The following is a 283,831-nucleotide window of genomic DNA, read 5'->3' on the forward strand; positions in this document are numbered from 1 at the left end:
TTTGTCTTACTCCAAGCCGGAGCCCTTCCGGTTTTTTTCTGGTTGTTGTTGTTCTTGTTGTTTTATAAAAAGTTTTAATATGGAAATTTACAGACATATAAAAACATATTACCTAACCTCAGGAATTATCAACATTTTGCCAATCTTGTTCCATTCCACATATTGTTTCCAATTTTTATTATAAAAATTATTTTTTATTTTTTTAAATTTACTTATTTATTCATGAGAGACACAGCGACAGAGAGGGGGAGAGGCAGAGACACAGGCAGAGGGAGAAGCAGGCTATGCAGGGAGCCCGATGCGGGACTCAATTCTGGGTCTCCAGGATCACAATCTGGGCTGAAGGCAGCGCTAAACGGCTGAGCCACCTGGGCTGCCCTAAAAATTATTTTTTAAAAGTTTATAAGAATACGACAGTGATTACCCATAAACCTACCACCCACACTAAACAGTTCTTAATCTTTTCCCATATTTGCTTTGATATACCTATGTGAACCATTTGAGAGTCTTGCATACATCATGATCCACCACCCATAAATATTTCATCATGCACTCATAAAGAACATTTTACTACATAACCACAATCCATTATCAAATTTAAGAAAATAATTAATTAATTTATTTTTAAGAAAATAATTTCTAAAAAAATCTTACTTAAGTAATCTCTACATACAATGTGGGGCTCGAACTCACAACCCTGAGGTTAAGAGTTGCACATTCTTCTGACTGAGCTAGCCAGGTGCCTCTCACACTTAAGAAAATTAACAATATTTCCTAATATTAGCTAATATTCAGTTTATTTGAATTTTCCTCAATTGTCCTGAAAATGTCATATAGCTATTTTTAATTTTATTTTTTTAAAGATTTTATTTATTTGACACAGAGAACACAAGCAGGGGGAAGGACAGAGGGAGAGGAAGAAGCAGACTCCCCACTGAGCAGGGAGCCCAATGCAAGACTCCATCCCAGGACCCAGGGATCATGACCCAAGCCAAAGGCAGACACTCAACCAACTGGGTCACCCAGGCACCTCTATATAGATATTTTTTTTTAAGTAAAAACAAGAGCCACACATTGCATTTATTATTGCTTTTTAAATTTTTTTTCTTACCCACCTCTTCTTTTGCCATTACATTGCCTTTTTATTATTTATTAAAAACATTTATTTATTCATGAGACACACACACACACATACACACAGAGGCAGAGACACAGGCAGAGGGAGAAGCAGGCTCCATGCAGGGAGCCGGATGTAGGACTTGATCCCAGGACTCCAGGACCATGCCCTGGGCCAAAGACAGGCACTAAACTGCTGAGCCATCCAGGGATCCCCTACATTGCCTTTTTTAAAGAGACTGGGTAGTTTTAAGATTTATTTATTTAGGGATTCCTGGGTGGCTCAGTCAGTTGAGTGCCTTCTTCTCAGGTCATGATCCCAGGGTCCTGGGTCCAGCCCTTCTGGCTCCCTGCACAGCGGGGAGTCTGCTTCTCCCTCTGCCCCTCCCCCTGCCACTTGTGCTCAGTCTTTCAAAATAAATAAATAAATAAAAAAGATTTATTTGAGAGGTGGGGAGGGGCAGAGGGGGAGAGAGAGAGAGAGAGAGAGAATGTCAAGCGGACTCCCTGCTGAGTACCATCCCAGCACCCTGGAGCCAAAATCAAGAGTTGGCCCCTTAACCACATTCTGAGTTGGTCGATTATCTCCTTGCGGTGTGATGTATTTAATTTACTCCTTTATCCCTCATAAATTTCCTATACATTCCAAATTAGATTTAAGGGTTGATTACGTTAAGATTAAACACTTTTGACAAGAAGACTTAATGGGCGATGCTATGTATTTATTGTATCTCCTCAAGGACCACATAATGTCAAAGTTGTCCAGCTGTTAGTGTTGCAAAGTTTGATCACTAGGGTAAGGTGGTGATTATCAGAGCTCTCTCTCTCTCTCTCTCTTTTTCTTTTCTTTTTTTTTTTTTTTTTTTCTTTTTGGTTGTTGTTTTTTCCGTGCGATTTGCCAATGATGTGTGTGGTGATATTTGGCCCCATGATAATATCCTGTTTCCCTAACAACCTTTCACTTAAAGTTTTGATGATTGATGCCACCGGCTTGAATGATTGTTTTCATTTGGGGTTGCAGGATGGATGGGGATTTTCTTCTCATTCTTTATACATCAGACGGAAATCTTTAAAAAAAAAAAAAAAGAGTTTTTCCCTTATCAACCACGGATGGACTGCAGTTCTTTCTAAGAGGGAGTAAATGCTTAATTCTTTTCCTTTTCAGTACTAATTTTCAGAGTAAAGGAGTTGGTGTAAAAGTTGCCTTCAGTGTGCCAAAGTAGTTTCTTTTTAATCTTTCTTTTCTTTCCTTTTTTTTTTTTTTTTTGATGGATCACAACACACTACTGGGCTTTTCCCGTCCCTTCTCATTCTCACTCATCCCTTTTCCCTCTTGTCTCCTTTATCCATGGCGCCTGCCAACTCTCTCCGCACTCAGGCCTGGGCTTTCCGGTCCGGCCGCTAGGGGCCGCTAGCGTCCTCCTGTCCGCGCGCTGCCGCTCTATCCCAGGCTCGGCCACCGGCTACCAGGCGTCGTCTCGCTGGTGCCGACGCTGTCCACGGAGCCGCTCTAGGCTGCCGGGAGGCCGTGCGCATTGTGTGGGGAAGGTCTGGACGACGCAGTCGCCTCGCCGGCCCCCGGGGCGGTTAGCGCTTCCGGGGTCGGAGGGTGCGCGGGGTTGAAAGCGGGCCGCTCCGCCCCGTCCCCCTCCCAGACCAGCAGAGGCAGCAGCCGGAGCAGCCGCAGCCTGCGCCCTCTCCCGCCCGCCCGCCCTCCGCCCGCCCGCCCGCCCTCCGCCGCCCTCCACCCGCCCCGGGGTCTCTTTCCCCCTTCCTCCTCCTCCTCCTCCACCCCCCCCTTCCTCCTCCGCCCGCCCGCGGGGCCCCCCTCGCCTTCCCGCCCGCCCCTATTGTTCCGCCCCCGGCCTCCCGCCCTTCCCCTTCCCGCCCGCTCCCCTTTTCCCCTCAGTCGCCTCGCGCCTGCAGGTAAGCTTCAAAATTCTCCCTCCGCCCCCAGCTATAGCTCTGTTTCCACTCTTGCCATCTTTCTCAGCGGGCTCCGGTCTCCGTCACGAGCCCCGGCCTCGCGTAGTACCGCGTGAGCGCCTACCCCCTCACTCTGGCTGGCCGGCCATTCACGCGAGGCCCTGGCTCAGGCGCGGCCTAGTAGGCCTCGCGCAAGGCCTCCCCCCCTCCCCCCGCCTTTTCCCGGTGGCGGCTGCGCAGGAGTCAAGGAGGGCGCGCGCGCGGTAGGGGGGGCGGCGGTGGATTTGTTGGTTGAAGGGGGTGGGGGGAGGCGATGGCCGGCTTGCTGGCCGGGCGGGTGAGCGCGGCTCCCCGCGGGGGTCAGGCGCTGGCGCAGCCACACGAGGAGGCGCTACTAGCCCGGCCCCTCCCCCTGGATCGCAGCGCCCCCCCCCGACCGAACCGTTTATTTTTTTTTTCGTCCCCCCCCCCCCGTTCTCTCTTTTCTAGTGGAGGGATGGGGGGGGGCATTTTTTAATTGGAAAATGCTTGGATGACCGAGCGGAGGGGGGCTGCGGAGTTAAAAGAAAGGGGTAAACGGGCTCCCAGTTCCCGAGTTATTCAGGACGTTCTCTCGGGGTAACGAATTTTGAAATTACAAAATGCTTGCGGATGTAGACCCAGGCCGAGCTATTTATAGGAGAAGGGGTAATGGACTGCAGGATTAGCAGCTGGATTCCTGGGATTGGGCACACTTATATCGGCCCAGCCAGGAGAAAATGACAAGGATTTCTTGGATGTTCGGAGTTAGAAGTGCTCCTTTGTGCCTTAATCACGAAATGGCCTTCTAGTAGATTTTCAGTGTTCTTGTCCTTTCGTACTTGCGTTACTGTGCTGTTTGTAAAGTGATTCCCCTTATATTTGAGTGGAGATAAGGAGTTAAACTGCCAGTATTTTACCATATCTTAAAAAAAAAAAAGTCATTCTTATAGACGTAACTCTATCTCCCCCCCCTTTCATCACCCCCTCCCCCCCCCCCGCAGCAGCACTGTTGTTTTTCCATGAGTGAAAAGTGTTGAATTCTGGGATTTTGCCAGCAGTTAATTCTATTTTGAAGATGAGGGAATGAGGTGCCTTGGGGATGCAAAGCCCATCTTTTAAATCGGGCTCTGGAGGTAACCATGGGGCAGCTTGCCATATACAGAATGATCTGGCAGCAAGTTAAGCACTTCTTAAAATTTTAGGGGTGGATTTTGTGTTAGAGCAAAGTTAAAGCGGTAGCTGTTTTGTGAAGGGGGAATACTCGCTCTAGGAGAGATCATTGATATTGAGTTTTGAAGGGATGGTTGCTAAAAATGTCACTGGAGAAATTTATCAACTTTGGAGAACCTTTTTAAAGCTAATGCTGTTAGGTCCTAAGGAGGTATCCTAGGGAAAAAGGTATATCCAAAAACCTTTTCTTTCTGCATGTAATCTGTTACTCCAAAACTGAAATATTGGGAACATTGTTTCGGAGGACAGAAGCTTTCTCTGTAGGAAAGGTTCAATACCCCTGTTACTTGAAACGATTCTACAGTAAATTTTCAGCAATACCAGTTTTATTTCCATTGTTTTCTTTGGAAAAAAATTTAAGACTTAATAGATTTGAATAAAGGTGGAGTGGTAACAAAGCTTAATACACAGAAGCAAGGAAAATTTTCAAATCTGAGTGATTATCAGGTTGGGTTGGGGAAGGGAATAGGAGAAAGGACTCAGGCAGTACTTAATGTATTGAGTCTTTTCCCAAAGGGGAATATGGAACCCTAGCCTTCATAGAAGGCTTTCAGAAAATGCGCTTTTCAGTGAGGTTGTTGATTTAAATGTTATTAAAATTATTTGTTGTCATCTGTCAAGATTTGAAATTTTAACATGAGTTAATCTCAATATTTTTACCTAGAAATTGCTACAAATAAGAAAACTTAACATGTCCTTTCTAGCTTTCAACCTGATCTGCTACCTAACAGGGAGGCAAAAGGTCATCTGCCTCTCTGTAGTTGGTTAGAGTGAGGTTTGTCCAGGTGTTTCTGTATCCTGTCAAAGCTTATTCTGCCTGAAGGACAAATGCACATTCAGCAGTTCCTTTACAACCATTGCCAATTGAGGAATCTTCCTCATCCCGAGAGTCAGCGGAAACCCTACCATTGAAGGAGAGCTGACTGAAAAGTCTCCTTCCGAACCGTAACACAACCTGAGCTGTAAATGGTTGTCATTAGTGCAGTTGTGCTGGGTATATACAAGCTTGCCAGCTGATAGGCTGTCTTTTAAGGAAAAGAATCAGAAAACATTTGATACTGATGAAATGACTTTTCTCCTATTTTTTTCCCCTTCTGATTTTGGTCATATTTGCATTTCAGTTTTTGGCTTTCACCCCCACCAGTGACCAAAGACTTGACCACTCAAAGTCCAGCTCCCCGGAACACTGCTCGACATGGACACCGGTGTGATTGAAGGTGGATTAAATGTCACTCTCACCATCCGGCTACTTATGCATGGAAAGGTATGCACCAGCTTGGGAAATTGGGTCATAGTAACTGCTCAGGGAGAGGCCAGGAAGAGAGGGCATGCATCTTGGAGCTCATCAGATTAGCACTGTGGGGCATCTGGCTTTAGCACTCTTCTCTATCAACGTAGATGAGAGTGTAGTGGGAAAATGGACAGACTTTAGTAGGAAGCTCCACTGAGCAGGAAAGGCTTAACTAGAGGATGGAGCCAAAGACTGTCTCATATCTGGATAATAAGATTTTGTCCGTGGAGGTTGCTATAGCTTGTAATAAGTACATTTCCTCTGCCCAGACAATTTTGGGAAATTTTAAGGGGGGGAAGGTGATATCTGGTACTTTAAAAAATAACATTAAGCACAGTAGCATTTAATCATTCCTGCATCATTATTCCTTCAAAGTTCTTGGATATCTTCATTTATGTTTTCTGCAAAGAAAAGATGAAGCCCATTCACTCCCTTTCTCTGTAAATCTTAGTTTTCAATTGCTTTGGACAGTTAAAAATTCCTTTTCATGATAATGAACGCTTCGAGTTTCCTCTTATTTGACGCTAGTTTTCTCCATTGCAGGAAGTTGGCAGTATCATCGGAAAGGTAAGACAGTTTCACTTCAACTCTAATTACTATTTAGTCAGTCTGGGTTGAAATAGCAGTTGGAGCTCACTCTTGACTTTTCCTCTTACAGAAAGGAGAATCAGTTAAGAAGATGCGTGAGGAGGTGAGTTATGTGGGGGGAGGTTAGGGACAGTTAAGTCCTTCAAGGCAGGAATTTTCTTTAATGAGTGATTACAAGGGGGAAGGCCTCAATAGGAAAATCTGGCATTTTTCTGGCTTGGTTATTTGTAATGGCATATAGTATGCTGGAAAATGTAGTTTGGTAACTTAGTTCATTCAAGCATTAAGGCAGCTTCTGTAGTCTGAGGACGAAAATGAGCAGTATTTGAAATGATACTGTGTCAAGATTATATGGGCAGTTCCTTGCTTATTTGGGGGTGGGCTGCGTATACTATATATTCTCAGATCTTTTTGTCTTATTTAGCTTTTTGGCTTTGTTTTTTATCCAGAGTGGTGCACGTATCAACATCTCAGAAGGGAATTGTCCTGAGAGAATTATCACTTTGGCTGGACCCACTAACGCCATCTTCAAAGCCTTCGCTATGATCATTGACAAACTGGAAGAGGTTAGTTGTTCCCCCTCATTCTGTACTTAGTGTCCGTTTGTTTATTTTTATTTTTTAAGATATATTTTGATTTCATTTATTTTTGGGGAGAGTGCTTGCCCTCGTAGTGGGGGAGGGGCAGAGGGAGAGGGAGAGTCTCCTCAAACCAAACTCCCTGCTGAGCACAGAACCTCATGCAGGGCTCAATCCCAGGACCCTGAGATCATGACATGAGCCTAAATCAAAAGTTGGCTGCTCAACCAACTGAGCCACCCGGGCACCCCTCCCTGCTTAGTTTTCCTTTTAAAGTGCTTCTAAATAGCTTAATGATTCTCTGAGAGCTTTTTAAATTGAAGAATGGAATGGATCGTGAATATCTATCTACAAATATCTATCTCCCCTACCTTCAGTGTCCCCAGAATTTGAGCATAAGTCACTTGAATCATTAAGACAAATAGTTTGACTATTACCAGGGATTCAACATAAAAAATTTGTGTGAAAAACCAGCATCTTTTATTTTTTAACCTAACAGTTTTTGAAAGTATGACAATACTACATTACTAAACGTTGTCTCCTAATTTATAGTTGAGTGAACTTAAATGTGTTTTTGTTAGGTTCCTTGGTGAACACTAACATATACTATAAATAAATACAGATAACTTTCTGCCTTTGGCACAGTTACATTTTTATGAAAATCAGTCCGATAACTTTGTGTCAGAGAGAATATGTTTTATAGGTTTTCAGAAGCAAAATATCCACGCCAGAGGTTTTTTGTTAGAGGGATGCTTTTGGTTCACCAAGATACCTTAACCTTCAGACACTGAACAACCATTGCCCTAGATCTTGTCTTGAGTCCTCCCCCTCTGCAGTAATGCTGCTAATCGTGCATTTGACACCACAGTCAGAGGAGAACTGTTGGCTGCTGCTTAGTTGGTGGTTAGATACTTAATGATGCCTGAAATTTTATCATGGCCAACATCAGAAATGTTATCTTTTGACCTGCAAGGCCCTGCTATCCAGAGCCTGGAGCTTAAACATTCAGAAAAATCTATTCATACTTTTAACATGTCCTTGACTTTAAGGGCTTATGTTTAAGCACTTTCTAGGTCTAGTTACTATATAGAGATTAGGCTGAGAAGTGATGTTTAAACCACTTAATCTTCAGAAGGCTAAATTTAACTAAGTTAAAACCATGACTTTTTTGGATGTAGCATATAGTTAGGGGAAAGATGGTGGGCTTTGGAGTCTTAATTTAAAATCTGCAGCTTTTTAGATGTGATTGGGATGAGTAATCAGCCTCAATTTTATTATCTATAATGGTGATATTACCAAGAAATTAAACCCATGATACAAAAAAATAATAATAAAATAAAAAAAAAATAAAACCATGATACATAGAACTACACTACTTAATCTTCTTAGTTACTGAAGAGGACAGAATTGGTTTTTTGAATTTTGGATTCCATTGTTCCATCTTTCTCTTTAATATTTTATTTAATTTTGACTTTGATACTGTTCTACTTTGCAGTCAGCTCTAATTTGTAAAACTAAGAATCACTTTTCTTCCTACGAGACCCCGCCCCCATGCCTTCCATGAAAGAAACCATATTTAAGGCTAATTCTGAGGAAGTTTGTAGGTGTTTTTTCAGAAATAGTTGTTTAGGGGGTAGGAGGGGCAGTATTTGAACTTTTGCTGATGGTAGATCACAACATAATAAATATTCCTCATAAGGTTTAAAACAGTTTTATTATAGCAGTCATGAGTCTCAAGGATCTGCTTAGTGTATGTGCTACTGAAGCGAGCCGAGCACCCCAAGGATCTGCTTAAACTTACATTCTTTTGTTCTGATGAATTTCTTTTTGAAGGACATCAGCAGCTCTATGACCAATAGCACAGCTGCCAGTAGACCCCCAGTTACCCTGAGGCTGGTGGTCCCTGCTAGTCAGTGTGGCTCTCTCATTGGGAAAGGTGGTTGCAAGATCAAGGAAATACGAGAGGTTGGTAATTTTTGTGGTCTTCAAAATGTTTATTCTAAATGTGACTTCCTCTATTAATAGCTTTTAGTATGGCTAGGGAAAGTTTGAAGTTGAGATGAAGATTATTATTGAAGTACCAGTCCTAGATAATTACAATTTGATTCTGTAACAGGAAGAAAAGGATTGTACCATTGATACATACATAAAAATGTGTAGTTTTTTTTTTTTTTTTTAAATAGTTCGCATACGTCTTACATCAGAAAGTTAACCAGAATTTCTGTCAAACATGACCTGTTTGTTTTTTAAGATTTATTTTTTTATTTTAGAGAGCACTGCTGTGCCGGGGTGGGGGGAGAGGGAGAGAGAGCATCCCAAGCAGGCTCCATGCCCAGTATGGAGTTGACATGGGGCTCGATCCTACTACCCTGAAATCCTGACCTGGACCGAGATCAAGAGTTAGATGCCTAGCCGACTGAGCCACTCAGGCACCCCTTGTTTTCATTTTTTTATTTGGTAATTTTCCATGAGACTACATACTTTTTTTTATGTCTAAAAAGATTACAGTTTGATAGGTAATATAGCAAATATTTTCCTTGGCCAAACTCCTAAACATAGCAAGGGGAAAACAGGAAGGTATATTAAGATGTAGCTGTAATCGTGCTCCCTTTTAAACTGGAATTTACATTGAACTATGGAAGCTTTTAATAGTATCTGAGAGTTACTGAATTGGATGTTGGAATGAAATTTGAGTGGCTCCTAAAGGAGTTTTCAGGAGCTTTATTGTACATGCCGTGAGAGCATGGATTTTGGTTTTGTTTGACGTATTCCAAGCAATCTGGAATGGTGCCTGACACATAGAATGGACTTAATATAAATATTTGTTCAATAAGAGAATGAAAAGTAGGTGATACTTTTGGGGATTTTGTTTGATGGCCCATGAAGCTATCATTAGCTGAAAGGAAACTTTAGAAGAGCCTTTTTCTTGAGAGCAGCTTAAATTTAGGCTGTTATTCAGGTTTATTCTTGACTTTCAGAGGCTAATTTATTTATAACTGTGATTAAACAGTCTTATCTGGAATAAGGGAAGAGTGGGAAGGGAGAATAAAAAGGGTAAAATAGGAGATGGGATAAGTATCTCTACTGAATGTTAGACTCTAAAATTGCTACTTGGAATTAGAAGAGTATGAGCTGTTTTTATCTGATTTTTAAAATTTCTTTTTACCCCAAAGAGTACAGGGGCTCAGGTCCAGGTGGCAGGGGATATGCTCCCCAACTCAACTGAGCGGGCCATCACTATTGCTGGCATTCCGCAATCCATCATTGAGTGTGTGAAACAGATCTGCGTGGTCATGTTGGAGGTAAGCCCTCAGGCTCATGCTGAGAATGGGGGGAGGGTGATTCTAGGGAGACAGACTGATCTATATTTAGTAAGACTAGAATTAGGTGAAGCTGTTAGAAGCTTCCAGTGGGGGTGGGGAAGAGGTTCCCTGAGTTCATATTTTCCTCCCCCCAGCTTTGACTTTTCTTGTAGTCTGAGCAAAAATAGAAACTGTTAAGCAGCAGTGATCTTTAGGTTTACAGCAATTCTAGCAGGGTTGGTAGGGGAAGATTTACTACTTGGACTGAGTAGATAAAAGATGTAATTGGGTTCCTGAGAAGCTGGAGTTGCCTTTTGAATTACAATATTTTGACTGTGTGCAACTTTGAGGCATTCTTCAAGTTAATTTCCATGTTTTAAGGCAGGATTATATTCAAGATATTTATATAGGAAAAAATTTTGTCCATACTGGTGTTTTTGAATGATTTATGAGGTCCTGGTAGTATATGCTATTCAGTTAAAACAAGAATAGCAAAATTAAGGGAAAATAAACTTTTTTAGAATTGTTACAGAATTTCCCCCATGGTCCATGAGAAAGGAAAATAGAATCTTCAAGTAGAGTTTAGAAAAATGTTGATCAGGCCTTCAACTACTTCTTGATAGTGTCTATATTATCGTAGGCATAATATTTGGGTACTGTATCTCCTAGTTTTGGCTTCATTTCTTATATAGGCCAAAATGTGAGATCCTAAATTACCAATTACATGAGTAGAAGTTTGTCATGTTCATTAGGTTTATTTGAAAACGTGGAAATAAAAAAAAAAAAAAGAAAGAAAGAAAACGTGGAAATAATGCATACATTACTACAGGGTAATCTGCCTTGATGAGAATTAGTGTGAGCTGTGTAGTTCACGGACCCATCTTACTACTTTAAAGGCAAATAACTGCAGATGGTTTGAGATTAGATCTAGCCAGAGACAACGTTGGTAGGTTGAGGGGATGGAAATTAATGCAGTTTTTAATTTAATTGATCTGTGTGAGCTTAAGCCACACAGCTGAAGCAGCTTTGAAACCTTATCTCTTTTTGTTTTTTTCCCCTCTGACTCTCTCCCAGTCCCCCCCGAAGGGCGTGACCATCCCGTACCGGCCCAAGCCGTCCAGTTCTCCAGTCATCTTTGCAGGTGGTCAGGTAAGAAAGTTCTTTTTGGTGGGCTAGAATGAACAGGATTATATTTGAAATGTCAACTTTGCCAGGAGCACACCAGGCCACCCTGCATGCTTGCTGAAACCTGTACTCTGGCCATAGTTTGACCTGCTTTTAGTTTTATTTTTTTGTACTGGAGAAAGCTATGAATGCCAAGCCCTTAATTTTTAGCAGGCAACGGGAGTTTTGTAGGCACTCTGAAGGGGGAATTTACTTGGTAATTTAAAGTGGGTTGCGTTAGAAGAAAGGATTAAATTACCTTGGTGTCACTATTTCTCTCCCTACCCCCCACCCCATCCATGCTTTTTTATGTGTGGGGTGTTCTTTAGAGGTCTGAATAAAAGTTGCAAAGAACTGGACCTCTGAAGGAGATTCTGGATGGTGGTCTCAAAATTGGGGGATCCTAAACTTGAGTGTCCTACAAACTTCCCCTTCCCCCTCACCTCACCTCCCCTACTCCTACCCCTTCACTCCCGAACTCCAGTGAATTGTTCCCCCAGGCTCTTAACCTCATAAAATGCTGGTTTGAACCCACATGGCAAATTGAAACCAGCCGGGGTAAGGGTTCAGTGTGCAAGAATAGAAGGGGGAGAGCATGTTGGGCTGTGGTGCTGTGACCTTTGGTGTTAAGAGTAAGAACACCAAGGCACCCCCTTGGCCTCTTTCTACTTCACCCACCCAAATTCTTGATCCTTGGCACATGGTTTATTCTGAAGTTAGATTTTTATGACAAGAGCATGGATCAGAACCATGGTAGTTTTATGCTTTGTTGGTTAGTATTTATAAGGAGTAGGTAGGTCAGTTTCTTAAGTGTTGGGGTTTAGGTTGAAATAGTGACCTTCATTTCGGTGGCTACCTAGGCAAGTGCATTGCTCAAAATGCCTTTTCCCAGTGAGGGGCTGGCCTTTTATAAGCACACTTAACTCAGTTCCATCTTGTCTTTGAATTGGGGGAAGCATAAACTTGAAGTCCATCTCATTCACATTCTATTTTGAGTTGGCATAAACTGAACAAGATTTTGGGGACTTAGTTTGTCAAGTGCTTTTGGGAGCTTTCACAAATTAATCATGTTACAGTGTTACCTTGAGACAGTTTAGTGCCTTACTTTGTACAAACCGGATTGGTTAAAGGGTTCTGTCGGTCTGGATAGTCAGGCAGAAAAACAAAGGCCCAGAGTCTGTATAGGAAGGAGGCTTAGCCTTAGGAGTTTATCCTTCTCCCCAGGAACTCCATGTTCCTGTCATCTGGATTCTTCCACTCCCACTTGGGATTATATAGAGTCCCATGCTGTGTAACAGCAATCCTCTCTATAATTTTTCATTTCCCTTTCCTTTCCTTTCCTCCTTTTTCCACCCTCCCCTTCTTACCTCTTTGCTTCCCCACCCCCCCCCCCCCCCTTATTCAGTTGACCACCCTCTAAAGGCTTGCAGCTTCTTTCATGAGTGGCCCTTATTATTCCCATGGGCCTTTTGAAATGGACTGGTTCATGCAACGTCCACAGATGGACCTGTATCTTTTGTTCCTTTGTGACAAAAGTGGGCTCTATGGGGGTTCAAGTTAATCTCACACACAGATCAGGAGCTGGCATCAGCTCTGTTGCCCCACCCCTTCATTCTTACTGAAAACAGCCCAATTGTGCAGTGTGATACCTGCCACAAGGTAACTTTTTTTTTTTTTTTTTTGAATTCACTGATTGCAGCTCGTTTCAAATTGTGTCGTGAGCTCCTTTTTAAAGGAAAAGAAAAAATTAAACGACTTTTTTTGTGTGAATTTCATGCTGGTGACAAGGTGCCGGATTGACAGCCCTGGAGACTGAAATCCTCTATTTATCCACAGGACAGGTACAGCACAGGCAGCGACAGTGCGAGCTTTCCCCACACCACCCCGTCCATGTGCCTCAACCCTGACCTGGAGGGACCACCTCTAGAGGTGAGAGGGGATGTTCAGTCTCCAAGGCTCACTCAATCCTTCCGCCTCAGCCGAGACTGCCAACACGCGGGGGGCCAGTGGCGCTGGTGATTTTTGTGCTGTGGACACCACCTGTCCACGGGGACCTGGACTGACCCCCCCACATCATTTCACACAGGCCGCGTAGCCCACCAGATGGTAACACCAACTCTCTTTTTTTTTTTTTCCTTTTTTTTCCTTTTTTCCTTTTTTCTTTTTTTTTTCTTTTTTTTTTTTTTTTTGTTGTTGTTCAACCCCTCTTCCCCATCTCCCACTCTTCCTATCCCATTTTCACCTTCCCACCCCCACCTGGGTGCACTTTTGGGGGTACTGGCCACTGTGATGTGAAAAGCTTCACATCCTGTTAACCAGCCGCTCCTTCCGTCCCTTCCTATTTCTCCTCCTTGTCCCCCCACCCCATTGCCCTTAAGACCCAGCTCCCTTTTCGGAGGTTATGGTGTGGGGGGAGGAGGGTGTAGTGGGAGCTGCAAGTGCCTTTTATGGTGGGGAGGTGGGAGAAGGTGCAGGGTTTAGAACACAGTGATTTGTTTGATTGATTGATTTTGCATTCCTGTGGTCAGCTCCCTAGTGTTAGGTACTCAGCTAGCATCCAGTGCATTTAAGGTTTTTTTTTTAAGGCAGATGTAGAGAAAAATAAGCCAGGGAAAGGGAAGTGTTTGAAAACATGCCACGTAGGTTTGTGCAGATACAAATCATTCATGTCACCATGACTGGTATATGAGGGTTGGGGTGGTTGAGGGAAGAGACCATTTTCCTCCTGCGCTGACTTGTACATAGGGAGAAAGAAGGGGGTTTGGTCAATTGAGGCATTGCTTAATCCCACTTCCCACCTTTCCTTTAAGAAACAATTGTGTATTTTGCCTTTGATTGCAGGGAATATGGCTCCCCTCATAGGCTTCCTGGAATAAAGCATCATATTTAGGTTTCAAAGAAGGCCAACTCAGGTCTGACTGTTTGTGAGATACCATCTACTGCCTCAATCTCTGGCCTCCCCCATCTCTAGTTCAACTCTGGCTTCCTGGCTAGTTGAAATCTGTCTCCCCTTCTCCCGCTGGGTGGCTGTCCGTGATTGGTTTTTAATAGGAACTGTTTTCCTCCTTTTGTAGGCCTATACCATTCAAGGACAGTATGCCATTCCACAGCCAGATGTAAGTTTTGTTTTCACTTCTTGTTTTGAAAAGCTCCCTCTCCCATCCAAAATTATTTCACTCTTTCTTCTACATAGGCAGAAGTGAGTTGGGTCTTAAAAATTTGCAGTACTATTTTCCTCACAAGGTGAACCCCATATTTTGGCCCCTAAATAATCTTTAATCAGGGTCATAGTAGCACCTTGTTTGCCATTTGACATAATCATTGGAAATTTGAAGTCGGCAGATTATTAGATTCTGCTTTACCCTATGTTCCACATTATTCTGTCTAAAAAAGAAATGTTCCATGGTATGTTGTCATTTGTTATTCCAGGGCACAGTTTAAATTGACAGTGGACTGACTGTGCATCTCTTCATGGTGTCCTTTCCATGGGGGAGGAGTGGGAGGTTGGGTTTGTCTTTGGGTACTCCTCAATTTAAAAAGCATCTGGATGGGTGGGAAAGGGGCTTATTTTGCACAGGGAGGGATAAGCTGAATATTTTGGGGGTTCAGCTCAATAAAACCTTTCTTGCCACTAAACACTTATGTTAAAAGTGTTGGTATTCAGACTTCGTGTAAGGGCTTTTTTCTCTGCGCTTTGCTCTGTCGTTACTAATCCTTTCAGGTGCTGAGCATTAGACTTGGGAAGTTGGGTTTGGTTCTTGGTTAGTGTTTGGCTCAGGAGGGGGAAGTAGCCTTGAGGGATTGTTTGATGACAGCCAGGGTAGTTAATATAGGCGAAGAACAATAGCTGTAGAAATCCTTTGGAAGGGGGTGGGGCTGAGCCCAGTTTGGTTGCATCTTAATCTCAACCCCTTGCAGTCTCCCTGCCCCCTCATCTCCTTCCCTCCTCCCAGTACTGACAGAACCCTGCATGGTGTGTTTCCCTAGCACCACTGCACAGTTTGTTTACCTAGCCTGTCTGTGCTTGTCCCTGGGGCAACTGTTGCAATGGCTGCAAACACCTTCATTAAGTAGCCCACAAGGGGATGGTTGTTGGGCGGGTGCTGCTGCTTTTCTTTTCACACACCCAAAATGCATTCATTCTCCGGGAGCCCTCTGTATTTTCTGACCTCACCTTCATATTCTGCCCATGCCCAGGATTGTGGGATAAGTCCCATCATTACCCTGTGTCACAGTTTGAGTAGTAGGGTCAACCTGGGGGATCAGGAGCTCTGCATTTTCAATTTGAATGTGCTTGAGCCCTGGCTCTGTTACTCTTCTAATGCCAACCTCTCCTGTTTCCTCCCTGCAGTTGACCAAGCTGCACCAGTTGGCAATGCAACAGTCTCATTTTCCCATGACGCATGGCAACACCGGATTCAGTGGTATGGATACCTCAGTGTTTATTTCTGTAAGGTGTAGTGCAAGACAGAGGCCAGCCCCAAGGTCTCAGTTTGACATCTTTTTAAAACATACTTCATTACCCAGCATCCTGCTGGTTTAAACTTGCCTGTCTTCTATCGCTAAACCGAAGGAGGTAATGTGTTTGTTAACTTGGTTTTCATTTGGGGTGAGTTATTCTTAAAAAAATAAAAAATAAAAAATAAAAAAAAATAAGGCCCTGGAAGGTTTGGGGTGAGGTCTGGGGATGCTTGTCAGGCAAAGGGTAGGCTGGTATTTCTTCTAACCCATCCTCACTGCTGCCCCTTTGATCTGATTGGCACCCCATTTCTCTCCACCAGCTATTCACAGATCTGGGTAGAGAATCCATTTGTGCCAAATTGTGTAGTGGTTTTTGGTTTTGTTTTGTTTTGATTTTGGGGATTTTTTTTCTGTATAAGGAATAACTTGTCCGATAGGGTTAGGATGAGACCACCAAACTCATTTTCACTTGTATCTTAACAGGCATTGAATCCAGCTCTCCAGAGGTGAAAGGCTATTGGGGTAATGATTAAAAAAAAAAATCTGTAGTATTCTACTGTTATATTAATAAACTGGTGGGAGTCTTGTTTCACTGCCCATGACATACCAGCAAGATGCACATGGCAGAAAGGAGCTGAGAGAGCAAAGGGGTGGGCCTGGTGCCCCTGAGGGTCCCTTGATGGATCTGGCCAACCCCCTTCTAAAAATGTTGAGTTTAGCAGCCACAGCTGAGAGCAGGACTAGCTTTGAGAATTAGCCAGCCGGCCTGGTCCTGTCCAGGTGTCAATATTATTGATGGGTATGGGTGTTTGCTGATGGGATTTTTTTTCTTTTTCTTTGGAAAACAAAATAAAAACCAGAACAAATTACTGAGCAATTGAGGAGAAGACAGGGAATAAATCTGGAGAAATGAACTTCCCTCACCTGGCTGCCATTTCATTCTCTTTGACCTTCAAGTGTAGGTTAGGATTGGGGGAGGTGTTAATCTGATACAGGTATATTTAAAGCAACTCTGCATGTCTGCCAAAAGTCCATGGTACCCAGTAACAGGCATGATATTGGCACTGGTGCTAGTGAGCATCAGGTGAGATAAAATTGGAACACAACAGCAGCAGGAAATCCTAAGCAGTAAAGGGGAGCAGTGCAGAAGGACTTGGTTAGATTTTGGTCCTACCACATTCCCTTGCCCCTTGCTTCCATCCCCTTACACCCTAATAGGCTGGGCTTTGCAGGAAATGGCATGAAATCAGCTCTTCTGAGTTTACAGAGGAACCTTTCCAGCATTATTTCTGTACCCCTTTCCCCCTCTTTCCTCCTTGGAGGCTTCCAAGTTAGTGATGAATCCCAACAGCCAATGCTGGGTTTCCAGTTTGTTTCCTTCTGTTAGGTTAATGTGCAAATCAGTGGGGGTTTGTTTGCTATGCATTGAACTTCCTTGCTCTCTTCTGTCTTTTAGCAGGTTTGGATGCATCTGCTCAGACTACTTCTCATGAACTCACCATTCCAAACGATGTGAGTATAGTTATTAGGGTTGCATGGGATAAAAATAAAGAGTAAATGTCATGCATTCTTAAGGCCTAGAGAAAGAAATGGGGTTTTTTAGATCCCAAAAAGTATGTAGAATCATGAATAAAAATTGGAGAAAATAGGTGAAACTAATGATGCCATGAGTCAGACCCATTTTGTCTCAGCAGATAAAATTCTCATTGGCCTTTGTTTCTTGGATGATCTGAAGGCTTCTCCTTAAAGCATCAGTTGTTGAATGTTCTGTCCAACATGGTAGTCACTAAAACGACAGGTGGCTATATTTAAATTGTGAAAATAATAAAAAAATAAACTCAATTGCTCAATCTCACTAGTGACACTAAAGATTTTCAATAATCACCTGTTACTAGTGTTTGCAGTATTGGACAGTATGAATATACTGAGACCAATTTTTACTTTTTCTGAAGGCAAAAGCATTGTAAATTAGCCAGAATTTTTAAATTTTATTTATTTATTTGACAGAGCACAAGCAGGGGGTAGTGGCAGGGAAAGGAAGAAGCAGGCTTCCACTGTGGAGCAGGGAACCTGATTCGAGACTTGATCCCAGGACCTTGGGATCATGACCTGAGCCCAAGGCAGATGCTTAATCGACTGAGCCCCCCAGGCGCCCAAATTAGCCAAAATTTTTATCTATCTATATATTTTCTTTATATTAAAATAGTAATTGTAGCAGGATGGTTTTAGGCAATTTTGTTGCCCAAAACCGGAGCCTACCCAGGAGAAACTGGTTTGTTAGCATGTTGCCTGTGTTTTGTTTTTGGATTAGTACTTTGAGGAAATGAGCCTGATGCTCCTTAGGGTCAGTCAGCTGTGAGTTGACTGACCTGTAGTAGTCAGACAATTTGGCAATAGTGGAGATAGAATCTAGAGCTCGTTTTTAAATCAGTAGTATGTGAGTAGGGTGTGTAGGATGCAGATAATAGTTTCCATTGCCATTATTGTGGACCCAAGATACAGAAGGCTGAAGGGGTGGGATGGAATTTTTGGACCTAGCCGTGCAACTCTTGATTTGGTGTGCCTTGTTGTTTTTCTTCCTTAAGTTGATTGGCTGCATAATCGGGCGTCAAGGCGCCAAAATCAATGAGATCCGTCAGATGTCTGGGGCGCAGATCAAAATTGCGAACCCAGTGGAAGGATCTACTGATAGGCAGGTTACCATCACTGGATCTGCTGCCAGCATTAGCCTGGCTCAATATCTAATCAATGTCAGGTAAGGGTTTCCTCCCTACCTTCTTTTGTTTATTGTTGGCAACACAAGTAATGTGTGTGTTGGGGAAAGCTACAGTGTATTATTGAATGTGGGAATATTGGGGGGATGAGAGTGGGGGTGGGTGGAGATGGCAATAAAGTTTAAGTCTAGCCCTACTTTGATCCCTTCTTAGTGTAGCAAGCAGAAAACGTAACAAGATTGTAATAAATTTGCATGTGGGAGGGGATTAGAATGCTTTCATTTGACTTTGATGGTTTTAGGCATGGAAGGAGTGGAGCATGTCTTCACTAGTAGGATAGTGCTCTGACTGGAGCACCCATACTGACTTAGAAGCAGATGTGGGTCTCTTGATGTACATATTATAGACCAGTATTTCTTTCACTGATGGGGTTTAGTCTCCAAAGCACCCTAATTAAAGTAAGAATAATGAAGTATATATGATGGCAAGACAGTTTCTTGGAAGCAGCCATTATCATTTATTCTGAAAACATCCATTATTTTCAAGTTACAAATGTGTTCCATTGTTCAGAGCTTGTGGGAAAGGGGAGGCACAGGTTTTGGACTGTTTCAGAAATGCCTAGCCTGTTTTCTTTCTTTTTTTGCCACCATCTCATACCTTAATGGCATCTTGAGGTTTTATCTTCCTCACCCAAACCTAGCTGATGTTACTGCACATGACAGCCATAGGACAGTGGGCATCCTACAAGGCATTTATATTTCTTGCTTTCTCAGCACATGTGCCTCAGTCATGTTCTGAATTGCTTACTAACATGCTAAACCAGGGTTAGCGGTGCATTTCCCAAGGGGCTTAGCCATCCTTCTCATGTAGATTTTTGTCTAGTTGTCACTTCTGTCATAACTATTGAGTCTTTGCTGTGTATAAATGGTGTTCAGAGTTCCTGAATCTAGTGCCAGGGGAAGGAATTCATAAGTATGAAGTCTATTTTATTCTACTTATACTGACCTTGTATTTATTCCTTTGTCTTTTATCTCATAATTAAGAATTTATCAATTCCCCAGTGATGTTGACTTTTGCCTTAAGGCTTTTAATGTCTTGAAGTATTACTAGCATTTGTGGAGAAAAGACTTTTCTGTGTCTAGATCTGCTTCTGCTACCAAGCACATCAGATTGTTCATGTTCAGTGGGAAATGGTAGTAAGCTTTGCACAGAGGCTGTTTTCAAAGGTTTGACTTTTTGTTTCTAATTGGGGGTATGGGGAGGGCTGGTCTTGAGTGGTGAGATTCATGTTCTTGGAAGCTGGGGTTTTCTTCTTCTTGGGTAGGCTTGCCCTAAATATTGTTAGGTAGCACTTAAATGAAAGTGACTTGTTTGACCTTAGGTGAGTGTCAACATTGTAAGGAAGCGGAACATCTCCTCCTGACTTTCCTGATTCAGTTGCTCTTTTCAGGACCATCCTTATAAGATGGCTGGCCATTTAGGGGTCATCCTGTTTAATGAAACTGTCCAAACTATGGATTTGGGTCAAAACTTTGTAAAGCTTCATTTAACACCAAAGCAAAGATTGTATATGCGCAAAGCTTATTCTGCACTTTCCTATATTGACCCAGTTCGAATGCAAAAGCCAATTGGTTTTATTATTTGCAGGCAAGAAAGATTTCTCTGCTTTCAGTAATGGGTTCTGAGCATCTCTGCTCTTAACTGTCAGTCTGAGTCCTTTCTTTAGCCCCTGCTTTATGAGTTGTAACAGTTTCTGGACTTAGGTAAACAAAATGGAATCTTAGGGAGGATCCCTGCCCTTGAAGAGTTCATCTTATAGGATTAGGTTGTCCAGAGAGTCTTTGACAAATACTGTAGTTCTGGCTTTGTGGGAGCTGCTGGTCATTACAGTTATTTGGACTTTATTTTAAAAGTCGAGGCAGTATTTTTACACTTTAAATGAATTTTTCAGGAGGGCTTGAGTATCTTTCAGTTTTGTAAGGTCTGTATTAGAACCATGTTCAGTTAAAAACAAAGGGCTTTTTTTTCTCAGCCCCATCTTCTTACCATAAATGAAACTTTCCTACTTGTTATCTACACTTTTGTTCTCAGCATTATTCTTTGAAAATGCTACATTCTTTGAAGTTTTGAAATTAGTGGCCTAATTTGGTTTCTTTTCTTTTTACCATCCTGATATATTGGCTAGTTTACTGCAGAAGATGGAAGCACACTTCAGTATTAGGGTGGGAAGTGTCTAATTCTATAGAATAACATTCTGCACTTTCAAAAGTGATTGGTGGGTGTGAGACCTTTGTTCCTCATTTGGAGATTACTAAGAATACTCATTCATTTTCTACTTTGAAATCATTTCCTTCTGACTTTTGGATTGGATCCACGTGTCCGATACATGGAAGTGTGCTCCGTGTGATTCCTTTTCTTAGTCTGTCAGCTTTTTCTTCACCATAGCAGTTTTAAATAGCATTGTGGAATGGGATTTGGCAAAGTATACATTTTGTAGAGGGTGGGCCACAGACTGAAAGAGGGGCAGCTTATCACAATGTGGTATTAGGTCTTCCTAATTTGCAACCAGAGGCACTTAACAGATAACAAGCGGTTTTTGTCCTGTACTTTTTCCCTTTTGTGGTCTTCCCTTCCACCCACCCTTTTTTTTTTGTTCCTTTTTTCCTCTGTTACAGTTTAGAAAACGCTAAACCCTCCTCCCAGGCAGCCTCCGTCACGATCCCTGATCACCTCAGCATCAACCTCTCTCAACCCTCCACCCCTTCTTCTTCTTCTTCCTCCTCCACCACCACCCCCTCGCTCGCCACAGCGGGGACCTCCGACGCACCCTCCAGCCTCCCCAACCCTCTTCCGACCGCCCCTTGTGTCTCCAGTCTGCTTGGCATGAAACCCATCCCTCTCCTGGCTCTAAATGTTGTGTCTGCTGCTAAGGGTACCGGGGCTTCAGCTACTACCACCACCACCTCTGCCGTGCCATGTGTAACTAACAAACTGAAAGGCGAGAAACAGAGATTCTCCCCCTACTGATTGAATATCTTGAGGCACCCCTCAAGTATTTCTTGGTTCATTTTGTTTTTCTTTGTTAACATTGGTGAGAACCAAACAATTGTGAGCTTGTGACCGTTTCCTTTTTACTATTTTGGGGTATAACGGGTGGGGGTGGGGGCAATGGTAACCTGGGGTTAGGGTTAGGCCATTTCATCTGAGTGCCTGTTTCAGAGTCTGACTTGTTGAATTCTCTATCTAGAGCCACAGTTCTTGCTCTTCTTTTTGATTCTGTTACTTTTTTGTAGCTTTATTCTGCATTGCAATATAACAATGTGTTAGGCTCTGTGTTAATGAATAAAAGCTTCTCCGTTAACCTTTTTTTTTAAAAAATTATTTAATGGTTAAGTTCTCAGCAGGCCTTCTTGGCCGGATTTGTGTTTCTAGCTGTAATAAAGTTGCCACAGTAAGAACTTTAGTTGACTGTGTGCTGTGAAGGGTAAAGGGGTGGGAGCTTGTGACCTGTGGCTACTCAACTAGGAAGTCCATAAAACTGACTCGGTGCCTGTTTGTGTCCCTAATTCAGCAATAGTCCTTTGTCATTACCCACAAAAGGAGATAGGCCTTATAGCAGGTTACCTCTTGAGGGGTCTTCTTTAATTGGCATTAAGATGCTTCAGTGAAGACCAGTTTCTCTGACTTCTCAGATCCCTTACCCTGCCAATGGCAGCAGGTCACAAGGGTATCCATCCCAGGATTGTTTCCTCTGGCGAGTGGTTACTCTGAGGATCTTTTACAGAGCATACATACAAAGAAGTTACTTCTTTACCTAGAATGGGATGCAAGTTGAAAAACATCTAATAAAGTTTGCTGGCTTTTGTCTGCATTTCTCTGAATGAGAAGTACCCTTTTACTGTGACACTGGGGTTAGTCTTGAACAACCAACCTGTAACATCACCCAAAATTTGACAGGATTCTCCAGTAATCCTAAACCTACCCTGATTAATCAACTAAGTCCCTTTACCTTTCCTTCCATTACCCTGCCCACCCTTCTGTCTCCCTCCCACCAACCCTGTCAGGAGAGAATTATAAACTTAGATTTAGAAGGAACTTCTAAGATCAACTGTAACTCACCAGTCAACTCATTTATTGGATTAAAAAAAAAAAAGGCCTTGGAGAATTTCAATTCACAGTTCACGAGTGACTAGTCAGCCCTGACCACTTGTGCTTTACTTTTACTCAAGTATACTTTATCTCCCTGAAGCCTGGTTTTTCTTATCCCAAGACCTCTCTTTCCACAAAAGACTAGAAATGCTATAGGTATGATGGCAGAAGGCTACAGATTTTTTTCTGGTGATCATTTCCCACATCTCATTTGGTTTATAGTATTAAACCAAACCTAATTGCTCGTAAGTATTGCCATATATAATCTCATGCCCTTGTGGCTCCTCAGTCCCAGATTGGGCCTAGGAACTGGCGTTACATGTCCCAAGTGTACAGGAAGGACTAGAGGAGTAACCTATTCATTGTCCGGAGAGTTTTCCCTTGCTAGTTGCTGGTTGCTCCTTTACCATGTGGTCCAGCTCTCTCTCAATAAGCTCTCTCTAAATAGGAGTCCCTTGCCACCACCACCCCCCCAACCAGGTTTTTATTTTATCTAGTTCTTGATTTGAAGGCCTCTTTACCTAAGGAGTACTCCCTAATGGTGGAGGGGTTGCGGGCATGGAAGCAGAATCTTAAGATGCTAACTGCCACTGCCACCTCCAGAGGTGCTTGGTGTTAAGTTAAAAAATTTTTTCAGCTCCCCCATGTTGGTTCTTCTATCATAGAGTCCTTAGCATAGCATGATATTTTGGTTGGATTTTTGCTTCTTGCCCCTTTCCACATCCTGCCTCAGTCACTGCTTAGGCCGTGTAGAAGTTCTGGATTGCCCTTTTTTGATACCAGAGTACCATCACTTTATTGGATGAACTTAATTTATTTGGGGCCTAGATCTAAACTGTTTCCAGCAGCTCTTTTCCTGAACCTCCACTCCCCACTAAACTCTTGGGTTCAATGCTTTACTGTTTATGTTGCTCTAAGTCATCCTATTCTAGTGTTGGCAAGAATCTGTCCCCCATAAAAGAACTAACCTCCTTTATGCTGATGAGGTTAGAAACACTATTTCAGACGTAAATACGGTTCGTAATTGAAGGACCTATTTCCTGGTTGGTTCTTGGGTGTTTTGTCGTGTCCGTCTTTCCCATACCTCCCCCCTTTGGCTTTGCATTGTTGTGGAAGGCCTAGAGATGGCAAAGAACATTCATTTTCTCTTGACTAGATACCACAGATAGGTTCTACCAATCAGGCAAAAATCCTCATGAAATTTATGAATTGAAACGGAGTCTTACATCTTACACACTTCGTTCTATTCAAAGCAGGAGCTAAAAAACTTGATGGGTATGTGATAATCAGCAAGGCAGGCTATAAACGCCTAAATACTTTTCTTTCAGAGCTCAAAATTGGGTTCCAGGACCTCAAATGATATATTTGAGACAGAAAGGCATTGTAGCTGGCTGGGTATGTTTGGATGTAGAGACCAAAGGTTTCGGAGCTTTTGGAGTGAACCAGGGAATTTTTGAAACATGTTGGCTTCTGCTTTTTAAGTTCTGAAGAGTATAGGTTGGGTATAATTCTTGACTATACTTGCTATTCCTTTTTTCTTTTAACATTCCTTAGTGGTTAAAACTATATAAATTATCTGATAGGAATAGCTTTTACAATGCTAGAGAAACCCAGGACTGAAGCCTTTTTTGATCTGTCTCAACATTAGCCTCACGAGGCTACTTTCATTTTTTTTTTTTTTAATTTTTTATTTATGATAGTCATACAGAGAGAGAGAGGCAGAGACATAGGCAGAGGGAGAAGCAGGCTCCATGCACTGGGAGTCTGATGTGGGATTCAATCCCGGGTCTCCAGGATTGCGCCCTGGGCCAAAGGCAGGCGCCAAACTGCTGCGCCACCCAGGGATCCCACGAGGCTACTTTCAGATAAAGATTTCCGAAACTGCTGTCAGTAGCTTGGGAGGAGCTAAAATAAGCTCAGCAGTAAAGAAAAGGTGCTTCTGTGTAGTGTGACCCTGTAAGAGGAGGTTTTAGCGTATGGCTAAATGGAAAGCATTTAACATCTTCCACAAAGATTCCAAAGAGCATCATTAGAGGAACACCTACAATTGGTAATCAGAATCTGTTTCTTTTGGTTCTGGGTTGTTTTCCTCAGAAAGCTTGGATTGCTGGGGTTACAGGATTAATCCAGGAACTCTTAAAATGTCTCCCTTGACATTGAATACTGTGTACTCTTCCTTTACATTTCACCAACCAGACTGTACGTTTCGGAGGTGAGATGCAAGCTGGGCATTCAGAAAACTAACTTGGAGTTTATTTTTTGTGTTACAGGCTTTCCTCGGAGACGGGTGGCATGGGGAGCAGCTAGAACAATGCAGATTCATCCATAATCCCTTTCTGCTGTTCACCACCACCCATGATCCATCTGTGTAGTTTCTGAACAGTCAGCGATTCCAGGTTTTAAATAGTTTGTAAATTTTCAGTTTCTACACACTTTATCATCCACTCGTGATTTTTTAATTAAAGCGTTTTAATTCCTTTCTCTGTTCAGCTGTTAATGCTGAGATCCATATTTAGTTTTATAAGCTTCTCCCCCCCCTTTTTTTTTGGCTCATGAATTTTTCTGTTTGTCATGGAAATGTAAGAGTGGAATATTAATACATTTCAGTTTAGTTCTGTAATGTCAGGAATTTTTCAAAAAAATTAAAAGATGGACTGGAGCTTTTTCTTTGTGAATAGAAACTGGATGCCACAGTGATTCATGTGGGTTTTATTCCTGTTGTCTTGCTGTTCTTTTTGCACCTTTTATGCCTCAAAGGACAAGGACCCTGCTTGGGTTTTGAATATAAGCCTTTATTCCAGTTAAGATGTTTTCTTGTTTTACCACTCCATCTTTTTTTTTGTAGCCCTTGAGCCTACCTTGCAAAGTAACCAAATAGCTGTCGCAAGCTGGCTGTGTACCCTTTGTCCAAAAGTTCAAGGGTTACATTTACCTAAGACTTGTCTGGAAAGAGTAGACAAGCACTTCTGCTGGGTGGGCAGGGGGTGGGGAAGGGTGCACATGCATATGATGGAAGCAGTTGGATGCAAGTGTCTGACTGAGACTCTAGTCACTGGGCATGTCTGTCCCATCCTTGGCCAGACTAAAAACCAGTGTCTTTGGAGTAACTTCATTTACAGTTCTTACCATAAGAATATGTGTTTTACTGTCCTGCTACAGTTTTTCAGAAAGAAGTATCTGCCTCCATTTATGCAGATAATTTTAGAATGTTGGAACTTTAAGTGATACTCATTTAGTGGGGGATAAAAAAGCCTGAGAGGAGGGAATAACTCGTCCAGAGTCCAAGGCTCCTATTTGAACTATGTGTACTACCCCATATATTCATTTACCAAGAAAACCCTCAACAGCTGGGCCTGCATGGAGTGGTTATATTTTAAGATTTTTCACAGGGGTTACAATATGACAGTCCCCACCCCAATCAGGCACCAGGATAAAAGCAGGGACTTAAAACATCATCCCATTTCTTCAGCCTGAGCCATCACATGCTTTCACAATCTCCTGACCTCCCCCTAGGCCCTAAGCCAGGGCTTGGGCAGAGAAATGGAGGGACAAAGAAATTAGTTACATTGCCACCTGAGAAACCTCAGAGGGGAGGACCCAGCCTTAGCCTCCCTCCTCCCAAGTGCAAAATGTGTAAACAGAGTAAACGGAAAACAAAAAAGTGCAGTCTAAGTGGCTCCCTCTCCTCCTCCCCAGGGCTGGGGGGAAAGAATATAGAGGAACATAAGAGGCAAGTCTGGCTTTTCTATTGCCTTACCGCTTGCTGAACATAATGGGGTGAAGCAGGAAGGGGCCAGTTTGCCCATACCCACAGCTCTAGGGCAGTACTTGTCCTTCATTTTCACAGCTGCCAGGATCCCTAGAGTTTACCAGGTGAATTGGTCAGGGGTCAGACTCCCTTGAGCCTGACTTAAGGCTGGGACAGCCCCATCGTTCTCTGTTGATTATGTGGCGCTTATATATTATTTATATAAATAATTTCTCTATGTACAGGAATAAGAGTGGCTTTCATGGAGGGAGGGAGGCCGGAGGCTGCAAGGCTTCACCACTGTTGGAGTTGTCCAGTTCCGTGCTGTCACAGTCTGAGTCCTCGATACTGGGGGGGCCCTGTGAGGAAGAGCAGAAGTGCAGTGAGGTGCCGCTCAGCTGCTCTCGGTGTTACAAATAGATTCCTTCAGGACCCTTCCTTCACTAAGGTCTTTGTAATAGCCAGCAGCTCGCTGATTTCACGGTCTTCGGGTTTCAGTTGCTGAGGCCTTTAAATGCCAAGGCCCCAGATTCCCGGCTTCAGGATGCCTCTTGGCTGCGGTTTACAGCTACCACACAAGCACCTCTACTGACCTAACCGTGCTGTGCGCTCTGTACTATGGGCCTCTCGGAGTCTACCGTGTGGACGTTTGCTCTCTGATGGGGGGGCTAACTGGGCTCAGACACTGAGTGACTTGGAGGCTAAATACCACTATTTTTGGCCTCTTCATCTCCACCCAGTAGGTCTCAAATAACTAAGCATCTGCTCCTTAATACCTAGCTGTTTCTGTGACTCACCTGCTCCCGTCTGGGTAGGTCCTGGGGGGGGATGGGTAGGGAGCTGGGTTCGGGGCCAGGAACCACTTCCGATGCAGGGGGGTCCAGTGGGATTTCTGAGCCCTGGGAACACATGTCATCAGACCGCTCATCTGGCCGCTCATCGGTGTTGGTACTGCCGACTTCAGGTGTGCCACTGGGGGAAGGCTCACTGGCTGTGCCCTCCTCCCCATCAGATGGATTCTCTGAGCTGAAGGTGGACCGCGATTGGCGCATGTTCAGGCCTTGAGGCCACCTGCATGGTGGAGAGGCAGGGGCTACAGTTGGCACACGTAGCCCCAAAAGCGAAAGTGTCATTACCTCCTGTACTGCGTGTCTCTCACCTCTGGCTTGATGTCAGCTCTACTTCACTGTCCACCTCTCCTTCCTCTTCCTCTGATGAAATGCCACGTTTCTGCAGGAAACAGGAGTGGATTGTCGTAAGTGGGAACAGGTCAGCGAAGACCCAAGAGAAGGGAACGTAGTCCTAAGGGTTAAGGAGGGACTGGCTTAAGATGAAAACCTAATGAGGGAGGTGAGCTATGGACTCAGCCCCAGGGAGGACAAGGAAAGGGGAAGAGCTTAGGAACTACCTGTACTTTACCTGGCTTCGGGTGACAGCAGCCCTGTACAGCAGTGCAGCTGGAGTCAAGTGCTGGGACCCAGCCCGGTTTCCTCCCCGTCCCGCCGTCCCTTCCCTTCCAGTTCCCAGGAGCCCCACAACGTCACCAGGCCCTACTGGGGGAGGTGGCTCCCCTTTGGCTCCCCCAGGTGAGTCTGGGCTGGTGGAGCCAGGTGCTGAGCCCTCACTTGGCGGGGTGTCTCCCCGGGCTGGAGGTGGTGAGCCAGGATCCCCGGCTCCCCCTGTGGCCCCGCGGCCCCGGGCTCCCAGTGCTGCTGACAGCAGATCCGGGGACGATGAAGACATCTTGCGTAGCAGGAGGTCGTGGTGGAGCCCACGCAGGGCTGGAGGGCAAGCCTCCCAGGCTGAGGGTCCCCCTCCTAGCCCCCCTGGGCTTCCTGGTCCCCCAGGTTCATGGGGTGGCAAAGCCGTGCGAAGCCCAGGCAGATCTCCGCAGCTGCCCTTGGCGCTGGCCTTCCGGTGCCGAGTCTTGCCACGACGACTCCGTCCTGGTGAGGGGGGGCCCTTAGGACACCCAGGAAGCCCCACCCCACTCAGGGCAGCATCAAGTTTAGGTAGCAAAGATTCGGTCTTGAGGATATCCGGCCTGGTAGGGGAGGGAGAGTACAAGTCCGAGATTAACAGGTCCCAACCTGGGGTAGGCCGCAGGACATCCTGCCCACCTGCAGAGCGGCCTCGTGGGCGTCCTGGACCCCTGCCCTGCTTCAGTGCGCCCCTTGCTGTTCTGAACCCCCAGCACTCGCAAGCTCTGGCCCCACCTTTTACTGTGCGGTGACAGTTTCTGTGGGACATTCCTCTTCTTGATGAGCTTCTCCATTGTGTTGCCGTGCAGGAGGCTTCGGGAAGGGTGTGGCTTCAGCAGACCCGGGCATCTCCGCTCTAAAGCTTGCTCCCTCCTAAAGACAAGACCCCTCGGTTGGGTGTGTGATCAGAAAGGGGGGCCCAGGCTCAGTAGTCTCTGCGTCACGGACACTGGAGACGGGTGCGTGGGGTGCGCACAGGTTACCTGAGCAGCTCCCGCTCCTTGAGCTCCAGCTGCAGCATGAGGGCATTAAGTTCCATGTACAGGTTGTTGGCTCTCTCCAGCTTCCGTTCGTAGTGCTCCCTGATGTCCAAGGCGTGTCTGAAACGGGCAGAAGGGTCTCAGGTGAGCCAAGGTCTCCTGGTGCTGTCTGACCTCTGGGCCAGCCTCTGGGAACCGGTCCACAGGGCCTGCCCCTGCCGGGACCCCCTTCTCAGCCTGGGTGCACACCTGAGCTCCTCCCTCCTCCGCATCACCAGCTCCTCTTCTAGGCGGTGCAGACACGTCCCTTCTGACTTAATTTTTTCAAAGTGCAGCTTTACCTCTTCGCGCCACTCTGCCTGGGGGTGAAGAGACGGCGGGGGGTGAGGGGCCTCCCTTCGCTCAGCAGACCCGTGGGAAGCCCGTGCAGGTGCTGCCCCGCCGCCGGCCGGGAGCAAAGCGGGAGTGGGCTCCAGACTAGACTGGTCAGGAGGGGGTGTCCTGGGAGGGCTAAGCTACCAGCCAGTCCACCCCCCTCGGAGGGCTTCCTCCTTCGCCGGCCCACGCATACCTGGGACTTGAAGTAGGTCTCCTGGGGTGTGGAGAGGACGTCGGCTGAGGCGATGTCCAAGTGCAGCAGGATCTGGCGGAACGATGGGCGGTTTCTTGGTTTGCTGTTCCTGGAGGGCAGGGAGTTTGGGGGAGAAAAGGAATTTGAGGGACGCGTGGAAAGAACTGGAGCAGCCTTCCCCAAGGCGCGGCCTGGAGAACGGAATCCTGGAACGTGCTCTGCAGGCCCAGCGTCCCTGGTCCACTAGCTCTGCTGTCCCCTAGCACGTCCAAGTCCCGCAGGAAGGACACCTGTTCGAGCCTGTTTTCCAAATGTCCTTTTCTGAGTAACTCCGTTCAAAGAAACACACTTTGGGACACGGTTAACCAAGGAGTAGAAATCTTCAACCTTCCGTCAGAGTCTGGGTTCCAAACCAGGCTCCAGAGCCCCCTTCCTGTGTGCTAAGGCAGCCGCAGTGAGGCGCCAGCCACCACGCCCCGGGGTGTGCCAGGCCGCCGCAGGCGCACCTCAGCCGCTCTGGTTGGCAGATAAGGAAACGCCTGCAAGAGGTACACTTGCCCAAGGCTGCGGAGCTGTCCCAGTCGTACGAGGGCGCTCTGTCCCCCGTCCCTGGTCCGGATTCTGGGCCTAGATGCCTGGTGCCATCTCACCACCAGCAACCCCCCTTTGCCCTCGGCTTTGCCAGGCCGTCCTCACCAACACTGGCGGAGCAGGATTTTGAAGCCGTCAGGGCAGCTGGAGGGCACAGGCAGATGGAGACTGTTGCTTCCCACACCCCAGATGATAGCTGAGGAGTCTACGTCCTTGTAGGGGATCTCGCCAGTCAGCAGTTCCCACAGCACCACACCAAAGGACCTGGAGATCAGAGGGGACATCCCTTGGGAGGGGCTCCCTCCACAGGCTACAGACACCTCTCACTCGCCCTCAGGCCCCAGAAGCCCCCTCCTTCCCTGGGGTTGGCCAGCTGCCAGTCTCGGTCCTCAACCTGGCCCTCACCAGATGTCGACCTTCTCAGACACAGGCTCGTTGCGGATCACTTCAGGGGCCATCCAGGCCACTGTCCCTGCAAAGGACATCTTGGTGCTTTTGTCACTCAGCTCCTTGGAAGTGCCAAAATCGGAGATCTTCACCACATCGTCGTACGTGATTAGCATGCTGGTAAAGATCGTAGTCAGCTGGGGGCCAGGCCCCTCCACGCCTTATCTAGCTGCCGCGGCTCTAACTTGGTTTGAAGTCATTTGGGATCCCCAGAGGCCGGGGGCTTGCCACAGCCCTCCCACAACAGGACTGTCCTTTGGGAGGGGGTTTTGAGATGGCCACAGGGACTTAGGACAGGGTCTGGAGGCAGGGAGATGGCTACACCGACAGGTGGGGTCACCTGCGGGAGACCCTCTGCACCTGCCTGCTTACTCACTTGGGGGACTTGAGGTCTCTATGGATGATCTTGTGCAGGTGCAGGTAGTTCATGCCACCGGCAATGCCCATGGACCAGTCGACCAGCAGCGAGGGGGTGACGGGGCGGCCGGCCCGCAGTACCTCATACAGCTGGCCCTGGGCGCAGAACTCCATGAGGATGCAGTAGCAGGGAGCCTGGGTGCACACGCCCCTGGGGACCAAACGGTGGCATGAGGGCCCGGGCCAGCCTAGTGAACCCCTATTCCCACCCAGCCCACGTGGGCATCTCCTGTAGGAAAGGGGGGGTTGATCCCTGCTGCCCATGCAGGTCCCAGCCCAGAGCATAGCAGCCCTGGCTCCAGCCCTTGCCCTGGACCCTTACTTGAAGGTGATGATGTTGGGGTGCTTCAGCTTTCGCAGGTGCTTGATGTCAGTCTCCTTCAGGTCCCGCACCTTCTTTACAGCCACCTCCTCCCCATGGAAGCGCCCCAGGAAGACAGCGCCCTGGGCCCCTGAGCCCACCCACTGCAGGTCCAGGATTTCCTCAAAGGGGACCTCCCAAAGGTCTGTGAACAGGAGGCACAGAGAGCACCACACTCAGGGCCTCATGACGGGCAGGAACAGGGCACTGGGTGGGCTGAAAGGACTCGGTGGCCAAGGCTGAAAATTAGCCAAAAGAGGCCAGGAAGAGGGACGCCTGGGTGGCTCAGCGGTTTACTGCCTGCCTTCAGCCCAGGGCCTGATTCTCCCTCTGCCTGTGCCTCTGCCTCTCTCTCTCTTATAAATAAATCTTGAAAAAAAAAAGAAAAAAAGAGGCCAAAAAGACTAGGTTTGGGGGGACAGGTAAGGAAATGGACAGGCACCTACAAAGCAGGGAAGTCAGCGGCTGATGGATGGATAAGGGGCTACGGTGGGGCCCTGGGGAGAGAGGTGGTCATCAGGTGATTAGATGGGGATGTCCGGCAGATCCTGGGGAGAGGACCCCCACAGGGACACGGCCTACCTTCCTGCTGCTGCTTGTGCTCTGTAGAGTAGGCTTTGCCAATCATGGTCCAGACAGGGCGCAGGCAGCCGAAGAGCCCTTCCAGGAAGCCACTGCCACTCTGGCACTGCAGCCGTACCTCGTCGGCTCGAACTCTGGATGCTCTACTCTCAGGGGACCCAGTGGCTCCCCCTGGACCCCCTGCATCCTGCTCGTGGAGCTGAAGGACACTATTGGCAAAAGGCTCAGGGGGCGGCTCTCCGCCTGGGGAGGGGCTGGGTCCGCCCCCACCCTGCCCACTGAGCGGCACTACATCTCGAAGTACACACTGGGTAGGCGTCAGGTCCTTCTCCGGGGTGCAGTCAGAAGTGTCTGGGTCGAGCTTGCGCATAGACGCCTCGCTTAGGGTGGACACGAAACCCCCGAAGGAAGGGGAGGGCGTGCGGGTCTCATGGAGGCAGGCCATGGCCTCTGGGCCCGGGTGCGGTGGTGAGTGGTGGGCCCTAGGAAACAAGGAAAGGAGGGACGTCAGCCTGGGGCGCAGGGACTGGGAACGCTCAGCTTACAGCCAGAAGCCTGCGGGGAGGACCTGGGCTCACAACAGCCCTGTTGGAAATAACACTTGAGCTTCACTCGCCCTTGGGTACCCATCACTCTCCACGTTTCACCGGGGCCCACTTCAGGAACCTGACACACCGGACTCCTCTCAAGCACCTATTAGTAACACCCTCAGGAAGGCACTGGGAAGCCAGATCCGAAACCCCTTGTCCCTGTAAGATCACCATAACTCCGCTCTGGAGCTCACACGTCCAGCACCTGGAGGACCCCGTGCGCACACACAGCTCACATCAAGGTCCCTCAGCCCTACACCTTTCACGCGGAGTCTCAGCCTCAGGTGCACAGTAGTAACACCCCTGGGTCTCCCTCGCACCGAAGCACACACAAGTGACACTTGGGCACTCTGAGATGACGTTCCTGGGCCTCCTACATGCTGGCGCCGCACCCGGGGATCCCAATCATGCACTTCCATGTGAGACAGCTGAGACCTTGCAAGAGCACCAAACCCAGGTGAGAGCCACCCTAAGGCCGACTCAGGGCTCTCATCTGGGCCCCCTTCGCCAGGCTCATGGGCACACACCTGGCCCTCGCCAAGGTAAGTGAGGCCTGCAAACCACCAGCTCTGCTGTCCCCCAGCAGGGCCAGGGGGACAAAGCACAATCATCCAGTGGGGTTGCAGATGCGGGGTAGCCCACTGCTTCACCCCTCAGCCCTGACATCCGCTCTGCTGCTCCCCCAGGGGTCAGTTACAGAGGCCCTGTCTCCTTTCCTCCTCCTCCACTGTCCCATCCCCAGCTCCCAAAACAAGCACCAGCTTTCCAGACAATGCAGATTTGTAACTAGGTGCTATTTAAAAAAACAACCATTAAAAGAAATCCGAGGGCAGCCCAGGTGGTGCTGCGGTTTGGCGCTGCCTGCAGCCTGGGGTGTTATCCTGGAGATCTGGGATTGAGTCCCGCGTCGGGCTCCCTGCGTGGAGCCTGCTTGTGTCTCTGCTTCTCTCTCTGTCTATGAATAAATAGATAAAATCTTAAAAAAAAAAAATAAAATAAATCTGAATTCTAGGGGTGCTTGGGCGGCTCAGTTGGTTAAATGTCTGACTTCGGCTCAGGTCATGATTCCAGGATCCTGGGACCTACCCCAGGACCTATCCACGCTCAGCCGGGAGTTGCTGCTTCTCCCTCTCTTCACTCTCACAAATGTGCTCTCAAATCTTTAAAAAAAAAAAAAAAAAAAAAAAAAAAAAAGGGCAGACCGGGTGGCTCAGCGGTTTAGTGCCCCTTCAGCCCAGGGCCTGATCCTGGAGATCCTGGATCGAGTCCCACGTCGGGCTCCCTGCATGGAGCCTGCTTCTCCCTCTGCCTGTGTCTCTGCCTCTCTCCTCTCTGTATATTCTCATGAATAAATAAATAAAATATTTAAAAAAAAAAAACAAAACCCACCACCACCACCACCACCTGGGGTGCCTAGGCAGCTCCCTCAAGCATCTAACTCCTGATTTCGGCCTAAGGTGGTGAGATGGGGCCTTCGGTCGGGCCCCATTGTTAGTGGAGTTTGCGTCTCTCCGTCTCCCTGTGCCCCTCCTCGGGCGCTGTCTGTCTCTCAAAATGTTTAAAAACAGAATCTGAATTCTAGCCTTGTCTCCGCCACATCCAGGCTGTGGCCTCGGGCGAACCAGATTTGGGCCTCAATGTCTCCAACTGTGCAAAGGGACGAACTAGCTGCCCCTGAGACACAGCGACTTCTTCAATCTATGCCAAACTTGGGCAGCCTGGAGTCCTCGTCTATCTCCCTCCGCATCTAGTCACCGAACGAATCCCGAGATGCGAGGGTAACCGAGGACGATGCTCTAAGTGTTCCCCGCAGTGGGGTCCTCCCGGATGCCCCGCACCACAACAGGAGAGGGGTGACGGGAATCCACACACACCAAGGGGTCCCCGGACGACGACGCAGACGCGGAGGTCTGGCACCCGGGACCGTCTCAGCTCTTGCAGGAGTTCCCAGGCTCCTCGGGGTCTTCTTGGGGGGTGTGGGGCGGGCCTGCAACCTGCATGCGGGACAAGCGCCCCGCCGGTTCCTCCGTGGGTCTGGCCCACTGGGGCCTCTGAGCCCATGCCCGGCTGCGGTGTCTGCTCCCACCTTCGGGGCTCCGGAGCGCACGCGCCCGTCCTCCCCGGCCTCCTCCCCAACCTCGCCCGGCCCGCTCCGCCGTTTCCCACCATCCTTTAGGATAGTCCTAAGGACACAGACTGGCCAGCGCCCCGTCTAGTGCTCCGACTGCTGGGAAGCCCCGGTCCCCCCTGGCCCTCGGGCGACCCCAGGCTGCAGCGGCTCCTGCAGCGGCTCCGCGCTCCCAGGCCGCCCACGTCCGCGGGCCGGTCCGCGGGCGCACCGGCTCACGACTGCTCGGACGACACTCACCCCCCGGGGACGGGCGCTGGCCGGTCCGCCCGGGGAGCCCGCGCCGGGGGCAGGGCTCCGGCCGCGCCGCGGGCGCTCTCCGCCTGGAAGGCGCTCCTCCGGCCCCATGTCTGCAAAGCTCACTCCGCGCCGGAAGGCCGCTCCCCGGCCGCCGTCCGCGGGCCGCCCCCGCACGACGCCCGCCGCCGCCCGGCCCCCCGCGGCCGCCGCTCCGCGAGCCGCGCCCTGCACACATCCCACGGCACGGGGCCTTCCCGCGGGGGCAGGCGCGCGGCGGGCCGGCGGCGGCGAAGGGGTTACGGCCCCCGCCCCCCTCCCGACCTCCTTCCCGGCCGTCACGTGGCGCGGGGCGCGTGGCTGGAACCCGGCGGCGGGCGGCGGGGTCCGGGCGGGGACGGGAGGGGACTCGGCGGGTGGGGGAGCGCTGGGCGCTGCGGCGTAACCATGGCGACCGGCCCGCGGCGGCGCGTGAAGTCACCGGGCCCAGATTAGCTCGAGTCACGTGGGCGGCGCCGGCGGGGGCGGGGTCAGCTCGGGCCCCGCCCCCGAGCGGCGCCGGCGGGAGGGCCGCGGGGGGTCGCGGCTCCGCCGCCTGCGAGCCCCCCCGGACGCCTCAGGCGCACCAGCGGGCGGCACCGCGCGGAGCGGCGGCTCGGGGCCAGGGGCCTGGGAGGAAGCGGGGGCCGGGGGCCGGGGCCAGAGCGGCCAGACCGAGCAGCTGGGCGGAGGGGCAGCAGGCGGCCAGGGGCCGGCAGGCGCGGCGCCGCTCTGCGCCCTCGGGTCGCCGCCCGTGGGGAGCCGCGCCGGGGCCTCAGGCGGGCGCTCGCGCCGAGGTCCGTGCGGCCGGCCCGGGAGGCGGCGGAAGGCGGCGGAAGGCGGCGGAAGGCGGGTCACCGTCCGTCCCGCAGGCCCGCGAGCAGCTGAGGGAGGGGATGGCACCGGGGCGGGGCGCCCGCCGGGCCCGCCGCTCCCTGGCCTCTGGGCCGCCAGCTGCCCGGCGCCAGGCCCTCGGGGTCGTCGCGGCCAGCAGCCCCCGGCCCACACGGCCCCGCCCCCGTCAGCCGCGCGCAACCTCGGGCAGGGCAGGGCCGTGAGGCGACGGGTGCCCCGCTGGCCGGGCGGCTCTGCCCAGGGCTAAGCGCGCGGTGCCCCTAAGGCCGAGGGGACCCGGTGGCGCCCGCCCCGTGCGCGCGCGGGGAAGGGGCTCTCGGGACCGCCCGAGGCGCCAGGCGGGCCGCAGCCCGGGCGAGTGGCGGCAGGGGGTCCCCGCCTGTTCCCCAACGGGCGCTCCCGCCTCAGAGGCCGGAGCTCGCGGCCAGGAGCCCCGGAGCTGCCCCGCGGCCCTGCTCCCACAGCAGCGCACGTGCGGCCGCGGCCGCCAGCCCCGGGCCATCCGTCCGCCGGCCCCCGCCTCCCGCCGGGCCCTCGCCTCGCCCGGACCTCGGTGGGCCGTCGCCGGGGAGAGGCGGGTCGGGAAGGAAGGGCCTTGAAGGGAAGGGAAAGCCAAGGTCTGGGCGATGCGAATGCCCGTTCTGCCGCCTTTGAGGGCGCGACAGAGCCTGACAGAGCCCGACAGAGCCTGATGATAAAGGACCTTGACCCCTCGTGACCTTGCCTCCAGGCCAGCGGCTGCAGCGGCCCGGCCCGTGGCCACAGGTTCTCCCGGAGCCCTCCTGGGAACCCGGGGTACACTGCGATCACCTCCACAGCCGGGCCCCGCCTCACGGATCAGGCCCTGGCACCCCCTAGCTGCGCCCCCCCTTCTTCCAGTCAGCTGGGGAGGTCCCAGACAGGAGACAAGAGCCAACTTTGGATTTGGCGCCACGGAGCCAGGTCGGTCTCGCCCAAGGTGGCGAAGGCCAGGCCTGGAGACTCCTCCCGCCCTACCTTGCGGGGTGGGGACGCCTGAGGGGCGGCGGACCCCGACAGACGACAGACAGAGGGCCAGGCCTGGCTCCTGGCCCTGGCCCCCCCCCCCCCCCCCCATTCTGGAGAGGCCTTGTCTTCTGTCCAAGCAGAAAAAGGGAGCCTCGGTCTCTGACCTTCTACTTCCCCGGGACAAATCTCAACTTCAGGTTCCAGGGAAACCAGGTCACAGTGGCGGTCGGGCGCCAGAGTCCCCAGTCCTTGCTCTCTTGGCTGCCAGGCCCCCGGTCCTTCCGCGGCAAACCCTGGCACTCCGCGCCCTCCGGCCTTCAGGACAAGGCCCGCGCTCTGCCCCTGGCCAGCCCCTGGTGCCCTGGTCACCCTCCTGGCCCTTAGGGTGGGAAGGGAAGGGAAAGGAGGGTAGGAGCGAGGTATGCAGGGCCACCGGGTGCCTGCGACTCGGGCCCTGGCAGGGGACCCAGAAGAAGGTCGTCACATTTAAGCAGAGTTCCTGGGGTGGACGGGCATTTCAAAAAAATCTGGAAGTGCTCGCTTCGGCAGCACATATACTAAAAAAAATCTGGAAGACAAAAAATAATAAAAATATAAAAAGATCTAGAAGGACAGATACTGAAGTGTAACAGTTTCTAGGTAGGTGGAATTGTGGGTGTTTTTATTTTCTTCTTGTGGCTTATCTATATTTGTCTAATATTTCAGTAATAACTTTGAATTGCTTTTAAAATTAAAAAATCGATTTCAAATTGAAAATGAGGAAATAAATATCAGTGTCCGCCTGTTCCTGCCACCTAGCTTGGGACCGTGTGCTATGGAGGGAGAGCGGGGGGCCTGGGGATCAGAGAGGCTCGGCTGAGGCCCCGACTGCGCTCCTGACCAGGCAGGCGAGCTACGGGCCAGGAGACTCCTGAACAAACCTTTTCCTCCTCTGAATGGGAACCGCGGTACCCCGGTCACACGGTGGCCCGACAGTCTACAACGGGGTGGTTCTGGGTCAGGTGGGCCTGGGTTCAAGACCTAAACTCTCCCCCCAAAGCGCTGTTTTCACTTTGAACAGATTACTTTAGGCTTCAGTTTCCTCATCCCTAAGACAGAGATGTCGAGAACACGCCCCGACTCAGCCTGGTTGTAACGCGAGCGACATAATCGCAGTGAAGTCCCTGGCCCAGGACGGGGCACACAGGACCGTCCCCAGAAACACGAGCCATGTTGAAAGTGCCCAGCAAGTGGCAGCGGGGTTTCTTTTATAAATGTGATTCCCTTCCCGTCCTCGCCTTTTCCTCGACGGCAGCAGAGGGCACAGGTGCAAAGGGCGGTGCACACGGCGGGGCAAGGAGAGCAAAGAAGGAGGGAACCAAAGGCCAGGGGCTCTTTGTCCTGGGTGATCCTTAGGCTCCTCTGCCATCGTGTCCCTGCCTCATCACCTTCTCCCGAAACAGGGATGACCCTGGTCCCTCTGGGAGCAAACGAAGCCGACAGACCAGTCTCTGTGGCCAACCCCTCAGGAAGCCCACCTGTCACCTGCTCGCCTGGCTCCTAGTAGCCTCCTGCCCCACAAGGGACTCCTAGAAGGCCACGCAGGGGAGAGGGACGACTGGGTGTGAGAAGCCACGGGTGAGTCTGGGGTGCTGGGCACTAGGATTCGGGGTCGTCTTCCTAGCAAAACCAGACGACGACCAGATCATCACCTCCAGGGGAAGGACTGGGGAATGGCGGTTGCTTCTGAGAGGCGTCCTGCACCCTCAGCTGTGAGGACACACAGGACGTCCAAAGCCAGGCCTCACTTAAACTTCTTGCCTCCTCTGCCCATAACTGGGTTTAATTCGGGGACGGGCCTTTACTTGTTTTCATGGAGTTGGGGTATCCCGCCCTCGGTGGCCCCAGCAGGGCCTCAGTCCCCGGTGTGAGGGGTAGGCGAGGCGGGCTCGGGAGGGCAAGCACCTTTGGCCACCCTGAAGCGTGAGATGGCAGAGAGCAGGCCTTTGTGCCGCTCTGGGAAACTCTGCTGCCTGGACAGGAAGGCCAGGGAGCCCTTGAGCCCCTTCCTTCCAGGGCCCTCGTGCTCGCCTTCCCCGGTGCTACCCTTGAGCCCACAGCCAGGGCTCCCAGGACTCCCAGAGCCATGGGTCCATCCAGCCGGTCAGCTGAGAGGACTCTGGGTGGGGGAGAGACCTCAGGCGCACTCCTAGGTGGAGGGCCACCCCCTCTCCTCCCCAGAGGGAGCAGGTGTGGAGTTCAAGTCCCTGAAAGTGGGGCTCTTCTATGCTAAGGGACACCCCACCGACCCCCCTTCTCTTCCGTCTCCTCCGCCGAGGCCACAGTGATCAGGGATCACAACTGTGGGGAACAGATTCTTGCTCATTTTCTAGCCAAGGAGTTTGAGAAATGTGTGGGGCAGAGGAGGAGGTTCCTGAGAGGCCTGGGCTGGGGAACTGGGTTAGGGGAGTCAGAGGAGCTGGAGAGAAAGAGGGAGAGAACCACAAATGAATGGGGGAGGGGAGGAAGCAACAGCTGGATGGAGAAGGTGAACGGCACAGCTGGAAGGGGCTGGGGGCAGCAGAGGGCAGGGGGAGGCCCTCACCTGGGCATCCTGGAACAGGTGCTCGCAGCCTGTAATCCTCAGGTGCAGCAGGCAGAGCGCGGGAGGGGAGGGGAGGGGAAGGGAGGGGAGGGGGCCGCTGGGCATCTCGGGGCCGGTCCTCCCTTTCCTTCCCGGAGGGGCCCGAACTCTTCCTCCTCCTTCCCTCTCCCCCTCCGGGAGGATGAGTGGGAGGAGAGGAGGATGTTCTCTTGCCCGCTGTCCTTTACGTCGGTGCCCCCGCCGTCCCCCCACCCCCACCCCCACCCCGTACGGTCCTCTCCAGCCCCGGAGGCCCTCGGGCTCCCGGCTGGGCCGCGGCGTCCCTCCGCTCCGTTCCCCCCTTCCCATCCCCACGGGCGTCGGGTCCAGGTCCCCGCTTCCCCCGCCCCGCGGCCTCAGCATCCCCGCGCCACCCCACCCCACCCCGCCACCTCGGCCTCCCGACCCTCCCTCCGCGCCCGGACCCCGGGGCCCGGACCCCTCCCTGCCCCCCGCCCCCCACCTCGGCCAGGCTCTCACCTCAGGGGCTCCGCGGCCGCAGCACAAAAGGCGGCGCTGCTGCAGCTCGGCTCCGGATGCTGCTCCCGCCTCCTCCTCCTTCTCCTCCTCCTTCTCTCCTCCCCCCGCTGCCCTCGACCGGACCCGGGGCGCCGTCACCGGCGAGGCTCGCGCGGCGTCCGGGGGCACGGCTGTCGGCCCCGGCGTCCTCCCCCCACCCCCCGACCCCTGGCCCCGTCCCCACTCGGCTCGAACTCCCGCTCCTTCCGAGGCCCCCGCCCCTGGCCCCCCGGGACGGACACGCCCTGAGCGGGGGATGCTGCGCTGGAGCCGCCGGCCTCTTAAAGGAGCCCGCCGCTGCCATCCGGCGCGCTCCAGGCCCGGCCCCGGCCCTCCGGGGCCCCGCGCCTCCCCGCAGGCGGGGTCGGGTGGCCGTCGCACCCCGAGCCTTGCGCTGGTTCCCGAGGAGCCCCCTGTGGCCGGTCGGACACCCTGCCTGCTACGCCCCGAGACGGAGCCCCTCCGCGCGGGGACCCCGGCCGCCCAGCGCTCTGGCGCGGCTCCCCCTGCCTTGCCGAGCCAGCCAGCCGCCCTTCCCGTCGCCGTCACCACTCCGGCTCTACCCAATTGGAATCCGCCGAGCCTAATGCCCGAGCTCCTCGGCGCCGTCCCGGGGCTCCCCCGGCTCTCCACTACCTGGCCCAGCCTCGGGGCGCTCGTTAGAACCAGGCATTTTCGTGGTGTCTCGCCAAGGTCACGAGGTTCTCCTACATCTTTTAACCCGGTGGCCGGGACACCCTGGGGAGGAGGGGCTGCAGCTCTGCAGCCAGTTAGCGGGTTAGCGTTCAGAGGCCGGAGTCCTCTCCTGCTGTCTCTTCGGCCGAGAGACCCCAGACCCACAGCAGCGGGAACGAGCCCGCGGTGTGCGTGAGTCCTAATGCTGTCGCCCCTACCGCCCGATTCTCAGGCCCCAGAGAGGGTCTCGGGCCACCTACGGAGACGTTCCCTGGGGACGGCCCAGCAAGGCTTTAGAGAAGACCTGAAACCAGACAGGCCGCGGGCCAGAACTAGGGGCAGGGAAGTGAAGGGCAACCCGGGAAAACGAAGCAGGGGCTGTGAGACGAAGGCCCCGGCGCCGGGAGCGCGGAGGAACTGCGGGCCGCGAGCCGGCCGGCCCCAGCGCGGAGGGGCTCGAGCGCTCTCCTCCCGCGGCCAGGTGAGGCCACCCCAGCCCGCGCCGAGCCAGGGTGCGACAGCCCCTCTTCCCTGGACCAATCGCAGCCTTTCCTCAACAGAGGGGCGGGGCCGAGGGGCTGCCTCGCTCCTGGCCCCGCCCCTCGAGGCAAAGTAACCAATCGCAACGTGCCTAGAGCGAGTCAGCGCAATCGGACACGACCAATCCTCTCGCGGAGCTCTCCGCGCACGCCTGCGCCTGCCCCTGCGCGGCGACAAAGATGGCGCGCGAGCTGCCGGGCTCTGTAGTTTCCGCAGGAGCCTGCGGACCCGGCGCTCCGGTTAGGCCTTAGCGCCCCGCCCCCAGCCGCTTCCGCTCTGCTCCCGCGCATGCCCACTCCGGGGAGCGGAGACGCGGATAAGAGGCGGGACGCTATTTAAAAAAAAAAAAAAATTCACACACACGGACACACGGACACAAAGCCACCCTCCGCTCGGGAGGCCACCGTGGAAGGCTCCGCTCCTCCCAGGAGGCGGTGCCGCATCCCCGGGCAACGCCCGCGGGGGCTTGTGGGGCGGGCGGCTCCCCTCCCGATGGAGACTCGGAGAGGCGGTGGGCGGGGGACTCCATGTCCCGGCATGCCCCGCGGCGGGCCCGACCGGCCGCGACTCGGGGCTCGGCCCCGGCCCTAGCTCGTCGGCGGTGTTCTGGGGCGCGCGGAGGCTGCAGTCACGGTGGGGCCCGCGGGCACGGAGGTGGGAATGAGTGAAGAGGAGCAGGGCTCCGGCACCACCACGGGCTGCGGGCTGCCCAGGTGAGCCGCTTCGAGCCGACCCCTGCCGGGCGAGAAGCGTGGCGCGGCGCAGAGGTGGTAGCGGCGCGGCCCCAGCATGCACCTGGCCCGAGGGTTGTTCCCGGCAAGCACCGGGGTAGTGGGCCGTGGTTCCCGGCATGCATCCCGGCAGTGGCCACGGCCTCCTGCTCTAAATAGTTTGGGGTTGGCCCGGTTCCCAGACTGCACTTGGGGCACTGGGCTTTGTGCTCCCGACATTCAGTGCGTTTGGTGGGTACCGGGTCCCTGGGCTGCACTGTGTGGGGACATGCACCTCCTAACTGCACTGGGGTGCAGGATCCTCCTCCTGCTTAACTGAGACAGGAACAGTGCGTTGCCCGCGTGCTCTGGGGGCCGTGGACCCGGCTTCCAGCCCGCTTTTACTCCACACTGAACCCAGCCAATGTGTGCTGTACTGTCCGGGGTCCCCTGGACCCGTGTCCCCCATAGTGTGCCTGGGTCTGATACGACAGTGCTTGGCCGGGTGGGCGCAGAGTTGGAGGTGTGATAAGGGTCCTGTGACCCCCTGCCCCCGCCTCCCCCAGTATAGAGCAAATGCTGGCAGCCAACCCGGGCAAGACCCCGATCAGCCTTCTGCAGGAGTATGGGACCAGAATAGGGAAGACGCCCGTGTACGACCTTCTCAAAGCCGAGGGCCAAGCCCACCAGCCTAATTTCACCTTCCGGGTCACCGTTGGCGACACCAGCTGCACTGGTGAGGAAGGCTTGGGCAGCCTGGCTGGGGTGTGCATCCGCAGGGCCCTGATGGCTTTGGGTCCTGGAGTCTCTCCCCAGTCCTTTGCTCCAAGGCCAGTGAGGGAAGGAGAGATTTCAGGGGTAAAAGCCACGGACTCGTTTGGGGAAACGGGTCTTTGAGGAGGCGGGTAGGACTCCGGAGAGTTAGAGGAGCAAGCAAGACCGCCAGAGGGGTCTGGCACATTGTCGTCATCCTAGAGGGGAAAGACGGGATGAACCAAACCCTCAGCGAAGTTTCGAAGGAGTGAGTGCCTGCTGCACTGGGCTCTGTTCCAGGTGCTTGACCAAATTCCTAGTTCGTCTTGAATCGCAGTCTAATCCCGGGATGTGGGGGATAGCACGTCCGTGCTGAATATGAGGGAGCCAAGGCTCGGGGTGGATGTGAGTGGTGCAAGGTCCCGGGCCTCAGAAGTGGCGGAGCGGGGCCTTGACTCCGGAGCTGGCCCTCTTTCTACTTTCCCAGTCATCTCTATGTATTGAGAGAAAAGAAAGCACTTCCCAGAGGCAAGGAGAGCCGGGAAAGGATCTCTGCCCAGGGTGTCTGAGCTCCAGAGCAGTCGTGCCTGGCATGGCTTGATTTGGGGCGCTCTGGGGAGCAGAAGCCCTCCCTTCTAGTAATTAGCGCAGCACTTCCGGTCTTGGGCAGGGGCAGGTGGTGAGAGGGGCTTGGTTGACTCCCTCCAGCCCTGAGGAGAGGAGCTGTGGGTGCCGGCTTTTCTGTCCTCCTAGTGACCTCCAGTATCGCCCACGCCCCTCTCTCAGGTCAGGGCCCCAGCAAGAAGGCAGCCAAGCACAAGGCAGCTGAGGTGGCCCTCAAACACCTCAAAGGGGGGAGCATGCTGGAGCCGGCCCTGGAGGACAGCAGGTGAGGGAGGACCAGCCGAGGCCTCGTAGAGACCCGGCCAGGAACCCAGGCCCCTGCGCTACCTCCTCTGCCCACCTTGACCTGGCCGGACAGAGCGGGATGCTTCCAGGGCTCCCGCTGTTGTGAAGGATCCTGTGGGGGGAATGTCAAGGGGCTGTGGCTGTGGTGTGGGCCCAGGCTAGGGAGGGAAAGGGGCGGAGGCCGAGGCTAGAGGGGTCGCACCCCAACATGCCTCCTCTCTAGCAGGTTGTCCCCCTCTCTTGCACACTTACATTGGGGTTTGTTGCCTCCGTGGCTCTTGTGTAGGAAGAGACCGTCTTTCCCCTTGTCTCAGTCGCTTTGACCCAGTGTTTGGCAGCAAAGGATCCCAGAAGGCGGTGGTTAAGCTTCCCTGAGTCTTTGGCTCCAGTGGGAAGGGGTTTTCTTAGGGGATGGGCACGTCAGGAGGACCTGGGTCCCCACCCTCTACTCCCCACCCCCCCCTGCCCAAATGGGTGTGAATCAAAGGCCCCCTTCCCCTCGGGAAGTTCTTTTTCTCCCCTAGACTCTTCACTGCCTGAGGACATTCCAGTTTTTACTGCTGCAGCGGCTGCTACTCCTGTTCCATCTGCTGTTCCAACCAGGTATCTTGTGTTCCTGCCTGCCTGAAGGGGGGAGGTAGGGGTCCCGGCTCCTGGCCCCCCAGCCTTTGGACCCAGGCTGGTCAGGCAGGAGGAAGTCTGAGAGTAAGCAGAGGATGGAATAGTTGGGGACCAGAATTTGAAGACTTTGCACCAGTTGGTAAGCTCTTGGGACAGGAGGTAATACACGATTCTTAAATAGCCACAGAGATGACATTTGGCCACGGTCAGGGGGCCTGCAGGCCCCATTTTCTCCTGAGTTAGCCACGTGATGGTCCTGTGTGTGGCTCCCATCAGGTGCCTCCAGGGACTGGATATACAGCCCCCCTCCCACTCTCCTGGCAAGGCGATGGTCCGGTGTTCCAGAAAGTCCAAATGGGCCTGGGCCCTGGAGGAGACCTCACCTGGGTGGGGAAGGGAGGAAGCAGGCTGGGTGTTTGCATGGACAGCTGCCCGCCTGGCGGGGACCAGGGAGATGGGAGCGGGGACACCGGCACAGGGCGTGGGACTCTGGGCACCACAGAAAGGACAGCCCCATGGACTTCGGCCCGGCCCTTCCTCCTTCAGGAGCCCCCCCATGGAGGCGCAGCCCCCCGTCTCCCCTCAGCAGTCTGAGTGCAATCCTGTTGGCGCCCTGCAGGTGTGCCCCCGGCCTCCGTCGTGTGCATGCCTGTCTGCCCTTGAACCCGGGGCCGCCAGGGCAGTTGTGTGGGGCTCTTACCCGGTCGGCGGGCTTTTCCCACCCCCTTGATTCCCCCAGGGCGGGAGGGAGGGGGCCTGGGGGTCTGTCCTCACTCAGCCTCGTGCACCCCCGTTCTTCCCTCCCAAGGAGCTGGTGGTGCAGAAGGGCTGGCGCTTGCCTGAGTACACGGTGACCCAGGAGTCCGGGCCGGCGCACCGCAAAGAGTTTACCATGACCTGTCGCGTGGAGCGTTTCATCGAGATCGGTAACTGGGCAGACGGGAGCGCGGGCAGCTACGCCAGCCGTGGCCGCGGCAGCTCCTAGCCCCTCTGCTACCCCCCTTCCTGCTGCCCAGGGCCTGGGCCATGGCAGCGCCTGAGGGCTCTTTCCAGTGGACGTGCCGCGAGGGGGCCCCCGCCCAAGGTCCTGAGCTGGGTGGAGAGCCCGGGAAGCCTAGTGCAGCAGCCTCTCCCCCACGCAGGCAGCGGCACTTCCAAAAAGCTGGCGAAGCGGAACGCGGCGGCCAAGATGCTGCTTCGGGTGCACACGGTGCCCCTGGATGCCCGGGATGGCACCGAGGCAGAGCCCGATGACGATCACTTCTCCATCGTGAGTGGCCTGTGGGGCCGGGCGGCCGCTGGGGGCCTGGGCCCGGCACGCGGGATGAGCCGCCGCGGGGGCCCCTGCCCATGCTCCTGCTTGGCCCCCGGTGCTGGGCGGAGAGTGAGGAAGGCTGCGGGGCCCCGGCCGGCCCCGGTTAGCGGGCGGCGGTTAGCGGGCGGCGAGGGGGAGGCAGGCTGGCCAGGCGGTCACCCGCGGGCTTTCTCGTCTGTTGCACGCCCGGGTCTCAGCCCGAGGCCGCACCTTTCTCACCTGCCTGTCTCGTCAGGGTGTGGGCTCCCGCCTCGATGGACTTCGGAACCGGGGCCCGGGCTGCACCTGGGATTCTCTGCGAAATTCCGTGGGAGAGAAGATCCTGTCCCTGCGCAGCTGCTCCCTGGGCGCCTTGGGTGCCCTGGGCCCTGCCTGCTGCAGTGTCCTCAGCGAGCTGTCCGAGGAGCAGGCCTTCCACGTCAGCTACCTGGATATCGGTAGGGCCGGGCAGGCGGGGCTGGCGCGGCCTCGGGCCTGGGGAGGCCTGGCGACCGGGTGGCGCCCCGCCCGTGCTGCCCTCCGGCTCACGGCCTCCGTCCTCTCTCGGCCCCCAGAGGAGTTGAGCCTGAGCGGGCTGTGCCAGTGCCTGGTGGAGCTGTCCACGCAGCCGGCCACTGTGTGTCACGGCTCCGCGACGACCCGGGAGGCGGCCCGTGGGGAGGCTGCTCGGCGTGCCCTGCAGTACCTCAAGATCATGGCGGGCAGCAAGTAGAGCCCCCTGGCCTCCCCTGCACCCCGGCTCCCCCCCGGCTCCCCCCCGCCTCCACCCGCGGGCCTGTACCTCTGACACAGACTGCCTGCCTGCCGGGAGCCAGGGCCCAGGGGCCTCGCTGGCCCGAGATCCGCCCTGTCCAGGGGCGGGTGGGAATGAGGTGGGGGGTCCCCTGGAGCCCAGAATAAACCGCTGCGTCTGGGCTTCAGCCGGTTGGTTCTTCCCGTGTGCGGCCCAGTGCGGGGCGGAGGGGTTGGCGCCGGCTGCCCTCCCTGTGCTTCCCCCCTCGTTCCCCACGTGTCCCCTCGCTGGCCCGCCTGGTGGCCGAGGCCGGGTGCAGCGACCTCCGGGACCCCGCGGCCGTGGCCCTGCTGAGCCGCTTTGGTGGCGACGGAGGGGGCAGTGCTGCTTGCCCCGGGGGCTCCCCGCCTTTGGCGCCTCACACAGACGTGCATTCAGGAGGCAGGCAGGTTTATTGGGGGGCGGGGGGAGAGCCCCGCGTGCAAACATATGGAGGGATGACGTCACTTCTTCCCCAAGCGCTGAGGGGCGGCCAGGCTCGGGAATGGGGAGCCGGCCCCTCCGGCCGCCCGGAGCCCCGGGGTTCCCGCCAGACCTTGGGGAGGTCCTTCGGGCCCTCGTCCCGGAGCCCCCACCCTGCCCGGGGCGCGGGGCCTCCTGCGGGGGGCGGGGGGGCAGAGGCGGCGGCGAATCCCAGAGGAGCGGCCCCAGGACGCGGCCCCTAACTCCCCGCGAGGGCCCCGGCGGCCCGAGTCCCGGCCCAGTCCGCGCCGCCCCCCCCCCCCGCCGCCCCCCGGCCCGAAGCCTGCGGTTCGACTGTTAGATGCGTAAGTCCGTCGGCGGGGCCAAGCGGCGTCGCCCGCTGCGGGCTCGCTCAGAGCCCGGCCTGGGGGCGGGGGGGGGGGGACCCCGTCCGTCGGCGGGCGCGGAGCTCGGGGCGCGCCCTGCTCTCCCTGCTCGGGGGCGCGACGGGCCTGGCCGGGAGGGCGTCCGCGGGCGGGTGGCGGTCGCCGCTCCCGAGCCGCCGGCAGCGAGGCGCTGCTGCCCCCCGGTGGCCACGGTGTGCACTGGCGCCCGGCGGCCGCTCCCCAGGTGACGGCAGGGAGGGCCGGGTCGAGCTCCGGCCTTAGGGCAGGTGAGGGAATCCCGCCCTTTCAGGGAAGAGCCAGGCCCTCGCGGTCGGCCACCTGCGCCGGCGTCGCTTCCCACCCGCCTCCCGCCTGGCGTCGCCGCGCCGCGCCCCGAGCGCCTGAGGCCCCGTCCGGCGACGTCACGGCGCGCTCGCGGCTCCCACGGAGCTCTGGGGGGCGCCCGCCTGCGCCTCGGTGGCCTCAAAGGCTGTGACCGGTCAGCGACCTGCGGGTGTGCGCCTCCCGGCCCCTGCCTCGAGGACGAGCGGCCCGAGGGTCTCGCGTCGCCGGGCCCAGGTCCAGCCGAGCCCCCACGCCCAGGACGGAGGGGACGCGTCTCGCCGTAGCTGCAGGCCCGGCCCGGGCTCCCCCGACGACCGCAAGACGCTGTACCGCAGGGGCCCGGGAGTCCCGCTTGCGCGCACCGCAGCTCTCTCGCTGGAGAAGCTGTGCACACCCAGGCTTTGAAGTATTGCTGAAGAATGCTAGCGTCACCCGAGCTTCCAGTTTACTTTCTAAAGATTTTATTTCTTTATTCATGAGAGACCCAGAGAGAGGCCGAGACACCGGCGGAGGGAGGGGCAGGCTCCCGAGGGAGCCCGGCGGGACTCGACCTGGAACTGGGATCACGGCCCGGGGCGACGCTCAACCGCTGAGCCCCCAGGCGTCCTATCACCTGAGCCTTTAGTGAGTTGTAATCAAAAAATTTTGGCGGGCGGGGGAGGGGGGGAACCCCTGGGGGGCTCAGCGGTTGTGCGTCTGCCTTAGGCTCAGGGCATGCCCTGGGGTCGCGAGATCCAGTCCAGCGTCGGGCTCCCTGCAGGGAGCCTGCTTCTTCCTCTGCCCGGGGCTCAGCCTCTCTCTGGGTCTCTCATGAATAAAGAAATAAAATATTTAAAAAGGTTTTTGTTTTGTTTTTTGCTTTTAAAGTAAGCCCCACACCCACCGTGGGGCCGGAACCCAGGATCCTAAGACCAAGGGCCCCGAGCTCCACCGCCCGAGCCACCCAGCAACCTGCGGTTGTCATCGCGCTGCCGGCCGGGGTGCTCGGGCCCAACCCCCGGGCTGCGCAGTTCCTTAAAACTGACCATGAAGTTGGCAGCGGGGATTGGCTCTTCCTGTCCCGGGCCGTTTCTCTGGAGTGTGCGATGCTATGTGACGGCTTTTTACCCGCAGAATTTCCAAAATTTTCTGGAATCAAACTTCTCAAATTCAGCTGCTGCTGTATTGTCTGTAGTGGTGGTGTTGTTGTTGGTAAGATTTAGTTGTAAGCCGCCTCGACACCCGGCAGCCGGCAGATCGGCAGTGGCCCGCTCCTCTGACGGAGCGGCCGGCGCCCCTGTACTAGTCTAGATCCTTCGTCATTTCTAGCCTTCACGGCACCTGCGCTCGGAGACCCCACCGCCCGACACCAAACTCCGCTCATCTATAAGAAGCAACTCGTTTGTCCCGGTTTTATCCCGAGACGCAGCGACTCCGTCCCATCTGCAGGCCCCACCTCCAAACGGTTCTGCTGTTTCCCCCACAGCTGCGGCTGCTTCCTCCACTGAAGTCTTGTACCTTCGATTTATAAAAACAACCACACGCGCGCACGACGTGCGAAGGGCAGGGGTGCGGTGCGGTGGAGAGCGAGGCCCGTGGTGCGGGTGGGGCCCCCCACGGGTCTGTGGCCTGGGCACTGGCCCGTTTCCCCGCACCCCGTCTCAGTCCGGCCTGGCGCGGCAGCAGCTCCCACCGTCCCTACAGCGCAGGGCAGACCACCGCTGCGGCCCCACTCCCCTGTGCCACTTAGGGACGCCAGCCAGCCACAGAGCTTCCAGAGCCCCCGCCCCCCATCCTGCCCGGGCTCCTCAGCCTGCTGCCTGTCCCCGCCGCGCCGGTGATCCAGGGACACTGCGAGGAGCTAGCAGTGGTCGCCCACCCCTCGCCGTGGCTCCTGGCCACCACCTGTTTCCTCGTCACTCCCACCTGCTCCTGAGCAGGCTCGTCCCGCACCCCCGAGCCCCCAGTCGGAGCAGGCTTCACTTTCTGCACCCCCAGTCCTGCCCGAAACTTCCTGACAGTTGGGCTTGTTTTTGTTTTTATCGGAAGTTGGAGTCATAACGCCAGAGGCCGCTTGCCTTGGGACCCATACCACCCCTCATCCACATGGGGCGCCCGGCGCTAGGGGGGCTGCCGGGGCGCACAGATCCGAGGCCTGGTCTCTGTGCCCTCTTGGGTGTTACGTGACCTACACAAGCCACCTACCTTCTGAGGCTGTGCCTTCCCTGCATAAAAAGGAGGGACAAGACTCCTGCTCCCGTTCCTAGGAGATGGGAGAGCGGGAGCTCCGGGAAGGGTGGCCGACGGGACGTGCAGCGGAGGGTACCGAGGCACGAGACGGGACAGTGGTTCTCCTGATAGTTTAATGTTATATTTGCAGCATAAATAAGGCACAATATATGTCAGGGCAGGGGGAGCGGGAGAAGGCCTGGCTGGGGGGGACCGCGGGGGTAAGGGGGTTAAGGGGAGGGGAGCCGGAGCGTCGCGGGGAGGACCGTGAGAGCCTGCTCTCAGGGATCGTGCAAGGAAGGGGACGAGACGCTCTCGGAGCAAAACAGCCTGTAGCACCACAGCCTCCCGCACGGGGACCGGGCCCAGAGCCGGGCTCCTGTGCGACGGAGACGTGTCGCTACCTGTCCAGGATACACGGATGAAGAGAGCGAAGCAGAGGTGCGCGCTGCTTGCTTCCAACACATACTATGTCCGGAGGCGACAGCCTCCGCTGTTGGGGCTGGAGGCTCATCTCCCTGCTGGAGAGGAGGTGCGGGGGGCAGGTGCACGCACGGGACAGCAGGGGCTCCAGCCAGTCCTTCCTGCAACAGAGTGTGGAGTGACCCGTCTGCAAGAGGACAGGGGACAATTCCCGTCCAGACCAAGGCAGACAGGTTTCAGGAAGAAGTAGAAGGAAGACAAACAGATTCTGAGATGAATGACGTGGTTGTTGTTCTAATGGGGGTGGAGGGAGGGACCGGGGGAAAGGGAACGATGTGTTCGCGCTAAGGCAGAGGATGGTACTGAAATACCCCGACGCCAGCAAGGATGTCCCGGCTTGCCCCTAAGGCCGCGGGCCCCACGCGCGACTGTGCCTTAGGACCCCGCGGGGTGCTTGTTAGAGCCCAGCCCGAGTCTCCGACTCAACAGGTCTGTGCCGGGGCCCAAATGTGTGCATTTGTAAGAAGCTCCCAGATGCTGGTGCTGCTGTGCTGCTGGTCCTGGACCACATCCCGAGGCCCACCACCCTGAGGGAAAGTCAGCGGAACCAGTGCTCACAGCCATTTCTTACGGTGACAACGTCACCCACCGGTAGCTGCAGCTGGCGAGCAGCTCTGGGCTACCGGCCCCCCGCCCCGTTACAAGAAGAAAATGAACCCCAGCAGCCACCACACAAACCTGCATCTACAAGAGACGTAGCTGCCCTTCCCTGCCCTACTCTCCCCAGCCTGTTCTCAATCTGGGGTAGCACTTTACCCCAAAGAGAGACGAATGAACCGGTAACAGAGGCTGGGAATGGTGGCTAGCAGCCTATGCCCATTCCTGCTGGGTCACCACTCTGGGGTGGGTGGGTGGCTCGGGGGGACTTCTGTCTGTGTGTACATGCGTGTGTGCAAACACAAACAGAGGAATATCAGTTCTATACTAGGAGGGGGATGATTAGGGTTGTGAGAGGCTGAAGTAGGATGGGGATCCTCTAATCAGCCTTAGGACCCTCACCTGTCGGGTTCCTCCCTCCGCCCCTGTCAAACAAAAGTCTAAAGAAAGCAGAAAGAGCATATCAACAAAGGCATATGTGATATAACTAGGAGGACTGGCTTCTAAACGGACTGGTTATGAAATTAAAGAAAAAAAAAAAGAATACATTTCCTTCCTGTGTATACAATGTACAATATTAATGAAAAATAATGATTTGGGGATGGGAAGGAAGTCACGAAAGAAAGAGGGAGCTTCTGGAGGAAAGGCTGTCTCAGGGCTAGCACCTTTAAAGGAGCCTCTCAGTGTGGAGCATGGGAGGAGGACTATTTTGGTGTCAGCGTGGTGGTTCAGGGTGTAGACGGGGCATGGTTATGGCTAAGGACCCTGTCGACCAGGATGGGTGGCGCTGGAGGGCAGTGAATCAGGACAGGCGCCAAGAACAACAGGACGGGCCCAGGGAAGGCAGCCGGGGTCACGGGCTTCAGTTAGGCCATCTCCTTGTCACCACTGCCAAGCGTGTATGGTCTAGTGCTTAGGGCCAAGGACCGGAGCGGAGGCTGAGGGAAGCCAGATTTGGGGTGTCCAGCCAGCAGGGGAAGGGGGAGCAAGGAGGGCCTACTTCTAGTTTTCTCTAGCAGCGAGGGAAGCGTCCTCAGACTTTCCAACTCCGAGCGAGCTTTCTTTCCAAGCAAGGAAGCCTGCAGGGCCGAAGACCCGGCCCGGTGCCTTTGTCAGGGGCTTGGTTACGTCCCAGCTGGGCCTCTGGAGCGAGGTGGGAAGCCTGCGTCTTGCGTTCCCGCAGCAGAGTTCCAAGGCTTCCACACTCCCAGCTCCTTTCAGAATCTTCCCTTAGGGCCCTAGGAGGGGCAGCGCCATTAAGAAGGGCTAGGTGACGCGCCCTCGATGTTTAGTTCGGGTCCCCATGAGCCTGGAAGCAAAGGGCAGGGGAGAGTGGCCCCAGGGCCAGCAGCAGTAACAAGGTAAGACGTCCCCCAACTCGCAGGACACGCCAACTGCTGTGCCTTCTCAGTGCGGTGCGCGACCACCTAAAGAGCTCTCTGGGGGTGCTGTCCCGCCCCCTCCTACTGCTGTGTTAGGTTCTGGGAACACCCCCCACTGAGGGCCCCAGTGAGAACTTCCTGATGAAAACAGAATAGGGACTCAAGAGAATGAGACATGGGGACTAAGAAACTAAACGGGAACCTCTAACTAGGTTAGCCACCCTACACGGGGACAGACAGGAGGGGCTCACCTCCTCCGGGGCCCCGCGGAGAGGCAGGGCGTGTGTGCAGTGACAGATGGGTTCTTAACTTGAAAAACACCTGACTACGGGGGGAAGAAAAATAGTCAAGGGTCTCACGAAGGCTCCTTGGGAGCCATAAACTCAGTCAAGCTTTAGGGCAAGGCTGCTGGTGGGAAATCAAGAAGATAAAAAATGAAACACAACTAAAGCAGAAGAGAGTCCCAGGGCACCGCCTTCCAAAGGAAAAGTCCTGAGTACGAGTTACGGCTGGGCGCTGTTAAAGGCAAACGGAGTCCCTGGAGGTGGGAACTGGCATCCTGACCATCTGCCGTGCCGTTTGCTAGACTGAGTCACCTCAGGGGCTGTTGCTGTTGGGTCCCGGGTGGTAGAGGATCAGAGAACCATGTTTTCTCTCCTCTCCGGTCACCAGGTGCGTCTTGTTCAGCACGGGCGCGGAGAAGCAGGACGGGAAGTGGGAAAACAAACGCAATAGAACGTGTCCTCTGACTGGCTCACCGGCGCGTCCACTCTGAGAAGATGGGGCTCCTGGAGCTTAGCACACCTCCTCATTCCCCCAGGACAGCCAATTTTGGAAGACAAGCTAAGAAAGGAAGCTGGCAGTTATCCTATGTGTGTGTTTGAGATGGACGTAGGAGAGAGGGAGAGGACATGCCTGGCCTGGGCAGATGGCAGAAGGTGGCTCGGGGACAACTGCAAGGAAGTCACACTGACAGGCTATTAAAGCTGACCTACCTATCCACAGGCCTCTGGCTTTGGACGGCTTCCCACAGCCCTGGGAGAAACTGCGTAGTTCAGAGCCAAAGGAAGGTAAGAAGTACTTAATGGGGGAGAAAGAGGGACAAGAGGGATGACTTCCTCCCCCTGTAACCTAACTCCTCAAAGTAAGAATGGCTGATGGCAGCAGTCCCCAATTTCCCAGGCAGGCCAGACCTTCACCAAGCAGGGCTCTTCTCCTGAGATCGGTACTGCACCTCCTCTCTCTGCCTCTTTCCATCCGACCTCACCCTCAAGCAAACCAACTCAGGACCCCTGGCTCTGATGCCTCCGAGTCCTAGGGCTGGCACTCTGGGGATGCCTGGCACCTAGGGGCAGGGGGCAGAGCGCCCCAGCAGCCAGCCTAGAAGCCTGGTGAACGAGAGGAGGGAGGTCTGGGGACAGGGACACTTGTGAATCAAAGACCCTAGCCCAGAGGAGAAGACAGCTGTGTGAGTCTGGGAGATGGGCGAAGGGCAAGGGAGTGCAAGAATGCCGCACATAGCAGCTCTGGAGGGCTACACCTGAAGAGAGACAGAGACGGTGACCCCCGCGACCCCGACAGGGGAACAAAGAGGGAGCGACAGAAGCGTACAGATTGCCACAAGGTGTATGTATGCTTTGGCCAATAAACTCCTGTAAGACATAAAGAATCAATCCAGTAACCTGACAGAAAGAGCTTCAGACTCTACTGGTCCTGCCTGCCCTACTGACCCTGCGGGAGGGGGGCTGGGGCGGCGGGGGACCCGCCAGCCACACCTGGGCGCTTTCCCTTCGCATCACGAGCAGCTAGTAAGGCCACAAGATGATCTCGCCAAGACTCAGCGGCAGGTGGAAAAGGCCCCACCAGTAGACTGAGAAAACTCAAGACACAAAGTGAAGTACCCAAAGCTCTGGAAATTGCTGAAAAAGGACCAGAATTCTTGGGGTTTGCTTCTTTCTTTCTGTTTTTTGTTGTTATTTTTTTGTTTTTGTTTTTGGTGGCAGCTAGGGAGAAGGACTAAAGTTTACGGAAGAGCTGGAAAATACTGCTAATTCATACAACAAAGGTAACTTTACATTCATCATAGGTGAATGTTTGAACTAGACTTCAGGAAGGGGGTAAAGGGATAAAACAAGCAGCTAATGGGAGACAAAGCCCTAAGCCCCTTAGGTGGCTGGGGCAGGCAAGTGGATGACCTGCCATCAACACTGGCCTCCCTTTACCTAGCAGGCAGTGGCGTGCTGCTAAGGAACAGGAAGGTAACAGCCACAGCTTAGCGGGAAGACAGGGAACTGAGAAACCCGAAACCTAGAAGTGCAAGGGTTAGTGTTCAAAGAGACAGGTACACATGCATGGGCAGGGGTGATTGTTCGGACCATCTGGAAAGGCCTTTGGCTGTGGGTACATCAGAAACTGCCCCCTTTAGGGGATGATCTATGTGGCTCTGGGGCTGGCTCTCTTAGTACGGGTGTCAATGTACTTGACCATGTGGCTGAAAAGCCCCACATCTGTCCATTCCTCACAACACACAATTTCCCCCCCATATTGCCATGTCCAAGGCAGATGGGAGGCGATAAGATGGCGTCTTTCTTGGCTCTCGGGCGGGCGAGCTCTGGCTGGGGACCTTTCCACCAGGGGAGGCATCATCTGCCCGCAGACTGGGACTGTGGGGTCATGATCACATGCGACTGTATCGGCATGCTCAGTTCTGTCCTTTGGCTGGCCATCTGAGTGAGGACCGAGGTGGCCACAGCTTCAGCTGCAGAGCGAACACTGAGGCCATTGCTAGGGGCTGTTGCTGAGCTGTGCTGAATCACAGGGGCTGGAGAACCCGTCGGCTCTGAGCTTTCCTTGGGGCTTTCTGCCAGGAAGGAAGGCAAAGAGCAGAGAGCAAATGGTTACAAAATAGACTAGGGAAACAAGCAGACCACACTGCGCCATAATTCTAAAGGAGCCCAAAGGAAAAGGAAGCCCATCATTTTTTGGGGAAAACTTCCTAGAATCTTAGCTTCTAAGCCATGAAGGGGCTAAGAAATGGAAGTTGTGAGAAGGGACGCCAAGAACCAGGCCCAAATTAATTTATCTGAGTAAAGTAACCCGCTTAGCACGTTAATTACACCGTCTGGCTTCTACATCTTTGAACCGTTCATTACCCCTACTAGCACATTCTCCTTTTTTTCATGTTTTGAAAGGTGATTTAAAATAGATCTTTTTTTTTTTTTAAGCTATCTTCTCTGATTAATTCCCACAAGAATTTAATCACTCCATCATTTTTTAATGTTCCTTTAGTATGCACTTGCACCACAGGTAAACCTGATAAATATTAAGCTGCCCTCAAATGAGGGTATGAATGACCAGTTCTTGGCCCAGGTTCAGTTAATACAACAGAGAGGCCTGCTGGATCCTCCTGTCATTTAGCTAAGCATTAATGACTGCAAACATTTCTTATGGGCTACACCACTCCAGCTAAAGTGATGATAACATTTTACTGATAAACACAAATATCTGAGCTGCATACAAAGGTGACTCTATGTTGCTCTGTAGTCAGGTTTGATGAAACATCGCATAGCCTCTACAGCTGCTTCAATGGAGATGTGTGGACTAAATAAGAGCCAGTGACCAATGGTTGCATTTTTGATTCACTCCTGATGAATGTCTGAGTGTTCCTTCAGGATTCAGAAATCATCTCCTCTGTGAAGCCTTCTTTATTACACTCGTGAAATTAACTGTCTCACTGTTGTGCTTTCAGAGCATACATTCACTTATTCATCATTCTACTGAGCATCTTCCACGTGCCAGCGCTGAGGTATACGATGAATAAACCGGGAGCCCTGTCCTCAGGAAGCTCCCACTCCAGGGGCTCTTTGGCTATCTGTGCTTACCTTATTCACAGACTGACAGGTTTATCTCCTCGTAACTCTGAGTCTCTCAGAGGTACAATGTGTCATTGGCCTGCATCAAATACCTGCCACAGCCTCTACACCACACAGCAGGAACCAAATACATCTTTGCTATAACAAATAAGTAGTGTAATGGATTGACTGCCCCTCAAAAGTTCTTGAAAGGACTGAGCAGAAAACTTACTGTATATAGACTTCATACTGATGAATACTCAGTCCTTGCCTTCCTTACCCCATCAAAAGGAGCTGAAATGTCGATCACTAAACTTCTGGAAACACTTTCTTATCCTGGTTTCCAGAATGCTACACTCACTACTCAGCTAATTTTCCTCCTGCCTTCTTGGTGGCTCTCTGGCTCCTTTGTGGGTTTCTTCTCCTTTCTCTGACCTCAAAATGCTGGAGTACCCCAGAGCTTGGTCCTCGACTGCCTCTTTCTTTCTGTCTGTGTTCTTTCAATAATGAAACCATTTCATCTGGTTTTGTGGCTTTAAAAACTAACGACAGGCTGCTGACTCCCAAAGTTGTATCTTCAGCCTTTCCTCTCAACGGTGGGACTATATAACCAGCCTCCACGTGACACCTCGCCTGTAAGTCTAGCAGGTTTCTTAGGTTCAGCTTGTCCAAATCTGAGCTGCATATACACCTCCTAATTCATTTGCTTCTATACTTTCCTCTACTTCAACTAATGGAAACTCCACTCTTGCAGTTGTTCAGGCCAAAAACTTTGGTGTGACTTTTGATTCTTTTCTTATATACCACCCCATCTGGCCTGTCATCAAGCCCTGTCACTCTACTTCCACTGAATTCGACGCCTTCTCACCACGTTCACTACTACCACCCTGGTCCGAGGCTCCACCACTTCTTGCTCACATGACTGCAACAGCCTCCTAAATGGACTGCTTGCTTCTGCTGGTGCACTCCTACACTCTCTAACAGAGTGATCCTGTTCAAATATAATCAGACCAGTCATGTCAGTCTTCTTCTAAAAACCTTCTAATGGTCCCTCACATAGAGTAAAAGCCGAGGTCCTCACCATGACTGACGATGCCCTATATAAAAATGTTCCCATTAGCTTCCTTACTTCATCTCCAACTATTCTCCATCCCTGGTTCTATTTAATCCAGCCACACTAGCTAGCCTCCTTGGTGTTCCTAGAATGTGGCAGGCGCACCCACTTTGGGTCTTTGTATTTCCTATTCTTCCCATTGGCAGTACTTTTCTCCCATATAAATGTATAGCCAGCTCCTTCATTTCTTTAAGGTCTTTATTCAAAAGCCACCTCATCTAAAATTTCAACCCTGCTGCCAACATTTCATATTCTCCTTATTTTATTTTTCCTCCAAGCATTTACTCTTATCTAACATACCATATATTGTACCTATTTATTTTGCTTATTATCTGTCTCACCTACTAAAATATAAGCCCCTCAAGGGCAGGGATTTTAATCTAATCTATTTGGTTTTCTATTATATCCTCAGCATATAAAACAGTGTCTGGCACGGAAGAGGCTCAATCAGTATCTGCTTAATTAATGCATGTATCCTGAAGTACATATTAAAATTAAAATTTAAATAGAAGATGTTTAAAATGAGTGATGTGGTTACTCTTTTTCTATGGGAACACATCTTCGAAATAATAAGGATAGTTAGTGAAAAAATAATTCAATATATCAACGTCTGATAGGAATTTATTCTATCAAATTTTCTAGGAATTTATTAAATTTGTAAAGGAAAATGATTCATTAGCTTTCACTGCCCATAAGCAAATTATTCACAGTCATTTTAATTTCAGGATTGTGCTTGTCCTGAGCACGACTCTACGACCATCTTTTTCTAGCACTATTTTATGTGTGCACATAGGTTACAAACTAAAACCACCACTGGCTCATCATAAGAAAGATAAATATGTCACAAAGGTTAACAAATGCCAATGTATCATCTGTTGTTTATATTCTCTTGAGGCCAAGATAGTGTCTTTGGAATAAGAAAGATCTAGATGTGAATCTTGGCTCTGCCACTCCACCAACTGTGTAACTTCAGGTACATGACTATTCTGAGTGGTTTTTTTGTGTATAAATGGAGGCAATATCTATTTCATGAAAGAACTGGGCAGATGGTATAGTGCTTAACACAAAGTAGGCACCCGATAAATATTGCTACCCTGTATCTCCAACTATGATAGATAATTAGGATAACTCTATATGGTTTTGAAAACAAAATTATTTTGTAGGACTGGCTGTTCCCGAAAGGTTGCTCACTCATCAGTCTGGACTCCCCACACCATTCAGAATGGGATTATAAAATTATCAACAGTTGAGACACTCATACATGCAGTTTACTGACTGACTAAGCTTGCTTAGGTTATGAGCCACTCACCTAAATAGCCTTGGGTCTTTTTCTGTAGTGCAGTAACTGGGCAGTCTTTATGAGCTAACAGTAGCTGTTTCAACTGAGCCACCTCATTGCGTAGCAACGTGACTTCGTTCTGAAGAGAGAGCGGAAAAGAAGAGCATCAAAAAAATGCATCCTCCACCCATGAGCCCCCAGTAGCTGTTCCCACAGTGAGGACAGAATGCTGCCTGGATTTTCTCCCCTGAATCTGGGAGACGCCTGATCCCACAAGGCTTCAGACAGCTCAGGGCCAGTATAGTCATGAATTCAGTGACAGGAGCTGCTTACACTGAAAAGTAGGGATTTTTTTTTTTTTTAAGATTTTATTTATTCATGAGACAGAGAGAGAGACAGAGAGAGAGACAGAGAAGGAGAGGCAGAGATACAGGCAGAGGGAGAAGCAGGCTCCATGCAGGGAGCCGGATGTGGGACTTGATCCCAGGGCCCCAGAATCAGGCCCCGGGCTGAAGGCGATGCTAAACTACTGAGCCACTCGGGTTGCCCAAATGTAAGGATTTATAATAGAAACATTACTCCTATTTAGGATAAAATAATCATACCAAAATTAATAATGCATATGTCCTTTGACTAAGAAAGCTTATTTCCAGAAATCTATTTAATAAAACCACCTACTCAAGTGCATACAATGTTAACTAAGGCATTGCTGTTCTGGCAAAAAATTAAAAACACTGTAAAAATCTGTACCTTATAATACAACCACACTATACAATGTACTACCATACAGCTATTTTTAAAAAAATGAAGTAAATCCTTTATACACATGGTCATATTTCCAGGGAATATGATCAACCTATTTATGTTAAAACAAACACACAGTCCCTCCCTGACTAGTCCATAAAAATTATAAGTGAAAAAAAAATTTACAAATACATATATGTCTGGTAGGTATACACCAAACGTATCCATAGGAAAGAGTAAGACTGGAAAAGACATACTGAAGAGGAACTTTGTTTTTGTTCTATACATTTGTGTGTGCATGTAACTATACACATGTTATATACAGAAATATATTCATATATACCTTTGCAATGAAATATTTTAATAAGTAATCAAAAGAAAGGAAAATAATATTCAAAAAATATCTGGATTATAAGTTTTCTATTTGTGCTCATGGGGTTTTTTCTTTTTTTTTTTTAAGCTGCATTATCTGGGGCAAATACATTTCCCTTTAGGTGTTCCATGACCCCAGTCAGATTCTACTGATGACCTAAAAGAGTACCCTGGGGCGATGAATCTAATTCCTTCCATTCAAATGGGTCTGTGGATGATTCAGACTCTAGCAGCAGGTTTGGGAGTAGATGGTGAGTGTCTTTTCCAACCCCTGGGGAAAAGACATCAATTTTGACTGTTATGAGTTTCTTTCTGCATTCCTCCTGGTACATCTTCTGGATCTGTCCTAAAGAATTACCATCTTCTATTATTATATTGTTTCACTTTTTTCTGATTCATTCTCTCTTTCCAGGTTCATCAATCCCAATAATCACCCAGGACCCACTCACACTCAGCTGAATGTTCTGAGAAGTGAGTTCCTCTGCCTTCTTCTCTAGGGAGGACACCCAGAGCTTCCGCTTTTGACGGCAGCGGGAGGCTGCAGCCCGGTTACGCTCCAGAAAACGCTGCCGCCGTTCATCAGGATCTTCATCCACTGTGCGTCGCCTTCTCCCTCCAGTGCTAGGAGTGGGCTGGGCTGGTGAGACCTGGGGTTCAGGAAGGAAGAGGGGTTACCTGAAGGGAACTTTCCAAATTAAACCTGATGTCAGTTAGGTTAGTAAGCTCTGTTAAAGATCTGGTAAAGGTGTACCAGTCTCTGCAACCAGAGCAAGTCTCATCACTATGCCCCTGAGTTTCTTTTCTGTCTACCTCCCATCTCCTTCCAGTCTTCTCAGCCCCATACTAAGACAAGCCACAACTCAGGTGGGAACTGATAATTTCTGAGACAGGTAGGGCAAGATGAAATGAGCATCACTTTTTGTTTCTTAACAAAAGGGAATCTTGTCAGTGGAGAAATCATAATGAGGGCTGGGTGTCAGGGGAACTTTTAAGGAGGCTAGAATAAAAATATTTGAGATTCACTGATCTGGAAAACAATATACACAAACAACTGAATGCTACAAGTTTCAGAAAATGAGAAAAGATTTTACTACCAGTGAAATACTGGCTATCACAGAGAGATATGGATTAGTACATCCTTATTTATACCAGCAATCACCCTCTCCACCTTGTTTGTTCTGTTGTTTTTTATTTATTTGTTTATTATTTTTAATATTCTGTTGGTTTTTAAACAAAAAATCATTTTTAATCCCTTTATAATTGGTGACATAAAACTACCTTTAGTCTTTAAACTTGAGGCTGATGTTCTCTGTCACTACAGTACTTCTGGATCATCCTCCCTTTCTATTAGCTGGTATGTGTTCAGAGAAGATAGACCGACTTTATAATAGCAGCCAAACTTAAAATGCAGAAAGGTCAGCCATCTGTATAAAAGAAACTATATAATGTAAAACAATGCCAAAAATAAATTCTTCCTGGATCTGTTGCTATCAGAGAATATATGTATTAGTAGTTTCCAAGTGCCAAAGCTCACATCAGTTGCATGAGAATAAGCATAAGCTTATAAAAAACAATCTTATACTCTACTTTAGGCCCTACTAATTTATGTTCTCCATTAATACAGATAATCAGGGCAGCCCGGGTGGCTCAGTGGTTTAGCGTTGCCTTCAGCCCGGGGCCTGATCCTAAAGACCCGGGATTGAGTTCCACATCGGGCTCCCTGCCTGGAGCCTGCTTTTCCCTCTGCTTGTGTCTTTGCCTCTCTCTCTCTGTGTGTCTGTCTCTCATGAATGAATAAATAAAATCTTAAAAAAAATACAGATAATCAAGAGATAATTTTATTTATTTGCATTAATATTATCTCTCCCAAAAGAAAAAAAAGAAGACGAAATTTAAAACTCAATTTAATGAGCTGGAGGCCCTGGGTCATTGCTTCTTACTGTACCACAGGAAGTTCATACTAATTCTTCTGAGATTTTCAATTTCCTCTTTGTCCTGAGCTCAATGGAGCACATGTAAAGACCGGTGCTTTAGGGGAATGGGGAAGGAAAACAGTAGGTTCCTATTCTCTCACAGTAACTCAGTAGCTTATGCAGGGAATAGAGGCGAAAGAGCACCAAGAGAAAGAAGGGAAGAATGAGAAAGGAATCAGCAGTGACTAAAAAGGAAGTCATGTCATTTTCTTAAGAGGGACAGCAGTACAACACAGACAAGGTGGCTACTGCTTCACCATCTCCAGGGACTGGCACTGGAAGGGGTTATAGGAGGGAGGGCAAGCTTAGCTTGCAACAAGAAAACTCAAATGAAGGCCTTTTTTGTTGGCCAAGCTTTAAGGCAGCATATGGCCACTAAATGTTAGGACATGTGGTGGTAACTGACGAAGCAGGTGGTGACATCAGAAAAAGGGGCTGGACAAAGATTTAATTCTAGAAACCCATCTCAGGTTGTTGTCACCTGTCCAGCGCAGATACTATAAAAACTAAGGCCTATTTAGTTTTCAAAAGCTTATGAAAACTGAGGCTTCCCTGAGAGAAGAACAGGGCATATAAATGGGACTGTTCTCGCTTTATTAAGACTTTCATTTCTTTGTGCTAAAAAGGGAGTAAATTGGTAAGGAAAGATATTTTATTATGTCTGCTTACTGAGCCATCTTAGTACTGTGACATCACCTTTTACTAACATATTGTCATTATTCAATGTTTGCTACAAAACCTAATTGGGTAAGTTTTTTTGGTTTTTGGCTTTTGCCCTTTTTTGGTTTATTTTTTGTAAGACTTACTACATGGGAAAGAGACTAGAGGAGCCTCCTTTGGTACATGAGTGGCCTGAGTGAGGGTCTGTCACATTTCAGAGGGTCCTGCAAATATGTCATTCATATGTAGAAAAAAACAAAATACAAAAATTGAGACCTCCTCTGTGCTAGCACTACATGACCCAGCTTGTCTGACGTAAATATCACAGAAGAGTGGATAAAGACTGGTGCCTTTTGCTACTGTCAAACTGTTCACGAGAACCAGAGCACAAGATGCCCAGAAGATTAAACCTGCTCTTCTGTAATTTTTCTGCTCCTTGAAAAACAAAAATGACATAAGTAATGGTGACACAGTGGGCTCCCTGGTCCAAGGGCCCAACTCACCTGTGGCTGGGCAGGGGATGGAGCATCAGGGTGCTGGATGAGGATCTGGCTCTGCTCAGGACGGGCCGTCACCATGGTGCTGGCGGTACCTACCACCATTCCACATCCACCATTGATTGAAGATACCTGGTGGGTTAGGGTGGCTTTTAGTCTCTGTGGGGAAAAATAATAAAAAATAGCTTGTCAAGGGTGAGGTTCTATCAAAGGTGAGAAGAGTGGGCTTCGATTTTAATACTGACCTTACAAATCACTAAAATTTCCATGCCAATTTGCCCTTAACAGAGGAATTAAAAGAAAATGACAGGGAGAATGTGCACCTGGATCCCTAAAATGCCTACTCTGTTCCTTGGCTTTCATCCTGGGCACAGTTGGAGAGTGGGGGTTGTTGAAGTAATAGAGTCCAGATGAAAGCTCTCTCCTGGAACCCAGCCAGGTGCTGGTTACGCAGCTATTCACCTCTTGGCCAGCTCTCCTGCCCACTCATCCACCCTCCATCTGTCACCCTGGAACTGAAACAGCAAGCATTCCACTCCAAACAATCTGTGCTGCCTCTTTTCACTGCCATGGTCTATGTACCAGGCTCTAAAGGTGGAAGAGAGGAGATAAGGAGTCATGAATCAGGGTCTTTTCTTCTCCAGACCCCACAACAGGGTATCTTTAGCTTTGCAAGCCCCAGAAAGTTTCTTTGCTTGGCTCACTTGAAAAACCTAGATTGGTAACACTTCTTTTGAAAGGGCCAATATTACCCATATTGCCCCAAGCTGGGATGTACTCACCATCTTGGCTTCTGATGGCATAGGGTGGCCAGAGGGAGAAATGGAACCACTGCTGTTAACTGGTGGGCCAGGGATACCAGGAATGTTGGGCACCATAGACACAGGTCTGGCCAGCTGGATCAAGACAAGGAAGAAAAACCAGAAGGGAACATAATACTAGTGGTGAAGCAACAGCTTCCCAAAACGAAGTGCTTTGGAGGTTGGCATGTCAGGGCCTGTTCTATGCAATGTGTCCATAGGGTGTAGAGGGACAGCCTGGGAAATACCTTTCCCCGTGGAGCGCTGCAGGGTAGGGAATCTAATCCTTCAGTGCTGTGACAATTTCTAGGGGAACTGCTGGAGCTGTATCTTAAGGAAAGTGGTGGGCAATGTGGGAGGTGCTAAGTGCCAAGTGAACCAACCAATCAGCAGGCTGGCAAGATCAATTCCTAGACCAGGAGCCAATTGTCCAGATGAGTCTTTGTCTAGTGTTACACAGTGCTGGATTGGCAGAGGTTAGTGAAGAGTTTAGGCAGGCTGCCATGCTCAACTAATACAGACCAGAGCCCACGTTTCCCTGGGGCTCATGTGTGTTTATGAGCATTCAGGTGGAAGGGAGGGATTAATGTGACGGTAGGGTTGGCTGCCCCAACTACAGAGCTCACCGATATAACAGAAGGCATCTGTACTGGAGGCCCTGGCAGCACAGGCATGGTCTGTCCATTAGCAAGATGCATGACGAGAGGGAGGGAGCCAGTGGGAGACCTGAGGAGACATGAAGTGAAATGTTCATCACACAGACCCTTTTGTCCATGGATCTTCATTCTATAATCACAGCAGATTGCCCAGGCTTCTCTAGTTAGGGAAGCTACAGGACAACACTGTAAAACCTTGACGCCCTCATGAAGGTGGAAAAACTAGGGAATGCTACCTACCTTGCTTTATAAATGCTGAGAAATGGTAAGATCTTTAAACCTTGCAAATTAAGCAAACACCACTGAATTCAAATGGGTGGGAAGCTAATCCTATTAAGATTTCAGAACAATTAGGGCAGCGCTCAGCGGTAGCTAGCGCCTCGGCCCAGGGCGTGATCCTGGGGTCCTGGGATCCCACGTCAGGGTCCCGGCATAGAGCCTGCTTCTTCTTCTGCCTGTGTCTCTGCCTCTCTCTCTCTCTCTCTGTGTCTCTCATTAATAAATAAATAAAATCTTAAAAAAAAAACAGATTTCAGAACATCTTTTTCTTTTTAAAGATTTTATTTATTCATGAGACACACACACACACACACACACACACATACACACACACACAGAGAGGCAGAGACACAGGCAGAGGGAGAAGCAGGATTCCTGGGGAGCCTGATGGGGGACTCGATCCCTGGACCCTGGGATCATGAGCCAAAGGCAGATGCTTAACCACTGAGCCACCTAAGCGTTGCACTTCCTAAAGTTTTAAGGATTCTTCTTTTAGATCAAGGAAATATTAAATCTCCAAATTAAGGAAGTATTGTCTCTGAACAAATACTTGCCTGTCTACTAATAAGGTTTATAAGGGAGATTTCTGCTTATGGGGGGAAATTTTATTTTGAAAGACAATCTCACTGACTTGTATCCTTTGAGTATTCAGAAACAGTCCCTGTCTTTTACCAAGTTTAAAAAGGCTCAGGCTTCACTGTTTCTCCCTGCTTTACTTACCCCAGTTGCCTGTTAGATGGTGGAGCCTGTGTGATGACAGAAGTTGGGGACGGAAGGGTTGGGTGAAGTGGGTCATAGCCTAAGTGGAGAGGCAGGGAGCCAGGGCGCACGATGGTAGGTGTGGGGGTAGAGATCACGACAGGCTTTGGGGTCATCTCCTGAGGAAAAGAGACCAAAAGATCACAAAACGCTATAAACGGCATTGTATAAAGGTAAAATATAGTACAAATCTACTGGATAGTGACTCATGTAAATCACACCCTGACTCTATCATGATCATGGACCCATACTTCACTCACCCATTCTACAGGAATGCCGAGTTAAGGCTTTTTGGCTATCTCCCTTTCAGGGATGACTGCTATGTGAAAGAAATGAGAGTTGGAAAATATCGTGAAATATTTATATAAGCACTGTAGTGCCATATAAGTTCCATATAAGTTCCAAGGACTGTCATAATTTTTCACAGGCTCTACATTCTCAATCCAAATTTGATGCCTGAGTGTCCTCTGATCTCTAATGAGAAAAGGCAGGGTATAAGACTGGTGATAAAGCAACCCAATATGTTCTACAGACACATCACCCCACTTTTTTTAAGTAGCCTCCATGCCCAATGTGGGGCTTGAATTCATGACCCCAAGATCGAGTCACTCACTCTACTGACTGAGCCAGCCAGGCACCCTCAGACAGATCCCTTTTAAAGAGACTATGAAGTTTGAATAATGGTCATGTTGTAATAAAACAAACTGCTTCCCACTGTTAACTTGTTTAGGATCTTAGTTGCTAGCAGCCACCCTGGTCCTCATGCACCTCTAGACAACCTTTAGGACCTGGTCCTGATGAAAGCGGGAGAGAGGAGGGACAGCTGTAATGTTTATGGAGGAGGTGGTTTGGAGAAATTATCAAACTAAATTTAGAAGGAAGTAAAATGAGGTACAGATGCTCTCTCCACAGTGGACACTAAAAATAATAACCCCAGGTTGAGCAGTAGAGACTGGAAAGAGGCATGAGGGGGCTTCTGAGGTTCTGATAATATCTGGGTGCTGGTTACACAGGTTGTAAACTGAAAATTCAGTGAGCTGTGTACTCACAATTCATGCACTTTTCTGTATGTATGCTATATTTCAGTACATTTATAAAAAAAACACTACTTCATAAAAAGTTTCCTTTAAAAAAAATAATACTCAGAATCCTAGTGGATTTTCTCTTTGAGTCACTAGAAGACTTCCTTCTAAGAAGATTTTTTTCCAAAATTATTTAATGTCCAATTTATGAATTACACAATTTTTTTCCCCACTTAATAACTGAAGTACAGGGGCACCTGTGTGGTGCAGTCAGTTGGGTGGCTGACTCTTGGTTTTGGCTCAGGTCATGATCTCAGGCTTGTGAGATCAAGCCCCACAGGCCCCAGGTGAGCCTGTTTGGGATTCTCTCTCTCCCTCTGCCCCTCCCCACTCCTGTCTCTCAAAAAAAACCAAAAACCAAAAAACAAACCCAAAACCAAAATACCCCAAATAATTGAAGTAAAACATACATAAAGTACATTATTCTAAAGGATACAACTAAATGACTTTATATATGTAAAGTCAAGACAGAGCCCATTTCCAGCGCCCTAGAATGTTTTCCTATGTCCCTTCCCATTCCCTTTTGAGTTCTATCATCATGAAATAGTTTTGCCTCTTCTTTTTTTTTTTTTTAAAGATTTATTTTATTTATTTATTATTTATTTGTGATAGACATAGAGAGAGAGAGAGGCAGAGACACAGGCAGAGGGAGAAGCAGGCTCCATGCAGGGAGCCCGATGTGGGACTCGATCCCAGGACTCCAGGATCACGTCCTGGGCCAAAGGCAGATGCTAAACCGCTGAGCCACCCAGGGATCCCCAGTTTTGCCTCTTCTTGAACCTGATGTAAACAGGTCCTGTGTGTACTTTCATGTCTGAATTTTGTTATTGTTTTTCAATATAATGTTTGTGGGGTTCACCCACATTGCTGTGTATATCACTAGTTCATTCTTTTTTAATGCCATGTGGTATTCCATTTTATTTTATTTACTTCTAGAGAGAGGGGGGGTGGGAGGGGGCAAAGAGAGACAGAGACTTCATCAGGCTCTATGACCAGTGTGACATGGGGTTTGATCTCATGACCCTGAGATCACAATCTGAGCCGAAACCAAGAGTCAGATGCTTGACTGACTGAGCCACCTAGGCACCCCTAGTATTCCATTTTAGAAGTATACCACTATTTATTTATTTATTTATTTATTTATTTATTTATTTATTCACTCACTCATTCATTCATTCATTCTCTTGTTGATGAACAGTTTTTGACGAATACTGCTATTATGAGCATTTTAATATGCTTTGATACAGTGGACACATGCACTAATTTCACTTCCATGTAGACTCAGAAGTAGAACTGCTGGGTCGGAGAATAGATATAATTTATACAAATCTTCTAAATAATGAACATTATTTAAATATAATCAATCCTGTATCACACATTATGCAACTATTGAATCAAAACTTAATCTACCTACCAATTAACATTTGGGATAATTTTTTTTCTTTAGGATTTTATTTATTTGAGAGAGAAAGCACGTGCAAGAAAGCAAAAGGAGCCGAGGGAGAGAGAATCTGAAGCAGACTCCCCACTGAGAACAGAGTCCAATGTGGGTATTGATCCCATGACCCTGAGATCATGACCTGAGCTGGACACCTGAAGTTGGACATTTAATCAGTGGAGCCATCTAGGCGCCTCTGGGATAATTAATTCTTAGTAGATAATTTACCTTTTCCTTGAGTGGCGGGGAGCAGGGACTAGAGGCAGGGCTATCAGGTGGGGATGAGTCTACCTCCACTGGCTCTTCTTCTTTGATTTTGATGTCTGGTGTGGAAGGCAAAGACATGTCAAGGGGCCCAGCAGCAGCCTGTTAAAAGAGAGAAATAAGCATAGTTCAACCCCACGAGTCCCTACAGGCTGAATCAAAATCTTTCCAGTTAAAATACGAGGAAATATGCTTTCTCCCCCGCCTCCCGCGTTTTTTTAAAGTAGGCTCCACACCCAACGTACGGCTTGAACTCACAATCCTGAGATCAAGAGTTGCATATTCTACTGACTGAGCCAGCCAAGTGCACTGAGGAAAAATACTTCAAAGTTCAGTCCTCAGAGAACTGAACTGCAAGTCAAAGAACTAGGGAACCTAGGTTTCATGTATAACTCTGGCCAGATCGTTTTAACTTCTTTGAACTTGTTTTTCTTTTCTAAAAAAGAATCTCAAAAATCTTTTAGATTTTTCTAAAATCTTTTTTTTAAAGGTTTTATTTATTTGAGAAAGTGGGCAAGAACATGAGCAGGGGGAAGGGCAGAAGGAGAGAGAGAGACGCAGACTCCCTCCTGAGCAGGGAGCCCGATGTGGGGCTTGATCCCAGAACCCAGGGATCATGACTCGAGCCGAACGTGGCTGCTTAACAGACTGAGCTACCCAGGCACCCCAGAACTTCTGTTTTTCTAACTGTAAAATGGAAATAATGTGTGCTTCACCACAGTGATACTTATAAAGATCCTAAAAGGGAAAAAACAAAAAAACAAAAAAACCCCACAACACTTATAATGTTTATAAAGACGCTGAAAGACCAAAAAAAAAAAAAAAAGGCATTTAAATCCATGCAAATATTATAATTATACCATTTTTCAGGAAAGTAAAATGATTCCTGAATCCAGTGCTTGCCTATTTCCAACCAGCTCTGCTAGCCACTGCAGGACCATGAGCACTTTTTCTGACAACCAGAAGGACTATTACCCAAGTATCAAAAGCAAACAAAGATAAATTAGCTATTGAAGTACTATAAATAAGATAGGAAAGATCTATTCTGGGGAACTTCCCATGCTTGATGGTGATTTCATCCCAAAATCTGGTGTTAGAGGCTAGAAGTTAGGAAGCTAGAGTTTTGGGATAATAAAGAAAAGTAAGGCTGGTCATTTGATCAGTTAAAGAAATTAGAACTTGGTCCTCGAAGCCGGACTGGGGAACACCAGAAAGGAGAGAGAATACTTTCCTGGCAGTGGTGAATCACTTCACAGAACTGTAGAGCCATAAATGGCTTTGCAGGGAACCATAAACCATCTGAGATGACGGCCCTGACACCACATCACGACAGGAGGGCTGGCACTGCAGTTTAGTTTCATGACAAGGTAGATCCTTTGTTCTATTTTTTCCATATCTTAGGCTTCTTGGTGAAAGAGGAGCTTGTTTCTAACTCTCCCCTGGCTACCTTAATCCCTAGGAAATCTTGGTAGTTGAACAAACTGAAGATAATTTGGCATCTACTACATTAGAGAAGGTGGTAATGGTTCTTTCTCTCCAATCTGATGGGGGTGAGCAATGGCAAAGATGCTTTCATTTCTGCCCTCATTTTTCCTACATCATGGAGATGTTGGGCCCAATTCAGCTAATTCTGAGATCCCTGAGGTCAGAGGGTAGTAGGAAGGAGAGGTCTCTAAGTAAACAGAATCACAGGTTTAAAACCCCTTAGGGGCATCTCCTAGAAAAGCTGTGGTTCAGTGAAATTTTAGACTCAGTCAACATTCCTGGGCACAATCTTCTACTGAATCTGTTCTTCTCATCAAGGGGAGGGAAAGACCACCCTTGTACAGGCAGAAAGGAATACCGAGATGCCCAATGAGTAAAGGCCTAACCAACTACGAATGGCCTCCCAGAAGTGTCAACTGAGTTAAAATGTCAGTAGAAAAGACTTCAAGCTTTTTTTTTTTTTTTTTTTTTTTTTTTTTTTATGATAGTCACACAGAGAGAGAGAGAGAGAGAGAGAGAGAGGCAGAGACACAGGCAGAGGGAGAAGCAGGCTCCATGCACCGGGAGCCCGACGTGGGATTCGATCCCGGGTCTCCAGGATCGCGCCCTGGGCCAAAGGCAGGCGCCAAACCGCTGCGCCACCCAGGGATCCCAGACTTCAAGCTTTTAAAGGGAGATTAATTTTCTTGAATTTGGGAACACTGGGTGGCGCAGCGGTTTAGCGCCTGCCTTTGGCCCAGGGCGCGATCCTGGAGACCCGGGATCGAATCCCACGTCGGGCTCCCGGTACATGGAGCCTGCTTCTCCCTCTACCTATGTCTCTGCCTCTCTCTCTCTCTGTGTGACTATCATAAATAAATAAAAATTTTAAAAAAATTTTTTCTTGAATTTGCCTATGAGTTTGATTTTTTTTTATTTTTTAAAGATTTTATTTATTTATTCATGAGAGATACACACACACACACACAGAGAGAGAGAGAGAGAGAGAGAGACACACACACAGGCAGAGGGAGAAGCAGGCTCCATGCAAGGAGCCTGATGTGGGACTCGATCCTGGGTCTCCAGGATCACGCCATGGGCTGAAGGTGGCGCTAAACCACTGAGCCAGCCACCTGGGCTGCCCTGAGTTTGATTTTAAAGCACCTGTGTTCTGGTGGAAACAATCTGACTGATTTCTTGGTCTACCAGAGAGGAGAAATAATGGTGGGGTGGGGTGGGGTGGCAGTGGGCGGGTAGGGAAGCTATAAAATAAAATTATACCATATAGGTTGAAGTCGCTGAGAGATGAGAGACTGGAGTCTCTAAAGAAAATAGTGATGAGGGATCCCTGAGTGGCTCAGAGGCTGAGCTCCTGCCTTCGGCCCAGGGCCTGATTCTGGAGTCCCAGGATCGATTCCCACATCAGGCTCCCTGCATGGAGCCTGCTTCTCACTCTGCCTGTCTCTGCCTCTCTCTCTCTCTCTGTGTCTCTCATGAATAAATAAATAAAATCTTTAAAAAAGAAAATAGTGATGAGAAGACTATGGCTAGGCCAGCCATTTGAAAGTAGAATTACAAATAGAAGCCATTGGATTTCCCTGCTTTCTTTCAGTTGGAGGGAGATAGCAGGAATCGAAGTTCAGAGGAAGCTATGAAACTTGGAAAAACCTCCAGTGATAAGGACACCTTATCTTGCATTCTTACAATTACAATTTAAGCTGGACCAAAAAACTCATGCACAACTCTCTTATTTATCTGCTCTCTTCTTCTTAAAAGGAAAGAGCTCAGAATATGAAGGGATTCTAACATTTTAATCCTCTACAATAACTATACTAAGTGGCCTAAATATAGTTGAACACCTTGTGATAGCTTCCACCTGCTGGTCCTATTTCTCCCTCTGGGCCAGAGAGTAGGTTTAACCCCTCTTTTACATGAAAACTCTTCACATGTTTGAAGACTACAATTTTGTTCACCTTAAAACTTCTCTTCCTCAGTTTCTTTATGTGTTCCCAAAGTGATGTAATTTCTAGTTCTTTAACCATCCTTGTTGATCTCCTTTGGAATGCATGAAGAATACCTTTCTTTATAAGTTTAATGTCGTGAATATTATTAGAAAGCTACCTGAAGGTAAGAGCTATATACATTGAAACAAAGAAGTGTCAAAATTCAAGAAGAGTTTGTAGATTGGCTGACTCAGTGAAAACAGCCTAGGTGAAAAGTCTGATTAGCTCAGAAGAAAGTGAGAGATTTGACCCAAAAACATGTTATCTCACAGAATCTGAGTAATTCATAATCTTTTAACATCCTTAAGATACTCAGAAGATAAATAAATTTTTTAAAAAAGAGATTACTGCAGATGCCTGGGTGGATCAGTGGTTGAGTGTATGCCTTTGGCTGGGGACATGATCCCAGAGTCCCAGGATCGAGTTCCACATCGGGCTTCCTGCATGGAGCCTGCTTCTCCCTCTGCCTGTGTCTCTGCCTCTCTCTCTCTGTGTCTCTCATGAATAAATAAATAAAATCTTAAAAAATAAAATAAAATAAAAAATTTTAAAAAAATAAAAAGGAGATTACTGAACTAATGCTCCACTGAAAGGGCAAGAAGCCTAATTTTTGGTAAAGACAGACTTGTGCTGATCTATCACCTGGACCTGAAGATGTGGAACACTGACTTGGATTAGTGGGAACTGTCTGGTTCTAAAGAATAGTCCATAATTTTGTGATCTAACTGATTAAGCAAATTATCCCAGGGCACAATGAAAATAGCCTCCATCTGAACACTGCCAGTTTGTCAGCAAAAATCCCGCCTCTTGCCTTTTTTTCCTCCTCATCTGCAGCTTTCTTGAATTCATGTTCAAAGGAGCTAGCTAATTCATTGAAGAGCCCCACCTCCTCACAATTCTTCAGGAATCTAGTCGGAGTAGGAGTTTGATCTGCAGACATGGAAAAAAAAAAAAAAAAGGAAACTTTATTTTAGTTTTGACCTGAAATTAAAACTTGACAATATATAGAAAACACATTTTTATCTTTCTATTTGGAAAGAGTCTCTGTGTTAGGGCAAATTTGCTTTTGTGGAGCTCGAGTAGGTGAAAGCCAGCGTAGGCCACCAGAGGGTGTCTGTGCTGTGCTGCCTCAAGGCCAGCAGAGGGAAGACAGAACAATGTTTTGTTATGTGACTATCCCTGTAACCCCCTTTCTCCCAGAGGCTGGTTTCACCTCCCTCACCCCCAAACAAAACAAAAACCACCCACCTACATGGAGTTTGTGAAACCTCCAGATCTGAAAATCAAGAACAGTTAAGCGACATTTTCTCTTCAAACTTACTCCCTGCTAGGTCTGAAGTGAGCAGGTATAAGCAGATGGACGTTAAAATCTGATGAGGAGAAGAAACTGAGGATCAGATGGTTGAGTTTGCTTGCTAAAGCTACCAAATAAGAAATGGTGCCTTGTCTTTCAGTGGTCACTGAGGTAAGGGTCTGTTACCTTCTGAAGGCATTCCAGGCAAATCTAGGGGCTGGGGAACAAGACAGCAAGATCATGAGCTAGAAAAGGAAACTGCAAACAATAGAGCTCATTTCACAGAGACCTGGGCCCAGAGCAAATTCCGGAAACCAGGATATTTGGATTTAGATTTGCCAGCCAAAATATCCTTTCAGGGGCTGCAAAAATCTTTCCTTAACAGTGCCTCTGCCCTTGGGAAGAGGAAGGCAATCGGTAACCCATGGGAACTTTTCGAGCAACTTGAATTTTAGATTTGAGCTCCTCTCTTCCCATTGTGCTTTTCTAGTTTATGTCTCTTAGGTCAGCTGAATCCTGTTCCCTGATTTAAATTGCTATTATGATGGTTTTCTTTGACATGCTAGTCACCTCAGGGATTCATTTCATACCCAAACTGCTAAACTGAATGACAGAAACAGAACTCTGTTTAAATGATGTTTTAAGGAGTGAGACCTGGGATTAAAATCGTTCCTTCTAGCATGATCGATTGGAAATAGTCCACTGGGATTTTCCATGGAAAGAGCGTAATTTTTTTTTTTTTTTAATTTAAACAAAACCTCTTCTGAATCAGAGTGTTTAGAAAAGTTACCACTACCTCCCAAAATAGTTTTAAAAGGTCCTCTGGCAGCTTTGGTTGGCCAATGATGAAGCCACTTTCCCTCCATCCCCGGGTGAGTGGAGGTAACATCATCCTTTATGCTCAAGAGTACTTCAGTAAGGGCACACACAAAAAATCACAACTCAAGTGAAACAGAACAGGGCAGCTAAGGGCATGGCAATGGCAGAAGAGGGCTTTTGCTTCTCTGACCTGAGACTTATATAAACTGCTCCCATTCCTGAACATCCAAACAGCCTGAAAATATAAAGAAAACCCTTAGCATGCTCTGATGATTCTAAAGAAATCAACAAGTATTTACTGAATACCCTCTACATGTTTTGATGCTACATGCATGTACACTTGTGGGTAAATTTGAGGGAGGAGAGGGATAGGAGTATAGGAGTTTTGCTCAAATACAAGACATGGCTTTTGCCCTAGAGAACAAAGAGAATGTTTTCTAGTTGAGGAAATTAACATATATATAGATAGCATCATAGTATACAAAAAAAAAATAGGTGACATGTGCAGTAGAGAATAAATTTGTTGTAGTAATTAAATAAAGACAAATTAATGGGCCGTCTGGGTGGCTCAGTGGTTGAGCATCTGCCTTTGGCTCAGGGCGTGATCCCGGGGTCCTGGGATCAAGTTCTGCATCGAGCTCCCTGCAGGGAGCCTGCTTCTCCCTCTGCCTGTGTGTCTGCCTGTCTCTCTCTCGGTGTCTCTCATGAATAAATAAATAAAAATCTTAAAAAATAAAAGACAAATTAATGACAGAATAGTTAGGAAGTTTCAAGAAGTGGGACTTGAGCTGGGCCTTAAAAATGGTTTTCACAGGACCCCTCAGTGACTCAGCGGTTGAGCGTCTGCGTTTGACTCAGGGCATGGTCCTGGGGTCCAGGATCGAGTCCCATATTGGGCTCCTGCGGGGAGCCTGCTTCTCCCTCTGTCTGCGTCTCTCTTTTTCTCTCTCTCTCTCTCATGAATAAAATCTTAAAAAAAAAAAAAAAAAAAGAATGGTTTTCACTGGGAGAAAGCAGAGACGATTTGAAGGGTTAGGAATAAGGCAGGAAGAGGCACAGAGAAAGGCTAGGTATGGGGTCTGCGTATAGATGAGAAGGAAAGGGATATTTTGGATAAAGATAATCAAATCAGGGGGAGCCTGGGTGGCTCAGTTAGTAGAGCATGTGACTTGATCCTAAGGTCATGAGTTCAAGGCCCATGGTGGGTGCAGAATCTATTTAAATTACAAAAGAAAGAAAAGAAAAAAGATAATCAAGTCAAGTTTATGTTATAAACAAAGTTGGGTAGGTACCATCAGGCTAGACTATAGAAAGCTTGAGAGTCCAAGTATAAATAGCCTTGAAAATAAAAGAAAATAGGAAGATTAGCACAGATTTTTTAAAAATTTAAATTCAATTAACATACAGTATATTACCAGAGGCAAAGTTCAGTGATTCACCAGCTGTATATAAAACCCCAGTGCGGGCAGCCCTGGTGGCGCAGCGGTTTAGTGCTGCCTGCAGCCAAGGGCGTGATCCTGGAGACCCGGGATCGAGTCCCACATCAGGCTCCCTGCATGGTGCCTGCTTCTCCCTCTGCCTGTGTCTCTGCCTCTCTCTCTAGCTGTGTCTCCATGAATAAATAAGTTTAAAAAAAAAAAAAAAAAACCCAGTGCTCATTACCTCATGTGCCTTCCTTAATGCCCATCACCCAGTTATCCCATTCCACCAACTCCCTCCCCTCCAGCAATACTCAGTTTGTTTCCTACAATTAAGAGTCTCTTATGCTTCGAGTTTTGTTTTGTTTTGTTTTTAAATCTGTAGAGCATTTTATTTAGAGGGAGGTGGTTTTTTAAATAAAAAAAATTCTATCCCCAAGGTGGGGTTTGAACTCACGACCCTGAGATCAAGAGTTTCATGTTTTACCAACTAAGCCAGAGAGCCAGGTGCCCCAGATTAGGACAGATTTTGAGCAAAGCAGAAGAATTTAAGAAGATAGGCTTTTCAAGAGAATGCAAGACAGATTAGAATAAGAGACCAGTCAAGGAGGCCAGCCAGGACACTTTGGAGAAACCCAAGCATAATGAGAGTGGTGGAAGGAACAGAATGGGAAGAAAGAATAAATCAACTCGACTTTTTTTTTTTTTAAAGAACTCAAGGTTTTGAGAATACGGATATGATATATCGCTGAATAACAAGAAGGAGAAGGTCTAAGGGACAAGAAGAGAAGTTCAGAATTGGGGTGTGGCAGGGGGGCATGAAGATATGAATGACAGAAGACAGCCAAGTAAATGTTCAATAAGGGATTGGAGTACATGTCGGACACCAAATCTTAATTTAGAGAAATGAGAATTACCAGCCTCGACAGGATAACTGGAGTCATGTGCAATGAGATGAGCACTCCAGAACAGAATGCAAAGAATAACAGGAAAATACTTTCTCTCTTTGGGACTATCCTGTATCAATTTCTCTCATCACTCCTGGAGTCTTGGCATAGACCTTTCCACTCATCTGAAATAGCCTTTCCAACCTGATAACTTTGCCTCAACTGTACTTTTTTCATAAACTTTCTCTAATTGTAGTTAATATTCATTCTCTTAATATTTATATTGTTTGAATTATTCACTTGTACTTGACTGCAAACTCTAAAATTTTTTTCATGCATATATGCCTTGACTTAATATATTTAAGTATGGGGTCCAAGTCCCTGCTCCGCTGTGTCAGGTATACTTGGACCCAAGCTCAAGCTTGTAAATAAACCCTCATGTGTTTGCAAAAAAAAAAAAAAAAAAAAATATATATATATATATATATATATATATATATATATATATATATATTTAAGTATGTGTTACCTACGTATATTTTTATACCATATCCACTCTTCCCTAAAACTTCCTCCAAGTTTTCTTAAGGATCATCAATGACAATGTCCCCACTCATGTCCTTTTCTAGGAATTATAATCTACAAACTCCTAGCAAAGTAGCTGGTGGATACAATAGCTATTCAATAAATATTTACTGAATTAATAAGGATTAAGAGATCTGTAAGGGCAAGTTCCTTTCTTCACATATAAAAGTATGGAGAGGGGAGTTTCCCTCTTCACTATATCTTGGGTTGCATTTGGCTAGTAATAATTACAAAAATCGTGTCTTATGTGAGTTATTAACTGATGTAATAACCACCAACTAAATCCCTTATTGGCTAAATACTGTGGTAAGCTTGCTTATTAACTCAGGCTAAATCAGAACCCCTCACAGTATCAAAAGAAAAGGCCCACTTTGTTTTGTCTGTCTGCCTAGCTGAAAATGGCACAACAGAACTGCTGCACAATTTGAGAGCAGTTGCTGAGAATGCTCCCCTGAGAATGGCACATGTAAGCAAGACAGTATCTAAAACAACCGGCAAGAGGTTCCAGGTCACCCAAATTGGCTTAGAAAAGTCCCATTGACTAAACGCCTTGTTTGAGCTTTGGAAATGTGCCCTCAATACTGTCTGGGTTCATAAGGCAAGTTGAATTTACGAACTGACAATCTGCCTGCTTGGAGGAAACTGACACCCAGTGGAAGAGAAGCAGCCAGGCTAGGTCGGCTTTCTTGCTTTCTTTTGTTCACCCCTTCACTGTGGATAGGGAGAATGTCAAAGGCATCTTTTGTCTGTAAATCTTCCAAAGTCTTAATAAAAAGAAGGCAAGGAGGGAATAGACTGAAAAAAGCCAAGACAAAACCTCAACACACCTACCCTCAAAAACCACAGAACCCAATCTTGTATTAAAAACAGAATGGAGGGCACAATAGAAACTTGGGAGCTTTTAGTGTTCCTTTTTCCTGATTAAATGCAGATCACATAAGGACTCTTAATGGGAAAAGGGGAGTATAGCTCCCAGTACATCTGGTCCCTGGTATTAATCTTAACTGTCTGGTGATACCAAGGCACGTGGCTTCTGGGGCAGCAAATACCTGCAATGATGACTGAGTCAGTTCGGGCTGGGCCAAATTTCAATGTCATCTCATGCTTGTGTTTATGAACTGCCAGGTGGTCCTCGTTTGTAAATCTCTGAAACGAAACAGAAACAGGGATGTGAAAAAAAAAAGCGATTCGGTGCCCTTTTAAAATGTCCTACTAAACATCCTGCGATAAGGATGGCCCCTGGACAGAGGGGCTGGAGAGGGAATGGAAAGGAGAAAAAACTGGAAGTGATGGGAAAGGAGAGGAGATGGGTTAAAGGAGAAAATGGGAGAAGGAGAAAGAGACACTAGAAAACTGGAGGAAAGGAGAAGAGGAGGGCCGCAGCACCAACTGCTCTGTGGTATCAGGTCCAAATGAGAGAAGTGGACAGATTGCTGGTGAAGTGGGGTCTAGGCAGGAGGCTCCAAATGAAAAAAACATTTAGGCGAGGCTCGTAGCAAACAAGGGGAAAATAATTTTTAATAATAATAATAAAGAGAGAAGAAGAGAAAGGCTGAACACTCGTTGGTCATCACAAAAATAGGAAATTCAGAATGAACCTCTCCGTGGTGGGGCTGAATTGGACTATTTATGAGGGGGCTAACAGGGAGATAAATTATGCAGGATTAGGAGAACCATTTAACTTCCTGGCCCCCACAGTGCTGCAGCAGGCGCCTGCCCAGCTATTTGGCTCAGGGTTTTAATGAGCCAGGATGGAGCTGTAGAGGACAGAGACCCAATGGCCAGCAGTAATGGCACACACCAGCCCCATCGGCCAAATGCTGTCTCCCCTCATCGGGCAGCTCGCCTGGGCTCCGTCAGCCATAAAGAGGCCAGTGCAATGCTGCTGGCTATATAATGACAGAATAAAAATGCAAGCAAAAAAATTTTTGTTAGGGTAGGGAGAAGCCCGTAGGCGGGATGAGGGAAGGGAAGAGATGGTAGAGAGGTTTCATTTATTTAGGGGTTTGGTTGAAAGGACAATGAAAAGGTGAGGCTGGGTCAGCCTCAGTTTATGACATGTAAGACAGGGTTACTGGACAGTAATTTATGCTCCCACCCCTTCTTCAGAGCGGGGGAGGTAAAGAGAACAGATGAACAGCAGTAATTCAAAAGAATGATACCCTCAAAATTCCCTTTGAGGCTGGCTGGCCTGGTTCCTTCATTAAAACATGCCTGCAACACAGGAACAGCTTGGATGCTGCAGCTTCCCACAGCTCCCTCACCAGCCAGCCTCTGAAACATGCTTCTATTTGTCTTTTTGTTTCTAAAAATAATGACTGGTTTGTTCCCTCTTTTTACTTTCCTCATTAGATACATATATACTTCCGACCAAACACTATACCTTTAGCTCTTTTCCCACAGTGCTTCTTGACTGCAAACCAAACAGACAGGAGCTAGCCCCACCCACCCCGGCTCCTTTCCAGTTCCAACACTGAACTTCAGTTTAAGTTCCTTTATTTTATCTAAAAGTATTTTACTTAACCAGGTAACCTCCCTCAAATTTGTTCTGAGGCCTATCACCACTAAAGCTAGCTTAAGGTGTAAAATCCTTCCAGGCCAGGCCTATAGTCCTGAAGGGAAAAGTGGATTTTCTTTTTCTTTTTTTTTTTTTAATTTTTATTTATTTTTGATAGTCACACACAGAGAGAGGCAGAGACACAGGCAGAGGGAGAAGCAGGCTCCATGCACCGGGAGCCTGATGTGGGATTTGATCCCGGGTCTCCAGGATCGCGCCCTGGGCCAAAGGCAGGCGCCAAACCGCTGTGCCACCCAGGGATCCCCAAAAAGTGGATTTTCAATTACAAGTATGAAGAACCAAAAAGTAAAACTGTCAAAAAACTGCCTGAGTAGTTTCTGATGGCTCCAGGATAAAGCTGGAAAAAGTGTGCTGGAATTTAGCCAAGAACTTTAGTTTTCTCTATTGTTGGTTAACGCTAGGCATCAACTGTTTCCTTCACAGATTTCTCCCTAAGGAAAAAAGGGGAGGCAGTGAAGAAAGGAAGAACAGCCTGTTAAGCAGGGCTATGATATCTGTGGGTTAGGTAAGTCACTGTTGAGCTTCTGGGATTGCCAGGTATTCCGTAAGAGGAAGTGAGCAGAATCTCGTCTACAGTAAAGAACCATCACTTCAAGGGAAGGAGAAGAGAAGTGGATTAGGCAGAGGTATACATTTCAAAACATATTGGTGATGTTCTAACCACCTTTTTCAAGAAGATATTTATAAGTACACCAAGGATATTTCATATAGGTAGCCTGAAAACTTTGCACAATGTTCTAGGATCTAGAAGAATGACTTTCAAGCAAAGTCCTTTTCCACTATCAAAAATCAAGTCTGCTTGGGCACCTGGGGGGGCTCAGCAGTGTAGCGTCTGCCTTGGGCCCAGGGCGTGATCCTGGAGTCCCAGGATTGAGTCCCATGGTGGGCTCCCTGCAGGGAGCCTGTTCTCCCTCTGTCTGTGTCTCTGCCTCTCTCTCTGGGTCTCTCATGAATATGTAAATAAAATCTTTAAAAAAAAATCAAGTCTGCTCAAAACTGAGCTGAGAGAAAGACTTAAAAACTCCATCAGGTTTTTCTCTGGTTAGGATCACTTAATATTTTACTTCACATAGGGGCGCCTGGGTGGCACAGTCGGTTAAGTAGTAGACTCTTGGTTTCAACTCACGTCATGATCTTGGGGTGGTGAGACTGAGCCTCATGCCAGGCTCCAAACTCAGCGTGGAGTCTGCTTGAGTTTCTCTCCCTCTCCTGCTCATGCTCTCTCTCTAAAATAAATAAACCTTTAGGGATGTGGGGGGACCACCCAGACACCCTAAAAATTTTTTTTTGAAGGCAACTCCTGAGGCACCTGGGTGGCTTAGTTAAGTGTCCGCTTTCAGCTCAGGTCATGATCTGGGGAGTCCCGGGATTGAGCCCCGTACCAGGCTTCCTGCTCAGTGGGGAGCCTGCTTCTCCCTTTCCCTCTGCTGCCCCCCCTGCTCTACTATCTCTGTCAAATAAATAAATAAAATCTTAAAAAAAAAAAAAAGGCAATTCCCTGTTATAATTTTGCTACAAAGTCCCGACTTGTCTTATCTGTCTCTAGTTCTAGTTCCTCTCTGCTGCACACCCCTGGACTGCACTCCCTTCCAAAATTCCCTGATCCCTGTTGGAACTATTAATTTTTTACCAATCAAAAACTGGGACCTGGGGCACCTGGGTGGCACAGTGGTTGAGTGTCTGCCTTTGGCTCAGGTTGTGATCCTGGGGTCCTGGGATCAAGTCCCACATTGGGCTCCCTGAGGGAAATCTCCTTCTCCCTCTGCCTGTGTCTCCACCTCTCTCTGTATGTCTCTCATGAATAAATAAAATCTTAAAAAAATAATAAAAAAATTTTAAAAAGCGATCACACATATCTTCTCATCATATATATCAAAATGTTTTTTTTAAAGATTTTATTTATTAGAGACAGAGAGAGAGAGAAAGAGAGAGAGGCAGAGACACAGGCAGAGGGAGAAGCAGGCTCTATCTGAAGGCGGCGCTAAACTGCTAAGCCACCGGGGCTGCCCTCAAAATGTTCTTTATACTCAACGCTACTTTGCAACTATGGGAGTCACAAGATCTACGGCTAGAACTTGTTATCTAATGCATCAATAAAAAAGAACACACGACATTACCAAATTAAAAAAAATATCTTTTAGATTTTATTTATTTATTTGAGAAAGAGACAAAGTTAGTGACAGAGATAGCAAAAGAGAGCACAAATGGGGAGGAGAGAGAGAAGCAGGCTCCCCGCTGAGCAGGGAGCCTGACGTGGGGCTCAATCCCAGGACCCTGGGATCATGGTGCTTAGGCTGATGCTTAACTGACTGAGCCACCCAGGCGCCCCTATCAAATATTTTTAAAACATTTTTGGTAATTGTATTTCAAAATAATTGATTTCCTTTATAATTCTATGTATTTAACTTTATTAACTTAAAAGCAATATCCTAGGGATCCCTGGGTGGCGCAGTGGTTTGGCGCCTGCCTTTGGCCTGGGGCGCGATCCTGGAGACCCAGGATCGAGTCCCGCGTCGGGCTCCCAGTACATGGAGCCTGCTTCTCCTTCTGCCTGTGTCTCTGCCTCTCTCTCTCTCGTGTGACTATCATAAATAAATAAAAAATTTAAAAAAAGCAATATCCTGAAAAAAATTAAAAAATAATATTGTGAGAAGGGATTCACAGGCTTCACTAATCTGCTAACGGAGGTCACAATACCACAAAAGTTAAGAATCCCTGACTAAATGAGGTAGTGAGCTTCCAAGGAGGAGGCAAATGGGCAGAGCACTGTCCTGGTCTTGGCTCCAGTCATCTCTCCCTAGAGTTTCTTTTTCATTTTTTTTTAAAGACTTATTTATTCATTCATTCATTCATTCATTCATTCATTCGAGACAGAGAGAGATAGAAGGGCAGAGACATAGGCAGGAGGAGAAGCAGGCTCCATGCAGGGAGCCCTATGCGGGACTCTATCCAAAACCCCAGATCACGCCCTGAGCCAAAGGCAGATGCTCAACTGCTGAGCCACCCAGGCATCCCTCTCTCATTTAAAAAAAAAAAAAAGATTTTATTTATTTGAGAGACAGAGGAAGCATGAACAAGCAGGGGGAAGGGCAGAGGGAAAGGGAGAATCTCAAGCATACTCCAGGGTAAGCAGAGAACCCAACTTGGGGCCTGATCCCATGACCATGAGATCATGACTTGAGCTGAAAACAAAAGTCAGAAGCTTAGCCCACTGAGCCACCCATGAGCCTCTCTCCCTATAATTTCTAGTATAATTTTTATATGGCTAGAGTAGGAAGGGGGAGAGTAAAAGTATACTAAACTTTTTATCAAAGTGAATGTTGATCTGGCTATTATTTCCATTGTTCCTTATATTCTTCCTCATTTATTAAAAGTTAACCTTTAAGGGGGTAGCCTAGCTGGCTTGGCTGGTGGAGCATGCAACTATTGATCTCCTGGTTGTAGGTCTGAGCTCCATGTTGAATGTAGAGATTATATTAAGGAAAAATAAAATAAAATCCTTAAAAATCTTTAAAAAAATGTTTAAGGGCAGCCCCAGTGGCGTAGAGGTTTAGCGCTGCCTGCAGCCTGGGGCGTGATCCTGGAGACCCGGGATCGAGTCCCATATCAGGCTCCCTGCATGGAGCCTGCTTCTCCCTCTGCCTGTGTCTCTGCCTCTCTCTCTCTGTGTGTCTATGAATAAATAAATAAAATCTTTAAAAAAAATAAAAAATAAAAATAAAAAATTTTTAAAAAGTTAACCCTTAAGAATTCTCTAGAATGGTCTTGGAATGCGTGCTTAGGAAACCATCCCTCTGAAAGGAATTTCTCAATTAAAATGTCTAAAATCATTAAGTGATAAAAACTTTGACCTTATTAGATTATTCTACTGAATTAAAATGGGTGGAGGGGCTCCCAAAAGGATTTTCTCTTTGAATTATTGCCCACTTAAAAATCTAACTCTCATTTGTTAGTACCCTTAATGGGTCTTCCTTTGTTCTTTGGTCTTACCTATGACTAAGGTTTTGGCAAAGAGCCACTCAGGGAACACTCATTCTGGCTGTAGGGTAAATAATGATAATTTTCAAGGAATATGTAGATATTAACCATCTCCAGGACAATAGAGGGCTGATTATCATTAAAAATGGAGACTGAAGAATATAAGTCATACTGAATCAAGGAGGCAGTTTATATGCCTTGGGAGAAGATCTGTATAGTAACATGGTTTAGCATCTAATTTGCTCAAGTAAATGAATGAGGGGAGTTTCTTGGCATAAATGGGTGAGAAGTATTATGTGGTAATGTGCACCCTATCTAGAGATCAAGATGATTTAGATGTGCCCTATGCAATATGGGAGCCACTACTAGCCACACACTGCTATTGAGCACTTTAAATGTAGCTAATCTGAATTGAGATATACTATAAGTCAAAACACACACTGGACTTCAAGGATGGAATACAAAAGAAGAAAAAAAAAGAAAGTAAAATATCTCATTAGTTTCAGGTTGATTACATGTTGAAATGTTTTGGATATGCTAGGTTAAAATAAAATGTAAAAAAAATAAAATAAAATAAAATAAAATAAAATAAAATGTATTATTAATATTAATTTTATTTATTTACTTTCACTTTTTAATGTGGCTACTAGGAAATTTTAAATTACATATGCGGTTTGTACTAGATTTCTTTTGGACAGCTCTGATCTAGATAATATCCTCAAAGATCTGATGGGAATTTTAATCACATGCCAATCTTGAATCTTGCTTTCCAAACCCATTTTCTCTAAATACAGTTTATACTATATGGCAGTGGTTCTCAACAAGGGACAGCTAGGACCTCCAGGGGACATTTTAGCAATGTCTGGAGACATTACTGCTTATCACAACCAGGGGGATGCTACTGGCCTCTCTATGGTAGAGGCATGGGATGCTGATAAATATGCCAAAATGCACAGGACAATGCCCTAAAACAGAGAATTATCTGACCCAAAATGTCAACTGTGTCTTTGTTGAGAAATTCTGCTACACCGTAACAGGGAAAGAGAAAAAGAAACAAGGGGGGAAAAAAAGGCTGTTTTTTAGTTTCCCTTGCCAAACTGCCAACACATGTTTTTGGATCTAAAACTTGGAAGGAAAAAAACACAGGCAGAAAACTCCCAACCTCATTTTATAAAATGGCTGATGTACTACAGATCTGCAAATACTTAGGACAGGGAAATTAGGAAGACGGGAGACAGAAGGCACTATAGCTGGGAGAAGACATATTAAGTGGAATTCTCACACATTGCCTTGTTAGTTACAAACAAATAATACAGAAGAAGCAAATCGAAACAATTTTGGCTACTTTTGATTTTTACTTGCCGATGGAGATTTTCTCAGTTTAAGAAATGTTAAGAAACCTAAAATGGAATGTCAGGGGTATGAGATCAATCTGAAAACTGTTACCAGTTGCAGAATGGGCAGGGAAAGTATAGCTTCTCATTAACAATTTTCCACAGATTAAATAAATAAATAAATAAATAAATAAATAAATAAATAAATAAAATCCTTTCTATTTCTTTTTTAATTTTTTTATTTTTTTTAAAATTTTTTATTTATTTATGATAGTCACAGAGAGAGAGAGAGAATGGCAGAGACACAGGCAGAGGGAGAAGCAGACTCCATGCACCGGGAGCCCGATGTGGGATTTGATCCCAGGTCTCCAGGATCGCGCCCTGGGCCAAAGGCAGGCGCCAAACCGCTGCGCCACCCAGGGATCCCCTCCTTTCTATTTCTAGGCAGTTTAATTCTCACCTATCCTTCTGTGATAGGAGAATCCAGAATCTTACCTACTAACAACTGACTAAATACAGAGCTAAGTCAAGAGTTAGGAATCGGCTGGAGAACAAAGATGGTGGGAACTGTAAGTCAGGAATACATCTCAATGAATGAAGTTTTAAGATTCTAAATTTTAAAAAACTGATCTAAAACATGTACCCAAAAAACATATTAAGTGTACAGCTCAATGAATTTTTAAATTTTATTTACTTTTATATATTTTTTAAGATTTTATTTATTTATTCATGAGAGACACATACAGAGAGAGAGGCAGAGACACAGGCAGAGGGAGAGGCAGGCTCCCCACGGTGAGGTCTGCATCTCAGGACCCTGGGATCACGCCCTAGGCCCGAAGGCAGACACTCAACCACTGACCCACCCAGGTGCCCCTCAATGAATTTTTTTTAAAGATTTACCTAAGGGCAGGCCGGGTGGCTCAGCAGTTTAGCACTGCCTTCAGCCCAGGGCCTGATCCTGGAGGCCTGGGATCGAGTCCCATGTCAGGCTCCCTGCATGGAGCCTGCTTCTCCCTCTCTGCCTGTGTCTGTTCCTCTCTCTCTGTCTCTCATGAATAAATAAATAAATAAATCTTAAAAAAATATATTTACTTATTTAAGAGAGAGAGAGCGAGGAAGCCCAAGTGTGGAGGGCAGGGGGGACAGAGACAATCCTCACTCCCTGCTCAGCATGGAGCCCACGGAGCCCAACCTGTGGCTTGATCCCAGGATCCTGAGATCATGACCTGAGCTGTAACGGGCACCTCATCAGTGAAATTTTTTAAAATTTATTTTATTTTTTTAAAGATTTATTTATTTATTTATTTATTTATTTATTTATTTATTTATTTATTTACGATAGACACACAGAGAGAGAGAGAGGCAGAGACACAGGAGGAAGGAGAAGCAGGCTCCATGCTAGGAGCCCGACGTGAGACTCGATTCCGTGCCTCCAGGATGGCGCCCTGGGCCAAAGGCAGGTGCTAAACCGCTGAGCCACCCAGGGATTCCCCCCCCCCCGCCTTTTTTAAAGATTTTATTTGGGCACCCCCAGTGGCCCAGCGGTTTAGTGCCGCCTTCAGCCCGTAGTGTGATCCTGGAGACCCGGGATCGAGTTCCGCATCAGGATCCCTGCACAGAGCCTGCTTCTCCCTCTGCCTGCCTTTCTCTCTCATTCTCTCTCTCTCTCTCTCTCTCTCTCTCGTAAATAAAGTCTTTAATATAGTTTTTTTTTAAGATATTGTTTATTTATTCATGACAGAGAGAGAGAGAGAGAGAGAGAGAGGCAGAGACACAGGCAGAGGGAGAAGCAGGCTCCATGCAGGGAACCCGAGGTGGGACTGGATCCCGTGTCTCAAGGATCAGGCCCTGGACTAAAGGTGGCGCTAAACCACTGAGCCACCTGGGCTGCCCAATGTGTGAAATTTTATATAAGTAAATGTTGATGTAATCACAACCTAGATCAGGAACCCCAGAAAACTTCCTCATATCCCTCTTTGCTTAAGCTTTTAAATGAAATAATTCTATAAAACAGTATAATACCTGGCATAGGGCATGTATTCAGGTAGTTCTCTACATTTTTAATCTCAAGGTAAACAAGACAGGTATTATAGTAAAAACTAGTTTTTCCTTGCAGAATAACTCTGAACAAGTCAACATTTAGAGAGAGTTCTTTTCTTAATCCCACTAGTCTCCCAGAAACGTTTTGAAATAACAGCACTAAGAGAACTGAAGAGAAGGCTCAGGGCAAAGGAGAGCTCAAGCCAACTAGAGCTAAATTTTTGTCTGTTGATTCTGAGCCAGGCACAAGCATATGGGCATTAGAAATATAATAGTTTCAAGCTAAACCCTTGGTAAAGTATTGTGACCAATGAAATTTCTGTGCAATATGCACTCAAACCCTGGCCAAATTCATTCCTGAAATGTTTTTTTTGGCTACTGCAGCTCCAGTTTCCATGTGGATTTGCCTCACATTTAAAAATGCTCTAATGCCTTGACCTATGATTAATACATGTCCCTTTCCTTATTTCAGAAGAGCAGACTGGGGGAAGGCAACAAATTAGAACTCTTTAGTTATTAGGAAATGAGCCCTGAATGCCTAAATTATCAGGGAACAATACAAGGAACTGAGTTTATATTTGTGATAATCTAAAAGTTCATTTATGCTGAAACCTAACTATCCTTTTGTCCAAAGTCTCTGGGTCTGGCTGTGCTTCATGGACAGAATAGCTTTCTTTTATTACAGTATCTACAGATGGACATATTTTAATGTAAGAAAATTGCCTAAAAAGTCGTAGAAAGCCTAAAACCCAGGGGGAACAAGCTATAAAATACAGTGATATCAGTGCCAAAAAGGGTGAAAAATAATCCACCTTTTTTTTTAAAAAAAAAATCCACCTTTTTATGAACATTATTTAATCTCTTCAATCGATCACATATTCTGAAAGGAGAAACAAGGAGATCTACAACAGTCCTAATGCTTCCCGCCCTCATCACAGGGCTTCTATTCCCAATGCAAGAGACTGTTTTTGTTTGGGAAAGTAGGGAATGGGAGAAGGGAAAGGACTAAATACACACACCTCAAAGCCAATATAACTTTCATTTGTGCCTTAGTCAATCTTAGGTTCCTGTTCTCTACTTCAAGATGCTGCTATTTACTAAATGAGTCACACATCCTGCTTTGAATGCTTCATGGCTCTTGAATGAATCATTTCAAAGTACAGAATTGTTCAACAAATAAATACAACCACAGCAGTGGCAGCTCATAGGCTGCATGTGTGAGCAAGGTAATTTATAGAGGAAAAGTAAGAACAGGAAACTGCTTCCCAAAATACTCCAAGAGAAAATGTAGTCAGGGCAGTGAAGGAGGACAAACCAAAGGGGGAGAACCCATCAAATTATACCTAGAGTAAATTCCTCAGTCTATGGAGTAAGGAATTTTCTGTTTGGGGAAGGTTGTTTGAGTGTCTTAAAGAGAGATTCTATCAGCTGACTAAATTAGTCCACTGTAAAAACAAGTAATTTTAAGAGCAGAGACATTATTTGGTAGTTGGTCTAGCAATGAAGCCATCTAGTAGAATAGAAGTTCCTCAAGAGCAAGGATCCTCTTTGTTCATGGAAGAACCCAAGCACCTAGAACAGTACCTACACAGGGCAGGTATTTAATTAATATATGCTGAATAAATGCCAATTAGCATATACTACCAAAGAGCTACAAAGCATCCCTAAACTTAACAAAATTCTTATCCGGTGTACAGTGGTGGGAGTATTTTCATTATATCCAGAAGGGGAGTGGGTAAATACCCAATCTTTCCAATGGAACTAGAGGCTGGGTCCATACAGGACCAAGAATATTTTAATGTGAGGTGCTTAGAATAAGAAACAAATACAATTTCAAAAATTAACAAGAAAAAAATCAAAATGGCAACAAAGGGGATTTAAATCACTGAAAATAATTTCTTGATTCTGAGGAGAAGGGGGTTGAAATCATTTCCAAAGGTGATTTTAAAGGAGTATAAAATGCATTAGTTTTCTGTCCTCTTGTATTTTTATGACTTTATTTTTTCCTATTCTTCCACTGATATTTTCTATCCAGGTCACACTCTCTACTGATCTGCAGTCTACTTGTTTTCAGTTTTGTGCCCTCACACAATTTGCCTATTCTCAGCCATGTCTTCCTCTCTCTCCTCTGTTCATTCAAATCCTACCATTTTTCCAAAGCCCAGTTGAAATTCGATTGCTTTTTGAAAACTTCTCTCATGCCTCTTTAGCAATCCATCTCTCCCAAATTTGTGTGGTACTTCAATGTTTTGTAAACGTAATTTAGAATTTTGGTCTATGTAGTCTCACAGTGTTATCCTTAAAAGTATACTGCAGGGATGGCTCAGTGGTTAAGCATCTGCCTTCGGCTCAGGTCATGATCCTGGAGTCCCAAGATCGAGTCCCATCATCGGGCTCCTTGCAGGGAGCCTGCTTCTCCCTCTGCCTAGGTCTCTGCCTCTGTCTGTGTGTGTCTCATGAATAAATAAATAATACCTGGCTGATCCTGCCAGTAGAATATGCTTGTCTCAAAGATTGAGCCATGCATGTCTAGGTACGCATGGCTGGCACAGTGAAACTGCAAATGGCTCATTAAATCAGTTACGTTTAAAAAAATAAATAAATAAACCTTAAAAAAAAGTATACTATAAACCACTGGAGGATTAAAAATGTATCCTATACTTATTTTTTACCCTCTCACTTGCCCCATTTTTGGGGCTTGGCCTAGTGGTGAGTACACAGTACTCAGTAAATTCCTGTTTGACTGGTTGGGTCAAATTTTATATAGTGGTATGAAAATAACTGTTCAAAAACTTTATTGCCTTTGGGTCCTAAGACTTTAACAGGACACACTTTCAGAGTGATCTGCTGCCTTTCCATTTTCATTTTCAAAGTATATGTCATTACTCTAGTAAGTTAAAAATTTGTGTATCCACTCTACTATTTTGTAAGACACCAAATTCCCTTTATTACAGAAAGGCATCTTCAGCATGCTGGAGTTACACTGCTGCTGTATGAAAGGACATCGATACCATGTCTATGGGTCAGTTCACTTTCTTCAGGTAACAGTCCCTTGCTGAACTTTATTCTACTACCAACTAAAATGTTTTGTGCAAAAGGTGTCAAATTCAGAAACAGCAATCTTTTCTCTCTTCACTCCCCAAACAACTAGTGGTAATTTTAACTACATCCTTTCAAGCACTGTATTTTAGGATCCCAATTACTTGAATTTTATAGGGCACAATATCAGCATACCATAGTAGTCAAAGCAGTATCAAGAACTGGATTCTTTCTTTTATAAAGTGTACCTTGGAGTATCTGACAAGAGGAAAAGGTTGATTACAATCTAGTCAACAAATCAGGTGGTGGAAGGAAGAATATTAAAACCACAGTTGACAATGAATTGCTAGATCTTCACTGTTAAGATCTGAGATTAATATCAATGCTTATTCTCCATCATTCAGATTAATACAACTATGCCTCTAATTGCAGAAGTCTTAAACACTCAGCCATACCTGATCACTCACTTTAATTTTGGTTCCATGTTCCTTCCTTTTGTTTATGACAATGTGAAAAATCATGACCCCACAAGTGGGGTCTTGTGCCAAGTAAGTTGCAGGTACCCAATAAATCAGAGCAAAATGCAAATTAAGCTCCAAAGGCCATATAGGCCAACTCCTACAGGGATTGAGCAGTGTAGGAAAGAGGGTGGCAAATGTGATTTCTTACCAGTTTAAGCTGGGAAAGGTTAGGTATTTTGTTTTTAAATTCTGCTTGTTGCTCAATGCAACTGAGAAATATAATCTTATTTCAAGTTTCAATATACTTAGCCAAAGTCCTAGTCATCTCAACTTCTTTTTCTGTGGGATTCCCTAGTATCACAGTAAACCAGTAAGCATATATCTTCTCTTTTTAAATTTTTTATTTATTGTGGCAAAACACATATAACATAAAAGTTACCACTGTAGCCATTTGTAAGTGTACAGTAAACTAGTAAGCATGTATCTTCTCTTTTTTAATTTTTTATTGTGGCAAAATACACATAAAAGTTACCATTGTAACCATTTGAACCATTTTTAAGTGTATAGTTCAGTGCTATTAAATACATTCACACTATTTTGCAACCATCACTATCATCCATCCCTATAACTCTTCATCTTGTAAAACTAAACTCTAAACCTACTAAACAGGGCAGCCCGGGTGGCTCAGTGGTTTAGCGCCGCCTTCAGCCCAGGGCCTGATGGTGGAGACCCGGGATCCAGTCCCATGTTGGGCTTCCTGCATGGAGCCTGCTTCTCCCTCTGCCTGTGTCTCTGGCTCTCTCTTTCTCTCTGTGTATCATAAATAAATAAATAAAATCTTAAAAAAAAAATAAACCTACTAAACAATAACTTCCCATTGCCCCTTCTCTCAGCCCCTGTTAATTACTGATACTTTGTGTTTATGATTCTGACTACACTAAGTACCTCGTGTAAGTGGAATATTTGTTTTAATGACTTATTTAGCATGTCTTCAAAGTTCATCCATATTGTGGTATACTGCAGAATTTCCTTCCTTTCTAAGGCTGAATAATATTCCATTACCAAATTTTGTTTATCCAGTCATCAGTCCTGATGAACATGAGGTGTTTCCACATTTTAGCTACTGTGAATAATGTACCTATAAATATAGGTGTACAACTATCTCTTTAAGACCCTGCTTTCAAATCTTTGGGGTATATACCCAGAAGTAGAATTGCCGAATCATATGGTAATTCTATTTTAAATTTGTTAAGTAATCACCATACTGGTTTCCCACATTGGCTGTACCATTTTATATTCCCATCAACAGTGCACAAGGTTTCCCATTTCTCCTCATCCTTATCAACACTTGTTCTTTCCTGTCTTTTTTTTTTTTTAAGGTTTTATTTATTTAATTGAGAGAGAGAGAGAGAGACAGCATGTATACAAAGAGTGGGGAGAGGGAGAAGCAGGCTCCTCACTGAGCAAGGAGTCCAACCTGGGACTGACCTGAGCCGAAGGCAGATGCTTAACCAACTGAGCTACAAAGCTGCCCCTGTTTGTTTATTTTAAAGTAGCCATTATGGGGTGCCTGGGTGGCTCAGTCAGTTCAGTGTCTGCCTTTGGCTCAGGTCATGATCCTAGGGTCCTGGGATGGAGCCCCAGGTTGGACTCTTGCTCAGCGAGGAGCCTGCTTCTCCCTTTCCCTCTGCCTGCCATTCTGCCCCTCCTGCCTTGTACTCCTGTTAAAAAAACAAACAAAACAAAACAAAACAAAACAAAACCCATCACCACCACCACCAACCACAACCTTAAAAAAAAAAAAAAAGTAGCCATCTTAATGGGTTCACACCATTGTGGTTAGTTCACTGTAGTTTTGGTTTGCATTCCCTTAATGATTAGTAATGTTTAGCATCTTTTCATGTGCTCATTTGCCATCTGTATATCTTTTTCAGGAAAAAGGTCTATTCAAGTCCTTTACCCATTTTTCAATCAAGCTGTTGTTTTGCTGTTGAGTTTTAAGGTTCTCTATACACACTGGGTATTAATCCCTTATTAGATATATGATTTGCAAATATTTTCTCCTATTGTGTGTGCTGTCTTTTTATATTGTGGACAGTATCTTTTTTTAAAGGATATGTCATTTCATTTTTTATTTGTATGTAATTTTTATTTTTAAAAAATTTTTTATTCAAATTCCAATTAGGTAACAATGTAATATTAGTTTCAGGTGTACAGCATAGTGATTCAAAACTTCCTTACAACAGCTGGTACAAATCACACATGCCCTCCTTAATCCCCATCACCTATTTAATCCATCCACCCACTCACCTCTGACAGTGTCTTTAAAAAAAAAAAAATTACTATTATTATTTTTTTAAAGTAGGCTCCATGCCCAACGTGGAGCTGAAATTCATGACCCCAAGATCAAGAGTCGCATGCTCTATCAAATGAGCCAGCCAGGTGCCTCTAACAGTGTCTTTTAATGCACAAAATTTTAAAATTTTAATGTTTAATGTGTCTATGTTTTTATTTTCCAAGAAATCACTGCCAAACCCAGTGTCATGAAGCCTTTTTCCTATGTTTTCTTCTAAGAATTTATTGTTTTAGATCTTACATTCTGGTCCCTGATCCATTTTTAGTTAATTTTTACATATGGTGTTAGGGGTCCAACTTTATTCTTTTGCATGTGGAGATCCAGTTTTCCTAGCACCATTTCTTGAAAAGACTGTTCTTTCTCCACTGAATGGTCCTGACACCCTTGTCTAAATTCATTTGACCACATATGTAAGGAATTATTTTGGGGATCTTTATTCTATTCCATTGGCCTATATGTCTGTTTTTATGCCAATACTACAATGTTTTGATTACTGTAGCTTTGTAGTAAGTTTTGAAATCAGGAAGTGTGAGTTCTCTAATTTTGTTCTTTTTCAAGATTGCTTTTGTCATTCAAGGTCCCTTGTGATTATATATGAATTTTAGGATGGGTTTTCTATTAATAAAAAAATGTTATTGGGATTTTGATAGATATTGCATTGAACCTTATTGCTTTGGGTAATTTTGATATTTTAACAATATTAAGTCTCCCATTGCATGAACATGGGATGTGTTTCCATTTATTTACATCTTCTTTAAGTTCTTTCAGCATTTTTTTTGCAGTTTTCATTGTCCAGGTCTTTCACCTCTTTGGTTAAGTTAATTCCTAAGTATTTTATTCTTTTGGATGCAACTGTAAATGGAATTTTTTATAATTTGGGTTACTGACTAGAATCCTTTCACTTCCTCTTGCAGGACTCCCTAAGTATTTTTTTTTCAAGTAAGGTCTGGTAGTCAGGAACTCCCTCAGCCTTAGTTTATCTGGGAATGTTGTAATTTCTCCCTCACTTTTATTTTTTAAGATTTTATTTTTTAAGTAATCGCTGTACCTAATATGGGGTTCAAACTCACAACCCCAAGATCAAGAATCGTGTACTCCATTGACTGAGTTAGCCAGGTACTTCTGCCTCACTTTAAAGGGCAGTCTTGCTGGATACAGGATCTTCAATTGGAAATTGTTTTCTTTTACTTTGCATATATCAGCCCACTGTCTTATGGCCTCCAAAGTTTCTGATCAGAAATCTGATAATCTTACGGAGAATTCTTTGTATGTGATGATTCACTTCCTTTTTGCTGCTTTCAAGATTCTGTTTTTGTTTTTTCAAAGTTTGTTTTTAATGTGTCTTGGTCTAAGTCTCTTTGAGTTCATCTTACCTGCAGTTTGCTGAGATTCTTGAATATTTATAAGTCATGTCTTTCATCAGATTCAGAAAGTGTTCTGCCATAACTTCCCCAAATATCCTCTCTGCCCTTTTCTCTCTTTCTTCTTCCAGGACTACCATAATGTGTATGTTGGTCTACTGAGTTGTATCATACAGGTCCTCTAGGTCTGTTTGCTTTTTTTTTTTTTTTTTTTTTAATTTTTATTTATTTATGATAGTCACAGAGAGAGAGAGAGAGGGGCAGAGACACAGGCGGAGGGAGAAGCAGGCTCCATGCACCGGGAGCCTGATGTGGGATTCGATCCCGGGTCTCCAGGATCGCGCCCTGGGCCAAAGGCAGGCGCCAAACCACTGCGCCACCCAGGGATCCCGGTCTGTTTGCTTTTCTTCAATCTTTTTATTTTCTGTTCCTCACACTTAATAACTTCCGTTCTCCAATTTTCAAGTTTGCAGATCCTTGTTTCTGCCTCCTCAAATCTACCTTCAAATCCCTCTAGTCAATTTTTCATTTCAGTTGTTGTACTTTTCAGTTCCAGAACTTCTTTTTGGTTTCTTTTTAGGTTTTCTACCTCCTTATTGATATTTCCATTTGTTCACATACTGTTTTCTTAACTTTTTAAAAAAAATATTTATTTATTCGAGAGAGAGAAAGAGAGCATGTGCATGCACAGTAGAGGGAGTGTGATGTGGGGCTCAATCCCAGGACCCTGGGATAATGACTTGAGCTGAAAGCAGACACTTAACTGATGGAGCCACCAAGGTGCCCGTTTTTTTTTTTTTTTTCTTTCTTTCTTAAGATTTTGTTTACTCATGAGAAAGGGAGAGAGAGAGAGAGAGAGAGAGAGAGGCAGAGACAGAGGCAGAGGCAGAGGGAGAAGCAGGCTCCATGCAGGGAGCCCGATGCGGGACTTGATCCTGGGTCTCCAGGCTCAAGCCCTGGGCTGAAGGTGGCGCTAAACCGCTGAGCCACCCAGGCTGCCCTGGTGCCTGTTTTCTTAACTTTTGCTACATCTTCCTTTAGTTCTTTGTATAATCTTTTAAGACAGTTGTTTTTAAGTCTTTGTCTAGTGGATCTGCTATCAGGTCTTTTTCAGGGAGTTTCTGTTGATTCATTTTTTCCTTCAAACAGGCCATACTTTGCTGTTCCTTTGTATGTCTTGTGATTTTTTTTTTTGTTGTTTTTGAACCCTGGGTATTATTTTTTTTAAGATTTTATTCTGTAAGTAACCTCTATACCCAACATGGGGCTCAAACTTACAACCCTAAGATCGAGTTGCATGTTCCACTGACTGAGCCAACCAGGTGCCCCAACACTGGGCATTTGAATTGGTTTAACAAAGTAGTAACTCTGGAAATCAGATTCTTCCCCTTTCCCAAGCCTTGTTGATTTTTATTATTGTTTTTGTGTTTTTGATTGATGTGGGGTGTCTCTGTGCTGAGTATCAGCCTGAAGAATAAAATTATCTTCTTAGGTCTTTTCTGAGCCTTTCCCTGGGCTCACACAGTCACTTTCTAATTTTATTTTGCAGTTGTTTCTGAGGGCCCTAGTCTTTAATGTCTGGCTCCCAAAAGAGGAAAAAGTGAAGAATAATGAGGAGAGAAGGTGCAGGCCCTTTAAACCCCCCCTGGAAGTCACTTCAACCAGATGGGGAGGCACTGGTGATAATGAGGGGAGGTGCAACAAAAATGGCTAACTACCCATCTACACCTCTACAATCAGAAGCAACAATCAAGCAATGAGAGCAGCAAACTGATATTTGGAAGACAGGGTCCTTTCTGCCCACCCTAGCTCCCATACGCTGCGTATAAGCTGCTCTCAGAACACATGCACAGCTGCCTGGGTCCTGGCTGGGTGTGGAGGAGAGTAGGCAATGCTGTGCTGAGCTGAAATTGACAAGAATTAATCACAATTTACCTTCTAATCTTTTCTCCCTGTAAGTTGCAAGCCTCTGACAGACTCCAGAATTCCCAAATAGTTCTATCAGATTGTCCTCTAGGTGGGGAGACCAATTCCTGGTGCTTCCTACTCTGCCGCCTTCCCAGAATCACTCCCTCTCAATAACATTCCCTGTGACTTTTTCCAGTAAGGCCATAAACTAAATTCTGGGTCCAATGACTTTAAAACTGGAAATCTGGGGATCCCTGGGTGGCTCAGCGGTTTGGCACCTGCCTTTGGCCCAGGGCACAATCCTGGAGTCCCGGGATTGAGTCCCGCGTCGGGCTCCCAGCGTGGAGCCTGCTTCTCCCTCTGCCTGTGTCTCTGCCTCTCTCTCTCTCTCTCTGTGTCTATCATGAATAAATAAATAAATCTTTTAAAAAAAATAATAATAATAATAAAGTAAAATAAAACTGGAAATCTGTATAGCTTATCAGACCTCTCTGGGCCTGAAAAGACTGCTGTCATCTAAAGCCTTACATACTGGATTGCCTGGGGGAAAAGGGTGTAAGTGGAGCAGAGATAGGGAAGAGGTAATAGGTCTGAGCAAGACACTATAGTTTTTTAACCCAACCCCCATTCACAACCCTTCTCCTTGTTTGCCTCCCACAATAAATGCTGAAAAGCCAGATAGTCACTTCCTCAGCCTCCCATGCAGCTAAGATTAAAGCTGTCACACAGTTTAGGCCATAGAAATCCACTGAGGGTTGGGATAAAAGACTGCACTTCTGGTAAAGCTTTTGTTTCCTTAAAAAAGGGAAACTAAAAGGGGAAAGTTCCTGGTGCTACTTCTTTTCTTGCTCATCCTTGGACTGTGAGGCAACAAAATCAAGACTAAAAGGTAAATGCTAAAAATGGTGGAGCAGAAAGGCAGAAAGAATCCAGGTTCTCAAAAACCTTGCTGAGCTGCATACAGTCCTAATCCTAGACTTCTTATGTACGAGTGTTCACAAAGTTTTAAGTTATAGGAAGGAGTTGCAGCTGAAACTATTCCTAACCAATACATGATGAATTTCAGGATATATAGATTCTTCCTCATTTTCTATTTAAGGAACCTGAAAATGGAATATGGAAGACAGTATCTCATTCTACATCTTCATGAATATTTATCAGTTGTACCTTAATGCAGAATTCCATTTTCACTTTCACATAGTATACCAAATAAATTACTTCATCTCATCACCACCTATTGCCACAGGGTTCTTACAAACAATGGCTATACACTTTAGGGAAGGACAAAATGGTAAGAGAGAGGCACCTTGTCATGCTGCTCTTGAACCCGAGGCAGTTAAAGATCTTCTTCAGTAACACAGGGAGTTTTAGGCTGACCCACATCTTTTATTCCTGGCTGCCTTTCTCCCTCAAATACCTAACGACTGGCGACTGGCTCTGTATTAAACGACAGGGCACTCTTGGGAACTGTGCTTAAGAATAAACAATAGACCCACTACCTTTCTTCAGATAGTGAGGACTTACTTGGATGGATTAAATGTTCAACCACTTTACTTTTTTTTTTTTTTTTTTTTTTCAATGCAGGGGTTGAATTTATGACCCTGATTATCAGGATCTGAGCTGGGATCAAGAGTCAGATGCTTAACAGCCTAAGGAACTGTGCCACCCAGATACCCCTTATGCTCAACAAACTTTAAAGGACTTGTGCCAAGGAGCAGAGAAATCCCAACAGCAATTCAGCAGGGCTTGGTCCTATGTCAGTTACATGGCTAATTGCTTTCTCCATAGTGCCTGCCTAATGGTAGACCTTTTAGTATTCTACTTTCCAGATGTAACCACTTAGTTAGGGTACTATTAAAAGTTCCCAAAGGGATAACTTTGGGTCTTAACAAAGCAAGGGAAGCTTTTTGGGTCAAAATGATTATCACAAAGTCCTAGTAAGTTCTGACATTACACATTTATGTTTTTCAATCTGATCTCTCTTCCTAAATTCTTATCAGGATATTATGAAGTATATAGAGCCCTTGAACAAGACATCGAATTAGAAGATAAAATGACTTTTATCTTCTATTTTGCCACATAGTAAGGTTGTCATGCCTGGATCTTACATATGGGTGAGAAAGACAAAGATACAGTGTAAACAGTGTGGATCTTAACCATCAAAGTTGGGATAATCTACTATATTGTGTTTTTCTCCTGGGCTGCTGAAAATTTCATTATGGAAAAAGAATAAACACTTCCTGGTAACACAGGAGATTCTGAACTCTTACAATGAGCTGAACAGAGCATCTACTATGAATCACACTACAGAGCCTGTAATAGCCAAAATTCTGCCCCTTTAAGGACACAATCTGGCACTGTAACAGTTCAGCCAAAAGAAAAACTGAACCTAAAAAAGAGACAGGGGGACACAGAAAGAGAGGAGAAAGGGAGGAAAGGACAAGGGTGGAAGAGAAAGGAAGGGGAAAAGATACAAAGATGTAGGTATCTCAGTTTCCAAAACTTCAAAACTGAGTGTTGTAATGGTTGGGGCAAACTCACAGGATTACACTCATTCTCTCACTTACAAATGCAGCAATATGTTTTTGTTTCAAACCATCAAAACTTAACTATCCAGAGCCTTAGCAACTACAGAAGGGGTTACAGGCTAATAAAGAAATAGACAAAGATTTGATTCTGCCTCCGGCACCTTAAATTAATACAGAAAGAAATTCCTACCCTGACTTACTGATACATTCAGCTGAATATCTTTGTGTCTAACTTGGAAAGCTCTGAAATAAAACCAAGCAAATGGGAAATTCCTTATATTCTGGGCGGGTTTTTTAGCCATAACGAGATATTTTCTTCAAATGCTGGCTACTGAACAGAGGTCTACATTAAAGAACACAGGCAGAGTGTCTTGATGGCTCAGTCAATTAAGCATCTGCTTTTGGTTCAGGTCATGATCCCAGCCAAGATCCTGGGATCAAACCCCACATGGAGCTCCCCCGACCTCTGCGGCTTCCCCTGCTTATACTCTCTCTCCCAATAAATAAATAAATAAATAAATAAATAAATAAATAAACAAACAAACAAACAAACAAACAAATAAAATCTTAAAAAACAAATAAAAGAAAGCAGACAGGCAGGGGGAAAGAATGGGACCTATGCTGTCTACCACTAACACTTATCCACATGCTTCTTGACTGTCATAGTGATCCACTACAGCAGTAATATCAGGTGCTGGCGACATCGCCCCTGCTAGCCCTTCCAGCCTCATCTCCTGTTGCTCTCTACCACAATCTGTGTTCCATCAATATCATGCTACCTGCAGTTTCATGCTTTATTGTCTGCTGTTCTCTTATGTGTGGAATATTCTTCTCTAACATTTTCTATTTTCTCTGGCAAAAAAAAATTTTTTTAAGCAAATTTTTATTTATCTTCCTAAACAAGTTAAAACATCACCTCTTTCCGGAAACCTTCCCTGATGTCTACCAGACCTGTTTGAACTTGCAAATACTTATATTATTACAGTTATCATATTACAATGTAATTAATTTTTATGTGTCTGACTCCCTTATGAGACAGTGAGTACTTTTATGTCTTGTACATCTTTCTGTACTACTATCTAACATATTGCAGGTATTCAAGTATTTTTTATTAAAATAAATCCACAAAAGCTAATAGGAGTCTGAATGAACTGAGAAAATTATTCATGGGCTGGCTAATTTCTGGAAACCTGTCTCCCATCTTACTCAAGGTAAGAGACACCTGGCAAAATATACAAAATTAATGCCTTGGTTTTATTCTTGCAACAGATCCTTTGTGTGCACCAAGTCTCCACTAGAGACATTTGTGAAAAATCCATATTCAATTTTTGATTGTGGTCTAAAATGATAACAAATTGTTCCAATTATATAGAACCTCCCATCCTATTATATCAGAATGTAGACAAACCAGGAGGTGGTAATGGGATCCTATTAACCTTCATATCACATTACAACAACCCCATCTGTTAAGGAAAGAGAGGAGAGAAAGGATAAATAAAAAGGCCATTAAGCATAAATACTGATGGATAAGCATAAGTATACCGATGGGTGTCAGGGAGGAACGAAGACTCTGGTACTCCTAGTCCTCACTTCTTGGTAAACAACTCACTATAGCAAAAAACAGATTTCAACCATAGTGTGGTAAGCTGATAATGGTTCCTATTTTAGTTTGCTAAAGCAGCCCCGAAACAACAAATTTATTGTCTCACAATTCTATAGGTCAGAAGTCTGAAATCAAAATATCAGCAGAGCTGATTCCTTCTGAAGATGTAAGGGAGAATCTATTCCATGCTCACCTCTTAGCTTCTGGGGTTTGCTAGCAATCTCTGGTGCTCCTTGGTTTGTGGTAGCATAACTCCAATCTTTACTAGATCCCACATTATCTATATGATGATTAAACCGAGGATTTTGATATTAAGAATTTATTCTGGGGCAGCCCAGGTGGCTCAGCAGTTTAGTGCTGCCTTTGGCCCAGGGCCTGATCCTGGAGACCTGGGATCGAGTCCCTGCATCGGGCTCCCTGCATGGAGCCTGCTTCTCCCTCTGCCTGTCTCTGTGCTTCTCTCTCTCTCTGTCCCTCATGAATAAATAAAATCTTAAAAAAGAAAAAAGAATGTGAGAGTAGCTTTATTAATTTCAGAGAGCAGACTCAGAGCAAGGAACATTATCAGGAATAAAAAAAGTCATTACATAATCATAAAGGGGTCAAGGGTGCCTGGGTGCCTCAGCTGGTTAAGAATTTGACTCTTGGGATGCCCGGATGGCTCAGCAGTTGAGCGTCTGCCTTTGGCTCGGGGTATGATCCCGGAGTCCTGGGATCCAGTCCCACATCAGGCTCCCTGCATGGAGCCTGCTTCTCTCTCTGCCTGTGTCTCTGCCTCTCTCTCTTTCTCTCTCTCTCTCTCTGTGTGTGTCTCTCATGAATAAATAAATAAAATCTTAAAAAAAAAAATAAGAGTCTGACTCTTGATTTGGGCTCAGGTCATGTTCTCAGGGTCTTAGGATCGAGCCTCCTGTTGGGTGCCTCTTCCTCTGTCCCATCCCTGCTCTCTCAAATAAATAAATCTTTTTTTAAAAATCACATTTTTTTTTTTAAAGATTTTATTTATTTATACATGATAGACACACACAGAGAGGCAGAGACACAGGCAGAGGAAGGAGCAGGCTCCATGCAGGGAGTCTGACGTGGGACTCGATCCTGGGTCTCCAGGATCAGGCCCTGGGCGGAAGGCAGGTGCTTAAACCGCTGAGCCACCCAGGCTGCCCTACATTTATTTTTTTAAAAAAGAGGATCAATACTCCAAGACAAAATAATCCTTAATACTATGTGCCTAACAAGAGAGTGTCAAAATATGTGAGAACAAAACTGATGAGAAAGAGAAATGGGTGAATCTACTACTCTAACTGGAGACTTTAACACTGTTCTATCAGAAATGGACAAATCCAGTAGTCAGAAAATCAATCAGGACACAGATGAATTCAAGAGTACTATCAGTCAACTAGATTTAATCGACATCTATAGAAAACTTCATCCAAGGGGCTCAGTTGGTTAAGCGTCCAACTCTTGATTTCAGCTCAGGTCATGGTCTTGGGGTCCTGAGATTGAGTCCTGCATCAGGCTTCCCACTTGGCAGGGAGTCTCTGCTTGTCCCTCTCTCTTTGCCCCTCCCCCTGCTTGTGCTCTCTCTCAAATAAATAAATTAAATCTTAAAAACAAAAACAAAAACCACCAAACCAACTTTATCCAAGAATATCAGATTACACACTCTTCTCAAGATCACATGTAAGGAACATTCAACAAGAGAGACCACATTCTGGGCCATATAACACACCTTAACAAATCTAAAAGAACAGCAACCTTACCATGTCTGCTCTCAGATCACAAGAGAATTAAACTAGAAATCAATAGCAGAAAGATAGCTGAAAAATCCCCAAATACTTGGAATTATATAATACATTTCATTTTTTTTTAAGTTTTATTTATTTAAGTAATGTCTAAACCCAATGTAAGGATCAAGCTCATGACCCCAGGATCAAGAGTCACATGCTCTCCCAAGTGAGCCAGGCAGGCGCTCCTAAATAAAACATTTCTAAATAACACATGGGTTAAAGAATAAATAGAAATCTCAAGAGAAATTCAAAAATATTTTGAACCTGAGGATCCCTAGGTGGCTCAGCGGTTTGGCACCTGCCTTTGGCCCAGGGCCTGATCCTGGAGACCCCGGATTGGGTCCTGCATCGGGCTCCCTGCATGGAGCCTGCTTCTCCCTCTGCCTGTGTCTCTGCCTCTCTCTCCGTGTCTTTCATAAATAAATAAATAAAATTTAAAAAACATGCTTTGAACCAAATGAAAATAAAACTACAACTTATCAGAATTTGTGGGATGCATAAAAGCAGGGCTTAGAGGGAAGTTTATAATATGAGCGGATTTATTAGAAAAAAAAAGAGCAATCTAAAATCAGTAATCAGAGCTTCCACCTTAGGAAACTAAAGAATGAAGAGCAAATTAAATCCAAAGTAAGCAGGGGCGCCTGAGTGGCTCAGTCTGTTGGGCATCTGCCTTCGGATCAGGCCTCATGTTGGGCTCCCTGCTCAGTGAGGAGCCTGCCTCTCCCTCTCCCCTGGACTGCAGCTCTCCCTGCTTGTGTTCTCTTTCTGTCAAATAAACAAATAAAATCTTTTTTAAAAATTAAAAAAAAAAAATCCAACGTAAGCAGAAGAAAAAAAAATTGGAGCAGAAATCAATGACATTAGAAATTAAAAACAAGGGGCACCTGGGTGCCTCAGTGGTTGAGCATCTGCTTTTGGCTCAGGGCGTGATCCCAACCAAGGATGTGATCCTGGAGTTCAGGGATCGAGTCCCACCCACATCAGGCTCCGTGTGAGGACCCTGCTTCTCCCTCTGCCTATGTCTCTGCCTTCTATGTCTCTCATTAATAAATAAATAAAATCTTTAAAAAAATTAAAAACAAGAAATAAAAAAAGAAAACCAATAAAACCAAAACTTGGTTCTTTGAAAAGACCAATAAAATCAATAAACCTCTAGATCAGCTAATTCAGAACAAGAGAAGATAGAAATTACTAACATCATAAAATGAAAGAGAGAGTATCACTACAGATTCCATGGACAGTAAAAGGCTAATAAAGGAATATTATGAACAATTCTATGCCCCCAAAGTTGATAACCTAGATGAAATCGACCAGTTCCTTAGAAAGCACAATCTGCCAAAACTTACACAAGAAGAAATGGACCATCTGAATAGGCCTGTATCTATTAAGCAGACTGAATTGATAATTAACAGTCTTCCAAAACAGAAAAGCCCAGATGGGTTCAATGGTGAAATATACCAAATATTTAGGGAAAAAAAAATCATACCAATTCTCTATAATCTCCTCCAGAGGACAGAAGTAGAGGGAATATTCCCTAACTTATTCTATGAGGCCAGCATTACCATAAAACCAGACAAAGACATTATAAGAAAAGAAACAAAAGGACACCTGGGTTGTTAAGTGTCCAACTCATGATTTCAGCTCAGGTCACGATCTCAGAGTCATGGGATTGAACCCTGATGAGAATAGAGTCTGCTTGTCCCTCTCCCTCTGTTCCTCTTCCTGTTTGAGCAATCTCTCTCTCAAATAAAATAAATAAACAAATAAATAAATAATCTTTTTAATTTTTTTAAATTTTATTTATTTATTCATGACACACACACACACACACACACACACACACACACACAGAAAGAGGCAGAGACACAGGCAGAGGGAGAAGCAGGCTCCATGCAGGGAGCCCAATGTGGGACTCGATCCCAGGTTTCCATGATCACGCTCTGGGCTGAAGGCTGCACCAAACCACTGAGCCACCTGGACTGCCCAACAATCTTTTTTAAAATTTAAATTAGGGGTACCTGGGTGGCTCAGTGGGTTGAGTGTCTGTCTGCCTTTAACTCAGGGCATGATCCCAGGGTCCTGGGATCAAGTCCCACAACAGGCTCCCCACAGAGAGTCTGCTTCTTCCTCTGCCTGTGTTTCTGCCTCTCTGTCTCTCATGAATAAATAAATAAAATCATTTAAAAAATTAAATTTAAAAAGAAAAGAAACCACAGACCAATGTCTGTCATGAACATGAATGCAAAAATCCTCAACATTGGGGCACTTGGATGGCTCAGTTGGTTGAGCACCTGACTCTTGATTTTGGGTCAGGTCATGATCTCAAGCCATGCGTTGGGCTCTGTGCTCAGTGAGGAGTCTGCTTAAGGATTCTCTCCCTTCCCCCTCTGCCCTTCATGCATGTGCATGAATGCTCTCTGTCTCTAAAATAAATAAATACATCTTTAAAAAGGAATCCTCAACAAAAGAAGTAAATAGAATCTAACAATGTGTAAAAAGAATTATATATCATGACCACCTGAGAGTTAGCCCAAGTATGCAAGGATGGTTTAACATCCAAAAATCAATTAATGTAATCTATAACATCAGCAGGGTAAAGAAGAAAAATCACATGATCAGTAGATGCAGAAAAAGCATTTGATAAAATCCTACACTGCTGATAAAAACTCAGCAAACTAAGAATAGAGAAGAACTTCCTCAATTTGATTAAAGAACATCTACAAACAAATGTACAGGGGTGCCTGGGTAGAAGCTCAGGTCATAATCCTGGGGTCCTGGGACTGAGCCCCACATCAGGCTCCCTGCTCAGTGGGGAGTTTGCTTCTCCCTCTCCCTCTGCTCCTCCCTACCACTGCATGTTCTCTCTCTGAAACAAACAAATATCTTTAAAAAGAAAAACCCACAAAAAACCAACGAACAGCTAACATCATACTTAATGTTGAGAAACTTAAAGCTTTCTCACTAAGATCAGGTACAAGGCAAGGATTCACTAATCCTTTTCAACACTGTACTGCATGTCCTAGCTAATGCAGTAAGACAAGAAAAGGAAATAAAAGGTATATAGATTGGGATGGAAGAAATAAGATGGTCTTTGTTAGATGGCATAATCATCTATGTAGAAAATCCAAAAAAATCAACAGAAAAACCCTCCTTAAATTATTATGTGATTACAGTAAAGTTGCAGTATACAAGGTTAATATACAAAGGTCAAATGCTTTTTTAAAAGGTTTATTTATTTTAGAGAGAAAAAGTCAGTGAGTGTGTGTCTGGGGGTAGGGGGGAGGTTAGAAAGAAAGAGAGAATCCCAAGCAGATACCCTGCTGAGCACAGAGCTCAACATCTGGCGGATCCCATGACCCTGAGACTGTGACCCAAGGTAAAATCAAGAGTCAAACATCCAACTGACTGAGTCACCCAGATGCCCCTCAACTGTTTTTTTATATACCATCAATAAACAAGTAGAAAAATAAATAAATAAGTAGAATTTGAAATTAAAAACACAATACCATTTACATTAGCACACCTTAAAATGAAATACTTAGGTATAAGTCTAACAAAATATGTACGAGATCTCTATGAGGAAAATTACAGAACTCCAATGAATGAAATCATAGAAGAACTAAGTAAACAGAGAGAGATTCCATATTCATGGATAAGAATACTAAATATTGTCAAGATGTCAGTTCTTTCCAACTTTACAGATTCAATGCACTCTCAATCAAAATCTCAGTGATTTATTCTGTGGATGTCAACAAACTGATTCTAAAGTTCAAATGCCTCAAAGAGGCAAAAGACCCAGAATACCCAAAACAACATTGAAGGAGAACAATGTTGATGGACTGACACTATCTAACTTCGAGATATACTCTAAAGCTACAGTAATCAAGACAATGTAGGGATGCCTGGGTGGCTCAATGGTTGAGCATCTGCCTTCGGCTCAGAGTGTGATCCCAGTCCTGGGATCAAGAGTCCCACATCGGGCTCCCTGCATGGAGCCCGCTTCTCCCTTTGCTTGTGTCTCTGCCTCTCTCTGTGTCTCTCATGAATAAATAAATAAAATAAAATCTTAAAAAAAAAAAAAAGACAATGTAGTATTGGTTAAAGAACAGACAAAAAAAAGTCAATGGGACAGGATAGAGAGCCCAGAAGTAGACCCTCATAAATAGAATCAACTGATCTTTAACAAAGGAGCAAAGGCAATACAATGGACCAAAGACGATCCTTTCAACAAATGGTGCTGAAACAGATGGACATTTCATATGCAAAAAAAAAAAAAAAAAAAAAATCTAGACACAGAGCTTACACTCTCCACAAAAATTAACTCAAAATGGATCAAAAACATAAATATAAAAGCCAAACTATAAAACTCCTAAAAAGTAGGGGTACCTGGGTGGCTCAGTCAGTTAAGTGTCTGCCTCTTGATATTAGGGCAAGTCTTAATCTCAGGGTTGTGAGTTCAAGCCCCTTGTTGGGCTCCATGCTGGGTGTGGAGCCTACTTAAAAAAACAAAACTCCTGGAAGGTAACATAGGAGAAAATCTAGATCATCTTGAGTTTGGTGATAAATTTTTTAGATACAATAATGAAAGGTACACAATTTATTAAAGAAATAATAAGCCACACTTGTTAAAATTAAAAACTACTTCTCTGTGAAAATCAGTATCAAGGAAATGAGAAGGCAAGCCACAGACTGGCAGAAAATATATGCAAAAGACACATCTGATAAAGCAAAATATATATCTAAAATATACAAAAACTCTGAAAACTCAATTAAAAGAAATAAACAACCCAATTAAAAAATGGGCCAAAGGGGCACCTGTGTGGCTCAGTTGGCTGAGTGTCTGACTCGTGATTTCTGCTCAGGTCATGATCTCATGGGTCATGGGATCAAGCCTCGCATTGCACTCAATAAAATCTTAAAAAAAAAAAAAAAGACAATGTAGTATTGGTTAAAGAACAGACAAAAAAAAGTCAATGGACAGGATAGAGAGCCCAGAAGTAGACCCTCATAAATAGAATCAACTGATCTTTAACAAAGGAGCAAAGGCAATACAATGGACCAAAGACGATCCTTTCAACAAATGGTGCTGAAACAGATGGACATTTCATATGCAAAAAAAAAAAAAAAAAAAAAAAAAAATCTAGACACAGAGCTTACACTCTCCACAAAAATTAACTCAAAATGGATCAAAAACATAAATATAAAAGCCAAACTATAAAACTCCTAAAAAGTAGGGGTACCTGGGTGGCTCAGATCAGTTAATGTCAGGCTCTTGAATAAAATGGTCAAGTCTTAATACTCAGGGTTTGAAGTCAAAAGGAACACAAACACAAGCAAAAAGCCCCTTGTTGGGCTCCATGCTGGGTGTGGAGCCTACTTAAAAAAACAAAACTCCTGGAAGGTAACAGCAGGGAATCTGCTTGAGATCCTCTCCGCTCTGCCTCTCCCTCCACTGGTGCTCTCTCAAAATAAATAAATGAATTATTTTTTTTTTTTTAAAAAAAAGGGCCAAAGACCTTAACAGACAGCTTACCAAAGAAGATATACAGATGGATACAGATAAACATATGAAAAGATGCTCCACATCACATGTCATCAGGAAAACGCAAATTAAAACAACGACATATCACTACATACCTATTCAAATGGCCAACATCCAGATCACTGACAACATCAAATGCTGACAGGGGTATGAAAAAATAGGAATTCTCTCTCATTCGTTGTTGGTGGGAATGCAAAATGGTACAACCACTTTGGAAGGCAGCTTGGCAGTTTCTTACAAAACTAAACATACTCGGGATGCCTGGGTGGCTCAGTGGTTGAGCAAGCATCTGCCTTTGGGTCAGGGGGTGATCCAGGTATCCTGGATCGAGTCCCATGTCGGGCTCCCCCCCCACCTGCTGGAGCCTGCTTCTCTCTTTCTTTCTCTCTCCACTTACTCCCACTGCCCTAAGTCTCTGCTTCTCTCTGTGTGTGTCTCTCATGAGTAAATAAATAAATAAAATCTTAAAAAAAAAAAAAAGACAATGTAGTATTGGTTAAAGAACAGACAAAAAAAAGTCAATGGGACAGGATAGAGAGCCAGAAGTAGACCCTCATAAATAGAATCAACTGATCTTTAACAAAGGAGCAAAGGCAATACAATGGACCAAAGACGATCCTTTCAACAAATGGTGCTGAAACAGATGGACATTTCATATGCAAAAAAAAAAAAAAAAAATCTAGACACAGAGCTTACACTCTCCACAAAAATTAACTCAAAATGGATCAAAAACATAAATATAAAAGCCAAACTATAAAACTCCTAAAAAGTAGGGGTACCTGGGTGGCTCAGTCAGTTAAGTGTCTGCCTCTTGATATTAGGGCAAGTCTTAATCTCAGGGTTGTGAGTTCAAGCCCCTTGTTGGGCTCCATGCTGGGTGTGGAGCCTACTTAAAAAAACAAAACTCCTGGAAGGTAACATAGGAGAAAATCTAGATCATCTTGAGTTTGGTGATAAATTTTTTAGATACAATAATGAAAGGTACACAATTTATTAAAGAAATAATAAGCCACACTTGTTAAAATTAAAAACTACTTCTCTGTGAAAATCAGTATCAAGGAAATGAGAAGGCAAGCCACAGACTGGCAGAAAATATATGCAAAAGACACATCTGATAAAGCAAAATATATATCTAAAATATACAAAAACTCTGAAAACTCAATTAAAAGAAAATAAACAACCCAATTAAAAAATGGGCCAAAGGGGCACCTGTGTGGCTCAGTTGGCTGAGTGTCTGACTCGTGATTTCTGCTCAGGTCATGATCTCATGGGTCATGGGATCAAGCCTCGCATTGCACTCCCCTCTCAGCAGGGAATCTGCTTGAGATCCTCTCCCTCTGCCTCTCCCTCCACTGGTGCTCTCTCAAATAAATAAATGAATATTTTTTTTTTAAAAAAAAAGGGCCAAAGACCTTAACAGACAGCTTACCAAAGAAGATATACAGATGGATACAGATAAACATATGAAAAGATGCTCCACATCACATGTCATCAGGAAAACGCAAATTAAAACAACGACATATCACTACATACCTATTCAAATGGCCAACATCCAGATCACTGACAACATCAAATGCTGACAGGGGTATGAAAAAATAGGAATTCTCTCTCATTCGTTGTTGGTGGGAATGCAAAATGGTACAACCACTTTGGAAGGCAGCTTGGCAGTTTCTTACAAAACTAAACATACTCGGGATGCCTGGGTGGCTCAGTGGTTGAGCAAGCATCTGCCTTTGGGTCAGGGGGTGATCCAGGTATCCTGGATCGAGTCCCATGTCGGGCTCCCTGCGTGGAGCCTGCTTCTCCCTCTGCCTATGTCTCTGCTTCTCTCTGTGTGTGTCTCTCATGAGTAAATAAATAAAATCTTAAAAAAAAACCTAAACATACTCTTATGATCTAGTAATTATGCTCTTTAGTATTTATCCAAAGCAGATGAAAATTTATGTCCACACAAAAACCTGCACGTGAATTTTTATAGTGGCTTTACTCATAACTGCCAAAACCTGGAGGCAACCAAGGTGTCTTTCAGTAGGTGGATGGATAAATAAACTGTGGTATGTCCAGACAATGGAATATTATTCAGTACTAAAAATAAACGAGCTATCAAGCCAAGAAAAAGCATGGAGGAACCTTAAATGCATATTAAGTGAAAGATGTCAATCTGAAAAGGCTACATACTATATGATTCCAACCAATGGCTTTCTGAAAAAGGCAAAATGGTAAAGATAGTAAAAAGATCAGTGGCTGCCAGGGGTTAGGAGAAGAATAGCACAGAGGATTTTTAGGGCAGTGAAAATATCCTTACCCTCTGATAATATAATGATAGATATAGGTCATTATACATTTTTACAAACCCATCAAAGGTACAACAGCAAGAGTGAATCCTAAAGTAAATTATGGACTCTGGGTGATGATGATGTGTCAGTGTAGGTTCATCAGTTATAGTAAACGTACCACTAGTGGGTACATCTGGTGGGGGATGCTGATAATTGTCGAGGCTATGTACCTGTGGGGGGCAGGGAAGATATGGGGAATCTCTGTACCTTCCTCTCAATTTTGCTGTGAACCTATAACAGATCTAAAAAATTATAGCCTTAAAACAAGTTGAAAACAGCTAGGTAAAAATAAATAGCTTGACGCATGCTTATTCTCACAGAGTTCTCAGAAAGGAGTCTGAAAAATTAAGCCTACTCATTGCTTATTATTCTGTTAAGACAGAAAAGCATAGCATAGCAGAAAGTCCAGTTTCCAAACAAGAATTGTTGTCTTTTTGACAGAGCTCCAATCCAATTACGCCCTAGCCACTGATTTTTCTATCACTACTTCCCCTTTGTTTCAGAGAGAGCATCCACGACCTTCTGTTCGTGCGGTGGAGGAAGAAATTGTTTCCCAGAAAGCTTAGCCCACTGCATTTTACTAGATAAAGAAAAAACAAAAAGTCATTCGACTCTGACACGTCGATTACTGTCTAAGGAGGAGCAAAATGCCTCCCTTAGGACTAAGGAAATAGCCAACAAGGTACAATATGTTCAACCCTTTAACCACTACTCTGCCAAGAGATGCTACATATGTGCACACTACTCTCTCTCCTCTGAATAGTTACATGTGCATAACTGAAAGTACAAGCCTCCATAAGGAGGCTGTCTCGCTATAGCTGCAAATGCATATAATGTAAAAGAATGCTGAAACAAGTCTCCTCTTTCCACTTGTGCATTGCCCTAAGTAAAAATTAGAAGAAAAGAAAAGGCTGAAGAGGGAGTAACTAAATTGCTGAATCTAATGGTGCCTTACTATATATATATATATTTTTTTAAGATTTTATTTTTATTTATTCATGATAGTCACACAGAGAGAGACAGAGAGGCAGAGACACAGGCAGAGGGAGAAGCAGGCTCCATGCAGGAAGCCCGACGTGGGATTCGATCCCAGGTCTCCAGGATCGCACCGCGCCCCAGGCCAAAGGCAGGCACCAAACCGCTGCGCCACCCAGGGATCCCCTTATAAAACAAATTTAGACACCTGGACCCCTGAACACTATACAGTAACTACTTTTATTGTTCCCTCCCAATACAGCTTAAGTGGACTACAGTCTCTTCCTTAGTCCTAAGAAATATCTGAAACTGAAATAAAATGACTAATGTCTGAAGTTATACACATAATACACAGAATAAAAAATTAGCGTACACAGATCGTCACTGTGTAAGAAAAAAATGATGCTCGCCAAAATGACAAGTGTCTGTAATACTATCTGTTCACTCTGGTATTCTAAGATTTTATTTATTTATTTTAGACAGAGAAAGTAAGAGTGGGTAGAGGGGCAGAGATAGGGAGAATCCCAAGCCCACTTCTCACTGAGCCTGATGTGGGACTTGATTCCAGGACCCTAGGATCATGACCTGAGCTGAAATCAAGAGTCGAATGCTTAACCAACTGAGCCACCCAGGTGCCCCTCACTCTGGTATTCTAGAGCAAACTCCACCTATACACCACACCTGAGACCTTTACAACTCCACTGAAAACTTGTTTCACTTGATTCAAATAACTTAAGCCAGTAGAAGGATTTGTTATTTTTTCTTGGTCAGTGATCATAGACACAAAAAGTTGGTAACTGAGGCTTAGAATTAAAATGCAGGCCTTCAAAGAAAATCATCCACCCTATTAAGCTGCCAGTGTCTATCTGATACCCTCTTAGGAGTCAAGCTTATAGTCTATTTGACAGGTTGCTGCTTTGAATCACCTTTTCTCTGCAATTAAAGTTTTACAAGAACTCCTGGCAGGAGACACACACACACCCACGCACGTACCCTCACACACACATGGACGTGCATGCATACACACAACTAACTGGCTTGTCAGATGCACCCAGCAAAATAAACAAATGAGATCTCTGACACCTAGAGTGATTGTTTTAGTAGTCTGTTACCTTGCCCAATAAGGCATTCTCAACTCTGAAGCCAAGAATTTGACTTCTTGGTCAGAGGTAGAAAAGACAAGACTTCACAGTCAGGTATTTCCTACAGTTGAATGCAGAGTTAGTTTCACATAGTCCACAGTTATACAATGAGTCATTATCAGAATCAAGAAGGAAAATATATATTTTAAGCAACCTTCCAATAAATAGAAAGACATTCAGACAAAACAAAGAATCCTTGTACTATAAATATCAACCATGAGACTCTTCACGGTCTTTCAAACCTTTGTGTACTTCCACATATTTATATCACGAATTATTTCACATAAATATTTCCATGTATTTATTTAGCCACAGATTTCACTTCTGATAAATGAGATGTCCATTGCATTAACACACAAGAGAAAAGGAAGCGCAGACATATGGGAGTGCTATGAAATCAAAGAGGATGTAAGATTTGGGTAGAGAAGAGTTTTATTATTCAACAGAAGACCCTCCATGCAGTTATATGCCCCAAACTGCAGAGGATAAACAAGCTAGCAATCACAAGCAGGATACACATCTCACTACACCTGTAACCAACTTCAAGCCATACCCTAATTCCATCTTAGTCATATTTCCTCTTGTTACCAATGAGCACGGCACCCACTATAACCAAAGCCCCACTACTAAATGACACTACACAAAGCAAAACACCCACACCATCATTTGCATTTGGGAGCTCACAGGCATAAAACTTAGAATGGGGAAGAAGAGAATATGAATTGGGAAGTGACCCAGTCTAGAATTCACAAAGATGACACCACAACACTTCTTTGGGCCTGTGAGTGGAGGATGATGAAGTCAAGATTTTTAGGTCCCAATTTTCTAGTTCTGTCTACCTTTCTGGGTTGGCCAAGAATTCATTTTCTTTCTCATCTTAAAATCATGGCCCTGCTACAAAAGTGGTTGTTTACCTGAGACAGAGCCACATCTCAACAGCATTCCCAGGCAGATAAAAAACCATTACAGATTAAGGCTGAGGCAGTTGCAGAGAGGTCCCTTCATGTGAGTAAGAATTCTTATCTTTTTGTATAGGTCAAGCTCAGCTGCAGATCCAGCTCTCTCTGGTACAGCAGCCAAATGCCTAGATCAGTAATAAACTGTAGCCAGGACTTACTTAACTGATTGCACTGGGACCATTTACCGAAAAACTACTACTTATTCTTTTTTCCCTATGCTAGATGGGCATACTTACATGTATAGGGAGAACAGTAAGAAACCAATTTAGCCTATTAGTTAAGACTACTAGTCTGGAATATATCTGGGTTTGTATTATAGCTCCATCACAAAGTACTGTGTGGGCTTGTACAAGTTATTCAGTCTCTGTAAGCCTTAGTTTTCTCCTCTGTACAATAGGGATAATACTATATCCTCCCTCAGGGGACTTCTAGGATTAAATATCTATAAAGCACTTTTGTACAGTACGTAAGAGCTCAGTTAGCGGTTGTATTACTGCTGTTGCTGTTATTATTACATTAGTAAAGTTAAACAATTTTCTTTGTATTGCCCTCTCCTATTCCCTCCATATGATCCTTGGGTGGAATATAATTTTCCACATTATATAAACATAATGTTTCCTCCAAGTTGTGTATGTATATATATATACCTGAGCTGTTGGTTTGCACTAATTGATATTAATCCTGAACATCATGTTAAAGAGCCTTCCCTAGGCTAATGTCCATTTTACCACAGAGTGAATTCAGCCCAACAAGTAGGGAAACTAAATTAGCATTGAGATGAAGACTAGAGCCAAGTATAGAAGGTGAAGAGTTGCTATCTCTATGAAAAGAGATCTTACCCAATACCAGGGAGTAAGAATTCTTAGATAGGAAGCTTGAAATCCAGAATGAGAGAAATCAGTTCACTCTCCTTCTCTCACATGTTATCAATATAAACTTTCCAGAGAAGGAAAAGGAGGTAATGTCTCTCTTCCTATACAAAGAGAATTAAGCTGCTTAAGCTGTTCTGTTTATCTTTTTTTTTTTAAGATTTTATTTATTTATTCATGAGAAACAGAGAAAGAGGCAGAGACACAGGCAGAGAGAGAAGCAGGCTCTCCGCAGGAGCCCTATGTGGGACTCGATCCCGGGACTCCAGGATCGCACCCTGAATCAAAGGCAGATGCTCAACCGCTGAGCCACCCAGGTGTCCCTGTTCTGTTTATCTTTGACATCCTCATAAGCTGCCAAGTCTCCTTCGCTCAGGAACCATTCCACCTAAACCAGTCATCTACTATCCCCTAACCCAAATACAAACTTCTGCTCCTTTATGTAGCCAATATTACAACTGTGGTTAAGCTGATTCATACTAAAGCATGAATGACAGCGCCCATAATTTTCTAATAACTTATTAGTTTACATGGATCTTTAACTAATGTAGAAGTACAGAGGATTACTTTTAGATAAGCAATCTTTCTTATTTACCTTTACATTGCAATGATTTTTTTCAGTGACATATAAGGCTGCCCATGGGAGGAATGGAAAGGACACTTTATTGTACTCGACCTCATCAAAGGAAAAGGGATTATGGACTCTACTTCTTGCTTTGCTCAGCCCTAATACCTTGACACCCCAGATACAGCCTATTCAATATTCATCCTACCCTTGCTCTCAACACCTAGTAACACCTAGAACCAGTAAAGCTGTCACTAGGCAAGCCAAATCTTTTAACATCAGAGAGACTCCCAGGAGAGAAGAAAAGCAGCCACCTTAATCTCTCTGGAGAGATTCTTGGGACTTTTAGAGAGACCCTGGAGCTATGACCTCACAGGTTTAATTTTCTCTCCCCCATTTCTCCAGCTATTCCTAATCACATGGTTATCTGCTCACAACTTTAAAGAATTAAAGGACTGCATGATTCTAACGATACGACATTCTGGAAAAGGCAAACCTATGTAGACAGTAAAAAGATCAGTGGTGGGGCACCTGGGTGGCTCAGAAGGCTAAGCATTTGGCTTTTGACTTAGGCTCAGATCATGACCTCAGGGCTGTGAGATCCAGTCTCACATAGGGCTCCATGCTCAGCAGGGAGTCTGCTTGGGATTCTCTTTCTCTCTCTGCCCTTACTCCTACTCTCGTGCATATGCACATGTGTGCACACACATTTTTTTCTTTCAAATAAATCTTAAAAAATATTTTTAAAAAAGATCAGTGGTTACTAAGGGTTGGGGATAGGAGTAAGGATGAATAAGTGGAACACAGGGGATATTTTAGGGCAGTGACACTATTCCATATGATACTATAATGGTGGGTACATGTTATTACACATTTGTTAAAATCCATAGAATATATAACACAAAGACCAAACCCTAATGTAGATTATGGACTTCAGTTAATATTATTGTATCAATACTGGCTCATCAGTTGTAACAAATGCACCACACTAACATAAGATAGAGTAGCTGGGGAGAATAAGGAGGGTATATGGGAACTCTCAGTACTTTCTATTCAAATTTTCTTTAAGTGTAAAACTGATGTAAAGAATAAAATCTACTTTTGTTTAATTAGAGGAAACACTGGTTAATGATTCCCACCAGGTACAATGACTAATAGAAGCCAAGAAAAGCTATACAAAAAGTAGGCAAAAAGTTAAAAATTAGACTATAGCACTTGATCACAAACTAGACAGGATGATAACTAAAGACAAGAAAAGAGGCTTGAGGAAATGAGGAAGGAGAAAGAGACAACTTTCATATCATTTTTATAGTGACTGGTGTGCAAAAAAACTAAAGCAAATGTTATGTCTCAGAGAAAGAGAAGAGAAACCAAGCTTACAAGGGGTACTGAGATACTTGGCAGAAAAATTACCACCATTAAGCCTCTGGCATACTTAGAAGTGTCACCCTGACACCTCTCCCTGTGGCTAAGAAATCAGAGCTTGTCACTGTAACCAAGTCTGCAACCTATGCTGGTGCCAATCTTTATGGTAAATTGAGGCATTCTTCAGGAAAATCAAGGGATAATTGCCCAGTATCAAAAGGAGATCTGACCCTTGGGAGGAGAAAGGAGGCGTTCCTTTTTGCCACAGGATGATTCTCTCTGGAATAACATAAATGGCTCTTCAGGAGACTGTCTTTGATAAGCTGAGCTGCAACTCTGACAGCCAATCTGCTGAATGCCGAACAGAGCACTCAGCTTTCCACAATGACTCAAAGGGACACGGCAAGGCTGCAGATTTATTCTGCTGACTTTCCCTGCAGAGCTACTCAAGTTTTTCAAAGGCAAAAAGGAAGAACTCCTTCCTTCAACCCAGGGAATTGCAAATTCCACCTGGGATCTAAAGACAGAACTATGTTTGCTCAGAATCTGACATCATCGATGTGAACAAGGAGATTTAAAAGCTGGAATGATGGCTGGCAATTTTAGTCTTTAGAGCAGAAGTTGGTTCAGCTCTTCAATCTGCCAGCAGAATCAGCAGCCACACAGGGCACATGGTATGCCAGACTGGGAATGGGCTAATTTCAAAATTCATTCTCATTCTCTGTACTTTCACGTGGCAATTGCAAATAGTCCAGATTCTTATCAAAGCACAATCTTAGGTGGTGTATTTCTTTTTTTCTTTTTTTAATTTTTATTTATTTATGATAGTCACACAGAGATAGAGAGAGAGAGAGAGAGAGGCAGAGACACAGGCAGAGGGAGAAGCAGGCTCCATGCACTGGGAGCCTGACATGGGATTCGATCCCGGGTCTTCAGGATCGTGCCCTGGGTCAAAGGCAGGCGCCAAACCGCTGCGCCACCCAGGGATCCCTAGGTGGTGTATTTCACTGCACAAAGAAATTTCAAAGTAAAAACACAAAGGCACTATTACAAAGAAATAAACCCCAAAGCTTCCATTTTTCTCTCCGCAATTTTTCCTTCTTGAAATCTTATCCTTAACCTGATAATTTGAGGAATTTAAAAAGCAAAATCTATCATAAACTATTAATAGTAGCATTTTCCCCTCACAATTTGTATGTCATTTCTTCAAGATAAGATTTTGAAAGAGAAAAGCTTTCTACATATCCTAAGTCGAAAGTAACAGCCATGTGCTATGATTTATAGGACAGTCCCTCTATGCTTAAATAGATTCAATTCTCAACAGACAAAAGAAAACTAGGCTTGAGAATTAAGATATGCAATTTCTGTTTGAAACTTTTTTCATCTATGACAAAGATTTTAAAACACTAAAATTTAGAGGTAATTAGTTCTATTTTGATTTTTTTAAATATGCATTGCTGTACTGAGTAAGTACCCTAGAATAGGAACTAGAGCCAAGGGCAGTAGTAATAGCAAAATATAGCATAAAAAATTATAAGCAGAAAATCAGAATAAGATTTTTTCCCCAAAAAAACAAAATATATAACCCCTTTTACAAAAACAAATGAAAAGAGGACAAAAATAAAGACATTTTGCTTTATAAATAACACAGGCAAACAATAAATATCTTAAAATTTTAGACATAACCAAAAGTCTAAAAATTTGGCTAAGTGTTTACTAACATTTACAACTGCAACTCTTTCAAAGGCCTTTATAATTTGGTTATAAAGACTCAATTAATATCAAAACTTGGCTCTTTCCTAACTCCAAATGAAGGGGATTCTCTTGTACTGTAAATTTAGTTTAAAAAGAACACTGTGTTTTAATATAAGTCACTGGCATATGGTTAGAAAGCTTAAGTTTGTCCGGTTACATCCTTTGAGCAGAACACTGAAGTTCTCTGCCTCTCTTATGAAAGAGCTTCCAAAGAGCATCTCTCACACCTTGCTCATAATGCACAATTTATCGGCATTTTGTTTCCTTTCGAAATGGCCGGGAGGGAAGAAGAGCTCCACAGCCACTGTGTGTGGTTAGTAATGGCGCTTTTACTTGTCATTGTACAAAGCCTGTTAAATATTTACAACACAGACAGCAATATCTAGTCCTAAACACCCAGTTGTGAGTTTGAATTTTTTTAGAAATAAATCTATGACAAGTTTTCCCCAGCAAAACGCCAGAAGACTTTACTAACAGCTTCAAGAGACCCAGCGGGTCCAGAGGAGCAGTTATAGGCCATCTGGTGATTACTTATTATTATTTATACAGCACTGTAGATGTACACACAGATGTGTTATGAATCCACATACAGAGCAGGCCCTAACAAGGGCTTCAGACAAAATGTGACTGCTGAGCAAGTCAATCTGCATTAAAGAAACACGCTAACCAGAAAGAGGGAACACACTGGCTATTCTTCAATCTGTCGCATTGGCTGGAAGAGTATTTGATAAAAAAAAAAAAAGATGAATTCTATATAATGATGACAATATCTTGTAAGTTAACAACCTAGCTATATGTGGTTTTGCAGGGGCGGCAACAGAGGACTAACGAAGGACAGGGCTCTCAGATCCAGAAGGCACTTTATTAACTCGGCAGTTTATAAAAGAAGAGACTAGGAAACAGCCTCTCTCCTGAGTTTGGAAGAACTGAGATACAAAGATACAGGATTTTTTTTTTTTTCCTGCCAGGAATGCTCTGAGAACAGTTTCTGGGCTCCCATTCCAAATATTAAGTCATACCCAAGGAAAACAAGAGTGAATAACTGAAAAATTTCATCTTAATTTCTCGGGTATAGCTCTAATTAGGTTCATACAGGCTCCCCTGATCCCCACCCCCATCCCCAGCAGACTGCAGCAGGGATGCTTTTAATCTACTATGTTCTTAGTAACATAAATAATAACTGTAACATGAAAAACTAAAATCACCAACCACATGTTTTTAAGGGCAAGTGTCAAGAGTGCCAAATCGGACATTAAAAACGGATTTAATTCCTTGCTCTTAATACATTTACATTTTTTTAAAATCTTAGTCTCAATTTTGTCTACATGATGCATAACGGTGGTCTACTTCCATCACAAGGGTTCGTAAAACCACAGCATACTCAGAATGGACTGAAAGTTATTGCAAAATCAACATATTATTACAAAAAACAAGGTTAGCATTTGGCCTAATTGTGTATAATGCAGTGTATTTTCAGCTGCCTGACAGCATGCAGGCACTCTTACCAGATGGGAACTGGATGAATTATTGAATGAAATATGAATTATTAAATAAAAATTTGAATTTTTTTAAACTCTTGGCAGGGGGTGAGGAAGAAAGGCTTATTTGTTTGCCTGAAATTGCCCTCACCTGTCGAAGCATGTAAAGATGGTATATACCACCATAAATGGCATTTATTTACCTATCAGAACCATTTCTTCCCTTGTAATTCTCCGATTCAAGATGTTTTCCTGACATAAAGAATTAGTAATCAGCACCAGCCCATTCTACCTTCTTTTTCTTTTGTGCCAATGCCAGGTAATAGGGAAACTTGCCAAAGGGTAGAATTAAAAATCTAGAGTCCCATAGTACCCGTATGGCCCACTTAAAGGGAGGGCTGGGATAATAGAAAAAAAAAAATCTCTACAGATTTGTGTTACATAGACAATAAAACATATACCTTTGTAGCATGCTAGCATTTAACCAATCATAGAAGCTATTTGTTGCCTCATATATTACAAAGCAATAGAGATTTAAGGGATAATGTTCATGGAGGCAGAGGATACGAAGCAATAAACAGCACTGGAGGTTGGTTAAATGCCAAGTGAAGCCAGGACTACAGCACCATAAACATTATTCCTATTATATGACAAGATAAGGAGGTACAAGAAGCTGCCCTCAATCCCACCACAACTAGGGCTCTCCTGATATTCCTGGCCTTAGAAAGGGAAAGCAGGCCCTGGAGGTCTATGAGCTAGTTACACGTTTCCTGTCTCGGTTAGGTATGAACAAACTCTCAACCTGGACCTATATGTCCTCTGGGAGAACAAAAGATCTGGTAATAGATAGCCTTAGGGGGGAAAAGAATAACAGCCCCTCGGGTCACACTGAACAGAGAAACAATCAAAGGACTTTTCCTTACAGGGACAGAGTTGATACAGAGGTGGTTATGACAGAAATCTTCCTCAGCGGCTAATAATGGGATGATACTGTCCATTAGAAGTATCTCCTCAGAGGAAATGTGTTCCCGTTCTTAAAGAAATAAGACATTCTAAGTAATAAGCTTATATGATCAGCTTCTATGCAAAGACTCCGTTATGGTAACCGGAAGGACTACTTATAATCTGCATAATCTGTACTGCAAAACAGTGTCATATTCCCAAGAGGGTGGTATAGGAATATGGAATTTGTTGACTCCTAGTAATAAAAACTGGGAAAAAAAGCATCCAAAGGGTAAGTTGTCTAACTACATTTATAAATTCAAGATTACTGTCAGAAACACAGTACAGTTGACCTTTGAACAACACAGGTTTGAACTGCACAGGTCCACCTATATGTGGATTTTTTTCTCTTCCTTAGAATTTTCTTAACATTTTCTTTTCTCTGGCTTACTCCATTCTGAGAATATAGTATATAGTGCATATAACATACAAAATGTGGGTTAATCAATTGTTCATGTTAACTGATAAGGTTTCAGGTCAACAGTAGACTATTAGTAATTAAGTTTTTGAGGGGTCAAAATTATATGCAGATTTTTAACTCCCCCAGGTGCTAACCTCTGCATTGTTCAAGAGTCAACTGTAGTTTTTCTTTCTTCCACATACAATAGAATAACTTATGATCCTTTGAGTAAAACTGTTCCCAAAGCATCAAAAACTTAAAAGACTACCTAAATTCAGCACCAAACTATACTTCTACTATAACACAGAAGAAAAGCCATTTTACAGTCACAATGGTTTTAATTAGATGTTATCTTATAAACATTTCAAAAACCCAAACCACTCAAATTCAACCCAAACCTTTGCCACGAGGTATCTGGGGTACTGTTGCCTTAACAACACTAATCCATTCTCTGGAGGCAGCTCTATTAACTATTCCTGCTACCACATTCCATTGAGAGGTATTAGCATGAATATTGCTTTCCCTAAGTTCCTCTTCATGAGAGTGATGAGGCCTCAAGAGAAACAGGTTCTCAACAGGAGAATAGGGATGAAAGGGCTCAAAACACCCTATCATCTGTCTTTTCAGATAAGAATGCAGAGAATACAACCTTCAGCAGCCATCTTTCTTTTAAAAAAGTGCATGCAGCATATTTAGAATTCAGCTGTGTCACATCAGACTTACTGTTGGGAAGTGGATCATGAACAGAATCCAAAAATAACAGCCATTAAAGACCTAGCAACCAAAACATGTTTACGTATCCATTGAAAGCCCGGTGGTTTTGATTATATGGTGGAGAGCATAATCCACTAGTCTATTTTAGGTGAATTTTCCTTTCACCTTCCCTTAATATTAAGGCATAAGTTGATTTCTGAGTTTAGGGGGTACACAGGGTAAAGTCTGGGCAGAGAACAGATATCGAACGTAAGATTCCTACAATTTTTGTTGGTTGGTTTTTTTAAGGATCAGTCTCTTGAATTATAATTTGCTTTCATTCCTTCTTCCTCTAAGTGGTAGAAACCACTAATTTTTGAGGGTTCTATGGCAGTAAGTTCTAAACCATGTCTTATAAAAGTGATCATGGTTCTTATTACCACTCCTGGGATTTACACAGTCCTTTTTTTTTTTTTTTTAATTATTCTACCATTTCTGGAATAAAAAATTTGAATCAATGACAGTGGATTATAAATAGCTTGAAGGCCTCAAGTGGCTCCTGGATGAAACCATTTTCAAGGGATATAAGGAAGCTGGATGACAAGCCAAGGGTAGTTCGCTTTCCCAAATTTATCTTCTCTGCCAGATTTCCACTATTTCATATAATAGAAAGCCATCACAGTAAAGTAAATCTTGCAGAGATCCTACTTGAGAGTTAATTGTTACTAGATATTGGGAGAAACTTGTTAAGAGATTATATAACTAAAGAACTACAATTTTGCCCAACCATAAAGTTCTGACATACAAAGGAGGTAAAGGGATAGATCATGCTCAAAGCCTTAAACTATAGCTTTCTATCCTTTTCTATGAAACAAGTAACTTGAATCCAAAAGAAGGTAGCAACCTCTCTTAGTTCTATATCCACTGAGGGGGGGGGGGAAAGTCTTCAGGACTTACACTAGAGGTTATAATGAATCTTAACAACCAAAATACCAGCAAACAATTCAGAAATGAGAGGAAGAAGTAGGGGAAGGAAAAGGCTTATGATAAACAGTATCCACAATACAAAAGGAACCAAAGTAAAAAGTCCCTAGTATTTTTACCACCTCTAGTCCCAAAAATGCAAAACAAAAAGAAACAAATACAAAACCCTCTGGATCTCACAAATTTCAGTGAAAACTACTCTTTTCTGATGAGTCGGTCCGAAGAAACCTATTTATACCTTTCTTCCTTGGGAGCTTAAGAGATGCTTTTCCAGTGTATTCCTTTACTTTTAAAATCCTTTCTAGTTTCTTTAAGTCCTTGTCTAAGTGGTTTTAAGCATAAAACATAGAAGAGGGGCAGTGAGAAGCTTAAACAATAAGAAAAATAAATTTAAGTATGAGAAAAATAAATCTTTTCACCAATAATGCAGTCTTTTATTTTATTTTTTTAAAAAGATTTTGTTTATCTATTCATGAGAGACACAGAGAGAGAGGGAGAGGCAGAGGGAGAAGCAGGCTCCACACAGGGAGCCGGATGTAGGACTTGATCCTACTTGGGTCTCTAGGATCATGTCCTGGGCTGAAGGCAGGCGCTAAACCACTGAGCCACTCAGGGATCCCCCAATAATGTCATCTTTTAAAGGGAGGTAAGTGAAAGGGGTCCCATGTATCAGTGATGGAAATCACAGTAAATACTATTATCAACAAATCCACATACAAAAATTTAGAGGGATCAGGTTTGGTTATGTATTCTAATACAGCTGTCTGAAAAGTGAAACAAAAACAAAGTTAACCTAATTTCCCAAGTAGCTTCTATTGTAAAAGAATAAAATACGAATCATGTTGGGGAAAACATAAAGTCAACAATAAAGTTGAAAACTCTGACAAGGAAGGAAATATACCCTATGATGTTGAATACTTCAGAATGCATTGGCTTTTTTAGTCTTTTCTGAATTTTTCAGCTTTTACTGGAACTTGGAATCCTCCTTCTGCCTCTCTCTTGTCACTACCCTCATCTCATTGACCTCTCAAATTCCAATTCTTAGGAAATCTCTGGAACTTAACTTTATTCTTTCTACGGAAGTATTTACAATGTTTAATAGAACTAGTCTGCAATCTCACATACTACCAGTAAGTGTCACTGGGGAGTCACATGGCATATTCCTAACTGAACAGAAATTCAACCCTTCAGGTTCCATAAAACCAATTCATGAAGGCTGATAAAACTTCCTTTGTATTCCTTTCTTCATCCTTTGTGGAACATGGCAGTAGAGGAGGGTCTAGGAAAAAGAGTTAAGAAGGTGCAAAATTGGGGGAAGGGGGATAAAAAGGCAGTTTCAACAAAATTACTTGATTAAAAAAGCATACAATAAAAAATATCTGACACATAATGTACACATATGCAAATAATAATATGGCAGCTGACACACAGAACAAGGCATTTCATGGCATCAGAGAGGGAAGATGGCTGAGAATCTTGTACTTTCTATATTGCTGTGAGATCTCAGGTTCTAAGTCGGATTTGTATTTCCTACTTAGACAAGATATCTGCCTTAGCTACCAACAATAAATTGGTCCAAAGAAACTTTTTTTTCTTATTTAAAAATATCCATTAGACTCCAGCAAATTGGGGTTCATGATGCACAGGGTACATTCTCAGCTGCCTACTCTAAATATGTTAAGCAGACTTTTATATCCACAAAGGTTGAGGAAAAGATATTTCTAAACTTGTTTTATATTTAGATGGATAGCTTTAGAAAGGAGGAGAGAGCAACATGTATTCCTCAACACTTTGTGTTGGGAAACAAACACCAGTAGAATAACAATATGAAAGAGAGCAAGGCAGATTTCATTACGGTAGAGTGCCTACACTTCCTCATAACATGGATTTACACACTGCAAATCCTCTGATCTGATTACCTCCAGTGATCACGTAAAATACCGGCTTTAAACTCTTTGCCTTAGTGATAAAACAGCCACTTTGATTCACAACGAGACATTCACAATAAAGTATATTGTAAACGTACCTGTCCACAGCCCGGGGCATTGCACACAAACGGTCTGTCGTCTCCCATATTTCATATAGCAGAGCGGAGCTGAGGAGGGGGAGGCAGGGGGAAAAGTTATGTTAAATACGCTGGAGTTTAAAAAAAAAAAAGTGCTTCAAAAATATCAAGCCTAGAAACAGGTGTTCCAAGAATGCTGTCTATCAAAGCTATAAACACAGGCTACTTTGGGGAGACCCATTAGACAGGTGGCATATGATCTATTGTGCCTCAACTGAAACTTTTAATTAGAAAAACTGAGACCTAAATAGTTAAGGAATTTCAAACCTTTTGCTAGATTTTCCCTCTTTCTGCTACAGTATATAACATGCTCCTCTAGTCTGCTGAATTACAATCAGTGCAGTTCCCTATGTCAATAAATCCACTGAACATTCGATGCGGAAGCCATATTTCTGAACTAGAGAAGACCAAAATTTGTCATTTAATTAATTAAGGGATTATAGGAGGGGTGCTCCATTTTACAGGGCTATAATCTGACTCCCTGGTGTATAAACTACGAGACTGTTGGCAAGGGCCGTTTATCCCAGATTATTGCCAAAGAAAACAAAGCACCCATCCTATTGGGCTACACGGGAAATGATTTTCATTAATAAAAAAATAAAAATAAAAACCTTCTCTCCCCACTGGGAGCCTCCTTCTCCCCCCACCAATCGTCTGTGGCAAATGGAGAAATATCGGTGCCCTTCCCCCTCTAATTCTATTTATGGCTAGGTTTTTAAAAGCAGCAATAAAACAAATGTCGACTCTTTGGGGGTTTACTGGGTGAATATGTTCCGGCTGTTTGTGCTGCTCTCGGCCAGAGTTCTTGGGCTGCTCTGTTGCAGCCAACAGATGTGTGCTGCTGCAGGGGATAAAAGAAATGGCACTAAAAGGCATCACCATCCATCCTCTCTATTTCTCTGAAGAATTTAACAGGGCTTATACTGTTGTTGTTTTTTAATTATTGAAGCTAAACTCTTGAAATGTTGATCGAAATTCTTTGTCAAAGAACAATAATTCCAGTATGAATGTGTTGGGGAAATTTCTCACTTTCCAACTAAGAAAAAAAACAGAGGTAGAGATGGATAAGGATGAGAAATGCAAATCACAGTAAAAATATTCCTAAAAGAGAAACAGGGTTGGGGGTGGGGCACAAAGATAGTCCTCATGGAATAAACTCCTAAAGAATATTTTCAAACAACTTTCTACAAGAAAGAAAGGTGTATAAAAGAGTACTAACATGGGAAGATGAAAGAGGAAGAATCATAATTCGAATATGCCTAGAAACAACTTCAGAACTGTAATCAAATTCAAATTTTTATCTTGGAGATAAAGCAAAATGTCAGGTTAACTTCACTCAGGTCTGCATTAAAATAAAATGTTAAAGTACTAGACTGAATTTGGTAATCAGAAAACCATGCTTAAAACTCAGAGGGTTTAAAAAAAAACAGAAAACAAAAACAAAAAAAACAAGAAAACTCAGAGGGTAGCTAGGTAACATCTTTCCTACTCTCTTCAGACTCACTCTGGGGTTGGAAACCAGTATTTCTCGTACTCTGTGTGATCAGTAATTCTACAACTAATCAGTGTTTAAAACTGTGGGTGTTCCATAAAGTAGAAGGGGCTTCTTAGTCATCTTTCAGTGCTAAGAACAGGGTTTAACTATGAAGGAAACTGATGCTGCAGCATTGCTGTAATGGAAGAGAGCCTGTATGTACATAGGTGTACACAGATTTATATCACATTTAGCCAGGATAAATTGCTTCAATAAATTCTGTTCCTAGGAGAAGCCAGCTGAAGCTGATGATTGGGTACTGGGAAAATGAGAGCTTTATTCTTCTTCACACAGCCCCAGGACACGGGGGTTTTCTGGTTTGTTTGTTTTAAATACATGATGATTTTTAGCACTTTCTGGAACTATGACATAGTGCAAAAAATAAATATAAAGTAAATAACAGTAAATAAATGCAAAGACCACAGCCATTATGACTGAAAATTCAGAACATTTCTGGAAAGCAATTCATCTCTGGAAAAATTCCTAACTGCTGTGCTGGAGATAATTTTATTTCCTAGTCCCAAACTCTGCTTTCCTAATATAATCATGAAATGAGAATTTTATTTCAACAAGGTCCTGTAGCATATTTTTAACCAGGAGGTAAACTACAAGGGCTAGAGCAGACATAACATAAGGACCTGGTAGGATTCCTTCCTTTTACCTTGGTTCTGTTATTTGAGGCTAAATTCTAGTTATAGGAGAAAAAGGGTGCTTGCTGGCTGAGGAGTAGGGCAGCACTGGCGTAGGAAGTGATTAAATAAACTCTGGAATGGTTTCCCTCCAACCACAAAATTCAAAATTTAACTTGGTTTTCTTGGTTTTGTACAATCATATCACGATAAATGGCTTCCAAGTTTTATTTAACTGCATCCTTACTAGGAAATAGAAATAAAAATCATGATTTGCTAAAAGAAAACAAAAGGCAAAACCAAGTTGGGGGAAAAGTATTAAATGTATCAGAAGCATTTTCAGGGCTCTGAAACACTCTAACAATCACTAACTAGGATTTCCTGCTTCCTTCCCACGTTACTGGCTTTTTGTTTTGCCATTTTCACCAAAAGGAGGATCACAATGGGAGGAAAAAGGCCCTCTTTCTTAAATACCCACAATTATTCTGAAATCATTCCTCAGTCTCTTGCTCCTTTTCGTTTCCAGCATTCTTGCTTTTTACTTTAAAGTGACTTGTCTTTTTAAAGAATACATAACAACAATAATGATCTGTTCTCCCACTTAAAAAAAAAATCCAGCTTACATCTTTTAAAATTCCCAGTGTGGGGATCCCTGGGTGGCGCAGCGGTTTGGCGCCTGCCTTTGGCCCAGGGTGCGATCCTGGAGACCCGGGATCGAATCCCACGTCAGGCTCCCGGTGCATGGAGCCTGCTTCTCCCTCTGCCTATGTCTCTGCCTCTCTCTCTGTGTGTGTGACTATCATAAATAAATAAAAATTAAAAAAAAAATAAAATAAAATTCCCAGTGTGCTGCATCAATTGCTACACATAAGAAATGCCATTGCTTATTTCTATTTGATACTTAAAACAAATCTCTAATGAGATAGGTCAAAATGATGCCTTCTCAAAACAAAAAACACCACATTTCTGTAGTAAAAACAGACTGAGACAAAGGTGAAATCTTGAATATAGATGCTCCCATTCACCAGAATTTAACTCACAGCCCATTTGTAACTGTACAACTTGACAAATAGATCACGTGTCTGGGCATGACACTCACGTCTGTTGTCTGCTCCTCGATCTATCTATTCCCTAGGATGAAACTCAAGCATTTTATAGAACTAACCAATAAATGACAGGCAAAGGATACACAAATTAAGAGACATTTCCAGGAGAAGTGAGATGCTTTCAGAGATCTTTTTTTTTTTTTTTCCCAGAGGAGATCTTAAAACAAGAAAACAAAGATTCAGAAAAAGGCTGTCTTAGAAGCCAAGTCTGCAAAGGAAAAGGCTCATGTACTGAGTCACCATAATGCATAAATGATAAAAATTACTATTTACTCAGATGAGAGAAAGTTATCTGAATGCTGGAAGAGAAGTAAAGAAAATCCAAGATATAGAGACTGATTTTTAATAACTGGGATAATTTCATAAAACCTACGTTAAATAGTTTTGTCAGGGCCAGAAGTATATCCTAAAATGGTCAATGTGCAAATAAGAAAACAGATTATCTGTGTGTGTATATGCATATTTATCTTTTTTTCTTCTTTTTTTAACAGAATGAGAAAGAATAGAATAGAATTTGGAATAAAATAATAGAACTTGGAAGCCATTTATCGTGATATGATTGTACAAAACCAAGAACACCAAGTTAAATTTTGAATTTTGTGGTTGGAGGGAAACCATTCCAGAGTTTATTTAATCACTTCCTACGCCAGTGCTGCCCTACTCCTCAGCCAGCAAGCATCCTTTTTCTCCTGTAACTAGGTAGAAAACAGAAAATTTAGCCTCAAATAACAGAACCAAGGTAAAAGGAAGGAATCCTACCAGGTCCTTATGTTATGTCTGCTCTAGCCCTTGTAGTTTACCTCCTAGTTGAAAATATGCTACAGGACTTTGTTGAAATAATATTCTTGTTTTGTGATTATATTATATTAGTGTTATATTAGTCTGTCACTGAGGACTACAAAGTCAGTTCTCTGGACCCAGTGGTAGTGTGATTATTTCTTTGGTAACCAATTGCTGTTCATAAAATGGCCCAACTTTAGTAAGGAATAAAAGCCAGGTACAAACATACCCAAAGGCCTGTTCTTAGGCTCCTAATAACAAAAACCAGATACTGCTAAGTACAGAAAATGAGAAAAGCATATGTACCATTAATATCAAAGATTCATGAAAATCTAGAAGGGGTTCAGACTAGCTATCATTCATTTATTCAAAAAAACATTACCAAGAACTTAATGCCAGGCAAAGCAGACATAAAAATAAAAAGATAATAATTCTTTGCAAAAGAAAAAAAAATTTTTTTCACTCATCTGTGTCAAAGAAAAACTAGAGCTAGGAATTAGTTAAAGTAAAAAACAGTTGCCAGTCAGAACTATTGCAATAGGGGAAAAGAAACCTCAGTATAGAACTGGGCTCAATTCTGAATATATCATGGGTAAGTGGAAATTTATAGCCAAGGACCATGGTGGGGGTTAATGGGTGGAAAATTACTGAGTTTGAAACATCAGGAGAAGGGGGTTTCTGACTTAAACTAACCTAACAAGATTCTTGCTAAAGACCCGCCAGGATGATCAGATATAACCTGGAAGATGGTCAAAGATGAAGAACCTGATCAGATATGAAGGTGATATCAATGGTGGGGATTCTTGCTAAAGCTGGACCTTACAAGAAAGTACACAGATAGGTCTAAAAGAAGGTTCAGGAACCTGCCTAAAGTTTGATCAAAGAATCTTTGTCATCTGGCATGAGAAATGCCAGGTAAGTGGTAAGAATGGCTTACTTTACAAGTTCAATTAGTCAGAGATTGATCAGTGTACATATTAGATACCTTGATATTTCTTATTCTTTATGTTCATTTATCAAATTCCTTTGCTAGACAATTCCAGAATATAGGCATGAACACAAAAAAGAGGGGTTAAAAGTCTTGGTAAAAGATCTGACAACGGGGCAGCCTGGGTGGCTCAGCGGTTTAGTGCCGCCTTCGGATCAGGGCGTGATCCTGGAGACGCCGGATCGAGTCCCACCTCGGGCTCCCTGCATGGAACCTGCTTCTCCCTCGGCCTGTGTCTCTGCATTTCTCTCTCTCTCTGTGTCTCTCATGAATAACTAAATAAAATCTTAAAAAATATATATCTGACAAGAACAAAGTCTGAAATTTACTTTGTGGGTCAAAAAGTAAATATAGTAAGTAAATATAGTCAGTTTTAAAATTCATCAATTCACTGGGGCACCCAGGTGGCTCAATCAATTAAGCATCTGGTCTCAGCTCAGGTCTTGATATCAAGGTTATGGGTTCAAGCCCCACCTTGAGCTCCATGCTGCACATGAGGCCTACCTAAGAAAAAACCAACAACAAAAAACCCTTAAAATTCATCAATTCGGGCAGCCCCCGTGGCTCAGCGGTTTAGCTCCACTTTTGGCTCAGGGTGTGACCCCGGGGTCCTGTGATAGAGTCCCATGTCCAGCTCCCTGCATGGAGCCTGCTTCTCCCTCTGCCTGTGTCTCCGCGCCACCCCGCCCCCCGTGAGTCTCTCACGAATAAATAAATAAATAATCTTTTAAAACTTCATCAATTCACTGAATACTTTATTCATTGCCTATCCCACACTCTAGGCCCCAAAATTTAACAATGAATGAGACAGATACCGTCTCTACACTTACAATGCTTACTTACACTCCAAGTAAACAAAATAATTTTAGATGAATAGCAGATAACCGCTATGAAAGAAATGAAACGGTGATGTGTACTGGTTAGGAGCAGACTACTTTAGTTTCATGAATAAAAGGGAAATGGCTGTATTATCTGTGACTAAATAGGGAATGGGGTAGGATACAGAGATCTAGGTTAAAACTTCTAGAAGCCTTTGTTTCCTCTCATAACACAGTTGATTTTCAGTAAATACTTATTAATTTAATGTGAAGCCAATATTCAAGTAAACTGCTGAAATTCTACACTTATATTCCAGTTTTTTCAGAAAGTTGCTGGGTCCACAAAACAACTGCTATCCAGGTATTTATGTATTTAGAGCTAAACATGTTTGACATATTTTTTTTTAACGATTTTATTTATTTATTCATGAGAGACACGCAGAGAGAGAGGCAGAGACACAGGAGGAGGAAGAAGCAGGCTCCCTGCAGGGAGCCTGATGCGGGACTCGATCCCAGGACTCTGGGATCATGCCCTGAGCCTAAGGCAGACGCTCAACCGCTGAGCCACCCAGGCGTCCCAAGATATATTTGAACATATAAAAGAATGCAGCAGGGCAGCCCGGGTGGCTCAGTGTATTAGCGCTACCTTCAGCTCAGGGTGTGATCCTGGACCCAGGATCGAGTCCCACATCGGGCTCCCTGCATGGAGCCTGCTTCTCCCTCTGCCTGTGTCTCTGCCTCTCTCTCTCTCTCTCTCTCAATGTCGCTCATGAATGAATGAATGAATGAATGAATAAATAAATAAATAAATAAATAAAGCAGCAGAGGATGCCTGCCTGGCTCTGTAGGTAGAGCAGGTGACTCTTGATCTCCGGGTTGGAGTTCAAACCCCACACTGGGTGTGGAGCCTACTTAAAAAAGAAAATGAAAAAAAAAAATCTTAAAAAAAAAAAAAAGAACATTAAAAAAAGACTGCAGAGACGCCTGGGTAGCTCAGAGGTTGAGTATCTGTCTTCGGCTCGGAGTGTGATCCCGGGGTCCAGGATCAAGTCCCACATCGGGTTCCCTGCGAGAAGCCCACTTCTCCCTCTGCCTATGTCTCTGCCTCTCATGAATAAATAAAATCTTAAAAAAAAAAAAAAAAGAATGTAGCAGAAATTCTTATACCTTCATATAAGATTTTTGGGAGGGGGATCCCTGGGTGGCTCAGCGGTTTAGTGTCTGCCTTTGGCCCGGGGCATGATCCTGGAGTCCCGGGATCGAATCCTACATCGGGCTCCCTGCATGGAGCCTGCTTCTCCCTCTACCTGTGTCTCTGCTTCTCTCTCTCTCTCTGTATCTCTCATGAATAAATAAATAAAAAATCTTTTAAAAAAAAAAGATTTTTGGGAGTACATATTGGAATAATCTTTCTGGAAAGCAAGGTGGAAATATATATTTACTTATTTACTTTAAAATTATTTATTAAAATAAATAAAATCTTTAGAAAATATAAAATAAATAAAATTATTTATTTATTTGACAGAGAGAAAGAGATAGAGAGCGTGCACATGTAGGGGGAAAGGCAGGCAGAGGGAGAGGGAGAAGCAGGCTCTTTGTTGAGCAAGGAGCCTGATGTGGGACTCAATCCCAGGACTCTGGGATCATGACCTGAGCCAAAAGCAGACCCTTAATCAACTGAGCCACTCAGGTGCTCCTGGCAATATTTATATTAAGTGTCTTAAAATGTTTTGTATCCTTTGAATAATCATTCTTTCTTCAGGACTTTATTCTGAGGTTAAAGCCCAAAACATGACCACTTATATACTTATATATTAAAATGTTCATCATAGTCATATTTATAACAACTAGGAAAAAAGAACAGGAATTAAATGTTTAGGAAGAATGGATCAATATAAGATACTGCCTTATAATAGACTATTGTTTAAGTTGTTAAAAATAATGTTTCTGAAAGCTATTTAATGACCTATAAAATGCTATACATTCTGTAGGGAATAAAGCAGGATATAAAACTGCATATGTACAAAACAGGGGCGCCGGGCTGGCGGTCAGTAGAACATGCAACTCTATGACTCTTGATCTCGGGGTCCTAATTCAAGCCCAACGTGGGCATGGAACGTACTGAAAAGAAAAAAAAAAGTAATAAGCATAGAAAAAAGATAAGGGAATTAGCATCAAATGTTAATAATGGTTATCTCTGGGTAATGGTATTCCAGGTGATTTTGTTTTCTTCTTTGTACCTTCAGCATTTTCAAGTCTATAATGATCAGAGATTTCTTTTAAAAAATAAAAAATAATATAATGTAATCTAATAAAAAATGATCTGCATGACTCAAAAAAATGTCTATGAGTTTTAAAAAAGGGCTCACATCTGCTAGACTATTCTAAAGCACTGAAGAGGGCAGCCCAGGTGGCTCAGCAGTTTAGCGCTACCTTCAGCCCCTGAGGCATGATCCTGGAGGCCTGGGATCGAGTCCCACGTAGGGCTCCCTGCGTGGAGCCTGCTTCTCCCTCTGCCTGTGTCTCTACGCCTCTCTCTCTCATGAATAAATAAATAAAATCTTAAAAAAATAAAATAAAATAAAGCACTGAACAATATATTTACAAATCATACAAGGTTGTTCATCTCTACTACAAAGTGACAGAACCAACAAGTTCAAAATGGACTACCAAAAAAAATCTTTCTAAAATTATAAACTAACAGCTTCATATAGAAATAGACAAGGTGGAAACTTAAACATATCGATACACAGGGTAATCAAGCAATTCAAGATAGTTCCTCCTTTGTTACCTTCAAGGACCCATTTTCAGAATCCTGTGAATGTTCCCCAGTGAGTATTACTTATATTAAACACTTAGAAATTGTCCCAGCCATTCATCACAAAGAGAATAAAGAGAACTGAAACCAAGCTTAGCAGGTACTAAATGCCTTTCAGCGCAGCTATAAACAAGGTAAAAAATTTAGACAGGCACCCAAACAGAGCTCTATGGGCTCCATTCCTTTATGATATTAAAAAGAAAGAAATTATATACAAACAGTTCTCTTCCAAGAATATAACTTTGGATACCAAGTTTCAGACTCTAAGATAATTTAGCTGCTGCTAAGCAAAGGGTACAAACACCAAAGATCTCTACCACAGCAGTCTCAACATTTTATTCTCCACTGGATACTCAGTGTTGCTGTGATTTGCATTACATTTAGAAAATTGATTTAAGGAAAAGATGCCAATAAACATATGAACTGTGAGACTATAATGCACATTATATGAACCTCAGAAAACAAAGCAAACTCAAGTTTTACTAGGTAGTAGATTATTTAGGAATTGAAATTTCTGTTCATAAATTCTGGGTTTGTTTTCCACTGTATTATTTAGCATAAAACAGTTTAGCATATATTATTTCACTAGTAGGTAAACCAGCTGCCCCAGAGGGATTATACAGAAAGCACATATATCACTATAATCTTAAACTAACTTGCCTTACTGTTTTATATCAGGGTTTTTGTAAAGCATTTTGCTAACAGACTGGAAAACTGAGGTAGAAAGTTATAAAAAAAAAAACAAAAAAAACAGGGATCCCTGGGTGGCACAGCAGTTTGGCGCCTGCCTTTGGCCCAGGGCACGATCCTGGAGACCCGGGATCATATCCCACGTTGGGCTCCCGGTGCATGGAGCCTGCTTCTCCCTCTGCCCATGTCTCTGCCTCTCTCTCTCTCTCTGTGTGACTATCATAAAAAAAAAAAAAAAAAAGACAGACAACAGATGAGTCAAAAGGTTGAGGCTGGCTTGAATCCTAGTTACCTATTCTCACATGCCTCAAAGAAGATATAAAAATGGAGAGCACATCTTTTTAGAACTCCTGAAAGTTGTATAGTAATCTACATATTATATAACTACTTCCAACTGAATTGTGGTATTTCCAAAAATTTACACACAATGTTTCTTATATGTTTACTATACAAATAAATGTCCAGAAATATGAATTGGAGGGACTACAAAGTCTTGGAGCATTATTTTTGTCTAGGAAAACTAAATAATGTTCATAGTTTTAAGTACGTTTATTATAATAATCTTTAAATTCACAATCCAGTTATAGTGTATTTCAAGGACTGACAAACTTTGGTCGGTGGGTCAAATTCAGCCTGCCACCTGTTTTTATATGGCCCACGAGCTAAGAATGGTTTCTACATTTTTAAGTGGTTGAAAAAAAACAAAAGAATATTTCATGACACATAAAAATGATATGAAGTTCAAATTTTCGTGTCCATAAAAAAGTTTTATGGGGGGGCAGTGCCTGGGTGGCTCAGCCTTTGGCTCAGGTCATGATCCCAGGTCCAGGGATCGAGTCCCACATTGGGCTCCCCGCAGGGAGCCTGCTTCTCTCTTTGCCTGTGTCTCTGCCTCTCTCTTTCTCTGTCTCTCATGAATAAATAAAACCTAAAAAAAAAACAAAGTGTTATGGGCATACAGCCATGCTTATCCTTTGCATGTTGTCTATGGCTTCTTAGGTGCTACAATGGCAGAGTTGAGTAGTTACAAACAGACCTTATGCCTGCAAATCCTGGTATTTATGAAAACTTTTAGTTTGCAAACTTCTGGTATCTATGAATAACTATTATTAAATAAAATACATGGTTAATTAGAAGATCCCAATTATGACAAATGTCAAAGTGTACATGTTAATCATTAATAAGAGCTTTTATAATGTGACTATTTGAGTACTAATTCCTTTTTTTAATATAAATTTTAAAAATTAGGTTTGTTTTTTTTAAGTAGGCTCCACACCCAGCGTGGAGCTCAATGCAGGGCTCGAACTCACGACTGTAATATCAAGACCTGAACTATGATCAAGAGTCGGACATTTAACCAACTGAGCCATCCAGGTGCCCCCCCCCTTTTATTTAAATTTATGTCTTCTCGGGCAGCCCCAGTGGTGCAGCGGTTTAGCGCCGCCTGCAGCCCAGGGCATGATCCTGGAGACCCTGGATCGAGTCCCCACATCAGGCTCTCTGTATGATGCCTGCTTCTCCCTCTGCCTGTGTCTCTGCCTCTCTCTCTCTGTCTCTATGAATAAATAAATAAAATCTTTAAAAAAAAAATTTATGTCCTCTCTACACCCATCATGGGGTGCAAACTACAACTCAAGAGTAATACGCTCTTCTGACTGAGCTGGTCAGGTGCCCAAGAAATTAGGTTTTCTTAAAATAAGTTTAATTAAGCTGGCTTGGTAACTGTCATCTTTTGCATATTCACCTGGGCACCATGAAAAATACAGATTCCTGGATTTTCTTGGCTTTGGGCCCCAAGAATCTACACTTTAAAAAACACCCAGGGTAATTCTGATGCAAATGGTTAGTAACCCAGCCTTTGAGAGGCACTAAAATGGTTGGAGAGCTTATGTTCTTCCATATAGTAAACAGCTGAATTTTTCCAGTTTGGTACTATAAAACAGCAGTTCTCAAAATAGGCTCCAGGGATCTCCACAGATCTCTAAGACCCCTTTAGAGGGTTCATGGGTATTCAAGTCATACATGGATAAAAGATCTATTTAAAGGGCAACACAAGGACACCTGGGCGGCTCAGTGGTTGAGCGTCTGCCTTTGGCTCAGGGCGTGATCCCGGAGTCCCAGGATCGAGTCCCATATTGGGCTCCTTGCATGGAGCCTCCTTCTCCTGTCTCTGCCTCTCTGTCTTGTCTCTTATAAATAAGTAAATAAAATCTTAAAAATAAATAAACAAATCTTTTTTAAAAATTAAAAAATAAACGGCGAGATAGGCCAAGATACCACAGATATGGTTTCAGATTCTACACAATAGCTAACCTTTAAGAAACTATCACATTTTGGATTCTGGTATAGTATCAAAGAAGATCGATCGATCTACCTATCTATCTATCTATCTTTCTATCAATCAACAACTATCTAAAAAGAATCTTTCCTTTTCCTAGGTGCCTCAGTCAGTTGAGCATCGGACTCTTGATTTCAGCTCAGGTTATGATCTCCTGGGTTGGGGATCAAGTCCTGTGTCCAACACCATGCTCAGCGGGGAGTCTGCTTGAAGAGTCCTTCCATCTGCCCCTCCCCCACCTCAAATAAATAAATCTTACCAAAAAAATCTCTCCTTTTCCTATTAGTATTTGTGTGAGCCCAGGTTATCTTCATATACTTCAACCAAAACAACCTATTTTAACAGACTAAATGCAGAAACAGATATGAGAATCCAGCTGTTTTCTATTAAGCCAGACATTAAAGAGGTTTGAAGCCCTCCCCTAAATTTTTTGACACTATAAGTTTTTATGTTGTTATTTTAAAGTAAATATTTTTTCAATTTCTCCATTTTAATTTCTAAAATGCTCAATATCAATAGATATAAGCAAGACAAACCAAAGCCCTTTGGACAAGTCCCAACCAATTATGAAGAGTATAAAGGGGTAGGTACTGAGACCATATGTAGTCTGAGACTCACTGCTTTAAGAAATAAACAGTAGGGTACCCTGAATTGATCAAAGAGAAAGTTAAAATTAATTTCTGGATTTTGAGCTCTGACATGCAAGGACAGGTTTCATAAAAAGGAGCCAGCTTAAATAGACCAAATAGTTTTGTAGCAAATGACTGAAAACAGATGGGAGTGAGAATTAGGCTGAATCATAAGTTAGGCAACACATGGCCAAAGCTTGGAGCCTATCTGGGAGCAGCTTCATATAGGCAACTACTTGACTAGAACTTAAGTCTCTCTAGGCTTTTGGAGGATTCAAGGAACTATTTTAAGCTAGCCTCAGAAAGGTTAATAAAGCAAAAACAAAGAAGCAACAACTTGCTAAAATGACAGCAGGAAGCCAAATTAGAAATAACTAGGGAACATTATACCTATGTTTGGTCTCAATATGCATTTTAGAAGTTGAAGAATTCCTGGAAACTGGTAGGCAGTCAAAAATCTAATGCTGTGTTTTGGGTTTTTTCCTACTCATCTTCAGATAAAAAGTATCATCCCTAAAACAATACATCAATAGCAATCAATCCCAAAACACTAATCTTTAAGGATAAATTTAAGATCTTCATGGACTTAATTTCCTTTAATTTTTTTTTTAAGATTTTATTTATTCATGAGAGACAGAGAAAGAGAGAGGCAGAGACCCAGACAGAGGGAGAAGCAGGCTCCATGCAGGGACCCCGATGCGGGACTCGATCCCTGGTCTCCAGGACAACACCCTGGGCTGAAGGCAGTGCTAAACCACTGAGCCACCCAGGCTGCCCAAATTTCTTTTAATTTAAATAGACTACAAACAATAACAAACAATATAGACTTTAATATTAAATTCTAGGATCCCTGGGTGGCGCAGCGGTTTGGCGCCTGCCTTTGGCCCAGGGCGCGATCCTGGAGACCCGGGATCGAATCCCACGTCGGGCTCCCGGTGCTCCCCGTCGGGAGCCTGCTTCTCCCTCTGCCTGTGTCTCTGCCTCTCTCTCTCTCTCTCTCTCTCTGTGACTATCATAAATAAAATAAATAAATAAATAAATAAAATTAAAAATTAAATTCTAGTATGAGTTCAGTACCAGTTAGGAAATTGCCACAATATCCCATAATGACAATCATGGAGATGCTTAGAAATTCTCACAGATTGAAAAAAAAAATCTATTTTCTAAGACTGTCTACACACTGGCAACACAGTGATCTATTTGGGGTATTCTAATGCTCACTGACTTTCAACAGACCCCAACACAGATGTGTAAGTATCAGCAAACTACTGCTTGCCCAAAACTTAAAAAAACAAAGAAAATGGTGCTACAGGAGACAAGTTACTACCAGAAATACCAGAAAAACCATGTTAAATAAAACCAACATGGTGTTACTCAAGTTTGATAAAGCTTAAATAAACATTACTGGCAAGAAACTTGGTGCCAACACAAATCATTTACAGCAGTCATATGTTTTAGTCAATAAATCATCCTGTTTTTATAATATAGTCAGGCATATTCCTGTTCAGAAAGAATAATTATGTTGTTATTTTTTAATCTGAAAAAAATGTAATTTTTCTACTGCATGGTAAATTTTAAGCCCCAAATACAATCTGACCAATTTAGCATATAAATCTCCTTTGTCCACTATGTCAGCAAGAAGTACTATACCAGATAAGAAGTATTAACAGGTAATTCCACTCAAAACAAGTTGGATTTTGTGAGAAGGTGGGGCAATAGCAGAACAACACTGTCCTACGGAGGCGCAAGCCACAAGCTCACAAAGTGACTTTTTAAGCTAAATCTTGGCTCCTGTTAAGACTTTCATAATTGATATTTACCAAGAATAAACGCAGTATTGAACAGAAAAGAGAAACTATTTTTTTTGAGGTGAACTCTACGTACAACGTAGGGCTCGAACTCACAACCCTAAGACCAAGAGTCACATGCTCTAGACTGAGGCAGCCAGGCATCCCAAAAAGAGAAACTTTTTACACACTCGGGTTTCAAGCCTATGAGAACATTCAAAATTAAAATTACCAAAAGATGAGAAAAGGCTAACGAAGTAAAGTGGTGAGTTTGTAATGAGTTTTGTTCTCCTATTAAATGTTCTTATATCCCTCATAAGATTACTGCGTAACTCACATTTGCCTTGGGAAATCTTTCCTACATGTCTGCCTACAAAGTTTTAAAAACTAGATAAAAAATTTGTCTTTTTATAAGATTTTTCCTGAAATATAACAGTCATCCTTCCTCTCTAAGGAAGCCAAGTAGTATACATTTACTTTCAAAACTAAACTGAATTTTCTTCATTGTATACCGGCAGTACGTATATTATTCAGACACTTTCTCCCACCCCCAACACATACACACAAAATTTCTAAACAAAGGGATAAACAAGAGAAGGGAAGGAAACAAAATACTATGGCTTAACAGGGAAAAAAAACAAACATTCTTTCAACACAAAGCATCCATCAGGGAAATTCTGGAGAGAAAATATCATGATGAAATATTTTAAGACATGACATGACCCTAATGCAAAATATTTATTGTTGTTTTTTGTGTTGTTTTGTTTCTCAAAGGAATTGTTTCTTGACACTTATTCCCACTGGGTCAGTAGAACCACTTCAATTTCATTTTCTTTACAGTCTATTTTTCTTTCTGATTCCTCAATAGTAAGTTTTTTTATCTGAGTTTCTATTTATGAATGTTTGGGATGGAAAGAACCTTGAGGGGTCATCAAGGCCTTCCTTCTGCTTTCCAGGAGAATTCGTAACTAAATAATCTCAGATGGGTGAGGAGCTATCAAAAGAAGATGCGTTCTGTCCCTAACAGCATGCTACTTCATTCCACACAGACATTTCCATTCATAATTTGCAATTTTCTAAAAGTGAAAGTAAAAATTAAAACCCCAAAAGAGGAAGATGCTTTAAAAATGCATTTATCAGCTAAAATTGCTCAAACATAAGTTCAACTATCAGGTCTAAAATTAACACACAGGAAAATTGTTGGCGGCCAACACAGTCTTAAGTCCCTGGGGATATCTTCTGATGTTCTGGCTTATTTCTAGCACAATTTTACCTATAGCACAGAGCATGACAAACTTAGCCTACCACATCAATAAACTGTAACTATAAACAACAATTATGTGTGTGTGCGCGCGCGCGTGTATGTGTGCGCGTGCGCGTGTGTGTGTGTATGTGTGTGTGTGTGTGGTGTGGTGTATTTTTTCTTACAGGTGGCGAAGGTTTTTACTCCGAACAGAAAATGAAAAGTTAGGCCTAAATTGGAGATGTCAATATTATGGGAAGGCTATGATAAAACTGTTACATGGACAATAGTTTAATTTTTTAAGATGTAACAAAATGTTGAGGGAATGATGGATCTTCCTAAAAGTTTCCAAAACAGAATGATGACATAAAATATGCAACTATGCAGAAACACTGTTAATCATTCTAGAATTATTTTAAAAATAAAAAAATAAGGCACCTTGGTGACTCATTGGTTGAGTGGTCTACCTTTGGCTCAGGGCTTGACCCCTGGACCCCAGGATCAAGTCCCACAACCAGCTCTCCACAGGGAGCCTGCTTCTCCCTCTGCCTGTGTCTCTGCCTGTCTCTTGTGAATAAATAAATAAAATCTTTTTTTATTTTATTTTATTTATTCATGAGAGACTGAGAGAGAGAGAGCAAGCGAGAGAGAGGCAGAGACACAGGCAGAGGGAGAGGCAGGCTCCCTGCAGGGAACCTGACATGGGACTCGATCCTGGGTCTCCAGGATCATGCCCTGGGCCAAAGGCAGGCGCTAAACCCAAGCCACCCAGGGATCCCAATAAATAAAATCTTTAAAAAATAAAATATGTGACGCCTGGATGGCCCAGTGGTTGGGCTCTGCTTTTGGCTCAGGGCCTGATCCTGGGGTTCTGGGGTTTGGGGATTGATTCCGACATCAGGCTCCCTGAAGGGAGCCTGCTTCTTCCTCTGCCTGTCTCTGCCTCTCTCGCTGTGTTTCTCATGAATAAAATCTTTAAAAAAATAAAAATAAAAATAAAATAAAGGAAGCAGGACCAGCAATGTTGGAAATAGAGGGGGAGGCAATTATACTTTAAAAAAAGAGGAATTATTAAATAGATGTCTTAACAATTGGCAAGTAATGCAGTGATTTATAAACACTGGCATGACATAGCTAGGTAGCAATTAATGTCTAACTTCATTTCTTTTTTTTTTTTTAAGACTTTATTTATTTATTCATAGAGACAGAGAGAGAGAGAGAGAGAGAGGCAGAGACACAGGCAGAGGGAGAAGCAGGCTCCATGCAGGGAGCCTGACGTGGGACTAGATTCTGGGTCTCCAGGATCAGGCCCTGGGCTGCAGGCGGCACTAAACTGCTGCGCCACTGGGGCTGCCCTAACTTTGTTTTTTTAAAAAATTTTTATAAGATTTTATTTATTCATGACAGACACAGAGAAAGAGAGAGAGGGGCAGAGACACAGGCAGAGGGAGAAGCAGGCTCCATGCAGGGAGCCCCATGGGGGACTCGATCCCAGAACCCCAGGATCACGCCCTGGGCCAAAGGCAGGCGCCAAACCGCTGAGCCACCCAGGGAACCCCTATTCATTTCATTTCTTAACAAGTCACTAGCCTAGAAGCTTAGGGGCAGGTCAGAGACAATATATTTAGATTTCAACAGGATACCTCTTAATATTTCAAAGGGAAATATAAGTTAGATGATTAAACAGAAGGTGGATTCATAATTTAATTTTACCCAAAAGGTTGTTTAATGGATTAATAGCAACCTAATGATAGCGTGCTGATGTTATAGGCACTGTTTCACCCTTATATATTTTTTACCAGTGACCTAAAACAAAAACATAGGTGTCATATTTATGTCTTGTTTATCAAATTTATCTATCAATGATACAAACATGAGGATATGATAGGAGGAATGGCTAAGAGGCCAAATAACATTATTAAGCTTGGGCAGCCCGGGTGGCTCAGCGGTTTAATGCCCCCTTTAGCCCAGGGCATGATCCTGGAGACCCCGGATTGAGTCCCACATCAGGCTCCCTGCATGGAGCCTGTTTCTCCCTCTGTCCCTCTCTCTGCCTCTGTCTCTCATGAATAAATAAATAAAATCTTAAAAAAAAATTATTAAGCTAAACAATAAACCCAAATTAACAAGATGACAATTACAAAGATAAATGTAAGGTCATCAATTACATTTAAAACATTAATTGTGCAAATTAATGCAATCTTAGGCTTTAAGAATAGAGGTACAGAGTGCAGTAGAAAAGAGGCCATAGTCTCCCTTGTACTTATTATACCTGGGTACCTAGGTGGCTCAGTGGTTGACCGTCTGCCTTCGGCCTGGGGGGTCCTGGGATCGAGTCCCTGCATCAGGCTCCCTGCATGGAGCCTGCTTCTCCCTCTGCCTGTGTCTCTGCCTCTCTCTCTCTGTGTGTGTAACTATCATAAATAAAGAATTAAAAAATTTAAAAAAAAAGTCCTAAATACGGGACGCCTGGGTGGCTCAGCGGTTGAGTGCCTGCCTTCGGCCCAGGGCGTGATCCTGGAGTCCCGGGATCGAGTCCCACGTTGGGTTCTGGGCATGGAGCCTGCTTCTCCCTCTGCCTGTGTCTCTGTCCCTCTCTCTCTCTCTCTCTGTGTCTCTCATGAATAAACAAAATCTTAAAAAAAAAAAAAATCCTAAATACAAGCAACTTATATTTGATGAGAAGCCTGAACTTTATAAAAATGGTCATTTAAGGAATGGCTGAAATAACTTGGGATATTTTCCCCAGTAAGAGAAGCCTCTCTTAACTGGACATAACTGTCATCAAATACTTGAAGGGCTACCATGTTGACAAGGAATTAGGTTTATTTATTGCAGCTGCAAATAGCAGAACTAAAGAGCTTCAGCACAATGTAAAGAATGTTCTAAAAGTAGACCTCCAATAATGAAATAGGGTATCTGTGAAGTGGGGATGTCTTCCTTACAGCATTAGGAAGTGGTAAGGCCCACCTGCCAGGAATTCCAAATAGGATAGATTTTCACATTTCATGAATATACCTGATCCCAAAAGAAGCTTCCTGCAGGAAGGCAACATTCAAAAACCAGATGCTTAAAAATTGTTTTCTTTGGCGTGTTTCTAAATAGATAGACGACCTTTTTTTTTTTTTTTAAGTTTATTTATGTTTGTTAGTATTCTCTACACCCAAAGTGAAGCTTGAACTCACGACCCCAAGATCAAGACTCACATGGTCCACCAACTGAGCCAGCCAGGTGCCTGACGGAAAACTTTTTCACAAATTCTAAGATCATAGTACCATTTTCAGAAAAACCAACAACAAAAGAAATTAATGCTCTTTTTCCTTTTAAATGAATGCTGCATTTGTTTTCCTGAAAGAAGCAACATCTGCACCTTAACTTTAATACCTTTATCAAGGGATAAGGGACAATTATATGCCAGCCTGCCAACTAGTCTCAAGAAGAGAGCTGTCTTTGTTATACATCTACATGGCAATGTTACTCGCTCCACCTAAAACTTCCTTGCAAGGAGAAGGCTCCTCCTTATCAGACGTGTATGAGGCTGCTGTAACACTGACTCCCTCCTCCTGCAGCCTAGGAAAAACTCAGTCTTGACATGTACAAAACAATAACTTGTGAGAACTTCAGAGCAGCTGTGTTCAGGCAGAGCCAGGGACTTTACTTGAGGCAGAGTACTAGCTTAAGAGTTGGTTGAAAAAAAAAAAACGATTTTCATTTTGAGCTGGAAGTGGGGAGAGGAAAGAGAAAGGAGATACAGGAGCAGCATCATTAACATTTAAAAGCCGTGGTAAACAAAAATGCTTAAAAATTACAACACTGAAACTATCACAGGATGTAACCTTTGATCCAAACATTTAAAGATGAGCGGTGTTAACACTAATGAGATCAACAACAACAAAATCTTACATCTAATAGTGCCCAAGTTAAGGGCATCACAAATTCGAAGATGGAAGAATTAAACAAGGGACTTTGCTCTTTCACTGCATATTTTTTGTTCTGCTGCCAAGTAAGCGAACTGTGAAAATGTCTGCATGTCCAACAGCACTGCTCTGAATGTGAAATACTGGAACCCAATTCAGTAATTAATGCGAAAGGGTCAGTAATTAATTGGTCTCAACGTGTTGTAGGGGCAACTTTCTAGCCAGGAGAAAAAAACTTCAAATGGTTGCTGAAAACCAAAGATTAATAGAAAGCTGTATACTCTGGTTTCTCTTCATGTAACAGTTTTACCGGCATTTCAGACCTTATTTTGCTTCTCAAAAGTAAAAAAAGGATGTAAAAGACAAATCTATGCTGTAGCAAAGAAGTTGTTAATTAATTGGCTGTATTAGTTCAATTCATTATTAAATAAAACACAACCATCAAACAAAGGGCAAAGGCTTGTCCCTTTGCTGTAGAGAATTAAGAACTGGTAAGACTACTTAGTATAGCTGCCAAACTTTTCTTTAGCTTTTCTTACAGACATGCTACATTTCGCAATAGTCTCCACTTACCTTACACATCCTCCATGTTTAAGTACAAATTGTGTTTGATTTCCCCAACCCTTGCCCTAAGATATTATGACATATCTTTAGCTTCTGAGTTTAGACACAAAGGAAGAAACTGAAAAATTTTCACTTTCCTGAAATACGTCCATCTTATTTACACCATTCAAAAAATATATAACATAAGCTAACTATACCTACAACCGTCCTTTTAACAACTCCAAAAATGCGTGGATAAGACACGCATTTAACAAAAACAAACTTCAGTGTAGTATTATTTTCTGTGCTTAGAACGCCTGTAAAGACCAATGTCTTTACGAGAACTACGTACACTACTACGAAGTTTTCAAAACATAGGAATCAAGTGAGCTTGCCCAGAAAACTCTGCACACACACACACACACACACACCCCCCACAAACCTACACTTACTATGACACAACCTTCGGAGACACTGAAACACCCACTATAAAGTGGAAATCAAACTTAAAGTTAGGAAAGTAGCAACGCGGCAATCTGGGTAGGAGGTGCCCTGGGTAGTAAACACCCCAGTCAGAGAACATAACAAGCAACTGGGAGCAACATACGACTCCCAATGGGGCTCCTACTTGGACTGCCCAAGTCCCAAGCCCCTGTCCCTGAGTTTAGGAAGAGAGGAGTGGAGGAAGAGGAAGAGAGAGCGAGACCGGCAGTGAGGGCAGAAGCGATGAAGGTGGTCTAGTTTTCTCCTCCCCTGCCGCTACCCCGCTATTCTTGCAGCCTGGTCACCAGACCAGGTGCCATATACACCGAAAACCCCAAATCAGTATCCTGGGCTGCTTCTGCTCCGGGGCTAAAGACCTGTCTGTATCAGCTGTCGCCCCTCCGAACATCTCCTTTACCCCCCTGAGCTCCCCTATACTCTTCCCAAAGGGATGCCTTTTGGCCCGGAAGCCCACCTCTGCTAAGTCTTCCTAAACTCACACGCTGAATCTCCTCCAAACCCGTACTTTCTCTCTGAAATCATGTCCCTTATTCTTTTTCATAATTCGGCCGAAATGCCATGACTCTCGTTTCCAGTGATGTACCCCTATCTTTCCGGCCGAACCCAGCGCCCCGCTTTGGCCTCCGGTTCCCTAACCTCCTGCCTATTGCCCCTGGCTCTTCCGATCCCAAGCCCCTAACCCCACTCTCCGATGAGCCTGGGTCTTCAACCAATTTAGGACCCCTCCCCTTCCTCCCATTGCACCCCGTCCCGGGATCCTCCCATTAGGCTCCGCCGGACTTCCATTCCCTCAGGATTCAACTCCCCTCTCCTTGCCACGCCCTGTGCCCCCCGGGGCTACTTACCCCAAGTTCTCCCCACACTTCAGGCCTCTGGCCCCGCCTTCCCCCCCCAGAGGAAGGAGGCGGTAGGAGGGAGACAAGAGGGGCGGCACTCCGCGAGGTAAGGCGACCTCTCATTAGCCTCCGTCGCCGCCAATCGTAGCTTCCTCCGCTCCCATTGGTCGGCGTGAGTCCATGCCCCACCCACTTCCTCAGACAGGGCCCGGCCGCCGCCTCAGCGCCCCCGTCCAACACAGACTGGGAGGGGAGACCCCGGCCTGGGACGCCGCGAGTGGCCGGAGTTGAAAGCGAGACTCCGCCAGATCGCGGACTAGCGAATGTTAAGAGAACTCACCCGCCGGTAGCTCCGTCGCCTCCCGCCCGCCCGCGTCCGTTCCCACAATCTGTCTCTAGCTCCTTCTTTCCCCCCTCAGCGGAGCAGATACTTTCTTCTCGTCCGGCCAGGGGCGCTCACCTCTCGCGAGATGTTGGGGGGGGGGGGAGGAAGGGCGAGATCCGCAGGCCCTAAGTTGGAAAGGGGCCGAAGGGCGGGGCTCGCGGTGGGCGGGGCGGGCCCGGGGCGGGCGGGCGCGCGGGGTACACGTGCCCGGGCGCCGACCGCAGGCTGAGCGGGGCGGAGAAGGGCTCAGGTGCCCGGAGCGGTGGAGCCCGAAAGGTGAGCGGCGCGAGGGCCACGGCCGGCTCGGTCGCCGCGGCTTGGGCTCCGTGACCCCCGGGTCACCGGTTCAAGCCCCGCCTTGGGTGTGGAGGCTACGAAACAAAAAGCTCGTAGAAGTCAGGACACTCGAAAGTAAAGATTCTGGAGAAACGTATTATTTCGAAGGAGCAAACTTTTCTCCCACTCTCCCCCGCCTCCCCTAAAGGAGCTCACTTTAAAAAACAAGAGAAGTGGGGGGATCCCTGGGTGGTGCAGCGGTTTGGCGCCTGCCTTTGGCCCAGGGCGCGATCCTGGAGACCCGGGATCGAATCCCACGTCGGGCTCCCGGTGCATGGAGCCTGCTTCTCCCTCTTCCTGTGTCTCTGCCTCTCTCTGTGTCTCTCATGAATAAATAAATAAAAATCTTTAAAAAATATATATATATATATACACACACACCAAAAAAAATAAAAAAAGAGAGAAGGTAATACTTCAAAGAAGCTGTTAAAAAAAGGGGGGACCCCCCCCCTCCTAGGCCAAAACAGAAAGGGATTCAAGTTTCCAAGCAGATCCAAGTAATTGGATCTTCTTTGCACTTAGAGTAGTAGCACAGTGGCTGTAATTCCACTGTGCGACTGCATGATGGTTGCGGTGAAGAACTGGAGTCAGCTGCGCAGGTTGTTTCTACTATCCTCCAGAGTCCTCACTTCCTTAATTGGAAACTAGTTTGAAATACTCTTAGCCCTATAACTGGAGTGAACGCATTGGGAAAAGTTAGCCACCTGCATAGCAGTCTCAATCCTGTTATTTATTTGAAGATTTTATTTATTTATGAGAGACACAGAAAGGGGCAGAGACACAGGCAGAGGGAGAAGCAGGTTCTGTGCAGGGAGCCCGATGTGGGACTGATCCCGGGTCTCCAGGATCAGGCCCTGGGGTGAAGGCAGCACTAAACCGCTGAGCCACTAGGGCTGCCCTCAATCCTGTTATTTAATTGACCTGTGACTTTGGGTGACATACTTCTCTGAGTCTCTTTACCGTGGGGCTGGGAAGCCCATTTTACTCAAAGCCTTGTAATGATCAAATGACCATTAAAGAACACTATACTTATTACTCAGCAAGTATTTCAACAAATACTCAACAAGACATACAACGTGCAAGGCACTGTTCCAGGCATGGGGAGAAGAGCACACCTACCAGGGCACTGCTTGGGTAGAACTTATTTTTTAGTGGGAAGAGGGAGGCAGTGAATAAGTCAACAAACACAAATATTTCATGGTGAGTGCTTCAGGATAATGAGACAAAAAGTGGGGATGTAAAAATAAATTAATTAATTAAAATAAATTTAAAAAAAAAAGTGAGGATGTGGGGAAGCAACTTTACTCCTGGTGAGAAGGCCTCTTTGGAAAAGGAATGTGTTTGACCCAGGAGTTGAACTATGAGGAGGAGATAGCCTCGGGAAGATTTTGGGGAGAAACATCAAATGCAAAGATTGTATTAAAATTTGTTCTTGGGGGATCCCTGGGTGGCGCAACGGTTTGGCGCCTGCCTTTGGCCCAGGGCGCGATCCTGGAGACCCAGGATCGAATCCCACGTCGGGCTCCAGGTGCATGGAGCCTGCTTCTCCCTCTGCCTGTGTCTCTGCCTCTCTCTCTCTCTGTGTGTGTGTGTGTGTGACTATCATAAATAAATAAAAATTAAAAAAAAAAAAAAAACAAAACAAAAATTTGTTCTTGGGATTCCCTGGGGGGGGGGGGGCAGCAAGTGAGCGTCTGCCTTCAGCTCAGGGTGTGACCCTGGGGTCCCTGGATCAAGTCCTGCATCGGGCTTCCCGCATGGAGCCCGCTTCTCCCTCTGCCTGTGTCTCTGCCTCTCTGTGTGCCTCTCGTGAATAAATAAATAAAATTTAAAAAAAAAATCAGGGAGTAGGGGCGAGTAGCTGGCTCAATCAGAAAAGCATGCAAGTCTTGATCAGGGTCGTGACTGAGTGCCAGTTCCATGCTGGGTGTAGAGATTACTTTAAATAAATAAACTTTTTAAAAAAGGTTTTAAAAAAATCAGAGGCACCTGGCTAGCTCAATCAGTGGAGTGTGTGACTCTTTGTTTTTAATTATTTATTTATTTATTCATGAGAGACAGAGAGAGGCAGAGACACAGGCAGAGAGAGAAGCAGGCTCCCTGTGGGGAGCCTGATGGGGGACTCGATCCTGGGACCCCGGGGTCACACTCTGAGCTGAAGGCAGACGCTCAACCCCTGAGCCACCCAAGTGCCTTGAGTGTGTGACTCTTGATATCAGGGTTTGGGTTTGAGCCCCACATTAGGTCATAGAGATGTCCTAAAATTAAAATCTTTTTTAAAAAGTCAGGGAGTAAAAGATTCTACAAATTGTGCTAGGACAATCGGCTACTACTCTGTATAGACAAAATAAGTATAATAGCTAACATTTATAGATCTTATAGTGTTCCAGTAACCATCTTAAGTGTTTTACATTCATTTCCCCTCAATATTATATTTCCAACCTATATCACTCCCCTGAAATGAGGACTCCAATTATCTACTTCAGAAATCCGCTTGGGAAAATAAAAAAAATACACTTGGATATTTAATGGTATTTCAAACTTACCATTCCTGAAACAAATTATGCTTTTCTCTCCCACGTGTCCCTTTCCTAGTCTTCTCTTAGTAAAATTTCTCCATTGTTCCAGTTGTATCTTTTTGAGGCATAATTCATACATCACAAATTCACGTTTTTAAAAATTTACAATGCAGTTATTTTTAGCATACTCACAAAGTTATGCAACTATCACCAATACCTAATTCTGGAATACTATCATCATCTCAGAAAGAAAGCACATACTCACTAGTAGTCGCTCCCCATTTGCCCCTCATCAGCTCCTGGTGCAACCATTAGTCTACTTTCCGTCTCTATGGATTTGCCTGTTTACAGACATTTTAGTGTATATGGAATAATATATCTGACCTTTGTAGTATCTGAAAAAATGTCTGGCTTCTTTCATTTAACAGTGTTTTCAAGATTCACTCATGTTAGCAGGCATCAGTACTTTATTCCTTTTTTTTTTTTTAAGATTCCATTCATTTATTCATAAGAAACACAGAGAGAAAAAAAAAAAAAAAAAAAACAAAGAGGGAAAAAAAAAAGGGATCCCTGGGTGGCGCAGCGGTTTGGCGCCTGCCTTTGGCTCAGGGCGCGATCCTGGAGACCCGGGATCGAATCCCACGTCAGGCTCCCGGTGCATGGAGCCTGCTTCTCCCTCTGCCTATGTCTCTGCCTCTCTCTCTCTGTATGACTACATAAATTAAAAAAAAAAAAAAAAAAAAAGAAACACAGAGAGAGAGAGAGGCAGAGACACAGGCAAAGGGAGAAGCAGGCTTCATGCAGAGACCCCGATGTGGGACTCGATTCCAGGGCCCCAGGATTACACCCGAGGCCGAAGGCAGGCAGTCAACTGCTGAGCCACCCAGGCGTCCCTATTCCATTTTTTTTTTTGTAAGATTTTATTTATTTATTATAAAGACGCAGAGAGAGAGAGAGAGAGGCAGAGACACAGGCAGAAGGAGAGGCACCTCCACACAGGAAGCCCAATGTGGGACTCGATCCCAGGACCCCGGGGTCATGCCCCAAGATAAAGGCAGACGCTCAACCACTGAGCCACCCAGCCACCCAATAAAATACAAACTCATCATCATATTTTATTCATTTCATGGCAGAATAATATTCCATTGAATGGATATACCAATTTTGTTTAGCCATTCATCAGTTGATGGAACATTTGGGCTGTCCCCACTTTTTGGCTATTATAAATAATTGTTTTGCTTTGAACATTATATATGCATTTTTATGTGGACATTATTTTCAATTCTCATGATGTACACCAAGGAATGGAATTACTGAGTCAAATCATAAGTTTTTACTTAACTTTCTTTTTTAAATATTTATTTATTTATTTATTTATTTATTTATTTATTTATTTATTTCACAGAGAGAGAGAGAGAGAGCGAGTGCACAAGCATGAGCAGGAGGAAGGACAGAGGGAGAAACAGACTCCTCGCTGAGCAGGGAGCCCATCTCGGGGCTCTATCCCAGGATGCTGGGATCATGACCTGAGCTGAAGGCAGATACCTAACTGACTGAGCCACACTGGTGCCCCTCATGTGCACTATAGAAGAATTTATATCCTCCTATTATTGGATGGAATGTTCTATAGATATCTGTGGAGAATAGTTGACTTATAATGTTGTTCAAATCTTCTCTATCCTTGTTAATCTTCTGTTACTCCATCAATTATTGAAAGTAGGGTATTTCAAGGGCACCTGGGTGGCTCAGTTGGTTAAGTGTCTGACTTCCACTTGGGTGGTGATCTCAGCGTCCTGGGATGGAAGCCCTTGTTGGGGCTCACTGCCTTGCTGCCTCTCTCTTTCATGAATAAATAAAATCTTTTTAAAAACTAAAAAAAAATAAAGGAGGTACAGTTGGCTGGCTCAGTTGGAAAACATGCAATTCTTGATCTCAGGGTCATGAGTTCAAGCCTCACATTGCCCTTAAGGTTATTTAAATAAATAAACTTTAAAAAAACTTTTTTTAGGGCGGCCCTCATGGCACAGCGGTTAGTGCCACCTACAGCCTGGGGTGTGATCCTGGAGACCCAGGATCGAGTCCCACACCAGGCTCCCTGCATGGACCCTACTTCTCCCTCTGCCTGTGTCTCTGCCTCTCTGTCTCTCTCTGTGTGTCTCTATGAATAAATAAATAAAATCTTTAAAAAAATAAAAATAAATTTTTTAAAATAAAGGATAAATTGGGGATCCCTGGGTGGCTCAGTGGTTTAGCGCCTGCCTTTGGCCTGGGGCATGATCCTGGAGTCCCAGGATCAAGTTCCACATCGGGCTCCTTGCATGGAGCCTGCTTCTCCCTCTGCCTGTGTCTCTACCTGTCTTTCTCTGTGTCTCCCATGAATAAATAAATAAAATCTAATAAATAAATAAATAAATGATAAATTAAGACAGTCTCAGATGAACAAAAATGGCAAGAATTCATCACTAGCAAACCTTCCCTACAAAAAAATACTAACAAGGGTTATTCAGGTTGAAATGAAAAGACAACAGATAGTAAATAATCCATATAATGAGTGTCAGTAAAGGTAACTACATAGATAAATAAAAAGTATCAATGTAATATTTATTTGTAACTGTCTTTTTCTCTTATAGTGTTTATAAGACAATTGTATAAAAACAATAATTATAGGGAAGCCTGGGTGACTCAGCAGTTGGGCACCTGCCTTTGGCCCAGGGCATGATCCTGGAGGCCTGGGATTGAGTCCCACATCAGGCTCCCTGAATGGATCCTGCTTCTCTCTCTACCTATGTCTCTGCCTCTGTGTGTGTGTGTCTCTTATGAATAAATAAAATCTTCAAAAAAAACAAAACAATAATTATAAATCTATGTTGATGAGCATACAATTTTAAGAGATATAATTTATATGACAGCAGCACAAAGGAGGAAGGAAATAAAGCTGTATAATAGCAAAGTCTTTGTATGTCACTGAAATTAAGTTGGCATTAATGCAAACAAGATCATCATAAGTTAACGTGTTAATTATAGTTCTTAGGGCAACCATTAGGAGAAAAACTCAAAAAAATCCAAAAGGCAGGGGTACCTGGGTTGTTCAGTCAGTGAGTGTCCTACTCTTGGTTTCAGCTCAGGTCATGATCTCAGGGTTCTGAGATCAAGCTGCCCGTCAGACTCTGTGCTGGGTGCAGAGCCTGCTTGAGATTCTCTCTCTCTCCCTTTCTCTGTCCTTCCCCCAACTCTCTCTGTCTCACTCTAAAAAAAAAAGAAAAAAAAAAAAGAGTCATTAGAACAGTGCCTGCCTTCTTGTCATATAACTTACTATACAAAGTGAGTATCTTTTCTATGCCTTGGTAAATTGTTAGTCTCCTTTCTAAATCTGTATCATCAGGATCTCTGGGTGGCGCAGCGGTTTGGCGCCTGCCTTTGGCCCAGGGCGTGATCCTGGAGACCCGGGATCGAATCCCACGTCAGGCTCCCGGTGCATGGAGCCTGCTTCTCCCTCTGCCTGTGTCTCTGCCTCTCTCTCTCTCTCTGTATGACTATCATAAATAAATAATAATAAAAAAAATTAAAAAAAATCTGTATCATCTTTCAACATTTTACCCTTTGAACTTTCTATGCCATGATATCTGAGAGTTCCTATAATGTGATTTTTTTTTTGCCAGCATCACTTCCTGTGGTACATCTTCATCTTTTTTTATCACTTTCTTCATGTATAGCAATAACTTCACTTTTGCTGATTTCCTTTGGTTGCTTATCCAGAATCTCTAGAATGGCACCAGTGTCAATAATCCCTTGATCAGCTGTCTTTTCTAAATTCCACTTATACTGAATTTGAATTTCACTTCCTGCATTATCATTTTTTCTTCTCTGTCACTTTTTTTTTGGCCAGTTAACCTCCATTGATTATCTATTTTTGTAGATGGCTATCACTGAAAGACAAGGAAGCAACACAACTACACACTCTGCTGTCTGTGTGTAAACTGAGTAACAGATGAACAATGGCCATTCACTGACAGACTTTGAAAGAAGTGGCATGATTGGTACTAACTGATCATGATGCACACATTAATGAAGTGATCTGTGTACTGATGAGCTAGCAATAAAGTTTGTACTTCATGCAAGTACTCATAGTTCATATACCATGGTAACTGAGGTTTGAACCATATTGTTCAAAAGAAATACTGTACTGTCTTTCTTTTTTCCTTATCCATTTGAGAAAGAGTAAGCAGAACAGGGGGAGGGGCAAAGGCAGAGGGAGAAGCAGGATCCACTCAAAGAGCCCAATGTGGGACTCGATCCCGGGACTCTAGGATCATGCCCCAAGCCAAAGGCACTCAACTGCTGATCCACCCATACATCCCTGCCTCCTTTATTTTTGAAGGATAAATTTACTGAATATAGAATTTTAGATTGATAATCTTTTTCTTCGAGTACTTTGACTATGTCACCCATTATCTCTGGCCTCCATGGTTACTGATATGAAATCATTATCAATGATCCCCTATATGTAGCAAATTCCTTTTCTCCTGCTGCTCTCTTTTCTTTCTTTTTTTTAAGATTTTATTTATTTATTCATGAGACACACACACACACACAGAGGCAGAGACACAGGCAGAGGGAGAAGCAGGCTCCATGCAGGGAGCCAGATGTGGGACTCGATCCAGTATCACACCCTGGCCTGAAGGCGGCGCTAAACCGCTGAGCCACCCGGCTGCCCTTCTTTCTTTTTTTAAATATTTTTATTTATTTCTGTGAGAGAGAGAAAGTAAGAGAGCATGAGCAAGGGGGAAAGACAGAGGAAGAGGGGGAAGCAGACTCCCCACTGAGCAGGGAGCCTGAAGCAGGACTCCATCTCAGGACACTGGGATCATCACCTGAGCTGAAGGAAGATGCTTACCTGACTGAGCCACTCAGGTACCCTCTCCTGCTGCTTTCAAGATTCACTCTTTGTTTTTGTCTTTTGACAGTGTGGTTATGATGTGTGCAGGGATGAGTCTGCTTGAATTTTTCCAACATGGAGTTTGTTGAACTTGGATGTGTAGATTGATGTTTTTCATCTAATTTGAGAAGCTCTTGGCTATTAGTTTGTCCAATATTCTTTCTGTATTTTTTTATCCTCTACTCTCCTACCATGTACATTTGATGGGGTATTATAGGTCTCTGAAACTTTGTTCATTCTTCATTCTTTTTTTCTTGTTCCTTGGACTAGATAATTTCAATTGATCTGCATTTTTTTAAAAAAAGATTTTATTTATTTATTCATGAGAGCCATACAGACAGAGGCAGAGAAACAGGCAGAGGGAGAAACAGGCTCCATGCAAGGAGCTCGATGCAGGAGTCGATACCTGAACCCCAGGATCAGGCCCTGGGCCAAAGGCAGATGCTCAACCACTGAGCCACTCAGACGTCCCTGATCTGCCTTTAATCTCTGTATTTCTGTCTTTTGTCTGCTCAAATCTACTGTTGAGTCCCTCTAGTGAATTTTTCATTTAATTATTGTACTTTTCAACACCAGAATTTTGTTCTTTTAAAAATAATTTCTGTATTTTTATTGATATTCTCTATTTGGTCAGTCATTGTCTTTCATTTAGTTCTTCATACACAGTTTCTTTTAGTTCTTTGAATATATATGTATATATATTTTTATTTTTAAAACTTCTATTTATTTATTAAGTAATCTCTATTCTCAACGTGGGATTTGAACTCATGACCCTAAGGTCAAGAATCGCATGCTCAGGTCACCTGGGTGGCTCAGTCAATTAAGTGTCTGTCTACTTTTGGCTCAAGTCATGGTCCCAGAGTCCTGGGATCAGGCCCCATATCAGGCTCTGGGGTCAGCAGAGAATCTGCTTTTCTCTCTCCCCACTGCTTGTGTTCCCTCTCTTGCTATCTATCTCATTCTCTCTCTTTCAGAAATAAATAAATAAATATATTTTTAAAAATAAATAAATAAAAGGATTGTATGCTCTACTGAATGAATGAGCCAGGCGCCCCTGAATATATTTTCAATGATTGATCAAAAGTCTTTGCTTAGTAAGTCCATGGCCTTTCTTAGAGACAGTCTACTGACTACTTTTTTTCTTGTGTATAATCCATATTTTCTTGTTTTCTGAATATCACATAATTTTTTAATTGAAACTGGACATTTAAAGTAATTTCATGTGACAACAATGAAATTCAGATTCTCCTCCCTCTCCAAGGTCTGTTTTCATGCTGTTTGTTGTTAGTTGTGGTTGCTTGTGTAGTGGCTTTTCTGAAATAATTCTGTAGATTCTATTTTCTTTGTTTTGTGTGTCCACTGAAGTATCTGCTCAGTTAGCCTAGGAGTCAGCTAGTTATCAAATGGAAATTTCCTTAAATGGCTGGAAGCAATAAATCCTTGCCAAGGGATTCTGAATGCATATTGGGGCATGCCTTCAACATTTAGCCAGGCAGTTTACAACTTGGCCTTAGGCTTCACTTCCTGCTTGTGCAGAGCCTCAGTCAATGGTGAGAGTTTAAGGGCTTCTCTCTCTCTTTCTTTTTCTTTCTTTCTTTCTTTCTTTCTTTCTTTCTTTCTTTCTTTCTTTCCTTCCTTCCTTCCTTCCTTCCTTCCTTCCTTCCTTCCTTCCTTTCCTTCCTCCTTCTTTCTTTCTTTCTTTCTTTCTTTCTTTCTTTCTTTCTTTCTTTCTTTCTTTCTTTCTTCTTCTTTCTTTCTTTCTTTTTAAGATTTTATCCATTTATTCATGAGAGACACAGAGAGAGAGGGAGGCAGAGACACAGGCAGAGGGAGAAGCAGGCTCCATGCAGGGAGCCCAACATGGGACTCGATCCCGGGACTCCGGGTTCAGGCCTGGGGCCGAAGGCAGTGCCAAACTGCTGAGCTCCCTGGGCTGGCCTTGTTTTGTTTTTTTAAGATTTTATTTTTAAGCAATCTCTACACCCACCATGGGCTTTGAACCCATAACCTAGAGATCAAGGGTAACATGTTCCACTGACTGAGCCAGCCAGGCACCCCATTCTCTCAGGTCTTTTCTGACCCCGCCCCTTATGGACATCACAGTCCCCAGATTTACATTAGCATTTTTTGATTACTGCTAAAATAGAATATAGCATCTTTCATATGGTAAGAACCAACAAGGAAACTTTCATTTAATTCCCTTTTTACACTTTATGGGAGGTAGCAGGGAGGAAAATACATTTATAGATCATTTCTAGGCAAAATTGTGAGGCTAACCACCAACCTATTTCTAGACATGTGCCATCTCTTTATTTTACTAGAAATGGGAATCACGGCCTCTTGAAAAGAAAAAAAAGTCACCATTCTGCATTTAGCTGCATTCATATATTGCATTTCTGTATTTTTTGTTTGTATTGTAAAAAATTCACATAATAAACAATGTTGTAATGTAAAAAAATTTAAAAAATAAAAAATAAAAATTTTGGTTAGCCTTGTTTTTTACCCTGTTATCTACCATCCAGGCAGCTGCAATGTTGAAAAATTGCATCTCATTGTTTTGAACAAATGCCCCCCCAGGAAAAAAATCTGTTTGTATGAGACAAGTTCTGGGTCAGGTCAAATAAAGATAACCTTGTGTAGTATCCTCCAAGGAAATATCAGATAGGTCAAATAATGACAACTCTCTGAAAATGGGGCTTTGAAGGAGTTCCAACCGCATTTTACCCGCTCCGGTAGTTACCAGGGTACTGGTTTTCATTACAGGCTTTTTGTTTTCAGGGTTACCGGGGACAGGAATATGGGAATAGAGTAAATTAAAATGACACTTAATTCATTGTTCTTACTGAGATTCAGACTTTCTTTCTTTCTTTCTTTCTTTCTTTCTTTCTTTCTTTCTTTCTTTCTTTCTTTCTTCTTTCTTTCTCTTTCTTTCTTTCTCCTCCATATATGAGAGACAGACAGACAGACAGACAGACAGAAGGAACAAGCAGGGAGACGTAGAGGGAGAGATTCTTTCAAGCAGACTCCCCACTGAGGGAGAAGCCCCCTGGGGGGCTTAATCCCACAGCCCATGAGATCATGCATGACCTGAGCTGAAACCAAGAACTGGATGCTCAATCAGCTGAGCCACCCAGGTGCCCCTCAGATATTTTTTTTTTGCATCAACATTTACTCCCTTAGGGCACCTGGGTGGCTCAGTAGTTGAGCATCAGCCTTTGGCTCAGATTGTGGTCCCAGGGTCCTGGGATCGAGTCCTGCATCGGGCTCCCCGCGGGGAGCCTTCTTCTCCCTCTGCCTATATCTCTGCTTCACTCTGTGTCTCTCATAAATAAATAAATGAAATTTTTTAAAAAAGAAATCTTTAAAAATAATAATTAAAAATTTACTTCCTTCATTGTTGCAAATCTTCGGTTAATTAAAAACAAAACAAAACAAAAAAAGAAAGTTGATCCTGACCATTTTGCCAGTGTTCTCATTGCTTTTAAGGAAGAATAGATTTGGAGAGGAGATTTTTACTTTTCCATGTTTGCTGATGTCACTCTTTCTAGTTGTTTCTCAGTCAAATCCTTTAGAGATATTCTCAAACATCCTGCATCAGCAAATACGGTAGAGATAGCAAATCCTCTACTTTCAAAATATACTCAGGATCACACCACTTATCACTACCTTCATCATTACCACCCTGAGCTAAGCTACCTCTCTCTCCTCATTCATGATTTTCCAACAACACCACCTCCCCACGTTTCCTCAGACTGCCAAATATCATCCTGTTTCAAAACCTTTGCAATTTCCTCCCAGATATACACAGAGCTCCTTCCCTTAATTCCTTCAAATTATTGTTCAAATTATACTTCTTCAGACATGCTCCCCTGACCATGCTATATCTCGTACCCCATTGGTCCATCCCCATCTCGCTTCATTTTTGCCTAAAACTTACGTCTGACTTATTATATTTATTTATTTACTTATATTATCTGTTTCCTCCCCTTAGACAGGGACTCTGTCCACTGTGTTCATTGTTGTATCTTCAGCACCAAAACTATCTGGATTATCTTGGCATTCAATAAATTCTGGGTGAACGTATTGCCAAATATCTTCCATTTGTTCCTTCAGATCCACTCTTTTCCTTCTTCCCAGTGTCCAGTATGAACACCATCAGTGAACTTCTTTGCCCTCTGGCTTCACCAGTGTGTAGAACCCCAATAGGAGTTTGGAGGGAGGAAGCAGTGAACTCAGAGTGCTTATTCCCCAGGCTACCCCCTGCCAAATTGCCTTGGGTTTACCCTGTCCCTGGATCTAAGATCATTCTCTCTCTCCTAAGGTGACCCTCTGAACACGGAGTCTGTCTTCAACAACCACTGCCTACCCTCCTCCTCCCTTTTGGCCTCAGTGACAGTTTCTTCGCTGTTACTACCCTGAGGATATCGTACTATTCCTTGTGGTTTCCTTGTGCCCAACCATACTTTTGTAAATAAACCCATCTCGTATCATTCTAACTTAAGAGTGACATCTGTTTCCTTTGGGTCCCTGCCTGATGTAGATGAATAACTCTAAAAATAACTCTATGAATTAGACATATTATCATTCCTGTTTTACAGATGAGAACCCTGAGGCACAGAGGATTAAGTTACTTGCCCAAGATTATGTAGCTAGTTAGTAACAAAGCCAGAATTTACTTTAGAAATATTTGTGGGAGAATATTTTTTAAATTTTTATTTATTTATTCATGAGAGACACAGAGAGAGAGGCAGAGACGACACACAGGCAGAGGGAGAAAGAAGCCTCTGCTTCTGATGTGGGACTTGATCTCAGGGCCCTGAGATCATGACCTGAGCCAAAGGCAGACAGACACTCAACCACTGAGCCACCTGGTGCCCTGCAGGAGAGTATTTTTATGACAACAGGATAGGGAAGTATTCCTGAGCAAAACTAAAAAAGCATACCCATGAAATAAAAGGTTGAAAAGACTGAAATTCTCTATATCAAAAGATGTCATTAACATAGGGAAGAGACAAGTCATAAACTAGAAGATCTCTGCAGACCACATAAAGGATTAATATATGGAATATAAGGAACTCCCAGAAATCAGTAAGAAAAGCATGAACAACATAGAAAATGGGCTAGGCAAAGGATATTATGGGGAATTTATGGAGGAAGAAACTTCAATGAATAATAAGCATAGGAAAAGATGCTCAATCTCTTTGGCAATTTGGAAAGTGAAGATTAAAATAATGCGATTCCATTTCATACCATTTGGCAAATGAAAACTAATAAGTGCAGTGAGTGTTGGCAAGGCTATAGCTGGTGGAAATGCTTGGAATAACTACTTTGGAGAGCAATTTGACAATACCTCATGAGGCTGAAGATACATATCCTCCATTATCTAGTAATTTCAGTTGGAGAAATCTTTCTTAGGAAAATATTTACACTTGTGCACAGTGAGATGTGCATGATGTTCATTGTAACACTGTTGGAAACTTCCTCAGTGCAAAAATGGACTACAAAAAAAAAAAAAAGGACTACCATACAGCAGTTAAAATGAATGAATGATGTTTACATTCATCAACATGGTTGAGTGTCAAAAACATATATTGAGTGAAAAAGCAAGTTGGAAAAGAATACATACAATATGGTGCTATTTATAACCATAAAATATGCTAGGTAATATTATGTATAATTTTTAGTACATATAATTTATGGATATCTATATATGTTATAAAATATAAAGACACAGAATGATACATAGCAACTTTTTGGTAATACAGCTATGTCTGTAAGAAAGAGGGGAAGGACTAGAGGGTAAAGCTGTGTCTGTATCTGACATATTTTATTATTATCATTTACTTTGTATCAGTTTACATTCTTATTGAAGTTCCTTTTTTTTATTTTTAAAGATCTTATTTGAGAGACAGAGAGAGAGAGAGCACAAGCAAGAGAAGGGGCAGAGGGAGAGGGAGAAGCAGTCTCCCCACCAAGCAGGGAGCCTGACACGGGGCTCAATCCCAGGACCCTGAGATCATGACCTGAGCCAAAGGGGGTGCTTAATTGACTGAGCCACCCAGGCACCCCTTATTGAAGTTGTTCTTACAGCTCTATTGAGGTATAATTGACATAAAATAAACTACACATATTTAAAGTGTACACTTTTTAAAATTATTTTTTTCTAAAGATCTTATTTATTTATTCGAGAAAGAGAGAGAAAGCATGAGTGGGGAGGATGTGGAAGTACAGAGGGAGAGGGAGAAGCAGTCTCCCCACTGAGCAGGGAGCCTGACTTGGGCCTCAATCTCAGGGTCATGAAACAAGCCAAAAGCAGATGTGTACCTGACTAAGCCACCTAGGTACCCCGAAAGTGTACAATTTGATAGTCTTTTTTAAAATTTTAAGTTTTTAAAAAAAATTTATTTATTTATTCATGAGAGACACAGAGAGAGAGATATACACAGGCAGAGGGAGAAGCAGGCTCCATGCAGGGAGCCTAATGCGGGACCCAATCCCAGGACCCCGGGATCACGCCCTGAGCCGAAAGCAGGAGCTCAACCGCTGAGCCACCGGGGGTCTCCCCCCCCTTTTTTTTTCAAGTAAGCTCTGTGCCCAATGTGGTGCTTGAACTCAGGATCCTGAGAACAGGAGTCACATGCTCTACTGACTGCCAGCCAGGCGCCCCATATAATTTGATAGTTTTTTTTTTTTTTTACAATTTGATAGATTTTTAACATATGTATATACTCATGAAACCATTACCATATAATCAAGATAATAAACATATACATCACCCCCAGAAGTTTCTTCCTGTATCTCTATAATCTATCCTTCTTACCCATCCCCTTCCCTTACCTGTCCCCAGGCCACCATTGATATTTCTATTACTATGGACTATTCTTCATTTCCTAGAATTTTATATAAATGAAATGATACATTAAGAACTCCCTTTTTTTAAAAAATTTATTCTGGCTTCTTTCATTCAGCATAATTATTTTGAGATTCATCCATACTGGTACATGTATCAAAAGTTCATTCCTTTTTTTTTTTTTTTTAAATCTAAGTAAACTCTATGCATAATGTGGGGCTGGTGATTTAGGAAGTAATATTGGGGTTCAGAGCTGATGCACAAGAAAGAATTCTTGAGACATATTTGGTGCAAAAAGGAAGTTTTTTGGTTTTGTTTATTTTTTTTAAAGATTTTATTTGTTTATGAGAGAGAGAGAGGGAGTCAGCGCACAGACAGGGGGAGGAACTGAGGGAGATGGAGAAGCAGACTCCCAGCTGAGCAGGGAGCCCTACGTGGGGCTTGATCTCAGGATCATGACCTGAGCCAAAGGCAGATGCTTAACTGAGACACCCAGGTGCCCCAAAAACTCCTTTTCCAGAGATAGGACCCATGGGCAGAAAGACCTGCACTGGGGTCATAAGCAATGGGGGATTATATACTTTCAAGTTGGGCCAGGGTTAGGAATATCTTAAGCCTCCGAGGTATTTTGGAAAAAAGGTTTCAAGGACCTTGAGGGGCTAGCTATTGTTAGGAAAATGTCATTTATTACTGGCAGGAAAGACTCAGTTATGAGAACATTCAGATGTGTACCAGTGGGTCATTGGAGGATGATTGCTAACATATATCTTGGGGGTTAGAAATAAAGGAAGTTTCCAAAGGAATTTTTATATGTTAAAGTAACTTACAGGATCCTGCAGGTTGGGGTAAGGCTGCCTTTTGCCCTTAGGAAAGTATTAAGTACGATGCAGTTGAGTTCCTAGAACAATGTCACTGCCTGTTTCAAGGATTTGTCAATGGACTATATGTAGTAAGAAAATTTAATTTTTTCTCTTGCCTTTGTTTCCCACATCCCTGGGACTCCTGACCCCAAAACCAAGAGTCATACACCTCACTGAGTCAGCCAAGAGCCCTGTAGTTTTATTCCTTTTCATTGTTGAGTCGTATTCCATTGTTCGGATATACCACAGTGTGTATAAGTCTTTCTATGAATATATGCTTTCGTTTTCTTTGGAAAATACCTTTGAGTATAATTGCTTAATCATATAATAAATGTGTGTAGGTATTTTTATTAAGTAATTTCTATGCCCTACGTGGGGCTCTAACTCACAACCCTGAGATCAAGAGTCGCATGCTCTACTGACTGGGCCAGCCAGGCACCCCTAAATGTGTATTTATTTTCTTAAGAATCTGCCAAACGGGGCAGCTTGGGTGGCTCAGCGGTTTGGCGCTGCCTGCAGCCCTGGGCGTGATCCTGGAGACCCGGGATCGAGTCCCATGTCAGGCTCCCTGCATGGAGCCTGCGGCTCCCTCTGCCTGTTTCTCTGCCTCTCTCTGTCTCTCTGTGTGTCTCTCATGAATAAAAAAATCTGAAAGAAAGAAAGAAAGAAAGAAAGAAAGAAAGAAAGAAAGAAAGAAAGAAAGAAAGAAAGAAAGAAGGAAAGAAAGAAACTGCCAAACTGTTTTCCAGGAGTATATCCTTTTGCATTCCTACTAGGAATCTATCAGAGTTCAACTGGCTCTGATAGGTATGTGTTGGCATCTCATTGTGATTTTTAATTTGGTCCAACATTATTCTGGGTATGTCTGTGAGAGTGTTTCTGGATGAGATTAGTATTTGAATCAGTTGACTGAGCAACGCAGACTGCCCTCCCCCACGTGGGCAGGGCCTCTAATCCGTTGCAGGCCTGGGTGCAACAGAGCTTGAGGTATGGAGAATTTGCTCTCTGTCCACCTGTTTTCCGGCTGGGACATCTAATCTTCTCCTGCAGTTAGGCTGGAATTCACACCATCATTCCTGGTTCTTAGGCCTTCAGATTTAGACTGGGACTTACACCATTCGTTCTCTTTGTTCTCAGGCCTTTGGACTCTGTGTCTGAGTCTGTCGGCTATCCTGGATCTCCATTTCTGGCACTTCACAGCCTCCATAATTGTATGGGCCAGATAATAATAAACCTATTTATTTGTTATAATTAAATTAATTTATTATAATAAATCTTATGATAAATCTCTTAAAATTTTTTTTTAAACTTGGGATGCCTGGGTGGCTCAGTGGTTGAGTGTAACATTAGTTTCAGGTGTACAATTTAGTGATTCAACACCTCCATATTAGACCCAGTGCTTATCATGTCAAGGGCCCTCCATAATCTCTATCACTTATTCGGTCCATCCCCTCACCCACCTCCCCTCTGCTAACCATCAGTTTGTTCTTTATAGTTAAGAGTCTGTTTGCTGATTTTCCTCTCTCTTTTATTCCCCTATGATCATTTGTTTTTACTCCTTAAATTCCACATATAAGTGAAATCCTATGGTATTAGTTTTTCTCTGACTTATTTCATTTAGCATTATACTCTTTAGCTCCATCCACGTTGTTACAAATGGCGAGATTTCACTCTTTTTTTATGGCTGAGTAAAATAAATCTCTTATAATAAGTCTCTTTACAGATATATTGCTATTAAGAGTAGTACAAGAGGAACAGAATGTTAAGGATGAATTTTCTGGAGGCACTGGCCTGGCTTAGTTGGTGATGTGAGTGACTCTTGATCTCAGAGTTATGAGTTTAAGCCCCATGTTGGGTGTAGAGATTACTTAAAAATAAAAAAAAAATTAAAAAGGATGAGTTTCTTGATTTGGTTTTGGGATTTCTGAAGTTGACTCTCTAATCTGATTAAATTTAAAGATGCTAATAACTATTTCCTGTTATAAGTGAACACTAATAGTCTATAATGTGAACTGGTAAGGGCACCTAGGTGGCTCAGTTCATTGAGTGTCTGCCTTGGCTCAAGTTAAGGATTTCAGGATCCTGGGATGGAGCCCCTCCTCGAGCCCTGTGTCTGGCTCCCAGCTCCGTAGGGAGTCTGTTTCTCCCTCTCCCTCTGCCCCCTGCTCTTGTGTTCGCGCGCGCGCGCGCTCTCTCTCTCTCTCTCAAATAAATAAATAAAATCTTTTAAATAGATATATAATCTGAACTGGTAATAAACATAAACAAAATTCTGCATTAGATACTCCTGATCAGCTACTTAGAAGGAGCATGAAGCTGGTTGACTCTGTATATGATACTTTCAAACATTTTTTTTTAAACTAACAAATACAGGGATGTCTGGGTGGATTGGTAGTTGAGTGTGTGCCTTTGGCCCAGGTCGTGATCCTGGGGGTCCTGGGATCACATCAGACTCCCCACAGGGTGCCTACTTCTCCCTCTGCCTGTGTCTCTGCCTCTGTCTGTGTCTCTCTTATCAATCAATCAATCAATCAATAAAATCTTTCAAAAAATAAATAACAAATATAATGAGGTTGGCTGGTTGCTCCTAATGTTGCTGGACATAGTGGTGAAAGAGAGGAAGAGCTGAGGGATTCAAATTTCTAGCTCATCCACCACATAAATGACCTGAATACTTCCATGTATGCCCTGAAGGAGAATCTTATCTCCTGTAACTGCAGGGCTGATATGGCTGAAAATCAAACCCAGAATTTCATTCTGTAACTACCTGAATTACAACACCAATTGAATTCCCAGGCTTGTAGGGTGGCTACCGTTAAAGTGAGGGCATAGGTTGGGGAAGAATGACATCCTTTAAGATGGGATAGGTATCTGTGGGAAGACCCTGATGAGGTTAGGAACACTGAGCCCCTAAATTCAGATGTGTCTTCTTTGCTAGTGGAAGAAACTCCCTCACCCCCAGCTGAAACAGCCTCCCACCCCCAGTGGTATTATCTTCCCTAACCCCATCTAAGGGCATTCATTGCTTGAGGAAACTGTAATGGCCTTTTCTGAGGCAATTGCCAAGTGAAACAAGATTGATCTTCCTCAACTCAACCCCACCACCCCTTTGTTTCTGTACTTATAACTAAACTCAAGTCTCAGTAGACCCCTAAAGATGAAATATAAAGTGTTACCCATGAGGAGCTACAGTATACTCCAGGAAGACTACTGGAATTTTCTGATTTGTACAGAGAGAAAGCTGGGGAAAATGTGTGGGAATGGATACTAAGGGTGTGGAATAATGGTGTAAAGATCATAAAGGCCAAGTTCATTGATACCGGCAGAAATTCTGTATTTAATGTGGCAGTTCAGGATGTTTAAAAAGTGCTGTAACAATTTGTTTGGTTGTTTCATCCAAGGAAGCATGGATAAAATAAAGATGGTCCATAGAGAGCAAATTGGAATAGCCAGATATGCTTTTGTTTAATGTAGAAGAACGGATTCAAAGGCTTAGGGAAGACTGGAGTGTTACAGTGGATTTGTCATCTAAGACTTACTCACACTGGGCAGGTCCAGAAGACATATCTTTCTTCTATACTTTGAGAAATAAATTCATGAGGGGAGCCTAAGAATCCTTTGAGAACTCTAGGATCTATTCTTCTCTGTAGACCAGACCTTACCGTGGGCACTGCAATTACTGAATTGGGAAACATAAATGCAGTGAGAGTAATTGGATCCTGAGGTGGCAAGGGCCAAATGGCAGCACTCAGCCACCAAAAGCAAGGTAGGTATGGTCACTGGATGGATAGCAGAGGCAATCAGAACAGTCTGACGCTTATAGAGCTATGGCATTGGCTAGTTGGTTATGGGGTTTCTAGAAGTGAAATAGGTAAGCCTACTAAGTTTCTTACTTGATCTGTGTAAGGAGAAAAGATCTGGGTCAGGTGGACAATAGTTTAACTTGAATCGGAGTATGGTCCCTCAATCAGTTCCCATATTTTAGCCAGTTTACAGACTCTGAGCTTTTTCTTGTTTTTTAAAAGGAGGTTCTGCCCAGTGCAGAGCCCAACATGGGCTTGAACTCACCCTGAGATCAAGACCTGAGCTGAGATTAAGAGTCACACACTTAAAAAAAAACAAAAAACAAACAAAAAAAAAAACCACACACACACACAAAAAGAAAAAAAAAAAAAAGAGTCACACACTTAATTGACTGAGCCATGCAGGTGCCCCATCAGAACCACTTTTTTTTTTTTTTTAAGATTTTATTTATGGGATGCCTGGGTGGCTCAGCGGTTAAGCATCTGCCTTTGGCTCAGGGCATGATCCTGGGTCCTGGGATCGAGTCCCACATTGGGCTCCCTGCGAAGAGCCTGCTTCTCTCTTTGCCTGGGTCCCTGCCTCTCTCTCTCTCTCTCTCATGAATAAATAAATAAATCTTAAAAAAAAAAATTTTACTTACGTACTTGACAGAGAAAGAGCACAAGCAAGGGAGCAGGAGAGGGAGAAGCAGGCATCCTGCTGAGCAGGGAGCCCAACTGGGGGCTCAATCCCAGGACCCTGGGATCATGACCTGAGCTCAAGGCAGATGCTTAACTGACTGAGCCACCCAGGCACCCTCCTCATCAGAACTGCTTTAATGAAGGGTAGGCTGGGTCCCCTTGATGAAGGACCCTGGTAGACTACTGAAATTTATACTGTTAATCTCTCTCCCAGCCCTCTGCAAGGGGACCAATAGCCTTTCACCAGGGTAACTGCATTAGGGGAAAAGAAATAATTAGAATTTCCAGGGGTACTGGGCACTGGATCTGAACTGACACTAATTCTAGGAGACCCAAAGTGTCACTGTGGACCGCCAGTAGGTAGGGGCTTAGGGAGGTCAGAAAAGAAGGGAGTTTTAGCTCAGGTCTTCACAGTGGCTCCACTGCGTCCCTGAACCCATCCTGTGGTTATTTCCCCAGTTCCAGAATGCAAAATCCATTCAATTTGATTATTTGGTCTGTGCAGAAGATAGACGGGTCTTGGAGAATGACAGTGGATTATTGTAAGCTTAATCAGGTGGTGACTCCAATTGTAGCTGCTATAGATGGTGGTTTCATCGCCTGAGCAAATTAGCACATGCCCTGGTTACCTAGTATGCAGCTATTCATCTGGCAAATGTCCTTTTCTCCATCCCTGTCAGTAAGGCCCAACCAGAAGCTCTTTGCTTTAAACTGGCCGGGATCCCTGGGTGGCGCAGCGGTTTGCTGCCTGCCTTTGGCCCAGGGCGTGATCCTGGAGACCCGGGATCGAATCCCACATCGGGCTCCCGGTGCATGGAGCCTGCTTCTCCCTCTGCCTCTCTCTCTCTCTCTGTGACTATCATAAATAAATAAAAATTAAACAATTAAAAAAAACATGTAAAAAAAAATAAACTGGCAAGGTCAGCAATACACCATCACTGTCTTATCTCAGGGGCATATCAACCCTCTAACCCTACAGCAGAATTTAATTTACAGTGGCCTTGAGTGTCATTCCTTTCCACAAGATACTGCACTGGTCCATTACATCAAGAACATGATGCTGATTTGGACAGCCCAGGTGGCTCAGTGGTTTAGCGCCGCTTTCAGCCCAGGGCGTGATCCTGGAGACCCAGGATTGAGTCCCACAACGGGCTCCCTGCATGGAGCCTGCTCTTCCCTCTGCCTGGGTCTCTGCCTCTCTCTGTCTCTCATGAATAAATTAAAAAAAAAACAAAAACATGATGCTGATTAGTTCTTGTGAGCAAGAAGTAGCAACTACTGCAGACCAATTTGTAAGATATTTGCATGCTGGTGGGTGGAAGATAAATCCTGCGATTCAAGGGTCTTCTAGCTCAGCGCAAGTTCTAGGGGTCCAGTAGTGCGGGGCCTGTGGAGATATTCCTTCTACAAGGTGAAGGATAAGTTGTTGCATCTGGCCCCTCCTATAAGCAGTAAAGTCACAATGGGCCACTTTGATGCAACATGCTCCTTATTTATGTGTCACCGCAGCTTATTTACCAAGTGACCCCAAAATCTGCTAGTTTTGAGTAGGGCTCAGAACAGGAGACAGCTCTGCAACGGGGCTTATGCAAGTTGCTCTGCCACTTGGGCTACATGATCCACCAGATCCAATGGTGCTTGAAGTGGCAGTGGTAGACAGGGATGCTGTTTGGAATTTTTGGCAGGTCCCTACCAGTGAATTGCAACACAGAACCTTCAGATTGTGAAGCAAAGCCCTACCATCCTCTGCAGAGAACTACTCTCCTTTTGAGAAACTGTTCTTGGCCTGCTAGTTGGCCTTAATAGAGACTGAATTCCTAACCATGAGCCAAGTTACCATATGACCTCATCTACCCACCATGAACTGGGTGTTATTTCACCCACTAAGCCATAAAGTTGGGTGTATACGGCAACACTCCATCGTCAAATGGTATATATGTGATCAGGCCTGAGCAGACCCTGAAGGCACAGGCAAGTTACAGAAGAAGTGGCCCAAATGAGCAGCCTGTACTGATGGCCTCAGTCAGAGTTCCCTATGATCAGGGGATAAAGGAAGAGGAAGCTGAGGCCTAGTTTATAGGTTGTTCTGCATGGTATCCAGGGATCACTCTGAAGTAGACAGTTGCAGCACTACAACCTTTTTCAGGGATGTTCCGGATGGGAAATCCTCCCAGCAAGCAGAACTGGTTGTTCTGCACCTGGTTGTTTACTTTGCCTCAAAGGAGAAATAGCCAGACATGTGATTATATACCAATTCATGGGCTGTGGTTAACGGTTAGGCTGGATGCTCAGGGACTTGGAATTTCCACTCATGTAGGAAGGAACATGAGTGGAAAGCTGATGACAAGGAAATTTAGGGAAATTTAGGGAAGGAGTATGTATAGAGATTTCTCTGAATGGGCAAAAAAATGTGAAGATATTTGTGTATTTTGGGAATGCTCACAAAGGGTGACCTTAGCAGAGGAGGATGTTAATGTCCAAGTGGATAGGGTGATCCATTCTGTGGATACCAGTCAGCTTCTTTCCCCAGCCACTCTTGTCATCACCCAACGAGCTCATGAACAAACTGGACATGGTGGCAGAGATGGAAGTTATGCATGAGCTTAGCAATATGCACTTACATTCACCAAAGCCAACCATGGTATGACCATTGCCGAGTGCCTGATTAGGGACTATTCCCTGGGGCGATGTGCTTGCTACCTGGTGGCAGGCTGGTTACTTTGGACCACTTCTATCACGGAAGGGGCAGCATTTTGTTCTTACTAGAAGAGATACTTACTCTGGATATAGATTTTCCTTACCTGTGATGGTTCAGCCAAAATTACCATCCACGGACTTACAGAATGCCTTATCCACTGGCATGGCATTCCACACAGCATTGATTTTGACCAAGGAACTCACTTCATATCAAAGAAGTACAGCAATGCGTCTTTGCTCATGGAATTCACTGGTCTTACCATGTTTCCCACCGTCCTGAAGCAGCTAGTTTGGTAGAACAGCAGAATGGCCTTTTGAAGACTCAATCAGAGTCTGCTAGGTGGCAATATCTGATTATTTTTGCTAATATATATAAATACAACTGATTTTTACATATTGATCTTCTATCTTGTACCTTTGCTAAACTCACTGATTAGTTCTAGTGGGTTTCTTGTAGATTCCATAGGATTTTCTATAAACATTTATGTTTCCCGTAGAAAAAAAAAAAGACAGTTTGCTTCTTCCTTTCTAAAATGTATGCTTTTTATTTCTTTAGCATATGATTCCTCCAAGTAGAAATTCTCCTATATAACATACTAGAGCCATCACAATCAGAAAATTAGCATTTGATACATTACTACCATATAATTCACAGACCTTAAAGCTTTGCCAGTTGTCCCAAAAATATCCTCTAAAGCAAAAGGATCCAGCGCAGAATCACGTTGCATTTAGTTGTCATGTGACTTTTCTCTCCTTCAATATGGAGAATTCTTGTTTTTTCCTGGACTTTCATGACTGTGACACTTTTAAAGATTACAGGCAGCTACTTTGTAGAATGTTCCTCAATTTGGTATGTTCTGATATATCCTTGTGATAGATTCAGTTTATGCATTTTTGTCAGGAATTACAACAGAAGTGATGTTCTAATTGCATCCCACCAGCCTATACGTTATTTTGGTTTGTCCCATTAATGGTAACATTAACTTTGATTTCTTAATTATGGTGATGTCCACTGTAAAATTATTTTGTATCCTTTTCTAATTAATGAGTGTTTTGTGGGAAAGTACTTTCAGACTATGGAACTATCTATCCTATTCTTCATCCAATTTTCACCCACTGGGTTTAGTATTCACGGATGTTTTGTGGATTACTATGATAGTTACGAAGTGGCATTTTCTTTCTTTTTTTTTTTTTTAATTTTTATTTATTCATGATAGTCACCAGAGAGAGAGAGAGAGAGAGAGAGAGGCAGAGACAGAGGGAGAAGCAGGCTCCATGCACCGAGAGCCTGACGTGGGATTCGATCCCGGGTCTCCAGGATCGGGCCCTGGGCGAAAGGCAGGCGCCAAACTGCTGCACCACCCAGGGATCCCTTTTTTTTTTCTCGAAGTGGCATTTTCTAATTCCATCATTCCTTCTATGTTTGTCATTTTACTGAGAAAACCTTTTTTCTTCTTCCCATTTATTAATTACTATCAGAATGACTCATAGATTCGTATTTTATTCAGTGGATTCTAATCTTTTACTGTTATTATTTTGTTTGATATTCATATTGTCCCAGATTTGGCCAGTGGGAACCCCTTCAAATTGGCTCTTGCATCCTTTGTCAAAAGCCCTATCGCTTGGGATTGCATCCTTTGTCATGTCTACACTTTCTTAGCAGAATCAGATATTTCAGGTTTATCTTGTACTTCCTCCTCTTACCCTCAGCCCTTGAATCAGCCCTCTCTCCAAGGAGCAATGGTCCTTTTTTATGGAAAATGGTATTTAGAAACCAATACCAGATGTGATCAATGCTGTGGGGAGTCATTATTCTGAGGTCCTTTCAGAACAGAAATTGGGGATAAATATATATGTATGTATATACATATATGTATATGTATATATTTCACCCTCGTATCTCCAATTCTAACCTAGTTACAGAATTCATTCTGATTTTGTCCTTTGCCATAGTTGAGACCCTTGTCTGGCAGGAAAAAACTCTGGCTCTCTTTATCCTTGATATATTTATTTGATCACTCCCAATCTTCTGTTGCTATTACTGAGCATCCCCTCCCTGCACCATGAATGCCTGCTTGACCTCCAGTACCTCATGCCAGACTCCCACAGCATTCCCCCCATTGGTAGATTTGGAACCCTCTCCACCCTCCTCAGGCTCCAACACTCCACAATGGGCCACTGTTGTTGCTCAACTAACTGGACTCCTACATACCTCAGCTAATGGCTTTTAGACTGAATTATTCAGGAAGGAAGGAGGAAGAAAGGAAGGAAGACAAGCAGGCTCATAATTACTTTTTAATTAAGAAGAAAATATCCTCCAATCATTTTATTTCTCATTGTTATTCACAATATTGTTAGCTACTCTTTTACTTGTGGCAGAAAGGTTTCATTATTAGACTAGGTGTGTCTACTCTGTGTCTATAATATTCTTTTTCATTATATTTTATTATTATTTTTGAAGGTTTTATTTTTTTTATTTTAAGATTTTATTTATTTATTCATGAGAGACATAGAGAGAGAGGGGCAGGCACAGACACAGGCAGAGGGAGAAGCAGGCTCCATGCAGGAAGACCGACATGGGACTCCATCCCGGGTCTCCAGGACCACACGCCTGGCTGCAGGCGGCGCTAAACTGCTGCACCACCGGGGCTGCCGGGTTTTATTTTTTTAAGTGATCTCTACACCCAACATGGGGTTCAAACTTGCAACTTCATGATCAACAATCACATGCTCTACCAACTGAGCAAATGAAGTACCCCCATGTCCATTATATATATATATATATATATATAATTTTTTAAAAAGATTTTATTTATTTATTCATGAGAGACACAGAGAAAGAGGCAGAGACACAGGCAGAGGGAGAAGCAGGCTTCCTGAAGGGAGCCCGATATGGGACTCGATCTCAGAACCCCGGGATCACGACCTGAGCTGAAGGCAGATGCTCAACCACTGAGCCACCTAGGTGTCCCCATAATATTTTTTTTTTTTTTAAGATTTTATTCATTTTGAGAGAGAGAGAGCAAGCGAGAGAGCATGAGCAGGGGTGGAGTCAGAGGCAGAAGGAGAAGCAGGAAGCCCAACATGGGGCTTCATCCCAGGACCCTGAACTGAAGGCAGCTGGTTAACCGACTCTGCCACCCAGGTGCCCCTATGTCCATAATCTATGTATTTTTAAATTTAATTAGTTAATTAATTTGACGGAGAGAGGGTGAGAGAGCACAAGCAGAGGTGAGCAAGAGGGAGAAGGAGAAGCAGAGGGAGAGGGAGAAGCATGCTCCCCACTGAGCAGGGAGCCTGATGTGGGGACTGAACCCAGGACCTGGGGATCTGGTGACCTGAGTGGAAGGCAGACTCTCAACCAACCGAACCACCAGGGCGGTTGCATAATTTTAATGGCTTGCATAGCCATACCAAAAAGGACCATATTTGAAGTTATTAGCTATACAAACTTTTATATTTTATTTTTTCTCCTTCTTCTTTTTTTTAAAGATTTATTTATTCATGAGAGAGAGAGAGAGAGAGAGAGAGAGAGAGAGGCAGAGACACAGGCAGAGGGAGAAGCAGGCTCCATGCAGGGAGCCCGATGTGGGACTGGATTCAGGGACTCCAGGATCATGCCCTGAGCCCAAGGCAGCTGCTCAACCACTGAGCCACCCAGGCATCCCAGCTATACAAACTTACAAGAAGAAATAGAATAACTGAGTCCAAGAGAGCTACCAGAGACTCAGTATTACTTTCTTATTTTTGACTAAATTCTGAAGAAGCTCAAGCATTTAGAGAAATGCCCAAAGTACTTAAAGGAAGCCATGCCTGGCAGCTTTGGTTACACTAAGTCAGGTTTCAGATTTAAGAGTTACCTTGATGGGGATGCCAGATCTGGACCTACAATGAATGATAAATTATTTCACGCTGGTTCAGGGAGGCACTGTGCGTAAGAGCATGGCTTCTCCAGCCAAAGGTTCCGATCCTCCCTGTCAAACTTACTAGTAGTGGGATCTTGTAAAAATTGCTCAGTCTCTTTGGGCCCCATCTAGAGATGACATCTTCATCTCTAAAATGGAGACTACTTCATAGGGTTGTTTAGGGAGATTAGGGTAATACTTTAGAATAGTGCTTGGCATTAGTGGCAGATTTGACTTAAAGCTAAAGATACTTAAGTTGGGGATCCCTGGGTGGCTTGGCGGTTTAGCGCCTGCCTTTGGCCCAGGGCATGATCCTGGAGTCCCAGGATCGAGTCCCACGTCGGGCTCCTGGCATGGAGCCTGCTTCTCCCTCCTGTGTCTCTGCCTCTCTCTCTCTATCATAAATAAATAAATAAATCTCAAAAAAAAAAAATAAAGATACTTAAGTTTCAGGGGCTCTCATCGACACAGGCTACCTCCGAAGCTTTGAATTTAAGTTTGCATTTATTCAGGCACCCAGCTGGCTTAGTCAGTTTAGCAAGTGACTCTTGATCTTAGGGTTCTGAGTTTGAGACCCACATCGGGTGTAGAGATTACTTTAAAAAAATTATGAATTTATGTATTTATTTATTTATTTTTAAAATATTTATTTATTTATTTATTCATTCAGAGAGCGCGAGAGAGACAGAGACACAGGCAGAGGGAGAAGCAGGCTCCATGCAGGAAGCCCAATGTGGGACTCGATCCCGGGTCTCCAGGATCACACCCCAGGCTGCAGGCGGCGCTAAACCACTGCGCCACTGAGGCTGCCCCCTGTATTTATTTTTTTAAGTAGTTTCCACACCTAAGGTGGGGCTTGAGCTCATGACTCCAAGATCAAGAGCTGCATGCTTGGAGCACCTGGCTGGCTCAGTCCGTAGAGTGTGCAACTCTTGAACTCAGGGTTGAGTTTAAGCCTCATATTGGGCTTGGAGCTTAATTTAATACACATATTATAGCACACCTATACAATGAAATACTACTCAGCAAAAAAAAAAAAAAAAAAAAAGGAAAAATTAATTACCTGTATCTAATTTTAGGAGTGGTCCTCTAATGGGGTACTCAGCTCACTCAGTTGATGACTCTCTTGATCTTGGGGTTATAAGCTTAAGTCCCACGTTGGGTGTTAGAGATTACTTGAAAAAAGAAAATCTTGGGGCACCTGGGTGGCTTAGTCAGTTAAGCAATGGACTCTTGATTTTGCCTCAGGTCATGATCTCATGAGTTATGAGACTGAGGCCCAAGTGAGGCTCTGTACTCAGTGAAGAGTCTGCTTGGGATTCTCTCCCTCTGCCCCTTTTTTGTCAATTGTATGTGTACTCTCTTGCTCTTTCTCTAAAATAAACCTTTAAAAATATAAAATCTTAAAAAAAAAAGAGTGGTCCTCTAAGGTATATTTATTTTTAATTTTGTGTGCATTTTTTGTCTTGCTTTTATTTATTTATTTTTATTTATTTTAAAATTTTTATTTATTTATAATAGTCACATAGAGAGAGAGAGAGAGAGGCAGAGACACAGGCAGAGTGAGAAGCAGGCTCCATGCACCGGGAGCCCGATGTGGGATTCGATCCCGGGTCTCCAGGATCGTGCCCTGCGCCAAAGGTAGGTGCCAAACCGCTGCACCACCCAGGGATCCCTGTCTTGCTTTTAAATTCTTCCATTTTGTGGAAAGATAAGCTATAAGATAAGCCATAATGTAGGACACTTTTTTTTATTTTAAACTTATTTATTTATGAGAGACATAGAGAGAGAGAGAGAGAGAGGCAGAGACACAGGAGGAAGGAGAAGCAGGCTCCATGCCGGGAACCTGATGTGGGACTCGATCCCGGGACTCCAGGATCACACCCTGGGCCAAAGGCAGGCACTAAACCGCTGCGCCACCCAGGGATCCCTAAATAAATCTTTTTTTAAAAAAAGGTGATTTTGGGATGCCTGGGTGGCTCAGCGGTTGAGCATCTATCTTCGGCTGTGATCCTGGAGTCCTGGGATCAAGTCCTGCATCAGGCTCCCTGCAGGGAGCCTGCTTCTCCCTCTATGTTTCTGCTTCTCATGAATAAATAAATAAAATCTTTTTTAAAAAAAGGTGAATTTTACTGTATATAAATTATTCTCCAATAAACCTGAATTATAGGCCATAAAAGGCACTGTAGCTTTCTCATTGTTCTCTCTCGGATCACTCACTCTAGGGGAAACCCGGTATTGTGAGGACAGTCACCACCCTTATGGACAGGACTGCGATATGGAACAGATACTTCTTGCTAACATGTGAATGAGACATCTTGAAATCTGATCCTTGAGCCCCAATCGTTGAATTAACGGGCTGCTGCCCTGACCAATATCTTTCCTGCAAACTCATGAGAAGTCCTGAGGCAAAATCAACTAGCTAAGCCAGTCCTTAATCTCCAACCCAAAAAAACTGTGAGATAATAAGTATTTGTTGTTTTAAGCTACTAAGTCTGGGGTAATTTGTTATACAATTATAGATAGCTAATACACTGAGAGATGGAGGAGTAATTTGAGGTGAAGTTGGAGAGGTACAGGTGGATAGGGACCAGATCTTGTAGACTTATAGGTATTGTGAGAACTTCAGATTTGATTCTAAGTTCAGTGGTAAGCCATTGGTCATTTTATTCACAATTTCACTTTAAGTAATCACCTTACTATGGAGTGGTCAAGAATGGAGGCAGAGAGACCATTTAGACTTCTGCAATAGTCTACGTGAGACGATGGTGGCCTAGAGTAGGTTTTGCCAGTAGAGATAGATGTATAGAGTGAAGGAAGCAGGGGAATCCAGGATGAGCCCAAGGTCTTTCAGCATAAGTAGTTGAAATGAGAATAACTATAAAAGGAATATACTAGGAGAAGTGATAGATGAAAGCAAGTCCTAAAGGAGTATATAAGCATCATGTGTCACTGCAAATTGCAAATATGTCAGTATGGTTGGAGTTTAGGGCGACTGGATGGGAGGAGAGAGTGATGAGAAAGTAGGCTGAAAAGACAGGCATGGAAGACTTTACCACCATAAAGTATCTGGACTATGCAATTAGCCACCAGAAGCCACTCAAAGATTTCAAGTAGGAGAGTGACTGATCAAATTCACATTTTAGAAAGATAACTAGCAGCAGCAATAGAGTTTGGATTGAAGGTAGGAGACATTGGAAACCAGGAGACATTTTGAATAACTTTCTGATTTTAAGCAGGCTGCAGAGTATAGTAGGAAGAACATATGGGCCACTTGGTTGGCTCAATCAGTTGAATGTCAGACTCTTGGTTTCCGTTTGGGTCGTGATCTCAGGGTTATGACACTGAACCCTGCATCCAGCTCCATGCTCAGCAGAGTCTGCTTAAGATTCTCTCTCCCTCTGCCCTTTCCCCTGCTCCTCTGACTCACATTCGCATGCTCTTTCTCAAACAAATAAATCTTTTTTTTTTTTAATTTTATTTATTTATTCATGAGAGACATAGAAAGAGGCACAGATACAGGCAGAAGGAGAAGCAGGCTCCATGCAGGGAACCCGACGTGGGACTCTATCCAGGGACTCTAGGACCACACCCTGGGCTGAAGGCAGTGCTAAACGCTGAGCCACCTGGCCTGCCCCTCAAACAAATAAATCTTAAAAAAAAAAAAAAAATTTATTTGCGAGAGCACAAGTGAGTCTATAAATGTGGGGGTGGGGGTAGGCAGAGGGAGAGGGAGATGCAGACTCCTCACTGAGCAGGAAGCCCGTTGTGGGGCTCAGTCTCAGGACCTGAGTTCATGACCTGAGCTGAAGGCAGACCCTTAACCAACTGAGCCATGCAGGCGCCCCTGAACGAATAAATCCTTAAAAAACAAAACAAAACAAAACACAAATGGTTTTGGAGTCAAACCCAAATTCAAATCTTGACATAGCAAATTATAGGGATGATGCCATTTGAACATGAAGGCACAGATCTACAGGTCAAGGAATCCCGAAGATTGCCAAAAATCCACTGGAAACTAAGGGAGAGGTATGGGACAGATTCAGCCTCCCAGCCTTTGCAAGAAATGGACTATGCTGACACACTGATCTTGGACTTTCAGCCTTTGGAATTGTGAGATGATAAATTTCTGTTAAGCCACTCAGTTTGTGGTACTTTCTACTGGTAGCCCTAGCAAGGTAATACACCATGGACAAATTATTCTGTTTTGCTACTTCCCAGTGTCCTCATCTATAGAATAGGGGTAATCGTGTCTAATGGGGGGGGGGAGGGGTCACAAGAATTAGTGAAACACATCACTAATTGTGTTTTGAGACATAATTTTTACATCATTTGTAAAACACCTGGCATAAGTAAGCAATCCATAAATATTATTGGCACATTTCTGGAGATTTTTTTAAAGATTGCCTGCAACTATCAGGACCATGTGCAATATAACCAAAAAGTAACAGGATGAATAAAATGATCTCAGAATCCCTTTTTCCTGTTGGATTTTTCAGAAAGGAGGCCTGGGATTGTCTCGCTGTCTGTTGGGACAGAACACTAGTACAAGAATCACAAGCATCCTCAATGGCAGGAAGATTGAGGCTATTAACATCCTGGGGTGGGGTCAAATTGGAAAGGGAAAGAGGTGAACAAAATTAGAGAAGCATGGGCCAGATACCTTAGGCCTGCAGGCCTCCCAGCTCACTTCCTTAGGTAAAAAATTTAGGCTGGGGATTGTCCTCTCCTCAGCTCCATAAGGGAAACCCAACGGAGGCCTCATCAGTTTCTGGAACGCCTAGTCCTTTCAAGCAGGGAGTCCCTTGCCAAAACAAACAATCCCAGCTCTACGATTGTGCTCTGGCTGGGGTAGGGGAGAACAAAGATCCCTTTCTTTGCTTCCCCAACTCTATGGCTCCAGCCAAAGGCACTGTTTACACAATCTTCCCTGGTGAAGAATTTGTTCCTTTTCTCTCTCTAGGTTGCAGCTGGAAAAGATTGACTCCCTCCTTGCCTGTTTCTTTCCCCCAGATCCCTGGTCAGGAAAAGTGCCCCATACCTGAACCTCCCACCCTCAGACAGGATGTCAGCACACTTAGTAATAACTCTAGGCCCTTTTGTGATATGACAGAGAACCTCAAAGTTTTAATGGCAGAAAGCCTATCTGGTTGGGAAAGGGAGGCTGGCTAGAGAGACCAGGAAACTAGCTTGTCTCCATTCCAATTCCGTTTATTCCTCCCTCTTTATTCCCAAGGGATTCCTAGGCTTTCCCAAGTTCATCTGCACAACTAAATCAAATAATCAAAATTCAGGGCAGACTTGGGTTCCTTGTTTAAAAGGGTGATAAGATGGGTAGGATGAAAATAGTGTTTCTAATGGGTAAAAGTTTTCTTTAGGCTTCAATTTATTAATTCTAGTGGTACATGTTTCCCTCAAGCCCTAAAACAAAGCAAGGAGGAGGAAAGGAAGCCCCAGAGTGGTGGAGTCTAATTTTAGTACTGGCAGAGAATCCTAGTGTTAAGTTACTCCTGGTAAATTAGCAACCAAGAAAGAGCAGAGATAGAGACAATTTATAAGATATTGTGTTCTAAAAATAAGTTTTAAAAGCTAATTCCACTTATTTCTATGACATCTCCAGGAGGCACAACTCAAGGAAATATGCTCATTTCACACAAGGGAAGGAACCTGAGCCTAAGAGTTTACCAAAACTGACTTGAACTCAGGATTCTGGGACTTTCAATCCAGTCAACTCTACAGGGCCAAGTTGCTTTCTGAAAATGTATGGTTCTTTTGCACTACACAAATTTCCTTGAGCTAAATCCCCACTGACTATTCTCCTGTTGCTAAGGGAGTTACAGGTTAGCTGTTTGTTATCCTTTGCAGCTATGTTTTGGAAACTTAAAGTCCTCACTCCAACTGCTGGGAGATGTGAATGGAAAGGTCTTAGGGGTACAAAGGAGATGCAAGTCTGTCTGGCCTTAGATACCACCCCTACACATACATAACCCTCCCTGTTCCACAAGATCTGCAGAGGTGGTTTCTGTAAAAGCATTTACATAATTCCTGGAAGGCTCTAATCCACAAAGGTTAAAAATATCCTTGTTGAGGGCAGAGCTGAGCCAACTCAACTGAGCCTGCCCAGAAACCCAGGAAACAGGCAGTGGGATAAAATGAACCCGGGGGAAGGTAAAATGCTACCTATCTTCAAGTTAACAACGGGATGGTAATTTTAAGAAAAATAGATCAATTACCTTCGCTGGGAAATCTAAAAAACTATCTAGGTTTGTCCTTCCCTCGCCACCAATGATATCGTGGCCCCTATATCTTGTGGGGGTAATAAAACATAAGCAGCTTTGGTCATGGGTTTCTATTTGGTTTTAATCATTTCCTACCTATTCACCTCAAGGACCAAGTCATCACTCATGAATCTGAGTCTTAGTTTTCTCACCTGTTAAATCAAGAAAAGATATCTACTTCATACAAATGAAATGGCTATAGTAAAAGTTCATGGTATACAGTTTTCGTTTAAAGGTCTTTCCTGGGACATCTGGGTGGCTCAGTGGTTGGTCTGCCTTCGGCTCGGGTCATGATCCTGGGGTACTGCGATCGGGCTCACATCGGGCTCCTGCATGGAGCCTGCTTCTCCCTCTGCCTCTGCCTCCCTGTCATGAATAAATAAATAAAATCTTAAAAAAAAAAAAAAGGTCTTTCCTTCTTTGGCCTTTCTCAGCTAAAGATTAGATTCAATGAAGTTAAGAGGCAGAGAGTCAGTAAGTCAACTTTTGGTTTCCTTTCAGTGTAAGGTTCAGATGAAATGTTACTCTTTTTGCAGGTTGAAAAGTTGCACTTATATAAGCTTTCTATCACTACATAACAAATTATTACAAACTTAGTGGTGCTTTTTTTTTTTTTTTTTTTTAAGATTTTATTTGAGAGAGAGAAGGAGAGAGTAGCATGAGAGACCACAAGCGGTAGAGAGGGAGAAACAGGCTGTGCATTGAACATGGAGCCTGATGTGGAGCTCCATCCCAGGACCCTGGAATCATGACCTGACCCAAAGGCAGCCACTTAATCAACTGAGCCACCCAGACACCCCCACAAACTTAGTGGTTTAAAACAACATCCATTCATCACCTTACTGTTGTGTATATCATAAATTTAGGAAGGCTTAATTGTGTTTTCTGCTTAGGGTTTCACAAAGCCAAAGGCAAGGAAGGTGTTGACTGGGCTGGAATCCTTTTCCTTTTTTCTCTTCTTATGTAGGCGCCACGTCCAGCATGGAGCCCAATGTGGGGCTTGAACTTATGACCCTGAGATTAAGACCTGAGGTGAGATCAAGGGTCAGAAGCTTAACCAACTGAACCACCCTGTACCCTATGAACTGGAATCTTATCTAGGGGTTCTGAGGAAGAATCCACTTCCAAGCTCACTCAAGCTATTGGCAGAACTCAGGTCCTAGCAGTTTTAGACTGTGGTCCCCATTTCCTTGCTGGTTGCCAGTTAGGAGGTCAATTTCAGCACTTTTCAGTCCTTGCATTCAAAGCCAGCCATGGCACATTGAATCCTTTTTCTTTCTTTCTTCTTTTTAAAAAGCATATGCTATTTTTTCTTTTCTTTTTAAAAAATTTTATTTATTTATTCACGAGAGACACAGATTGAGGAGCAGAGACATAGGCAGAGGGAGAAGCAGGACCCCAAGATCACGACCTGAGCCAAAGGCAGATGCTCAACCACTGGGCCACCCGGGCACCCCCCCTTTTATCTTTTAAAATTTATTTGAGAGAGAGTGTGCGCATACATAGAGAAGCAGACTCCCTGCTGAGCGGAGAGCCTGATGAGGGGCTCAATCTCAGGACCCAGGGATCATGACTCCAGTCAATGGTTAAGACACTCAATGGACTGAGCCACCCAGGTGCCCCCAAATCCTTCTTTCAAATCTCTCATTTCTCTTTCTGCCATCAGCCTAAGAAGGCTCTTTGCTTTTAAGAGTTCATGTGATTAGCTCAGGCCCACACAGATAATCTCCCTATTAGTCAACTATGCCATGTAATCTAACAAAACCACACCCACCACATCCCATCATTTCCACAGGCTCTGGGGATTAGAGTAGGACGTATTTAGGGGAGTCATTTAAAAATTTCTGCCTACCATGGCAGATACTCAAAAGATGAAAGGAAATGATCTCTTATGGGGTGAGGGGAGGAAAAAGCAGGAACAAATTCTCTAACCAACCATTTACACTAATAAGAGAAGCCAAGCATTTGAAAGAGGCCTGACCTCATCCATCGTATTCTATCCATCACGTCTTCTGCCATTTCTAAGGTTGCTAGCTTGATCACAATGTACTAATAACAAGGTGCCTTGAGATAAAATAAAAACATTTTAAGGAATGCCTGGGGACTAAAAATATCTTCTTGTATTTTAATTTTTCCTCATCAAATAATGAAAACACCAAGCTGTCCAAGAGTGTATCCTAGGAATAGATGTTGGAAAATGCACAATAACTTTAGATACAACTCAATAAAGATGAAGTTTCATTGTCCAAAATGCATAGGACAATATTCTCTACTTACCAGTGTGATGCTATTCCACTTCTTTTTTCTATTCAGAATTCAATTAGAATATTCCTTCATCTCATTTCTCTTGAAAGGATGGAAGACACAGAGCAGCCTCTAAGTTCCTGGACACCAACCTAAGCTAAAACATCAATGCTGTTCCTGAATGTATTTCTCATCCTGATGACCTGAGAAAGCCTCAAACTAATAAATCCATCCTGAAAGGGAGACTGGAACAGGGTTACTCATTACTGCTGTTTAGTATTTAGATTATTTCCAAAGGACATCATTTTCCTCTAATTAGAATGGCACTCCTCCCCTGGTTCTGAAGAAACACAAGTGACTTGAAAAAACTGAGGAATAAGAGGGAAGCAAGCCTATGTTCAGCATCCCTGGTGCTCTCTCAGATGGCTCTCTTTATAGCTAGAATTTCTACATTTTTGGATGGTCAGTTCCCTTTTCTATGCCAACCATAAAAGAGGGAGAAGCTATCTACAAATGCCTATAATATGCCCTTAGCAACATGGAGAATGAGAAAGCAAATTATAATCAATATATATTGAACATTGATGGCACCTTCCTCTTCAAATACTCAAGGTACCTCTGTGTGTATGCATGTAATTCCTGGATGAACATTATTATCCTTATTTAATAGATGAGGACAAACTGAGGTCCTAGAAAATTACTAGTTAAGTGATGTGCCCAGCATCACAGTGGCCAGTGGTAGAAGAGAGATTAGAACATCTCCTGAAGGGGATCCCTGGGTGGCTCAGCGGTTTAGCACCTGCATTTGGCCCAGGGCGTGATCCTGGAGTCCCGGGATCGAGTCCCACGTCGGGCTCCTGGCATGGAGCCTGCTTCTCCCTCCTCCTGTGTCTCTGCCTCTATCGCTGTGTCTATCATAAATAAATAAATAAATCTTAAAGAAAAAAAAAAAAAAAAAAAGAACATCTCCTGAAATTAATGTGACATTGTGGTCAACTACATTAAAAAAAAAAAAAAAAAGGAAAGAAAAAAAAATCGGAGTTCAAACATGGGCATTTTGTAAAACTACAAGGACAAGTAGAAAGCTTTCATTACATAATGTAATCAAAGTTGGAAAGATCTTCATAAAATTTGCTCTTGGACCATCTCTACTAAAACATAGCACTCTCCTTCCCAAGTTGTTAGCAACTTGGGTTGCCAATAACTATCTCCTGGGGCTTGAAACTAAGAGGTTGCTTTGATTCCTCCCAAAGAAATTTGCTTCCAAGCTTCTTGCAGCACCATCTCATCATTCACCTCAGAGAGCACAAAAACACATGGGCCACTAAGCTGTGCTCTCCCCAAGCACCTAAGTTGATAAAGGGTTAGCTAGAATCACTCCCAAAGAACGGTGCAAGGAAAGAAGCAAAACAAATACGTGGTGACTCAGAGAGGGGATGGGCAGCAGGGGCCCAAACACAGATACAAATTTAAGATACTGTAATAGAGATCTATTCCGTATCTCAAAATATGTAGAATAACTTCCCCTCACTCTGGGTTGGAGGAGCTATTCTTGTGAAGGCCCCACTTGGGAGCCCCAGGGCCCAGAATGCATTTTAGTTGGGGATGGTACAGCAATCTGGAAGCAAGCTATGGATAGGATCCCTCTCAACCCTTGATTACAATAGCAAAAGGACAAGGGTGAATGATTTTGGGTGACCTGCTTCCTAAGAATCAGTTTACTCTGGGGTTAAGTCTCTGCACTGGGCTTTAACTTCATAGTCATCAATTAATGCAAAAGAAAAACTGTTGTGGTCATTCACATTATCAGGAAAGGACTTTAAACATACTTAGGATAAGGTTTATTTAAAGTGTATCTAATTGGGGGCACTTGGGTGGCTCAGTTGGTTAAGTAGCGCCTTTGGCTCAGGTCATGATCCCAGGGTCCTGGGATCAAGCCCTGCATCCAGCTCCCTGCTCTGTGGGGGGAACCTGCTTCTTCCTCTCCCTCTGCCTGCTGCTCCTCTGGCTTATGCTGTCAAATAAAGTCTTTAAAAGACAAAACAAAATACTACCAAAAATAAACAAATAAATACAATGTATCTAGCCGGGGGTGGGGGGGCTGGGTGGCTCGGTCGATTAAGGGTCTGCCTTCATGGGATCCCTGGGTGGCGCAGCGGTTTGGCGCCTGCCTTTGGCCCAGGGCGCGGTCCTGGAGACCCGGGATCGAATCCCACATCGGGCTCCCGGTGCATGGAGCCTGCTTCTCCCTCCGCCTGTGTCTCTGCCTCTCTCTCTCTCTCTCTCTCTGTGTGACTATCATAAATAAATAAATAAAAATTAAAAAAAAAAAAAAAAAAAAAAAAAAAAAAAAAGGGTCTGCCTTCAATGCAGGTCCTAATCCTGGGGTCCTGGGACTGAGCCCTGTGTCGGACTCCCTGCCAAGGGTGAGGTCTGTTCTTCTCTCTACCCCTCTCCCTGCTCATGCTCTAATAAATAAATAAAATCTTAATTTTTTTTTTTTATGATAGTCACACAGAGAGAGAGAGGTGGAGACACAGGCAGAGGGAGAAGCAGGCTCCATGCACTGGGAGCCCGACATGGGATTCGATCCCGGGTCCCCAGGATCGCGTCCTGGGCCAAAGGCAGGCGCCAAACCGCTGCACCACCCAGGGATCCCAATAAATAAAATCTTAAAAATAATAAAGTATATCTAGCCTTTAGAAAACAATTCTTCACTTTCATATTAACTCCACTGTCCAATGTTCCTTTTCAGGAATTTTTAAGGGAAAGGCTTATCTTTGCTTATTCTTTCCCTCTTGCTTGAGAAAATAAGTTGTTGGCAACACTGGGCTTGGGGATCCCAAGACCGACAGTATGGTATGGTTCTAAGACATGATCCTTATTCTAGCTCCGCCTCTACTAGTGAATCATCCTGAGAGAACCCTTTAACTTTTCAAACTCTTCGTTTCCTCATTTGTAAAGTAAGGTGGGTGGTTTAAATGATTAAATAAAAAATTGGACAAAGATATTTTTGAGATGCATCATCCTAGATACTTCTAGGGATATAAAAATGAGTATGACAGGGATCCCTGGGTGGCGCAGCGGTTTGGCGCCTGCCTTTGGCCCAGGGCGCGATCCTGGAGACCCGGGATCGAATCCCACGTCAGGCTCCCGGTGCATGGAGCCTGCTTCTCCCTCCGCCTGTGTCTCTGCCTCTCTCTCTCTCTCTCTCTCTGTGACTATCATAAAAAAAAAAAAAAAAAAAAAAAAAAAAATTAAAAAAAAAAAATTAAAAAAAAAAAATGAGTATGACATAGCCCCTTCAAGGAACCGAGACTAACTTGGAAGATAAAAGACACACACACACATAAATCTACAATTTATCATAGACCAGAAGCATTAGAAAGGATACAAAATGCTCTAGAGTCCTTTTTTTCAGTTAATGCTCATTTGATTGATGGTAGATGGAAACCAGATGAAAGCTTCATAATCAAGAGGCAGCATTTTAAACTAAGTCTTTAAAGATAACAGGGAGTTTAACTAAGAGGAAAGTGAGTGAAGATTCAGGAAAAGAGGGCAAAGATGGCCAAAGGGCAAGGCCCAAAGATAAGGACAGGAAAGAAGGAAAGTATTTGAAAAATGAAAATACCAGTTTGGGTAGAGTGTATGGGAATAAGAGATAAAGCTGAGAAGGCTGAGGTCAGACTGTTTTTGAATTGGTAAATGACACAACTAGTCTCATACTTAAGGATTAATCTGGGAGTGGTGGATAAAAGTAACTGCTAGAGGGAAGAGACTGGAGGCAGGAAGCCAGTTAAAAGGTTATTGCAATAGACCAAGTGGGTGGCAATGGGGGCCTGAGCCAGGATAGTAGCAGTGCAAACAGCCCATTCGTCGAAATTTTAAGCCAGCCTTGTTTGTTTCCACTGACCCAATCCTCCAAGATAACAGGCCATCCCAGGTGAAAATTATTAAAAAGGACTGCTAATCTGAATAAAGCCTTCCTGACACAATGAAGAACAAGTGAGCCCAGACTCATGCAGAGTTTAGAATTGTCACCACCCACCAGGCCTTAAACTCTCACCAAGGCACTCAGCCAACTGTGGAGAACAAATATACACAGGAGACACAAGAAAGATCTTATTAATACAGTATTTATTTGTCTTTCCTCTGTCAAACCCTGAGCCAACCACTTTCCCCAGGCTGCCTGGGGAGGTATAGGAAAAGGAACATACAGGGCATACAGGGCAGACAAGACATGGGATAAAGACCTATGGGAGGTGGAGACGACTCCTTCACATGGCGAAGAGGATGAGAAAGGCCACCATCAGGCAAAAGAGCCCCATGGCCTCCGAGAGGGCAAAGCCCAGAATGGCGTAGGAGAAGAGCTGTTGCTTCAGAGAGGGATTCCTGGGAGAAGGGGAGGAGAAAAGACTGAATTTCTAGTCCACACAAAGAAAAAGACAAACATCAAAGGCAGGCTCAGGGAAAACTCATCTCCATCTCCTCAAGCTCATCTTATGTAATGAGTCTCTCAGAGTGACACCAGCATGCCCCCAATTCTTGCCTGATACATCAAGGGCTTACAGACTGAATGATGGGAGTGGAAAATACAAAATTCTGTAACATGGCCCCGGTACAAACATTACCTTCTCTAGTGGATTACCCGTATCATAACTTAACACCTCTGGGCCTGGACATTTAACTATCCAGGGCCCAACCATAATGGAAGAGGTATCCAGAGTGGCAGAGTCTATCAGAGTAGTGTTTTGAAACTTTAAGTAGCAGAAACTCAAAATACAAAATGTATAAAAATCAAACTACAATGGTAAAAAAGTGCGGGATTTTAAAGGCTTGTTTGACTGGTCTCCCCTTCATTCTTTAAGATGGTCTCTGGGCATATTTCAAAACCCTAGGGCTTTATGGAATACAACCAGAAAAAACCCATTCTAGAGAACAAGGGAATCAGAGGGACAGACTATTTTCTTTCATTTCAAAATAGTCAAAGATTTTGGGCTTTAAGAAGCTACAAATGGTCTGTGGGGTTTAGAAACAAAATGGGATAAAAGACTCCCAACTTTGGAAGTCAATATATCATTCTATTTCCCTTAGTCTGTCCCCTCTGGAAGCCTTGATGGATAAGGCAAAGAACACCAGCTTCTAACAGAACTGTGGACACAGAAGCAGGCAGGCTAGTTCCATATAAATCTTAACAAATAAACCTATTTCCTCAAAGGCATTAAGAGAACTAGCAGGTCTCAAGAGGATTAATTTAGTTCTAACGGTGAGTTGCCCAGAGCTGGTGGAGACCAAATAGTCCCAAGTGTCAGGAAGCTGTGGGGTTGGCTGCAAAGGCAGTTTTCCCAGGAGTGATGGGGAATTCCCAGGGATGGGGAAAAGCAGCAACAAAACCACTATGCTGACTATGCTCTAGACCAGTGGCAGCAAACTTTCTCTGTAAAGAGCCAGACAGTAAATATTGTAACTGTTGTGGGTCACACACAGTCTGTTGCCCGCCCCCCCCCCGCCCCGTTTTCATGACACTTTAAAGATGTAAAACCCATTCTTAGCTCAGCTGTACGAAAACCAAGTGGTGGCCCAGATACGGCCCTCCCACCTGTTTTGCTGATTTTCCAAAGCTTTTCAAAGGAATTTTCCAATATGGTAGCCACTAGTCACATGTGACTACCTAACCATATTCTAAGTACACAATATTTAAACTTTATGTACTTTTAGTTAATTAAAAAATTATTTATTTTTAAGTAATCTCTACACCCAACATGTCACTGGAACTCATGAACCTGAGAGTCACATGCCCTACTGACTGAGCCAGCCAGAAGCCCCCACTTAATTAAAATTTAAATTCAAATAACCACATGTGGCTACTGTATAAGATAGTGTAGAGCTCAAGATCCCTAGATATTTCTGCCTAGATCTTTGGAAATATATCTGAGAGCCAATGTAGGGCCCATCTTACCTGGCATAACCAATGATGAGGCTCCCAAACACAGTCCCAATTCCAGCCCCAGAGCCAGCCACCCCTACAGTGGCAGCCCCAGCCCCAATGAACTTGGCTGCCGTGTCAATGTCCCTTGAAATGGCACTGGTTTGGAAGCTGCGGCTAGGAATAAGTGAGGTCAGGGGATGTGGGGCTGCCAAGCTGCTGAGGCTCTGTGAAGAAGACACAGGTAGAAGGTAAGGATTTTTAAAAAATCTCTTTTTGCTTCAGTAATTTTTGTACCATTTAAGCCTTCTATGCTATCACATTCCATGCCTTTTCCCCCAAACACAAAAACTTTTAACTCCCTGGAAAATCCCATGCTGCCAAGCAGAACTTTATGATACAAGGTAGGAATCAAATACCTTCAAGATTCAGGTATGGTCTAGAAGTTTAAGACTGAAGCCCTTGCCAGTTGTTGGTGCCCTGAAATCATCATCTATCTGCATGGGACCAAATACCACCAGCCAAAGTCAGTAAACTAGGTCAGGTAATGGTAGTTATCAGCAGCACACACGGGCATGTGCTGCCAGTGGCAAAAGTTGGAACACTAGATCATATGTAGTATGGGCCGTCCTCCTATCTTCACCTAAGCCAATGGCCTTGATCCTTCACTAACTTTTGTCTGTGATGACTGTCCTCAGCACTCCCCCTACTGGTGCTGCCAGGCAGCCCTCTACACCCTTCACCCCCAATCCACAGGCCCAATTCCACCTCATAAGGTACCTTATCTGTCAGTGTCTCTGGTGGTTTTAGCACCACTGCAGACAGTGATCGGCTCAACAGCTGAGAGGTGCTCCGGGCCTAAGGAGAATGACACAAAGGCAAGAGGGTCAAGAAAGGCAGTGGAGGAGTTTCAGAACCATCCCAAGTTGTCACATGGATGTCCCATTCATTCTCTTGAACTTAAATCAGAATCTTGGATCAGGGCAGCCCGGGTGGCTCAGTGGTTTAGCGCCACCTTCAGCCCATGGCCTGATCCTGGAGACTCAGGATCGAGTCCCACTTCAGGCTTCCTGAATGGAGCCTGCTTCTCCCTCTTCCTCTGTCTCTGCCTCTCTTTCTCTCTGTGTCTCTTTCAAGAATAAATAAATAAAATCCTAAAAGGAATCTTGGATCATTTTTTTACTTTAGCAAATTTTAGATTCAAGAACTACACTAGTTCTCTTACTTTTCAGGCTTCTCCTTTGGTTTAAGGGAAGAAACCTACTTCCTTTCAGGCCACAAAGTATTACCCTCTCATATATCCTTTCACAGGCCTTGAGAATGGGAAGAAATCCAAGCCTCAGAAGCAACTGCTTCACTTAGTAAGAGAGATATATTGGTAATGGCCAGCCCGTAAGAGGGAAGCCAATGATTGGAGGAGCATCTTTTCCTAAACACATCCTTCAGGAAAACATGCAAAATGATCCATGCTCAAAATCCACTCCATCCTGTAGCCTTTTCTAACCCCCAGCAAAAGCAGACAACATAGTGGTTACCAGCCAGGGTTCTAGTCAGATACATCTAGAATTTTTAAAAAAGATTTTAAAACTTATTTATTAATGATATACACGGGGGGTGGGGGGGAGGCAGAGACACCGGAAGAGGGAGAAGGAGGCCCCATGCAGGGAGCCCAATGTGGGACTCGATCCCAGGTCTCCAGGATCAGGCCCTGGGCTAAAGGCGGCGCTAAACCGCTGAGCCACCAGGGCTGCCAAGATAGATCTAGATTCTAATCTTAGCTCTATTTCAGCTGTGTAATCTCAGGACAAGTCACTTAAATCTTTCTAAACCTGCTTTCTCATCTATAAAATTGGCATACAATAATCCAGGGTTGATGTGAGAAGTGAATGAAATTATATACACAAAATGGTACACCCAGTGGCAGGCATAATAAGTATTCCACCAACGGTATCCAGGAATTGCGCCACCCTTTTCCACTCACAGATGTATGAATCAGTTATCTCCATCAACAAATAATCTGTAATTTCTGGGGCACCTGGGTGGCACAGTAAGTTATATGCCCGACTCAGTTTTAGCTCAGGTCATGATGTCAGGATTGTGAGATCGAGCCCTGCATCAGGCTCCACACTCAGAGCTGAGATTCTCTCTCCCTTTTCCTTTGCCCCTCCCACTAGTAACTCTCTCTTCCTCCCTCTAAAATAAATAATACATCTTAGAAAAAAAAATCTTTCTTCCATGCTGCTGCTTCTGAATCAAGTATTTTTCCAATGTGTATTTACAGGTGTTTCAACTTGCCACCCAAATTTAACCTCCCAGAGGGAACTCTGGGCTATGGCTCTCGAATACTCAGGGCAAGATCCTGTACACAGTGTATACTCAGTTCAAGTTAGGCTATCTACTTCATGTTTACCATTTCTAGGTGGGTTCTAGTTTATAGAACAGAGAGTCAGGATAGAAATAACCTGATCTTAGTCTAGATTCTCCTTTACACTCTTCTAATATGGTTGGATGAAAAGAATCAACAGCTTCCAAGGGATCTGAGACAGGGAGTATCTGGTAAGCATTCACTCTCTGCTGTCAGGCTAACACAGCAAAGGACCTTCCACCAGCCCAGCTGTGAAGACCGTCCTATGGCAAGGAGAGACGAGATGGCCCTCCTGAAAAATTCTTCCAAAAAAGGCAGGTACTCACCAAGAAGGGGGTGGAGACGAACTTTGCACAGGCGTACATTTTCAGGGGATGAGGGGCTGTAGCAGGAGAGCTGGAATTACAGAAGCAGCATTGTAAACGTTGTCCTTGTTCACCAAAGGACATCCTTATTAGCAGAAAAGGTGCTCTGGAAAAGTTAAATGGCCCTGAGAGCAGAGTGAATGACCTCAAGTCATCAGCAGAGATGGAATTAAAACCAAGTCAAGACTCCCTCCACAGCTTCTTTTCAAGATTTCCTTATCATCAAGTGACTCCCCCTGTCTGAACAAGTAGCCACCTGGTCTCAACTTTAAGACCTGTCACTCAGTTCCATAGCTCATGAGTTGGTGTTGTCAGAGGAAGTTCCTGTGTCCTCTAAATTTTCTTCAGTCTCTATTCAAAAGAAACTCTTCTCAAGATTTCATTGTCTGAGACTGAAACAGCTGCCCTTTAAAGACTCTTGGGACATATCTGTTGAAGGCCAAGACCCTGGAAGGATCTCCAACAACCTTTCACTGAATTACCTAAAACTTATTGGATTCCTCAAACACTTCATTTTCCTACCTTAATTAACAGGGGCAGATCAATGAGGAATCCGCCCATTAGTCTAACTATGACTGTTAAAGTATTCATTTTCACATTCACACTAAGTAGCATTCAATTTTGTACGTTCAAGATCTAAAACAATGCTAATACCTGTAGGTGCCCTAAGTTGGTAGAAATATTTGAGACACTTGTTGAGTTAAAGACCTACAAAAATGATTTCTCCAAGTGAGACATCCACCTGAACTACTTACCTGAGGAAAGGGACAGTGTATTCAAAATGTGTATTCAAAAAATTTTGCATATTTGGGTCCCACTTTAGACGTTCTTGGTCAAGATCTCTGGGTATAAGGCCCAAGTATCCTATACTTCAAACAAGCTTCTCAAGTGATCCTTAGGTACACTGAGAGCATGGTTTTTTGTTTTTTGTTTTTTTTAAAGATTTTACTTATTTATTCATGAGAGATACAGAGACAGGGAGAGGGAGAAGCAGGCTCCCTGTAGGGAGCCCAATGCCGGACTTGACCCAGGACTACGGGATCATGCCCTGAGCCAAAGGCAGATGGCTCAACCACTGAGCCCCCCAGGCGTCCTGAGGGGCATGGCGTCCATGGTCTTTAAACCAGTCTCCTAATGATTGTACTCCTAGAGCCAGGAATCTTCTCACACTTAAGTTAATGCTTCCTAGGGGCACCCGAGAGCCTTTGACTCAGATCATGATCACAGGGTCCTGAGATAGAGCCCTGCATCGGGTTCCCTGCTCAGTGGGGAGTCTGCTTCTCCCTTTACCTCTGTGCTCGTTCTCAAGAAGTAAAATATCAAAAAAAAAGTTAATGCTTCCTAATATGAAATACTCAAGGATTACTTAAACCTGTTAACTAATACTTCCTTAAATGAGTTTTTTTTTTTTTTTTAAGATTTATTTATCTGTTCATTCAGAGAGAGTGAAGAGAGAGGCAGAGACAGAGGCAGAGGGAGAGGGAGAAGCAGGCTCCCTGCAGGAAGCCTGGCGCGGGACCCGATCCCGGGTCTCCAGGATCACACCCCGGGCTGCAGGTGGTGCTAAACCGCTGCGTCACCGGGGCTGCCCTGTTTTCTTTTTTTTTTAAAGTGTGATGGGCTATGGGATTTTTTTCTTCTTCAAATTTTTATTTATTTATGATAGGCACACAGTGAGAGAGAGAGAGGCAGAGGGAGAAGCAGGCTCCATGCACCGGGAGCCCGACGTAGGATTCGATCCCGGGTCTCCAGGATCGAACCCCCGGCCAAAGGCAGGCGCCAAACCGCTGTGCCACCCAGGGATCCCCTCAAATGAGTTGTAATGAAGATTTTCCAAGGCTACCCTTGAATCCAGCATCAGTCACTTTCAGATTAATCGATGCCTTCAATTCTTGTCCTGTCTCCAGGTGCTCATATATAACTCTAACCCAATTTTGCTGCAGACTATAAAGATTTTCTTTGGTCAAAATCAGAAAATTTCCCTAAAGCTTAAAAAAAAAATAGTGGACAGGGAGAGGGGCACCTGGGTGACTCAGTCACTGAGTGCTCCACTATTGGTTTCAGTTCAGGTCACTGGCTCAGGGTCCTGGGATTGAGCCCCACAAAGGGCTCTGCACTCAGGCTGGAGTCTGCCTGAACTTCTCTTCCTCCCCCCTGTCCCTCCTCTCTAAAATAAATGGCTTAAAAATAAATAAAAAAGGACTAGACATCTGGCTGGCTGTCAACAGGACATATGACTCCCAAGTTGTGAGTTCAAGACCCAACTTGGGCATAGAGTTTACTTAGAATGTAATAAATAGGGTGCCTGGGTGGCTCAGCGGTTTAGTGCTGCCTTCAGCTCAGGTTGTGATCCTGGAGTCCCAGGATGGAGTCCCGCATTGGGCTCCCTGCGTGGAGCCTGCGTCTTCCTCTGCCTGTGTCTCTGCCTCTCTGTGTGTCTCTCATGAATAAATAAACTCTTAAAAAAAAAAAAAAGAACATAATAAATAAGTAAATAAAGTTTCCCTCCAAGGCAAATTAAACCTCAGTTATTTGCAAACATATTTCTGCGGGGGGGAGGGGGGGTAAATTAAGCAACAGGTAACAAGTTCAACGCGGTACTGACATGTACAAGCCCCCAACATGGGATCCCTGAGTGGCTCAGTGGTTTAGCACCGCCTTCGGCCTAGGCGTGACCCCGGGGGTCCCGGGATGGAGTCCCACGTCGGGCTCCCTGCGTGGAGCCTGCTTCTCTCTGCCTCTCTCTCTCATGAATAAATAAAATAAAGTATTAAAAAAAAAAGCCCGCAACAGAGGGTGGCCACTACAGGAGGCTGCACGAGGTGCAGACGGCTCCCCTGGCCACCTAACCAGGGCGGGCCTGCACCTGCCAGCCTACGGCGCTGCGGACCAGGTGTGGAGCAGTCACGTCGCTAGGGAGCTGCTGACTGAACCACCACAAACCTCTCCGTGTGGAGAGCGGGGTCTGGGGCGCGTCAGCGGCCCCTGACAGGAGAGCTGGCGGGCGAGGACCGGCCCCCGCGGCCCCGCGCCCCTGTGGGGCCTGCTCCTCAGACAGAACCCCGCCGGCAGCCCACTTCCGGTCCTCGCGGCCGCGCCGGGGGCGGGCTGCGGGTGTAGCCCCGGCCGCCTCCTGCGCCACGGCCTGCGCGGGAGCGGGTTTCGGCTGCTGTCCCACCACGTCCACGTGGACTTCAACAGGAGGCACCGGCCACCCCCACGGCTTGGGGCAGCAGAGGGCGCAGGAGTCGGAGGGACGAGAAGGGGAAGCGGAGGCCGGCGGGGCCTGGCGTTTGTGGCAACGCCCGGTGGGCAAGAGAGAGGAAAGCGCCTCCGTGAGGGCCGAGCGGCCGGGGGGACCGAGTCGCCAGCTCCACGGCGCTCCTCCCGCCCCCCCCCCCCCCACGAGGCTCCCAAGATGGCGGCAGCCCCGCGCGGCTGGAGGTCACCGGCACGCGGCGGGGGCGGCCCGAGGGCGCGGGAGCAGCGGGACGAGGGCGGGCGGGAGGCCCCGGGTGGGAGCGCGCAAGGAGGGCCCGCACAGGACTCACGCGACGTGGGCGTCCCGCGCGCGTGCGCGGCGCATCGCGGGCGCGAGGGCACAAGGCCTTACCTGCTCCCAGAGCGGAGACGACCGAGAGGGGCGGGGGGTGGTGGTGGGCGGGGAGAGCCAAAGGAAGGCTCGGCGCATGCGCGGCCTGGACCAACGAGTCGCTCTACGAGGGCTAGAGTGACCGCGACGTTGGGGGTCGGCCGGGGCGCCACAGCGCCGCCTGCCAGCTGTGCGTCGGGGCCCGGCCAGTCGCTCCACCTGGTGCTGGAGACGGGGAACTGCAGGCGGAGCGGGCCCCGTGCAGAAACGAGCTCAGCTCGGCCCGGAAAACCCGAAAGCCCGAAAGCCCATCCGTAACGTGGCCTGAGGTTTTGGTCGGCCCAGCGTTTGGGGTCTCGGACGCGTGTCCCCAGTCCCGGCATGTGCAGTCACGTTGCCAAGCCTCCCTCCCCTACACACACACAAATACCAGAATCCAGTGCTAAGTAACAGACATCGAGTTTGGGGTTCGGGGGCTCAAAATGTAGCAGAAGGAAAATGAAGTCACGGGAGTCCTGCCTTCTGTGGCCCAGGAGCCCCGACCTTATGGATGGGAAGCCCGTGCAATGGGCGAGTAGTGGGCGGCATGCCCCAGCCGCAGGTCTTTATTTCCCCCTCCCTCTTATTCTAGTGATGAGCCAGAGGAAACGGGCCTCGCGGACCAGAAGATAGGGGCTCCTGGGGGCCATGACTGCAGCGCCCGGGTGCTGCGACCGTCGAGGGGCGGCGGGCACCAGCATCCGCAGGGCCTCGGAGGTCCCATCTGCGGGCGTGGACACGAGCGGCCCTCGCGCCCTTTGGCTCTTCCCTGCCCCCCCCGGGGGGCGCTCCCGGCCCCACCCCTGCTCCGGGCCTCCTGGTCTCCCCGGGAGGGAGGGGGGCGGCAGGGCCTAGCGCCTCGGCCATCGGGCGTCGGGCTTGAACGCAGCGCGAGAAGGACGGGGAAAGCTCGCCAAACCCCCATAAAAAATAAAAAATAAAAAGAGAGCCGCGGCTGTAAATAAAGCCAAATCCGCCACCCTCCGAGGGGCCGTTTGTCCTCCCCTCCTTGGCCCCGTCCTTCCCGCCGCCCCCTCCCGGCTCCCGGCCCCGCGGCGCCCCGGCCCCGAGCTCCTCCATTTAATCGGATTTGGGAGAAGGGGAGGATAAATCACGGCAGCAGCTTTACGGTCCCGGAGGAGAGGCGAGCCGCAGCCAGGCACACCCCGGCCGGCGATAAAAAGCGGCGCTGAAAGCCCGCGGAGCAATTTCCCGGGACCCCGAGCGGCGCCATTACAGGAATGTAATTTTGCCCGGATGAGGCCCCGAGTTTAATTATCCTCGCGGAGGAATTTCAATGCGGCCAATCCATCTTGCAGGCGGGCGGCAGAGGGATTTATATGGGCCCGTTATTTCACACCGATCCTCCATCTGCATTTTTATGGCCCCGAGCTCCTGGAGGGAGGGGGAGGCGCGGGGAGCGACGGGGCGCGGGCGCGGGCGGAGGCCGGGCCTCCCCGCGTCCACGCCGCCCGCTCGGGCAGGATTCTCACCCGTTCCCCCGAAACTCCCACACCGCCCCCCCCCCGGCCCCAGGGCTAGACGCGGAGCGGGGGGGAGGGGGGAGGTGAAGAGGGGAGCTGGGGTCGTGGGGATCCCATCAACAGGTAGTTAGCGGGCGGCGGGGGCGCTGCACGGAGGTCCCCGCCCCACCCCACCCCCACCCCCGAGCCCGCAGCTTCAGGAGCCGCCACCCAAGGGTCGTGGCAGCCGATGGCCCGACAGTTCAGACCCGCCCCCCCCCCGGAGGATTGGAAGAAGGGGCCCGCGAGGACGCCGGGGGCTACAGGCTGCAGGGCTGACCCCCTCGGTGCTGGGCTCCGATTGACGCCCGACCTGCCGTGACCTTGGGCGAGCGGCCGCCCCTCCTGGATCCCTGTCCGCCCGCAGCTGGGGGGCGTCAGAGGGCGTCCCCACCCCCCCTCCCAGCGAGGGCGCAGGTTAGGGCCCGGAGCTTGTAACAAGGTGCTTGGACCTCAGTACAGTGCAGTAAGTGCTGGTAATACCAGTAGCAGTTACTGGTGTTGTTAGCATCGTTGGAGCCGGAAGCATCGCGGTTTCGAGTCTGCACTGCTCCCTGGGGAGACTCGATTGCAAGATCCCTGCAGGGTCGTCTCCAAGACTCAACGATCACCTACTGCACTTTTTTCACCCTCATCAATCATGCAAAACAAGTCCTTTGGTCGGTGGATGGAGAGACGGGTGGGGAGGACGGGGACCCGGGGAGGCCTGCGGCTGCCAGGCCCAAGTCAGAAATTAAACCAGTAGGGGGTTGGCGAGGCTGCGGGCAGGGGCAGGGGCGGGGGCTGGGGCTGCGGTACGTGGGATGTGGAGAATTTCAAGACAACAAAAGGGAACGTTAGGGAAGGGTCTAGGGATCTTCTGAGCCCAGGGCTTGGGAAAGGGGCCTTCCACCACTTGAGCGATGGAAAACTGGGATCCGGGAAGGAAAGGGTGTGGAGCCAGACTATCCTTTCCAATCAATCCCTTTCTTTTCCTACCAGACCATGTAACAAGGTTGGCCTGATTGGCCAGTTTTTCTAATGACTGTTAGTGGCACATTCTGACTGGTTAGCAGCCTCCCTGCACAGTGGTGACGGAGAAATGAGATTGATCTTTTCTTTCTTAGGATTGGTTAACAGCCCTCAGGGGGGCCAGAGGCTCATTTTAATTGACTGGATAGGCTAGGAGGGAGGTCCAGCACCTCTCATACAGAAATTCTGAGTGTTCTTTTCCGCAAAGGTCACCAAGAAAGAGTCCTGATTGGCTTATGTATGTTTGCCTTTGGACTGGAAACAATGGCTTAGACAAGAAAAAATCAAAAGAAAAAAAAAATCAAAAGAATCATGCAGGCTTGCCACAGTTCCATTTGAAACCCCAGAGATGGATTCACAGAGAGAAACATAAGAAGGATAAAAAGAGAGAATAGGACATAGAGAAATGCAAAGGAAAAAAAAATGCCAGAGAGAGGTGGAAGGGTTTGAATAATTTATTTTTCACTCCTGATGGCTAACGATGAGGCTACTTTAGGATGCGCTTTGCTAGATGCACATGTCACCAGCACGAGGCATGGAGAGAACAGCTGTCCTGGAAGCAGGAGACTGGGGGTCTAGTCCTAGCCTTACTACTAACACCCCCAATAATTTTACATGTTACCATATATCTCAAAACTCCAGTTTCCTCATTTGGAAAAATCGGGGGAAAATGATTTTTAAGGTTCTCTCCAGTGTTAACCTTCTAGGATACCCTTTGTGTTCAACAGGCCCTTTTGTACAAGTTGGAGTGGTACCTTTGCACTGCCTATAAGAACTATTCTTATTTCTTTTTTCAATTTATTTTTTGTGAGCCTCTAAGTCCAACGTGGAGCTCAAACTCATGACCCCAGGATCAAGAGTTGCATGCTCTTCTGACTCAGCCAGCCAGGCCCCTGGACAAGGACGACACTTAAGTCTTGAACGCCTCCTTTAGTGACTTAATTTCAAGCGTGGTGGGTACGCCTGTCAGATTCCCTACTTCTCCTGCTAACGCAACTCCCCAGGAGAGCTGGACTGTGAGCCATCAGTAAACCTGCCTATTCCTGGAGAAAGAAAACAGTAGATGGAGGGAGGGAGTCATTAGCATCTACGCTTCCAAGGAAGGGACCAGTGGGAAAGTTGGTGGCAGAAGGATAGCCAAACAGATTTTTGCTGGAGAAGAACCTAGATTCCTTTGAATTTGTATGATGAATTTGTACAAGTCTTACATATTTACCTAGAAGCTATGATTAGGTATCTGTGTGAACATAGATTTGGTGCTTGCCATTTGGTAGCTCCCAAGCCAAGGAACACACACAGACAACACAGAAAACAAAAGTCATTGTGATATAATGTGAAGAGCTGAGGACACAAACTAGAGGTCTGAATCTAAATTTTGTAATACTACTGTTTAGTTATATGACTGGGGAAATCATTTCATCTCCCTAGACTTCAGTTTTTTTAGCTGCAAAATGTAGGAAAACACTAGACAACTAATTAAGTTCTTTTTCGGCTTTAAATATAAATAGCATGGCTTTGTCCTTTCTGGTTTGCCCTTGTCTCCTGTGACTTCAAGTAATCAATCAACATTTATTGAGCATCTACTATGTGCAAGGTATTATGCTTCATATTGTAAATGGGAATAAAAAGGGGGGAAAACATAATCCCTCGTCTTCATAAGTATAACCTGTAAGGAAGAGTTGTGCATATACAGCTACAATATGCAGCAAGATTTAATAGGTTATTTGAGTAATAGGAGTTGAGGAAGCAGTATGATTCCAGCTAGAATGATCAAGAAGACACCGCGATTAGAGGTCTTTTCCTTCTTTTATTTTTTATTTTTTTTCTTTTCCTTCTTTTAAAGAAGGATGAAATATTTAAATCATGAATGGATGCAAGTAACATACTATTTACTCAACAGATATTTATTGCTATCTTACTATGTGCCAGGCACTGTTCTAGGTGCATGAAACACAGATGTGGGCAAAAAAAAAAAAGACAAAAATCTTTGCTTTCCGTGGAGTGCCTAGCTGGCTCCGTTGGTAGAGCATGTGACTTTGGATCTTCGGATTGTGAGTTTGAGCTCCACATTGGAAATAGAGTTTACCTAAAAAAGAAAAGAAAAGAAAAGAAAAATATTATCAATGCCACTGGGGGCCCACATATGCTTCTCTTTTATAGTAGCCTCTGAATTTTATGTTGATCATTTCAAGGATTTTTTTCATATTTTTGCCGTATATTGTTTATTTTATCTCCCCTCTTTTTCCGTTTTTTTTTTTTTACCGTGCTAAGAGTGATGTAATATTCTTTGTAGACTCCCTTTGCTTGCTCTTTTCATTCAACATTATCTTCCTAAGATTCACCCATGTTGACGTAGATCACTGTAGTTTATTCCTGTTCATTGTATAATAATCCACCAATTTGATTAATTCCCCTGTTGATGAGTACTGAGGCTTGTTTCCAGCTTTTTGCCATTACAAACAATACAGCTCAGCACATTTCTGTACATGTCTCTGGATATACGTTGGCAAGAATTTCTGCATAAAGGGAATTGTTAGGTTGAGGATACGAACTTTTCTAGATAATGTCATTTTGTTTTCCAATATTTATGTCCACCAAAGTATATAAGAGTTTTAGTTGCTACCCCTATCCTCACCATCTTTGATATTTAGCTAATCTGTTGGATAGAAAATAGTATTTCATGGTGGCTTAAATTTATACTTGCCTGATTATTACTGAGGCTGAGCATCTTTTCATACATTTATTGGCCACTCATGTTTCTCCTTCTGTGAAATGCCTATTCATGTATATCCTTTGCCCATTTTCCTATTGGGTTATTTATCACCTCCCTATTGATTTTTTAGAAATTAACAAATATATATAGCCTAGTTCTGATCCTTTGTTAGTGCCAACTATCTACTTCTAGTTTGTAGAGGGGTTGGCATTTTAGTAAAGGCTTAAAGGATAGATGATTTCAGTTCCAGCTCAGAGTCCTCGTTTAGTTGGATTAATTCATTCTTAATTCATTCATCAAATATTTATTGAATGTCTAGCCAGACATCATGCTGAACCATGAGAATACAAATATATCCCACATTTACTCACCCCTTACCACTTCCAAAACCTAGTTGGGTCCAAGCCACTGACATCTCTTGCTAGATCACTACAGTAGCTTCCTATCTGTTCTCCCCGAACTCCACAATCTATTTTTGTTACAGTCTACTCTCCACACAGTAAGTAGCTAAAATGATCTTTTATTTATTTTATTTAAAGATGTTATTTATTTATTCATGAGAGACACAGAGAGAGAGGCAGAGACACAGGCAGAGGGAGAAGCAGGCTCCCTGCAGGGGAGGCCAACGCAGGACTCCATCCCAGGACCCTGGGATCACAAATTGAGCTCAAGGCAGATGCTCAACCGTTGAGCCACCTAGGTGTCCTAAAGTGATCTTTTAAAATGTAGATTAGACAATGCAACTTAACCCCCCCCCCATACTTTTCCAGTGCTCATAGAAAAAATTCCAGGGTTCAGCTTGTTCCTGCTGATTCTCAGATACACCATCTTGTTCCCACTCAGGCCCTTGGCTATTTCCTATGCCCAGGACATTCTTCTCCCAGATTATACTCACTCTCATTTCATTTAGGTCTCATTTCAAATAGCACCTTCTCAGAGAAGCCTTTCCTGACCACCCCATCTAAATAGTTGCTACCTTCCCTTCTTTGGCTCCTTTCTTCTTTTATTTTTCTTTTTACCACTTATCATTGTTTTATTTATTTTTATTTTATTGATTCCCCCCCCCCCTTTTCCCCACAGGGCCGGGACCTTATTCACCGCTATAACTTCACCAGTTGCAACAGTGTCTGGTACATAGTAGGCTGTCAGCAGAAATTTCATAAGTGACTGAACAGTGAATAATATAGAATCCTTGGCCTTAAAAAGTTAATAGTCTATCCGGGACTACCAAGGATTAAAAGGCAAATAATTTCAACCTGGTGCAGTAGTATTGTAAGAGGGGTAGACAGTGGATGCTATGAAAAGAGGGGTGGTAGGGAGGGAATGCATCCCAGTCCTGAGAACTGGTAGTCAAGGAAGGCTTCCAGGAGGTGGTAACATTTAAGACTCACATGGAGGACCTGCATTGGGAGGGAAGAGAAGGATGTTCCATGGAGAAGGAGCAGTAAATATAATGGTTTTAAAATGAGGGGGTTACATGGTCTCTTCCACAAAGGGCAAGTAATTCAATGTGGCCAGAATGAACAGCTGCAAGTGTAGCAGGGTGCAGAGAGGTGAGACTGGTTCTAGTGGCTGGGTCCTGAAGGATCCTGAGCATCAATCAAGCTAAGGCACTAAGACATTTGAATTTTATTCAGAAGGTAGCAAGAAGTCATCTAACCAGAAGAGTGAGGAAACTCTAGCATTTTATTTTATAATTTTATTTTCATTATTTATTTAAATTTTTAAAACGTTTTTATTTATGTATTTGAGAGACAGAGAGAAAACACGAGCTGGAGGGAGAGGGAGAATTTGAAGCCAACTCTGTGCTGAATGCAGAGCCTGATGTGGGGCTCCATCCCATGACCACAAGATCATGACCTGAGCTGAAACCAAGTCAGCTGCTTAACCCACTGAGCCACTCAGGTGCCTCTATTTTATTTTTAGTTTTTAGTAATCTCTACACCCAATGTGAGGCTCAAACTCATGACCCTGAGCTCAAAAGTTGAACACTCCACTGGCTGAGCCAGCCAGGTGCCCTAAAGATCCTGCATTTTAAAATTGCACTTTAGAAGGATCATTCCAGCTCTAGTGTGGAGAATGAGTGAGACGAGGGGCACTGGGGACATGGTGTGCAATAGGAGTCTGTTGTTAAAATCCCGCTGGGAGTGGAAACTGGCTGGCTCAGTCGGTAGAGCATGCGACTCTTGATATCAGGGTTGTGAATTTGAGCCCCACATTGGGTGTAGAGATTACTTAAAAATGAAATCCAGGTAGGAGATAGTTGTTGCCTGAGCTCTGAGATGATAGTGAGAATGGAGAGAAGTGGACAGAACTTGAGAGGTTTAGTTTTTTAAAGATTTTATTTATTTATTTATTTATTTATTTATTCATTCATTCATTCATTCATTCATGAGATACACAGAGAGAGACAGAGACACAGGCAGAGGGAGAAGCAGGCTCCATGTGGGGAGCCCAATGTGGGATTCGATCCCAGGACCCTGGGGTCATGCCCTGACTGAAGGCAGACGCTCAATCACTGAGCCACCCAGGCGTCCCTCAAGAGGTTTAAGAAGGAAGAACTGATAGGCCTCAGGAATTACTGTGGGGGATAAAAGAGAAAGGGAGGGGACCCCTGGGTGGCTCAGCGGTTTGGCGCCTGCCTTTGGCCCAGGGCACGATCCTGGAGACCCGGGATCGAATCCCACGTCGGGCTCCTGGTGCATGGAGCCTGCTTCTCTCTCTGCCTCTCTCTCTCTCTCTCTGTGTGTGACTATCATAAATAAATAAAAATTAAAAAAAAATAAAAGAGAAGGGGAGATGAAAATGGCACTTGGTTTTCTGGTCTGGGTCACTGAGTGGTGCCATTCTCCAGCTCTCTCCCAAGCCTGGTCCTCTTCCATCTCCATACTCTAGGAACCACCCTGATAGGCTCTCCAGCCTAGGAGCTGCCTCTAACCTTGATCCTAAGGCTGATCTTTCTCTAACCTTGATCCTGTACCCATAGTCCTGCATGAATCTAACCTAAGTTCTACTCCCTTTATTTCCAACACAGTAAATGAAACTGAAGGGGCACCTGGCTGGCTGAGTGAGTAGAGCATGCAACTCTTGAGCTCTGGGTTGTGAGTTCAAGCCCCATGTTGAGGGTAGAGCTTACTTATAAAAATAAAAATGAAACTGAAACCACCATCTAGATAACCCTGGTTCTGTCTTCCAACCCTGCCTGAGCCACTTAGGCCCGCCTTATATATTTAAAAAAAATTTTTTTTTAAATTTATTCATGATAGTCACACACACAGAGAGAGAGGCAGAGACACAGGTAGAGGGAGAAGCAGGCTCCATGCACCGGGAGCCCGACGTGGGATTCGATCCCGGGTCTCCAGGATCGCACCCTGGGCCAAAGGCAGGTGCTAAACCGCTGCGCCACCCAGGGATCCCCACCGCCTTGTATATTAGATTGGGAGCTCATCTAAGAACAAGAATCTTCCCCAATATTTCTTTATAGAGGGTATGACAGGGTTGTGGTCCATGGTGCTATAGGCCACCAGGAGACTCCCAGACATAAAGGACAAAAGAATAGGGAGACAGTAAAAGGACTACAGGCATGCAGGTAAGTTAGTTCCACTGTCTTCAGCTAGGAACAGCAGAAGTCTTGGCAGCTGTGAAAGGACAGGCAAGAGGAGGAAACCAGCACTTCCTTCGGGGGTCAACTGGAAAAGTTTTAGGTGAAAGGTGGATTTGGGAAGCTATGAGAATGAAGAGGGACAAATTGCTTGGTGGGCAAGTCTAGGGGCTTTCTAGGCATAAAGGACAGAATGGAGGGACACCTGGGGGGCTCAGCTGAGTGGTCCTGGGGCATGATCCTGGAGTCCCAGGATCGAGTTCCACATCAGACTCCCTGCATGGAGCCTGCTTCTCCCTCTGCCTGTGTCTCTGCCTCTCTCTCCCTCTCTCTGTGTCTCTCATGAATAAATAAATAAATAAAATCTTTAAAAAAAAAAAAAAAGGACAGAATGAAAAGGGCAAGAGGAAAGGGGTCAGCATCACTATGAGACGAACAGGCTTACCCCTAATATTTTAGGGGGCTCAGGGCAGTATAAAAATATATAGGCCTCCATACCAAATGTCTAAATATGTAAAAGTTATAAATCAAAGGTAACAAACTGTTAAAACACGTTCTACCCTCTTGACAACTATGTCAATACCAACTGGAAGATTTGCATTTAGGATTCTGGGATTCTTCTAGTCCCTAATCTGACATTTGGGGTTCTCTTTCCATGTTTGGCTCTGTCCTACTACCAGAGGGGCCTCACACAAAAGCGTGTGCTCAGTGCAGCCACACATCTAAGCTCCATCCACTCTCCGGGCCAACGCGTTAGTGGTGTTCCTCTAGCAGCTCCTCCTGTGCTTTTGGGAGATTGGACTCAGAAAGAGGCCCTGGAAATGGGCTTGGGGCCGCTTGGCAAGGGATTCTGGCAACTGGAGGGTGGGTTAGAATGGGGGAGGCATTTCCCCTTGGCCTTAAGTTATCCTGACTCTGGAGGACGAGACCATCTAGAACAGGCGTCCAGGGTAGAGGTCCGTTATGCCGGGTCGCAGGGCACAGACTCTGGAATCATGTAGACTGGGCTCAGATCCCTATTCTGATATTGACTCTTATTTGAATCTGGGCAAACTCTCGGAGCCTCAGTTTTCTTACTTATAAAGTGGGGATAATAATGTCTCCCTCACGGGGGTTACTGTGAGAATAACTACGCTAATGTGTACAAAGCATCCGGGATTTAACAACAACCACTCATGCACGTCGTTTTCCTTCCACACATCACGCTTTCCTCAAAGCAGCCGTGGAGGTTGGGGAAGAAATGCGAAGTTTTTTTCAGGCGAGGCTGTCTGGGAGGAGTGGGTCTGGGAAAAAAAATTGTTGATGAAGGAGAGAGTCATAATCTAGGCAGTAACAATCCCATCTCAGGCTGGGACCATGTGGGAGAAGGAGGAAAAGTAAGTTGTCTTGTATGCAGATAAATGAGAACCAGTGATGGCTTAATTGCTTTTACAATCTGTTTGTTTTGCTGACGGTAGCAGCTGTTTACTTGGTTTTCAGGTTAAGATAGGGGAAGGAGATGGGAATAATCTAAAATAATAGGAAATCCAAACATCATTTTTCTGGTGACCAGGAACATCATCAGAGACACGCACGGTTGTAAACACGTGTAGATCCTGTCTTTCAGGTACAGAGACTGACCTTTCCGAGCTGATCTTGTATCGGTCCTGAACATGCGTGGGTTCTTACCACCTGCTGTCACTCTTGCTACGCCTGCAGCTGGAATGCCTTTTTTCTCCTCAGCCATTTTAAATTCTATTCTTCATGTCAGGTCCACTCCTTTCACTTTAAGTAGGCTCCAGGCCCAGCGTGGAGCCCACTGTAGGCCTTGGACCCACAGTCTTGAGATCAAGACCTGAGCTGAGACCAAGAGTCAGGTGCTTAACTGACCGAGCCACCCAGGGGCCCCTCCACTCCTTTCATATTGAGCATCCCTTCCCACCACCTTCCCCCTTCCCTTGAGCTTTTCCTAATTTATATCACCTAGAACTCATTCACAGTCTTTTTTTTTTTTTTTTTTTAGATTTTATTTATTCATGAGAGACACACACACAGAGAAGCAGAGACACAGGCAGAGGGAGAAGCAGGCTCCACGCGGGAAGCCCAACGTGGGACTCAATCCAAGGCCCACAGGATCAGGGTCTGGGCTGAAGACGGCGCTAAACTGCTGAGCCACCCTGGCTGCCCTCATTCACAGTCTTGATGTGTTTACTGTCTTGTATTGTTCTCTGACCCTTTCCTGTGCGCAAGTCTTGTCTCCCCATTTATTTTTTAAAATTTATTTTTAATTTATTTTTTGTCTCCCGATTTAGAGTTTAAGCTTATTAAGGAAAGGAACTGTTTCTACTTCTCTAACATTTCCCATTTGTCTGTATCTGTGCGTTCATTCAATATCATTTATTGTGTTCCCATGTGCCTGAGCCGTGTTAGGTGCTGGGATATAAAACATTTTCTTTATAGTATCTGTATTGATCACACACATATACACATATATACATATGTCCTTCACTAGTGGAGCTAATAATGAACGATTCATGGTTTGATAACTGCTTATAAACGTGTTGCACACACAATGGGTGCTCAGTATAGGTTTGCTGGATTGAGGGACCAGGCTTCTTTTCAAGCAGGCATTCAATAAGGGAACCAATGAATAACTAAATAATGATTCCCGATACAGCTGTTCCAGGTGTACCCTCCCCTATGGACCTGGTTCTGGCAGACTTAAAGGTGTAAGAATGTTTTGAGGGGAGAAGTGGTTTTTGGAGTCATCAGAACAGATAGTCTTTTCAAGGCAGTGTTCCCTGCTTCCCTTAAGGCCTGGTGATTAAATCACAAAGCATTTTACAGGCACCGGTGAATACCTTTTGCCAGTTTGCCTCATTTAGGTTGGTGAGTTATGAGAACTGTGTCCATCATCATAATGACAGCAGCTAGTATTGGATGCTTATGATGTGCTAGGTGTAGTGCTGGTTTCTTTATATGAATTATCTAAATCCTAACAACAACTCTATGAAGCTGTACAATCATTATTTCTACTTTACACAAGGGGAAACTGAGGGGCAACTGCTGAGCAAAAAAGATAGGACTTGAATCCAGGGAGTGTGATTTCACACCGTGTTGTCTACATAATGAATTGGGACAGTGGAGAACTGGGTTCCTTTTTTTTTTAAGATTTATTTATTTATTTTAGAGAGAGAGCAAGAGATCACATGAGTGGGGGAGAGAGCAAATCCTCCCCTGCTGAGTGCAGAGGGCTCTATGTGGGGCTCAGTCTCCAGATCCTGAGATCCTGACCTGAGCCCAAATCAAGAATCAGATGCTTACCTGACTAGGCCACCGAGGTGCCCCAAGAACTGAGCTCTTGAGTGGCCCTGCCTCTTGCTTGCTGTGTGACCTGCAGATGTCATTTCAGCTCTTTGGTCGACAGCTCCTTCTGATCACATAGCTCAATGGTGACCACACCGTTCTTAAGGCCTATTCTTTTGAATTCAAGTCCTGTGCTCTTTCTATCAGCCTCAACTGCCCAAGTCTTGTGGTGATCCCTTACATATCACCTTTCACCTCCTTGTGGTATCGGGGGCACCTTGTGGTACTGTCATTCATGAGATGGCTACCCTTTCTGGTAAGTTATATACAAAGATTTTGATGGCTTCATGAAAGTCTTGGCTGATGGGGAGCATAGAGAGCTGCAGAAGGACCCCTGAACCCAAATTCTCTCTGTGACTCCATCCCCCAATTGCTAGGTTTAAATGAAAGCATTTTCCAGCATGCAGGATGCTTGCTATCAAGGAAAGCTTCAGAGATCACACGGCTAAAACTAAGCTATGATGGAAGGGCAGGCGGTCGATCCAGTTCACTTCTGGGTGTAGAGCTTAATCTACAAGGGCCATAGGTTGAAGCCAGGTAACAGGGAAGAGCAGGCGAAAGTCGACTTCTCTTAGGAGCCTGTGCGTGGAAATGGACGCTACCGAGACCCTGCATTTTGTCCCTTCCTACGTGGGATTTTTGCCTTCTACGTGTGTAGACAAAGGCTAGTAATTCTCTCAACAAGTGTGCATGGTTGGCTGGCATCAGTCAGTATTCTAAATTAGTGTGCTTAAATAAAAATTGGTTTGCTAAAAAAAAAAAAATTGGTTTGCTGTACCCCTCATGTTATTATTTGGCTCAGCCCTCTCTCCTTAATCTCCCTTGTTTGGGTACCAAGAGTAGCTGTGGGTTCTGCTCACGAGGGCAGCCTCTGATTGGGGTGCCTGCCAGTGTGCTTTCCTAGGGCTCCTTTAACACCAGCCAACCTGGCAGGATGGTCTTTATGTCCCTGCCCTCACCACCTTCCCTAGCCTCCAATCTCATCTTGTCATTTTCCAGAATCATTTGCATGGTTCTCCTGTAGGCTTTTTTTTTTTTTTTTTTCCAATCTTCAGCTCTGCATAAAATTCTGCAGAGACTACGGACAAAAGCCTACTAAAGAATAATCTACCCCCCCATTCTCTCTCTCTCTCTCTGTCACACACACAGAAGGCAGGCAGACATCGTCTCTCATCTGACCTTACCACACCCCCAAATATCAAATCAAGATCACTTCCAAAACAAACAAGAACAAAACCCTCCAAAACAAAACAAAAAAATGGAGCAAAAATTTAAAAAAAATCACTCCCCTTCTAGGAGATGAGTCCACACTTTTGGGAGGGGGGAATCCTCCTGAAGTTACTAAAAGATTGAATTTTTTTTTTTTTTTTTAAAGATTGAATTTTTGAAGCAGCTGCTTCTATGTCAGGTTGCAGCTGAGGGCCTGGTGACCTTGGCTTGGGGTCCTGGGCCAGGTGTATGTTATTTGCTTCTAAAGGTGTTTTCCTAAGCAGAGAGTAGCTCTGATTATAGGTTAGTATTCTAAATGTGTGTGTGTGAGAGGCGCTTGGGGGAGATGAGAAAAGTCCTGATGTGACCCCTGGGGGAAGGGATTCCCGAAAGCAGTTTTGGTCCCTGCCTTTCCAGGAGCCCCAATCCCTGGGGGCAGACTCTGGGTCAGACGGGGTGCATCAGAGGAAGGGACCAGGGAGTTAAACTCCGTTTAGGAACAGACCCACGAACAACTGCAGACACTTCAGGCCGGGACACCCTGCAGCTGCCAGCGGAGAGAGGAGCCGGAGCCGAGCCGAGGAGGCAGTCGAGGGCCAAGGGCAGACTTTGCAGAAAACCGGGCAGAGCTTGGAGGCGGCGGCGCGGGAGGTGCGGGGAGGTGCGGGGAGGGGCGGGGGCCGGGCAGGGCGGGCTCGCCTCCGTCCTCGCCATCCCGGGCCCCTTCCTCCCGCTCCCCCTCGGTAATCCGCTGACACCTCTTCAAATCCAATTATCGAATTAATTGACGTGCTAACCGAGAGGCAAACAGAACGGGGCGGCGGGCACCAGGCGGCTCAGATTTATCCTCCGGCCTCCGCAGGCCCGGCCGGGCGAGATTTACTGGGCCTCGAACACCGCGACAGTTCAAACCTTTGATTAATCATGTTTTTCTCCCGGCCCCATAATTTAGTTGCACTTTTTCCCTCCCTGCCTTTTTTTATCAGTGGAAACAGAGACGGAGTCCTCATCAGCTTCAATTACAAATATTAAGCCCCGGGACAGCACTTTGACGGAGAGGCGGCCCGCCCCCCCCCGCCCCCCTAAATCATCCCCGAATTAACATCACAATCGGCGGCCCGCGCGCCTTCGGACTTAAACCGCGGCATATTGTCCGCGGCCGCTCGCGCTCGGCTCCGGCCTCCCCGCGAGGCCGTGGCGCCCGGGCTCCAGCAGGGGGGGCTGCGCGGGGGTGCACCGGGGGGAGGGCGGGGATGCGCGAGGGTGCACGGGGGGAGGGCAGGGATGCGCGGGGATGCACGTGGGGAGGGCGGGGGTGCACGGGGAGAGAGGGTGGGGTGTGCGGGGCGGGGGTACGCGGGGGTGCACGTGGGGAGGGCGGGGGTGCGCCGGGCGGGGCCCGCGGAGCCAGAGGAACCCCAGGAGCGGGCGGGCGGGGGCCCGGGGCGGTGCAAGTGGATGCAAATGAGGGCGCCGAGGCCGCGCCTAGGCCTGCAGCTGCGCAGCCCCGCGGGGGGGTGGGGGGTGGCCGCCCGCACCCCGCGCAGGACCCACGGGCCCCTCGGTGGGTCAGGGTGGAGCGGCCCGGAGGTAGGGCTTCCTCGTGCCCCGAGTCTCGCTGGGCGAAGGAAAAACGTGGGACGAGATTTCTCTACTTCCCGAGCGTTTCCGGGAAAATTTGCCCTAAGCCCCAGCCGGAAAGCCTTGAAGGCAGGTCCCAGAAAGGACTGACTGAGTGGAAGACCGAGCGCGAGGTTGAACTACCCCTTGGGGATTTTTCGGATTAGAGGATCCTGGAAATAGGCAGATTTCTCTGAAGGCGTTTGGGGGGTGGGGGTGGAGGCAGATACAACTCTTTGGCTCCGTCCCACTCAAGCGGAGGAGAAATCGGAGAGTCATCCCCCTGACCCCATCAGTCCTTTAGGAATACAGGAGATCGGGAAGAAAAATGTCAATCCGGGAGTCTGGGTTTCCAGGTATTTTCATACCCACCTGCCTCCTCGGTCCTGCCCGCAGCAATCTCCGGGACTCCATTTCTGCCTAGCAACACCACAACCAATCAAGATGCAATTAAGCGGGGCCGCGCGGCCCAGCCTTAACGGGATTGGCTGCTCGCGGTGGGCGCATCCCCAGTTTTCATTGGCCGACGGCCACCTGGATGGAGATGAGGATCCCCGGGCCTGGTCTCCGCAGGGCGGACCTGTGGCTGCGGCGCCGAGACCTGCGAGCTCGCGGGGCGCCTGGGCCGTTGTTGTCCCCCCTGCCCCCCCTGTTCCCAAGGGGATCTCCCGAACTTTTCCCTTTGCCCTCAGCGCCCCTGCCCGGGGCCTAGTCTGGATGAAATCCGACCACAGAACGCAGAAATAATGCGGATTTGTATGCTGTTTGTATCGTCTTTGCACTCGTTCAATGTCAAGATTTGGCATCTCCCTCCCGTCCAAAGCCGCCCCACTTCCTGCCCCTTTCTCTATCCCTCGTGCATCCAAGGGGCGCCTTCTCCTTGAGGAATCTCTCAGGCCCTGCCCTCTCTTGCCCCAAACCCTCCCTTAGGCTCAGCTCCACGGATTCCCGCTTGCCCCCTCCTCCCACGCAGGAGGCAGTGTAAAGAACCGTGTAGGAGGGAGTTAGGGAAAGGACCCCCCCAACACACACACACACACCCCAACCTCCATCCTCGCTCCCCATCCATTTTCTCCGAGGGAGCCGAGTTTGACAGCGAATTCATTCCGAGCGGGGAGGGTGATTTATTCTTCAAATATACCGACAAGTGCGGGCATGATGGAGCCCATTAAAATGTTGGGAGATTGTTTTTATGATTGAAGTCTGTATTACTCCAACCATAAAGAAAGAGAGCAAGGAGTCATTAGCATTTTCATGATGGTGTATTTCTGCTTGTCTCCGCGCCATCACTCATCTTTACTGCCCGTCCCTTTGCTCTCGCTCTGCTACAACGAGGAGAGACTGCAGCCTGAGTTGGGGTTGGGGGTGGGGGAGGCGGGGGCCAGAGATGCCCCAGCCGCTCTGCCCTTCACGCCAAATCCTCACCCTCCTTGGGACGCAGATGGGGGTGCGAGGCCAGACACAGAAGATGCGCCTCACCTTTCTCCCGTGGGCTCCTCCAGCGCCCTGAACGGTGGGAGCAGGGGGTCCCGCCAAAGGGTGCTTGGAGATCTGGGCAGACTGGTTAGGTAGGGGGTGTACCCCTTCCTTTCTTTGGCTCTTCCCTTCCTGGCCTACACACCACTTAGAGCCCTCCAGCGTTATCCGGAAGGGGTGAGGTCAAGAATTCTTGGCCGAGTGCCCTGGGCTGGAGATGACAGAATAGAAGAGGATAAGAGGGGAGGAGACTCCAAGTCCCGGGTTTGGAGACTGTGTTGGCAAGAAGATAGAAGCCTGCACATTTGGCTTTTGTCTCTGCTATTCCCTCAAGCACCCTTTGACTTTGCTCTGGGATGGGTTTACGCCTACTGTCTCCACCCTACTTCCCCAGATCCTGCTCCTTCCTAATTCCCTAAATCCTTGATTCTTTTTTACCCCTGTCATTTACAACGAGACTCTCCAGTACCCCAAGGAAAAATTCATACCCTCAGTGAAAATAAGGGAGATAAAAATAATCACTGCCAAGGTAGGAGCCTGGAGAAAGTTGGCTATGAGTAAAACGGTGGCTCCAGGTGCATGAGGATTGTTGGAGTCACCTGTCTCTGATGAGATCCTTAACATAAAGAAACATTCTTTCTAGGTTGGGAACAACCTCCTGCGTATCCTACTGTCCCAAACTGTATGGTGGCTCTTGAGGGAGTTGATTGGGATAAAGGCTAGTTAAGAGGCGATGGGGAAACGGAAGGGCTAGCTAGCAAGACGTTAACAGCGGTAACGATTAGTGGACCACTTTCCTCTTGGTCCGGTGTTTTCTTGTTGATGTCTCACAACTTGAGAGGTAGGTTTCATGACCCCCATTTCACAAATGAGGAAGCCAAGGGTCAGGTGAGAGCGTGTAGGGTACCCAAGGTCATCCAGCCAGTAAACAGAAGAATCAAGATCTGAACCCTGGACTATCTTCATGAACTGATGCTGCCTGAGAAGGAGTTTAGGGTCTCAAAAGTGGAAGCCGGGATGACAAAACACCCCATTTACTTGACCTGGGCTCGTAAGGAAGTGCTTACTAGGAATATTCATCCCCTGGCCCCTGGTCTGGGTAGTTGGGTGTTGTTAGCATTGCTGGGTTTAACCCCTCTCTAATGGTTCAGGGAACATTAATTGAACACTTATTATGTGTCATTTTTGGTTGGCCATGCCCTGACCCCCTCTCCCTATCCCAGGCCTCCCCCTACCCCACTGAGATGGTACCAAATAGAGTTCTGGTTCCCTGGGTAGGGGTAGAGGCCCAGACAGAGATGGAACAAAGTGGGGTGTGGAGGTGAGAGCCCCCCTACAGCCCGCACAGTGCCCAGAGGCGGCTATAGCAGCAGCCCCAGATTTACAGCTGCCCTGGTGCTGATGCCATAAAAGCAAACGATCCTTCTCTGTACTAATTTCTGTGTAATTAGATCTCTCCTGGCATGGAAAGTGGGGAGTGGGGGTAGCCAGGAGGGGAGGGTGCCAAGGACTCTCCACAGAGGTGGGAGGAGGAGCTGTAGGACATACATGGCTTCATGGGGGTCCAGTTGGGTACATGCATCTTTGTGCGCTATGACAGAGATGGGAAACGCAATGTCACACATGGTAAAGAGGCAGGTGGGTCCTGATGTGATGACACCTTTGTGCCCAGGTTAGGGCAAGGTACAAAGTTGGGGCCTGGGATCATGTACACAGATCCTGAAGCTGGAAGAGTAACTCCTGGCCGGTCTATGTGCCCATGGAAGGTATTGAAATCCTCAGAGGAGCTGCACACAGATTTCCCCACAGGCAGCTAGATACCAAACAAATTCCTCAGACAGGCCTGACCGGGAAGGAATTCCTGCAGAAGCATCACATTTATGTCCACATTTACAGAACAACATATACATTATATCAGCACATTTACCTGCGTGACAGTAGATACACCCGGCTCTTAATCAAAGGTTGAAACGAAGCATCTGTACTAAACAGGAGCTCAGCAAACATCTGTCCCCTTCTCCGCCCGCACCCACGGCCTGCCCCTCTTGCAGACAGAAAACTAAAGGATGAAAAAAAGCCCTTTCTTTGAGGTTTTCTTCAACATACTTGCAGGTGGATCCCATGAAACGGGGAAAAACAAAAGTGGCAGAATGTGGGGATGGCTAGAGAAGGAAAGATCCTGGAGCCTTGCCTTTCCTTGCAGAGTCCCGAGAGGAGAACACGGTTGTTATTTTGACCTCCCCTCCCCCTGCCGCCTCCACCCCACGGTGACAAACAATGACCACGAGGATGGCAGTAATGCCATTTGGAACAACACTTTTGCCGCTGAGTGTTACTTCTGTGCTGGGGTGTGTTTGTGGAGGGGCCTCGAGGGCCTCTTCCCAGGCTCCCCCCGCAGCCTCCACTCCTGCCACAGGAAGCCTGCCCGGGAGTCCGTGGCCTCTGCCTCCATCCTTCTACTTGAAATGGAGCTCTTTACTTCATAAACAGTTTGCCCCATCGCTGGGCTGCTGTAGGGATTAGAATATTCTTTCATGGAAACCGAAATCCATCTTCTTTTTAATTTCAGAATATACCATTTCTAACTACCTGTCATATCTCCTTGAGTTATTTTAATGTTTTAAGACCAGTTCAATCAAAGCATTAATCGGCCCCCACAACAGCAATAACAATTAGAGACCCATTGGAAAATCAGGAGATTTTGATCTCCTCAGATGATTGTCATGTACTTATCTTAAGCCCTTGTTCTAATGGGTAATTCCTGATTAACCTGAGTAATGAAAATGTATCACAATAAAGAAAGATTTGTCATGCCTTGTTATCACTTCATAAGGCCATCCTTCTAGATACCTGCCATAACACCAGGATATTTCTGTCCCAATAAAACATGATCATGATGTGCTTGGCTAATAAAAAGGAAAAAAGCCGTGTATTAAAAATATGTTTAAAATGATTTGCATGAGTGATGTAAATATAAACCACCACCATCATCATTGTCAACATCATCCTCAGTTTATTTGCCTTTTGAGATCCCCGCTCGACCTTGGGGGTGGGAGTAGATAAAGCAAGAGGGAGGCAGAAAATTAGCACCCATTAAATGCCAGGCACTGTGCTAAACACTCAGGGTAGCCCCGCGAGGCAGCATTATTATGCCCTTACAGGTGAGAGGATTGGGCTCCAAGAAGTTAAGGTCACTTGCCTGAGGTCATGCAGGTCGCAACCAGGGCATCAGGACTTAAACTCAGGGATGTCTGAGTCCCAAACCCCCACTTCCCCCAGCTCCCCGGCCGGACTGATTACTTTTACTATGATGCTGGCGGTGCCCCACCGAGTGGATCTGGACCACTCCAGGGACCATGTGAGCTGCGCCCAAGACCTCACGCTTCCTGCCCAGCCACCCAGACTCCCCGCAGGGGCCTCGGGGTTCAGGGCCTGAACCTCGTGGCCTTGTGCTCAGTCGCGTTTCTGCCTTCACCCAGGGGTGCCCCCGCAGAACCACGGGTAGCACGAACGCGCGCGGGCACGGCGTCCAGGGACATTCCCACGCGCAGCGTCCCGGGCGCCCGGCCCGGCGCCCAGGTGGTGGCGAGCGCGGCCAGCAGGGGTCGCCGGCACACCAGGAATCGGGGCGTGCGGGCGGGTCCCCCGTCCTGCGGGATCCCAGCGTCCCTCTCCTCGGCTCCCCTCCTAACATCTCTGGCCAACCCCTCCCCTTCGCTGCTTTCCTTTCCTAGGCACCCCCACCGCTCTCCCCGTCGCCGGAGGTCTCCGATGATGCGCTAAGGCAGCACCCCGAGCTGCCCAATCCCTCCCTGGACCAGGGCCCGGGATGCTGGCCGCCAGTCCTGCTTTAGGAGTGGCCCGGGGGCTGGTAAGAAGCCTGGGGTGCCCAACCTCCGGGTTCGTCCTTGCCCCATTAGGCCTCTCCCTCCTCTCGGGCCTCCCCGGTGCCCATCGCTTCTCAGCCTCCTTCACTTCCCGTGTCTGTGTCTGGAGCATTTATTGTCCTGGTGTTCACAAAAGCGTTTGTCCTAGTTCACTGAGCACTTGTCCCAGACATCCTCAGGCCCCGGGGCCTTTAGCTCCCTGGTCTCGGGAGGGCTTAAGAGTGGAGGAGGAAGCCAATCCCTCAGGGAGTGACCTGTGGCCAATGGTTCTGCATGAGAAACCAGGTTGGGGAGGGTTGGGGAGGATATGGGAGGGACCCAGGGACCCTGCTTCAGGACAGCAAGGCCAGGTGTCTGCTCCCTGCAGGAAGGGGGTCCAGACACTGGCTCCGGAGGCAGCTGCGGCCGCCTTCGGGGAGTGGCATCTCTCCGCTCTTTCTGCCTCCCCCCTCCCCTGCTGTAGCAACAGTGCCCCAGCCTTCCCAGGCCCCCACCTCCCGGCAGCCCCCTCCCCCAGCTCCTGGAGCCTAGTGATTGGCGGCTGCCTGCTGCAGGGCCGGCTGCTTTATAGCTTTGCGGCAGCTGGGGAGCCGGCGAGGCCAGAGGCGGAAAAGTGGAAACCGACCAAGAAATGGAGAAAGCGTCAGAGATGAGGACAGAAACAGAGGCACAGAGACCTCAAGAATAACAGACACCCCGAATGTAAATAACGAGAGGGACAGACCCAAGCAGAGATGGACACAAAGAAAATTATAGAGATACTGATAAAAGATGAAAATGTGATAAAGATGGGGGAGAAGGGAGAGAAAAAGCAGACAGAAAAACATCTGCATAAGTCCTGAGAGTAGGGATGTGCTGGGCTTTCCAGGCGGGCAGGGATTTCTTGGTTCTGCAGAGGGTGGGATGGGCATCTAGGGGCTCCCAGAAATTCTATGGCCCAGAGGAGCCTGGAGGATCTTGCAGCTAAACTTGCAGTTCTCCCCACACCTGTGCTCCCATTCATCCGTTCTAGCCTTTCCCAGGGCCACAGCCTCCAGGAGTTGTCTGTTTAAGATTGTATTTATTCATGAGAGACACACAGGGAGAGGCAGAGACACAGGCAGAGGGAGAAGCAGGCTGCCCCCGGCGAGGTCTGCATCTCAGGACCCCGAGATCACGACCTGAGCTAAAGGTAGACAGCCAACCCCTGAGCCCCCCAGACGTCCCAGCCTCCTGGAATTTTAAGGTTGTTACAGAAATGTCCTCCTTAGGGATGACCCATGACCTAGGGTGGAAGAATCATGTTCCATTTTCCACGAAATGGATGGGAAAGCTGAGCTCTGACGCTCGGGAGGGACTGTAACGTTACAGCTCTCCTTCGGCTGTACATGGATTGACTTGTAAGGTTGTAGACTCTCTCATGGCGCCTCAGTTGGCACACACCACATTTGCCTTACGTGACAGTTGTTCCCCTACATATCCTTTCTGCGAATACAGAAGCTCCTTAACAGTAAGATCTGTGTCTGCCCTTCTTTGTGGCTCCCACAGTGCCTTGTTCTTATTTATTGAGTGAACCAATGAATGGCCCCCGGAGATGTTTAAGCAGAGGTTGGATGACTACCAATGAGGGATGCAGTCCAGGGAATTTCTGTACTGAATGAGAGGTTGGAAATACACGTCTGAGCGCCCTTTTGGTTTTAAGGCCCTATCAACCCACATATACGACCCTGAGTTTGCTCTTTCTCCAAATGTGCAGGGATAAGATGCAAAACAGAACCCCCCAAATGATAAAATACCTACCATGTGCCTGCTCCATACAAGGCATTTTACACATTTGTTCTCATATAATCATCACAATGAGTTTTCTAGGTGGGAGTTACCCACATTTTGTGGGTAGGGGCTCAGAGAGATGGAGTGTTTTGCTCCAGGTCACATGGTTAGGATGTATGACAGATTAAATCTGGAGACCTCTAGCACCTATGTGCTCGCTGCAGCACCATGATTCCACCGATCTGGGAGATTTCCAGTTTTAGAAAAGCATAGGAGTTGAGAAATAGGGAAAACAGAAGAAGGAAGTTATGGTTTCTAAATTTAGGGCTGTGAGTTAGAATGGGACACTTCTACTCTCACCTGATGATTAACAGACCTGGAGAAAGAAAAAAATGTGAGGGGCCCAGATTGGCAACTGGAGATGGGGTCCTAAGCACTGGCATCTCGTGCCCTAGGTTATGGCCTTAGGAGCATGGGGCAGAGCGGTGCGTCTAGAATGCAGTCTTGGAAATTACAGGCATGTATCTCCCTGCAAGGAGGGATGCTGGGAGTCTAGGGGTGTCCAGGTTTCAGGGGTCCCTTTCTGGGGGAGGGCTTCATAAGCACTGTAAAGTAGAAATTTAATACATAGTTTTAAATTTGTCATTTTAAGTTTTCTAGTAGTTACATTAAAAAAAAGTAAAAAGGATCAGGGGTGGGTTGCCTGGCTGGCTCAGTGGGGAGAGCATGTGACTCTTCATCTTGGGGTTGTAAGTTTGAGCCCTACGTTGGACATCCAGGTGACTTAAAAATAAAATCTTAAAAAGAAAACCCAGGGCACCTGGGTGGCTTAGTCCGTTAAGCGTGTGCCTTCAGCTCAGGTCATGATCTTGGGGTCCTGGGATCCAGTCCCGCATCAGGTTCCTGCTCAGTGGGGAGTTTGCTTCTCTGTCTCCCTCTGCACCTGTCCCTGCTTGTGCTCTCTCTCTCTCTCTCTCTTGCTCACTCTCTCTCAAATAAATAAAATCTAAAAAAAAAAAAAAAAAAAGAACCAGGTAAAATTAACAACATATTTTATTTGACCCAATATATCCAAATTATTGTCATTTAAACATGCAATCAATATAAAATTATTCTAAATTCTTTTTTTTTTTTGGCCCAAAGTCTTTAAATCTGTTATGCAATTTATACTCAAAACATTTCAATTTGGATTGGCCACAGTTCAAGTGTTCAGTGTCCCATAGTGCACAGTGCAGGCCTAGAGTGTGCCTCACACCTGGCCCGTCAGAACCAGTGGGAATTCTTTGATGTTGGATCAGGACATCTCGGTTCCTGCCCTTGATTTTTCTTACACCTTGACTCAGAAGTCCTTGTTTCTACGTGAGTCTGGAGACATATTCCCAATTCCCACGGGTCGGCATTGTGTAACTGCTACAGGTTCTATGAAGTCCCGCAGCACAATAAGCCTATAGAACTTCCCTCAAGCTCCTCTGGCCAAGCCACCAGTGACCTCCGGGCTGCCAATCCAGAGCTTTCCAGGAGTCATTTCCTTGGCCTCTCTGCTGCAACCGCCACACGGTCCTTCCTCTGACTGATCCTTCGCAGTCTCTGTGACTTCTGGTTCTCTGAACTTGCCTTCCATGCGGATGGTCACCTGGGTCCTGCCCTTGGCCCTCTTACCCTCTCACTCTACACGCAGGGACACTTGGGTGATCTTTCAAGGATCACCTTTTACTTTCAAGGATCTTACGTCTCTGTCTTCAGTTTCAAGCTCTCTTGAGCTCCAGACTTACATTTATCTATCCAACTGCCCACTGGATCTCTCTCTCTCCTTTGGAAGATCCCAAACACACTGGCAATTCAACATGTCCACACCGCACCAGTCATGTTTTCCCTTCATGTGCTTCTCCACTCATATTATTTCTTTGGTGAATGGCATTACTGGTTATCTGGTCAATGAAACAAGAAACCTGGGATCAACCTGACTCCTGTTCACTTCCCATGTCTCATTATCACCAAGTCCCATTAATTTTGCGTCCTAAAGAGTTCTTGTCCCCTTGACACTGCTTCATCTGAGTGTTTGCCATTTTTGCCTGGGTTAAATGGTACAAGGGTTCCTAACTGGTTTCTCTGGACTTTCATGATCTGTCATAGGGCGTAAGCTCCGGAAGGGCAGGCAATGTGTTGTCCGGGCTGTTTCCCAGTGCCCAGAGCAGCACCCGGCACGTGGTAGCACCCAATGAATATTTGCTGAGCAGACGTCTGAGTATGTATCTCTCAGTCCATTTTCCCGGCCTCACCTCACACGGTGTGACCTTCACTCAGCGGCCCTACCTGAGTGTTTAGGTTTCTGAGCCAGTTATGACTTTCCACATTCTCTTCCTTGTCTCTTTAAGATTGAGCCTCGGGGCACCTGGGTGGCTCAGTTGGTTAAGAATCTACCTTCAGGGATCCCTGGGTGGCGCAGCGGTTTAGTGCCTGCCTTTGGCCCAGGGCGCGATCCTGGAGACCCGGGATCGAATCCCACGTCGGGCTCCCGGTGCGTGGAGCCTGCTTCTCCCTCTGCCTGTGTCTCTGCTTCTCTCTATGTGTGACTATCATAAATAATAATAAAAAAAATTAAAAAAAAAAAAAAGAATCTACCTTCAGCTTGTGCTATGATCCCGGGCTCCTGGGGTTGAGCCTGGTGTTGGGCCCCCTGCTCAGTGGGGAGGCTGCTTCTCCCTCGAACTCTCCCTCTATGCTCTCTCTCTCTCAGATAAATGAAAATCTTTTTATTTATTTATTTATTTATTTATTTATTTATTTATTATTTTTTATGATAGGCACACAGTGAGAGAGAGAGAGAGAGAGAGAGAGAGGCAGAGACACAGGCAGAGGGAGAAGCAGGCTCCATGCACCGGGAGCCCGACGTGGGATTTGATCCCAGATCTCCAGGATCGTGCCCTGGGCCAAAGGCAGGCACCAAACCGCTGCGCCACCCAGGGATCCCCCGATAAATGAAAATCTTAAACAAATAAATAAAAAAGATCGAGCATCTACATCGTCACCCATGGGCAGCTTTGTGTCCCCCAGCCCTGCTTAAGTATCCTTTCCCTGGGGTCCCATGGCCTGCTGTGCGGACCTCTAAAGCAGTGCTTATCTTGCCTTCTTGTTTTTATGGCTTTATGTTGACTAGAAGCTGCTCGAGGGCAGTTTTTGACTGTTTTGACAGGGTTTTTGACTGTTCCATCTCTATTCCCAGCACTGGACCCATAAAGAGCACTCCAGAAAGTTCTCTCAATTAGTGTATGACATGTCTCTGTCCCGGATGACACCACGTTTTCCTCTTTCAGGCTACACGGGGCACTTTAACAGTATTGGTAATTTTTTCTAAAGCTGGCTAATAAGTCCAATGATGTCCACGTTTGTTATCCTTTATCTCTTATACAAGGACATATATATCCTTTTGTATGTATGAGATATTTTATTAAAATAATCAAAACATTTATTTTTAGGGGGCGCCTGGGTGGCTCAGTGGTTGGCTGTGTGCCTTGGGCTCAGGGCGTGACCCCGGGGTCCTGGATCGAGTCCCACATCAGGAGCCCCGTGGGGAGCCTGCTTCTCCCTCTGCCTGTGTCTCTGCCTGTCTATGTCTTTCATGAATAAATAAATATCTTTAAAAAAACCCACTTTATTTTTGGAAGGACTGGCCCCATGTCCTGATCTCTGTACTGGACTTCAGGAACATGAGATGTGCAAACACAGAGCCGACCCTCCAGCTGCTTAGAGCTGCGAGAGAGGAAAGACTCCTAAGCGCGCTGTCGTGTTTTTATGAAGTGATGCGCAGGGCACCTCAGGGGGTGAGGGAGGGAAGTCCGGGAGGGCTTCGTGGAGGAGGCGTCCTCCGCGCTGTGGGGAAAGCGGGCGCCGAGGCGGGCCAGGATAGCGGAGGGCGTGGGAGACGCTGGGTGCGGAGGAAGCGAGAGTCCGCTGGTGAAGGCCCTGACCTGCGCCCTAGGGACCCGCGCCGCAGACCCGTGGGGTGACGGCAGCCGCGGGGTTCTGCGAGCCGGGAGGTGTTGGGGCGTCTCTGCCGCCCCAACTGACACCTCAGTTCCCGTTCGCCGCGCCGTGGGCCCCATCAGAGCCCGGGGTTTGGGGGTTTGGGCAGTCGCTGGAGGCGGGGGGTGCGGGGGCGAACCCATCCCAGGAGGGAGAGGAGCGGGACGGCCGCGGTGCCCCCGCCCCGGGGGAGTGGGAGAAAGGGCTCGCACTGCCCCCCCGACCCCCCCACCCCCACCCCCAGCGGCTCATTGCCCCGCCTGAGCCTGAGCCCGGCAAGGTGCTGGCTCCTGGGGGCGGGCGGGCGGGGGGGGGGGGGGCGGCTCTGGGGCGAAGGGCACACAGGAGAGCCGGAGCGCTGGGTACCTGCGCGGGGACCCGAGGGGCACCTGGGCGACTCCGTGGAGGGGGCCGTGCCGCGGGGGGAGGATGGGCCACGAGAGTGGGCGGCCAAGCCCTGGAGGAGGGAAGATGGGAGGCCGCAGCCCGTAGGGGTTTACCTGCGCCCTTCAGCGGCCTCGCCCCTGCCCGGGGCTCCTGCGGGGGCGCCCGGGCTCTGCGTGCCCCTTGCTGTCTCCCTTCCTCCCCTTTTGCTCTAGGGGCGACACCCTTCCAGAAGCCAGGATGCCTGGGTTCCAGATCCTTCCCTCCCCAGCCTTCCCCAGACATAAATCACAAGTGATTTCATTAAATGCACCTCCTGCGGGGGCTGTTGGCTCATAATTCCTCTCTGATTAACCCCCACTACCCCGGCAAGTTTATAGGCCAAGCGAGGGAGGGGCTCGGGGGAGGGACAAAGGAGGGGTGGGGGGAATCCCGGGCGGGTGATGGATGCCTCTGTCAGCCCAGCTCGTATTTATTAATAGTCTTAATACGGGAAGCAATAAAGGAAGAGAGGGATTCTATTAATTAAATCATTGTTATAATTAACTTTCATTAAAGGAGGATCAATAAAGAGGAGTTGAGATGGAGAGGGGAGAGATCCATTATCTCTAATTTCCTTGGAAGGGATTCAGGGACCGACATGGGGTTGCTAGGAGACAGAGACGGGAGGGAAGAAGGAAGGATGCAAGATGTCATCCAGGTGGGGCTGGAAAGGGGGGCTCAGGTGGGTGGAGAGAGGGGCCCTGAAGGGAGAGGAGGGTGGCTGGTGAGGGAGCTCCGGAGGCCGAGGGCCTGGTGAGCACGCGGGGCCTCAGGAGATGCCCCCGCGCAGGGTGTAGCCTGTGAGGCTGCTTCGAGGGGATGGATGCGCCTCTGTGACTGCGGAGCCGGTGTGCAGGCGGGCGGTGAGGAGGCACCGGGCGAGGGCGAGGCGGGTTGGGGAGGAAGGAGTAGGAGTAGGCCTTGGGCGGGCGCAGACCTTTCTGGGGCTCCTCAAAGGTGTGAACTACTCCTGGGAGTAGCGCCTGCCTCTGGCCCCGCCCGCCTCTGGCCCTGACCCGCTCTGTCCCCCCCCAGGCCTGAAGCTCCCAGCACGGGTCCATGGGGACCCAGGCCTGCTCCCCCTGCCACTGCAGTGTCCCCGAGCCGGACCCCCAGCCCGGAGCCCCAGCCGCAGCTGCGGAGCCCAGGCCCCAGGCAGGCAGGGCCAGGCCCCCCCTCGCTCCCTCCCCCTCTCCGCTCTAGGGGCCAGGGGCCCGGACCTTCCTTGCTCTAGTCACACCTCATGAGAAGAACACATTTTATTAGAATCGTTATACATATCATATAAATATATTTGTCCCAACTACCGACGGAGGGAGGGATCATGAAGGAAAGCTCTTATTGCTGTGGGGGAACCTGGAGAGGAAGGACTGAGAAATGGGGACACCTGGGACCGTTTGTTCCCCCCATCCCTCACAGAAGGCACAAATGCATTATTTCTTTCCATGTGAGGACACTGGGGGGAAGTGGCGGGGAGGGGCAGGAGACAGAATACAGAAAACCTCAAAATACAAAAGAAACCTCCAAACTTCATATCTAATGGTGTGGAAAAGGCCAGGGTGGGGTGCAGAAGGCAATGGGGTGGGAGTGGGGGGCGGGAGGCAGAGAGAACCACTGAAGCTCAGAACCGAGAGACCCCAAGAGTCCGTGGTGTCCGTGCTACTGCCTCCATGCAGGCCCCAGAGAAAACTCGGGTAAACCAACACAGACCCCAAATGAGAGAGGGTGGGGTGCCCCAGGAATTGGCTTTGGGGCATCAGAGTGTATGTGAGTGTGAGTGTGTGTGTGTACGTGGTGGTGGTGTGGTAGCTGGTGTCAGTGACAGAGCAACCAGGCCCAGGAGGGGCTGATCCTATTCCTCCTGGGGAGGGCCTCCTCCTAGTTCCTCCAAAACCGCTTTCAGGGGGTACAGTCAGCTGCTGCTTCCAGGAAGGGCCCCGCCTGGGCAACGAGCCTGGTGGGAGAGGATGAAGGCCAGAGCCCCAGATGAAAATGGTTCGGGAGCGGTTCTCAGGGACCAGAATGCCATGGAGCCCAGTGTGTCAGAAGAGGCGTGAGCCTAAGTGTATGTCTGTGCATGAGTGTGTGTGTGTGTGTGTGTGTGTGTGTGTCAGTGTATCTGTGGGTGTCCTGGGGTGGGGGTGGGTGAGATCACTCAAAGGTAAAGGGGTCCTGGGTGCTGAAAAAGAAGTGTCCATCCATGTGGTCCTCCAGGGCGTCCTTATCACTCTCGGCTGGGAAGCGCTCCTTACAAATAGGGCACTCCCTCCACGGGGGGGTGGCGGGGCCCCCAGTGCTGGCCTCTGACAAGGGACCCACTGCGAAGCCACTGCGGGAGACGGGGAAAGGAGCTGGTCAGGGCGCTGCAGTGCCCTCCTGCCCTGGGGACCGCGGGGAGGGGGGCCCACGCTCGGGGCTCCCAGGTCCCCTTCCTCGGGCAGCTCCCTGCTGGCTCTCCCCTGACCTCCCCAGCATCCTTCTCCCCACGCTCTCCTCTCTCCTCGGCCTCCTTCCCTAGTCCCTGCAGAGGCTGTGAGGCTCGGCCCATCCCCCACCCCTGCTCTCCTCCCTCCATCTCCGTCTGCTGCCTAATGAGGCTGAAAATGAGTCTGACATCGTCCTTCATCTTCCTGCTCCAGCTGAGAAGGATGACAGCATCACCCCCTCCCTGCCCTGAGCCCATCTCACTTCGAGGAAAGCTGGGGGCTACATGATAAAATCTCTCTCCCCCCTGCCTTCCCCTTTTGACCTGCGGAAGGAAAGGGAAGGCTGAGGGGGCCGTCTGATCCCTGAGCCCCCAGCCCCCGCCCCTGCATCACCCAGAGGGTCTCCCAGGGGAGCGAGGGAAGAGGGTCAGGGAAGAGGGACCTCTCAGGGCTGGCCAGATGGGACGCCGGATCCCAGGCTTCTCTGGGATCCCACCCCTCAGGGTATCAGGGTACCAGTCACCTCCCCTCCACCCCACATGGAGCCTAGGTACCTACCTGATGGCTGGGGAAGGGGGAGGGGCAGGAAAGAGGGGATGCAGGGCAATTTGGGCTCCACGGAAGATGGTGCTAGAACAACACAGAAGCCAGTTAAAGGCAGGGCCTCTGAGTGCATACGTGCGTTGGTAAGATGGGGGAGGAATTACCTGAAGGCACCTGGGCTTTGGAGTGGTGGGTGGTTTTCTGAGCCAACCATACCTAGGGCTCCTTTCCTTGGCTAGGGCCAAGAGCAGGGAGCTTGGGGGAAGGGCATGGCTGCCGTTCACCTGGATGCCCTTTCCACTGGCACCCCCCCCCCGCGACCCCCCTTTTGCGCTCACCTGGCCATGTCATAGAAGGCACTGCCCAGCTCAGGAAGCAGCAGATTGGCCTCCTCACCGCCACTCTGAACAGCTGCCATGAGGACTGACTTCTCATCTTCGGCCTCCTGGGCACCAGAGAGATAGGGTTGGGTTTGCGGGTAGTGAGCACCCCCAGATAGGGGAGCAGCCCCTGGGAGCCGGTGAGGGAGAGCAGTCTAGGCCCAGACAGCAGACAGTGGGCTCCAGTGGGAGTGAGGCCGGCAGGAGTTCTGACGCGGACCAGCGGGTGAGAAGGGAAGTGTGGGGAGCAGGGCCGGGCAGCCGTGAGCTCCCAGTTGGACAGGATCTGGGGGTGTTGTTCATGGGACAGCCTTGAAGGGAGGCCGAGCCTACCTCTCCCCCAGGGAGAAACAGAGCCCTGTATCTAGGCTGGGGCAGCCTGCTCCGGAGGAGGCCCCGCCGGCCCCCCACCTGCCCCCCCGCTGCCCCCACCCTGCTCACCGAGTCAGAGCTGGTGTCCTCGGCGGCCCCCGAGAGCTGCGGCGCCACCGGAGCCGGCTGGCTGACCACGACCCGGCCTGAAGCCTCTCGCGGCCCCGAGGGGGAGCCGCTGTCCCCGCGCTCGCAGAGGCCGTAGGAGGGGGGCCGCATGTCCTCCGGGGACTCATCCTCCGAGTCCGTCAGAGCCTCTGGGCAGCCTGGTGGTGAGGGGGGCAGGGAGCGCTCTGTTAGAGGCCGCTGGGCTGCCTCCCCGGCCAGGGGTACGCTCCCTAGACCCCCGCGGGGCCGCACCAGCTGTCCCTGGCAGGGAACGGGGTGGGGGGGCACAGAGGGAGGGGGTACAGACTCAGCCCTGCAGCCGCCTCCTCATCCTCTGTGGCGGTGCCCTCGCTCCACTTCTCGTCCGCCACCTTCTCCAGGCGGGCCTCCAGCTTCCTCATGTACTCAAGCAGCTCCTGGAGGGGGAGCAGAGAGGTGGGGGAGGCTGGGAGGGTGCCCACCCCGCGGCCCCGCCGCCCTCCCTTGCACCCAAGAGGAACTCTGCCCTTCACGATCAGACGCCTTCCTCAGAGTGGGGGGCCGCTCAAAGCAGAGCCTCACTCCTGCCCCCCAGGAGCCCCCCTATGGCCCTGCATCCCTCCTTCCCTGGCAGTCCTCCCCTGTCCACGAGAGGAGCCTCTGGGCCCCACACAGCCCTCCGTGTCTAAGCCGAGAGACACAAGGTCCGGAGCCCCCAGCCTCAGGCCCTCCCTTCCGGCATCTGGGAGTCCAGGCCCAGGCTCTCACCTGCTTCTCCTCCTGCAGCTGCTCCTTTTCCTTCTGGAGCACGCGCAGGGCTGACCGCAGCTCCGTCAGTTCCCGCTTGCTCTCTGACAACTGCACCTGGGGGCACGGGGAGCCTCGAATCACCCCTAAGCACCCAGGCTCTGCGACCTGGGCTGGCCAACCTGGAGCCACGTTCCCCTGTGCCTGCGTGCCCCTCCCGCCCCGACACACAGGGGGAGCCCCGAAGGCATCTCCTTCCAGGAGTCCCTGGTCTTGGTCACAGGAGACGGTCGCCTGAGTCCCAGGCTCTGCCCCTTGAGTGTGGGCCTGGACGCTGGTCGTAGCAGGGACACTACAATTCTCCTGAGGCCCAGAATATGTCTTGAGGACAGAAAGGGACATCGTACGTTTCAAACCAACGAGCTGTGGGCCCTGTGCAGCGAAGATGCCACCCCGCACGGAAGTGAGCACCTGGCACTGCCGAGCCCACGCCCAAGGCAGCACCGGGACTGGCTGCCGCAGGAAGCTGCAGGACGTGACTACGGGTGGCTGCGAGCCTCACCAGGCTGGAATCCTTTTCCCGGGCCAGTTCTGTCTTGAACACTTGGTTCTGGGTCTTCTCCTCCTGAACTGCCTTTTCCAGTCGAAGTATCTCCGCGCTCAGCTTCAGGATTTTGTCTTTCTCTGCCTGCCACACGGCCGAAAAGGAACACGGGAGGGGAAAGGGGAAAGAGACACTACTGGCAACAGCACCTTCCTCGCTGTGTCCCTTCCTTTATTTAAGTGAATATTTTGGGAGCAGTATCCCATCTTGGCTTCCTCATTCCCTGTGGTCTCAATGAAGGAAGGGACACGCCAGCAAGGTGCCTTGCCGACCTGGAACGGGCATTACAGACAGGGGCCCGGGGCCACGGGCAGTAAATGTTTCTGAACCAGACGGTAACCAAGGAAGGTGCTACAAGGATGAGGACTGGGACACCTACTCAGGGACAGGTCGTCCCTGGACAGTGAACTGTATCTCCCTCAGAGCCCCGCCTCCAACCCCTGAGTCCTCCCAGGTCCTCATTCCTCTCTGCCCGCCCAGGGCATCTGGCCACATGGAGGTGGGGCGGCGGCCGCGAGCTCCCAGGTCCCCATCCCTCTACCTCCACGCTCTGCAGCAGCCCGGCCCGCTCCTTGCTCCACTGGCTTTTTTCCTCCTTCAGATGCAGGCTGAGCTCAGCCAGCCGGCCACTGACTCCAGCCACCTCGAGGCGGCTGCGGTGGAGCTCGGCCATGGTGCGGTCCCTGGCTCCCGCTGCGCTGGCCAGCTCCTCCCCAAGGAGGGCGGCTTTCTGCTGACTCGAGGCTGCAAGCTCCTGGGCTCCTCGAAGTTGCTCCTTCAGGGGCTCCAGCTCAGCCTCAGAAGAAAGGGGGAGATGGAGATTAGGGCTCCCCGAGAGCTCCCAGTGAATCCTGATCTCCTGAGCCAGGAAGGTGAGCAGGCTCCGTGCCACCTGCCACCGCATCAGGACTCAAGGTGTGCGCTGTTCAGCCTATAGCCTTGTCTTTCCCCCAGACCTTTCTGCAGCCAGCCCTGGGAACTTCCCCTACTTCCTATGGCCTAGGAAGGGAGAGGCACTCACCACACGCTGCTGGGCCTGGCCTAGGGTGTCCTTCATCTGGGCCACCTTGTCCTTCAGCCGCTGGGCCTGAGCACCCTGTTCCTCCTGCCGGCCCTTTGCTTCCTGCAGCTCCAAATTTAAGCGATGGTTTTCTTGTTGTGCCATCTGGAGCTCAGCCTGATGGAGGCGGTAAACAGGTAAGGAAAGTGGTACATGCATCTGGGGTGGCTGGACAGGGTGATCCACTGTGATGAGAGAGGTCAAGGTTCTGCTTCCCAGACTTAACACAAACTCAAGCACTCAGCTCTGGTCAGCCCTTCTTGGGGCCTCTGCTCACAGCCGCTCAGTCCTGAACGCCCAGTCTCTGGCTCCCAACACAGAGCGGCATCACAGCCGGGGCAGGGTCTTATATGGATCTAGGTATCCCATGTACCACTGCTGCTTCTCTGTTCTTCCTTTTATTTTTTTTTTAAGATTTTATTTATTTGAGGGAGAGACGGAGATAGAGTGAGCGGGGAGGAGAGGAAGAAGCAGACTCCGCGCTGAGCAGTCCCCGACCCGGGCTCGATCCCAGGACTCTAGGATCAGGACCTGAGCTGAACGCAGATGCTCAACCTACTGTCCCACCCAGGAGCCCCTCTGTTCTTCCTTTTAGATCAAAACTCAGTCTGGATATCCCCCAAGGCCCTTGAACTCAGCATATTCCACCTCCCGCTCCACTCCTTTCCACTCTCACTCCGCCCGTGGTACCGACTACTCTCCCAGTCGCTCCAGCTGGATCTGCCGGTGCCATGGCTGCTGGGCTCCGTCCTTTCCCTAGTGACCCACGGAAAGCCTTCTGCGTGTCCATCCTCCACCTCGTTCACAGCCGTCTTTTTTTCCCCTATCACTGCAACTGTATGAGCTCAGGCTCTGGCCATTTCTTACTTGGATTATTGAATAATCTCATCTCATACCCAGTTCATCTCCCACAAGGAAATCACATGAATCTTAAGTACACGTCGCCCTCCTGAAAATCACTGATGCCTCTCACTGCTTACAGGACACAGACTAAACTCCAGGTCCTCTCCAATCTGACCTAGGCCTTCTTGCAAACTCTTCACCCACACGTTCAATTGCTCTGAGTGTTCTGGGCTCTCAGCCTTTGCTCACGTCTTTCTGTTTCCAGAACAGCCTCCCTCTCATTTCTGTCTACTCAAATTCTCCTTACTCCTTATTGCTGAACAAATGGTTTTTAAATAATTTTCCACGGAAACCTAGGGTTTGGAAGAAGCCATTTAGAGGCTCTGTGAGTATGTGATTTGAATTTCTTCTAAATTATTTAAAAAACACATGAAAACAGCACACAAACTCACAAGTTAACAGTCCTAATCCACTGACACGTGCTTCTAGGTTAATTTATTTTTGTGCAAACCTCAGAATGAAGTCTCTATCGGATCTTCTGTTGAACTGAACAGCACACTGAGATGGCCAGGTGCACAGTTCAACAATGGCTGTCATTTGCTCCTAGGGCATGTGAGACTCAGTGTTCTCAGTACTGCACAACCAAAACACAATGCACACGTATATTAGTGGCTGAGGCTGACTATCACCTATAACCTCTGATTTCAAGGTTTGGCATGCATCAGGATTACCTGATTACTTTTCTTACAAGTCAACATTGAATATTTGAATTTATAAAAAAATAAATTTATAGTAATAAAATACTGCTTTTATCTATTTTTTAAAAGATTTATTCATGAGAGACACCCAGAGAAAGGCAGAGACTTAGGCAGAGGGAGAAGCAGGGAATCCATCCCTGTACCTGGGATTGCACCCTGAGCCAAACGCAGACACTCAACCACTGAGCCACCCAGGCGTCTCTGCTTTTTCAGTGAGGTTCCACATAAGATGGAAAACTTTACTGGGGGCGGGGGGGTGGGAAGGAAAGCTAAAACCATTAGAAAATACGAGGATAGTTTATTCCCCCCTTTTTCTTTCTCTCTTTTTTTTTTTTTTAAAGTAAGCTCTATGCTCAAAGTAGGGCTTGAACTCACGACCCTGAGATCAGGAATCCTATGCTCTACTGACTGAGCCAGCCAGGCAACCCCGTGCCCTTCCTTTTAAAAGCCCTAATGACCCTAAAAAGATGTGCTTGCACCCATTCACTTACTTTATTTCTAGGCTCCATGCCCAATGTGGAGCCCATCGTGGGACTTGAACTCTTGACCCTAAGATCAAGACCTGAGCAGAGCTCACGAGTCAGACGCTGACCCACTGAGCCGCCGGGTGCCCCCCACCATAACACTTGATTATTCTTCCCTGGCGATGCTTGGCATGTTCCGCTTGGACTCATCCCGATTTGGGTATACATTTTATGTTTCTAGGAGAGGGCACACGATGTTCTCTACATTTTTACCCCCTTTGGTGCCCGGCACTCAGGACTTAATAAACGCTGGATGAACAATTCAGAAAGCAAACCAACTGGGAGCCCTTACCTCACTTTGCTCCTTGTCTGCTTGCACTTCTTTCAGTTGCCCGAGGAGCTTCTCTTGTTCCCGCGTTAGGGCCTTCACCGTGTCCCTCACCCTGTGTGTGGGGAGAGGGAATGTCAGCCGACTGGTCACCAGAGAAGACATGATGCGGACTTCGGTCTCGAGCTCTTCTACTGGTGCTCCTGTAGGCCCTGACCTCCACCTGTCTTTGAGGTGTTCAAATTCCCAGATCAGGGTGATCTCGTTTTAAGCCCCAAGTACCCAAGGTTCCTGGTTCTAGAGCACAATCTAGAAATAAACCTTTTCTTTACTCTTTATGTATCACTTTAAGGAAGGTTCTGCTGATGGTTTCCTAGTTGTTTTCATTCAATCAAGAGACCAGAATCCGGTCTTTTTTTAGACAAGGGACAGCTGTGATTGATTACGAACTTTGGCTCTAAATCAGAAGTTGGCAGACTTTTTCTGTAAAGGGCCTGACAGTAAATACTTCGGCCTTTGCAGGCCAGGAGGATTCTGTGGCAACTACTCAACTCTGCCACTGTGGTGTGAAAGCAGCCACAGACATCATGTGCATGAGCAGCATGGCTGTTCCAATAAAACTTTATTTATGAACACCAGAGTTTGAATTTCGTACAATTTTTACATCACAAAATAGGTTTCTTCTTTCGTTTTTTAACCATTAATTGTCAAAATCATTCTCACCTCGCGGGCTGTACAAAAACAGGTGGCAAGGTTAGATCTGGCACACAGGCTGGGGTTTACTGACCCCTGGTCTAGACAGTCCCTAATCTTTTCCAGATGCTCAGTCTGATGCCTGCTTTTCTATTCCATGATTTAGAACCTAGACATTTATTATCTCCCTAGGGCAAGACTATCATATTCTGCACTGAAGAAGTCTCAGGGAGTAACTCATGTTTTACTCTGGCCCTTGGATAATATGCCTCTTCAAGGAGTTAAAAAAAATACATAAAATCCACCGGCGCTGAATGCAGAGACTTAATTGTGTGATTCGAAGAAAGAACTAGCACAGTGTTCCTGGTGAAACTTTGGAGGACAGGCATGGGAAGTGGTCAATATTCGTGCTGTTTGGTAGAAATAATAGTTGTCTCGTAGAAGAAAGAAATTCATTCTGTGTGGCTCCAGAGGTCTAAACGAGGGCCAGTGGAGGAAAGTCAGAGGAGGGAGTTACAGGAAGGAAAGTTTGGTTCAATCCAAGAGACATGATGGCAGCTGATACTGAAAGAGGCTGCCTTCTGCAGTAGTGATCCCCTCAGGTACCTTATATTCCTCCCAGCGCTCACATTTATGACTTACACCTTTTTCCAAAGGAGAGATCCCATAACATTCCTGGATCACCAGTTCAAACGTTCCCTAACAGTGAGAATGGAGTCTAATAATCTTCTTTTAAGTTCATTTTTACTTTTTATTGTTTTTTAACACAGCTCTTTTATGAAGATTTTTATTTATTTATTTATTAAGAGAAAGAGAAAGAAAGTGCATGGGCACATGCTCGAGTGGGGGGGAAGGGCGGAGGGAGAGTCTCAAGCAGACTCCATGCTGGGCGCCGAGCCTCACGCAGGGCAGGCTCTAACTCATGACCCTGAGGTGAAATCAAGAGTCAGGCACTGAGCCACCCAGGTGCCCCTTCTTTTTGTTTTTTAAGATTTTTTAAGTAATCTCTATACCCAACGTGGGGCTCAAACTTACAACCCCAAGATCAAGAGTCACCCGCTCTACTGACTGAGCCAGCCGGGTGCCCCTCTAATCTCCTCTGCTGCAGTAAAATCTGACATCCATCCTCTCTCGTGTTGACTGTTGTATCCATTCTCTTCTTCCAAATCCTCCACTCTGAGCTCCTGCTTAGCCTCTGCCATACCGAAAATAGTAACTCTGATTACTTCTGAAGGTGAGGAATACAAAACAAGCTTAGGAAAAATGGGAGAGAGCTAGGCAGGAAAAGATTTCCCCAGGGGGGTGGATAACCACAGGAGACAGAGAGCAGGGGTCTGAAACAAGAGGCTGGAGTCTGGGGGCGATGGAAAGTGAAAGGAAGTAATGGGGGCAGAGGAGGTCCGCTCACCTGTCCAACTCCACCTCCTTTGTCAGCACTTTCTCACTGATGGTCTGGATGTCATCTTCCAGCTCCAGGATGCGTGCCACATGGTCTCCCTGTTGTCGGCTCAGGACGTCCCTCTCTTCTATGAGCTCCCCGTGGGACCGGGAGAGCCCCTGCAATTAAGGTTACCCCAGAAGAATGAAGCTGACACCTCTCAAAGAACAGAACAAGGGCTTAGGAGGAGCATACCAGAATTTGAGTGTCCTTCACCCCCCTATCCTGTCTCCTTCCTTGAGAAAGAAACTGCAAGGGGACATTCCCTTGCTGGTGAATACGGCCACCTCCACCCTACCTCAGCACTCCTGTGTGCGAAGAACTGAGTCTAATTACATGACTTTTGCAAGGTGTCCCCTGGCACTTCAAGTTTAATCCCACTCGTTACTCCTTAAAGCTATCTTAAAGATTTTATTTATTTGGGCAGCCCCGGTGGCGCAGCGGTTTAGCGCCGCCTGCAGCCCGGGGCGTGATCCTGGAGACCCGGGATCGAGTCCCGCATGGGGCTCCCTGCATGGTGCCTGCTTCTCCGCCTCTCTCTCTCTAGCTGTGTCTCTATGAATAAATAAATTAAAAAAAAGATTTTATTTATTTATCCATGAGAGACATAGAGAGAGAGAGAGGCAGAGACACAGGCAGAGGGAGAAGCAGGCTTCCTGCTGGGGGAGGCTGATGTGGGTCTCCATCCCAGGACCCTGGGGTCACGACCTGAGCCAAAGGCAGACGTTCAACCACTGAGCCATCCAGGTGCCCCTCCTTATTTTTTGATGCCAGAACCACCTTAAAAACCGACTCATGTCTCTCCTCTCCCATCTTTACTGGGTTCAGATTTTGGACCCCGGGTGACAGCCAAGCCCTGCTCTCCCCTCCCCCCGGCCCAACTCCCACCTTGTACTGCTCCCTGAGCTCCGCGTGCTCCTGCCTGGCAGTCGCCAGAGCCATCTCGAGATCCTGTACTTGATTCCTCAGCTCCGTCACCTGTCCCTCTAGCTGCAGCTTCAGCTGCATCAGGTCATTCCTCTCTTGCTGGCTCTCGTCCAGCTGGTTCTACAGGGGGTGGGATGAAGGGGTGTTTGTGTTTGTGAAGGTCCCGGCCCTGTCACTCTGCAGATGCATAGACATTTGGGGCTGGAAGTTATACCAGTAGGAGCTATAAAGAGGTGAGCAAGGGGAGGCTCTGTGTGTTACTGAATCCTGCCCACCACTGGGCAGACACACCAGCTCCTGACACCCTTGGAAGAAGTCTCTCTCAATCCATGCAGACAAAAGGGATGGGTCCCTGAATCTTACCATATCTATTCCCGAACCACACAGATGTAGGTTTAGTTTTTACTAGCTGTGTCACTTTGAACGAGTTACTTAACTTCTCTGAGTCTCTGTCCTCATTTGTAAAGTGATTTCTTAGCCTAGACTGTTGAAAGGTGATTGTGATAAGAATAACGAATGTAAAAACAGAACACAGAAGACATCCAGCTGGCCAACAGTCACATGAAAAGATGCTCAACATCATCATCAGGGAAATGCAAATCAAAACCACAATGAGCTATCACCTCACAGCTGTCAGAAAGGCTAAAATAAAAAACACAAGATACAAGTGTTGATGAGGATGTGGACCAATAGGAACCCCTGCACTGCTGGTGGGAACGCAAACTGGTGCCGCCACTGTGGAAAATGCTACGGAGGCTCCTGAGAAAGTCAAAAATAGAACTACTCTAACCATCCAGTAACTGCATTCCTAAGCATTTACCCCAAAAGTATGAAAACACTAATTCAAAGGGATATATGCACCCCGACGTTTACAGCAGCATCAGCTACAATAGCCAAACTATGGAAGCAGCCCAAGTGTCCACCGACCGATGAACAGATAAAGATGAGGCGTACAGACACACCACACTCTTGCTCAGCCGTAAGGAAGAATGAGATCCTGCCATTTGTAACATGGATGGAGCTGGACGGTTTAATGCTAAGTCAGAGAGAGAGACAAATACCATAGGATTTCACTCATGTGGAATTTAAGACAAACGAGCACGGGAAAAAAAGAGAGAAAAACTGCTGGTTACCGGAGGGGAGGTGGGTGGAGGGATGGGGGGATAGGTGAAGGGGATGAAGAGTACACTTGTCATGATGAGCACCGAGCAGTAAGACGTGAAACTGCTGAATCACTGTTTTGTGCACCTGAAACTAATATAACACCGTCTGTTAACTAGAATTAAAAAAAAAAAAAAAAAACAGAAGCTGGGGTAGGAGCTCACACAATGTCCGGCTTATGTAAGACAGAAACATCTTCCTACTCTTGCGTTGATTCCACGTGTTTAGAGGGTTCAAGAAGCAAGAATTTACTTAAATCACAGACGAGCTGCCCCTTCTCACCCCCTGGGCCTTCCTCAAGTCTGCCCTCTGGTCTGGGGGGTGTACTTCCTCCCCACCCATACCTGTCCTTTCTCTTCAGGAAGGCCTTGCTGACATCTGCCCTCATCCTAATTCTCCTCTATTGGGTCCATTTGGTCCAACGGGAAAGGAATATAAGCCACGTGCAGAGCTTTAAATTTTCTAGTAGGTACTTCACACAAGTCACAAGCAACAGGTGAAATTCACTTTAATGATGTTTCGTCTAACCCAGTCTATCCGAATTGATCATTTCAACGTGGAATCAATATTAAAAAAAAAAGAGATCTTTTACTTTTTTTTAATACTAAGTCTCCAAAATCCTTTGTGTCTGTCACCCAGGTAGGACAGCTCAATTTGGACCAGTCACATTTCAAGTGCTCAAGAGCCCCCAGGACTGCACTGTGCACGTCTGGGGCCCTACTATCTGCCTCGTTCCTCACCTGCCCTGGAAGTGGGTCTCACTCTCCCCTCCCTCTGGGCATTCCCTCCCCTAGAGTGGCCTCCCTCCACCCTTTAGATCTTCCTCTAGGGCCTAGGAGAGGACGTGGCACTTGGGAGGAATGCTCGAAAAGTACTTATGAAATCTTGAGTGACACTGGCCTGTGGGCGGCTTGCTTGCTTTCCTGCCCTACGTGTTTGTGTCTATGTTAGATTGAGACTTTCTTCATGGCAAGATTGTGTAACTCCCAGTGAGGTCTTCGGTTGAGGCCACAGCCCAGGGGAGGGTGAAGCAGAAAAGGGTCCCTCGCCCTGCGACCCTCCCACTCTCCTTCCCAGGAGCAGCTCTGTTGTTCCGTTCTCACCTGCAGCACAGTGGCCTTGGGGACAACCAGCAGGATGTCAGAGCCTCCATCGGTCTCCTCCAGGGTCACCAGCTCATCCATGGGCCTTGGCTCTCGGAACTGGAAAGGGGGACTCTGCCCACACACCCGGCCCTGGCGGTTCACGTACCGGAACTGGTAGAGCTGGGCTCCGGGTTTGGGCAGGTAACTGGCTGTGCGAAGAGGAATGAACCCGGGACCCCACCATGATCCCAGGCCCTCAATGCTTGGCAGGTCCCCCTTCCCCTGGATGCGTCTTATCGCCCACTGTCCTTCGCGCCAGCCCCTCGTTTCCTGTTCCACAGACCGGTTTCTTTCCACCTCCCACGGGCCATTTCCATTTCCTGGGATATTCTTCTCCCTCCTTTCTGCCTTCCTGTCCTTTCCTTCTTTCCCAAACCTACCCTCCTCAATAACAAAAATAATACTGATGATGATAATGATGATGCGAGTTACCTCTTACTGAGTGCCCACCCTGTACCAGGCACTATGCTCTTTACCTGTGTCATTTTAAACCTTCATATTGTACCTATAAGCCATAGATCCCCTTTTACTGTTGAAATAACAGACACAGAGAGATTAGGTAATTTGTCCAAGGTCAAACAGCTTTTAAGTATTAGAGCTGACCTTTGACCCCAGGTCTTTCGGAATCTAATGACCACCTTCTCAATCTATGACCCCACCTTTCCCCCTTTCCTACACCCAGTTCCCTAAGAGGACTTCCTTTTTTTTTTTTTTTTTTTTGTAGGAGGCAGGATTAGTGGCCTTCCTTCCATCCTTGAGTCCCTGATTCTATAATAATCCCATGATTCCATGTCTGCTGAGCCCTATTGGATATAATTCTTATTTGCACTTATTTTTCTTTGTCATCAGTACCTAACCTTTGTTTCTGAGCCCACTATCCTGCTCTAAACCTCTATCCCCCTGGCTCTTCCATCCTGGACCTTCCATCTTCCCTTGTACCTTGGAACTGGACACTGGCGTGGACAGGAGACCCGTCAGCTGCACTCTCCGGCACTGAAGACCAGACAAACGTGTGGTAATCCCGAACACAGGCAGCCTCCACCTGTGAAGGCCCAGGGTGGGAGAGGGGGATGGTGATAGAACTACAGGCTACGTACGGATGGCAGAAAGGACTGAGGGATTGAACAGGGGACAGGATGCTGTTACAGGGGCAAGGAGGTTAAGAGACAGGGAAAGTAGAGGGATACCCTGTGGCAGGAGAGAGCAAGGCCAAGATGGGGAGATGAGCTTTGCTTACACAGATGGCCTCTGTTCCTTGTAACAGCTTTTCCCTTCTCTATCAACATGAGGTTGAAAATCCAAGGACTAAGTCATTCCCCTTATTCCAACCAACCCATGGCCCATAAATCTGAGCCAAAAGGGGTTTCAGGGATACCTTGAAGATGCCAATCCAGTCGCTGGCACTGGGCACGGTGCCTGGGGGAAGGGTATAGTGACATTCCACCTTGGTGTTGGGGATGTAGGTCCGTGCTACATTCAAAAAGTTGACTCCACCTCGGGAAGGTGCCCGGCTTAGTGATGATTCTTCCATCCTGCCCTCAAGCTATTTGCCCTCCTACAGAAGAAAGTGTTAATATCCTGAAGATCTCTCCAATCCATCTCTTCTTCCCCACAGCTCCATTCCCACCCACTCACAGCTCCTCCCACTACACCTGGAGATGAAGGCATATCTCGTTTCCAGTCCCTGAGGAGGTATCATTTTTAGTCTCCAGAACATAGGTCTGACCTTCTGAGTCAGTCTCCATGCTGTCTCACGCTGCACCTTTGACTGATCGCAGTATCCCAGGCTCTGCCCCCCAAGTCCCTCCTTTTCCACCTTTTAACATCCTGACCATTCCAAATTCTTCAGATCCCACCTCCCCATCTCAGCCCCCATATCTTTTGGCTCTTGGATTCAAAATTCAACTGAGGTGTGGGGCCCCCTCATTTTGAGTGGGTCTCCTTGCCCACTCCCACCATACCCTGGATGACTTATGACCCCTGAAAAACCACCTAAATCCCCCCCTAAAATAATGACTGAGCCTTTAGAGCTGGGAAACGGCTGGACTAGCCCAATCCTCAGGCCCTGGAGGTCTCAGTTCTCTCCTCCCGGAGTTGTCTACCCTCATGAATTTGAAAAAAAAAAAAAAAAAAAAGCTTCTGGTCTCATTCAGGAGACAAAGGGAAAGGGAGGATATGGGGGAAGACAGGTTTTGTCTCTCCACTTTGTTACTCCAGGAAGTCAAGAATTCTGGAGGCGGCTGCTTCAAGGGTGGAGCTGAAACACTCAGCAGGAACGTGGTGGTGCGGGGAGATGGAATGTGGGAGCCTGGAGCCAGGAAAGCCCCACTCCCGGGGAGGGGATAGACTGGAAAGTGGGAAGTAAGGGCCCTGGAGAAGGGGAAATATATATTTGATGTTGAGAGGAGGGAGAGATAATGTAAAAAGAACCTAACGTTCTTTTGTTTAGGTCTTGCCGGGAGCAGAACTAAACACCTGCTGCTTTGGCTGTGTTAACCCAGCTGTAGTATTTTCCTTCCCATTTTCTCCCTGCCCGCTTCAGCCTCGATGCTAAGTGCCTGGATGGGGAGTTGGAGGCATCCTGTGAGATGGGACTGGGGGGAAGTGGTGTCCCCAATTGGGTGGGAACTGTGGAGATGGAGTGAGACACAACGACAATAATCAACAGAACTGCTCAGCCTAAGGCTGTGAGATGGCCCTCGTCAGCGCTCCGGTCCAGCCCACTCATCTTCATCCTATGCCAACCGCAGAGGACGGCGTCCAATCAGCCATGGCCACTAGTCAGGTGCACACCCCTAAACATCACAAACCCACGGCGGGGGCTTTAAAAAACAACAGAAATTCAGTAGAGAAGGAAAGGTGAGCCAGTTCTCCAAAAAAGAAGCAACTTCTCCCTCCAAAATATGGATTGGATGCAGGACAAGAGGTGGCTTTTTTTTTTTTTTTTTGGCTTTGGGGTTTCAGCTCCGAAAAATCCCCCAGCTAAAAATCAGCCCGCGTTTTCTCCAAATACAATTCTTCTGGCCTTCTAAGTGAAGATGAGTTGTCCCCAAAGATCTAAGCCTGGGGAACCTCCAATATGCCCCACAAATAAAATCCGGAGCAGCTGGAAACATTCATCGTCCCGAAACAAAGCTCTGGGCGCCTAAAGTGTATGTGTGCAGCTCGACTCCAATGTTCGCGGGGGAGGGGAGAGTCCCATCACCCCCAACTCTGTAGGGCTCCAGAGTTCCTAACGACCTACCACTTGGAAGGTCCCCCCCCGGGATTCAGCGTAGTAAAGGCCTCTGGCTTGGGGCGGGAGGGTCAGGAGAAAGGGAAGGTTTGTGAGGGTCGAGTCTTGCCGGGGAGAGAATGAGTAAATATTTCAGCTTCTCCCAAATACTTTAAGCGTAACAAGCTTTATAGAGGAGGCCGAGGGAGCGGTGCGAACAGGGAGGGCGCACCCTCCCGGTCGCGGCCCCCGGAGACCCCAAACTTCCAACAGTAGCGGTCGGCTTCTCCAGTACGCAAAGTGTTAAAACCCAAACGCTCCTCCACCTCCCTCTACGGTTCCCTTAGGTTATCCTTTCGCACACTGGAAAGTGGGGTGACCCCCCCCGCCCCGCATTAGATCGCCCCCAAATTAGGCCAAGTTTCTTACCCACACACGGATCAGCTGTTCCCTCACCTTCCACCAACAACAAAAACAGCACTCCGACTCTCGGAGGGGAGGGAGGCGGGTGGACGCGGGGGCTTCTGGGGCTTGTGGTTCCTCCGCGCCCCTTTACCCGCGCGCCGGCCTGGATCTGGGACTACACATCCCAGGAAGCTGTGCGCGAGGAGGGCGGAGCAGAGGGCGGCCGTGGCGGCGGCTTCCTCACGGCATCTTGGGAGGTGTAGTTCTCGCTTCCGGGACTGTAAACGAGGGTGTGGCCCCCGAAGGACTTCACGCCCCAGGATTCCTTGGGAGGGGGCGGTCTGTGTTAGCGGGGACGGAGGGTTTGTAACGTGCGTGGTGGGTGGGCTGGTGGGCGGGGCTAGGGTCCTAACGCCCCCTGCGTAATGCCTGCTGCGGGGCTGGACCCGTGGCGTTGCAGCCTGCTGTTTGCTTTTGGGAGCGGGCGTGGGGTGGCTGGTGGTGCTACTTACAGTCTGTAGAGGAAGACACTAAAGCCCCCGATATTTAAGGAACCAGTCTAAAAGCATCCAAGCTCCACGAAGCTAGAACTCCCGTGCACGACTCCCGATTGCGGTGCTCTTGCCACCGCATCGCAGCTAATCTGCTGTTTAGGGACGCGAACAACTGGCTGGGGGGGGGGGGGCAGTTTCTTCTTTGCTCCAACCTCAGCAGCAGCCCCTGTGAACACTGTGCCTTGCACCACTATATGCCCCCCCCCATCTTGAGGGTCTCCGTGTCAGGGGCCTGCCAATATTCATACACCTGGCCTGGCCTCTCCTCAAGTGGCCTGTAGGTCTAGGAAGAGGGCCCACTGCCTGAGGTGGTGTTGGCGGGGGAGGGGGGGCGCGTGGGGAGGTGAAGAAAGAATGAGGCCGAAAGGGGAGCCTGACACAATTCAGGATTGGTCAGAACTCACAAACAAGCCACTTAGAGCCCAAGCCTTTTAAGTGGCTTAAATGAATTAGGATGACAATACATGTTATTGTTCCTGTTTCTATTTAGGAGGGGTAAGAGACTCACACTCCTCCCACAACCTAAGTCAAGTTAAAGGCTTGGGCATCCTCCTGCCTCCCCCTTCCTGGACCCCCCAGGACCTTCCAGGTAGTCTGAGGCCTTCCAAATGATCTCTCTCCTTGTCTCTGCATTAAGGGATTGCAGTCTAAGGATTGATTTGCTCTTCTTGGGTGCCTGCTTTAATTCTCTGCTTCCTAAGTTATGGAGCCTCTGCCTTTCCCAAGTTTTTTGGTAGTATTTTGCTTTTATGACTGAATAGGGTGTCTGATGCCTGCCCTTGGGTGCCTTTCATCTGAAGATCTCCAAGCACTTAACAATAAGTCACTGGGCTTCACAAACATTAAGGTGACATGTCTGTGTCATTAGTCAGGATTTATGAGTTAGGGAATAAGCTGCTGGATGAGGAGCTGGCTCAAGGTCCTGGGGTGGGTTAAGAGTGGAGCCTGTTCAGGGACCCAAGTCTCATGTGTTCTTGGTTTTTGTCTTCCACCTAGAAAAAAGGCTTGGAAGAAAAAATCAGTCTTAGCTGGAGCTAAAAAAACCCCAAAAAACAAAAAACCCACAATATTTTCCATTTTTTGTGTGCCTACAATGTGTTTATGCCAAGAATTTCTCCGTTTACTGTGACAGGTAGGTCCTGTTATTATTCCCATTTTATATATGATGAGGGTTGAGGCACAATTACAGTGACTTACCTGCCATCATGTAACTGGTAAGCAGTAGAATCAGAATTCAGGCACAAGCAGTCAGTATACTAGGCCCCCACCCCAGAAACTGCTGGTATGTGATATTAACTCATTATTCTAAGGAACGGTGCTATTAGTCAATCAAGGGACAAATGTTCACTAAGCATTTATGTGCAAGCATTTGTGTGACGTGATTAATTCAAGAAATAAGTGTGTGAGGTGCTATGCTAGGTATTCAATTGATTTTGTTGAAAGAATGAATATAAAGGGCACCTGGGTGGCCCAGTTGGCTAAGTGTGGGGCTCTCTGGGTCTCTGCTCAGGTCATGGTCTCAGGGTCAGGAGATCGAACCCCATTTTGGACTCCTGGCTCAGCACCAGATCTGTTTGAGATTGTCCTCTCCTTCTCCCTCCTCATCTACCCCTCCCCTATATGCGCGTGCTCTCTCTCTCTCTCTCAAATAAATAAAATATTTTTAAAAAATTTAAAAAAGAATGAATATAAAATACAGATATTTGAAGGTTGGATTGGATTCAGATAGTTTGGCAGGACAAGGTCTAGGAAGGCAAAGCTTATTCCAGCTTGAAGCAAAGATTCAGAAGTGGGAATTTATAATATTTACTGGAGCCTAGGAGGTCATATAAGAACAGTATATAAATTTCAGCTTTTTTTTTTTTTTCAAACTCAGATTATTGGCAATGACTGCTTGAAATGCGTCGAGAAGGATTCTGAGGAGAGTGCTGGGATTACTTAGTAATGTCTGCCAGCTACCCTGGAAGGAAGATGGCAGTTGCAATAGATTGACTAGTTTGAAATTATTTGCTCTCCCCTCCCTGCCCATTGCTATGTGACTTGAGGTACCTCCTATAGAAGGAGAATATATGTCTCCTTCCATTGACTGTGGACTTGATCATGTTTCGTATATTGGCTCACGGGATGTGAACAGATGCCATGTTTGTGCGTGTGAGTTTCCACTTTCTTGTTCTTCTCTGCCACAGCGGTGTACCCCACACGGGGCCCCTCCCGCCTGGGTCCTGAAATGACAAGACCCGGGGAGCAGAGCCGTAGCCTGCCCACGGCCTCCGTACAGAAGTCAGAAATAAACCTTTATCGCTGTAAGCCACCGAGATTTTGGGATTGGTTGTTAGTGCAGCAAAGCTGACCAATAGTCATACCTGTGTAATGGGATCAAGTTTGAAAGACCAAGTTTAGGGATTCCTGGGGGGCTCAGCAGTTTAGCGCCTGCCTTCGGCCCAGGGCGTGACCCCGGGGTCCCGGGATGGAGTCCCACGTCGGGCTCCCTGCATGGAGCCTGCTTCTCCCTCTGCCTGGGTCTCTGCCCCCCTCTCTCTCTCTCTGTGTTTCTCATGAATAAATAAATAAAATCTTAAAAAAGAAAAAGATCAAGTTTGAAAGCCAGAGTGTGGGGAATCTTGCATGCCAGGTGAGGCGGAGACTGCGCTACGTGTTTATCATAACCTCTTTGTTGTTCTTGGACATAGAACTGGACCACAAATTTTAGTTTCCTTTTAAGGAATATATTCGGTTTCCAGGCTTGGCCCAGGAAGCCTCCCAAGGGAGATCCTTCATGTTGTTTCCTTTGTGGTTTGATGAATGTGACCTTAAGTGCAGTGACCCTGAAAGCCAAAGGTTAAAGATGGTAGGTCCACAGGTTGGAAGGAACCTAGTCCCCTGAACCACCACTTGGCAGAGAACTGCCTGCTATAATCAGAAGCATGAGTTTTGGACTTCACTTAATCAATAAATCAATTTCTCTTTGTTACAACACTAAAATTTGGGGCCTTCTGTTTTATAGTAGTGTTTTTGCAACCAGTACATCAAGTTAAAAATTTTGGATTTGGGACGCCGGGGGCGGGGCTCAGCGGTTGAGCGCCTGCCTTTGGCCCAGGGCATGACCCCGGGTCCTGGGATCGAGTCCCACATCGGGTTCCTTGCTTGGAGCCTGCTTCTCCCTCTGCCTGTGTCCCTGCCTCTCTCTCTGTGTCTCTCATGAATAAATGGATAAAATAAAATCTAAAAAAAAAAAAAAAAAAAGTTTGGATTTGATTCCCATCAGGAATAGGAAATTAATCACTAAAGATTTTTTATTTTTTTAATTTCATTTATTTATTTATTTAAAGATTTTATTTATTCATGAGAGACACACACACAGAGGCAGAGACACAGGCAGAGGGAGAAGCAGGCTCCCTCAAGATGCCCAATGTGGGACTCGATCCCAGACCCCGGGATCATGCCCTGAACTGAAGGCAGACGCTCAACTGCTGAGCCATCCAGGCGTCCCTCACTGAGGATTTTTTAAAGAAGATATTATTTATTCATTTATTCTGGTGGGGGGAGGAGCAAAGGGTGAGGGAGAGGGGCAAGCAGAACCGTGCTGGGCCCCTCCAGGTGCTCGATCCTACCACCTGCAGATCATGACCTGAGCCGAAACAGGAGCCTGACACCCAACCGACTAAGCCACCCAGGGGCCCTAGATTTTTAAAAAAGTATTTTAATTAATTAATTTAAGAGAGAGAGCAGGGGGTGGGGCAGAAAGAGAGCATCTCAAGTAGGCTCTGTGCTGAGTGAAGAGCCGGACATGGGGCTGGATTCCTGGACCCTGAGATCACGACCCGAGCTGAAATCAAGAGTCTGACCCTGAGCCACCCAGGCACGCCACCGATGATTTTTTTAATAAGAGAAATAATACTGTGAAGACCAGTGGAAGTGACAGGTAGAGGCACAGAGAGAGGCGAGACCCAGGCAGAGGGAGACGCAGGCTCCCTGCGGGGAGCCCGACAGGACTGGATCCGGGACCCCGGGGTCACGCCCTGGGCCCACGGCGGGCGCTGAAGCACTGAGCCACCCGGCGCCCCTGAAGAACGCTTTCCGAGGGAGGTGGTGAGATCTTGGGGCTGTCGGGGTTGTCAGGATACAGGGAAAGTCCTGACCCGCTGGGGTTAGGTTGCCGGGACTTTGAAGGTCTGGCCCGAGGCCCTGGAAGGGGCTGCTGCAACATGACCCCTACCTTCCTGAGGACTGAGGTCCCCTCCCTCTGTTGGTGGAAGCCCCGACCCTCCGGCATTGCTGCATCGAGCCCAGGGCCTGCCCCGTGACAAATGGGGGTGCGAGCGGATGCCGGGCTCCTGGAGGCCGCGGGGTGCCCAGCCCAGCGCCCCCCACCCGCGAGCCGCTGGCGAGCTTCACGCCGCAGCTGAACCCTGAGTCCAACGCGCGCCAGAGGGTCCTCGCAGCGATCCCGCCCCGAGCCCGGACCTTCCCGGTGTAACAGGGCGCTCCTGACACATCGGACACACCTAACAGTGGCTCCTCGGGCCCCTGCGTGCCCGCCGCGGCCTGTAGTGGGGAGTGGCCCGGGCTGCGTGACACGGTGGGCGCTGGGCGGCCCCCAGCAGGAGCTTGCGGCTCACACTGCCAGGTGTGGGCAGGGAAGTCCCGGAGCCAGGTGCTGGCCGGTTCCGCGCCTGACCAGGACCCTGATCCTGGCGCGTGCACAGCTGATTCCTCTCTGTGTCCCCGCCTGGAGGACAGTGACAATGAAGCGACATCTCTGGTCTTTCCCTGTAAGGGCACCAATTCCATCATGAGGGCCACGTCCTCAGACCTCATCTGGCCCTAATTTACCTCCCAGAAGCCCATCTCCAAGTCCCATCACATTGTGCTTTAGGGCTTCAACATACAGATTTGGGGTGCACACGTGCAGTCCATAACAGTAGGGAAAACATCAACATCATTGGAGGGCAAAATCTGATTCTTTCGGGTTTTTCTTTAGGGCCCATGTCCCATTTTCTTTTGTCTCCCTAGTTCTTTGGCTTCATTTTCCTTAGGCTGGATGGAAGGGTGCTTTGGGGTTCTCACTAATTCTCAAGTCCTGCTTCGCCTCATGGACCCATAGACGTACTCTAGTCTCACAGTGTTCAGATTGCCTTCGTCCTTCCTCTATTAGTAGGGAGCAAGATATGGCTCCGAGGACTCATCCATCTATTTTTCAGTGGATTAAAAAATGTTTCTATTTTTAAATTTGTATTTATTCATTTTATATTTATTTTTAAAATAGGCTCCACACCAAATGTGGAGGCTTGAACTCATGACCCTGAGATCAAGAGTCACATGCTCTACCAACTGAGCCAGCCAGGTACCCACATTCAACAGATTTTTAAAAAATAAGCATTATGTGTCACCTGTTGGAATAACAGCTGACATTTGTAGCGGTCTGGTGTCAAAGGCCTTTTACATTCTTGGACTCGTCTGATCCTCACGACCAACACCACGAAGTGGGTTATATTATTACCATGCCTTTTTTTTTTCCATCATTGAAGAAACCAAGGTTCAGAAATACTAAATAACTTGTCCACAGTCACACAGCTAGGATGAGATTCAAATCAAGAATTTCTGACTTCCAAGTGCTCTCCTCTGCCCTCCACAGCCATCACAGTCCAAATTCTGCAGTGCCTCCGGCCTACCTGCCTGCATTGATGACCTTTTCCCCTTGTTTCATGTATTAGTTACAGGTGTAAAGGACAATCAGATTTCAGTGGCTTAACATGAGAAAGATTTATGTATTATACAGTCCAATGTGGTTATTTGTGATCAGGTAACTCAGGAGTCCAGAGTTGTTCAAGCTGTGGATCTGCCATCTTAAATATGTGGCTTCAGGTGGCCCAGGTGTCACCCAGCCAGCGGGTGGGGAGGGCACCACCACTCTCGATTTCCCCAGCTGGGACATGTGTATTCCCTTGGCGATAACTAGCTCTATGGCCTCGCCCTCCCTCCAAAGTGACTGGAGGTCAAATTTAGCCACTCTCTATCAACACTGGGTTGAGTTAACATTCCTGAGTTGATAGGGTTATCCTGGGAGAGAGATGCCTCCACAGAGAGCGATCCTAATCTGCCACACGCTCAGGCCCCATCCGTGTCTCACTCATCCTGCCGGAGCTCAGCGCCAGCCTGTGAGCCACTCGCAGGCAGAGCCCGCCTGGCTGAAGAGCAGCCGAGCCCAGGCAGCCAAAGTGTTGGGGGCATCAGGCCCAGGCTGACTGCGGATGGAAGTGGTCTTGTCCCTTCAAGAGGCTGCTCCTCATTCTGTAGTTGGTTTTTATGTTCTACTGAAAAGCTTGAGAATGTTTACCCTGCAGAACACAGACGAGAGCTTTGTGGCGGTCGGTCCCTATTTAAGTAGCTGACTTCGTGTCCTTAACAGTGCCATTAGCTCTCTAGCGGTTTCACAGCACTTACCTCGGGGGAAACTGTTGCTTCCCTGGCCTCCCTGGGCCAGGGGGAAGGGAGAGGGTTAACTCTGGAGCCTGGGAAAACTGGCAGGAGGTAGCTCAGGTGTCTTGCTGAGAACTCACTCTCCTCCTCAGCTAGAGAATGGAGCCAAGTGGATAGACTCAAGAGTGATTTAGGAGGTAGGTGGGCAGGTGTGGGGGCGGTGAGGGAGAGGGGAGCAGGGCATTTTGATCTGTGAAGTCATTTTGATGCCTGTGGATGTGTGACCCTAAAAAAGTTCAACTTTTAGCTTTTAAAAAAATTGCCACTTGGGACGCCTGGGTGGCTCAGCGGTTGAGCGTCTGCCTTTGGCTCAGGGCGTGATCCCAGATCCTGGGATCAAGTCCCACGTCGGGCTCCCTGCATGGAGCCTGCTTCTCCCTCTGCCTGTGCTCTCTCATGAATAAATAAATAAAATCTTTTAAAAAATTAAAAAAAAAAAAAGAAAATTGCCACTTAAGTCACTTAACGTGTGCAGCAGAGTGTCTTGTCCATCTCTAACCCAAGGGGAAGGAAGAGTCATGCTGATCACAGGTTCCCGGCTGTGGCTACACGGATGGTGGTCCCTCTTTGAGATGGGGCACTTGGTGGGAGCAGGTTTGGGGGTGGGTCTGGTGGAATTGGGATGGGGTAAATTGTTCCTGTACTTCTGGATATAGAAATTTTAAATACTTCCTGGTCTTCAGAAGGCCATCCCTGGTACTGTGGAGCTCAGCCTCCCCAGCCATCTTTCTTTTTATTAAAAATTAAAAAAATTTTTTTGTTTTAAGTAGTCTCCACACCCGACATGGGGCTTGAGCTCACGACCCCAAGATTGAGTCCCATGCTTTACTGACTGAGCCAGCCAGTCCCCCAGCCAGCCAGTCCCCCACCTGCCATCTTTCTGAAGCTCCAAACTTGCTCTTAAAGACGATGAAGGGTGGTTCAGATATGTAGATGCTGGGAGAAGCAGAGGAGCCAAACATCGATAAAACAGGGAAAGATTGTGTGTGTGTGTGTGTGTGTGTGTGTGTGTGTGTAAAGACCACTAGGAGCAGGTTGGGATTGCAAAGACAATAGATGTTCATCTGCATTGTGCGTAACATTAGCACGCATAAAAATACATGGAGACCCCCCCAAGTCTCAGCCCCTCTCCTACCTGGAGTTCCTCCTCCTCCTCTATTCCAGTTATGCGCCTCCCCCCCCCCCCCAGCCCCTAGTTCTTCTTTAAAGTCCAGCTGGTCATGCTTGAAAGGAAGCAACCGGTTGGGGTCCCTCCTGTGAGAAGAGGGGGACCTTCCCTTTGTGCCTGGGTCAGAGTTGTGGGGGGAAGGGGGCCAGGATAGGGACGGAGATGAGCTTAGCGTGGTCTCAGGGCACGTCCTTGTCTTTATCTGTCTGAGTCCTTCTTTCCATCTCTTTCCATCACAGATTGTGCGGCATTTTGGAGGGTGGAGTGCCCGGGCACCTGGCCCACTACTTCCCGCCCCAATCTGGCCCTGGCACAAGCCACATGGTGCCGTCCATCAGCCTGGCCTCTTGCCCACCCATTAGAGCCTCAGCTGCCAGGCTGGCACAGGTAGTAAAAGGAACTCTACTGCCCTCCCCCCAGTTCTGTTCCCGAGGCCAGAGTGGTGGGGAGTCCCACGAAGAGAGGACACGCTGGGCCCCAAACTGATACCGACTCAAAGCCCTGGGTGCTGGAAAGGGGCGCCGCGGGCCGGGGAAGGCCGTGAGGGCGAGGCTGGAGTGGTGGAGGGGGAGCACCTGATGTGCCCTTGGGCTCCCCCAGTGCAGGAGGGGATGACTCCCTACTAGGCCCCCCTGGTCTGTGCACAGCCTGTAGGCCCACCCCCCGTTTCCCAGGAGGGCTGCGGGCAGGGCTCCCATCCCCGATGGAGGGGACCTTGGCGGAGGGGCAGTGCCAGGGGGACCTGGAGTGAATACCGCAGGTCGGGGCGCCCCAGTCTGCCCCGTGTGGGGGTGACAGCTGAGGCTACAGGGGCGGAAGCACAGGCTCGGGCGTGGGGCCCTCAGCCCCAGGAGAGGCACCCGCTGTACCTGCTCCGTGGGGCCCACGGCCACCACCCACGGGGACCCCGGCTGTGGAGGCCTGGGCGGGTGTAGACCGCGCCCCGCAAGCGCGGCGAGGGCGGCCCCGGGGAGCGGGGTGTTCACGTGTGCGACCCCCCGAGATGCCGGCGGCGAGGGGGCGGGAAGGCTGAAAAAGATGGAGAATTTATGAGCTGCTTTTGTCGGGAGACAGTCGTAATGAAGAAAATTCAATTTTCTGCAGCTCGGAGAGTCAATATGCTAAATCTCGGAGAAGCCGTGGAGTGACAGCGGAGCGGCAAAGTCAATGGGACGTGCGTGGGGGCGCGGCCGCGTGCGTGGGGGTGCGGTGCGGGGCCTGCTCTGGGACCCTGGAAGCGCGGCGGCCGCGGGGCTGGACACCTGCCGCCCCAGCCTCCTGCTCCTAAGGAGGAAGGCGGCCCCTGCCCAGCCGCATCCCACGCTGGCACCGCGCAGGAAGTCCTTCTCACAGTCTAACCAGCACTCCTCTTGCCCGAGTGACCGAGTGACCGGACTTCAGAGGGCCCTTCACAGCCCAAGGGGTCGGTGGCAACATGCTCCTCTGGAGCTCCCTTCCCAGGGCCCCCCAGCTACCCTGCGGCTGCCCCCTGTCCCCCGCAAGTGTCAACCTGCCCAGCCGATTGCATCCCGGGCCTGGGAGGCAGCGGCTGGGCGGGGGCCCGCCGGGGAAGCTGGGGATTCCTCGTGAGCCCCAGTGTCCCCGGGAGCGGTGATTAGCCGAGCTGCTGGCTGTGTAATTGGTGTGTGCCCGCGTCCCGGGGGTCTGGCGTGTTAACAGCGGGTCCCCGTGGTGAGTAACGAGATGGTGCCTATGGCTGGTTGCACACGCTAATTAATTAGTGCTCCTCTGGTGTCGGGAATGAGGAGGATGGGGGAGGAGGGGCGGGGGTGTCTCAAGGCCCCAGAGTCCGGCTCTTCAGAGGCCAGGGGTCAGCTAGGACTTCGGCAGAATGGGGGCGTTCAGGTTGGTGTCCTGGAGCTCTGGCTGGAGGGGGCGTGTGCACGCCAGGGGGGACAGTGTGGCCTGGGCTCTTGGTGGAGGTGGGCGCAGGGGGAGGGCACCCCGTCGGCCTAAGGAAGGCTCCGCTTGGGCCTGTGTTCTGGCACATTCTCTCCAGGTGGGGGGGATGGGATGGGATGAGAGAACCCACTCACCCTGGCGCCTCTGCACCCCCCCTTCCCAGCAGGCCTTTCACACTCACTGTCACGCAGAGCTCCCCTTTGGCCCTTCCCACCTCAATAACCCCCACCATCCCCTGCCCCCTCATCCCCTTGCTGCCCTCGCAGATCCTGGGGTTGATCTGGGGGCCCAGAGGCCTCCTCTAAAGCCTGGAATCTGGAACCTAGACACTCGGGACATCCCCTGGAGAACCCGAAGAAGTGGGGGTGGGGTGGAGGGAGGAAGGGGAAGGTTGGGAGAGGGCCCCGCATTTCCCCCGACAGTATCATTACTTTTGGCAGCAAGAAAGGTCAAAGTGAGAGCAGAGGAAGGACTTCCAGCATCTGCCGGCGCCACTCGGCTTCTGGAGCAGAAACCCTTCGCCTCATGCAGGGAAGGCTCGGGATGAGAGGGGACCCGTGGAGGGAGGTCCTCTCCCCTTGGGTGCTGGGATTCAGCAAGGTGCGGGGGGGGAGGAGACAAGCAGAGCCAGGGGCGGAGGGCGACGAGCCTGCGGCGGGATCTTGGGCTTCCGAGGGAGGCGCGCGGCCCGTTCCTGCGCACGGTAATTGCTAAATTACCCGCCATCTGCTCGGCCGCAGACATAAATTATCCGCGAGGAGAGGAGCCGCCGAGGCTGCGCGCTGCCCTCGCGCCCCCAACCCCCCAAGCCCGCGCCCGGAGCCCCTCCAGCCCGACGGCCCCATGGGCGGCCTCCCCCAGAGCGAGTGGCTTTGCAGTGGCCGGGTCACCGGGCCGCCCCGAGGTCCCCGGGCTGCGAGGGTCCCCTGGGGCCCGGGGCGCGGCCTCGGGAGGGGGGCGGCCCCGCGGGTGTGCCGGGGTCACCGCGTCCCTCCGCGCGCCCGGCCGGTACCCGCCGCGGGGAGAGGTCTCTTGAGCCTCTTGGGGCCGTCCGGGGCCGTCGGAAGGAAGGGGCAGGGGGGTGGGCGGGGGGAGCGGAGAGAGAAGGGGGCCCCCTCCTTCTTTTCATTCGGCCCTGAACCCCGCTCTTCCTCCCCAGGTGCGGGAGGGCGGAGAGGTGTGGCCGCGGATGTAGAAATGACCTGAAATGGGGCAAAATGGGGGGATGCAGCAGGTTGGGGAGGTGGAGGCAGCGGGAAGGCGGCGCCCCCCGGGAGGTGGGGCTGTGGGCGAGGAGAACGAGCAGGGACAGGAGGCGGGGGTGTGTGGAGGGGGGCCATCGGGCGGGGTGGGGTGCGGGGACCAGCACCCGGCGACACCAGACGGGACTCGGAGGCGGGAGGGTGGGGAGGACCTGAGCGGGACAAGGGGAGGCCGCAGCTCCGGGCGGGTCAGAGCCCGGGAGGGGTCCAGGGGGGCGTTCAGGCCGCGGCCGGGAAGGCAGGGGTGTCTGGGTCCTCGGAGGGTCCCAGGAAGGTGAGGGTGAGACCTCCACTGCCACTGCCCGCTCGGGTGGGTGGAGGCCTGACTCTGGGGGAGCTGAGCAGGCGCCTGAGACGCAGGGGTAGGGGTGCGAGTCCCCCCCAGCCCAAGGCACCTGCAGGGTGTGCGGGAGGGGGGGGGTGCAGGCCGGCCGCCTCCCAGCTCGGAGCGCAGGAGCTGGTGGGGTTTCTTCCGAGCGATTGTTTAGTATTCATGGGGCGACGCAATCTCTCCCACATCTGCTTAGCACAGCAAGTCCTGTCATATAACTGTCTCCCGCACTGTCTGTCCATAAAGAATGTCTCGGAATTGGTGTAATTCAGAGAAATTAATGACGACTTTCCGCGGGACGGCTCCCTGGGGGATGATTAACACTTCATCGTCCATCTGATGCGCGGGGCCCGGCGCTCCACCGCGAACATTTGGGCCGCGGCCAGCCGCATTAAAGGTTATTACGGAAAACGCGACCTGCAAACGGGCGAGAGGCATGATGGACCAGCAGGGGCGGGGGCTGGGCCGGGGGCAGGGGTCTGGGAGCCGGCCGAGGCGGAGATCAGGTTGCCCGAGCTGTGCGCACCTGGGGGTCTGAGGCTGGAGGACCTGGGAGTAGGCTGGGAAGGTGTTGGGGAGACCTCAGCAGGGGGCTGGGGAAGGGAATGGGGTGGCTTTCAACGGCCGACAGGATGCTGATGGAAGCTTTCCCTGTCTTTTAATCCTCGCAGAATGATTGGGTCAACTTTAGGAACCCCACCTTACAGGTGACAAGACTGAGGTTCAGAGAGGTGGCATAGAGTGCCCACGGTAACAGCTTATTAAGAGGCAGAGGCAGGATATGAACTCAGGTTCTTAACTCCTCTTTCCAGAAAGAGGGCAGAAAGCCTCACTCTCCCATGTGTCTGCCTCAGCTTCAGGCCTGGGGGTGGGGGGTGAGATGGGTTGTGGGGGGAAGCAGACAGGTGCCCACAGATGCTCACTGCATGAAGGAATACATTATCTTTGCAGGTTTCACTTCCATGGCGTGGCCCAGGGTCCTACAGACTCTGGTCGCAGGAAGAGGAATAGAGCAAAAGCGTTCCAACGGGGGGGGGGGGGGGGGGGTGTCAGGAAACTGGAAATAGGTTTCCTGTGGGTTTCCCTGCTTTCTCCCGGATCCCAGACCCCTAGAATCTACAGGACGGGGCTCTGGACCCTTAGAATCAAGGAGCGGCGTTGCATGTGTATATGTGCACGAGGCTGTTTGTGTCTGAGTGTCTGTAATTTTGCTTGTGGCTGCCTGTAAATGTATGAGCTTGTGAGTATGTGTGTTGCACACATGAGAACGCTTGTGACCTCTGGGTGTGTATATGTACGTATTTTGAGAGTGTATATATGTATGAGTGTAAGCATGTGTGTGTGTCTGCATGTGTCAGGCGTGTGTGTACATGTGTGCGATGTCCAGGGGGGCCTGGGACTCCGAGCTGAAGATGTCCTTGATTTGATTTGCCCAAATGTCTAGCAGGTTTGAGGCTGTGGTATGTGCTGGGACGCGGTGGGAGGCCAGCAGAGGAAGGCCATGTGCGCTGGGACGTGGGGTACTGGGAGCCTGAGCAGCGGGGACCCCTGCCCTGCCAGGCACGGGGGCATGGTGTCAGGGCCCTGCGTGTGAGGCTGGGTGGACACTGGGTCCCGAGCCTGCCCTCGCGGCTTGCACTGGAAGTGCTCAGAGGCCGCCGCTGATGGGGGGCGGGGGGCATAGGGAGGGGGGCTAGGGTGGGACGGCCAGACCGTGGAGGGTCCAGGCCTGCTCTCCCTGCCACCAGGTTTCGGGAAATGCTCTAAGGAGGCTGCGATTCCTAACTGAAGGGTCCCCCGTCCTGCCTGAGGGCAGCAGGGTCCCCAGAAGTCCCCATATTCCGTCTCTGACACTGGGACGGCCAGAAGCCCAGTGAAAACCTCTCTCTGGAGTCAGAACTACCCAGACAGGTCGGAGACGGGTCCTCGTCTCCTGGAGGCCTCTGGTGAGGCCACGTATGCGTTCCTCCTGAAGGTCACGCAAGCGGTCAGACCCCTTGTGCTGGGAAGTTCTTGCTGAGTCTAACCTGAAACCCCCTTGCTGCATTTCGTGCCAAATAAGCCCAGGCTGAGTTTGTGAAGAGGTTGGAACCCAGCACCAAGCATGGAGGACATTTCCCCTGGATAGGAAAGTGGATCTGGAGTACAGGGCCCCGAGGAGGACGGGGGCCAAGGCCTGCTGGGTCCCGGGTGGGTCAGGCCGTTCCTGGGTGGGAGGGCAGCGGTCCGCAGGGCGGTGTCGGGCGCGGGAGCTCAGAAGCGCGGCCGCAGCAGCCTGCCTGCCGGATGGGAGCCGAGGCCCTCCACGTGGGAGCACCCGCGTCTGCCGCGACTGCTGGTCCCAGAGTCCTCCCTGCGTCCCATCCGGAGGACCCTGCTTCTGTGCCATCCTCTAGGCCGGATGCGACAGCGAGAAAGGCAAGACTAGGCCGTCTCCCTTCCTCCTGCTTAAGATCCTAGTGACTCCTGCACTGGGCGTCAGGGCCTCTGGCCCGCTGTCGCCTGCCCTCCCTCCCTGCCCTCCCTGGATCTGGCCTCTCAGCTGCACCTGCGCCGCAAGCCTGGTGTCCGGTGTGGACCATCTATTCTCCTCCTCTTCCTGCGGACCAGCCTCTCGGCCCTTTGCAGTATAACCCCCTATTCTCCTCCTCCTCCGGAAGTCTTCCTTGATTATTTCTCCCGTTCTGGATCCCAAATCTTTTCTTTCCAGACAACTGCCAAGGTGCCTGCGGGCCTTAGCTTGTTCTCTTCTCTTTCCTGGCTGTGTTCCTTGTCCCTATTCCCTCCTCTGACACCCCCTCCACGTCCCCAGGCCCCCAGGGCCTGTGCCTCCCCCACAGGCAGGGCTGGGTCCCCCCCCCCCTTGCACCGAGAGGATTAGGACTGCAGGACAATTGACCGGGCCCTTTTCTGTGTTGTGGGAATAGCAGAGGCCTGGGTGCAGGACAGGGTCCCGGCTGCGACCGCGCGAGGCCCTGGCCGCCACCCTGTGGCCATATCGAGAACTGCAGGGTGGGGTCCCGCGCAGGGGTGATGCGGGGGATGCGGGGGTGGGGGTGGGGGGGGGCGGTCCAGGGCTGCGGGCCTTAGAATTCCTAACTGACCGTGGAGGTTTCCCGGGAGCCTTGGGATTCCTGACCGACGGGAGCAGGGCCCTGGGAGGAAGGCCAGGGACGAGGACACCCAGCCGGAGAGAGGACTGAGACCCCGGCCGCCAGTCTCAGGCTCCCGCTCAACCCCCCTCCCCAAAAGAGCCCTGACAGGGAGAGGGTCTGAAACCACAGCCGGAGTTGATACCTGGCCTGCAGGAGAACCTCCCAGTAAATCCCAAATTGTACCCGGATGCCGCTGTTTCTGACAGCCGCGCAGCTTTTGCAAAGACCCCCCCCCCCATTCCCACTGAGCTGTCCCGCCCTCCCCAGGCCCCCTGACCTCTGCTCAGCCCGCTTGGCCCCCGCAGCCGGCGTGTGGCTGCGGCCTGGGCAGTCCCTTCTCTGCTCTAGCTGCGGTCCTTCCCGTGGCGCAGGACGCAGAGGGACCCCCACATAGCCGAAGGCCTGCAGACGGCAGGTGGCCAGAGGAGGGACCCTGTGAGGAAGGTTCTGAGGGAGGGCGGTGCTGCCTCGGTTTCCCTCACAGCCTCCTCCCCTGCCCATCGGATCCCTGGGGACGCAGGAGGTGGGACGGACTGGGACCCTTCACCCGGGACGGCGCTCTGCTTGGGCTTCAGGATTCACAGGTGCCGGGGCAGCAGGAAGCTCTGAGTTCCAGTCCCGACCCTCATTGCTGTCTCCTGCAGAGGGCATCTCCGGGAGGGGGCTGGGGGCCTGAGTCCCTCTGGTCTCACCCAGGGTCCCTTTGAAAACGTTTTCTTCCCTGGCACCCACATCCCCGTCCCCCAGGAGCCCTCACGGCGATGCCTCCTCCTCTTCCTCCACCCCGCGCCCCCTCTAGCAGCAGTCAAGGGGCTGAGGGTCCTCGAATCCCCCCCGCCCGTTTCTCCATCACTGCTCGGAGATCCTGGCCCGCAGCCCTGGCTCTGAGGGCCCAGGGTGGGGGCCGCGGCCCGCCGCCCTCCCTCGGAGGTGCCATTCCTCCTCTGCCTCATTTGCTGCCGCTGACCTTACTGAGTTAAATTAAAAAGCAATGTTCTGTGTGCGGCTCCAGCCCCGTGGAGCTTGACTCTGGGAAGACGAAGACAATTACCGGCCCCTCCGTCTCCCTCTCGTCTGGCTGCCTTATAATTTTTTCCCCTGCTGCCTGGTATGCAACATTTATGTTTTTAATAACACCAGAATGGTTTTGACCTTGGGAATTCATAGCACAATGGGCACCGTGAGAGGCCCCAGCCTGATTGGCGTTTGTCTCAGTCCTTTGCAGGGAGAGCTCTGTCTGGGGCCTCTTCCATTCCTGGGGAAGCTGTGTGGGGGCTGCACCCAGAGGGTCGAGGGGGGAATTGCAAAAGCCAACATGGATGGGGGGGCACATGGGGAGAGGTAAAGAAAAGGAGAGGGTTTTGTCTTTTCCGGTTTTCCCTGTGGGATGAAAGTTAGAATAAGGGGTTTGAGAGGCTGACATGTGGTTTTTTTTTTCTTCTTCATCTTGTTTTATAAGGAAGGAGTCTGGATTGGGGAAGAGCATGGAGTTCATGTGCATGTAGGGGTGCTGTGCGGAAAGGGCGGGGTGGGCCTGTGTGCACACACTCAGCCCATCAACTCACGAGTTTGCACAGGTTCCCCCCACCCCACCCCGCTCCATTCCACTGAGTCCATGCTTCAGTCCAGTTACTATCACTGTCATCAGGCCTTTCGCTCCGAGGACAGGGGAAGAAGTAAGGGCTAGACGGAAGACCGGAGTCCTACCCACAGCAGAGCTGCCCAGCTGAGGATAAAGAGAACAGCACAGAGCCCTCCCCTGCTCTGCAGTTAGCTTTTCTTCCCCGTCCCTCTTATCTTTCCTTTTCTCTCTGTTCTGTGCTCACCTCCCTAAGTGACCCAGCGTTTGAGGTTAGAGGAGAACCAGTGGCAGCAAGAAGGATCTGGAGGCAGAGTAGGTGGGTCTGCAGAGGGACGGCAGAGGCAAGGAGCAGTGAAGGGCCCAAGAGAAAGGATCCTTGGGGAGAGAGAGTTGGGGACGCTGGGTGGCCCCCCTGGTGGCTCCTCGTCTCCATGTGTACAGGGCTGTGGTAGGAGGGACCGAGATTAGAACTGGGAAGATGCGCCCCGTCTGCAGCTTCAAGGAGCCTCTGTAAACACAGGGAAAGGAGCCAACGATGAATGAAGTTCCTCTAGCAGTTCAGGAAGTAGCAAGAGAGGGGCAGGGGCTGTGGGCCTCTGGGGACCAGAGGGGTGTGTGTGCCGAGGCCCGGGTGAGTGTGTGTTGCACAACGGGGATTTGTGGCGGACCCCTGGGTGCTCTGTGGTTAGGAGTCCTGTGTGTACCCGTTAGGTACGTGAACATGTATCACGTGGGGAAGGGGGTAGCTTTGACATCAGCTTTTTATTTTTAAGATTTTATTTATTCATGAAAGACAGAGGCCCAGGCAGAGGAAGAAGCAGGCTCCCTGCGGGGAGCTCGATGCAGGACTCGATCTCAGGATCCGGGGGTCAGGCCCCGAGCGGAGGGCCGGCGCTCAATCACTGAGCCACCCAGGCGCCCCTGACATCAGATTTTTAAACCTAGGGTTGTGAGCTGGCTTCCCACTGGGATCCTGTGAAGCATCACCCTCTTTGTGCTGGGATGTCATCTGCTGTCCAACCGCAGAAGGAAAAGCCGTGTGACCCTTCTGTGCCAGCAGCCCCAGTGCAGGGGGCCAGAAGAGGGAAAGGGGCTGGGGCGGGGGATGGCATTCAGGGGCCGAAGGGAACAAGGGATGCCAGTGGAAAGGCCTGCGGGCGGGTGTCCCCCACCTGAGCCCCCTGGGTTCTTGCTGGATCCAGGCCCGCCTGGGCCACCCGGCGGGGACAGCCGTCTCTGGCGCCCTCTGGTGGCCGCCGAGCCCTCCGCACGTCCCGCGGAGACGCTCCCGCTCGAGGCCGCAGGCCCGCGCGCCCGCCCCCTGGTGGAAGCTGCGCGCATTACAAGAAGCGATCTCGGGTCGGCCGCCCCCAAGGGCTCCCCTGGTTTTCCGAGGCGCTCAGGACCTCCTTGAGGCTGGGGAAGCCTTCCCGAGATTTCGCCCTCGTTGCCATTGCCTGCGGGTTTAAGTTCTGCTTTTGGGGGCGTGCAGTGGAGACCTGGGGCTGAGCCCGAGTAACTGCGCGGAGAGCTGCAGCTCTTCGTCCTTGGGATCCGTCTACACCCCATCCAGCCTCCCAGGGTCAGCGCGCTCTCACGGACGGCAGGGGCGGCTGACATTCCTGGGGAAGGGGCCTGGGTCTGGAGCCGAGCGGGCCCTCTGCGCCCGGCCTCCGCGAACCTGCACCTGAGCTCAGCCGTCAGCAGGGAGATGGATTGGCAGGCGCCGGGAGGCAGGAGACAGGATGATGGACGGAGATGGCATATTTGACAGATGCTGACAGGACTCGTTATTTGCTAGGCTCGGAATCCCCTCCCACCCACCAGGCTGCCCTTGGCCCTCCCCTTCTAGCGCTCGGTGCTCATTAGCGTCTGGCTGTCTTTGGGGAGCAACCCAGGCGGCCAAGCTGCAGTGGGGCGGGCGGAGGGGGGAGGCGGGAGGGGCGGCAGGTGAGCGTGGAGCAGGAGTGGTGGGCAGGCGGGACTCGAGCTGGGCCCCGACCATCCCTGGGGTGCTTGGAAGGCTTGGCGGGGGAGGCTGCCCCGGGGGCAGACGCCCAGTTGGGGGGCGAGTGGGAGGGGTCCCTAAAGGAGTTGGGCTGCACTGATGTGGGCGCTCATTTGGGGAGAACGGGTGGAAGAGGAGCCCAGGACGCTGGAGAGCTTCCTCTGCGCCAGGAAGGGTTGCAGGCTGTGCGCGGGCAAGAGGCGCACGCGTGTCCCCCGTGGACTTGTTGCTTCACGCGTGCTCGTGCGAGGGCCGCTGCGCTGCTGGGCGCCTCTGGGCCCGCTCACGTCCCGCCTGCACCTGCCCCTGCGGCCGCCCCTCCGCCTCCCCCCTGCTCCCCGAAGGCCGGGCCGCGGGGACCCCGGCCGCACTCCCCCATCCTCCAGGGGCGCCGGGTGCACCACCTGGGGACGCGGAGGGTCGCCTCGCCTGGGGCCAGCGTCGCGGGGGGGTCGGTACGGCGCGGCGGGAGCGCTCGGCGGGGACGGGGACGCTGCTGCAGTCGGAGCCCGCGCTGCATCCTAATCAGCGCTGCGGAGGCCGCGAGGCCGCCCGTCAATCTCCCACACAAAGGGCCGCCCGCCGCCGCCCCGCCGGCGCCCCCCGCGCGGCCCGGACGGACACACGGACAGGGCCGGGGAGGGACCCGGGGGCAGGGCCCGGCCGAGCACCCTGGAGGGGCAGAGACGGTCTCCGAGAGGCAGGGAGAGGCGGAGGCAGGCCAGGCGGGAGCAGGAGCATCCCGAGAGCAGAGAAGGCCGGGGCGGGGCACAGAGGCCCCCCAGAGGCCGGGGACCCCGAGACAGGAGCTGGCCCCGGCCCCCGGCCCAGGGCTGGAGGACGCAGGAGCAGAGCGCACAGAGAGGGAAGGGGGCGCAGAGGCTGAGCGGGGACAAGGGCAGGTGGAGGTGGCAAAGGGCGCGGCAGGCTGCCCATGGGAGCTCAGCTGGCCTCCCGGACCTGGGACTCGGCGGGAAGAGAGGCCCCTAGGGGTGCGTGTGTGGACACGGCCATTCAGGGCTCTATTCAAAGTGCCAGAGTCATCAGGTGCTGGGACTTCCACACACCCTCCCTCTGCAGCGACTGCAGAAGACGAGCAGGGGTGGGGCGGTGGGGGGGGGAACAGCAGAAAGGTGGAGGCTAGAGAAAGAAAGACATGACAGGGCCCCGACCAGGGGTCAGAGGGAGAGAGACTGACAGTGGAAAAGAGAGTAGAGAAAGGGACAGAAGACACAGAAGGGCAGTGGTGGAGAAAGAACCATGGGGGGGGGGGGGTGGTGAGAGACAGGGAGGGAGAGAGGGGCAGGGAGTGGGCATGGTGAGGGGGGCGGGAAGCAAGCAGGGCGTCTGTCTCCCCTCTTTGGGGATGGCCAGGTCATCCAGCCCAGGGTACAACAACCCTGTGGTGAGGTAGGGTAGGTCCATGAGTGCTTCTTAGGACGACCTTGTCTCTGTTTTTTAAACACAATGAACCTATTCCAAGGCCTGCGTCTGCTTCAAGGCAGCGCTTCTAACGGCTGCTGCAGGTGCCCGGGTCACTCCTGGCATTCCTCCTTGGGGATCGCCTTTACAGCCTGCGGTACAGCTCTGAGCATCCTCACCAGAGGCCAATTTTTATCCTTTAGGAGGGATCTAATTTTTGAAAATTGCCATTTTCTCCGAGGCTGGAGAATAAGGTGAGGACCCAGCTGGGAAGCAGTATTTTCAGTTAAAAACAAAGTGAACGTGGGAAGGCAGAGTGGAGGATGCGCCCTCCTCCAGAGCTCTGAAAGGTCATTCTGAAGGAGAAGCTTGCAGCATGTGACACGAGACATTCCTGGTGGCTGCCCTGAGCCCCAGCTTAATTTTTCTGCCTGTTTGTTAGAACCGCAGTAGTGCTCCCGGGATCATCCAAGGCCTGTTACTGGAGGAGCAGGGTCTGGCATTCGCATGAAATACTTGGTCCAAGGGTCCTGCCCTTGGGGAGCTTACAGTCCCCCTCCCTGCCAACTACTACGCAAAGTAACGTGGAGACACTCACCCAGCTCGATCTACAGGTGCAAAGGACCAGGGCTATCAGAGTCAGGGGCAGTTAGTTCAGGGAAGGCTGCCTGGAGGAGGAGAGTGTGTGCCGTGAGGGAGGGGAAACCCACCGGGCCGGAGTGGGGTGGGAAAGGAACAAGAGAACCTCTCCCTGTTGCTTCGGAAGCAGGATGAGCAGCCCATAAGCCAGGCAGGAGCTCTGCTGGCCTGGAAAACGTCGTGGGGCTGGGGAAGCAGCGTGCAGGCCATGGGGAGGGGCAGATCTTGGTGGCCAGGCTGGGGGATCTGGATTTGGAGAGGGTGCCCAGGGGAGGGTGCCCCGACATGTGTTAGGCGGTGATGTGTGTGCGCACAGTTTCTGGAGAAGAGAGCACTGAGGTTTGCATGTCGCGCGCCCGCGTGTGTGTGTGTGTGTGTGTGTGTGCGCGCGCGCGCATCCAGGCATCCAGGTGGCTTTGTGCCCCAGGCTCTTATCCCTCCACCTGTGCGTGATGGGCATGTTGCTACGTCTGACTGTGTTTGTTCATTGGTGTGTTTGCATGTGGTCCCGTAAGGACGGCATCTCGGTTGCTTTTTGTGTATTTTACTTGGCCGCGTGCGGGGCAGTGCGGCGGGAGTGCGAGCCTGTGTGTGCGTGTGCGCGCGTGTGCGTGTGCAGGAGGAGCGGGCGGCGGGGGCCCTGGCTGCCCAAGCATCGCGTCTGTCTCTCCCCCTCCCCTGGCTCCATCTGCCCTCGCCGAGGTCGTGACAAGGAGGCAAACAGCAGACTGCAAACTGCTGCGCCCCGCAGGCCGGACTCGCTGCCCGGCACCGCGGGCCCTCCCCGGGGGAAAACCCGCCCGGAGAGGGGGCTGCAGGGCCCGCACGCCCGGGCCTCCCCCAGCAGGTGCACCCGCGGGCCCGCCCCCCTCCGGCCCTGCGTCCCCCTCCCGTCCCTCCAGAGCCGCGGCCCGGGGCGCTCCCTCGGGGCTCGGGCTCCTTCGGCCGCGGGAGGGTGCGCGCGTGTGCGTGGGGCCGCGCGTGGGGCCGCTGCTCCCTCCCTCCCCGCGCGCCGCCTCCGCCCCCTTCCGCCCGCGGCAGGTTCCGAAACCGCCCGGCGGCGAGAATTCATTAGCGGGGGCGGCTGTAAGCGCAGCGCGCCGGAACGTTTTAATTAGGCCTGAACAATAAACAAGCTAAACGAGGCGCGCAGGGCTCCCCGCGGCCCGGCCTCCCCGCGCCGCGCCCACTCATTACGGCCGCAGCCGAGCGCCGCCCGGGCCGGGGCGGGGGCGCGCTCGGGGGTCCGCGGGGGCGCGCTCGGGGAGGTCTGCGGGGGCGCGCTCGGGGATCCGCGGGGGCGCAATCGGGGGGTCCGCGGGGGCGCGCTCGGGGAGGTCTGCGGGGGCGCGCTCGGGGATCCGCGGGGGCGCGCTCGGGGCCTGCAGGCGGGGCAGGCCACCCCGGTGCCCGCCCCCCTCCCCGTCCCCCCTCCCCGTCCCCCCTCCCCGTCCCCCTGCCTTTCTCGCTGTCCTTGAGATGAAGGGCCCCCCCACGCCAGCCGCCCGGGGGTGGGGGTCTCCGGGCTTGCTTTGGGGGCCCCCCTCTCCCGCCCTCTGCGCTGCAGACCGACTCCCCTTCCCCCGCGCGCGGCCGCAGCCTCCAGGCCTCGCCCCTCCCTTTGCCGCAGTCCCCGCATCTCTTCCCCGGGGCTCTCCCTCCCTCCCCCGCGGTCGGCCTTGAGCCTCCACGTTGTCTGCCCCCCAGGCCGCCGCTGACCCGTAGCTGCTTCTCGCTCCTCTCCTCGGGTCCCTGCCCCGGGCCCGTCCACACCCGCCGGGTCCTTCCTGGAACCCCGTCCCCTCCCCGCGCGGGCTCTGCAGGTTCGCGCCTCCGTGTGTTTTCTGGACCCTGGGCTTGGGCCTTGCCGTCTCCCAGGCCCTGGGGGCCCAGCCAGGGCTCCAGTTGCGCCCGTTTCGTCCCCTCCCTTCCTTTTGTGAAGCTGCAGGCCTTGCTTGCTGCCTTTCAGTCTCTGCCAGGACTTGGCCCTGTTTGGGGGTGGCGCGGGTGAAGGTGCTCTTGGGCTCAGTCCGGATCCTGACCCTGTTCCTCGCCATGCAGCCTCCTAACCTGGACCTACTCGCTCACCTGTAAAATAGGGGAAATCCTTTTAGGGGCTCGGTGGGATTGCAGTGAGAATCGGCACCACGGGAGGAATGTAACACACCTGGCACGTAGTAGGCGCTCCATAAACTCTGACTCTCATGATTTGCCCTTCCTCAGTCTGCTCCCCTCTGTCCTTAGCGTGGAATTAAAAAAAATGTTTAGAGGAGACAGAAGAACCAAAGCAATCGAGCGTATAAGCCAGAGCCGCTCAAACAACAGGCATTTCACACGGCTCGGCCTAACCGTGCTCTACGGTCTGAACACAGGAAATGCCTGTGAGTGTGGACAAGAAGGGAGGATGGGGACTGCGCTGAACCCAGAACACGGGCAACCCTGTGAATTGGTGCCCCGCACGCAGCAGATTGGCACGGAGGCAGGACGGAGGCCCGGACGCCTGCACTGGCCGCCCTCTGCGAGCGGTCGTGGGGCTGTGTCTGCTGCGAGGCTGCAGTGGGTCTGGGAGTCTAGATTCCCCCAAACTCTCACCTCCACACAGGACCTGGACTCCGAGAGCCTTAGACCTACATCCTCCTGTCTCTTCCATGCATGTGACACACCCACATGCACATAAGCACACACACACACACACACACACACGCACATGCATGCACACAGGTGCCCCGGGGCTTCTAAGGGGAAACACTACCCCCTAGAGATGGATTATTCCCTGCACCTGCCATTCCCTGACACTAAACCCACAAGGCAGTGGAGGCTCAGAATGCTGCTCCTGCTTGGGGTTTTTTCCCCCTCTGTTCCCTTCTTTCTCCTAGGGAGCAGAATCCGTGAGTCCCACACTCCACCCTGTCTGTGTGTCCTGGCACCTAGGGGAGATCCAGAGGGAGGAGCAGGGGCCCTGCCCTGGGGGAGCTTCTGACACCACCGGACAGAGAGGTAGAGGCCCGGAGCCCTGGGCGCTCCCCCAGCAAGTGTTCGTGAGCCGAGTTGGTCAAGGGCAACTGGACCAGGCCCCATGACTCGGCTGACGGGAGACTGGCAATGACCAAAGGAGGGAACATGGAAGAAGACACAGAGGGCTCGCAGGTTTCCTAGGAGACAAGGAGAATGATACTCAATTAGTTACAAGGAGCAGGAAAATTGAGAGGAGACCATCGCATAAGTCAGAGCTCTCAGTAAGCGCATTATCTTGCGGGAAAGGAATATAAACCTTGGAGACAGATGAGGAGGAAGTGTGCGTGCGTGCGTGTGTGTGTGTGTGTGTGTGTGTGTGTGTGTGTTGGAGGCAGAAGGCTAAAGGAGGCAGGGAGCCGGAGAGAGGGGCAGAGCTGGGGCTGAGATGGCCTGGAGGGCCGTCCCCGCAGGGGTGCGGTGTGATGGGGTGGCAGTGGTGGGGGATGTGGGGCGGCGATGCAGAAATGTGCCACGGGGGTAGCTTGTAGCTCCACGGCCACCGGGGCCTGGGCTGGCAGGATGCTGGGAAGCTAGGCCGACTTCCCTGGCCTTGATGTGTCCTCATACGCTGTGAGGATGGATGAGCCTGGATTTCATAGGCTAGTGAGCCATGGCTGGGTGGAGACAGCTGCTCAGGCCGTGAAATGTGGGGAAGAGGCCTCTGGGGGTCAGTAGACAGAAGGAGGGAGAGGGAGGCAGGGATGGGGATGGGGGGGTCGAGGGAAGACTGAAGGCTTTGAGACTTTTATCCTGGCTCTCCCCTTTACGTGGCCTTTCCGTAGATTGAATTATGTGTTTTAAAGCTAAACAATCTTCAGTAAATGATCTGGCTTAGCCTTTCATCTTCAGAGAGTAGGGGCATTATATCCCCAGTGTGCAGATGAGGCCTAAACTTGGCAAAGCGCTCCTGGGCTGAATATGCTGGAAAGGGTGCCAGCAGGCATGTCTTCGCCCTCTGGGGGGTGATTTCTCCCTTCTACAACGGAACCCCAAGCCTGGCTGCTTCCCAGGGCAGAACCTGCAGGAGGGGGCACGAATGCAGTCGTTTGATTCTTTGCTCTGCCCCTTACCAGCTCTGTGACTTGAAGTGGTTACTGACCCTCTCTGTGCCTCAGTTCCATTAGTTGTAAAATAGCGGTCCTAACACCTGCTTCTGTAGTTTGTTATCGAGGATGCAATGAGACCTAAGTGAAAGAACTGTGAATAGTTGTAAAGCTTTATAAATCCACATATGTTAGGCCTCTCAAACCATCTTCATCCTCATCTTTGATACCTTCTCAGCTTCTCTCCAGACCTGCTGAGCACATCAGCCTCCTGTCTCCCAAGCCCTGTGTAACCCCCAGCCTCTGAATCTGGCATTTCCTTCCCTCTGATCTTGCTTTATATTCTCAATCTCTATTTCCATAGGTCCCTCAGCGCTTGAAGGATCTGGCGACACTTTATTAACTTATATGCATTTTTTTTCTCTGCCAGGGTTTCTTTTTTTTTTTTAGATTTTATTTATTTATTCATGAGACACACACACACACACACACAGAGAGAGAGAGAGAGAGAGAGAGAGAGAGAGGCAGAGACACAGGCAGAGGGAGAAGCAGGCTCCATGCAGGGAGCTCGACGTGGGACTCGATCCTGGGACTCCAGGATCACGCCCTGGGCCCAAGGCAGAGCTAAACCGCTGAGCCACCCAGGGATCCCCTCTGCCAGGGTTTCTTGTCTCGTGTGTCTCTCTTCTCACACCCCAGAGAACAGGGCCCTGTCTTGTCCTTCCTGGGGATGCCTTCCTTCCCCCTAGGGCCGGGTTCATATGTGAATCCAAAGAATGGACAGTGAGAGGTCCAAGCAGGAGAGGCATTGGGGGATAGGACAGCAGCAAACTAGGTGTCTGCCTGTGGGGCTCTTACCTAGAGGCTGTGTCATCCTTCTTCGGAGTATTTGCCTTGACTGGGGGAGGGAAACAGTCCTCTCCCTCCTGGGGCTAAGGGTTAGAGGGGAATTGTTTTCCTAAGGTTTAGAGCGACTATTTTGTGGCCTGATGTGGGACACATCATCTGGAGGTCAATCCCACATGAAAAGGAAGAGCAGTCAAGGGAGGGCTTTCCTTTTCCTGTTTGGGTCACGTGTGTGCCTGCGTGTGTTCGCATGCGTACGTTTATCTTCTTCCAGCCTTTGCCAACCCTGGCTCTGAGGAAGCCTTTCCAGAGTGGATTCTAAATTTCTTTTGCTGAAATTAAGCCCATCTTTAGTGGAGGCAGTGCACTTTTCAAAGTCCAGTAGGTGGTTCAGTGTCTTTCATAAAAGGCGTGTGTCCAGGGGGAGGAGGAGAGTAGAGGGTAGAACTTGGAGAAGTGGAATGACCCGGCTCCTGGCTTTAATTACATGTAAGCCCTGGATGTTCTGCACTTTATTAAACTTCTGAGTGTCCGTGGGGGCGGGATGGATCTGGTGGGTTTTGCTCCCTGGTCTTGCCTGCAGGACTTCTCTGGAGGGTTCTGGTCCTACACGCCCTCCGGGTCCCAGCCTTGGGCTACACACCTTTCGCCCTGCCACCGGTGGCGCTCTAACCGCCCTGTCCAGCCTGGGTGTCTCACGGACTCTCTTTATATTTCTCAAGATCCTCTGATTCCTTCTCCCCAAACGCAAATGCTCTCCCCTAACACCACGTTTTCTGATAACCCACTTAGCCGTTCTGGAGGGAGGGGCTCTTTCTGCAGGGCACCTCGGCTCCTCCTCGGCTCCTCGCGGCTGCTTACTAATTACAAACAGAAAGCCTGGCCTGTGAGGTTAGTCCCCCCCCAAGCTCCCTGGCTTGATGGAGGGAGCCAGGAGCTGGGGGATTTAAAGTGCAATTTCCTGTACCTTTTTCATTTCCTGCTGGGGGTTGTGGAGAGCAATAAGCAAGGTGGGTGGGCAGGCGACTGCCGGGGCGCTGGGGGATGGGCTGGGGGAAGGTCCCTCCATCACTCTTCAGCCGTACCCCCTTTCCAGGTCTCAAGGTGAGTTCCTTCGGGATGAGGCACTTGATAAATCAGCACCTGGCACTCCTTCCAATCCCCCTCTTCCCTCTCCGAGGTAAAGAAACTGAGTAGAGAGGACTGGGAGTTGATCCAGTTCCCGCGATTAGAATAATAGATAACAGGATGGGAAGGATCTCCTCGGGTACTAGATGGGGAAACTGAGGCCTTGGAGAGGGCGCATAACCCACCCCACAGTCACCTAATGGTGGGCTGGTGTGACTGGTGTTTTCGTGACTCCCATGACTCTCAGTTCAGTGCTCTTCACTCAGGGTGGCTGTGGGTTGCCTGGTGTCTCTGTGTGCGTGAGCACGTGGGTGGGGGTGAACTAGGATAAGGAGTGGGGGGTATGGGGAGGTATCTGGGCAGCTAGGGTTCCAGATTCTAAAAAATTCACTCTTCGGTGGGTCTTGTAGAAGAGCACAGGGAAGTCCAACCTCGTGGACGCCTTTTGTGAGTTGGTGGAGGAGACAGACAGGTGGATAAAGAGGAGAGAGGGAGGCCCTGTGGCCCTTGGAACCGATTAGCCCCCCATCTCATCTAACCCTCCCCACAGTCAGAGGTGGATGGGGTGGGGGAGGGGGCACGGCAGAGGACAAAGGAGCCAATTATTGAGTGAGTGGATTAATTGATTAATTGTCCAGAAGCTTCCAATGCTCCCCCAACAATGACATCCCCTCCCCCCCGACCCCAGTCAGGCATGGCCTCGGTTGGCCCGGATTATTAATTAGGGCTTGAAGTCATTTAACGATGATTTCATTATCGATGTGCTGTCTGTCTCGGGCTCAGCCCGGTTGCCAGGGCGACTCTGATCGATGGCCTTCCGGGCTCCTAAGTCGCGGCTCCTGCCTCCCGAGCTGGCTGGGCGAGCGCCCCCCCTGCTGCGGAGCCTCCACGGCCTAGTGGGCCCGGCCACCCTGGGCACGCCGGGGCTCCTTGGGCTGGCCCGCAGCCCGCGCTGCCCAACTTTGGTGGCTCTTCCAGACACCTTGACCTACCTCGCTGCTGTCAGGGACTCCGGGGAGGGAGGCCTCCTTCTCCCTGGTTTGTGGGGTCCTCTGCCTTGGTTCCCTGGTGGCCGCCCACCTACCCCTTCGCAGAGTGCGCAGGAAGAGGTAGTGACCCAGTCCTTGTCCCGCAGCCTCTGAACTTAGCTCTTGGAGGCCCAAACCAGCCGTGATAAGGTTCTTCCTTTAAAAATTTTTTTAAAAATTTATTTGAGAGAGAGCGTGGTGTACGAGAGGAGAGACGAGCCAACTCCGTGCTGACGTAGGGCCCTATCCCAGGTCCCTGAGATCATGACCTGAGCCGAAATCAAGAGTCAGCCCCTTAACCGAATGAGCCACCAGCTGCCCTTGATAAGCTTCCTGCTGCTACAGACTCCTTGGGCTCTAGCTATAACCAGGCATCTGGCCTCCGGGACCTTAATATGTGGGTGGCCGGGAAGGGGTGGGCAAATCTCCCCTCTAGATTGCTTGAATTAGGGACGCCTGGGGGCTCAGCGGTTGAGCGCTGCCTTCAGCTCAGGGCGTGATCCTGGGGTGCAGATTCGAGTCCTACATCGGGCTCCCTGCAGGGAGCCTGCTTCTCCCTTTGCTTGTGTCTCTCTGTGTGTCTCATGAATAAAAAAATAAATCTTAAAAAAAAAAAGATTGCTTGAATTAATGTTCTTAGGGTCTCCCCTGGCCCTGAGAGGAGCTGGGGAGCTGGCCTTTGCAGAGCCCCAAGAAAGCTGGGGAAAGGGCAGGAGCCAGCTTGCCATGCTGTCTTAGGTCTTCAGAAACTTGACTGGGTGCTTCATCGCTGGTCCCTCAAAGCCTGGGTTCACACGTGGACATTGGCCTCGAGGCACTGTTCTCTGCCTCAGTTTCTCCTTCTGTGGGTTTCATAGGATATCTGTGGGGGCCCTTGAGTGGAGGTTGCTTGAAGGCACTGATCGTGACTGCTCAGAAGGCGTCTATATTGTCGATTCCAGATTAAAGGACAGTCACCAACACCTAATTTTGCTTATACTTACGGTGCCTCTGTAGCTCCCAGTGCAGACATCCCCCCCCCCCCCCCCCCCCCCCCTGTCCTTAAGGCCTCCTCACTCTTGTCACCATGATCCCTGCCCTCCTCACTCTTGTCACCGTGATCCCTGCCCAAAGTCTGTCCCCAACACTTTCTCCAGAGCTTGTCCTCCTCTCTGGTCTGCCCACCTCTGTTTCTCTTTCTCTCTCCCCCTTGCGCCGGCTGTGCCAGGCTGCATTAACTCTGGAAAATTTAGGGCCGAGCCTCAGGCCTCTTCGATTGCAGCATTTTGGGGGAGGGGGCAAGGGAGGTGGTTTTTATGTCCATGCAGGGGTCCCTGAGCTCCCCAGGTTGGCACTGGGAGGGAGCCTGGGGGCAGCTCCGGCAGCAGCCGCACCCTATCAGCTTTCTGGGCACATCCACCACCAAGCAGCACCTGAGAGGGGAACCGGCTCAGCAGCAGCCGAGTGAGATTGAAGAGGATCATAAAGAAAATATATATCCCCCTCCCCGGCCTCGCTCCCTCCTCCTGCTCCACACTTGCCTCCTTCTCTCTCTTTGTCTCGCTTGCTCCCCCCTCCTCGCCGCATCCCTGTTTTCTTTGTTCCTACTTTGCCTCCTTCACCTTCATCTTTGTCGGGCAGATCTGTCCGTCTGTCGGTCTGTCTGTCGGTCTGTCTGCCTCCAGATGTATTTTGGTCTGAGTTCTTTCCAGGGCTGTGACTGCCATCAGCTCTTCCTTCTCCCCGTCTCCCTCCCCGCATCCCTCCCTCCATCTCTGAGGGTCTCTCTTCCCATCACCTCTTTATGAGGTTCACCGTGTGCGCCTTTTAGCTTCTCCATCCGCAGCTCCGGCCTGTCTCCCTTAGCTGCCTCCCCCATCCCGCTCCCTCTCTTGCCACCCCCCCCACCTCTCTTCCTTGCTTCTCTTATCCCCTGGCTCTTCCAGCCTCTTCCCCTGTCTCTCTGTCTCACACCCCTGCCTCCTCTCCACCTCCCTCCTCCCACCCCTCAAGGTTCAGATACTTCGTGTGAAATCACCTGGATGGGCTCCAACTGCCAGGTCCCCCCTTCTGTACCCCCTCCTCCAGGAGAGATTTATGGCCCCAACTCTGCGTCCTCTGCATTCCCCCCAGCCCTGGGCCAGTTCTTTTCATTACCTGGTGATTATCTGGGGGCCCTGGCATTTCCCCCAGCCTCCCACCCTCTCTCCCCAGCAGGCAGTGAATAGCACGGGGAGAAAGGGGAAGGGACTGCTCTTGGGACCAGATGCAAGGACATGGAGACCCTCCCCTGCACCCGCCCTTCTTTCCCTCAAGCAGATGCACATCTGGGAAAATCCCAGCTTGAGGCAGGGAAGACAGCCTAGGACTGCTGGAACAGACATAAATCAAACACCCAGCTGCCCCTCCCCTACGGTTCTGTCATTGCAGCCATCCTTTCAACTCCTGCCTGTCTCCTTTGCCTCTAGGACTTTTGGCTCTGTCCTCTCGGCTGGGCCCCTCTTCCACTGCCCACAATAGCGCCTGGGACAAAGGACGTGCTCAGCTAATGCCCTTGGTCCATGCCTGATGGAGGCGTGTGACGGCAAGGTCAATGTGATTTTTAGGTTTTCCTCAGTTGGAGGTTCTTTCTGAGATCTGGAACAATTCTTTCCGCTCCAGTTTCAATGCTGTCTTAGTAGTCAGTGTGGACTCTGTCCCTTCCGTGTCCTGCCGCCATCTGTCTCTCCCCTGCCTCCACCTGCACCCCAACTTAGGGTTCAGAGGAATCTCAGCACTATCAGGTGAGGGCAGCGGTGCCCCTTTCCCTGAGACCAGTGGCTTTCTGGGCCAATCACCTGTGCACTCAGCCCTCGGGTGGCTGAGTAGGCCCCACCTTCTCCATTTCGGAGAATTCTTGCCTCTGTTTGAAGATTAACGTTCTGGGAAGGAGGAGGCACTTTCCTTTGGTCACTGTTTCAGGGTTTTGGAAACCCTAATTCTTTCTTAAGATTTATTTATTTATTAGAGGGGGGGTGAGGAGCAGAGGGAGAGGGACAAGCAGACTCCTTGCTAAGCGCAGAGCCTGACATGAGGCTTGATCCCACAACCCTGAGATCATGGCCTGAGCCAAAGTCAAGAGTCCGATGCCTAAGGGGCTGACCCACCCAGGCGCCCTGGAACCTCTGTTTTGGGCGTCGAGAGCAGGAAGCTCTGGAAGTAGGGACGGGTCCTTTCCTTTATTTCCCCCAGCACAAGGCTGATGCATATTCACTAGAACATGCGCCACCTGCGGGTGAGGACGGTCCTGGTGGTGAGCGATGCGGTTCCCCTTTGGGTTTATTCCTGGGGTGAGGCGGCCCCTGGGTGAGGGGCGGCGGGGGCTGAGGAACCTGGGGGGATGCTCTGGGGGAGGCGGCTGGAGGGCGCTGCTACCCTTGTTTAAGGGACTCCTGAGTAGCCTCTGTGGCTGGATCTGGGACTGGCCCCCAAATCCTCACAGGCTGGGCTCCGCCTGGCCCCCCCCACTCTCCGGCCCACTGGGACCTCCGCGCCCTGGCGCCCGGCCTCACACAGAGTCCCCCAAAGCCCGCACTCCTCCTCACCCAGTGGAGGGGACCCCCCAGACAGGTGTCTCCTCACCCAGACGGGACCCACTGGTCTTCCTCGCCCACCTCCAGCTCTCCTCCTGGAGTGGGCCAAGCCACTTCCTCCCCCCTTGCCCAGGGTGCCCAGGGTGCCCAGGGCGCCGAGGGCCCGCCTCCCCGGCCCGCCTCCCCGGGGCCTTGGCTGGGCCCTGCTCCAGATCCTGACACTGCTTGGCCAAGTTCCTCACCTCTCCTGGGGTGTGGGTTGCACTTTCTTCTCCAGCCTTTCTCCTCTGAGGTAGAAAAAGCCCACGGGTAAGTGATCTCTCGTGTTTATAGAACTGGCAAGAAAAGTGAGACAGAAGCCAGAGAGGAAGAAGGCTGGGCTTGGAGAGCCACCGGTTGTCCAAGCCCTGTGGTGTTTGAGCAGAGGGTATTTCATGGCGCCAGAGCTAGACTTTGGATTGTGGGGTGCAAGCGGCAGGCCTTGCGGGTTTGGGGAGGGCAGGTAGGTTTGCTGGGGTTGGGGTGATTTGGAGGCCTACGGTCTGTATTCCAGACAGGGAGGTTCTCAGCACTGATGAAGAAAATATGAGCTACAGGAGGTTATTCCTTGGTGCTTCTCCAGTGTCCTTCCCACTCTTTGCCCTGCCCTCCCTCCTGGCCTTTCCTTTCTGGCCTTGTGCAGAGCTTGCTTTCTTCATTTCTCCCACAGGGCCCAGCACACAGTATGCTTAGACACGTTCTTTGTTTTTTTTTTTTTTTAAGATTTTATTTATTTATTCACGAGAGAGACATAGGTAGAAGGAGAAGCAGGCTCTTTGTGGGGAGCCCGGTGTGGGACTCGATCCCAGGATCCCAGGATCACGCCCTGAGCCAAAGGCACACGCTCAACACCGAGCCACCCAGGTGCCCCTAGACGTGTTCTTTGAATGAATGAAGATTCAGCCATCTGCTCAGCTGCCTCCTTCATATTTTGCCTCACTTTCTCCTTGAGATTCTGAAAGTCTCTGTATCGTATCTTCTTAGGGAGGGCATTGGTGTGTGTTTTGCAGAATAACAGACCCAGTTTGACAAGGCGGTCTGCCATCAGGAGACAGGGTTTGTGGGTCCTCCAGGCTCAAGGAGCTAGATATCTATTTTTACAGCTGCTGAAGGTATCTCCCTGCCTTTCTTATCTAGTTTAAAGAAGCTGGGGTGGGGATTGATTATAGGCCAGGTCAGGGCAGAGGAGGAAAGATTACCAAGTTCCCCTGGGGTGTGGCTACCTAGTGGTCTTTAAAACACTGTAGGAAGGCTTGTCGGAGTTCCCTAATATATTGTAAACGAGCCAGTACTAAATAAACCTTGAAACTTGATGCCTCTGTTCTCTCTCTTGGAATCTATCAATTTTATGTACATGATAGGCATATTTATTGATTGATAAAGGCTTGGAGGAGAAGTCTGAAATAGGACTGGCTTCCTGGGACTCCAAGAGGCATTTTGCTATTATCACCAAACATATTTGCAACTCTTTAATTTCTAAGGCCCTTGGAGTCTTAAATTGTTCTCCACCCAGCACCTCCGCCTCCCCCCACATGTACCCTGTAGGCAGTACCTCGACACCAAAAGCCCAGACAACACTTATCCATGCATGACACCAGTTGTATTGATTATATGTGGCAAATGTTGATTTCTAGGTTGTCTTTCCCTTGCCCTCTAGCAGTTCTTGGGCAACTTCTTTCATTATCAATTGGTATGGGTTATGTGCCTCCAGAAGGCAGACTCATGGGATCCCTGGGGGGCGCAGCGGTTTTGCGCCTGCCTTTGGCCCAGGGCGCGATCCTGGAGACCCGGGATCGAATCCCACGTCGGGCTCCCGGTGCATGGAGCCTGCTTCTCCCTCTGCCTGTGTCTCTGCCTCTCTTTCTCTCTGTGTGACTATCATAAAAACAAAAAACAAAAAACAAAAAACAAAAAACAAAAAAACAAACCAGAAGGCAGACTCATGACTCATTTTGTTCGTAGTTTAAGCAAAACATGTGGAAAGGCTAATTTCCTTCACCAAGTATATTCCAAGTTGATAAAAAATGATTTTTGGGTTATATTCTTTTGGTTTATCCTCGTCCCTTTTTTCTTTTATTATTGCAGAAATCACAAAGCAGACTGGGGATTAGAAAGAACAAAGGAATAAGGATAAGGAGTGTGTCCCTTAAAAAAGTGGTGGTGGAGGCTGTTTGTTGTACATCATGGTGGATGAGCTGGGGTGAGGCAATGGGTTTTTTACATTTTTCATATCTATATCTATCTCTATCTATTATCTATTATCTATCTATCTATCTATCTATCTATCTATCTATCATCTATCTATCTATAATCTATGTTTAGAGAGGGAGAGAGGGAGTATAAGGGTAGAGGGAAAGGGAGAAAGAGAATCTTAAGCAGGATCCACACCCAGCACAGAGCCCAACACGAGGCTCCATCTCAGGTCTGTGATCATGACCTGAGCCGAAATTAAGAGTTGGATTATTGGGATCCCTGGGTGGCGCAGCGGTTTGGCGCCTGCCTTTGGCCCAGGGCGCGATCCTGGAGACCCGGGATCGAATCCCACATCGGGCTCCCAGTGCATGGAGCCTGCTTCTCCCTCTGCCTGTGTCTCTGCCTCTCTCTCTCTCTCTGTGACTATCATAAATAAATAAAAATTAAAAAAAAAAAAAAAAGAGTTGGATTATTAATTGACTGAGCCACTCAGGCGCCTCTATTTTTTAAAATTTTAAATTATTTCCAAAATTTTCTTTAAGTAATCTCTAAGTTCAGTATGAAACTCAAACTCATGACTTGGATCAAGAGTCTCATGCTCTACCAACTGAGCCAGCCAGGCGCTCCCAGATGGGCCTTGATGGAGAAGTCACATTGATCTGTATTTGGATAAGAACTGAGGACTTTGAGGCATGATACAAGTTTCATAAGACTCAGACAATCCCATGTCTTTCCTACAGCAAAACAAAACAAAACAAAACAAATTAACTTTCCAAAGGGGATGGTGGCAGTGTGGAGGAGCTACTTAGGGCTGTGAGAGCAACCAAGCAAAGTCTGGTGAGAGAGATCAGAGAGAAGGACATAGCCAAGCACGTACATGGGAGGCCAGAAGGATACATTTGAAGATGTGAAGGAAGATAACCAGAGGATAGTTGGCCTTCCCTAAGCCACCTTGTGTGCAGTGTATTACTGAGGGTGCGTATTGGGGGGAGGTACATGGAAGAAGGAGCCTTGGGCTCTGACCACTCACAGCTGCTAGTCCAAAAGTAGAGACAGGGTATAGTGATAGATGGGACCACTGGATGGATTTCTAGATTCTATGCTTTAAGGAAAGAAATGATTTTGGGCAAAAACCCAGCAAACAGCTGTTTAGCAAAGCTTCTTGGGAAAAAATGAGTGTGGATCAGTGCTCATTGTAGACAAGGGCCATCCTACCTTATAGCTGTAGTTTGGAAAAGAGGTGGGCAGGCAGATGGATTTCCGTCTATTGTTTTCTCCTTAGGACTTTTTTATTTTTTAAAAGATTTTATTTATTTATTCATGAGAGACCCAGAGAGAGAGGTAGAGACATAGGCAGAGGGAGAAGCAGGCTCCATGCAGGGAGCTCGATGTAGGACTCGATTCTGGGACCCTGGGGTCACACCCTGAGCCGAAGGCAGGCGCTCAACCACTGAGCCACCCAGGTGTCCGTCTTTAGGACTTTTATTATGTGTTCTGGGCTGACAGGATTCAGGGTTGAGAAAAGGGGAGTAGAGAATCCTGGAGGAATGAGAGAAGAAATTAATTTTCACTGTTGACGTCAACATATCACATTACTTTCTAATCCCTTAATTTCATACCCTTCCTGGCTTTCCCCAGCTCTTTCTTTTTCTTTAAGATTTCTCTATCTATCTGTCAGTCTATTTAGAGAGCATGCAAGTGGGGGGAGGGGCAGAGAGAGAGAGAGAGAGAGAGAGAGAGAGATTCTCGCTCTTTTTTTTTTTTTTTTTTTAAGATTTTTATTTACTTATTCATGAAAGACACAGGGAGAGACCCAGGCAGAGGGAGAAGCAGGCTCCATGCAGGGAGCCCGATATGGGACTCGATCCTGGGACTCCAGGGTCATGCCCTGTGCCGAAGGCAGACGCTCAACTGCTGAGCCACCCAGGCGTCCCAAGAGAAGGAATCTCAAATAGACTCCCTGCTGAGAGTGGGGACATGGGCTGAGCTCACAACCCCAAGATCATGACCTGAGCGGAAACCAAGAGTCAGGTGCTCAACTGACTGAGCCACGCAGGGTCCCTCCCCAGCTCTTTTTCTGATTCCTGTTTGGAAAATCTAATTCTAATTCTTCCTGGTAGCCCATCTAGTTTCTGAAGACCTCTAGAAGCAGAAGCCCAGGCTTTTCTGATTTGTCAAGGTGATCATCTTGTTTTGGTGAGATAGAAACGTTCATGGCGCAGCGGTTTAGCGCCGCCTGCAGCCCAGGGCCTGATCCTGGAGTCCGGGGATCGAGTCCCATATCTGGCGTGTTAGTCTGCATCAGGATGGGTTTTCGCTGTCTTGGGATTCAGCCTCTGCCACACGGGGATGGGATTTGAGAGGTGTGGTGCTGGGGTGGCCCGGTTGGTAGGTGAGTTGGAGGAGATGCTGTGTTTCCTTTTGGTCTGATGAGCAGACAGTCTGGGGGTGCCACGCCTTCAAGCTCAAGTCTTGGTTGCACCTAGTAATGTTTACTTGTAGAATTAGGGTTTCTAGCCTCACCGAGAGAACATGAAGTATGTTCTACCTTAAGGAGTTTTTATTTAATTTTCTTAGTTTTCTCCCCCCATGATTTTATTTATTCATTTGAGAGAAAGACAGAGCATGAGTGGGGGGAGGGACAGAGGGAGAGTGGGGAGCCAGATGTCGGGCTTGGTCCTAGGGCCCCCAAGATCATGACCTGAGCCAAAGTCACACGTTTAACTGACTGAGACACCCGGGTGCCCCATTTTATTGACTTTTTAGGAGTTTTTATTTTAGTTTAAAAACTGATTTTATTATTTATTTGAGAGAGAGAGAGAGCACACAAGGCATGGGGGTGGGGGGAAGCGGGGAAGGGGGGAAGGGGAGGGGCAGAAGGAGAGGGAGAAGCAGACTCTCTGCTGCGCGCAGAGCGCTGGGCTCAATCCTGGGACATGGCCTGAGTGGAATTCACGAACTGACTGAGCCACCCAGGCACCCCAGGAATTTTTATTTTAGAAAGTGAGACAACGTAGTCTTCCAGGTGACATTCAAACAGAGTATACAGTACAAAGTGAGATCAGAGCAGATCACGCCTGTTAGGTGGTCTGTTTGGCGAGGTTGTTCTCAGAAGACTCCCGGGAGATAAGTTTGGGTATTTATTTTCTTTAGTACAAGCTGAATTTGATTACTTCACCCTTAGTGTGGGGGTGCGGAGGGGCAGTAGGAGTGGGAGAGAAGGAATCTCAAATGAGCTCTATGCCCAGCATGGTGCCCGACATGGGGCCACCCCAGGGCCCTGAGACCACGACCCCCAAGAGTCAGAGGCCCAACCAACTGAGCCACCCAGGCGCCCCTACTTCAGCTTTCTTTCCAACCTTTCAGGAAAACTGATATTATCTTTTTCCAGGAGAGAAGTAACACAAATTATTTCTCTCTCTTTTCCTTTTTCTGCACAGACCAAGGGTGACAATTATTATATTTTAGTATCTAGATCTGTATTAATATCTGTAGCAAATATTCAACTGGGTCTGTCTAGTTGGGCAAACTGGATTTACTGGTTCAAGGCACGGTGGAGTTGTTTTCTCTTTTTGGTGAGGGGCATGGAAGGGAGGCCTAGAAGAGGCTCTATTGGATCGTGGCCCAAGCTGCAGATGTGGCTTGAACTGACCTTTTCCTGGGAAACAGTTCTACAAAATGCTGAGATGGAGTAAATGCCTTCTCTTCCATGCAGCCTCCTCAGGATGACCCACAGCGCACGGAAGATACTCCCCAGTCTCGCCAACCCTGGAAAATGAGCCCCTTATGAGTCTAACTTTCCTTCAACTATGAAGCCATCAGGCATCTTGACAGGCCCTCGCCTTGACTGTTCATTTCTGATTTAGGAATACCCTTTCCAGTTCATGGTTTACGTATCTTTTTTTTTTTTATATTTTGGCAGGTGGGGAAGTATTGACAAAATACCCTTAATTTTAAGTTTCCAGAGAGAGGAGCTCTCCATTTGCCCCCGTGGTCTTGCACAGTATGTAAATGAGTGCCCGCTGACTTGGGGGTGACAGTGGTGGTGTTAAGAATTAAGGGGAAAGAAAAAGTTGCTTTTGCTTGAGTTCTTTTTTTTTTTTTTTAAAGAAAGGGGGTTACTTTTTATTTATTTATGATAGTCACAAAGAGAGAGGCAGAGACACAGGCAGAGGGAGAAGCAGGTTCCATGCACCGGGAGCCCGATGTGGGATTCGATCCCGGATCTCCAGGATCACGCCCTGGGCCAAAGGCAGGCGCCAAACCGCTGCGCCACCCAGGGATCCCTTTTGCTTGAGTTCTTTTGCACAAAGAATCACTGTGGTGCCTGAATTTTCTAATTTGGAATTTGCCTTTGTATTCATTTACACTTAGTTGAAACCTGATCTTTAATAGATTGAATCCAGGCTTTTTCACTTAGAAACTTTTTGTGGTTTCTACTTGAGGGACCATCCAATTTCTCATTTTAGACCCAACCCAACAGATGGAGTCTGTGTAGTGATTTACAGACGGTCCAGGAAAAATGGTAGCAGATACAGCAAATTCCTTTCCCTGGGGGCTTACAGTAGAAGGGCATTTCCTGGACACTTCCCTCTCCTGAAACAAGTGAAATCCTATCCTGCACACCGTTCGGTCCTTTGACTACCGTCCCCTCGCCCCTTCTGCAGGCGGCCTTATGTGTAGTTACTACAGTTTGAGTTGCCTGATGCCAAAGCATTAGGAGACTTATTTTCCAAATTCAGTAAAGCAGTGGAAGTAAGAAAACTCTGTGTTGTCTATTTATTTGTCACTCATCAAGGGGATGACACTGGAGCAAATCCTAACTGTTCATAGATAATGCACTTGATCTCAGCTAACTTGGGTTATTTCCTTTGTACTTTCATTTTGTTGTAGTGAAAGTGATTTGGGCCTCAGTTTTTAGAAAAGATTTTAATTAATTAGTTAGTTAATTACTTTGAAAGAGAGAGAGAGAGAGAGAGAGTGAGAGGTAGTGAGAGAGGAGGAGAGGGAGATGCAGGCTCCTCACCGAGCAGGGAGGCCGATGCGGGGCTTGGTCCCAGGATCCTGGGATCATGACCTGAGCCAAAGGCAGACACTTAAAGGACTGACCCACCCAGGCGCCCCTGGGCCTCAGGTCTTATTTCAGATCTCTGACATCGCTGTGGATCCTGGGAGTACTTCCTTGGTTGCGGCCAGGTGACTCTGTAGCTCAGGCTCCGGCTGGGGAAAGGAAGGCAAGCTGATGACACCTTCAGCTGAGGCCTGAGGTAGAAGGGCGGTCATCAGCTCTGTTCCTGGGCTCCACCTCACCACCTCCTACCCCTGCCCCCTTCCCTAGCTGCCTCTCCCAGCGCCGAGTTCTAGGCCCGCGAGACAGGCCACTGGATATTAGTGAGGAGAAAGCAGGGGGCGAGGAGAGCAAACTGGAGAGCTCGTATGTCTATCTGTAGGTGTGGCCGGAGAAGCTTCCAGAAGGAGGGTCATGTTGAACTGGGTTTGGAAAGAGCATGTTCTAGGCAGGGAGGGACAGTCTATGTGAGGGCTGATGTTAATGCCAGCAAGATGTGCACGTGCGGGGACAGATTTGTCCTAACCTCGCAGAGAGACACAGTATAGGTTAATGGTAGGAGTAAGTGGTAGCAGATCAGTGAAAGGGAAGCCTTGGGGCAGCCCCAATGGCTCCTTCGGCCCAGGGCGTGATCCTGGAGACCCAGGATCGAGTCCCAGGATCGAGTCCCACCTCGAGCTTCCTGCGTGGAGCCTGCTTCTCCCTCTGCCTGTGTCTCTGCCTCTCTCTCTGGGTCTCTCATGAATAAATAAATAAAATCTTAAAAAAATTAAAAAAAAAAGAAAGAGGGAGAGGGGAAGAGGGAGAGGAAGAGGGAGAGGGAGAGGGAGAGAGTCTTTTTAAGATTTCAGGGAAGTGTCATTTTCCAGAAGGAGGGTAGAGGGCACTCACACTTCAGTTATCTGCTGCAATGCAGTCGTCAGGGAGAATGTGATTTAGGGCTTCATCCTGCTTCAAGGAAGGGCAGCACTGTCTGATGGCTGCTGGGTGAATCTGAGTGAAAGCTGAGAGGATCTCATTGTTTAGAGTTACCAGTTTTATGGATCAGGAGGGTGGACCAGGAAGTATGGCAGGAGGCTGGCCCTTGATCCGCAGTATTTGCCAACTCTAAGAACCTACTAGATGGAGGCCTAGTGTGGACAAGGTGCTGAGTGTCTAACTTCATGTCAGTTGAATTGAATTGAGGGCTACGTTGGTGATCCCCAAATATCTGAAACCAATGATTCAGTTGGAATCCCATAGATTTAATCCAAATTTTTATGCAATTTCCCTGAATAAGATCAGGATCCTGGAGGCTGCTTTGTCAATGCTCTTGTTCTTGGATAGATTTGGGATTTCCTTCCTTTTGAAATTAAAATAGAAAGGCAATCCTTTACTTTGTCTTTTGATCTTCCTATACTAATGGCATGTTCAGAATACCCATTATTTCTTATCTCAAGGCCATTTCTTAATAACCTTAAAAAATAACGAAGAGATCCAAAAAATAGACAAAGGGGTCTGAATTGATGCCTCATGTCCATTGGTCTCTGTGTTTATTTATTTCCATGGATGATTAATAAATGCTGGCAATGCTCTAGATGCTGTGAGTTCAGAGCTGGTCAGAGATATGGGTCACAACGGGGAATGCTAATGCTCATTTTTTATATTCTACTGGGTCAGGTCTCTGATTGTCACACCAGAATGACCAATCTGACAGAGCTCAAGTCCTTGTCCCCAGCATCTTCATATGGTTTTAGCTCTGGAATGGGGTAATCATATTTTGGAGTGACTGGTAAGCTGACATTTTTCTGGTCCTGGGTTCTTCTGGGTTAAGGGTAAAGAGGAGATTGCCATTCTCTGGCAAACATTCCCAGTCTGCTCCTGATTGGCAGCCAAGTCTGGGGAGCAAATGGCCAAGTGAATTAGGAAGCTTAAAAAGATGTTTTGTTAAACCATCCTCATTAAATTGGCACCGTCTGCCTTCCTACACTCCTTTGTCCCAGTTGGGGCTGTCCTTTGTGACAGATGTTTCCTAATGGTGTGTGCTGGCAACATCTGGAAGCCTTGGGTGACGGCTGAGGTTTGGGAAGGCCAAACCTGGAGGTTTTTAGGTTTTCAGGGAAATTGCAACCATTTTCCTGCTATTGTGCTCCCATTTTTAGAAATACCTGCTCCTCATCCCTATCTTCTTTTATGGAATGGGAATGAAGCCTTCATTTCCTTCTCTAGCTCTTCCTGACCTCACTGGGGATGTTTTTTTCCCCCCCTTCTCAAGGGTGAGGTAGTCACTAGAAAAGGTTTGGAATAGAATGATGAAAGAATAGGATGATGAAAGAAGTCCCAGGTGGGTGACATATTTGGCATCTAGAGATCTATTATATTACCACTAAGTGCCAAGCAAGGGACGCCTGGGTCGCTCAGTGGTTAGGCGTCTGCCTTCGGCTCAGGTACTGATCCTGGGGTCCTGGGATTCAGTCCTGCATCCAGCTTCCCATGGGGAGCCTGCTTCTCCCTCTGCCTGTGTCTCAGTCTCTCTCTGTGTCTCTCTTGAATAAATAAAATCTTTGAAACATATAAAAACCAAGCAAAAGGAGATGGGTTAAAGTTTGGGTAGGAATTACAATTAGCTGTAAAATCATATCTGGGAACTATTGGAATAGATGTGAGGATGCTCTGGAATCTTCCTTGGCATCTAAAAATGTAGTCTGGAGACTTTTTTTTTTTTTTTTTTAGTAATCTCTACATCCAATGTGGGGCCTGAACTTGAGACCTTGAGATGAAGTCAGATGCTCTACTGAAGGAATCATCCATACCCTGCCCCCCTAGATTGGGTTAGGATTTTAGCAGGACATGGTTAGATGGAGCTTTCAGATTTAACGATCCCTCTACTTCTAGCTCTGGTCCATCAATATCTATTTGGGATGAAAGGGTAGACATAGGCAGAGGGTGACCTGGGCTCAAAGATACAAACTGGCTCAAATAGCCATGCTCTAGAGTCTTGACTCTTTGGGAAAGAAAAGTGCAACAGTAGAAAAAAACATGGTCTTTGAAGTAATAAAGAACCAAGTTCAAGTTCCAGCTCATCCTTTTACTGGCTGCATGAGCTTAGGACAGTTGTCTTACCTCTCAGTCTGTAAATGGAATAATACTTCTTTCATTGAGTTGTTAAATGAAATAACACATGTGCATTACTTATAGCTCAACAAATTCTGGTTCTCTTTCACCCCTCTCCATGTATCCCTAGCTCTTGCACCATATACCTGGCCCCCTTATTTGCCACATACCATTTTTCTCTGCCTCCAGCCTCTGCACATGTTCCCCAATGCCTCTTAGAGTTCAAGCCTAGGGCCCTGATTTATTAATTTGTTTTAGCCCCACAAAATGACAATAACAGTATGTAGTTTTTATAACTGTACTAACAGGAGCCAAGGTTGTGGTTTCTTTCCAGGCATTTTTGCTTGCTGACAATTTTGGTTGTAAATCAAAGACAAAGGAGTTCTATCTTCCCACCCACTCCTCTGATCTAAAGGGACTGATCTGGGGCTAGGTCATTCTGGGTAGGATTTTGTTCCAACCAAAAGCAATGGCAAGCTTGTTTATAAAGGTCATTCAGGGAATGAGAATCCATAACCTTTACTGCTGGGACATTCTTGTTTCCCCCTTAACTTTCTCATTTGAAAAATATCAAACCTACGGAAAGTTGCAAGAATAACATAATTTACAGCCATTTATCTTTCACTGAGATTGACTGTAGTATTTTGCCACATTTGCATGCTCTCTCCAGTGTGTTGTGTGTGTTTGTGTGTGTATGAAATATTACATCTCATTGTTGTGTCTCTGGATTCTCCTTTAATCTGCAATAGTTCTTCAGCCCATCATTCCTGACATTGAGAGTTTTGAACGGGCATAGGTCAGTTTTACAGAAAGTCAACTTTCTATAGAAAGTTGTTTTGTAGACTGATCGTTTTTATCATTAGATTCAGGTTACACACAGGTTTTAAAAAGATTTTATTTATTTACTTAAGAGAGGGAGAGAGAGGCAGAGAGAGACAGAGAGATATAGAGATACAGAAAGAGAGAGAAGTGTATGCACAGAGGGAGAGGGAGAAGCAGCTCAAAGTGGAACTCGTTCCCAGGACCCTGAGATCATGACCTGAGCCGAAGGCAGATGTTTAACCGGCTGAGCCACCCAGTGAGTGCCGTGTAGGCAGGGAACACATCTTCTTCCTCCTCGTTGTGTTTGTAACATCAAGCACACAGACTGGCATTTAAAAGGTGCTTAATATTTATTAAATGAACAACCGAATGACCTAAAACTTTTCGCCGCTACCTAGATCTATTATTTTTCTACTTGAGGAGAGGAGGAAGAGCAGCCTTCTCCTATATCCTAGTCCCATTTTTATTATATGTGTTTGAAGGCTTAGAGGTACCTAAGACCTCTGTAATGAAGCCACAGAGAAGGGAAATGATATGGGGACTATGATGTGAGACTAGCTGTGGGGTCTCTTACCCTGGGGGATGGGTGGTGATCATACTATGTTGAGACTGGAGGATGAGTAAGGTGGTCCTTAGATGGAAAGAACAGCACACAGAACCTAGGAATACACGGCCTGTTTCCCTGCTGAGAGAAATTAGTTATTTCAGTTTCTAGATTTTACTATACTTCCCTTCCTTAGCCCCCATTTGAATCCTAAGAATGCCATGGTGAAAATAGATTTCTGTCCCTCCTCCTTTCCCAGCGGGGACAACCCCATAATTCTCTCCTTCTCTACCCTCTATCTCCCTCCCCAACCCACACACACAAGTGTGTATTTTCTAACATTTATAAACGGTGGTTGGGCGGCCATTCTCTCCAGATTATTTATTGTTGAGAAAATCTATAACTCCTTGGACTTCTCATTTTGATGTAGAAGCTTTCATCCCTGTCGCCCGGGGGAAGTGAGGTTATGAGAGGTACTCTTTGCCTCTCAGAAATGTGTTTTCAGGCTTCCCTTTGGGGCCCTTTCTCTCTCCAGCTCTGATCATCTCAGACATTTCTGACAGTCCTTCCTGAGGCATCTGGGGCTGGGGACTGGATTCATCTATTTAATCTGCAAGGATTGCGAGTGCCAGATTCACATGGTTCCTGCCCCCTTCCTGAGAGTCTACCTACCCCTGTCTTTGCAGTTCTGTATTTCACCAGGTTCCAGAAAAAAAAATACCCTTTATCTCTATGTCAGCTCTTGATTATCCAGGGTAATGGTGGGAATAACCTAAAATAGTGAATGATACGAAAATGACTTTTGTTTGATTTTTAAGTGATCGAGTCCTGTCTAGAGATCATCCATAACATGAACAGCTTCAATGAAAGCAATCCATCATGTTACTCCCCCATGGGAGGCTGTCTGGCATCTTGTCTTTGGCATCTAGAGAGAGAGGCAGATGCGAGAGCACAGCTTGTTCAGCCCTCACCGTGTTGTCAGAAGCACCGGATATCTTTTGGGGGCTCTGCAAAACTTGTCTCCATGCCTTGTTTTCAAACTCTGGAGGAGGCCTTTCCTTAGTTTGAGAACCCAATACGTAGGCCAAAAAACATGAAAATCAGTAGCCAACACATGCAACTTTACTTTTTTCTAGGGTTTCCATCACACCCAGAGTAAAAGCTGAAGTCCTCATAGTGATTCCCAGACCCTACTGTGAAGGATCTGGCTTCTTCCTTTCTCTCTGACCTCATTCCCTACGGCTTCCTGCTCGCTCATTCTGTCCTGGCCCTACAGGCCTCCTTCTTAAGCCTCAAAAAGAGCCAAGTACCACTTCACACCCATTAGGATGGCTGTTATTAAAGAAACAGAAGATAACGAGTGTTGGCAAGGATGTGAAGAAATTGGGACACTTGTGCTTTGTTGGTGGGAATGTAAAATGGTGCAGCTGCCGTGGGAAACAGCATGGTGATTTCTCAGAAAATTACATATACGATTATCGTATGATCCAGCAATCCTCCTTCTGGATATATATGCCCCAGAGTTGAAAGCAGGGACTCAAAAAGATACCTTTAGGCCCATATTTATAACAGCTCTCTTCACAACAGCCAAAAGGTGAAACAACCCACGTGCCCATCATTGGATGAACAGATAAACAAGCTGTGGTACGCAATACAATGGAATATTATTCAGCCTTAAAAAGGAAGATATTCCTATACATGCTACAACATGGATGAACCTTGAAGACATCACGCTAAGTGAAAGAAGTCGAGTACAAGAGGAGAATACTGTATGACTCCGCTTACACCTGGTACCTAGAGTTGTTAAATTCATAGAGACAGGAAGTCGAGTGGTGGTTGCCAGGGCCTGTGAAGAGGGAGGAATGGGGAGTTATGTTTAATGGGTACAGAGTTGCAGCTGAGGAAGATGAACGAGTTCCAGGGCTGGGTGGTGGTGATGGTTGCACAACAGTGTGAATGTGAGGCTGTCTTGGCCCACCTATTTTAAAATCACAACACCCGCCTCGAGCACATCCTAACCTTCTCTTGCTTTACTTCTCTCTGCAGCACTGATCCCAAATCTGACACAATCTGTCTTCTCATTACACGTTTGCATTCCTCCTGCAGGAATGTAAGCAACTCGAGCGGAGGGATTTTTGTGTTTTTCTTTGCTGTATAGCAGTGCTGAATAATTGGGGACCAGTATATTTGCTGAAAGAATAAATGAATGACCATGATGAGATGCACACACCCCTCTAGATAAGGCACAAACAGACGGAGAAAATGGGAAGTTTCCATTTTTCATTTGTTTTTGTTAACTAATTCCTTCTACCCGTGGATACGAGACTCTGCCCCAGCCTTCATGGTGGCTTTGCTCTGTTTACTTTTTTGTGTATATTCTGAACTGTTTCCACTTTGGAAGTATTGGGGTACTGCATACGCTGCACTTGCTATTATTTCAAGCTCCTGGCCTGAACTCAAAGCCTCTACTCTTATATTCCTGACTGCCCCCTTCCAGATTTGCAGGATTGCTTGAATTAGGAACTCTTGGAAAGCTCAGCCATCCAGAAAACTTTATATTGTTTGTTCGTGAGCCACTAGTTTGATTGGCTCTGGAGTTTTCATTCTTTGGAAATTTCAAGGTGGATGAGATAATTTGTATAATTTGGGATCAGGGAAGGAAGGAGCAGTGCTTGGATAGAAAGAGATTGATATAATCTCTGGAGATGTTGCGTTTAGAGTCCACTTCTCTGAAACCTTGAGAACCTGAAAATAATTATTTAACAGCCTCATTAGCCTTCTTCTCAAGTCTTTATGAATCTTCTGGCAAAGCAACTTGTATCCAAACTATATTTGAAGCTATTCAGGAGGAGCCACAAGGCCAGCTTCCTGACTGGCAGGAGTGTTAACATCCATTCACGGGAACCAGTGGAACTTACTTCCTTGGAAAAATGTTTTGAAAACGAAAGGTCCAGAGTGAGCACAGGACCCTTCTTAGAGACGGAGGAGTGAACACAGTGACCTCCAGGATGGAGGAGAGTGGGTGGGGCTGGCTGGGAAAGCAAGACAGCCTGCAATTTAGTGGGTGGATTGTTGGATTTGACAGGAGTTCTTGGCGACTTGGGATGGAACTTTTGTTTTGGATTTTGGAATGAGCTCAGAGACTGAGAGAAACACAGGGAGGAGGAGGGAGGGGAGGGGGGAGCCGGGGGCATTATGGAATTCATACAAGCTGGCTTCATGTTCCCTGGCCTCTCTCTGCATTTCTTTAAGTACCTCCCCTGTGCCAAGCACCTCCTTTGGGAGAGACTGTTTCCTAATTAAACTGAGATTCACAGACCGAGGGCCCTCATTAGGAAATGTCCTCAGGAAATGCTCTTGAAATAGATGATTGTGCATGTTCTAGTCTCCTGTTTCCACCTCTCTTTGGCCCTTTCTCTCTTTCCAAAAAAATGAAAAAATAAAAAAAATCCTATTTCTAGGAATCTCAAGATATAGGAATCAATCAATACGTCTGTATATTCATATCCTCTGTCCTAAATGCCTCTTTTGGTTGCTTGGTATAAATTATGAGCAGATCCTTGTCCTGGGTAGTGAGGGTTGGGGATGGGAGTGTGGGATTCAGAAGGGGGAGGTGTATGGATCCTGGCACTGCCCTCTGGAAGCTTTTAGACTGTAAAGGAATTTAAGTGACACACCCAGGACACCACCAGACAGAAAGGGGGAATGAGTTTCAGCTGAGCATCAAGATGGGCTGTGAGTGCTGGTGGGAATGGGAGGAAGGCTGGAGATGGGGCATCAGTCACGGTGGCTTAGGAAAGGCTTCCTAGACTTTGGGGGGAAGATCGTAGAATAGGATTGAGAAGAGCTAGAGGGTCAAGACTGGACTGAAAGCAGTGAGAAGGGTGTCCCTGGCAGGGCGGGTAACTTACCCAGGCCAAAGGATTCTCTCAGGAAGGGTAAGTCAGGATGTGAGGAGCTGAGTTAGCAAGGAGGTGATGGACCCGAGGGAAGGGGAAGAATTGGGCTAGGGCTCTGACAGCTGGGTCAGAGAGTCTGGACTGAATAGAAACCATTGGAATAATCGCAGATTGTTGCACGGAGAAAGGGCATTTCTGAACATGGCATTGGGGATGATGTTTCTCTGTATTGTTAAAAGCTGGATTGCAGGTAGACGTTCTCAGGATTTCCAATCATGGGTTTGCTTTTTCCTCTAGAAGTGTGGTTCTTCACTTGTTTGTTCTGCTTGCTTCTGTTGGAGTCATAAAATATGGTTGTTTAATTCCCGTGTGTTTTGGGTTGCTTCCCTGGTATCTTCCCACTTTGTCCATAGACCCATTTTCAGTCATCTTCAGTAAAAGTGGGAAGAGCCCAAGGACCACCCTGCGTAACAGAGTTGAGGGAAACAGAAGTCATCCAAAGCATCTCCGGCCCTGCCATTCAGTTGGTCCTCCCCTGAGATTCTTGCTCAGAAGAGTGTATAACATTTTTTTTTTTTTTGAGGTGAGCAACCTCAGAGTGGTCTTTGATTCAGCAAAGGTGAAGAACCACTGTTGTACTCTTTGTTGGGACGTAGGTGGCTGAGGATGGTTCCCCAGAGAGAGGAAAGTGGCACGAGCATCCTTACTGTGAACTACAGGGGCCTCCAAAGACAGTTGAAGGAGCTGAAGGAGAAAGAAGAAT

At 47.3% G+C, this 283,831-nt stretch overlaps 6 protein-coding genes and 1 long non-coding RNA gene across 25 annotated transcripts; 3 read left to right on the plus strand and 4 right to left on the minus strand.

Annotated features, from left to right (window-relative positions):
- Nucleotides 1–2,856: 2,856 nt before the first annotated feature.
- On the plus strand, nucleotides 2,857–6,304 carry LOC121480018. Of its 2 annotated transcripts, none has more exons than XR_005984873.1 (4): nucleotides 2,857–3,042; nucleotides 5,438–5,557; nucleotides 6,128–6,151; nucleotides 6,243–6,304. It is a non-coding gene; the product is annotated as an uncharacterized LOC121480018 (long non-coding RNA). The 2 variants fall into 2 exon arrangements; XR_005984872.1 differs by having other exon boundaries at nucleotides 2,886–3,042; nucleotides 5,415–5,557.
- A 7,109-nt stretch (nucleotides 6,305–13,413) lies between these two features.
- PCBP2 (poly(rC) binding protein 2) lies at nucleotides 13,414–21,752 on the plus strand. 2 transcript variants are annotated; one of them, XM_041736556.1, is made up of 5 exons: nucleotides 13,414–14,332; nucleotides 15,568–15,640; nucleotides 17,137–17,189; nucleotides 18,263–18,432; nucleotides 21,067–21,752. In XM_041736556.1, the coding sequence occupies exons 2-5, from the start codon at nucleotides 15,592–15,594 to the stop codon at nucleotides 21,416–21,418; spliced, it is 624 nt and encodes a 207-aa protein (XP_041592490.1). In that variant the 5' UTR covers nucleotides 13,414–14,332; nucleotides 15,568–15,591; the 3' UTR covers nucleotides 21,419–21,752. The 2 variants fall into 2 exon arrangements, with proteins under 2 accessions (XP_041592490.1, XP_041592489.1); XM_041736555.1 differs by having other exon boundaries at nucleotides 13,420–14,332; nucleotides 17,134–17,189.
- Nucleotides 21,753–25,894: 4,142 nt separating this feature from the next.
- MAP3K12 (mitogen-activated protein kinase kinase kinase 12) lies at nucleotides 25,895–40,889 on the minus strand. Of its 6 annotated transcripts, none has more exons than XM_041736805.1 (15): nucleotides 39,658–40,245; nucleotides 34,183–34,302; nucleotides 31,719–32,200; nucleotides 31,098–31,281; nucleotides 30,735–30,926; nucleotides 30,317–30,475; nucleotides 30,017–30,175; nucleotides 29,321–29,429; nucleotides 28,999–29,108; nucleotides 28,753–28,869; nucleotides 28,505–28,642; nucleotides 27,708–28,332; nucleotides 27,448–27,518; nucleotides 27,086–27,359; nucleotides 25,895–26,647 (listed from the first exon to the last, which is right to left on the minus strand). In XM_041736805.1, the coding sequence occupies exons 3-15, from the start codon at nucleotides 32,161–32,163 to the stop codon at nucleotides 26,549–26,551; spliced, it is 2,682 nt and encodes an 893-aa protein (XP_041592739.1). In that variant the 5' UTR covers nucleotides 32,164–32,200; nucleotides 34,183–34,302; nucleotides 39,658–40,245; the 3' UTR covers nucleotides 25,895–26,548. The 6 variants fall into 6 exon arrangements, with proteins under 6 accessions (XP_041592739.1, XP_041592738.1, XP_041592740.1 ...); XM_041736804.1 differs by lacking the exon at nucleotides 39,658–40,245 and adding an exon at nucleotides 34,677–34,817; XM_041736806.1 differs by lacking the exons at nucleotides 34,183–34,302; nucleotides 39,658–40,245 and adding an exon at nucleotides 40,333–40,889.
- Nucleotides 40,890–41,286: 397 nt separating this feature from the next.
- Nucleotides 41,287–46,139, plus strand: TARBP2 (TARBP2 subunit of RISC loading complex). 3 transcript variants are annotated; one of them, XM_041736818.1, is made up of 9 exons: nucleotides 41,287–41,624; nucleotides 42,193–42,357; nucleotides 43,161–43,263; nucleotides 43,791–43,886; nucleotides 44,451–44,523; nucleotides 44,713–44,830; nucleotides 45,047–45,174; nucleotides 45,455–45,656; nucleotides 45,774–46,139. In XM_041736818.1, the coding sequence occupies exons 2-9, from the start codon at nucleotides 42,198–42,200 to the stop codon at nucleotides 45,929–45,931; spliced, it is 1,038 nt and encodes a 345-aa protein (XP_041592752.1). In that variant the 5' UTR covers nucleotides 41,287–41,624; nucleotides 42,193–42,197; the 3' UTR covers nucleotides 45,932–46,139. The 3 variants fall into 3 exon arrangements, with proteins under 3 accessions (XP_041592752.1, XP_041592750.1, XP_041592751.1); XM_041736816.1 differs by having other exon boundaries at nucleotides 41,290–41,624; nucleotides 42,188–42,357; XM_041736817.1 differs by lacking the exon at nucleotides 41,287–41,624 and adding an exon at nucleotides 41,756–41,873 and having other exon boundaries at nucleotides 42,188–42,357.
- A 3,334-nt stretch (nucleotides 46,140–49,473) lies between these two features.
- On the minus strand, nucleotides 49,474–144,776 carry LOC121480333 (cyclic AMP-dependent transcription factor ATF-7). Of its 7 annotated transcripts, none has more exons than XM_041736808.1 (12): nucleotides 144,657–144,776; nucleotides 123,118–123,186; nucleotides 77,103–77,199; nucleotides 71,862–71,980; nucleotides 67,548–67,685; nucleotides 64,761–64,918; nucleotides 63,732–63,831; nucleotides 63,088–63,201; nucleotides 62,312–62,464; nucleotides 59,625–59,822; nucleotides 58,090–58,198; nucleotides 49,474–54,675 (listed from the first exon to the last, which is right to left on the minus strand). In XM_041736808.1, the coding sequence occupies exons 2-12, from the start codon at nucleotides 123,163–123,165 to the stop codon at nucleotides 54,458–54,460; spliced, it is 1,452 nt and encodes a 483-aa protein (XP_041592742.1). In that variant the 5' UTR covers nucleotides 123,166–123,186; nucleotides 144,657–144,776; the 3' UTR covers nucleotides 49,474–54,457. The 7 variants fall into 7 exon arrangements, with proteins under 7 accessions (XP_041592742.1, XP_041592743.1, XP_041592744.1 ...); XM_041736809.1 differs by lacking the exon at nucleotides 144,657–144,776 and adding an exon at nucleotides 144,326–144,650; XM_041736810.1 differs by lacking the exon at nucleotides 144,657–144,776 and adding an exon at nucleotides 143,007–144,256.
- Nucleotides 144,777–183,930: 39,154 nt separating this feature from the next.
- Nucleotides 183,931–192,456, minus strand: ATP5MC2 (ATP synthase membrane subunit c locus 2). Of its 2 annotated transcripts, none has more exons than XM_041736863.1 (5): nucleotides 192,080–192,456; nucleotides 188,428–188,497; nucleotides 186,517–186,594; nucleotides 185,770–185,963; nucleotides 183,931–184,202 (listed from the first exon to the last, which is right to left on the minus strand). In XM_041736863.1, exons 1-5 carry the CDS (start codon nucleotides 192,439–192,441, stop codon nucleotides 184,088–184,090), a joined length of 819 nt encoding a protein of 272 aa, XP_041592797.1. In that variant the 5' UTR covers nucleotides 192,442–192,456; the 3' UTR covers nucleotides 183,931–184,087. The 2 variants fall into 2 exon arrangements, with proteins under 2 accessions (XP_041592797.1, XP_041592798.1); XM_041736864.1 differs by having other exon boundaries at nucleotides 192,018–192,081.
- A 26,701-nt stretch (nucleotides 192,457–219,157) lies between these two features.
- On the minus strand, nucleotides 219,158–236,407 carry CALCOCO1 (calcium binding and coiled-coil domain 1). 3 transcript variants are annotated; one of them, XM_041736498.1, is made up of 16 exons: nucleotides 236,300–236,407; nucleotides 234,032–234,211; nucleotides 233,596–233,698; nucleotides 232,615–232,805; nucleotides 230,312–230,470; nucleotides 229,394–229,542; nucleotides 227,317–227,407; nucleotides 224,861–225,016; nucleotides 224,381–224,635; nucleotides 223,798–223,923; nucleotides 223,257–223,352; nucleotides 222,817–222,925; nucleotides 222,471–222,667; nucleotides 221,988–222,094; nucleotides 221,814–221,904; nucleotides 220,791–221,736 (listed from the first exon to the last, which is right to left on the minus strand). In XM_041736498.1, the coding sequence occupies exons 2-16, from the start codon at nucleotides 234,185–234,187 to the stop codon at nucleotides 221,653–221,655; spliced, it is 2,070 nt and encodes a 689-aa protein (XP_041592432.1). In that variant the 5' UTR covers nucleotides 234,188–234,211; nucleotides 236,300–236,407; the 3' UTR covers nucleotides 220,791–221,652. The 3 variants fall into 3 exon arrangements, with proteins under 3 accessions (XP_041592431.1, XP_041592432.1, XP_041592433.1); XM_041736497.1 differs by lacking the exon at nucleotides 221,814–221,904 and having other exon boundaries at nucleotides 219,158–221,009; XM_041736499.1 differs by lacking the exon at nucleotides 221,814–221,904.
- Between the last annotated feature and the right edge of the window lie 47,424 nt (nucleotides 236,408–283,831).

The sequence above is a fragment of the Vulpes lagopus genome, chromosome 21 (genome assembly GCF_018345385.1).
Source record: "Vulpes lagopus strain Blue_001 chromosome 21, ASM1834538v1, whole genome shotgun sequence".
NCBI lineage: Eukaryota > Metazoa > Chordata > Mammalia > Carnivora > Canidae > Vulpes > Vulpes lagopus.

Bases quoted from the DNA above. Each gene is read 5' to 3' on its own strand.
- PCBP2 (XM_041736555.1), top strand. From the start codon at position 15,592: ATGCAACAGTCTCATTTTCCCATGACGCATGGCAACACCGGATTCAGT. The intron at 15,641-17,133 runs GTATGGATACCT...TCTGTCTTTTAG, and splicing joins TGGCAACACCGGATTCAGTG to CAGGTTTGGATGCATCTGCT. The intron at 17,190-18,262 runs GTGAGTATAGTT...TTCTTCCTTAAG, and splicing joins AACTCACCATTCCAAACGAT to TTGATTGGCTGCATAATCGG.
- MAP3K12 (XM_041736806.1), bottom strand. From the start codon at position 32,163: ATGGCCTGCCTCCATGAGACCCGCACGCCCTCCCCTTCCTTCGGGGGT. The intron at 30,176-30,316 runs GTGAGGGCCAGG...TCTGATCTCCAG, and splicing joins TCTGAGAAGGTCGACATCTG to GTCCTTTGGTGTGGTGCTGT. The intron at 27,360-27,447 runs GTGAGAGACACG...TCCACCATGCAG, and splicing joins GAGCTGACATCAAGCCAGAG to GTGGCCTCAAGGCCTGAACA.
- TARBP2 (XM_041736816.1), top strand. From the start codon at position 41,572: ATGAGTGAAGAGGAGCAGGGCTCCGGCACCACCACGGGCTGCGGGCTG. The intron at 43,887-44,450 runs GTATCTTGTGTT...TTCCTCCTTCAG, and splicing joins CCATCTGCTGTTCCAACCAG to GAGCCCCCCCATGGAGGCGC. The intron at 44,831-45,046 runs GTAACTGGGCAG...TCCCCCACGCAG, and splicing joins GGAGCGTTTCATCGAGATCG to GCAGCGGCACTTCCAAAAAG.
- LOC121480333 (XM_041736808.1), bottom strand. From the start codon at position 123,165: ATGGGAGACGACAGACCGTTTGTGTGCAATGCCCCGGGCTGTGGACAG. The intron at 67,686-71,861 runs GCAAGAGGCGGG...CTCTTTTAACAG, and splicing joins CAGATGAGGAGGAAAAAAAG to GCTGCTGCTGGGCCCCTTGA. The intron at 64,919-67,547 runs GTAAATTATCTA...TCTTTTCCTCAG, and splicing joins CCCCGCCACTCAAGGAAAAG to GAGATGACCCCAAAGCCTGT.
- ATP5MC2 (XM_041736863.1), bottom strand. From the start codon at position 192,441: ATGCCGGGACTGGGGACACGCGTCCGAGACCCCAAACGCTGGGCCGAC. The intron at 188,498-192,079 runs GTAAGGCCTTGT...CTGTAATTCCAG, and splicing joins CGTCTCCGCTCTGGGAGCAG to CTCTCCTGCTACAGCCCCTC. The intron at 186,595-188,427 runs GTGAGTACCTGC...CATTCTCCTTAG, and splicing joins TCGTCTCCACCCCCTTCTTG to GCCCGGAGCACCTCTCAGCT.
- CALCOCO1 (XM_041736497.1), bottom strand. From the start codon at position 234,187: ATGGAAGAATCATCACTAAGCCGGGCACCTTCCCGAGGTGGAGTCAAC. The intron at 225,017-227,316 runs GTAAGGGCTCCC...CGCCTCCATCAG, and splicing joins CAGACAAGGAGCAAAGTGAG to GCTGAGCTCCAGATGGCACA. The intron at 222,668-222,816 runs GTCTGTACCCCC...CCTCACCACCAG, and splicing joins GGAGGCGGCTGCAGGGCTGA to GCTGCCCAGAGGCTCTGACG.